This window comes from Suillus fuscotomentosus (assembly GCF_016647785.1).
Source record: "Suillus fuscotomentosus strain FC203 chromosome Unknown F5891scaffold_21, whole genome shotgun sequence".
Lineage (NCBI taxonomy): Eukaryota > Fungi > Basidiomycota > Agaricomycetes > Boletales > Suillaceae > Suillus > Suillus fuscotomentosus.
Genome location: NW_024539533.1, coordinates 416,862 through 696,172, shown reverse-complemented (window position 1 = coordinate 696,172; position 279,311 = coordinate 416,862). Strand labels below are relative to the sequence as shown.

General features: G+C 46.6%; 59 protein-coding genes across 59 annotated transcripts in view; 33 read left to right on the top strand and 26 right to left on the bottom strand.

The window, feature by feature from the left end:
• F5891DRAFT_979451 (uncharacterized protein) overlaps nt 1-1,019 on the top strand; it is a gene marked incomplete at both ends in the record, with an annotated part of 1,355 nt that extends 336 nt beyond the window's left edge. Inside the window, 6 exons of the mRNA XM_041376891.1 lie at nt 1-47; nt 73-359; nt 398-563; nt 614-720; nt 778-879; nt 967-1,019. Of these exons, the coding sequence (XP_041227215.1) occupies nt 1-47; nt 73-359; nt 398-563; nt 614-720; nt 778-879; nt 967-1,019 (762 nt within the window). The remainder of the gene's footprint in view (nt 48-72; nt 360-397; nt 564-613; nt 721-777; nt 880-966) is intronic.
• Nucleotides 1,020-1,248: 229 nt separating this feature from the next.
• Nucleotides 1,249-1,787, top strand: F5891DRAFT_979450 (uncharacterized protein; the record flags this gene model as incomplete). The annotated part of the gene is made up of 2 exons (XM_041376890.1): nt 1,249-1,715; nt 1,772-1,787. 2 exons carry the CDS (start codon nt 1,249-1,251, stop codon nt 1,785-1,787), a joined length of 483 nt encoding a protein of 160 aa, XP_041227214.1.
• Nucleotides 1,788-4,166: 2,379 nt separating this feature from the next.
• F5891DRAFT_245237 (Aldehyde/histidinol dehydrogenase) lies at nt 4,167-6,214 on the bottom strand. The gene is made up of 9 exons (XM_041371058.1): nt 6,069-6,214; nt 5,702-6,018; nt 5,250-5,643; nt 4,916-5,193; nt 4,780-4,854; nt 4,675-4,730; nt 4,522-4,620; nt 4,388-4,466; nt 4,167-4,331 (listed from the first exon to the last, which is right to left on the bottom strand). Exons 1-9 carry the CDS (start codon nt 6,108-6,110, stop codon nt 4,235-4,237), a joined length of 1,437 nt encoding a protein of 478 aa, XP_041227213.1. The 5' UTR covers nt 6,111-6,214; the 3' UTR covers nt 4,167-4,234.
• Nucleotides 6,215-7,326: 1,112 nt separating this feature from the next.
• Nucleotides 7,327-8,473, bottom strand: F5891DRAFT_950548 (uncharacterized protein; the record flags this gene model as incomplete). The annotated part of the gene is made up of 2 exons (XM_041374977.1): nt 7,327-7,575; nt 8,216-8,473. 2 exons carry the CDS (start codon nt 8,471-8,473, stop codon nt 7,327-7,329), a joined length of 507 nt encoding a protein of 168 aa, XP_041227212.1.
• A 1,242-nt stretch (nt 8,474-9,715) lies between these two features.
• On the bottom strand, nt 9,716-12,188 carry F5891DRAFT_1128051 (uncharacterized protein; the record flags this gene model as incomplete). Its single annotated transcript, XM_041364241.1, has 7 exons — nt 9,716-9,870; nt 9,901-10,098; nt 10,150-10,217; nt 10,263-11,122; nt 11,183-11,364; nt 11,446-11,905; nt 11,955-12,188. 7 exons carry the CDS (start codon nt 12,186-12,188, stop codon nt 9,716-9,718), a joined length of 2,157 nt encoding a protein of 718 aa, XP_041227211.1.
• Nucleotides 12,189-12,235: 47 nt separating this feature from the next.
• On the top strand, nt 12,236-13,077 carry F5891DRAFT_1187515 (uncharacterized protein; the record flags this gene model as incomplete). Its single annotated transcript, XM_041366863.1, has 2 exons — nt 12,236-12,454; nt 12,520-13,077. 2 exons carry the CDS (start codon nt 12,236-12,238, stop codon nt 13,075-13,077), a joined length of 777 nt encoding a protein of 258 aa, XP_041227210.1.
• Nucleotides 13,078-13,471: 394 nt separating this feature from the next.
• F5891DRAFT_1187514 (uncharacterized protein) lies at nt 13,472-15,111 on the top strand (the record flags this gene model as incomplete). The annotated part of the gene is made up of 5 exons (XM_041366862.1): nt 13,472-13,703; nt 13,755-14,035; nt 14,089-14,431; nt 14,481-14,713; nt 14,764-15,111. 5 exons carry the CDS (start codon nt 13,472-13,474, stop codon nt 15,109-15,111), a joined length of 1,437 nt encoding a protein of 478 aa, XP_041227209.1.
• Nucleotides 15,112-15,343: 232 nt separating this feature from the next.
• Nucleotides 15,344-18,560, bottom strand: F5891DRAFT_1128055 (uncharacterized protein; the record flags this gene model as incomplete). The annotated part of the gene is made up of 12 exons (XM_041364242.1): nt 15,344-16,056; nt 16,109-16,353; nt 16,475-16,697; nt 16,750-17,126; nt 17,182-17,333; nt 17,378-17,497; nt 17,519-17,666; nt 17,770-17,773; nt 17,828-18,045; nt 18,113-18,287; nt 18,347-18,358; nt 18,380-18,560. The coding sequence occupies 12 exons, from the start codon at nt 18,558-18,560 to the stop codon at nt 15,344-15,346; spliced, it is 2,568 nt and encodes an 855-aa protein (XP_041227208.1).
• A 1,079-nt stretch (nt 18,561-19,639) lies between these two features.
• F5891DRAFT_1187511 (uncharacterized protein) lies at nt 19,640-21,169 on the top strand (the record flags this gene model as incomplete). Its single annotated transcript, XM_041366861.1, has 3 exons — nt 19,640-19,873; nt 20,182-20,665; nt 20,733-21,169. 3 exons carry the CDS (start codon nt 19,640-19,642, stop codon nt 21,167-21,169), a joined length of 1,155 nt encoding a protein of 384 aa, XP_041227207.1.
• A 3,047-nt stretch (nt 21,170-24,216) lies between these two features.
• F5891DRAFT_1187510 (uncharacterized protein) lies at nt 24,217-26,260 on the top strand (the record flags this gene model as incomplete). Its single annotated transcript, XM_041366860.1, has 9 exons — nt 24,217-24,343; nt 24,399-24,755; nt 24,807-24,883; nt 24,947-25,142; nt 25,193-25,221; nt 25,279-25,401; nt 25,449-25,638; nt 25,687-25,755; nt 25,815-26,260. The coding sequence occupies 9 exons, from the start codon at nt 24,217-24,219 to the stop codon at nt 26,258-26,260; spliced, it is 1,614 nt and encodes a 537-aa protein (XP_041227206.1).
• Nucleotides 26,261-29,390: 3,130 nt separating this feature from the next.
• F5891DRAFT_979441 (uncharacterized protein) lies at nt 29,391-30,035 on the top strand (the record flags this gene model as incomplete). Its single annotated transcript, XM_041376889.1, has 3 exons — nt 29,391-29,588; nt 29,755-29,806; nt 29,860-30,035. 3 exons carry the CDS (start codon nt 29,391-29,393, stop codon nt 30,033-30,035), a joined length of 426 nt encoding a protein of 141 aa, XP_041227205.1.
• A 4,696-nt stretch (nt 30,036-34,731) lies between these two features.
• F5891DRAFT_1187507 (uncharacterized protein) lies at nt 34,732-35,546 on the bottom strand (the record flags this gene model as incomplete). The annotated part of the gene is made up of 3 exons (XM_041366859.1): nt 34,732-34,932; nt 34,980-35,276; nt 35,331-35,546. The coding sequence occupies 3 exons, from the start codon at nt 35,544-35,546 to the stop codon at nt 34,732-34,734; spliced, it is 714 nt and encodes a 237-aa protein (XP_041227204.1).
• A 171-nt stretch (nt 35,547-35,717) lies between these two features.
• Nucleotides 35,718-36,808, bottom strand: F5891DRAFT_950397 (uncharacterized protein; the record flags this gene model as incomplete). Its single annotated transcript, XM_041374963.1, has 2 exons — nt 35,718-35,992; nt 36,049-36,808. Coding segments are annotated over 2 exons (1,035 nt in total), but the record flags the coding sequence as incomplete, so codon positions are not given.
• A 10,938-nt stretch (nt 36,809-47,746) lies between these two features.
• F5891DRAFT_979439 (uncharacterized protein) lies at nt 47,747-51,428 on the bottom strand (the record flags this gene model as incomplete). The annotated part of the gene is made up of 14 exons (XM_041376888.1): nt 47,747-47,770; nt 47,815-48,024; nt 48,078-48,163; nt 48,186-48,261; nt 48,309-48,363; nt 48,453-48,610; nt 49,639-49,687; nt 49,741-49,937; nt 49,989-50,188; nt 50,226-50,448; nt 50,499-50,860; nt 50,911-51,006; nt 51,057-51,173; nt 51,230-51,428. The coding sequence occupies 14 exons, from the start codon at nt 51,426-51,428 to the stop codon at nt 47,747-47,749; spliced, it is 2,052 nt and encodes a 683-aa protein (XP_041227202.1).
• Nucleotides 51,429-51,654: 226 nt separating this feature from the next.
• F5891DRAFT_1187500 (uncharacterized protein) lies at nt 51,655-54,355 on the bottom strand (the record flags this gene model as incomplete). Its single annotated transcript, XM_041366858.1, has 5 exons — nt 51,655-52,023; nt 52,071-52,355; nt 52,406-52,548; nt 52,615-53,384; nt 53,523-54,355. The coding sequence occupies 5 exons, from the start codon at nt 54,353-54,355 to the stop codon at nt 51,655-51,657; spliced, it is 2,400 nt and encodes a 799-aa protein (XP_041227201.1).
• Nucleotides 54,356-57,726: 3,371 nt separating this feature from the next.
• Nucleotides 57,727-59,901, bottom strand: F5891DRAFT_950385 (uncharacterized protein; the record flags this gene model as incomplete). The annotated part of the gene is made up of 3 exons (XM_041374958.1): nt 57,727-59,291; nt 59,412-59,584; nt 59,636-59,901. Coding segments are annotated over 3 exons (2,004 nt in total), but the record flags the coding sequence as incomplete, so codon positions are not given.
• A 1,411-nt stretch (nt 59,902-61,312) lies between these two features.
• Nucleotides 61,313-61,789, top strand: F5891DRAFT_1187498 (uncharacterized protein; the record flags this gene model as incomplete). The annotated part of the gene is made up of 2 exons (XM_041366857.1): nt 61,313-61,429; nt 61,493-61,789. 2 exons carry the CDS (start codon nt 61,313-61,315, stop codon nt 61,787-61,789), a joined length of 414 nt encoding a protein of 137 aa, XP_041227199.1.
• Nucleotides 61,790-79,226: 17,437 nt separating this feature from the next.
• On the bottom strand, nt 79,227-82,671 carry F5891DRAFT_1128048 (uncharacterized protein; the record flags this gene model as incomplete). Its single annotated transcript, XM_041364240.1, has 13 exons — nt 79,227-79,796; nt 79,842-79,888; nt 79,942-79,963; nt 80,022-80,105; nt 80,175-80,318; nt 80,436-80,706; nt 80,757-80,932; nt 80,987-81,113; nt 81,167-81,395; nt 81,448-81,649; nt 81,709-81,921; nt 81,967-82,232; nt 82,611-82,671. 13 exons carry the CDS (start codon nt 82,669-82,671, stop codon nt 79,227-79,229), a joined length of 2,412 nt encoding a protein of 803 aa, XP_041227198.1.
• Nucleotides 82,672-85,167: 2,496 nt separating this feature from the next.
• Nucleotides 85,168-85,488, top strand: F5891DRAFT_950514 (uncharacterized protein; the record flags this gene model as incomplete). The annotated part of the gene is made up of 1 exon (XM_041374973.1): nt 85,168-85,488. A coding segment is annotated over one exon (321 nt), but the record flags the coding sequence as incomplete, so codon positions are not given.
• An 18-nt stretch (nt 85,489-85,506) lies between these two features.
• F5891DRAFT_950513 (uncharacterized protein) lies at nt 85,507-85,830 on the top strand (the record flags this gene model as incomplete). The annotated part of the gene is made up of 1 exon (XM_041374972.1): nt 85,507-85,830. A coding segment is annotated over one exon (324 nt), but the record flags the coding sequence as incomplete, so codon positions are not given.
• Nucleotides 85,831-89,869: 4,039 nt separating this feature from the next.
• On the top strand, nt 89,870-91,272 carry F5891DRAFT_1163776 (YIF1-domain-containing protein). Its single transcript, XM_041365335.1, has 5 exons — nt 89,870-90,216; nt 90,264-90,462; nt 90,510-90,723; nt 90,772-90,868; nt 90,923-91,272. The coding sequence occupies exons 1-5, from the start codon at nt 89,905-89,907 to the stop codon at nt 91,067-91,069; spliced, it is 969 nt and encodes a 322-aa protein (XP_041227195.1). The 5' UTR covers nt 89,870-89,904; the 3' UTR covers nt 91,070-91,272.
• Nucleotides 91,273-91,938: 666 nt separating this feature from the next.
• F5891DRAFT_1028619 (WD40-repeat-containing domain protein) lies at nt 91,939-94,460 on the bottom strand (the record flags this gene model as incomplete). The annotated part of the gene is made up of 5 exons (XM_041361485.1): nt 91,939-92,262; nt 92,319-92,371; nt 92,410-92,545; nt 93,432-93,521; nt 94,168-94,460. 3 exons carry the CDS (start codon nt 94,458-94,460, stop codon nt 92,434-92,436), a joined length of 495 nt encoding a protein of 164 aa, XP_041227194.1. The 3' UTR covers nt 91,939-92,262; nt 92,319-92,371; nt 92,410-92,433.
• A 392-nt stretch (nt 94,461-94,852) lies between these two features.
• F5891DRAFT_950453 (uncharacterized protein) lies at nt 94,853-95,023 on the top strand (the record flags this gene model as incomplete). Its single annotated transcript, XM_041374968.1, has 1 exon — nt 94,853-95,023. A coding segment is annotated over one exon (171 nt), but the record flags the coding sequence as incomplete, so codon positions are not given.
• A 1,369-nt stretch (nt 95,024-96,392) lies between these two features.
• On the bottom strand, nt 96,393-96,817 carry F5891DRAFT_950362 (uncharacterized protein; the record flags this gene model as incomplete). Its single annotated transcript, XM_041374954.1, has 2 exons — nt 96,393-96,634; nt 96,745-96,817. Coding segments are annotated over 2 exons (315 nt in total), but the record flags the coding sequence as incomplete, so codon positions are not given.
• A 62-nt stretch (nt 96,818-96,879) lies between these two features.
• On the bottom strand, nt 96,880-98,132 carry F5891DRAFT_1187488 (uncharacterized protein; the record flags this gene model as incomplete). The annotated part of the gene is made up of 3 exons (XM_041366856.1): nt 96,880-97,653; nt 97,707-97,855; nt 97,988-98,132. 3 exons carry the CDS (start codon nt 98,130-98,132, stop codon nt 96,880-96,882), a joined length of 1,068 nt encoding a protein of 355 aa, XP_041227191.1.
• A 10,155-nt stretch (nt 98,133-108,287) lies between these two features.
• F5891DRAFT_1187485 (uncharacterized protein) lies at nt 108,288-109,058 on the top strand (the record flags this gene model as incomplete). Its single annotated transcript, XM_041366855.1, has 1 exon — nt 108,288-109,058. The coding sequence occupies one exon, from the start codon at nt 108,288-108,290 to the stop codon at nt 109,056-109,058; it is 771 nt and encodes a 256-aa protein (XP_041227190.1).
• A 3,623-nt stretch (nt 109,059-112,681) lies between these two features.
• On the top strand, nt 112,682-116,281 carry F5891DRAFT_1187484 (uncharacterized protein; the record flags this gene model as incomplete). The annotated part of the gene is made up of 11 exons (XM_041366854.1): nt 112,682-112,929; nt 112,983-113,054; nt 113,110-113,509; nt 113,562-114,042; nt 114,091-114,251; nt 114,308-114,834; nt 114,889-115,318; nt 115,377-115,550; nt 115,604-115,933; nt 115,992-116,045; nt 116,096-116,281. The coding sequence occupies 11 exons, from the start codon at nt 112,682-112,684 to the stop codon at nt 116,279-116,281; spliced, it is 3,063 nt and encodes a 1,020-aa protein (XP_041227189.1).
• Nucleotides 116,282-116,939: 658 nt separating this feature from the next.
• On the bottom strand, nt 116,940-117,679 carry F5891DRAFT_950393 (uncharacterized protein; the record flags this gene model as incomplete). Its single annotated transcript, XM_041374961.1, has 2 exons — nt 116,940-117,579; nt 117,633-117,679. The coding sequence occupies 2 exons, from the start codon at nt 117,677-117,679 to the stop codon at nt 116,940-116,942; spliced, it is 687 nt and encodes a 228-aa protein (XP_041227188.1).
• Nucleotides 117,680-119,765: 2,086 nt separating this feature from the next.
• Nucleotides 119,766-121,164, top strand: F5891DRAFT_1187482 (uncharacterized protein; the record flags this gene model as incomplete). Its single annotated transcript, XM_041366853.1, has 4 exons — nt 119,766-120,038; nt 120,104-120,470; nt 120,533-120,776; nt 120,828-121,164. 4 exons carry the CDS (start codon nt 119,766-119,768, stop codon nt 121,162-121,164), a joined length of 1,221 nt encoding a protein of 406 aa, XP_041227187.1.
• Nucleotides 121,165-122,857: 1,693 nt separating this feature from the next.
• F5891DRAFT_979428 (uncharacterized protein) lies at nt 122,858-125,176 on the bottom strand (the record flags this gene model as incomplete). Its single annotated transcript, XM_041376887.1, has 10 exons — nt 122,858-123,008; nt 123,031-123,145; nt 123,343-123,402; nt 123,910-123,943; nt 124,019-124,052; nt 124,128-124,150; nt 124,204-124,254; nt 124,336-124,416; nt 124,856-124,950; nt 124,990-125,176. 10 exons carry the CDS (start codon nt 125,174-125,176, stop codon nt 122,858-122,860), a joined length of 831 nt encoding a protein of 276 aa, XP_041227186.1.
• A 571-nt stretch (nt 125,177-125,747) lies between these two features.
• On the bottom strand, nt 125,748-126,573 carry F5891DRAFT_950353 (uncharacterized protein; the record flags this gene model as incomplete). The annotated part of the gene is made up of 3 exons (XM_041374951.1): nt 125,748-125,881; nt 125,948-126,051; nt 126,263-126,573. 3 exons carry the CDS (start codon nt 126,571-126,573, stop codon nt 125,748-125,750), a joined length of 549 nt encoding a protein of 182 aa, XP_041227185.1.
• A 2,532-nt stretch (nt 126,574-129,105) lies between these two features.
• On the top strand, nt 129,106-131,807 carry F5891DRAFT_1187480 (uncharacterized protein; the record flags this gene model as incomplete). Its single annotated transcript, XM_041366852.1, has 12 exons — nt 129,106-129,474; nt 129,537-129,679; nt 129,736-129,769; nt 129,835-130,014; nt 130,080-130,276; nt 130,478-130,532; nt 130,587-130,747; nt 130,798-130,894; nt 130,956-131,135; nt 131,191-131,305; nt 131,375-131,388; nt 131,442-131,807. 12 exons carry the CDS (start codon nt 129,106-129,108, stop codon nt 131,805-131,807), a joined length of 1,911 nt encoding a protein of 636 aa, XP_041227184.1.
• Nucleotides 131,808-133,393: 1,586 nt separating this feature from the next.
• F5891DRAFT_1187479 (uncharacterized protein) lies at nt 133,394-135,360 on the top strand (the record flags this gene model as incomplete). Its single annotated transcript, XM_041366851.1, has 5 exons — nt 133,394-133,501; nt 133,558-133,686; nt 133,749-133,791; nt 133,936-134,355; nt 135,221-135,360. 5 exons carry the CDS (start codon nt 133,394-133,396, stop codon nt 135,358-135,360), a joined length of 840 nt encoding a protein of 279 aa, XP_041227183.1.
• An 880-nt stretch (nt 135,361-136,240) lies between these two features.
• Nucleotides 136,241-136,483, bottom strand: F5891DRAFT_901865 (uncharacterized protein; the record flags this gene model as incomplete). Its single annotated transcript, XM_041373476.1, has 1 exon — nt 136,241-136,483. A coding segment is annotated over one exon (243 nt), but the record flags the coding sequence as incomplete, so codon positions are not given.
• A 4,037-nt stretch (nt 136,484-140,520) lies between these two features.
• Nucleotides 140,521-141,499, bottom strand: F5891DRAFT_979422 (uncharacterized protein; the record flags this gene model as incomplete). The annotated part of the gene is made up of 5 exons (XM_041376886.1): nt 140,521-140,730; nt 140,763-140,800; nt 140,847-140,872; nt 140,923-140,974; nt 141,337-141,499. The coding sequence occupies 5 exons, from the start codon at nt 141,497-141,499 to the stop codon at nt 140,521-140,523; spliced, it is 489 nt and encodes a 162-aa protein (XP_041227181.1).
• An 11,036-nt stretch (nt 141,500-152,535) lies between these two features.
• On the top strand, nt 152,536-152,971 carry F5891DRAFT_1187475 (uncharacterized protein; the record flags this gene model as incomplete). Its single annotated transcript, XM_041366850.1, has 2 exons — nt 152,536-152,880; nt 152,933-152,971. The coding sequence occupies 2 exons, from the start codon at nt 152,536-152,538 to the stop codon at nt 152,969-152,971; spliced, it is 384 nt and encodes a 127-aa protein (XP_041227180.1).
• A 2,553-nt stretch (nt 152,972-155,524) lies between these two features.
• Nucleotides 155,525-159,128, top strand: F5891DRAFT_979420 (uncharacterized protein; the record flags this gene model as incomplete). The annotated part of the gene is made up of 10 exons (XM_041376885.1): nt 155,525-155,535; nt 155,621-155,702; nt 155,755-156,134; nt 156,183-156,311; nt 156,349-156,482; nt 156,548-156,721; nt 156,780-156,985; nt 157,034-157,426; nt 157,480-158,009; nt 158,906-159,128. 10 exons carry the CDS (start codon nt 155,525-155,527, stop codon nt 159,126-159,128), a joined length of 2,262 nt encoding a protein of 753 aa, XP_041227179.1.
• Nucleotides 159,129-161,471: 2,343 nt separating this feature from the next.
• F5891DRAFT_950345 (uncharacterized protein) lies at nt 161,472-162,041 on the top strand (the record flags this gene model as incomplete). The annotated part of the gene is made up of 1 exon (XM_041374947.1): nt 161,472-162,041. One exon carries the CDS (start codon nt 161,472-161,474, stop codon nt 162,039-162,041), a length of 570 nt encoding a protein of 189 aa, XP_041227178.1.
• A 338-nt stretch (nt 162,042-162,379) lies between these two features.
• On the top strand, nt 162,380-165,158 carry F5891DRAFT_1187473 (uncharacterized protein; the record flags this gene model as incomplete). Its single annotated transcript, XM_041366849.1, has 12 exons — nt 162,380-162,482; nt 162,542-162,678; nt 162,752-162,924; nt 162,977-163,087; nt 163,137-163,181; nt 163,243-163,342; nt 163,394-163,500; nt 163,557-164,001; nt 164,054-164,458; nt 164,516-164,528; nt 164,584-164,660; nt 164,718-165,158. The coding sequence occupies 12 exons, from the start codon at nt 162,380-162,382 to the stop codon at nt 165,156-165,158; spliced, it is 2,157 nt and encodes a 718-aa protein (XP_041227177.1).
• A 2,406-nt stretch (nt 165,159-167,564) lies between these two features.
• On the top strand, nt 167,565-169,681 carry F5891DRAFT_950324 (uncharacterized protein; the record flags this gene model as incomplete). Its single annotated transcript, XM_041374943.1, has 4 exons — nt 167,565-167,765; nt 168,009-168,104; nt 168,158-168,817; nt 169,607-169,681. Coding segments are annotated over 4 exons (1,032 nt in total), but the record flags the coding sequence as incomplete, so codon positions are not given.
• Nucleotides 169,682-169,843: 162 nt separating this feature from the next.
• F5891DRAFT_1187471 (uncharacterized protein) lies at nt 169,844-173,400 on the top strand (the record flags this gene model as incomplete). The annotated part of the gene is made up of 5 exons (XM_041366848.1): nt 169,844-170,156; nt 170,205-170,816; nt 171,320-172,948; nt 173,006-173,154; nt 173,209-173,400. 5 exons carry the CDS (start codon nt 169,844-169,846, stop codon nt 173,398-173,400), a joined length of 2,895 nt encoding a protein of 964 aa, XP_041227175.1.
• A 739-nt stretch (nt 173,401-174,139) lies between these two features.
• Nucleotides 174,140-176,517, top strand: F5891DRAFT_1187470 (uncharacterized protein; the record flags this gene model as incomplete). The annotated part of the gene is made up of 9 exons (XM_041366847.1): nt 174,140-174,392; nt 174,447-174,708; nt 174,788-174,950; nt 175,000-175,320; nt 175,384-175,702; nt 175,758-175,795; nt 175,847-176,035; nt 176,084-176,215; nt 176,269-176,517. The coding sequence occupies 9 exons, from the start codon at nt 174,140-174,142 to the stop codon at nt 176,515-176,517; spliced, it is 1,926 nt and encodes a 641-aa protein (XP_041227174.1).
• Nucleotides 176,518-177,168: 651 nt separating this feature from the next.
• F5891DRAFT_1128045 (uncharacterized protein) lies at nt 177,169-180,479 on the bottom strand (the record flags this gene model as incomplete). The annotated part of the gene is made up of 14 exons (XM_041364239.1): nt 177,169-177,452; nt 177,502-177,668; nt 177,807-177,986; nt 178,041-178,115; nt 178,201-178,339; nt 178,393-178,572; nt 178,623-179,020; nt 179,102-179,205; nt 179,258-179,429; nt 179,479-179,672; nt 179,727-180,098; nt 180,153-180,313; nt 180,388-180,389; nt 180,418-180,479. 14 exons carry the CDS (start codon nt 180,477-180,479, stop codon nt 177,169-177,171), a joined length of 2,490 nt encoding a protein of 829 aa, XP_041227173.1.
• A 2,543-nt stretch (nt 180,480-183,022) lies between these two features.
• Nucleotides 183,023-184,705, top strand: F5891DRAFT_1187468 (uncharacterized protein; the record flags this gene model as incomplete). The annotated part of the gene is made up of 5 exons (XM_041366846.1): nt 183,023-183,220; nt 183,279-183,652; nt 183,708-183,839; nt 183,893-183,999; nt 184,053-184,705. 5 exons carry the CDS (start codon nt 183,023-183,025, stop codon nt 184,703-184,705), a joined length of 1,464 nt encoding a protein of 487 aa, XP_041227172.1.
• Nucleotides 184,706-200,193: 15,488 nt separating this feature from the next.
• F5891DRAFT_245159 (uncharacterized protein) lies at nt 200,194-200,739 on the bottom strand. The gene is made up of 3 exons (XM_041371056.1): nt 200,477-200,739; nt 200,379-200,424; nt 200,194-200,314 (listed from the first exon to the last, which is right to left on the bottom strand). Exons 1-3 carry the CDS (start codon nt 200,632-200,634, stop codon nt 200,243-200,245), a joined length of 276 nt encoding a protein of 91 aa, XP_041227171.1. The 5' UTR covers nt 200,635-200,739; the 3' UTR covers nt 200,194-200,242.
• Nucleotides 200,740-201,859: 1,120 nt separating this feature from the next.
• F5891DRAFT_1222268 (uncharacterized protein) lies at nt 201,860-202,527 on the bottom strand (the record flags this gene model as incomplete). Its single annotated transcript, XM_041369443.1, has 2 exons — nt 202,088-202,527; nt 201,860-202,037 (listed from the first exon to the last, which is right to left on the bottom strand). Exons 1-2 carry the CDS (start codon nt 202,249-202,251, stop codon nt 201,860-201,862), a joined length of 342 nt encoding a protein of 113 aa, XP_041227170.1. The 5' UTR covers nt 202,252-202,527.
• Nucleotides 202,528-203,617: 1,090 nt separating this feature from the next.
• On the bottom strand, nt 203,618-207,617 carry F5891DRAFT_1028602 (Nrap protein). Its single transcript, XM_041361484.1, has 12 exons — nt 207,486-207,617; nt 207,358-207,434; nt 206,987-207,307; nt 206,768-206,936; nt 206,246-206,719; nt 206,140-206,195; nt 205,988-206,089; nt 205,808-205,932; nt 204,235-205,759; nt 203,997-204,185; nt 203,808-203,945; nt 203,618-203,759 (listed from the first exon to the last, which is right to left on the bottom strand). The coding sequence occupies exons 1-12, from the start codon at nt 207,529-207,531 to the stop codon at nt 203,643-203,645; spliced, it is 3,339 nt and encodes a 1,112-aa protein (XP_041227169.1). The 5' UTR covers nt 207,532-207,617; the 3' UTR covers nt 203,618-203,642.
• Nucleotides 207,618-207,702: 85 nt separating this feature from the next.
• F5891DRAFT_950386 (uncharacterized protein) lies at nt 207,703-209,576 on the top strand (the record flags this gene model as incomplete). Its single annotated transcript, XM_041374959.1, is given in 5 exon segments — nt 207,703-207,819; nt 207,872-208,044; nt 208,064-208,513; nt 208,572-208,666; nt 208,714-209,576. The coding sequence occupies 5 exon segments, from the start codon at nt 207,703-207,705 to the stop codon at nt 209,574-209,576; spliced, it is 1,698 nt and encodes a 565-aa protein (XP_041227168.1).
• Nucleotides 209,577-209,674: 98 nt separating this feature from the next.
• On the bottom strand, nt 209,675-210,244 carry F5891DRAFT_950482 (uncharacterized protein; the record flags this gene model as incomplete). Its single annotated transcript, XM_041374969.1, has 4 exons — nt 209,675-209,726; nt 209,779-209,926; nt 209,979-210,044; nt 210,100-210,244. Coding segments are annotated over 4 exons (411 nt in total), but the record flags the coding sequence as incomplete, so codon positions are not given.
• Nucleotides 210,245-210,561: 317 nt separating this feature from the next.
• F5891DRAFT_950335 (uncharacterized protein) lies at nt 210,562-211,561 on the bottom strand (the record flags this gene model as incomplete). The annotated part of the gene is made up of 4 exons (XM_041374946.1): nt 210,562-210,930; nt 210,980-211,085; nt 211,138-211,265; nt 211,319-211,561. Coding segments are annotated over 4 exons (846 nt in total), but the record flags the coding sequence as incomplete, so codon positions are not given.
• A 2,265-nt stretch (nt 211,562-213,826) lies between these two features.
• On the top strand, nt 213,827-215,390 carry F5891DRAFT_1028573 (P-loop containing nucleoside triphosphate hydrolase protein). The gene is made up of 6 exons (XM_041361483.1): nt 213,827-214,085; nt 214,136-214,274; nt 214,325-214,456; nt 214,506-214,775; nt 214,824-214,909; nt 214,970-215,390. The coding sequence occupies exons 1-6, from the start codon at nt 213,999-214,001 to the stop codon at nt 215,243-215,245; spliced, it is 990 nt and encodes a 329-aa protein (XP_041227165.1). The 5' UTR covers nt 213,827-213,998; the 3' UTR covers nt 215,246-215,390.
• F5891DRAFT_1028572 (uncharacterized protein) lies at nt 215,391-217,084 on the bottom strand. The gene is made up of 3 exons (XM_041361482.1): nt 216,827-217,084; nt 215,834-216,767; nt 215,391-215,779 (listed from the first exon to the last, which is right to left on the bottom strand). Exons 1-3 carry the CDS (start codon nt 216,959-216,961, stop codon nt 215,532-215,534), a joined length of 1,317 nt encoding a protein of 438 aa, XP_041227164.1. The 5' UTR covers nt 216,962-217,084; the 3' UTR covers nt 215,391-215,531.
• A 1,314-nt stretch (nt 217,085-218,398) lies between these two features.
• Nucleotides 218,399-219,358, top strand: F5891DRAFT_1187456 (uncharacterized protein; the record flags this gene model as incomplete). Its single annotated transcript, XM_041366845.1, has 3 exons — nt 218,399-218,532; nt 218,586-218,680; nt 218,730-219,358. The coding sequence occupies 3 exons, from the start codon at nt 218,399-218,401 to the stop codon at nt 219,356-219,358; spliced, it is 858 nt and encodes a 285-aa protein (XP_041227163.1).
• Nucleotides 219,359-227,559: 8,201 nt separating this feature from the next.
• F5891DRAFT_950452 (uncharacterized protein) lies at nt 227,560-228,033 on the bottom strand (the record flags this gene model as incomplete). Its single annotated transcript, XM_041374967.1, has 2 exons — nt 227,560-227,648; nt 227,700-228,033. The coding sequence occupies 2 exons, from the start codon at nt 228,031-228,033 to the stop codon at nt 227,560-227,562; spliced, it is 423 nt and encodes a 140-aa protein (XP_041227162.1).
• Nucleotides 228,034-241,042: 13,009 nt separating this feature from the next.
• Nucleotides 241,043-241,446, top strand: F5891DRAFT_950384 (uncharacterized protein; the record flags this gene model as incomplete). The annotated part of the gene is made up of 2 exons (XM_041374957.1): nt 241,043-241,133; nt 241,181-241,446. Coding segments are annotated over 2 exons (357 nt in total), but the record flags the coding sequence as incomplete, so codon positions are not given.
• A 270-nt stretch (nt 241,447-241,716) lies between these two features.
• On the top strand, nt 241,717-242,432 carry F5891DRAFT_1187447 (uncharacterized protein; the record flags this gene model as incomplete). Its single annotated transcript, XM_041366844.1, has 3 exons — nt 241,717-241,833; nt 241,888-242,184; nt 242,232-242,432. 3 exons carry the CDS (start codon nt 241,717-241,719, stop codon nt 242,430-242,432), a joined length of 615 nt encoding a protein of 204 aa, XP_041227160.1.
• A 25,558-nt stretch (nt 242,433-267,990) lies between these two features.
• On the top strand, nt 267,991-269,760 carry F5891DRAFT_1187440 (uncharacterized protein; the record flags this gene model as incomplete). The annotated part of the gene is made up of 4 exons (XM_041366843.1): nt 267,991-268,246; nt 268,640-268,920; nt 268,987-269,175; nt 269,251-269,760. 4 exons carry the CDS (start codon nt 267,991-267,993, stop codon nt 269,758-269,760), a joined length of 1,236 nt encoding a protein of 411 aa, XP_041227159.1.
• A 606-nt stretch (nt 269,761-270,366) lies between these two features.
• F5891DRAFT_901308 (uncharacterized protein) lies at nt 270,367-270,657 on the top strand (the record flags this gene model as incomplete). The annotated part of the gene is made up of 1 exon (XM_041373467.1): nt 270,367-270,657. A coding segment is annotated over one exon (291 nt), but the record flags the coding sequence as incomplete, so codon positions are not given.
• Nucleotides 270,658-273,425: 2,768 nt separating this feature from the next.
• Nucleotides 273,426-279,045, top strand: F5891DRAFT_1187439 (uncharacterized protein; the record flags this gene model as incomplete). The annotated part of the gene is made up of 8 exons (XM_041366842.1): nt 273,426-274,420; nt 274,472-274,502; nt 274,559-275,140; nt 275,204-275,306; nt 275,359-275,486; nt 277,037-277,171; nt 277,267-277,546; nt 279,002-279,045. 8 exons carry the CDS (start codon nt 273,426-273,428, stop codon nt 279,043-279,045), a joined length of 2,298 nt encoding a protein of 765 aa, XP_041227157.1.
• Nucleotides 279,046-279,311: the final 266 nt, after the last annotated feature.

The following is a 279,311-nucleotide window of genomic DNA, read 5'->3' as shown; positions in this document are numbered from 1 at the left end:
CCTAGGAGGTTCAAGATCGGGCAGAAAGGCAAAGGCAAATACAATGAGTGTGATCGATGCCATGGTTTGAAGCATTACTGAGTGCAAAAAGTCCACGCACATGCTCCAGGAACAGGAGGCATACTCAAAACTGTTCTACACAACTCATGTTCAGCCAACTGTTAAAGGATCCCTGGAGAAAGCCGCTCAAGAACACAGGACACTTACCAATGGCGAACACGTCGCTCTTGTGAAGAAGGAGACTGCAATGTTATATGCCCAGGAGTCGCCTGATATCAAGGACCAAGTGAAGCAGTATCTCGAAGACCAGAAGCGGCAGAGAATCCAAGATAAGCAAATCGGACGGAGGCAAATGTGTGGTGATTACTCATGGTGAGCTCATGTTTATTACGTTCAGTGGCACCATATCACCAACTTACCTCCGCTTCGAAAAGAAACCTCGACAAACTTGCGGCAGTCGCTAACTCATTCTTGAAAGGGCTGGCAGAAGCAACTGGGATGTTGTTCTCCCTCCTTGCTGGGGGTCCATCTCCAGAAGCACTTGGGGCAATTGATATCTATAGGTAAGCTTGCATTTTACTGAAAAAATTAAAACCATATCTTACTTGTTCAGTTTTCATGTTGGTCAAACAAAGCTAGGTAACAACTTTAGCACCACATACCCTGGGTTTGACGCCGGTGTCATGGAGCCCTTTCAAGACTTTCTACATCGAGTATACCGTGAGTTTTTTCTGAGCAATTGAATTCATTGAACTGACTGGGCATTAAATTTAATAGCTGAGGCTGGTGTATCAAGCCCACAACAGCAAGAGGGTAGTAGTGGAACTGGTGGTGACACAAGGGATTCGTCGTCGCACTTGGATATATATAAGTCGGGTAGTGAGCTTCTGTCCTTTTGGGATGTATCATCATCAGGTACTGGCAGCATCATTCATTACTTATCCATGATTGATGTATCATCGTCAGGTACCAGCGGTAGCGTCTCTAATGCCTTGTCCACTGGAGATGTATCACTATAGTGGTCTGATATGCAATCAATGCAACATGATACATCCCTCGATGGACTCCTCTTACAATCTCCCATCCTTCCAGAATCACTCACAATGGCGCCTTTGCCCACCATTGCCCCCTTTGCATGGCACCTGCGATGACTGGACGCCCCCAGACTTAGATATATTTCTCTCCAATCTGGATGTTCAAATGGGGTTGGAGCCACTAGCTGGTGCATCTTAAATCAATACTCTTACCATGGTCCCACTTCCCCCTGCATCACCGTTCACTGCTAGTACTGCCACCCTGCCTCCAGGCACCAGCTCAAGCATACTGCCCGCCATCTCTCACACCCCTCAACTGGACACTACTTCCACTCCCCCTCCAGACACCATCTTGAACACACTGCCCACCATCTCTCACATCCCTCCACCGGTCACTACTTCTGGTCACCCTCCAGATACCAGCTCGAGCGCCGAGTCACTCACTGGCAAACTTCCTCTCTCTTCGACAACTCCTTCCTTTGACATGGATCCATTGGCACCTACCCCAGGAAGCGACCGTCTTGATGACATAGACATCAATGATGGACCAGTGCTTGAAACACGCAGGACCAAGCACATCCCCAAGCCATCAACACACAACAACACTGCAAACGCGATCGGTGCCTCTCGGAAGGAAAACAAGCACCCCCAGGCTGAGATGTCTTCAGACCATGGATCTAAGTGAGTTGCGGCTATATCCAATATTTGTTCTCAACTTGATTAAATGCAATGAACAGGAGGGCGAAAGTGTGATGGGTCCTGAGTCACTCGTTCAACATATCTTGCTCATTCTGTTATCATCATTTGGCCGTGCCATTTTAATTTTTGGTAATGCAAGCATAGTATAGTACTTGTAATAAAGACATGTCCTCCCCAAAAAGACGCAATATATTGTTTTCTTGCATGTATGATATAGTTGGACACATTTTGAACATAACAAATGAGACGCTACACACTACTAAAGGTCATGCGGCAATTGACACTCATGAAACTACAATAAAACTTAAATTTCCTTCATGTGCACACCTCCGCTCTCGACCAAATCTCATACTGAGATGACCTTGTCCGCCTGACGACGTTGTGGCTGAATTTGCAGTTCTAGATGAAATTGAGGTGGTCAGTTACAATGGCAAGGATGATAAATGGAATGAAGCAGAACCTTAATGATGTTGAAGTGCTGGAGTGAAATACTTTGTTTTAATGAGCTGGATTGAGTTGAACATTTTGTAGATGAAGTTGAAGTGGCGAGTTACATGGCAAGAATGACGGATAGGACGAAGCATAACCTGGCAAAATGCAAGCACATGAGGACGGTGCGTCTAGGAAAAAGCAAAAAAAGGATTTGAACTGAGAAATCAGAGGAATTCAAAGTGGCGAGTTATGTGGCGAGAATGACGGATAGGACAAAGCATAACCTGGCAAAATGCAAGTACATGAGGACGGTGCGTCTAGGTGAAAGAAAAAAAAAGGATGTGAACTGAGAAATCGGAGGAATTCAACAAAACAAGTGGATGTGCAAAGAAAAACATATCAAGTGCGGGAAGTTCCTCATAGGCACTAGGTGAAGTCAAAAAGATAGATGAAAATACTATAAAGACAAGATCATAAGCAGGTACAGGCAGGTACAGGCACTCACCTCAGATTCAAGAGAGATCTGCCCTCAATGGACCTGCTCATTGAAAGATCCAGTCAATGGAAGCCGATGCAGAAGAACCAAATATTGGGTCCTACGGGAGGCAAGGGTCAACAGGTGGACAACGTCCATATATAGCATTCAACCTCCGTTTTTATGATTAGTAAGCCCGTAAAGCGGCTGCCCTAGGGATACATCCTGTCTGGATAGTGGACAATTAAACTGAATGATGTATCGGAGTTTCTGGCTTATAGTACAGTATAGATACATCTTTATAACAGTATAGGCTGCAACAAGTTGTATCTAATTACGCTGTTATAGCTTTCCAGCTGTGATGGTGCAAAGTCGTGATCTTGTCACGAACTCCTCATGGTAATCTAGATTTTCAGACATTCATGGCTATGTACCAGTAACTCAAATATCTCGCAGTATACATAACGATATTTAGCAGAAGCAGAATTATGTCATCCTATAGTCACCACGGCTACCATGTCACGGACTCATGAGTTCTCTGATGGATGCCTACACACAGGTTCGTGGCGTAAGTTGGAGGTATTAGAAGCGCACCTGTGATACATAATTGTGGCAGCCGTACTGCCCTTTACCAGTTTCTCACTAATGCATCACACTTGCCAGGTACCCCCCATTTTGGTGCTAGGTGATGCATATCACTCGCCTGCATCATAATATGATGCATGTTAGGATCGAGATGATGGACGAGTACATAGTAACGGTAAACGGGAATTTGTCGAGTCCGAAAGAATTTGTCAGTCGCAGCGTCAGATATGTCAGAACTTTGTAAAGACTTACATTAGGTAGAATACAGTCCTTTGCACCAATTCAATTCAATCTAATACTTAATCTAATAAGATCAATGAGAGGGATAATTTTAACCAGAAACCCTTCTGGCTTACGATACTATAGCAGGGTTTCTAAGTAGACTCGTGACCAGTCCGTCTATGAGGCAAGCCATCGATAGACGGACTGGTAAATCTGAGTTGAAATTTGGAGTGCGCGCTTTGGAGCTGGAGCCAATTATTGAAACTTGCTTTTAGTCACATTGGACATAGTCGAGCGACCCTCGTGAAGAGTGAAGTCTCAAGTTGACTGCCATGTCCTGCCCAATGGTTGAATGAACCAGGTAGGAATAAATCTGCATTGGTGAGTGGTGTGAACAAATGCCACACTCGAATGCTCAAAAGTGTCATAAATGGTCTAAATCTGCCCTCGCAGCTGGGAGTCAATTCTAACTCGTTCAATGAGACTTGTTTCTCTTCTCTTTCAGCTCTGTCACCAGTGAAACCAAAAAGCATTTTTAGATTATTGATTTTTGGGCCAAAATTTATATTGTTGATTGAAATGCACTTGCAGGTTGTGCCGCTATTACAATATTTGGGACAATATACAAAGGTGAGTACTACTGAGTATTGAGGCCCAAGACCGATTGAACATCGTATAACTGCAGCTTGCTTGGTTTGGTATACTTTCTTCTTCGTATCACCCTAAAGATTATAACTTTAACATGTCGACATGATGATGTTAACATTTTCCAAACATGAACGAGGGATTAAGCGTCGGGAATCTTCGCTTTGAGCGCTTGGGAGAAGAATGTAAGTGCAGGCGCTGAGTAAGGAGGATACCTTCCCTGCATGAAGCCTTCCGTCCTTAGATATGTCCGGCGTTAATCAGGTAAGTTCGACATGGGCAGCCTCACACCCACCTTGCGTCTGCGGGGACATTGATATAGCCCCTTTGATGGGTGAAGGCGTCGAAGGAGTACTTCCCAAGGTATGATCCATCTGCAATGAATGAACGCTGAGCACCTCTCTCAATGACACGCGGAACGGAACACACAGCCAGATTGCCCTTGACCACCGAAAGGGATTTCATAGACAGCAACCTGAGCGAAAGTTTCATTGAGAATCAGCTGTCCGCTCTGGGTGCGCTCTACGACTTTGAAACACAGCTGATCAACATGCATCTCATATGTGGAAGGGTGATTCCTACATTTGTTTTTTGTCTCCTCATTTTCCGTGAAGACGTAAATGACAAGGGGAGTAGACCTATAGGGCATGAGAGTTTTCCCTGATAGGCCATCTTCGAAAGACTCACCCAGATTGTATGTGTGAAATGGCAGCGTCAACATTTGCAACTGGAATGATTGGCAAAATAGGACCAAATATCTCTCTACAATCACGGTTTGAGCAGTCAGTTAAATAGCGTTTGGAAGGGCATGAGCTCGACTGACTCTTCCATCAATGGGTCGTCCAATTTTACACCGGTAATGATTGCTGGCTCAATGCGAAGATCCTGCCCAGTTTGTCCTCCGATCACGACCTTTCCTTTGGTTCGGGACAAGAGACTCTTGTTGCGTTCGTAGTGCCGAGCGTTCACCACGCGAGCCATCTCAGAAGAGGAGTCAAGCGGACCCATTGGCCAGAACGAGTCATAAGCTTTTCTGAACGCCTCCACCAGTGCGCTTTGGTGTTCTTCCTGCACAAAAACATGATTCGGTGCGACACAAACCTGCCATGACAATGCAGTTATTTTGCTAATATTTAGAGCAACAGTGTAGGTTTTACCTGTCCTGCATTCTGTTGTTTTCCCCACAGAATCCTCTTCGCAGCGATCTCAATGTTCGTGCTGTCCCCGTCGACGAAGACAGGCGATTGTCCACCGAGCTCGAGAGTCACCGGCGTGAGCTGCTTTGCTGCTGCCTCTGCGATGATCCGTCCGACACTCGTACTGCCCGTGTAAAAAATGTGGTCCCATTTCAAACTAAGGACATGCGTGGTCTCTTCAACGGCTCCGAGGCAGACAGCATAGGCATCCGGATCAAGGTATTGCGGGATAAGTTTCGCCAGGAGGGCCGCAGAGGCTTGGGCATGCTCTGAAGGTTTGATCAAGCATGTGCAACCCGCAGCAATTGCGCCAATAAACGGCAAAATCGTGAGCACCCACGGAAAGTTCCAGGGACTAAGGGAGGATTGTTAACGTGCCACCAAGACAACTTGGCTAGATGGTAGCGGCTTGCCTGATGCTAAGCACTGTGCCCTTGGGCGTCTTGAAGATGGTTGTGTCCCACTCACTGCGCCAAGCCTCGACTTGCGGTTTCTCGGGAGAATTCCACTTATCAAGATTCTCGACAGCATGAAGGGCACTTGAAACCATCGGACCTAGTTCAGGGAGGGTGGCCTCAAAAGGATGCCTCCCAAGGTCAGCTTTCAGGGAAGCCATAATAGCATCGGAATTTTCCTGAACAAGGCGGGCGACCTGCAGAAGTTGCTTGCGGCGGTATCCCAACGGGAGGGTGCGACCCTCACGGAAGGTCTGCGACAACCTACTATGAATCTACAGGGAATATCAGCATTTATCATAAGCGCCATATGACGGATGAAAACCTCTGTGAGTTGTTGCTTCGGGGTATACTTCAAGGAGGCCATATTGACTCGAGTTGTAGGAATAATGGTTCTGAAGATCTGGCGAGAAACTGAATGGTGGGTACAGAGATGCCAGCATCTTAAACCACTCGGCGCGAATTGCCTTCATTGCTGAAACAAGGGCCTCCATGCTCGAGCTCAATTCCTGATCCCCGTTGCTGTATGTCGTTACATCTTCCTTGTTTACTCATTCAGACACCCAGCGCCCAAAACTATTCTGGACATTGATGGAAACGAAGAGATGCCACCAGTAACAAGAGGCTATGCCCATCATCGTCAAGTACTCCATCATGGAGCCACATCGTTCCGAGATGATCGTGATTCGTGAAGCGGATGGGGGTGGAATTGATAATCGGAACATGCCCAAACGTCATTCGGCCTGGGTTACCGGGTATCAAACCCACACCCGATCTAGACGCGCGTTGATGCTTACTTACACCTGAGGCCACCTGAGGCTCCCACGTTGTCAGGCCTGTTAGACGTACCATTGTGTCGGTGTGGCCGGTCTAAGTCGAGGCGCTTTGAGTGATTCCCTGCCAGTACGAATAATTGTGAATATTTATGGCCCTTTAAGCTTACTGTATCATTTCGACCTTAGGTTCGTCACACCGTTGCAAGCCTGACGAACCGAACCTATTTTTTGTGACAGTCACAGGGAAATCCAGCCGACGAACATAAAAGTGTGACACTTTGTATTGAGCAATTTTTCAAGAAAAAAATGATGATATTAAACTATGCTACATGTTAGTGCTCCTCAAACACATCATATTGCTTGTTTGCAACATGTCTGCGCTTTCCCCTCCCAAATGTAGTATCAGGGTCCGTAGAAATGGCAACTTGAACCTCCTCGAATGTATCACCGGCAGAGTCAACAACCAGCGACCCATCTACATCAATCCTGTACCCATCAGGTGCACACTTCATGCCAGATGCAACAAACTGCAAGAGGAGCTCTAACGGAGCATCGTCACCTGGTTCCTCTTCATTATCTTCAGGTACTGACTCAGTAACAACCTCCGTGTCTTGAGTGACAGCCTCCGCATCTTCGCTAGCAGGCTGACGACGTAGTTGGATGCGCTCCCACATGTCTGGAGCAGTTTGTGGCAAGTCACGAAGCATGCGACGGGCTTCAAGACTTGTCAGACTCTCAAATGACAGGTTGAACATGTTGTCTGCACCAGCTGTACACAATGAAAAAGCCTGCACCCTGCATCAGTGGTCAACTTTGCTGAACAGAACTAATCTCACCTTTTGTATGATGCCAGGCTTGTTGAGGAGCTTGAAGGCCTCGATGAACCACCGCACAGAGCGATCGCCGATCACGGAGCGTTGGTTTTGTCACGTCAAGTCGAAGGTCATCTGGGGTCTTTCCAGCCGTGAGTTGTGATAGAGTTTCTGAAACAATATCTTTGTGCTGCAGCTCCTTTATAGCCAGTTTGAGGGATCGTTGAATGCCGACGTCGCAGGGCTGTTGTTACAGTCACTACGTGAGCCCCCAGCTACACGACCAGCCCTCTGCCACCTCGCACGGCAATGATACGATAACCGGGCCTTTAGGCCTTGATGATAGATGATGAATAGAAGAGAAGCCCGGAAGATGCCGGATTAGGTAAGCGATCTGGATCGCTTACATGATATGACGACATAGGTCTAGAAGACCTATATATGTTATCAAGATAGAAGGCAAGCCTCGTGTTGCCTCATGTACTGATAGAAGGACGCCTCGCGGTCCTTATCCTAGATAGAAGCCTGCCTCATGCATGGTATCTCTGACTCGATAGATAAGCAGATTAGAACCCAGCTTCAAGCTGAGCTTAGATACGATAGAGCAGCCTTATATAAGGTCGACGATTAAAGTAGATGTTCCTTACTTTAATCCTACTGGGTTTACCATCGAAACCTTTGTCTTGCTAAAGCTACCTGCTTGACATCAGATCCGCACCTTCAGAAGGACTTGAGACCCCTTCTGCCTGTAACTCGCTATCATCGTTCACCTCCGTGAACATACGCAACTTCCGCTCTTCTGTGGAAGCCGACCTCGGACTCTCAGCACGAGGCATCACTGTCGTGATCGTCGCTGTTAGATCATCCCAGTCCGCACGCAACACACGTCGTAACAGCTGTGCAACACCAGTTGTACCGGCAGGGACAAAACAATAATGGATCCAAGGGTGGTTGGCATCAAGCCAGGTGCGAAATGCGATAGAGCGATGAATTACCCAGCAATCGAGCTGCAGAATGCATGGTTGATCAAGTGGGACACCTTGCTGCTGTTTCTTCGCCATCCAGAATGGTACCAGAATCCCATTAATGGGCCTTTCAGCAAGATCGGACGTCTCAAGGAATGCACCAGGGCCTTGCAGCATCATATCCCATCCAAGTGTCTGCAACGCATGAGTTATTTTTCGTCAACAGCAGTACTAAGCTCGATATCTGCCCTATCAAGGCCGCAGTGTGCCAACCAATTATATGCTACAGACCAAATTTGTTTTGAGGCAACTGCACGGCCTACATCATGCCAATAGGTAAGGACCCAGCATGGCAAAATTCCCGGAAAACGTGGGTCACACACGGACTTCGCTCCGTCGTGTACAGCCTGTTCAAATGTGCCCAGAAGTCGAGATGACAAATGGAGAGGTGGGATGGAGTGTTAGAAGAAGCTGCTAGCGAGATTGGAGGTGTTGCATTCGACGGAGGAGAAAAACTTGCAGATATCAAGTTCACCAAGCGCAGGATCGAAATCAGGAAGAGTTGTAGAGTCAACAAGAGCCGAGACAGGCAGGTTTTGGAGAGGAATGAAACCGGAAAAGCAAGGGGGTAGTTTGAGAAGTCGATCTTTCTGTTCCTCCGGAATGATGCTCGTAGAAATATCAATAGCCTGTAGGCCTGTGGGCACGTCTGAAGCGAGGTTGCTGTGAGGAAACATGATGGGTGATATCTAAGACACAAACTGTGGGACACTTACCTAGAAACAAACTAACTATTGGCTGTCAATAGAGCAGCCTTCAAGCCAACAGAGAAGTAGTGCAAATCAAAGATTATCCATGTCACAGAGGCATCGCCGCCAGAGCAGACATTTGACGCAGTCAACGAACCTAAATTAGGTTCGTCACATGTCACAATGGCCAACGAACATGCTACAAATGATTACATAAGATTGCGGAGATTTTCACACGAACCTAAGGTCGAAATGATACAGTACCTGGCGACAACCTGACACATCCGGACATAGTGCCGATGTTCCTGATCTATTCATAGATGCCGGCGGCTAGGAAAGTCCCGTGCTTATGTCAGATACTCCTTGCGTGTACATAGTGTACACCGTCCATTGTCAAATGCTTACATAACTACAGGGAGTGAAGTATAGAACATCTGCAAAACGACTGAAATGAACGCTTAACTTACGCGCGTTACGAACACTTACAGACACTTATGACTTCAGTAGCGAAGTCATGCGATTGGTGGAGATGTCTGAACGCCAATATTACTCACCACATCGGGCTGATAAAACATAAACCAATTTATCTTTTGTTGATAAGATGTGATAGGCTCACAGATACGATACGATGAATGCGATAGCAATTGCTACATATTGATTAAGCTACTGTCTATACAAACTTGGTACTGAACATATGATAACTCTCCTTGTCCGCGAAGCTATTCAGAAAGAAACATTCATAGTGTTCCAAACAAGTCGCAGAGGACACGCTGTTAGCCACTGCCTCGCCATAAACTGGAATTAATTCAACTGCATGCGTCACATCTGTCACTCAAATGACAGCCCCTTCCCTACAGTGGTTACCGTTTTCGTCCTGCGTGTATGCGCGCTCCACAGTCCACATCGTGAGCTCGGGACGATCATCAGGGCTAGAAATGAAGCAGAAAAATTGGATGTAGAGCAGTGGGTCGGAGAGATACAACGGTAGTTCCAGGTTGGAACCTCGTCGAACGATTGGTTGAAAAATGAGTTGAACCTGTGCGATATAACTCGCTGTACATGATATCAGTAGGGCTACAACATAAGCACATGAAATAGACATACTCATTTTGCCGTTAGTGCCCATGGCATCAATGAGAACAGAATCACAATTTCCCAAGGGGAAATCATCGCTTGGTGGGTATGCTTGCACCACCCGACTTGGCATGATGACTCACGGCTGGAAGGCCGAGTGAAGTTGCAATCGAAACTTGTGCCATACCTGGAAACGCCCATATTTGGGGTCCCAGCGGGAATGTTCACCACTGGAAACCGAGGAATGACAAATGAAGTTGGCGAGCGCACGATCAAAGTCGAGGACTGCATATTTCCTGCGTATTTCAGACAGTGAGAGTGATTTGTAATCAGGTGCGACATTGAGTTGAAAAGTGGTGAGCGCATCCTCAGAGAGAATACCTTTGAGGAAGTGATTACGGACTGGTCGGGGACCATGGATTGACCTGACTTCATCAGGAAGAACTCGGGAAACCCAGGAGAGTGCAGGATTGGTAGTTGTGATATCTTCATCTTCGGCATGTATGGCATTAACCAGTGACGCCCCGCGAGAAGTCAGCAGCGTGTACAGGCCGAACATTTCCATAGATTCTTGGCGATTAAGAATCCGCACGCACTGCTCCATAAAATCTTTGATTTGTTGGGACGTCCGCGGGAAAAGGTCCTTGCAATGTGTGATAAGTAGCCGCTCCGTCACGTCAGCAGAGAACTGCATCAAAGTGCCCAATTTCTTAATTGTACCATCGAAGCTCTGCAGAAGCTCGAGTTTGGGGATGAAAAAATCCTCTTTGATACCCTTCTTCCCCTTCCTTGCCTCGGCCTGGACAATAGTGTCCTTGAAAGAGTGGAAATCTGAAAGCGCCTGAACCATTGACTGAAGTGATTGAGGTGAGTGAACCGGATTCTGTGCGAGGTAAAAGAACTCCATGAGGGCACGAATTGCACGAATGAATCTGGGTGGAACGACCCCTGCGATTGATGCAACGATAGTGCATTGGATGTCTCTATGCTCGTGGCCTGTCATCTGATTAATGTGAGTGATACCTTTCGTAAAGTGGCGCGTTCCGACTCGCTTGTGCTGCACCATGAAGCGAGTATCAAGCTCATAATGTCCTACAATTTCTTTGATCCATTTCAGTAGATGATCCGCGAAGAATTTATGGCAAGTGTGCAGCACTTCACCGGCGAGAAAAACGGACGGACATGCAAACATCCAATCGTGCCAGTGTGGCATATGAACACCAGATAGATTAACGGCTTTGGCCGCTTTCTGGAACTTGTCGAGATCCCAGGGATCGACTGTTTGGGATATCTCCACAATGAGTTGCAATGTGTGCTTCCCGGTACGAGGGGGGTGGAGAATTCCATCGCCAAAATCCGCTTGTGTTGTCATAGTCAGCGGGGATGAGTTTTTGCTGACTGCAGCAATCATAGTAGCCTCTGGTAGGTCGCACACATGAGCGACGAGCGGCGTAAACACATGACAAATGTAACGGGAAGGATTGGGCATAAAGCAGCCATCCTTCGCTGCGGCCTTGAGGTTGGCGCAAACAAGGTCCATACACTTATGCCACAGTCTGGCTTGGAGAATAGACTGGTAATCTGGATGGACACGGAACTTGACGACAGGGATGTAGGCTATGCAGCGCCAAGCTCGTAATGTTGCTTTGGAATGAACCTCAGAATCAATGTTACCGATGGTAACGAAGACCGGGTGCATCTCAATTCCTCCGGTAAGTCGCATTATGGGAGTTTTGTCGGATCCTAAGATTATTGGGACTTGAGTCACACCCAACGGGAGATGGTCCTAGAAATTACAATTGGTGAGGATTATATTAATAACAGGGCGACCAAACCTGAATTTTCCATGCCATATCGGCACTCATATAGTCTCCATATTCACACTTATTTTCGACGTTAGCGACGTGAGGGTGAAAGGTCATGTGGTTTGCAAAAGTTGGGTCGCTGAATAGTTGCTTGACAACCTCCAGTGCATCGCGCCAAACAAGCTCCACGGGATGAACAGTCTTATAGCCTTTAAATTCTATTTTAGAGACTTTCCACGGGGCAAAAGAAGGCAGTGAGTCCATCCAGTCCAGGAGGCAATCTTTTGTGGTAAAAGATGGTTTTGTGCAATATGGAGAGTCAAACTGTGAAGGCAAGAGTTAGGAGTACAGCTCAGCCTGACAGTTTCCAGTCACAAAGGTCACTTTCTCGGGCAGCTTACTTGCGTGAGAAGCCATCCAAGAGGCATGTACCATACCCTCCCAGGCCATCTCCACTGGAGCTTCGGTTCGCAAACCGTGTGACAGGACGAGTACGCCAACCTGACTTTACAACTGAACAACTGCAAGAGGTATTTGTCTTTTCATTGCTTTGTTATACAAGTTCTCCAGTTCTCACATAGTCTATGTTCAAAAGCACGAGGATGCAATATCCAGTGGCCTCTCACAGATGAGCTTTGGTACATTGTACAAAGTGTTCAAGGCAGTACTTGCTGGTCGTGAGGCTGCTTGCCATGAAGTAGCCACATCGTTATGGCAGGTTGAAGCCTCAGAGCGCATGAGCGCATTCAATCAGGCGCTTCACCAGGAGAACAAAACCCGGCTTTTTTTGAAGGACGAACAGCTGAAGAAGATTAGGAACATTTTTTCCGAGCGTGACCGCACAGAAATCGAAGATGATACGAATTACAATCAAGCCGTCTACAATGATGAATGCGAGATACTTCGCGCCATCACCACCCAAGCAGAGATAATCTCAAACCACCTGGGCTCCAGTGCCAGACGTGAATTATTAGCATCTACCGGCGAAACTACGTACCTCCCTCGTTTTGTTGGTACTCTGAAAAATAAGGACAGTATCACACGTGCACTGGGGGGTGGTTGTACGGAGGCCAGTGTCATCACCGATACCGACACCGATATGGATTCTGGTGAAGATGATGCTTCAGTCAGGCAGCCCGGCCAGCAGGACTGACACAGCGTGTAATTGTGACCATCAATGGTATGTGACCACCAAGCCATTCACAACACTCACACTGATCATTATCAATTCAGTCATCGTGTTAATAGATTGTTATCAACTGGTACCACCTTGCTTCGACCGTTCAATAATGTGCTTCGCCCGCCCCGGCCGTTCATATATGTCTTTCTGCTGTTCATAAATCACCTTATCGGACACGCCCCTCCCCTCTTTTTACACTTCGTTAGTAAATCGCCTTGCTTTGTTTGTAAATCACCTTATCAGCCCGCCACGTGTTCCTGGTTTGTAAAGATCGTGTAAAGTCTGTGTCTCTTTCCCCCCTATGTACTATTACATCAACTCGCAGTTTAAATGCATGCGTGCGCTCTCACATCCCCTCCACCCTTGAATGCCTAGTGAGCATAACTCTCAGCAACAGCGAAAAACTAAGGCCAAAGTCCCGAAGCCACCGCGAGGTTCTGGCCTCAATCCATCAGGCGAACTGGCAACTGACCAACTCTATATCCCCACTGAACAGCCACAGATGTCCTCTTTTGACTTCGACGCCCATGCGGCCCCTGGAGGTTGGCAGGGCAGTAACAACGATAGTGCACTTCCCACTCCAATGCCAAGTAGCAGCTGTAAGTCCGACTCATCACACTTTCGTTGACTGATTGCTCATCATTCTGCAGCCCTGCATAGCTGGAGCATGCAGGGCGCCAACACCGATAGTCACTTATCTTACGGCCATTCCTATGACACTTCGTCTTTGGAGCACGCCAGCACCGACTTCGATGATGATCACCCCCCTTACAACTCCAACCCTCAATTTTACGACACTGCGTCCATGGAAGCGCCCTCCCAGGGCGCTTACCCACCTCAAGGATCCTCTCAAGGCACTGCCGCCAGCACAAGTGCAACTGATGCGACGCCCATACAACAAGGCGAAATTCCATGCATGGATGTGATGCATGTAAGTAAGTTTGTTTTTCTTCAATCAATTTCACGCTAATTTTTATTATTCAGACGGCGGGCCCAGCAAGGGAGCCAAAGCAGCGAGGCCAACAACGAGCTATGCCGCCTACGCCACACTTGATCCCCTACCCAGCCACGCACCCACAAGGCGCTTCCGAATCTGCTCCCACAGCCTCAGCCTCAGCCTCAGCCTCCACCTCGCAACCTATGTCCTCAACATCTGACCTCATCCAACTAACAGACAACATCATCGGCCAGACCATGAAAATGGCAACACGGCTGGTCACGCGCGAGCTATTCGAGGAGCAAGCAATGGCGATCAACAAAGCCGCCAAGAAGATAATGCTGAATCGAGTCATCCGGGACTCCATCCCACGTTGTTTTGGACCTAACAGTAAGTTTTTATCCCAATGATCATTAGCATCATGCTGACCCTTTATTAGCAACATTTCAGGAATTCATTACTAACAAACATCGCAAAGAAGTCGCGAATGCGCTGTCATCCACGTGCGGGAAGCTCATTGAATTCGCGCGGGACGGCGTCTTCCACGCGTACAGACTTTTCCCTCCGCGGTACAGTAACGCGCCTGCTGTCATCTTTCGCAAATACATGATCAAAAAGATCATGCGTGATGCAGACAGACTCGTTTTCATGCATATCTACACTTTTGACCAAGTGAGTTTTCATTCTCGTTTGCGGATAGCCTAACCCCTCTTTTTTTTCAGAATGGACGTGTCGAAATCAAGGCAAAGTTTCAAAACTTCTTCATCATGGCCAACGTGATCTGCTTCACTTGGTCTCACTTACGCCACGAGTTTCTCGGCGAGACGGAAGAAGAACAGCTCAAATGTTTGAAGGTGATCTGGGCGCTCGCCGGCGCAGCGACGTTCTGCGGCCTAGACGAGCAGTTTGAGGATGAGTTGAAGGTTGAGTCTTTTGGGGGGATGGTCGTCAATCGTAAATTCCTTTCTATTCTAGCCGCCATCAACAACCTCACTGGGGACGAGCGAGTAGAATTCAACGACTTTTTATGGTACGTGTTGGTAGTTGGAGCCTCACAAGTGGGCTCGTAAATACACATCTCTACTACTACTATGTTTTGATTCTTTCGATTGTACTACTAGTATGACTGATAATCTTATGTTGTGTCGATAAACCTTAGATCTCGCATCTAAATGTACTCAGGGTTCAAACATAACCAAAACCAGGCATTTACGAACCAAATTTCGTGCTAACCAAAACGGTAACTCTCGCAAGTGTTTTAGACGACATTTTCACCAAGTCCAATTTTTAGATGAAGATGTATTAATTGTGACCTGAGACCTCTAGGATATCCTGCAAGGTGCGAGACTCCTCTTCCGCCAATTGCTCATCGTCTTCCTCCTCCTCCAGGTCTTCAAGCCCATCCTCATCCCCACTCAAAGTCCCTAAGGCCAACGACTCATCGACAGCAGCAAGACACAGTTTATGAGGCACCTGAACTGACGGAGAGGACGTGCTCTCTCCTGGACTGTTGTGCAGGGCCTGCCCAGGGAGCAGTGTCCTGGAAAACCCAGGTAGCCCCGCAATGTCTCGCAGCCACTGGCAGTGATAATCCAGGAAGCGGCCGCATGTGTTCCGGAGGATCTGTACTTGATGGGCCAAACCTGAGTGCAGCGTGTGCAATAGGATCTTGCATTCCTCCAGGTAATGTCTCTCGTCTTGCAGATACGTAGCCACACGCCTGATCTCTACATTCAGATGCTCAATTCCTTCCCTCACATGACACATCTTGAAATATAAGTCCATTGCATGGCAACCAGATGGAGTAGCCCACAGGTGTTGTGAAATATCCTTGCGTGCGTCACAGAGAAGCTCGAAATCTGCTAGGAATGCATACTCAACAACATCTTCCCACTTCAGTGCTGGACGTGGTGAGGATAATGCATGAGCAGTGAGGTTATAGCGGTCGAGAGCTGTATGGATGGCTGCAGACCGGACTTGGAGGGCCTTGCCGATGTGTTTTCGCATTTTATAGCCTAATTACAATGCACATTGAGTATATATTTCAAACAAAAATCGACGACATACCTGTTCCTGCCCTATTCATCTTGGAGAGTTTGAAGATCCTGGCAACAATTAGTCCTTTGAGCATGTCCAATGCCAGCTGGTACTTCCTGTTGGCGACGAGCCGTCCAGCATTTTGCCACTTGGTATCTTCAGGTTGCCAATCTTTGTCCACACCAAGCTTCATCTCCAGGTTGTGGATGATTTTGAGGTCCTTCTCGTAATTCTCTAGTGCATGACAGTGTGCTGTCTCGAGTCTTACTGTCATGCTAATGTCAGCCTGTCCAAAGGATGATCCTGGCATGGTCAGAGATCATGCCGTCCCATCTAATTCCTTCCTAATACTAGAGATAAGTGTCGTCACAGGGATCAAAGAAAATAGGTATGTACTTGCTTGTGGACAAGTTTACAAGCTTCTGCCAATATTCCATTTGAAAAGTTTCCTGCTCCAGCTCATGTGTACGACTTAGGAGATATGCATGTTCATTCTTGAGCCACACCTCGAGTTCTGATTCATCCATGACACTGAGTTCCTGCATCAGGCATGGAAGAACAGTCTGGCCATCATACAGAATGTCGAGTGCCTGTTTGTAGTTGTTGTATAGGAATGTAACTACCAATGAACCCGTCAGACAAAATGTAATACAAGGCACCATGTGACTCACTCAAATTATGATATATTTCAAATTTGTTGTTGTGCTCGAAATAACCTAAGATTGCTTGACGACAGTGAAACACACTCGCATAATGAGTGGCAGGAGCGAGCGCATGTGACTTTGAGAATGTCCGTTCACAACCCTCGAGGTCTTCTAAGCCGAGGCCAGTGACATACATTGTGAGGTGATCTAGTTGACATAAACGGCGGTGGGCATGACCATGAAAAGCTCCGACAAGCGAGGTGTGATTCAGGGTATGGGCACAAGGACCAAGAGAGCTGCGAGAGAGTGTGGTCTTGAACCTACATCCAACGTCGTACCCCCCACCAAGGTTGTGTCCAAATGTATCGAGTAGCCTTGAGACAACAGTGAGTGGATATTTTGCACTGGAATGTTGTTAGTCGCTTACCTGAGTACATTGCAATGAAGAATTGAACATACCGTTCACCACTCTGCACCATCTCTGCAATGATAAGTGTAAAATCGTGTTGACACACTGCCATAAAGATCCCCAACTCATCAAAAACTCCCCACATCCGTTTCATTTTGTTGTCCTTCATATTTTTCCATCGACCCACACAAGGGTTATTATCCTATCAAAGCATTAGTCAGTAGAGTTGTAGTAGGTGAAGCTTACCTCGTCATAATCATTGAACAAATCAACTTGAGGGTTTAACGTGTCTGTGAAAGAATCCACATACTCCCTGGTCAAGTAACGATAGTCTATGATGGATTGAGATGTCGGGAGCTCTGATGGCTGAGGATTGTTCCATGATACTGAATCTTTGGCATGCTCCTTGTCAGGGACTCGCTTGAGTAAATCGTTTCCATCCATTGCATACAACAGACTAAATTTGAGTTGAGGTTCCGCATCCAGGGTATACAAACATGCAGGACATGCATGTTTGAGGTTCCAGTCGATAGCACTTCATCCTATTGCCTCCTGGACCAGTGAACGAACCTGCGTGCAAATGAGCAAGTAAAGATCCAAAGTGATCAACAATTGGTGTGACAGGTAGCTACGGAAACATTTCTAGATAAATAATGAATCATTGTTGTATAGATAGTGTTAGTGTGATGTTATGACTCATGCCTTGAAAATCACAGAGAGTCTTCGTAAATGCTTGAATAGGGAAGTTCAGGCAGCGCTGGCGTGCGATACAATAAAACTCCAGGCAGTCAATGGTCATGCCAACTGAAGGATTAATCGGGGAACAGGGAATGACACTGTGGCGGACGAGTGCTGAAGCAAGATACATGTCGGATGAGAGAATTGAAAGGTGCACTTTCTCAGCGTCTGTAGAACTTTGTAATCGAAGCAAAGTAAATAAACATTCAATACTCATGATGTATATCAACAACTTTGATAAACACTTGGCCAGCATTGACGTCATCAGCATCAACATCTTTCTGCCTCTCAAAAAATCCCATTCCACATTTCTCATCTCTCTCCAGACTCCATGTAAGGTATGCTGTAATTAGTGCTGGCATTTGGTAGTCAAACACCTCGATCCGACATTGTGTTCGATCGCATCGTGACTGGTAGTCTTTACGACAAACTGACTGTCTACTATGGCTTCAAGGTATGCAGTGAGCCATCTTTTACCTTCAAATTGGACTTATGCATTCCAAAAATCACCAGCAATCCCATGGGTGAGTTCCTGCAGTTCTCCCCCTCCATGACTTATATCGAGTGGCTGGGTTCCATTGAGAACATCCCAGGCACCGTAGGACTCATCGTCATCCACCTGGGCATTATCATCTGTGACATCGCCATGGTCACGCAGTGCCTCTAGGGCACGCCATTGATCAGCAGACATTTCTGAGGTAAGTCATTGGAATCATATAATTATTATTGAGTAGCAATAGTCACTACATACCTTGCAGTTGAGCCCTCCACTGTTCTATAGCACTTGCTGCTCATTCAGCAATTTTTCTTGGCCTGAGTACCTCCTGAGTAGGCCCAGAGCCCCGACGACGAGGATCGCATGAGGACACAACATGTCGAATTTTTGTAGACACTAGTCCAGTGCGATGGCATGTGCATGAACTACGGCTTGTCATCATTTTCCAATGTTTTGATTCTCAATTATTCTCAATTTGCAAGTGATTGATGCGCTGTTCAACAGATTCACGTGATATGATACTGATCTAGCGTTTCTAGGCCACTTACTTGTCAATTGAGCAAGTGTCATGCATCACAGTTCATCTGAAGATCCTGAGGCAGATGGTAAGATATATATAATGAATATTATGTATACATCTGACTGGTTGACACTGGCAGCGCCTCTCACACATTCCCACAAAGTCACATCACTTGAAGTGTGTGAAACAAAGACTACTGTGACCACCGAGACTTCAGCACCTGGTACTGCCAAGACACGGACAAGAACCAGCACCATGAAAATATTGAGGACTTGCACCACAGAAGTCAATCAAACATTCGCTTCCCCCTCCCAAAATACTCCCAGCTCTATTTGATCTCGAGTGGCACCATCTGCATGGTCCCACACCCAAGCCTCACTGTCATCCACTCAAACAACCATTTTGGCATCCCCACACGCACCACTCTATGGCCCATCAATTCCCCACCCAAGCACATTCAATTCACCTCCAGAAGGGCATACTGTATCATTTCGACCTTAGGTTCGTGTGAAAATCTCCGCAATCTTATGTAATCATTTGTAGCATGTTCGTTGGCCATTGTGACATGTGACGAACCTAATTTAGGTTCGTTGACTGCGTCAAATGTCTGCTCTGGCGGCGATGCCTCTGTGACATGGATAATCTTTGATTTGCACTACTTCTCTGTTGGCTTGAAGGCTGCTCTATTGACAGCCAATAGTTAGTTTGTTTCTAGGTAAGTGTCCCACAGTTTGTGTCTTAGATATCACCCATCATGTTTCCTCACAGCAACCTCGCTTCAGACGTGCCCACAGGCCTACAGGCTATTGATATTTCTACGAGCATCATTCCGGAGGAACAGAAAGATCGACTTCTCAAACTACCCCCTTGCTTTTCCGGTTTCATTCCTCTCCAAAACCTGCCTGTCTCGGCTCTTGTTGACTCTACAACTCTTCCTGATTTCGATCCTGCGCTTGGTGAACTTGATATCTGCAAGTTTTTCTCCTCCGTCGAATGCAACACCTCCAATCTCGCTAGCAGCTTCTTCTAACACTCCATCCCACCTCTCCATTTGTCATCTCGACTTCTGGGCACATTTGAACAGGCTGTACACGACGGAGCGAAGTCCGTGTGTGACCCACGTTTTCCGGGAATTTTGCCATGCTGGGTCCTTACCTATTGGCATGATGTAGGCCGTGCAGTTGCCTCAAAACAAATTTGGTCTGTAGCATATAATTGGTTGGCACACTGCGGCCTTGATAGGGCAGATATCGAGCTTAGTACTGCTGTTGACGAAAAATAACTCATGCGTTGCAGACACTTGGATGGGATATGATGCTGCAAGGCCCTGGTGCATTCCTTGAGACGTCCGATCTTGCTGAAAGGCCCATTAATGGGATTCTGGTACCATTCTGGATGGCGAAGAAACAGCAGCAAGGTGTCCCACTTGATCAACCATGCATTCTGCAGCTCGATTGCTGGGTAATTCATCGCTCTATCGCATTTCGCACCTGGCTTGATGTCAACCACCCTTGGATCCATTATTGTTTTGTCCCTGCCGGTACAACTGGTGTTGCACAGCCCTGCGACGTCGGCATTCAACGATCCCTCAAACTGGCTATAAAGGAGCTGCAGCACAAAGATATTGTTTCAGAAACTCTATCACAACTCACGGCTGGAAAGACCCCAGATGACCTTCGACTTGACGTGACAAAACCAACGCTCCGTGATCGGCGATCGCTCTGTGCGGTGGTTCATCGAGGCCTTCAAGCTCCTCAACAAGCCTGGCATCATACAAAAGGTGAGATTAGTTCTGTTCAGCAAAGTTGACCACTGATGCAGGGTGCAGGCTTTTTCATTGTGTACAGCTGGTGCAGACAACATGTTCAACCTGTCATTTGAGAGTCTGACAAGTCTTGAAGCCCGTCGCATGCTTCGTGACTTGCCACAAACTGCTCCAGACATGTGGGAGTGCATCCAACTACGTCGTCAGCCTGCTAGCGAAGATGCGGAGGCTGTCACTCAAGACACGGAGGTTGTTACTGAGTCAGTACCTGAAGATAATGAAGAGGAACCAGGTGACGATGCTCCGTTAGAGCTCCTCTTGCAGTTTGTTGCATCTGGCATGAAGTGTGCACCTGATGGGTACAGGATTGATGTAGATGGGTCGCTGGTTGTTGACTCTGCCGGTGATACATTCGAGGAGGTTCAAGTTGCCATTTCTACGGACCCTGATACTACATTTGGGAGGGGAAAGCGCAGACATGTTGCAAACAAGCAATATGATGTGTTTGAGGAGCACTAACATGTAGCATAGTTTAATATCATCATTTTTTTCTTGAAAAATTGCTCAATACAAAGTGTCACACTTTTATGTTTGTCGGCTGGATTTCCCTGTGACTGTCACAAAAAATAGGTTCGGTTCGTCAGGCTTGCAACGGTGTGACGAACCTAAGGTCGAAATGATACAGTAACAGCAAGTTCTATGTCATTACTGTGGGGCCACAAGTCAGACTTTTCTTTCACTGGTATGTAGTTCATCAACACACATCTGCTCATATCTAATCTTGCGTTATCGTGCTTTCAGGAATGATGTCGCACAGTGGGTGAATCGTGTTAGTGGTAATATCTACTATAAATGTGATACGTTCCAGGAAGCCCTCACACAGTACACTCACACCTATGAAAATGGTGAGCTTCATGCAATTCCGATGCCTGGTTCCCCATTCTGGCCCACTGAATCACAGACTATGTCCTCGGATGAAGAAGACATTTGGTCTCATATTGAGGATCTCTCAGAGCAGATGAGCAATGCACATATTTGATACATTGTCCTGTCCTACATAGAATAACAGTGCTACTTAGTACCATGTATGTTGTATTAGGAGTTAGTATTAGTGGAAATATCAATAGGTTACTGGTTATTGATGACAACTAAGATGTCTTGTGCGAGGTCTGAATAGGCATTACTACTAACCGGTGACCATTGCAGTGTTTCGGATTTACTCAAGATTTGCTCCAGTCACATTAACAAATGAATGAAATACCTTTTTTTTTCTTTTGGGCCTTGAAGTACATGATTCAGACCTTAGAAATGACTAGTTACTTGTGTGAATGAAGTAACATGAATTGAGTTTGAGTACACTGAATCATAAATCTCCTTTGAATTATAGATCAGTACTACATGTGACTTGCTGAAGTACCAGTACTGTAGTACATCATTGTCCGACTCGCTCGACATTTCTTTCTGCGCTACATTAATTATGGTGTAACTTCTTATCAAAGTTACAGATCAAAGCAAGCTGATGGCTAGCCTCCATTTACTATCAATGGCACCAAGGACAGATACAATATAAAATGTCTACTTGAAGCAGTCCCGGCCACATTGTCATATACTATATCTGAGTGTGACTTCTCTGCAGCTGAACACAAACCTGACACAAGAGCCTCATAAGGAAGTCACCTTCAATGTATTTGGAGACCAGTAGCTTCCAGGCAATTGGGAGGGGACGTTGTATAGAATGAGGTTTCATTGTTGTTGTCAACTTATAAGATTGTCTATGCTAAGCCACATTATGCCAGTACTATTACAAATGAGATGTAAGTGTGCGCCTTATTCCCGAAGTGATATATAAAAAAACGCTCCAGGACAGCTTAAATTAGCTGTATGTTTCATATGGTATACCTTACATATCCATAAGCTAAAGGTAGCATTGCGGACGAGTGATAGAACTCACCTGAAAAGTGGACTGGCATCGCCTATATCCTTGAATTCATATCTTCTATCATCGCCAATGTTTTCTGCCAGACACTGCACTCTTTCTGTTGGGCTGGTTGTAGTTCCACATAGCGAAGATACCCATTATGATTCTGTTAGAAGATGAGACAAGCATGAGCAGGCAAATAGTTTGTATTTATGATAATACAACGTACCCTCCAAGGTTACTAATACCAATGGCCATTGCTAGTACAACTCCATGCTTTAAGTTGCCTCCCGCATTCGAGCCTGCCCATGCCAGAATGACTGCGATGGTCAGATAATTCCCTGCAGCAGCAAGACAAACTCCAACGTATGATGGACCCACTTGTACGGAGTTGACTATACACATCAGCTGGGACTCGCTTCAAGTCTGTGGAAGGGTACTCACTAAATAGCCTTCTTTCTAAGAAAGCCCCAGCAAACTATTAAGAGCAGCAGCAATGCTGAATACAAGCGAGGAGAACCAGAATGCTGAAACATCCGGAATATTTGTACATGTTGATCCATATTGATCCATATTGATCCATACCAAATTTGGTAGTCTTTGACCACTTGTCAATGTCCTTGATTGACACTTCACTTCTACGAATTGGTGGTTTGATATTGGTAAGCATGATCATAATTAATGTGTGGTTTGTCCTTGATTGATGCTGCTAGGTCATTGATGATCTGGGAGATTCATGCTTTCTGGTATAGGTAAGTGTTATTTACTTATAATTAATGCGTGGTTTGTCCTTGATTGACACTGCTACTAGGTCATTGATTATCTGGGAGATTCGTGCTTTGATTTGGGTCTGGTATAGGTAGGTGTCTACTTTTAATTAATGCGTGGTTTGTCCTTAATCAACGCTTCTAGGTCATTGATGATCTGGGAGATTCGTGCTTTGATTCTGGTCTGGTATAGGTAAGTGTCTACTTATAATTAATGTGTGGTTTGTCCTTGATCGACGCTTCTAGGTCATTGATGATCGATGATCCGGGAGACTCATGCTTTTATTCAGGTCTGGTATTGGTAAGCGTGATCATAATTAATGCGTGGTTTGTCCTTGATCGACACTTCTAGGTCATTGATGATCTGGGAGATTCGTGCTTTGACTCAAATATCCTGGTCTGGTGTAGGTATAGGTCCCAGGCACCAGGTACATGTTGATGCAAACTCAAGTTCGCCACCTAGAAGCTATGAAACAGTCTCAATACACTGATCACTGGAGTAGAGCTTCACTCTCCAGCTTATGTGCACATGCTTACATCTGACTCTTTAGTTGAAACACACTATGCACTTGATTGCGATGTGCACGCCACTGGTAAGTAGGTCTACTATCCATTTGGTATAATCAAAACTCAGTGGTGAAATTGAAGGACACATGACTAAGGCATCAGATGTCAAAATTTTACCTTACATCATTTTATCAGCCATGGGTCGCAATTCAGGTAAGTGCATGTTGTGTTATTGTGTTTGGTTCATGTTAACATATTCTAGTGCCTTTGATAGGTCCAATCAATGTAAGTGACTTGCATTATTTTACGGTATTTTGTTCACAACACATCACATTGATTTAGTAGATTGTGCCATCACTTTCTGACTAGTAATCATGTTCAACTTCATTGGCAACGAACACTCTGACGCCTCTGTTGATGACTACCACCCTGACTATTTTGCTACCGGCTGTTCTGAATGCGTTGCAGACCATGGATCATTTTCTGGAGCTCAACAAACCGGTAAGTTCTCTGATTTTTCAGTAGTGACAAGAACTGAATCTCCTTTTTTTAACAGCTTTTATGGACACCCTATATCCTCCAAATCATGGACCTTCAACTTTGGAACACAGCTCCTCATATCAAAATCTTATTCCCTTCGACTCAGCACGGCTAATCACATGTTTGTCTGACCTCTTGAACTCGGACGTGAACATCAACTGGGAGGATCCTGCTCTATATGCCAACCTCCCGCCTTTCTCTGAGCTCATGTACGAAAATACATCTACATGGCAGGTACCTGACGGTTTTCCGCAACTCCCTAGTGCCCATAGTAGAGAGGAGCTACCACCAACTCCTAACACGCAAGTACCGACACCCGACAACTCCACATTCAATTCCAAATCATCCGCAGATTCTCGACCATCTGACGTCGGTCAGACCCAGAGGCAAGTGCTTGATTCAAACACTGATAGCATCACAACAGAAGCAGTCGCCACCGGCAAAAATTCCTCATGGGCTGCACGCAACCCTGGACGACCTGTACTCACAACTCACCAGGGTGTCAAACTCACAGAGGCACAGAAGGCGTCATGAAGAATTGCTCAGGAGCAATGACGATTGAAGGAAGCTGTGTTGAATGACGCTGTGAAGTCTCTTGCCACAACATATGCAGATATGATCGAGAAGCTAGCGGATGAGCATAGTGTCACTACAGAGAAGGTAAAGCTACTCCTGGGTTGCAAGACATTCTACAAGAACAAGCAGGGGCCTACCTTGCACAACGCAATTGTCCATGTGAAGGCTCTTGAGTTGAATGAAGGTGTGTTTCCTTTTTCAATTGATAACATTGCCTCAGTGCTTCCTCTGCAGGGCGTCCAATGGGAGCAAAATACACACTAGTGGATATATGCAACATTATCGAGGACAATCCGTCAATCAAGCACCTCTCCTGACAGGAGAAAAAAGATTACATTTTGAAACTCAAGGAACACCGCATGCAACAATGCCTGAGTGTGTGTGCTACCAACTTGGCTGCTTCAAAAGATGCGCAGGTAACCCTGGACAAAGTGTTCAAGGAGGTAGTCTCAATTTATTTGTGTCATTTCTCCTACTGATCATGCATTAGCTTGAGGCTTTGGCCCTCCACACTGGAATGTATGTGTGTTTGTTTGCGACACATGGTCATGTCTATGACACAAACCAAGCCATGTGGTTTGGAACTGACAATGTGATGTACTTCTGGGAGGACGTTCTCTCACTGCAACCTGACTACATCACCAAGCAGCTGGAATTGTGGGGGTGCAATCAAAACAAAAGTATTTTTTCATCTTTTTCATGTCCTGGTGGTCTAACATCTCTTTTAGACATCAATGAGCGTGATTCGGTGGAGAATATGCAGAGGCAGTCTAAACATTTACTTGAGTCAGGCTTCAGTGAGTGTTTCATAATGATTCAAACCGAGTTTCTTGATGGCTGAGGAATGGTGTGTGAGATGTGATCACGAAGGGCCATAATATATGTATGGTGTATATGAACTTCGAGACATCTATCAAGGAGAAGCACGGTATAAACATCAAAGGCTGGCCTGAGAATGTGCTCTTCACGAGCCCATACAAAATCGGTACTGTGGACAAGATTCGATCGCTCCATCATGCCCTACAAAACGGCACATGCCACTGGGTCAACTTCACTCCTCACCAGCATCAGGAGCACATCCAGCATCTAGATGCTCGCCATAAGGCCGGAGAGACAGTGAGAGCCCCCAGAAAGAAACACTCTGATGCTGGAGTATCCTGTAAACACCGTTCTGCGAAAGAGAAGGTGCCACCATCCAAGAGGGTGCGGTCAGCAGTGTCTAACAGAAGGCCAGCTCCCAAAAGTGTCGAATATATTGACAGTACAGACAATGATGAGGACTCATTAAAGGAGGATGATTAGTTATAGTTTATTCAAAGTCTATGTCTATCTAATGCATTGCATTTGACTCGTCTGTCCTCATCTTCCCTGCCTCGTCTGCCCTGCTTTGTTATGTAAGCAACAAACTACAAGCTATTAGCACTAAGCCCCTCCCAGGAGTATCTGACATAAGCACAGGACTTTCCTAGCCACCGGCATCTATGAATAGATCAGGAACATTGGCACTATGTCCGGATGTGTCAGGTTGTTCCAGGTAAGCTTAAAGGGCCATAAATATTTACAATTATTCATACTGGCAGGGAATCACTCAAAGTGCCTCGACTTAGACCGGCCACACCAACACAGTGGTACATCTAACAGGCCTGACAATGTGGGAGCCTCAGGTGCCTGAGGCAGGATGGAATCTGTCTGTAGGACAGATTGGTATCATATCCACAGAAATATTTTGCATTGGTAATAGAATCTGTACTACTGTAGTATTGGGTATCAAATTTTACATATGTTTGTGATATGACATTTAGGCAGATTGGGTGGACAATATCCTAAATCCAATGGCATCTCATATCTAAACTTTGAAATAAAATCTGTTTTGCTCTAAGATACATGTCATATATAGAATTTAAGTATGAATATGGTGGCTGATCAATTTTAATCACAAATTTTAAACATGAACCCTATACATATTCAATATTGAGATTTCTTATTGGTCAGCCATCGAACAAATTCAGAATAATACAAACCAGATCTGCACATACAAAATATTGTTGTCATAATTTCAATATGAGCATGGATCTGGTGCAAAAACAAAGGCTTCCTTTCAAATTCTAAATATTGTTGTTTAAATATTCTTTATTTGGAGATAAATCTGATAGGGATTCAAATTTGACTACAAATTTTACATTTGTGCATTATTTGTTTAGGTTCGACATTGAACAATAGATGTAAAATACTTTACAAATATGTTCCACATATTACCCTCCAGCAAATCCAGCAATGTCTCTGGTGTTACACCTGAGACACGGCAGGAAAAGTTCTGTAAACAGATGCGGTGCATATCTTGAGAAAAATCATGCATATATCAAGCTATTTGTATTGTGCAGATATGATAGACAGTTTCTAAATAAAATCTCAAATATGAATGAGCATCAAATTCTATCAATTAAATTCAGACTAAGTTTGGCGAAAACAGGATGGATGGGAAGCATATCCTCAGTGGAGATGATAATGAGCGAGTCTCAGAGTGGGAATTTGTTTCACAATCTGCATATATTGACTTAATTTTAGAAATATTCAACAATATTGACCAAGAGGTAAAGCCACAGCATGCAGGTCAAGTATTCAAAAATGTGCATGTGCATGTCCCAGTATGTAGATATATCTGTAAGTAATCCAGTGAGATCGCAGCCAAAAGGAAAGTGAAGCATGAAAACGTGACTGAAAGTACAATGGCTGTTACTTGAGCTGACTGGGAATATGGCTGCAAAGCTTGAATGTAGGGGGCATTGGAAGAACAACTGAAACTTACTTTTTGTAATTTGATGGGCCTTTGGGCAACCTTGATTTCTGCATGTGACTTCAATGTGGAACCAAGCCTGAGGATTTCTGTATCCATGTGAGTGAGTGTGAAGATTGTACCAGAAAAATCAGAGTACTCACATGATATAGATGCAAAACCATGTGTGACAAAGTGTGATTGATAAGAGTGAGCAGTATGCCTGAACTCAAACACCTTTGTACTGATTTTTCCTCACCTTTCAAAATACAGTACTTATGATGGAGACAACGACCACAAGACAATAGTTTATAAAGTTGTTAAGACAACAAAATTACTAATGTCAATACCATTAAAATTTTCACACTACTATGCAGAACTGCGGAACATGAGGGGGAATTAGACTTCACTGGAAATACCCAGAGCGGCTGAGTGGTTGTCCGGTCGACGAAAATATAAGGATATTTCTAGAGTAGGCAAAAGAGACTAGAGAAGGCCGAAATCAGTATTGAATGAACAAGGAATGATCAATCAATAGTGACCTTGCATTCACTACAAAACTGACTAAATCATTGGTATCGCTCAAGTGCTATATATTCACCATCAATGCCAGGAAGATGTCAAAGGAAAGGTCAAGGGCCAGGGTAAGTTGCACAATGCAGATACATGCATTCAGTTAACAAATAGAGGAATAGGATGATGACGACCTTGCCAGAAGCATCTTCCAGTTAACACTGGAAGACAGAATGGATAATGGGCACATTACTGAAGCAATACATGTGGCCAGCCGATCTATATTAGACAATACCACAAGAGTTTCAAGGGAGTATTCAGCGGGGATCCAGGATCAAGCATCGGAAGATTACCACAGACTTTACCTCCTTGACATTGAAATGCACACTTGTCTTTGGGACATGACTGATACTGTGAATCAGCTTGACTTGGCTGATGGGCAATAGGTCCTGAAGATGCTTACTGAAGAGTGTAATTGGATGAAGAAAACCCAGGAGGAGATAAAAGATATGCAAGTAAATGGTGATGCTTGTAATGAAGAATTGCGGCATGTGTCTCTTCAATCATTACATGAAATCAGAAATATGGTGGGGAGTATCATGGACATTGTGGGTTGTAGAACAAAGGAAGACCTGAATAGTGCATCAGCAACTGTCAACACAGGATCATAACCAGAACTTAATTTCAAATGAATATTCCACAATGCCAACCCTGCCATACTCCTCACCATGCTTATTGCCTCAATCCTGAATGTCTTTGGACATATTACTAGGCCATGGTGCAATGCAGTTCTTGGGCTTTGAACCTCCTCCTTGAGACCACACTTGGAAAGTCTACTGGTTGAGCAATTTCTTGCGACATCTGTACCATCTGCAAAAAATTCGACCTAAATCCAATCACTTGGATGTTTGCCACTTGTACAAGATGTTTGTGCACGTACCCGCCAGTGACCACGAGAAAAAAATCACTATATCCTGAATGCTGCAACTATATGAAGTACCCAGGAAGCATGCCTTGTGGTCAGTTGTTGGTGAAATCCATGAAGAATGAAGGCTTAAATCATGGGCTCCTGTGCACCCATATGTCATCCAAGACTTCAATACATTTCTTGCTGGCTTGCTCAATTGGCCAGGCATCGAAGAAGCTATGGACCATGGAATGATGATGAATGAAAAATACCACCTGTGGGATATCAAGGATGGCACTGTGATGCAAGAGATATTAGGTCCTGACAGAAAACCATTCATGGATGGGTTAAGGAGAAGGGACCTGAGATTAGCATGGAGTCTTTCGATGGATTGGTTTAACCCGCATGGAAATAAGACCTCTGGCAAGAAGAAATCAGTTGGTTTGATCACAATGGGGCTACTGAACCTCCCACCCAGTCTGCGATATAAGCCAGAAAACATGTACTTGGTCGGTGTTATTCCTGGACCTAGAAAACCAGCTCTCAAAGGGATCAACCATTTTCTTCCCCCAGTAATTGACTTCTTCCTACCTTCATGGAAAGATGGGATGTGGTTTACAAGGATGCATGAGCATACTGAAGGGAGACTTTCAAGGTCTGTCATTGCAGTGGTGGTCAATGACCTACCAGCTGCTTGCAAACTTGCAGGGCGGGTGGGCCCCACTGCAAATCAGATGTGTGGGCTTTGCTGGCTGAACAAGTCAGAAAATGCAATCTTTGACTACGACAAATGGAAACGATGTATGTGCGAGGAGTACTGGCCAGCTGCAAAAGAATGGAGAAATGCTGAAACAAAGTTGGAACGCACTAAAATCTTTGAGTGACACAGAGTGAGAAATGAAAATACAGAGACATATTAAATAGGGGTTCTACAGGGGAATTGGAAAAAACCATGCTCGAGACATTCTGTGCCACTGCAAGTGTAAAGGCAATGCTCCAAGAGCCTGGAGCATCCGATGTTGTCAAAAAGGCAGTTGAAATCCTGCAGCAATGCTGTGCTCCTTTTGCGGAAGAATTTTGGACAGACACCAGCATCCTGTGTACAACTATGGAATCAATCCCATATGTCTCACATGATGACACTGATATCATCAAAACCCCTATTTGCGATGTCCTTCGACACACCTTGGACAAGGCAGGGATTCAACTCAATGGGAACAACCACATCATGGAGTATAAAGGACTGACCATAGGAGGTTTGAAATATTACAGCTGCAACTATTCAGCTCCAGATAGTTGTGTGTTCTTCCAAAAGACATCGGAAGAATATGCGCCTGGCATCATTGAACACATGTTCTCTGTAGGGCAAGATCACAATTGGGTTTATTATATCGCGATCAGAGGTTACTTACTGGTGCCTGCGGGGTATGAAGACCCCTTTCTAGCTTATAGTGATTTTGGGGCACAGATATGGAGTTGCACTTCATATACTACAGTGACCTATCTCCGTATAATACGAGGGAACGGACGTGCATAATATCCCATATTATACGGGCCAGCGGACCATGAGCCCATGATAAAAATATTCTTGACTATGATGGATGGGCCGGGAGGCAAATTATTCCCAATGGAGGCGGGTGGGCCCATGCAGGGAATATATAGAGTAGATGAGTGGGCCGATGTAAATGAATATTAGGTAGACGGGTGGGCCGAGGTAGCTGGATATTATGCAGATGGGTGTATTAAGGTAGATGTGTATGAGATAGATGGGTAGGTACTTGTTATCACATTCACGGGTGGGCCCAGACACATATTAAATTAGACGGGTGGGCCGAGGGTATTATAAAATATTGTATTATACGGGTGGGCCCAGACGCATATTAATTAGACCGGTGGGCCGAGGGTGTTGTATGGGATGTTGTATTAGACGGGTGGGCCGAGGGTGGTATACAATATAGATGGGTGGGCCCATGTGTATCATAATTGTAGACATGATGGAGCTGAGGTAGTTGTACATCAACCAAATCAGAGGAGGTAATAAATCAAAGTTACCAAGTTCCCGGAGCATCAGGTGATCTCCTGACATGGCAGTGCGAAGCTTGTGTTGCCCAACGAGACGCCAAGTTCCGGCCACCAGAATTTGAGTCAACTGTACCGAGTTCCGAGTTCCTGGGACCCGGAACTCACCACATAAGTTGGTTAATACTTTTTGATGGTGCACAGGTTGTCTTGCAGAATGTGGAATCCGGGGTGCGAAGCTTGTGTTGCCCTACGAGAAGCCAAGTTCCGACCACCAGAATTGGAGTCAACTGTACCGAGTTCCGACTTCGACTTCCGGGACCCGGAACTCAACACATAATTTAGTTAATACTTTCCGTGTTAAATGGCCAACCGAAGTTGAGATGTTTCTGAAGAGAGCAGCAGGTGCTCTCTTGACATGGCCTCTGATGGTGCTTAGGTTGTCTTGCAGAATGTGGAATCCGTGGTGCGAAGCTTGTGTTGCCCTACGAGAAGCCAAGTTCCGACCACCAAAATGTGAGTCAACCGTACTCAGAGGAGGTAATAAATCAAAGTTACCGAGTTCCCGGAGCAGCAGGTGATCTCCTGACATGGCTGTGCGAAGCTTGTGTTGCCCTATGAGACTCCAAATTCCGACCACCCAAATATGGGTCAACCGTACCGACCTCCGAGTTCCGGGACCCGGGAGTCGACAAATGAATATCTGATGACCAGCGAGTCAACCTTACTCAGAGGAGGTAATAAATCACAGTTACCGAGTTCCCGGAGCAGCAGGTGATCTCCTGATATGGCAGTATGAAGCTTGTGTTGCCCTACGAGACGCCAAATTCCGACCACCCAAATATGGGTCAACCGTACCGACTTCTGAGTACCGGGACCCGGGAGTCGACAAATGAATATCTGATGACCAGCACACTTCCAATCAGGTAGTATTTCATTGAGCAATGGATAATAATACATCTTTGACAGCAGCCAAAATTATCCATGGCTCCCTTATCTGATCCTCTCTATCTCCACCCCCTATAACACCAAAGTCTGGACATCCAGCATTCAGCGTCTGATTTCCCAAGATTAACATCCAGCATGAACGGTTCTTCCCCTTCCCCTCCTGATAGCATAAACATCTGGCGCACTTGGGCCCTGACTGTGACTTATGAAGCAGGGGAATATACTGAACAGAAATTCAAGGCAGAGAAGACTGGAGGAGGCCCAGTCATACCTTCCCCCAACCTAGACACTGATCTGGTGATGGCGTGCGATCGCTTGGCTGATGTACTCATAAAGGCATCTAAAAATCCCAGTGGGTCTTCCTGCAGATTCGGAAAATTCTATTTATCATTCAAATTCCTGCATGACAGTTCAGATGCAGATGGATATTGCAAGATATAGCAAATTGATCTCCCCGAAGGACACCGGGCATAATGAACATAAGAGAGGCGAGGTTGCTTGAGAGGTGTCCTCCTGGCCATGAAGGCAAAAGGTTGGTCGATGAACCTGCAATAATTCTTGATGCATCCGGTGCCATCATTGCATGGTATCTCCCAGACGCCCTGACAGACACCACCCAGGTGTGTAATATACATTGTTACTCGATGGATATCGAATATTAATGGAACCTACAGAAGGAAATCAGGGAGGCCACCTATTTGCTCTCTCCAAGCCTCGAAAAAAGTGTAAGGGCTGATGGCAATTGGCGAACTAATCAAAGGTTGTTCAACCGGGGCTCGGAAGATGTTGGAGCAACTCCCGGATGCATCAATCTATCTCCAGCATGGTTTCAACAGGGACATGAGGTAGGATCTGATGAGATGGTGATTCCGGCAGTCATACTTACCAATCCCAAAGAATGTGTCCGATCCGGAGGTATCTGCATCATTGAAGGGACCTTCCTGCGAGAATATCCTCAAAGCCATTGCAAGGCCAGCAGCCATCGCGTCTGCGGCACTCAGAGTCATGCATCCTGAGCAGTACTGGGCAGGGTTGAGAACCTTGTCAAACCTTGGAAATATAGCAGTAAGCAAGGATCTGCCACAGATGCCGGAGGCCCTGCAGTACTGGGCATCTGTGTTTAACACCCTCTCCATCATTTCCAATCGGGAAACCCCCCATCATCGAGACCACATGTCCATTGCTGAATGCTTCGACATTCTCACCACCATGGGGGACTATTCTAATGCTCGGATGACAATGCCAAACCTTCAGCTGGAGTTCAAGTACAATTCCGGCTGTATGATTGCGTTTTCCGGAAAGATTGTGAGACATGGAGTGTATGATGTGGAAGGGGATCGGATTGCTTGGGCATGGTATATGAGGGATGCTGTTCATATTTATGCTGGTGTTCCATCATGTGGATGGGCTAGTGTGGATGGTCCATACAGCATGTGAAAGATCAAACAAAGAGCAAGCATTGTGACCTATATACATTCCAACAAATGAATACCATGTACCAATTGTGATCCGGACCTCAATACTCAATTTTGAGCATTTCCCAAGTGATATGTGGGACTAAATAATTTGGATGCAAGCCTCGGTATTCGATAATTGGAACTCGGGACTTGACATATGGGAGTCCTGAGTGCCGGGGTACTTAGTCCCGACACCCGGACCTCAGCACATGATATTTGAGACTGGGGGAAGATGTATAAATATGCTCGAATTAACATTTGTTATTGCCATACACATTTAACAAAACCCTGAACCCCGACATTGTGGACTCCAGACTCGACACTGTCCTGAATACTGAGTTCCGGACGCCCAGGTCCCGAGTCCCGAATTTCGGAGGTCGGGGTTCGGAGACCCGGAGCTCGGCAACTGTGTTGGGTGTCAGGGTATCCAGACCATTGGAGATAGCATGTGTCAGTATTTTGCGTTTCATGGTTTATGTTGGGTGAATATGGAATTGGGGATCAGGGACTCAGTATTCAGAACAGTGTCAAGTCCCAGGTCACGAGCTCCGAGTCCCGAGTGCCGAACCCTGAGTCCCAAGTCCCGAATTTCGGAGGTCGGGGTTCGGCGACCCGGAGCTCGGCAACTGTGTTGGGTGTCAGGGTACTCAGAGCATTGGAGATAGCATTTGTCAGTATTTTAAGTTTCATGGTTTATGTTTCGTGATTATGGAATCAGGTGTCAGGGACTCGGTATTCAGAACAGTGTTGAGTCCCAGGTCATGAGCTCCGAGTCCCGAGTCCCGAAACCCACACCCAGCAGTTGCCGAGCTCCGGGTCGCCGAACCCTGACCTCCAAAATTCGGGACTCGGGACTCGGGGTTCGGCACTCGGGACTCGGAGCTCGTGACCTGGGACTTGACACTGTTCTGAATACCGAGTCCCTGATCCCCAATTCCATATTCACCCAACATAAACCATGAAACGCAAAATACTGACACATGCTATCTCCAATGGTCTGGATACCCTGACACCCAACACAGTTGCCGAGCTCCGGGTCTCCGAGCCCCGACCTCCGAAATTCGGGACTCGGGACCTGGGCGTCCAGGACTCGAATGTGAGATTTTTGAATGCATAGAATATGTTACATCTTGTATATAATGAAGAGTGAATGGGACTACACTCCTTTGCCTTTCCTCAATTTCTCTAACATGTCAGTGTACATCTTCACCTCTCCCATCTTCGCTTTGATGCCCTGATCTTGCTCCTCCAGCAATGCTTCCATGCGTTCTTTGATGAATCTCAGTCCCATGAGTGGTGGAGTCGAAGTGTTTTTCAACTTCTCTGGAAGTACCAAAGCATCATCCTCAACATTAAGCTGAAACAGATAAGTCATCAATCAAGGTAATTCAGCTGACATCTTACCGCCCAATACTGGTAGTGAGAGACGCAGGAAGCCATTATTTCATCCCACTGCCATGGTTGATCAGGGATTGTGGTGTTTCCCATCCACCATGGACATGTATATGCGAACACAATCCAGGACGGATGTCCTGCAATTGGCTCATCATGAAATGAAAGGAGGTGGAATGAAAAGACGTCGTCCGGAACAGTGTTCCAGGTCAGCATGGGATACAACTTAAGGATATAAGCGACAGGGACCGGAAGAACTGACACGATATTCTGTGAAGCGGAGTACTGCAGGAGTGGTGTGACAAATGTCTGCTCAAATTCTTAGCATTGACCAACAAAGTCATCAGGGCAGTGGTAACATACATTCATCTCCCATTGCAGCCCGGCTTTAAAATACTTGATCCGGTCAGCAGATAGACCATTGTTGGCAGCTTCCGTCCGATATTGAGAGATGATTGCACGGACACGTGATCCAGCCATTGCCAATGTGCAGGAAAGAGTTGCAAGGCTCAGCTTCAGAGGTCGGTAATGGCTTCCGGGATTCAGAGTGCCAGAAGTGGATGCATGAGATGCAGACATGGCTAATACAGGACTATGGCGCTGGCAATACAAGTGAAAGATGGTCAAGATGTGAAGATAAGAATCACTGATGGATGGATATGAAATTCAAACTCCGACATGGGCTGACCCGGACAATTCCCGGGCGTCAATTATGTATGTGGAAAAAGGGACTTCATGAGAAAACAATGTTCATTCATCTCCAGCCTCTATCAACACGTTTTGTAGGTCTTGAAAAGCTGCCTGTGCATCCTGTGCCAGCAATGAATACATGTGGGATTGCCTTCTGGCGTAGCATCCGTGACCCGGAAGTTGTTTCTCCAATGATTCCTGCATGTGCTCGCCCCATATGGTTGTTTTCCACAAAAAGAACTTACATGTCCAATCCATCTCCAATGTGACCAATAGCATTTCTTCCCTCCATCGATCCCGTAGTGCCTTTGCCCTCAGCCAATGGACTCGGTAAACTTGGCATGGGTCCAGTCAGGTAACCAGGGGATATGACATGCAAGCGGGAACTCACATTCTTCATTCCACGATTGATCAGGACCCCCGAGGTCGACTTCAACAGACCAAAACCAAGCCAAAGATTCATTTCGTTGACCTCGGGCATTTGGGTCACCCACTGCAGTGCTGATTTTGAGTTGCTCACGAAGCAGGGGTTTGTATTTCTGAAGCTGGTCTTGCCCCGGTTCAAGTTTCATCATTTGCTTCCTTGTCTTTGTATATATGCTGGCATGGAGGGAGACTGCCTGCTGCACCGACGTCACCTGGGACCAAGCTCGAGTTTTCAGGGCCTGGGAATTGGCCTGCCTAATGGTTGTTCGGAACAAGATGGCCTTGTTGCAAAGGTAAATGCGGAGATTGTGAAGGGCATCATTGGCCTGCCCTTCACGAAGCGACATCTCCAGGGGAATCAGATCCTCTGCCATGCATCGTCTGCATCTATCAACCCCCAGGTTTGATGGCAATGGGATTACAGTTAGCTCGGGAGAGTTTGTCCATGTGTGAGATGTCTCTGTGAAATCCGCCGGGTCATCATCGAGATCATCTAGAATGTCTACGTCCAAGTCTTCAGGTTCATCATCTGCATCAAATCCCTCCCCGAGATGTGTTAGAGCAGACCGAGCAAATCCATCTATCTGGCCTTGGAGCCGATCTCTTTGACGGGCGATGTCTAATCTCTGTGTCTCGGTGGATCTTCTTCTGATCCTTCGGACCTCGATGAGCAATGCAATCTGAGCCTCTTCAATTGCTAACCCTGTTGATATCCATGTCGCCACAGATCTGCGAGAGGGTGCTGCATTCCGGGCATTACCCTCCTCTAACAATCTAAGCTCGATCTCCTTTTTGCTAGGTGCTGAGTGCAATATTAATTCAGACCTCGATGGAGACAATGGAACTCAATGTACCCTTTTTGATATTGATCTCATATTCATCCATGGCTGAAGGATCATTCAATCTGCTTGACTGAGCTATCCTCTCCCTGGCTAACCATTCTGTCTTCAAATGTAAGGGTGCTGCTTCATCGAGTCTGTCGAATGCCTTTCCACTTTCTAAGATACCATTCCTAGCCAGTTTGTATTTCTGGCATAGAGTCCTTTTCATGCGAATCATCTTGCAGAAATTGGAGTCATTCATCTGATAATCAAGGCATTCCTTTCGGTGGGGAGATGACATTCCCCGAGCAGCAGGGGAGATCAAATTGAGCTGTGCCCATAGCGTCTCCATGATCTCTCCATCGATCCGACCAATGCCTTCAATAAAGTTAGAAGCATATCGGACATAGCAGCTGTCCTGATGGCCATGAACGTGCCATAACCCAATTCCGGGAATGATGGTTAATTGTGGTGCCATTTCTAGAAATCGACTTCGATCCACCCGAACCCAAAAGTGTTTGTTGTATTGACAATTAATATCATAGAAGGTGACAGCCCTGGTGATGCCTTCCATGTTGTGCCAGGAAGTCTCGCAAAGGGCATAGTCCATGTTCATTTGTCTGCAAGTGACCCATGGTTAACTTGTGAATGGGGAATGGTGGATGTGGCTTGCCTTTCGCCTTTCTGAAAATCCACCATGGAGTGAGGGACAAAGCAACCATGTCTGGCACAGGCAACTCCCCCGATACTGGTGGACTCCAGCTTGTGCCGAGCAGCATTAGCTTGATTTACTGCCCGGTGATTGTTGCAGCTTGATTTTTCCACTGTGTCAGCAGCCTCTGCCAGATGCATTTTATACCTGTCCTTTCCTACCATGAATCCAAGCCCATCGGACAGCCAAACTTCATCGAATGGCTTAATGGGATGCAGATGTTCGACTTTGAAATTTCCGTCCATCACAAATGACCAGGTGTATTTCCAGCTTGGATCCCTAGTATTATTATGGAGGCCACATAGGTTGAGAATAGGACTCACTCATCAAGAGATTCATCCTCTGACAACAGCACATTAATCCCAGGCTGAGGACATGCCGGGCAAAATAATGCAAGTTCTCCTGTGCTCGGGTTATCAGAATGATGGCCAAAGCCATGCCATTTCATTGTCTTCAACTGCCTCCACTGTCGAGCAACCCTCATGAGCTCTCTGTATCGGTCCTTGCAATGTGCTTTGTCAATATGATGCCCAGTAGATCATGAGGGTAAGGCATTACCGGAACAAGGTGTGGAAACATGCTGGAGGTCATTCGCCGGAGCTTGCTGTAATAGACCATTGCCAAGGTGCCGCATTCAAGGCTGTCCAGTAGAAAATCATTGAGCACTCTGAAGGTGAACACAGTCTTTGGCCTGTTAAAAGATGCAGGGAAAAATCTGTGTCGAAACATTTGAATGTCCGGACTCATGGCATTTGGACATTCACAGCATCGAACCTCCAGGCGATGAACTCCGGACTTGTCCACGATGACCATGGTGTTTTCCTTTGGCTGGAACTCGGGTCCAGACACAAATGGCAGATCTTCAGGCTCGAGCAGGTCTTCGGGTTCATCTTCTTCAAACAAATTCCACTGATTGGTGACCGCCGGACATTGTTTGCCATCATGGCCAAGGTATATAATGAGTCCCACATGAGCTAGACAACTCCGCTCGAAGAATCGCCCATTCCATTGACTGATCCAGTGGAAAGGATTGCTACGATGTTGACTCCTGCAACAGCCTGTGCAATAAAGTGGCTCGCCAAGACAATCTTGACATTTGTACACCCCATCCTGTTGGCAGATGATGCATCTCCTGTCTTCGGGTGGAGCTTCTCGATCGAGGAGGTGATGTAGATATGATTCCTGCCTTGGCAGCTATTGCCTGAGGTAGTCATTTTGACTCTGTATTTTGAATGCTTAGCCATAGTTTGAATGACACTCCAACATTGTACATGAACTTGCCATGGTTTTTGGGAGTTGCAAAGGCTCAAATGAGCCTTGGTCCTGCTCGTAAGTATTGTCAGGAAAGTCTTCCCAAGGAGGTGGTGCCTCAACAGGCTGAATTGTTGGTGATTCCGGGGGAGAGTTAGGCATGGACCTGTAGGCATGTCGCCTCGTGCTTGCAAGTGGGACCTTGACCCAAGTCTTCCTACCTTTGCTGCCCCTTGCTTCCACCCTGTGAGATTTTTGCACTGGGGTGCATCTACCTATCTTCATCTTGTTTATTAATGTTGCAAGCAAGGCATCAGCTCAGGTGTAATGAATTGTTATTGCAATATGATGCGGTGCAGTCCTGTTGGCTTATTACAAATTCATTTCCATTAATGGCTCAGGGTCCAATATGGGCCGATTAACCTATCATTAGGCTTTGCTCAAAGTTCAACTTCGCACAATTCATTAATACTTTCACCTTGAAAATCCTTAGCCATTTCTGCATTCTGATTCACTATGGCAAGAACAGGTCATTCCACCAACACGACTTCCGGAAGACACAGGATGCGTCAACCACAGTCTCAGAAGCTCATGGACAAGGAGATTTTGGAGTTGAAGAACTATCTTCCTGAGTGGACTGCTGCCAAAAGGAGTGAGAAGCAAGCGATTTTCACTGCCATAGCAAGGGCAGCCAGGTTGTTTGCTCCAAAGTTGGACCAAAAACAATGGAAAAAGAGGAAGCAGGTGAGGCTTCTTTGTTGTGTTGAAAAACTGAATTTTTAATGTCACATTCTTTCATCAACTCTTAGGTGTACAAGACTTGGTTGTTCAACAACAAGAAACAGAAGGAAAGGAAGGACATGATCAAGTATGGGAGGAAATGGACGCCCAGGATGGTGGTCTACCAGCAAAAACGCGAAGAGGTGCTGAAGAGGATTGAGGACGAGTCCGGGGTAAAGCCAGGAGATCCTGGTATGTTCAAACATTATCAGGCAGTGGTGAAGAGAGTCATGGCTGAATTGGACGACGACGAGTTGGAGAAGGCTAAAGAAACAGCCGAAGAGTGGTCCAACAACTGTCCGCCTCCGGAGATACAAGCACAAGTCGCTCGTAAGAAGGGTCCGGCATATATGGAGCACTTTTCGAACGAGATGTGGAGGCAATGTGGGATGAGAGTGTTTGTGATGTCGGCTTGGAAGAATGAAAAGGGCGAGGTGCTGTTCGGGATGTGAGTACATTTATTCATCGACGGAGATTTTTTGTCTCAAAATATTCATGCAGGCATGATATAATGAGGCCTTAGGAGATGGGGACAGCTTCATGAAGATAAAGGACTGGGAGGACATTGAGCCAGTGTGGCAGGAGTATGCGCAGGAACAGTTCGGTGAGTGTGTGAACCATGTATACCAGATTGAACATATTGAGCATCACAATGATAGGCGCCGGGGCACGGGATGGAGGACGTCAGGTCAAGGGAGGTCAAAAACGAATTCGAAAACCAGCCTTCGAACTCGAAATGGACGGGGAGGGTATGCCACTCCTTCCGGACATCACCAACACCAAACTTGAGGAGAAGAAGGCCATAGTAAGGGCCTTTCTTACATTGCACTATCGTGAGTTTGTTGTTGCATCACCTGACAAATTGTTCAATGCATGGACAAAGGGATATGCTCCGGGAAGGACAAGGTGGTTGTGCCATGGAGTGCCATTGTACAAAGTCAGGATGACTTCGTGGCCCGGACATATCTTCCGGCGGATGTTGACTTGAAGGAACCTTCGAAGCTGCAAATTTGGGACACCACTACCTTGCTCCAGTTTTGGCTCGCTCGGCAAGAAACAGGCGAAGGGCCCACATTTCTGTTCAAAGCATGAAAGAACAAAGATGGGGACATGGTACCATCTGTCATATCTGGCAACTCGCCCTCTCCTCAGACTCGTATAGTGAGAAGGCAACAGAGGGTTACCATCCGAAGGCCTCGGGAGTCATCGACAGAAGCCGAGAGTGATAAGGAGAGTGCCACTCATCATACGGAGCATAATGTGGATGATGACCTGGCTGACAGGAGACCTCCGCTGAAGAAGCCCAGGATGGGAGGTCCTACACCCAGAGGGCCGGCAGTCCCACGTTCAATTCCAAAGCCTTGCCCGGCCAAGCCGGCCAAAAAAGGTGCATTACTGACATCACGATTGGGAGACCTCCTCGCTGGGTTAACTGACAACGCGACGGGCGAGGTTAGAGATGATGTCAAAATGGAAGAGAGTATCACACCGCCGGCACAGAAAAGGAGGAGGGGCACTCAAGTCACTGTTGAACCATCCACGAGGACGACCCAGAGTAAGTTGCAAATGCCAGTAGACAGTACACCTAGAGTAACCAGAGCACGGGGACACACTTAATGTACATATATCTTCCTGCCCTCATGTGTAATGTCATAAGTGCTATTATGTATATGTCAAAGTACTAACAATCAAATTGTAATTGCCAAATGCCAAATCTCGAGTACCAAGGCCCAAGTACCGAACCCCGAATACCGAAGCCCGAACGCCGGTCACCGAGTACCAAGGCCCAAGTACTGAACACTGAGTACTGAGCCCCGAGGCCTGAGTTCCGAGCCCCGAGTACCAAGCACCAACTACCGAGCCCCGACTGCCGAGCCCCAACTACCGAGCCCCGATGAAGGTACAACAATTCAGATGGTGAGTCTGAACAATGTTGGGTCTTGCAGAACCTAGCTGCTATTCGACCCTAAAGGGTTTCTGGACTAGGCTTAAGGCTCAGAGGAGAGGAAATATCATAGAAAACTACTGAGCACTCAGACTCATACTGGTAACTGGTGAAAAGATTCATTGCTTATGTAAGCTACAAAAGTGCCAACATAAGGTAAGGTAAAAACAGTCTCTACAAGCCCAGCCAGAAATGAATCCCTACACCGAGTACCGAGCCCCAAGTACCGAGCACAGAAAACCTGGCAGCGAGTACTGGGTAGGTAGAGTATACAAGTACCAAGGACTACCTACTGAGTAGTACTGCAATGTGTCTACTATCAGACATTGATCAATATTTACATGTTACTTGAGTCCTCAAAGGCCTCAATGAGGGTATCCAATACCTTCAGCATTTCGGAGGTTGACTCCCTTACCCTTTGCATCCTCCGGAGGTCCGCATCTGCTTTCTGCAGTTTGTCGCATGTTTCAGCCCATGCCATCCTGAATGGTCTGTCAGCCTCAAGAATTTGGGCTACTGTAGGGGCAGGAAGATTTCCATGACGCTGTTCGTAATCTCCGAGGTGATCTACAATTGATTGAACTTGCAGGATATTAGCAGAGATAAATAATCAACTGTTGTATACTTACTTTCAGCTTGATCATAAGATCTGATTGGCATGAACTCCTGAACCATGGCACGCAGGGCTTCATTGTTGAGTTCCGGCTCAGGCAATTGACGTTCGGGAGTTTCTGACATAGTTTAGGAGATAGCATGAGTAAAGCACATGAAATGATATGAATATACCTACAAGGTATGGGTGCACCTGGTACACCCGGAGTGGCCGGATCGGGCTCCGGAGTTGATTCATTCACTGGGGAAATGCCATGAAAGGTGACCATGGGATTGAAAGAGTAATCTCATCAGCCATAGGAAAATCGGGTATAACCGGAGCATCATCAGACGAAATCAAGGTATCCTCCGGACCAAGATACAAGTCCGGGTCATCGTACAGGGCCAGTCCATCTGCCAGAGCCGGAGATGATGGATCTGGAGATATGTGATGAATTTGCACATGTAAAATATGTACATTTGAATTGGAAAACATACCGGGAATTACATTCAACACATCCAAACCACCGGACGATCCAGATCTAACTCATCATCCAGCCCAAGGTATATATCATCTAATGGATCTGAACAATGTCAGATCAATTGACTGAAATCAGAAAAAACAAAACATACCAAGGGACATCCGGGACTGGGAGGACTCATCCACATCCATTGAAGTAAATTCAGTGACCGGAGGGTCATGAAATCTGACCCCAGGTTGAGAGCTCATGATATCTGATGAGCTGATGCACTGATGAACTGATTGATAACTGATAACGTCGAAGTTCAACAGATGGCCAGTGATTGCCGAAAGTTGAACAATGACCAAACAAACACAAACAATCAACGAATTTTCAACATCGTCCTTCAATTGTATTGTTTCTTTGAAACTTCATTCTATTGATAACAGATTTCACCCTGCTTTCAACATTCTCACATCTGTCAACTCCATCCAAATGTCTACTCAAGTTCAATCTTCATTGGCCAACCTCAAGGCATCCACTGCTCAACTTGTGGGCATCATTGCCAGCGCCCGGCACATCCCGGCCGGCTCTGTGGACGTCCACCTTGTTCTAACAAAGCAGGTCACCACTCTTTTGGTATGTTGAACTTATTAAATTAGTGTAACATTAATGTTTGTAATGTCCGGGTAGGCTGACATCATCCGGGCCCATGAGAAAGGGGAGTACATCCCTGGAATTGTGGTGTCCTGCTCTAAGGAGCTGATGAGGGTGCGTTCCATGACTCCCCGGGCATTGCCCAACTGGCACAGCATTGGCCACAATGACCCCCGGGTGGCTAGACACGCCTGGCGCAAGCAAGTCCGTGCCTGGGAGGCGTTGGGTGACAATTCCTGTGATCTCCCTGTTATCCCTAACATTTCCACTGGCCCACTCACTGTCAACCTTCCATCTCCACCTGTCCCTTCACCTGCACTTGTCCCTTCCCCCACCACCGTCATTCCCTCACCTCCGGTCGTCGCCGGACCTTCCGGCAAGACGACCCCCGAGGTCTGGGACAAAGGAAAAGGTAAGGCCACCTCCGTCGACCTGTCGCCGGAAGTTGGGGGGAGCAACAAGAGGAAGTCTCCAATGATTTCAGGACACTCCTCCCAACCTCCAAAGTCGGCGCTGAAGGCTCGCAAGCGTGTCAAGTCAAGTCAAGTCAACTCCCCAAGTCAAAGCCGTTTGTGGAGTCGGAAGATGATGAGGACCCAATTGTTCAGGTATGTGTTCTGGCTGATTTCTGACATGCTCTCAATTTGTTGCAGCCGATTTCGCGTGGAGTGCCGGAGGTCGTCCTTCCCCAGCGCACCATTGTGGTAAGGAAGCCCCAGTCACCTTGGTCACCCGGTTCCCCCAAGAAGCAATCATTTGGGCCTGCTTCGGTAAGTTTGCATTTTTCGTTTGGACTTTAAATATATGCTCATGTGTCCACAGCTGACTGCCGGCAGTCATCCGGAGGTTACGGTGAGTCGTTTGGACATGTCTGGACCTCCCATGTATAATTCCCACTCATTCCCATTACATTAGAAATCTCCCATCAGTCATCCGGAGGTTCCGGTCAGTCGTCCGGAGGCTCGGGTAAGTCCTAGAAGTTTTCCAGAAACTCATGTGTATTAACAATCTGTCAGGCAACCTCCAGCAGGCGTCCGGAAGTTGAGGAGGAGTCCTCTGATGATACTTCCAGTGCTTCAGATGGTGACCCACCGGCCACTACCACATTTGATATCACCATTCCCGGCCCAGTGAGTACTCAAATAAATTCCCCTTAGTCCATCTACTAACGGATACTACAGAACAACCCCTGCCATTATTGTGTCAAGGAAAATTGGCTCTGTGCGACTTGATTGGACAAGAGGTCCAGCATCCCCTGCTTGTCTTGCATCCGCTGCTCCACCAAGAAGATCAAATGCAACCCTGCATCTCTGGGATCCCCACCCAAACGGACCCGAGGGAAGTCTACCACCGGCCGGACGCGTTCCAAGACACCTGCCCCTGCTCCATCCAATGCTCCATCTCCCTCCTGGTCAAGGGCCCGAACTCGTAGTCAATCTTGTGGCCCTTCCCGAACTCCGGCCATCCCTGCTGCAACCACACCCCAGGTGCAGTCACGTGGTTGCAGCAAGACCATCACTACCAAGAAGACACCTGCACCTGCACCTGCACCTGCACCTGCACCTGCACCTGCACCTGCACCTGCACCTGCACCTGCACCTGTTCCTGCACCTGTCCCTGCACCTGTCCCTGCACCTGCGCCAGCTGGTAAGTCACCCATACTTTTGATGACCGGCTGACCAAATTTTTTACTTAGCAGTCAGGTCTTCCAGTGTCGCAGTGCCTCATGCAGCACTCAATGTTCCCATGCCGGATCTCCATTCCATGGCAATCGCGATTTGGGATGGTGCAGCTCGCATCGCTATTCTTGAGGCTCGGGTGCAGGAGCAGGACGCTAAGATTGATACCCTGCAATGCCTCCATGAGAGCCTCCGGCGCACAGTGGTCGACCGGCACCCTTCATTTTCACTTCCAGACACACCGGCCGATGGAATAATGTTGCTTGGTCAAGGAGGTCCCCCCCGTCCATGTCACCCCTCCCCTCCGCACTTTCCAACCTCATTGATTTGGACTTTTCAGTCATGCAACCTACACCCTTGACGCCTGAGCATGAATCTGCTGTGGTAGGTCCCATGGTTGAGCCCACCCAAGTTCAGCCTGAGGGTCCACAATCCTCCGGCGAAATTGATCTCCCTGATGAACCAGGCAACCTCCTGCCAGAATATGATTCTTCTGATGAGGAGATGGATGTTGAGGGAAAGGTTGATCTTCCTGGTGAGGAGGTTGACATGGCTACATAATTGCTCAGTGATAGATGTACATAAATGTTTTTCCATGCATGTTACCTATGCCACAATTGAATCATTCAATGATCACTCCCGATATCCAGAACTCGAAACTGCAGATTGAGGTAGATATCACCCGAAACCCAAACACCCGAATGTCAAATTATCAGTGCCGAACCCCGAGTCCCAGGTGCCGGGTACTGAGTCCCGACACCCGGAACTCAGGATTTGACATTTTAGACGAACGACATCTTCCAGACATGTTTAAATCAACCTATGTATATCTGTAAACATTTTACTAACCCCCAAACCCCAAACCGAGATGTACCAACCCCCAAACCCCAAGCCCCGAGAGTGCCGGGTCTCAGGTATCGGGTGTCCGGAACTCGGAACTTGGGAGAATTTGGGGAGATCAATACAATTTAATTTACAATCGAGTTGATTGACAACACATTGACTTACCCATGTTTGCAATATATTTTTGTTTAGACATACCGAGTTCCAAGTTCCGGACACCCGATACCCGAGACCCGGCAGTCTCGGGTCTTGGGGAGACTGCCAGGTCTCGGGTTTCGGGTGTCCGGAACTCGGAACTCGGTATGTCTAAACAAAAATATATTGCAAACATGGGTAAGTCAATGTGTTGTCAATCAACTCGATTGTAAATTAAATTGTATTGATCTCCCCAAATTCTCCCAAGTTCCGAGTTCCGGACACCCGATACCCGATACCCGGCACTCTCGGGGTTCGGGGTTTGGGGATTGGTACATCTCGGTTTGGGGTTTGGCACTGAAAATTTGACATATATATTTTTGTGAGTGTTGTGCTTCTGGTGTCCATGCTTAGAAATAGGATTTGTTGCACACCAGGGTTCAGGTGTGGGGTTTTTCCACTTCAGTCCTGGATTATTGGTCAATGCCACACATGATAGATTCATGTTTTTGTGCTTAGGGGTTTAGATTTGGTGGTTGATGGTAGGTATATGCACTGATAGTGTACATGTATCCTATGTGTTTGATTCGCTGGTGGCTACATCAGCTGTATGTCTTGATGGAACATATCTAGGCTCACCCATATATGTAATACACCCCCGTCGGCCCGCCTGTCTATGTATTATCCCCCACGTCGGCCGACCCATCTATGTAATACATCCTATGTTGGCCCACCCGTCTATATAATACATCCTACATCGGCCCACCCGTCTATATAATTATACCCCACCTCAGCCCACCTGTCTATGTAATAAATATTTTATAGCACCCTCGGCCCACCGGTCTATTTGATATCCCTTTCGTCGGCCCACCTGTATATGGAATACACCCTACGTCAGCCCACCCGTCTATGTAATATTCCCCTACCTCGGCCCACCCATATATGTAATACACCCATGTCGGCCCGCCCATCTATATAACAATATTTGCCTTACATCTCTCTTCAGCCCAGCTGTCTATAATATCCTACTCTACATATTACCCAGATGGGCCCACCCATCTCCATGAATGATCATATTCCCCCGGCCCATCCGTCAACATTAAGGATATATATATCATTGGCATACATGGGCCCACCCGTCTCCATCGGAAATAATATGTGTCCCGGCCCATCCGTCATCATCGAGAATATACACAACATGGGCCCATGATCAGCTGGCCCGTCTCATACGGGATATTATGGAGGTCGGTTGGCCCGTATAATACAGAATTTGTCACTGAAGGGGCTCATACTTCCTGGGCAAGTTGTATAAGTGCGCAGTCATAGCGCGGTTGCCCATGGAAGCCTGGAGTGCATTGAAGGTAGTCGGTAGTTTGCTTCCAGTCGATGGTAGACTCGTAGTGAACTTTGAGAAAGTGATGTTCACGAATCTGGTTCAGAAATACATAAATCAGTACAAGACACATACTAAAACAAGATCAACTCACCAAGAAGTTTGTCGGTATGGTGACCCATCTTTCCAGTTGATATCCATACGTTGGTAATGAGTTGTTGATAAAATCGGAAAACTTCTTACGAAAGCCTTGAAACGCACGATCCAATTGGCCGCTGTGGGTCTCGATGTCTTGGATGGCTACGGGCTGTTGCATCGAACCAAGTTTGATGTGCCCCTCGAAAGCAACAGGATTCAGGTCTTCATCATCATCATTGCCCTCTCCTGCCAATGTGCACCACTCATCAAGCACGTCCACATGCGCTCTCAACATTTTGGCTGCGAATTTGTGCGTGTCAACACGCAGTATCTAACAAGATCTTTACATGAGTGAACATCAGATGCTATAATGTTAGAAACATACCTGGTCAGCGACGTCCTTTCCATTTGACCGGTGCTCGTAGGCCTCTTTGAGGGGGCCATGAAGCTTCTCATTCGGATGGGTGCTGTAGTTGCATACTGCACCCTTCATTCGGATGTCCCTAGTTGCGTGCTTCCAGAGATGCGCCTTTGGAAAGTCCCAGTCAAGCTTGAGACCTATGATGGGAGAATTGAGAGCACATTTGATGTATTCCTAGAATGTGTGATCAACAATCTATTTAAAAAGTGAATGAACAAAACATTTACCTTGAGTGCGCTATCAAAAACAAGTAGTTCAGCATCAATTGCTGCCAGCGTGCTTGATGTATGCACGTCGAGACCAATATACATAGCTATCCAATTGCAGATAGCTACTAATAATGTGAAGAAGTTTATACCCTTCTGGGCTGGTCCTCTGGTTCAAGATGTTTACCGCAGAATAGAAGGCTTGCTGCACGTCAGTTAGTATTAGAAAGCCAAAAGCCTCATGATACGTACCTTGGATAGATCTTGCATCTTGTTACCATCACTGAAGGTAATGTGGATGATGGTGCTGAAATGATTAAGATTGCGCCATCAAGGGAAACTAGCAACCCTACTGAAGGTCATGAGTTGATGAGAATCGCCATGTGAATGACTTACTGTTTCTCGACCTTTGACTCTTCATCATGTCCAAGCACTTTGAGGATTTTCTTCAACTCCTCGAGTAGGTGCCTCCACATACCAAGATGGAGGGCATGAAGGCGGTCAAAACTGATGGCTTGATGAGGGTCAGAGTGCGCAACGAGCCAGAAAACATTCTGTTGATGAGATATTAGTAACAAAAACATGGAGGCGAAACGAGAGAGTGAATATCGCTGATAACTTACCGCGACAGCACGCAATCCTAATGCCTTGAGTAGTTCCTCACCTCGAGCTTTGCTGACCTTGTAAACATTGAGTGTGGTGTAGAAACAAAAATACTGTGAGGAACAAATGATGCTCCTGACTGTATCTAAAAATGTTGTATGTTGTGCATTGCCTAGTCTGCTATGCTTGAGATGGCAAGCGCGTTCGACCCTAAAGGGGAAGCGAGTGGAGCAAAGATCTAGAGGTACGCGCCGAAGCGAGGCACGGGAACACGCGCGCGTATTAGCGCGAAGCGTGGGAAAGCGCGCGCGCGTGTGCGGAAATGAGAAAGAGGTTAGACTTAAGTGATAATATGATGCAAGATAAGAGAAGAGAGATGTGAAATATAGACAAAATGGATTTCTACTATGTTCTTCTAGGTAGATAGTGGGTGGAAAGTAAAGTGAAAGGCAGGAAAAGTAAGTTGTAAAAATGGAAAGTAAGTTGAAAAGTCCGTAATAGTATGTACTGCTGGCACTTATATAGCGCACCTAAGCGCTGTAATGCGGAGCCGAAGCGCTACTGAGTAGGTATGTAAAGATATATATGAGTGAGAGTCCATGATAAAAATAAAGACAGAACAATATGCTAATAAAGGAAATGGAAATATATGCACTAGGGAGCTTGGTGGACAGTGGATGGATGCTTCTGGATGGCTAGTGCTATAGGGCGCTCAAGCGCGGGAAAGTGCGCGCGCATATACATCACGAAGCGCAGGAAGTGTGCGCGCATTGTGCGGGAAAGCTGCGCCTCATATAGGGATAACTGTGGGTAGCGCACGGAGTGACACTACAAGTTCATGCTATGTACTCCTTGGTGGAAACTGCCATATCATGCCATGAGAGGCATGAGTCTCTACAGCGGCTATTGCTTCTTCCACTGTTCTAAATGCAAACATCTTTGATAGCTCGCTAAGTTCTTCGAGTGGTACAAGACATACTGGACAGGGACATTTGCTATGGTGGCCATGAATGAGAGACATCATGCATCTAAAAACAGTCCAATATCAGATTGCGGACATGTGTAAGAATATAGAACTTACTGTTCTTCATAATCAGCAGAAAGTACCAGAATAATGGGAAACAACCAGCGTGCGATCTTGTCATAGCAAGTATGTGAATAACCAGACTTTGAGTGTTGCACGACCAGTTCCAACAGTTTTAAGAATGCCTCATGCCATATGATGCGCTTGAGGTTTACGAAGCCTGGCTTGCCTTCTTCGTCTGCATCTTCAGATACCTGCAACTATAATGAGTCACATCAGAAGATTTGATCAGAATGTTGACGTACGATTGGCAACCACCCGACAACACGGCCACTGCCGATGCCCTCTCCATTCCATATGCCAACTGGCAAATTCGCACAACAGACCATGACAGGATATCCCTTTACTGTACCGTGGGACAACAGTCTTGTCTTGTCCGCGTACAGGATGAAGCAGAATGGAGCAGCCTTAATGTCACTTGGAAGGCGACTCTGATTTGTTGATGCTGAGTGAGAGTAGATAGTGATATTAACAAAGATTACATGCCTGGACATCCCACCATTGATCACCCGTCCAAGGCTCATTGTAAAAGTGTTCAAACTCCCTGCCATTGTGCTTGAAAACTTGTTGTGCATCCCAGACAAAATGCGGAGCAAGCAGTGGATTAGCTAACAAATCAAGAGCCCAGTCCCACAGAGGCAGCACATGAGTCTTATACACTCGATGTTCTTTTTTGTAAGGAACAGTGATGTTGTGTTTTACAAACTAATTCACAACATATATCATACAAAATGTGAGATTTATTAATGACATACCGGCGTCACCTGAGCAGCTGCATGTTCCCAAGCTTTGCGCAGCTCATTATCATTTGAAAAAGTTACCTGGCTCTCTCCTCTCGATATGCGACCAATGAGCACAAGGAGCGCATCAATTTGTGATTTATTGAGTGCGGCATTGAGTGCGATCTCCGCAAACTCAAAGTCGCCGCGGGAACAGAAAGGACACCAGGGCTCTTCATCTACAGGGAGCTCTTCCTCAGGATGCGAATTGACACCGAACTCCTCAAACGTTTGAAGGAGTGGTTCACGACCAGCAGAAGGATGATACATCGTTTTGAATTCCATGGGCTGTGGAGGTATTGCAGATTGCGGTTCAACAGAATGTTGCTGGCTGTTGGCTATGCAAAAGAATTAGTAAGCAATACAGGTGAATATGGTGCACGCTTACCTAGGCTACCAGCACCTTCGAGGTTCCCATTGTAGTTCCCATTGTAGGCTTCGAAATCACCAGCATCCAGGTTATCTGCTGGCAGCACAGGGTCAGCTAGTGTCAGTTGGCATTGGAGGAGCACATAAAGAATACGTGAGACATACCTAGAGGACTATGATCCCTGATTGCAGGGGGCGCATTCTGAATCCCAGCAACTGATCGCGATGGGCCAGCACTAGGGGGCGTTATCATGCCCATGTCAGTGTGAGCCTGCTGCCGAGCTGCATACCTCAATATTGTCAAAGGAAACATCAAGAGCGGGTAGCAGAGGACTCACCTCTTTTCTGATCTCGTGCATATTGAATGGCGAACTCCGCTTGTTCCACCTTGGTGTCCTTCTGCTTCTTGCAGCTTGTTTCATGCTTCTTGAAGCCTTGGGTCTTGAACTTCTTGCTACAATGCGGGCATAGAAGCTGCCCTGTCAGAGTTTCTTCGGAGAAGTTGTATTTGCTTCGATGAGTGCGAGAGGGACCCATGGTGATGGTGATGTGATATTGCACGATTGATGAAGTGATTCAAATTCAGAATGTATTGTTTATCGATGTCATTGCATAAGAATATCTCATGCTTTTGATGACCTCAACTGCCTTGAAAGGCACTTTTAATGTACCTTTCAATGCACATGACCCAACTTGTAAGCCGGCGGCATTACAATGGCCTGTGACTTTTTTCCGACAACAATTGCTCGGCTACTAACATAGGTCAATCTGGCAGGTCATAGTAAATTAAGTTGTCATCTTCCACCATTGCCCCAGACACTGAGCCATCTGAGTCACTCGCCGAGTCAGCTGCCTCCCACCTCTTCTGCTTGGCCAATTGTGGCGAAGAAATACTAGTAGTAGACAAGTCCATTTCTGCAACCCACTTTTCCATATGGCGAGTGAGCTCTTTAGCAGATTTCCTGAGATTCTCATTGATGGATATGCGCTCCTCGTCATCTTGAAGGGTGGCAAGATGATGTTCTAATAAATTAATAACACTGTCAAAAGTGATCCTTGTCTCCATGTTGTCCCTCAAGATCGCCTGCCACTCTTTTGCAAGGGGGATAAGTTTTGCGGAGTATGGGTGGATCTGTCTTTTGAGATGGCCTCCTCCGATGAAACTGCGAAAAAGTAGACCTTCCTCAATTTGCAGTCATCCAGGTTGAGAGTCGACCAGCTATCCGGCAATGAGTCGAGTATAGACTCTGCGCGCTCCTTGCCGTTAGGACCACTGTACTTGATACAAATATAGGTGAAGACATAAAAAAGGGACTCGAGGTCATCCCCAAAGCTCTGATAGATGCGAGATGGTAGCAGCACCAAAGTTTTGGAAGAGGATTTCCGCGCTTCTTGCAGTGTTGCCTTGCCCTGCAATTCTGCCATTTGGGCGAGAAGTGCACGTGACATGAAAGGGATTGTGCCCTAATAAACCAGTTAACAAAATTTTATGCGTTCAAGGGAGATATACTTACTGTACCGCCAATAGTATATTCATCATTCGAAGTAATGAATACAGCAAATTCCCAATCAATTAATAGCCCCCTGCTATCATTGGGCTCCCCCATAATCATCGCATTGTAAAGACTACAGTCACAATGCAAAATGCCACGCTCTACTGCCATGTGTCAGACTAAAATACAAAAATCAACACAAGACTCATGTACAATTAACTAAAGCTCACCGATAGCGATGTCCCTAATCGCCCTCACGAGTTCCTTCAGCGTTTGAAATGCATGAAGGAGGCGAGTGCAGGGCTTCATGATGAGGCGAATGTGTGTACGATGGGTACCTCCAATACTTGGATTTTCTGTGTGGTGATAATCCCGTGTGTTGTCAATGATGTTGTCTGACTTTTTGACCAGCCAGTAATCTACTAGCTGTGGAACACCAGGAACACCACTCATCGCTTCTAGCATGTTGATCTCATTTAAGATTTTATCCTCACCGCCCTGAACCCAGTGGTCTTTAATAATATATTCTTCTCCATCCAGACTAACCAGGTAACAGACAGTTCCACAACCAACGAGGCCCTTGGTGATGAAAAGGATCCTCAGCATAATGTAGATCTTGTCCTTGACATGGATCTGGCCGCAGGGTTCTGCAGGCGATTGAGGAGTGTGGGGGAAATGGGAAGGATGAGGGGTAGAGCTGAAGGTGGCATCAGGCCCCTGGGGAGGAGACCGAGATGCAAGGGCCAACAAGGGAGCACTGGTGATCACAAGGGGTTGAAGCGGAATATGCAAAGGAGGAGGGAGAGCAGGGGAAGGAGGGAGGACAGGAAGCTCTTCTATCAGGTCTCCGAGAGACTCAAGATCGTCATTGGATGTTAACTCGGGAGCATAGTCAGCGTGGGGTATTGGCTCAAGGTCATCTTCGGAGGGGAGTATTGAGTCGGCCACATAATTGGCGGGCAGTTCCTGGGGATCCTCATGCAACGCAGCAAGAGACTCGCTGTCATGTTCGGCAGGAGTGGCAATACTCCGAGTAGTTCAGGCAGGAAAGTTCTTGAATGGGCAATAATCAGGTATGACTGTACCTGGGGGTGGGGGAAGCACAACACTTTTCCAGAAGGTGACCATAGAATCATACCCGATACATTCTGGGCTGCCAAATACAACAGCAGCAATGATTTCGGCGAACACGTTCAGATTCTGATGGATTTTGATATGAGGGGTCACAACACCACCAGCATGGTCGTACAACAAGACCCTGAGTTCGCAATATTGGTGTGTGAATGACAGTATGAGTGTGAAATGTCTCCAGGGCTGGTTTCTGAGAAGTAAGTATGCCTGAGTATCAGCAGCCTTCACAATCCGCTGTGCAGGCTTATACTGGCTGTATGTCAGCTCAGCGCATACGCGAATATTGCCCCACTTGGGCTTGATCTCATTGGATAGCACAAGATCAGGCTTGCGCTTGATATCGCTACCAGACACTGCAACCGTAGAATTGCTTGCACTCCATGTGCAAGTTGCAGATAGCGTAATCAGCTTGCTTTCTGATTCAGCCATAGCAGTACTAAGAACATTGAAAAATGACGAGAATATCTCTTCATGAGTGAATTTCTTGACATCTGGCTGAGGAAGAGTAGTATCGGTTGAATTGGTGGATGACTGAGGAGGTGTGGTTGGAAGTGCCCAGTTCCAAAGTCCAGCTTGACTATCATACAGTGGCACAATGTCGTCCGGGGAGTTTTGACTGAAGATGGTGTTGATCTGTGCATTGCGATGAAGTATTTTGCTGAGTTTGATTCTGAGTGTGTCTGCCTGGGGAACTTTGACTGTGAAAGGCTTGAAAATCAGAGGGAGTAGGTGGCCTAGCGAACCATTCGCTGGGGATTGAGGTTCAGTTGTCACTAGACAGTCAAGCTCAACGGTTGTCATTTTGTTTAAGGTAGCAATGTTGTTGACAGGAATTGACATTAGCGATGCCAATTTTATCCCATCGTCGACAGTCCTATAAAAATGGGGCGTATTGGCGCTGGGTAGTGAGGCAACAAAGGTGAGACAAGATTGCTTATCGCCGCAGTCTAACTAAAGTAACACAAGATTCATACAAAAATAACTGGAGTTTTGGCTAAAGCAGGCACATTACGGTGAAGGTACAACAATTCAGATGGTGAGTCTGAACAATGTTGGGTCTTGCAGAACCTAGCTGCTATTCGACCCTAAAGGGTTTCTGGACCAGGCTCAAGGCTCAGAGGAGAGGAAATATCACGAAAACTTGCTGATCTCTCAGACTCATACTGGTAAACTGGTGAAAAGATAACTTCATTATGTAAGCTACAAAAGTGCCAACATAAGGTAAGGTAAAAACAGTCTCTACCAACCCAGCCAGAAATGAATCCCTACAATGGTTCAAAAAAATGGTGTGCTACATTGAAAGAGGGAAGAAAAGATTTTTGTCCCAGTACTTATTGAGCCAGAATTCTGATGCGTGCTCCATACTGTTATATTGAGTGAGACGAGGGTCTGCACTTGTGCCAAAGCGAGGGACAACATTAACAGGCGCCCTGAGCTGGGTGACTGGTATGACATCACCAATGCGAGTCCCGTTTGACCGCTGTAGAAGAGAAATGGGAAGTGGGTGAATATAGGTGGTATGAGATAACTCAAGTAGTCCTCAGTGAGCGAGATATACGTTGGCCCAAGGGGATTGCTACTGAGAAGGTTCCTCTAAGTATATAAAACAGAGGGAAACACTGAACCGGGCGCTTGGTCAAGCCTGGTAAGGCGCACAACGATGAGCGAAAGCGACGTGAAGAGCCGATGGGCGATAGCGGCCGACAATAGATAACGGCGCGCGGCTTGTAACGGAAGCGCGCACTAAGCGGAAGTGGTGCACGTGCGGGTGGTGGAGCGCAGCAACTCTTGATGAGTCAGAAAACTAATGGGCAGAGTTTCTAGTAATGTACGGCGGTGGCGCTCGTATTGTACTTAGATACTTTAGATTTAGGGGGCAACTTAGACTTATAGTCCAACAATGTGTGGGCAGAAAGATCCTCATTATACAATTTATGCGCGTCTATATATACTAAGTAATGTTAAGCACTGTCAAGCGCTAAAGCGAACCGAGAAGCGAAGCGGACAAGATAATATGTAATAAAGGGTCCATAACAGAAAACATACGAAATATGGCCATAAGCGCCGGAGATATGTCAGAATCAATGAAAATAGAATCGGAATACGCACCGACGAACCGAACAGACATGGAATGGATGGACGGAGGATGTGCGACGGAACCAAGGATGCATGCGCCCAATGCGCGACTGAGGAGTGACCGGAGCGCTGGTGCTTGTGAGCGGCCGATGAAGCGCTTGAGCACGCTGTAGAGACTCATGCCTCTCATGGTGTGATATGGCGCTTTACACTAGGAGTACATAGCACAAACTTGCAGCATCACTATGTGTGCTATCCGCAGGTATTCCACTATGAGGCACAGCTTTCCCGTGCAACGTGCGCCATGCGCGCACCATTCCCACACTTCACGATGTATACGCGCACGCGCATTCCTGCGCTTGAGCGCCCTATAGCGCCAGCCATCCAGAAGCACCCATCCACTGTCCACCAAGCCCTCTAGTGCATATATTTCTATTTCTCTCATTTGCATATTGTTCTGTCTTTATTTTTATCATGGATTCTCACTCATATATATCTTTACATACCTACTCGGTAGCGCTTCAGCTCCGCATTACAGCGCTTAGGTGCGCTATATAAGTGCCAGCAGTACATAGTACTATGAACTTTCCAAGCTACTTTTTACTTTTCCTACCTTTCACTTTACTTTACTTTTACTTTCACCTCTCACTTTACCTAGTACTTACTACCTAGAAAGTCGCAATAGAACTCTATTCCTTTACATCTCGCACTCTCACATCTCTTGCATCATATTATCACTTAAGTCTAGTCTATCTATCATTTTCGCATATGCGCGCTGTAGGGATTCATTTCTGGCTGGGCTTGTAGAGACTGTTTTTACCTTACCTTATGTTGGCACTTTTGTAGCTTACATAAGCAAGCAATCTTTTCACCAGTTACCAGTATGAGTCTGAGAGATCAGCAAGTTTCTATGATATTTCCTCTACTCTGAGCCTTGAGCCTGGTCCAGAAACCCTTTAGGGTCGAATAGCAGCTAGGTTCTGCAAGACCCAACACATTGTTCAGACTCACCATCTGAATTGTTGTACCTTCAGCGCACACTTTCCCGCTGTAGGGATTCATTTCTGGCTGGGCTTGTAGAGACTGTTTTTATCTTACCTTATGTTGGCACTTTTGTAGCTTACATAATCAAGCAATCTTTGCACCAGTTACCAGTATGAGTCAGAGTGCTCAGTAGTTTTTATGATATTTCCTCTCCTCTGAGCCTTAAGCCTGGTCCAGAAACCCTTTAGAGTCGAATAGCAGCTAGGTTCTGCATAGACCCAACATTGTTCAGACTCACCATCTGAATTGTTGTACCTTCACCACGCTTCGCACTAATACATGCACGTGTTCCCGTGCCTTGCGTGCACCTGCGCTTTGTCGCACTTCACTTTGGTGCATACCTCTATATCTTTGCTGCACTCGCTTCCCCTTTAGGGTCGAATGCACTTGTCTTCTCAAGTAACGCAGACTAGGCAAAGCGCGACCTTACAACATTTATAGATACAGTCTGGAGCCTCATTTGCTCCTCACAGTATTGTTGTTTCTACAGCGCTGTGTGAGATATGAGTCGCGCTATATTGGGAAGTGATAGTGACAATGGGATTTTAGATCCCTGCAAGCCCACAGAGATATTAGTCTCTACACCACTTCGCCCTCTTGAGAAAATGTAACTGCGTAGCTGGTTTGTGCTCGCTATTGCTAGTAAAGCATTGCACATAAGTGGGGAAGTGATCCTTCCAAACTTCCTGTGTGCCTGTCTTTCTAATCAGATGCAGAATAAGCCTAATTTGAGCGATGATATGGCCTGGAAGCTCAAGAGTTAGAGAGCATATAGAATAAGTAATGGAAGAACATCAATCACCATGAAGACCATCAGCAGGCCATGAGTACCCATCCTCATTATTGAGGATAACAGTATCATATCGACCGAAGGTCCAGATGTCGGAAGGTGGTGCACAGTTAAGGGTCTGCGCAGGTCGCGCATTGGTGGTATTGTGAAATTCCATATCCTGAAGTCAAAGTTTGAACCATATTTGCAGTTTATTGAATGGAAGCGAAGCATTGAACCCACTCCTCCTAGCCCCTCCAAGCGGATGAACGTGATCATACCCATGAGTATCTTCACAACGAAGGAAATCAGCGATGGCTGGTCATAAGTCGGGAAGGCCGAATTTAAGGGCAGCATTGTCGACAGAGATGGCCCTGATTGACGGGCTGTAAGTGAGATGAAAGGCTGTACGTCCAACAACGAAGGTGCATAATGGTAGAGGGACTGTCCCTACCTCCCTGCACTGGAGGACCTTTGCCATTGCAAAGTAGTCAGTGATCGGACGTGCATATCCAGGGTACTTGACTGTGGCCAAGAGGTCTGCAGGGAGGTCATCGTTGTCATTGTCATTGTCATTGTCAACATCAGAGTCAACAATGTCATCGTTAACGTTGACGTGTTGGTCCAGGTTGGTTCGCAGCCTCAAGTCTAATAGACTTGTTGCGAGGTCAAAACAACGACATTTGTCCACGTGGTCAAGGTGATGACATATTTGTGAATCGTAGTTGTTATTATTACTTGACCGTGCAGGATCTTTGATCTCAGTTATATGTGCGTGCTCTGTAGCATCCGCACTCCACTGCATGGTGACACCGGTGTTGCATATACTGGGAACTATATTGTGCATAAGCTCTATCTTCGGGATGTACCAGTTATCGATAGGCTTGTTGTGTTGTCCACGACGAAACCCAGCAGCTGTGATTGCATGTTTGTTGCCGTGAAATTCGGCCAGTGCTGCAGAAATACGCTCAATATCATGATCATCGATCCGTGGTGACTGTACGAAATAATGAAAGTCCATCAGAGCTTGTACAGCAGTCATAACGGCGATGGGTACCGCATCCGCACTGACCACAATAACCGAGCACTGTATATCATGTTTGGCACGCCCTGTGACCTGCTTCAGTTTTGAAATGCCACCATGAAAATGGCAAAATCCTGTCACAGGCTGCAACACTGAGAAGCGGAAATCAATCTCTGCTTCCCCAACCGCACATATGATCCATTTGACATCATGATCATAAAACTCGCAGTGAAGATGGTGAAGATTTTTGAGAGTGAGGAAGTGTGATGGGTCAGCAAAGAGCCAATCCTGCCAGAAAGGTTTGTCGACACCGTTTAAATGAAACTTCTGCGCTTTGCGGAAGAAAGCTTCAATATTATCAGGATTGACCTTTCTCCAGATGGCAGCTATTTGTGCTAGTGTTGTTGAACCAGTTCGAGGCTCGTGTCGGAAAGAGTCGCCAAATTGCTTGAACATGGCCATAGTGACCGGGGAAGTTTTGCCACCAATGGTAGCCAGCATCATAGCCTCTGGAGTGTCGACAATGTAACTTGCGAGAGGAGTGAAACAGTAGTGACTATGCCCAACGGGATCCGACAACATGATGCCCTCGTGGGCAGCCTGCTTAAGTGGCTCTAAAATGATATTCAAGCATTGATGGACTAGGCGATCCTCCAGCATGCCACGCATATGTTTCTTTTTATAGAGGAATTTTGGCACCGGGAGCAGCACAGTGAGCACAAAAGAATTAGATGACATCTTGAGTCGGGTGGACATGGGTATATTAGTGAGGCTTATGAGGAGCGGGTGCACGACTCTGTCGCCTGTCATCATAGACACATTTGTCTTGTCAGATGATAAAATGGTCCCAAGCAGTGTCGCACCTCATGGTAGAGCTGACTGCGTCGAAAATGATAAGTACTGAGACTACCTTACATAAACGAAGATACACACCTGCATTTTCCACGCATCATCTCCTGTCATCCATTCGGAGTACACACAACACAGTCGCTGCGCCGTGGTATACACCTTGCAGGGCATAAAGTCTAACCAGTCATGAATGGATGGATGGTTAAGTATACTGGAGATACAATCCAAGGGGTCATGCCAATATAATACGACCGGTGATTTCGTTGGATGTGTCATCTTAATTACTTGAGACATCCAGCATGGACCGCTCAGCAACATTTCTGCTCTGCCTCACAGTTCCTTGGCTGAAGAGAATGACAGAGGAAGAGCCTTAATCTTAACATACACTTTGTTAGACTTGACTGATTGAAAATATTGAGTACTTACCATCCCGAGTGACAAAAAGCTATCTATCTTCCCCATGCTTAATCCTGAATGAAGTAGCCATGACCCAAGCTTCCAATCTTTCTGGCCACTGAACGGGTAGTAAAGATTCCTTGCATGGTGCACACTGTTTTTGTCTGAGTTGAATAAATCAAGGAAAGTATGACCTGTGCCATATGACTGGGAAACTCTGGGGAACCAGTCGATGAAGCCACCAGTCGTTGATATTTCTTCTTTGTTAACAAGATCACCGGTAGAACAACCCTCATTGAAATCAACATCACCTCAAGTATCCTCACCCCAGCCTCTAGATCTGTCATCATCTTCATGCGTGTTTTCGAGGTGAGCATAATCGTTGGGAATACCAAGCTCATCGTTGTCCACGTTCATACTATTAGTAGACTCATCGGTGCGCGCAGACTCCAACCGAATGATATCTTGTAGCCAGGTACTACAACCTGAACAAGGCTGATTCGTATGCCAGGCCACAGCGACCTCATCGTGGAACCCATCTCTGCTGCACAAAGGACACTGGAACATAGTAATATTAAGTTCTAGAAATATGAGACGAGTTTGTATGTATGTGTGAGAAAGGACACATATGACGTCCTTTCTCACACATACATACAAACTCATCTTATATTTCTAGAACTTATGTCTGAGCCGACCCCACTTGTTAGTCTTAACATCCACAACAACCTCCCTACCTCAATGAAAACATCTGATTGCTGCCCTTGGTGCTGTGTTTTGCATGCAGGTTACCATCAATGTCTCTGAACCCCGGTGAAAACTGGCGACCATGACCGCGATCTCTCGGAATTGTATGATGTCGCTGACACTATTAGCTCTATGGTAAGTGGCTCAATATTTCTACCAGCAACTATTATCTATCATCTAACATACTTGTAGACCATTGAAGACACAGACGACCTTGAAGCTAACTTACTTATGGAACTCGCGAGAGCCAGACGAGAGATATTCAGAGCCAAGAAATCCCTGGCTGATTGCATGGTCCACGAGCATGAAGTTCTGGCCCATTTATTGAAATTTAAATCTAGTATATCCAAGCACAAACTGGACAAGGCAGATGTTGGATTGGGGTATATGCGGATCGCCTTTAAAAGACAAGGTCTTTCTCATCACGTGTTTCCCCATGCTTCACACAGTAAGTCTCCTGATACATTGATATTCATGGTGCTATAGTTGACTAGCTACAGGTTCTCACATCAAGCCACAGGCTGCCACCCATCAAAACATTACTATCCAGTTGGATTGACATTGGGATGTGTGTATTTCATAGTCGCACACTGTTTCTTGTATCATAGTACCAAGTACATAATGCATCATCGTGTATATTCAATCAATTTTTAACAGAATGATTCGCACTGGTAGTATCTAGTAGTACAAGTTTATTTGTACAGATATTTGTCGCTCAACTCGAACAGCGCGAGCACTGGTGACCATGATAGCTATACATCTTGTTGGAACTGTGCGAATTACCTGTCTGTGCTTATATGCCTTATGTGAGCGCTGTCTGCTCTGTGAGAGTCTGTGGGAAACTGTGGGAAACTGTCAAAATCAGCATTATCTGGGAGAAATTTGTGTTTTACTGATGTGTGTGGGTGGTCGCGGAATTCCTGTAAAACACTGGGGTGGGTTCTACAAAAGAGCAAAGGGGGTCAAAACAACAGCCTGGGATGCTCTAAGGGTTGAGTGGGGGAACTGGAAGGTGTGTTCTCACCTTGATTCGCTGCAAGCTCCACTTTCTCGATTAATCAAAACCTTTGTCTAGTTCATTGCCAAGGAGCGCCAGCGTTACCCAGACACTGCCTCATTCTGGCATGCATTCAGCGACAGAAACGGCAAGAGGTTTTCATATCAGCAAATCCTTAACAGCATCGCAGAGCAGCGGACTTCAGCAGCAGCTCAAGATGCAAATAATGCACGCACATTTTTTGGTGGAAATCTTGACCATCCATTGGCTCAGGGTGCATTCCGCTATGCCAAGGGTAGCAAGATGTATCTATTGAGCAAGGATGATGCCGTTGTAGTGGGGAGCTTCAGGCAAAGGCTGGGGAGACAGGGATAGGAGGAAGACGAGGTCAGGAGGGATAGCAGAGGATAGGAGAGTAGAGCAGATGACACAGTTAGAGGAGACAAGGACTCGACCGGCAGATTCAGGGGTCTTGGGGCTTAGGGTCTGGGAGCACATAGAGCACACTCTTGTATCATACCACGTATGACGACGACGACGCTGTCTTCACCCTTTCCCGAGCACAAGGCTGGCTAGGACATATGGTGATGAGAGTGGGGAGGTGACCCACGAAATCAAGCAGGAATCTGGATCAGGTGAAATTTCAATTGAAGACTGCGCATGGTTGCGATGCCTACAGCGAAGAGGCACACTATCAGTACTTCCTCCTACTTCTTCCCCAATGAATCCCTTGGAAGGAGCACCAACAACACCAAGGAGACGTAACGTTTCTCTGCCGCTGCCTCACTACATTGAACATGAACCATCAGGAGAAACCGGAGGCGCATTTCGCCTTCACCCAGCACGCTTCACACCGGTAGACAATATTCCCTCCTCAAATTCTACTGAAATCTTGTTATCGTCAACTACGCCTACTAGACCGAGAAGTAAGTCAGTAGCGAAGACGACATCAGCACTTCGTAAACCACCTCCCATAACGACCTCAAAATCAAACAAACCACGGGCAGCCTTAGGCAAAACGCAGACAATGGGCACACCAGACACTGTGAAATCAGTACCACTCTTCTATGGCGACTATGGGGAGAATGAGAACCCATCAGCATGGTTCGCTCAATTTGAACTATCACTCCCTATATCTTGGACAGATGCACAGTGCATCCAACAGTTCGGCATGCAGCTGACACCAGGAGAAGTCGCAGAAGAATGGTACCATAACTTAATGTCCCACCACCTCAACTCATTCGCCAACCTCAAACTTGAATTTTTCAAACATTGGCCACCTCCTAAGCGTCCTAAACTCATGCGAGCGCAACAGAAGGAACGCATCATGGCGCAAGTGTTGAAAGAAGACGAAATTGGAGTTTGGACGCAGGAAGGGAGGACAGGTAATTATGCACATGTAACCTGGGCAGTCAACATCTCACGATTGGCACTGGGAATGGGTGATGTGGATGGTGCAATGATTGAGTACGCATTAGAAGGCATCCCGGACCTGCTGAAAGACCATCTAAAGTGCATCTACAACTCATGGGACAAGTTCGTGGAAGACATACAAGACGTGCTGAACATCAAACTCAAATGAGGACGTGAGAATTTAGACAAGGAACGAGCGAGGGACATAGAGATTTCCAAACTCAAGATGCAAAGCGTAGCATTTCCCTCGCCCGCTCCACAACAATTCTTGCAGCACACATCACCCATGAACCACCCTGCACCAGTATGGATGCCAAATACTCTCAACCCATCATTATTCACTGCAGCGCCAGCAATGTTACCATCAATGAACGTAGGAATACTGGCGCGCAGTGGATACCCAACGTACGGCAACAGTAGGGGAACATTTATCCCATGAGTACAGCTGTCTCGCTCCCAGATTCTAGAAAAGGCGGCTCTAATGCTGCAAAGGCCCAACACAGAACCTGGGATGCGGCAATATGAAGCAGATGTCAGCCTATGGCACAGAGCATATGGTATGGACAGTGCTCAATCATTAGAACGGCCATATCCCCTACGTCCGGGAACAGCAATATTAGGATCGGGAGAGTGTTATAGTTGTGGAATGGTCATGGATCCGATGCACCTTAGTTCGCAGTGCATGGCTACGAGTCAACTACGATCACATGAGACTCGATGGCATCAGTATGTAGCAGGACTATTGCGACGAGCAACCCAGCAGCAAACACCACAAATTCCATACCCCACACCAGTTCAATATGTCACCACATCAAACCATCTTTACTTCCCACCGCAAGGGAACACACTGTCTGCACCAGTCTACCATATTGCGCTGCAGGAGGAACTCAGTTGGGGAGAACCATACAAGGGAGCAGGTGTTTCGGACCAGGGATATGAGTGGAGTTCAGAAAACTATGGGGGACCACTGCAAATGATGGACCAGCAGTAGTCCCACAAGATCAGAGTCCATCCACCAACCAATCACCCATGTCGACGAAGCCAGAACATTTCATTTTTTCATCCTCTACAGCGCCGCAAGCACTCAATATTGTACATATTCAGAACGGATCGCCTACCATGCCTGTCAAATTACCTTCTCATCTCTCGCAAACTAACTCACTACCAGTTAGTAACCCTTTGACTACAGATCTTTCTTCTTCAGTTACGGACGTAGTAACATTGTCAGAGAATCTATCAATGAACACGCACTCAGTTGTACTCTCCACTATATCTAGCAATACTATCGCTGATGTTTATTTGTTGGATGATGCAGGGCAAGCAATCAGAACTCAAACGAGCAATCCCTTCCTCACAGTACCTCACCTGCATGGACCTCAGGGAGAGAAGATATGAGTCCTAGCCATAGTCGACAACAGCGCCATGATCAACGCAATCGACACAGCAGCCTTTCAGCGGATCGCAAGAAGATTATCCCCGCTAAGTCCATCTTCCAGAACGCTTCATATGGCTGATGGCTCTCTAGTATCATCAACCGGTGTATGGTTGGGAACAATCTCCTGGGGACTGATCAATATTCAAACAACCTTCGAAGTATTTCCTAGTGGAGAATCGTGGCGCATGCTAATTGGAAAACCACTATTAGAGCAAGTGCGTGCAATACATGATTATAGCAGTGACGCCATACTACTCCCATATGGTAACGACTTCCATCGAATCTCGAACTTCACCACATTTAGACCGTTACCACATCCATGCTTACCTACAGCTATCCATTTCCCATCCAGTACCACCTTTAATCAAACCGTACCATCTTCAATGTCTATACTTAAGCAGAACAACAACAACAATAATAATATATTACATGTATCTACTATACCATCACCTATAGACATACATAAACTCGATTCATCAACTAACACTTCAATTCAACAGGCACCCATCAGCGAAAGGAACACGGACGAGCTCACCATCACCCCTCATCAAGCAATGCAATCGGACTCAGTTCCTCAATCAGTTTTCGAAGTGGAAGATATAGAACAAGTACCTACAGCAGGTGATGTACTAGACCCATCAACCTCGACGCTACCCAAAGATATCTTTACTAGGTTGACCAAACACAGACTGTTCTGGCCAGCACGAGTGGAAGCAATTGTGAATGCGCTCCATTATGGAGAACACCTTACAGAAGATCAATGGGCACAGACTCAAGCACTTATTGCGGAATTCGCAGATGTCTTCGCACTATCAGTACGAGAGGTGAAATCAGTAGATTTCATTGAGTTTCGACTACAGATCCCACCAGACGCTATGTTCTCGAAGAAAGTACACCAACGACCATTAACCAAACCGCAATGAGAATACCTGTTCCCAGTATTGGACGACATGCGGGAAGCAGGGATTACAAGGTTCATCAAATTGGACGAAGTCAAGGCCGTCGCATCAATGGTCCTCATACAAAAAACACATTCAGGGACAAGCCTTTCGATGGAGGACATACGGAGGGTTGTTAATAAGCAATGTATCGCACTCGGTGAGCCACCGGATTTAGATATTGACATGGACTCAGCATCAGCAGCAGAACCAGAATTGAAGGAAACCAATATGCCAAAGGTCAAATGGCGTATCTGTCAAAACTTCAATGATGTCAATAAAATCTCTCAAGTTGCACCAACACCACAAGGGGACATCACAGCGAAGCAGCAACATTTAGCAGGGCATGAATATATTTGCGTATTGGATTCTGCAGCCAGCTTCTACACGATACCGGTAGAGGAAGACAGTCAACCATACCTATGTTTCTACACGGAAGGGCGAGGATATGAAGCATATCGTCGAATGCCAATGGGTGTGCAAGGAGCTCCATCGTGCTTCAGCGACCTTACAGCACTGGCTCTGTCAGATATTCTAGTCAAGCTACTCATGGAGCTATACGTCGACGATGGCACAATGGCGGGAAATGTATTCAGTGAATTACTGGATCGCTTATGCATGTTTTTCACCAGGTGCCGAGAATGGAACCTGTCAATATCGCCAAAAAAGACACAATTGTTCATGAATGAAGTCATTTTTGGGGGAGCATGAGTGGGACGGGAGGGCATACGGCCAGATCTAATGAAGATTGCCGCAGTTGCTGAGTGGCCAGTTCCATCAAATTTATTAGAATTGATGCACTTTTTAGGCTTGACAGGATACTTCAGATCGTTAATCAAAGACTACACTTGTATCACAATACCACTCACAGACATGTTATGCAACCTGGATGCACCACCAATCAGCGCGAAAGGAGGGAAACATAAGTATAGACAGTTTTTGAGAGAACGCAAACTCGAAACCTTCTGGGAGCAACAACACACTTGTGCATTCGTAAAGCTCAAGCAAATTCTCTTGATGGAACTGGTACTCAAAGCACCCATGTTCGACAGAACACCGTTTATCGTCATCAGTGATGGCTGCAAAGATGGCTTCGGAGCAGTCTTAGCACAGTGTTTTCCATTTCAAGAAACGTCAGGTGAAATGACTACCAAAGTTCACCCAAGTGCATTCGCGTCAAAACGGACATCACCAACAGAGGAACGGTACAAGCCCTACCTGTTGGAATTCGCAGCATTGAAATATGTGTTCGATCAATTCGGATTGATCATTTGGGGCTTTCCGGTCGAAATCGAGACGGATTGTATTGCATTGAGAGATACATTATTGAATGATAAGCCATCAATAGTGCATGCCAGATGGCAAGATGGCATCATAGCTTACCAAATTGCAGATGTACGACATAGGTCAGGTGCAAGCAACACAGTGGCGGATGCTCTTAGTCGAAGGGCGTCGGGACAACCACAGAAGGATGGAGATGGTAGCGTGTGGTCAGTGAGCGAAGACTGGGATAGAATGCGGACTGGTGAACGACCTATTCCTCGTATGTTACAAGTAACACTGGCTACATGGCCCCCCTATCATTTTTCCCCTTCGTCCTCGCCCTCGTATGCCTCCGGCTCGCACTTCTCTACCGACTATCCGTTGACCGGATCCTCGGGACCGTTCCCGTCCCTCATCCCCCTCCTATCGCACCAACGTGCGCACGTGCCTTCGGGCTATGACTCGTTCTGACTCGTGCCATCAACGTGGCTTTCCTTATCTTGTCTTATCTTTCCTTTGACTCGTGCATGCTGCACATTGTATCATTTACCGTTGGCTCGTTCCAACGTTTCTCGGTCTCATTCCGCATTCGACCTTACATCACTAATCAGGCTCTGCCACCATCGTACCTATACCCTTTCCATTTCCCCTTTGCCCTTACCTACAGTACGGTAGCCTTGCCCTTAACCCTTTCCACTTAGTATAAGTAGTCGGTCACTCTGTACTAGTTTCCCTAACTTGAATCTACTCAATCTTCCCTCGAACATACTTCCCTCTGAAGCCCCCTCAGCTTCAGTCTCTAGTATCTTTTTCTTAGGTGCTCATCGCGCCTAAGTCTACCTCAATCGACTACTCATCGTTCGGACAAGACTGTCCTTACTTTGAGAACGTCAGTGACTTTGAAAGACATCCGTCTTAGAAGTCACGTGACACGCTCGTCTCTGATATCTGCCGACTCGACGTCGCCAGTCTCAGTCGCTACACCGGACCCTTCCGGTTACGTCACGAACGTTAGTGGACGACGCCCCTCTTAGGGCTCCGCATAACAGATCTATTTGAGTGCGTAACAAAAGATTCAAGTTTCCTTTTTTGCGCCCTGCCACCCGCACGGCCATTAACCGACAGACACCACGACTACCTGGATCCCGAAGTACCCTTGGGAACGTGATCCCAACACTCCGGACTCTGAAGAAGAAGAATCGGAAGAAGACCACACGTCCTCCGACGAGTTTCCCGACGAACAACCGTACGGCAACCTCAACTCGAACCCTGGAACAAGAATGTCCGGAGGCCCCACCCAACAACCGACAGTGGTCGTATCCAGGCCTGAACTAAAGGCTGGAGTACCACAGAACTATGATGGAAGCATCGATGATGCCGAGCGCTGGATGTACTCGGTGGAGACATACTTCCTCATCAACTCGACGATCTACAGCTCCGACCAAACCAAGGTCGCTGTTGCACTCCAGTACATGAACGATGGAGACGCCCGCGTCTGGGCCGACACCTTCTACCGAGCCGCCTTCGACAAACCTACTGTCGACTTCGGTAGCTGGAAGGACTTCAAGAAGGCGTTCACCGAATCCTTCCACCCGGTCGACCGGATGACTGAAGCTCTAACAAAGCTTCATGGTTTGAGCCAAACCGGCGACGTGATGCCCTACATTGCGACATTCAAAACCCTGTCGTCCACTGCTAGTCTCAAGCAGGACGTCGCCCTCATCCACTTCTTCGAACGAGGGTTGAAACCAGGACTTCGAACCGCCATCTACGGGAAGGAGGTCGTCCCCACCACCATCGATAAATGGTACACTGCCGCGATACAGTTGGAGGCCAACTACAAGCGATCAAGAGCAGTTGTGTCCAACAACAGATCGGTACGCCCTTCCGGCCACCGGCACGTCCCAAAGCCTCAGGTCCGCCAACGCGATCCTGATGCTATGGACGTCGATCGTTCCCTCATGCCCGAGGAACGACAGAAGTGCTTCGATAAAGGCCTTTGCTTCAAATGCAAGGAGAAGGGCCATCGAGCAAACGACTCCCGGTTCCACCCGAAGGTGCGCCGAGGAGACAAGAACGACAAAGAAGACAAAGGCAAGAAGCCAAGCAAGTCTGGCGTCCGCCAGCTTGACGAGTCTTCTGACGAGGAAGACATCGAAGTCAACCTTGTCAAAAGAAAGGATTTTTAAAGAGAGGGCTTGTCGAACGGTCAATTCCCTCTATCTGCGCATTGTATACTAAAGCTGTTGGTAAATCCAACGAGTTTCGTGTCCCGGTGACACTTTTCTCTTCTTGCAGTGCCAAAACCGTTCAGTCGACCGCCATCATCGACTCAGGGGCAGGTGGGACCTTCATTAGCTATGACTTCGTCAAGCGAAATGGGATCCGGACCCACCTACTCAAGAAACCCTTCCGGATCACCACAGTAGACGGAAGCCCGTCCTCGGCAGGACAGGTAACCCAATACTGCATGCTATTCATTCGTCTCGATCGGAGACTTATGTATGGAAAGTTCAACGTAACGAAACTTTCCAAGCATGATGATCTACTTTTTGGAAAACCTTGGCTTAGTGCCATGATGCCCAATATCGACTGGAAGGCCAACACGATCTCCCTGCCTGCGACCAATAGGTCAAAGGAGGTGGAGAGGGAACTCAACGCCTCCTGGCGAGAAAGCAAGGCCAAGCCATATCTCTTTCGTGGAGAAAAGGCTGTCCTAGAAGAACTCGACGACGAGGACTTTTCGCCCCTCAAGCGACTCCCCAAAGGCACTCAACATTGCCTCGAGGAAATCAAGAAACGCAAGAAGCGTAACAAGAAGAAGACGGCGCCAATCATCGTGCCCTTCGAAGACACCGACTTCAATACCATGGACGATGTCTGGGTCGGACAGACCCATCTCGCGGATAAAGTTGAGGAGGTCTCCACTTATCCCCTCACTGACGATGAAGTTCTAGTGGAATATGCTTCGGACGGAACATCCGTCCGGATCATCGAGAACATCTCTTTCGACACTCCGCTCACCAAGGACGGGACCTCGAAGAAAGAAATCCGGAAGGCTCTCCATAGACGAGCAAAACCTCTCCGGAACCTCTGGATCCTCACTTCTCAGCAGGACTACACGAAGACCTCCAACAAAGCTCAAGAATTTGCTATGGAGGACGCGCAGGAGAAGAAGAAGAAATCATTTGAAGAACTGGTACCTTCCTATCTTCATGATTTTGCTGACATCTTTGCAAAGGATGGTCTGAACAAACTCCCCCCCTCGCGGCCGGGAGTAGACCACAAGATCGAAACGAAGGAAGGCTTCATTCCGAAGTCTTCTCGAGCCTACCCGCTCTCACCAAAGGAAACCGATGCTGTCAAAGCATTTTTGGACGAACACCTTGCCAAAGATTTCATCCAACCCTCGAAGTCTCCTCAAGCTGCTGGATTCTTCTTTGTCGGCAAGAAGGACGGGTCTCTCCGCCCCTGCCAGGACTACCGATACATCAACGAATGGACGATCAAGAACGCGTACCCACTCCCTTTGATACCACCCTTGCTTGCGAAACTCAACAAGGCGCAATGGTTCACAAAGGTCGACGTACAATCAGGATATAACAATATCCTCATTCATCCCGACGACAGGTGGAAAGCCGCGTTCTCCACCTCATACGGGCTCTTTGAGCCCAAGGTAATGTTTTTCGGATTGTGCAATTCACCCGCCACCTTCCAAGCTTACATGAACCAGACATTTTCAGAAGAACTGAACGAAGGATGGTTAATCGTCTATATGGACGACATCCTGATCTTTTCAGATAACCTGGACGAACACCGGCAAAGGACCCGCCGAGTGTTGGAGAAACTCCGCAAAGAGTCTCTCTTCCTCAAACCCGAGAAATGTACTTTCGACTCTCAAGAAGTCGAGTACCTCGGTATGATCATTCGACCTGGACAGGTCGCTATGGACACTGCCAAGCTGAAAGGCATCAGCGAATGGCAACAACCCTCTTCGGTCAAGGACGTGCGGTCCTTTCTTGGATTCTGCAACTTCTATCGTCATTTCATTCCCCACTACTCCGACATCGCACGCCCTCTCCTCGATCTAACCAAGAAGGAGATCCCCTTCTCTTGGTCCGATTCTACCGAGGCTTCATTCCAGCATCTGAAGAAGCTTTTCACCACCGAACCGGTTCTGCGGAACCCCGACTCCTCGCAACAGTTTGCACTTGCAACTGACGCCTCGCTCTTCGCGACCGGAGCAGTCTTGCTCCAGACGGATAGCAACGGGGATTACCACCCCTGCGGCTACCTCTCCCAGTCCCTCAACGCGGCCGAATGGAACTACGAGATCTACGACCGAGAACTCCTTGCCATCATCCAAGCCCTTCAGGCTTGGAGGCACTTCCTCGAAGGAAACCCTCACCCAGTCATTGTCTTCACGGATCACAAGAACCTGATCTATTTCCGCTCCGCGCAACGACTCACCCGACGACAGGCCCGGTGGCACCTCACGCTCACCAACTTTGATCTGGAACTTCACCATGTTCCTGGAACAAAGCTTGCTGCACCGGATGCCTTGTCCCGCCGTCCGGACCACGCTATAGCTGGTCAGGATAACGAGGATCGTATCCTCCTCCCCGACACCCTGTTCACCCGTTTAATTGACGCTGAACTCGCAGACGAGTTTCAACGACTCTCTGACGACCCCTCCGACCAGACTGTGAAAACAGCCTTGGACGCCCTTTCCGGGGTGTGCGCACCCCCCATGAAGTCTGCACTTTCCGATTGGAGGTTCACCGATGGTGTTCTCTTCTATAAGGATTGTGCCTACGTTCCCCCCAACCTCCGGCATCGCATGTTGTCTCTACATCACGATCACCCAACCGCCGGGCACCCCGGGCGTTCCGGTACCGAATGGAACGTCAAGAAATCCTACTGGTGGCCCGGAATGGGCTCCTTCATTAGGAAATACGTCGATGGCTGCGCCATGTGCCAGCAGATGAAGGTTAACACCCACCCCACGACACCTCCCCTCACCCCGATACCCTCCTCGGCCCTCCGGCCCTTCGCTCAGGTCTCGGTTGATTTAATCACCGACCTCCCCGAGAGCGCCGGCTACGATTCTGTCATGGTCGTGGTAGACCATGGGCTTACGAAGGGGGTAATTCTCTGCCCTTGCAGAAAAACCATCACAGCGGAAGGAGTAGCCGAACTTTTCTTCAAGAAAGTGTTCATGCGCTTCGGACTCTATGACAAGATCATCTCGGACCGAGGCCCCCAATTCGCCTCGAAGCTAGCAAAGGAGCTAGGACGACTCCTCGACTACCAAGTCGCACTTTCCACTGCCTATCACCCTCAGACAGATGGCCAGACCGAATGGCTCAACCAAGAGCTCGAAACCTACCTCCGGATCTACTGCCGGACGACTCCCTCCGAATGGGCAAAGCACTTGCCTATGGCCGAATTTGTTCATAACTCCCGACGACACTCTGCCAGAAATGCCTCTCCCTTCTATCTCATGATGGGCTACGAACCACGAGGCATCCCCCATCTCTTCCCCGACTCTACCCTACCAACCGCCGAAGACCGAGTCAAGTCACTCGCCAAGATCCGCGAAGAAGCCCTTGCATGCCACAGCCTCGCGCAGCAACGCATGACTGATCGTTCCTATGGCCAGCGTTACAAGCCATGGAACGTTGGTGATAAGGTATGGCTATCCGCCACGAACCTGATCACCGGATTCCCTTCTAGGAAACTTGCCCCGAAACGATACGGACCCTTCCCAATCCAGAAGGTCCTCTCCCCCATCACGTTCCAGCTCAAGCTGCCTGCCAGCTGGCGTATCCACCCCACGTTCCATGCCTCGGAACTTTCCTCCTATCAGGAGACAGACGTGCATGGACCAAATTTCACCGAACCTCCTCCTGATCTTATCGATGGAGAGGAACACTACGAAGTGGAAGCTATCCTCCAACACAAGGGTACCGGATCGCGTCGCCGGTACCTCGTGTCTTGGGTTGGCTATCCTGCCTCCGAATGAACGTGGCTCCCCGAAACAGAATTGAAGTCCGCAGCGGAGCTCCTGAAGGCGTATAAGAAGCGACTCAAGATCGCTTCAATCGCCATCTCATGTTGATCAACAACCGCCACCGCAACTTCTCCTACCGCCCTCACTACGCTAGGGCTGACCCCACCAGCGAACCCATCCACACCGATACCAAAGCCTTCCATCGCCAACGAATCCGCAATTGCCACCGCCCCACGAAACCCAAACCCGTCGACAAACAGAGACCCATTACCCAATACCCCACCTACGCCACTACCCAAGGAAAGATGCTCCACTATGTCGGCCTCAGCGTCGTCTGTTTCCTCGCACCGATCCGCTACCTCTCATGCGTCTGCCTCCGACCCCGACCCGACGAGCCAGCCAACGCATGGCCATGATAGGCCCTCCTACACCATCTTCCGACGACCATCCCTTCGCTCAGTTGTCCAAGACAGACAACGGGCCTACTGGGAAGCAGTCATCTGCGATCCCCAGTATGCAATCCGACTCGACAACTATCTCAACCGCACCAACGATGACATAACCATGAACCTCGTTCAGGCCTTCAGGGCCACCGATGCCCTCACCGGTGATATCGCCAGGATAGACCTGGCTAGGGAAACTTCCCTATCCACCGTCTCAACCAGATACAACCAAGGCAAGATCAAACGAGCCTTGCTAAATCTGTTTGAACTTAGGAACTTCCATGCCGCCGTCATGGCCGTCGAGGAGGAGCGGGCATTTAATCCCCCTCCCGACCCGCTTGCAGTCGTCGAGCGTGCTGTCTATGACAGAGCTCCGACCCCCTTCCTTCCCCAACTACCCCGCTCTGAATCACCAGAGCAGATCCCCAACGTCACCCAGTTGACCAACCCCGAAATCGACCGTCTCTATAATGAATACGAACGCGAGCGCTACGCCCCACGTAACCCCTCCCCCATCCTCGATGCTGACACCATCTCTATCATCATCCCAGAACTGGATGAATGCCCTCCCGCATCACCTGTTCTCAACCCCGACGATTGGGTACCCACCGAGACGGTCCCACACCTCTCTATTGGTTCTCCGGAACCCCTTCCCACTCCGCAACGCCGAAATCACCGTGCTCGTGCACGATCCATCTTGTCCCTAGGACTACTCCTCTCCCATGCGCATCGACCGCGCACCCAGAACTTCACTAGGCACTACCCTCGCGAGGAAGCCCAGGAAGACGCCATCAACGACGCGCGTCGTGATGCCACCGAGACCACCCAGGTCTACCGCAGCAACGTTGTCTGCCGCCAGTGCCGTGTCTACGGACACAAACAGAAACACTGCGCGCAATACTTCTGCCGCATTTGTGGGCAATTTGCCCCAAAACATCTCACTCCTTTCTGCCCTCGACTCGACGGCAGGAAGATCCTTCGTCGTGGAACCTCTTCCGACCGGTTCTACAGGGACATGCGGCAGCTCGAAGCTGCATATGACCAGGACGCTGCTCGCCTTGAGCAAGAACGCGAAGAGAATGCAATCGAAGCTGCCTCCTGGCTCGAAGACCTCGACTTCGACCCCGCATGGTATAACAACCAGGACGACTACGTTCCTCTGGACGACGATTAAAGAGTTCGTGGAACTCTACCTTGAAACGGGGGTTCGCCCTCGTATGCCTCCGGCTCGCACTTCTCTACCGACTATCCGTTGACCGGATCCTCGGGACCGTTCCCGTCCCTCATCCCCCTCCTATCGCACCAACGTGCGCACGTGCCTTCGGGCTATGACTCGTTCTGACTCGTGCCATCAACGTGGCTTTCCTTATCTTGTCTTATCTTTCCTTTGACTCGTGCATGCTGCACATTGTATCATTTACCGTTGGCTCGTTCCAACGTTTCTCGGTCTCATTCCGCATTCGACCTTACATCACTAATCAGGCTCTGCCACCATCGTACCTATACCCTTTCCATTTCCCCTTTGCCCTTACCTACAGTACGGTAGCCTTGCCCTTAACCCTTTCCACTTAGTATAAGTAGTCGGTCACTCTGTACTAGTTTCCCTAACTTGAATCTACTCAATCTTCCCTCGAACATACTTCCCTCTGAAGCCCCCTCAGCTTCAGTCTCTAGTATCTTTTTCTTAGGTGCTCATCGCGCCTAAGTCTACCTCAATCGACTACTCATCGTTCGGACAAGACTGTCCTTACTTTGAGAACGTCAGTGACTTTGAAAGACATCCGTCTTAGAAGTCACGTGACACGCTCGTCTCTGATATCTGCCGACTCGACGTCGCCAGTCTCAGTCGCTACACCGGACCCTTCCGGTTACGTCACGAACGTTAGTGGACGACGCCCCTCTTAGGGCTCCGCATAACAGATCTATTTGAGTGCGTAACATCGTACAACAGACTGACACTACTTCAGAGACATTAGCGACAGAATTATGTGACCGATTCAAAGAAGAACCACTCTTCCGGGAGATCATAGAGGCATTGTTCAACCTTGATGGCAACAAACCAGAGCGAGAATGCAGACGAGCGCAACACAGAGCGTTAGGATACATAGTCGAGGATGGACGACTATGGCATATCGCAGATGGCAAGTCTACTCGAGCACAAGCGCGAATGGAGTGCGTCATGCAGAAGGAAGCAGTAGAGTTAGCAAAGGAAGAGCATGCTAACAATGGGAATTGGGGAAGAGACCTTACCTGTCATATCCTGTATTCCGGACCTACATCCGATAATATTCCCACGCCTCATCCGGACCTTCGGATGTGCTATCCATGTCTCCAGTACCCATCCAGATCCCTGCACCTCTGCACATCCACATCCACATGTCCACGTCCAGATCCCTTATCCTTCGCAGCTAGCCTGCATCATTCATCCTTGTCCCATCGCCCTAATGCCACATCCTATATATCCACGCATCTCATCCGGACCATATCCGATCCGGTCCGATCCGATGTATAGATCCGCTTCCGATCCGATATAGATAAGCTTCCTAATTCATTTCCTGTTCTTATAACGTTATACACAGCCTATTCAGTATTTCCTCTATTCCGCTGTTTCGGTCATATCTATTACCGGTATGCTTACTGATCCATTAACCTATGTTCATTTCCGACTCGCATTTGTTAACCTTTGCATATGCTTCATACATAGCCTCAGACTCTGCTTATTGATCCTTCCGTTATTTCTCTTAGTATATAAACTCATCTATATGTCTTGTAGTACCTCAGTCTGAATATCATATTAGTCCTCGCACTAGTCTTCACTCTAAGTCCTCATATCAGTTCTAGTCTTCCAACTTAGTTGTTATCCATCTCAGGCCTAGGGAGTTTCTCCCTAGGCCGGAGCTCTGCTTATCCGATACTCTGCTCATCTGCTCATCCGATCCTCCGTAGTTTCCGGCAGTTCATCCGTATCTTTCCCGCGGTCCTCCGGACCTATTCTGCTTCAGACTTTGTCCTTGCAGCCTTTCCTCTGTTTGCTTCTACTCAGGACAAGTCCTGAGTAGCCATTACACATATCTGTATTAGGACGAAACCCCATTGTAATTTCCGGAACTTTCCCGCACTCATCCGGAAGTTACTTGTACCCATCCGGAAAGTCCTTCTGAAGTTTCCCGCGCCTTCGGACATCTTCGGACTTTCTTTGGACACCAATCTGAAATTAAGGGCACATACTCGGGTAAGGGGCGCAGCGCACGAGCTGAAGCCAAGCCCCTCAGAATCAGTCCTACCCTTTGTGCATGGTCTTAACACTTACCAAGCTACAGCTCATGGATCGAATCGCAAGCCCATCACTAGACCGATCCATTATGACGGCGATCCTCGACTGTCCGCAATGCAAGAACTTCGGATCAACCCATCTGCACGTTGTAGAAACAACAATACAACGAGGAACAAAAGAGGCTCCTAGCTGTATCTATAAATGTTGTGAGGTCACGCATTGCCTAGTCTGCTATTCTTGAGACGACAAGTGCATTCGACCCTAGGGGAAGCGAGTGCAGCAAGGATCTAGAAGTGTGCACTGAAGCCAAGCGCAAGAAAGCGCAGGTGCACGCAAGGCGCGGGAACGCGCGCGCGCATATGCAGAAATAATAGAGAAGTTAGACTCAAGTGCTAATATGATGCAATATAAGAGAAGAGAGATGTGAAGTGTAGACAAATAGACTTCTACTATGTTCTGCTAAGTAAAATGGTGGGTGGTAACTAGTAAGTTAAAGGGAAAGTAAGTGAAAAAGTGTAAAGTGGAAAACTCCTCCTCGTAGTATGTACTGCTGGTGCTTATATAGCGCGCCTAAGCGCGGTCATGCGGAGCCGAAGCGCTACCGAGTAGGTATGTAAAGATATATATAAGTAAGGGTCCATTATAAAAATAGAGGTGGAATGATATGCTAATAAAAGAAATGGAAATATATGCACTAGAGGGCTTGGTGGACAGTGGATGGATGCTTCTGGATGGCTGGCGCTATAGGGCGCTCAAGCGCGGGAACGCGCGTGCGCGTATACATCGTGAAGCACGGGAATGGTGCGCGGGAAAGCTGCGCCTTGTATAGGGATAGCTGTGGGTAGCGCACAGAGTGATGCTACAAGTTCGTGCTATGCACTCCTTGGTGGAAACTGCCATGTCACGCCATGAGAGGCATGAGTCTCTACAACGCCCTAATGTATCCCATCACAAGACGACATCCATTTGAGCTGCTGGTTGCAGACTACCTCTCATTACCTAAGAGTAAAGGAGGATATCATAATGCCTTACTTATCCTTGATACATATTCTCAATATGTTTGGGGATTCAAGCTGAAGACGTACGGCAATGCAAAGACCACGATTGCAGGGCTAGACGCAGTTGTGCACAGTTTCAGAGCACCGGAGACGTTCATGACAGATGGAGGGTCGCATTTCGACAACGGAGATGTACGCGCATGGTGCTCAGCACATAACGTGAAACACCATGTTGTAGCGGCCTATTCACCATGGATCAACGGTCTAGTGGAGAATGCCAATGGGAAGTTGTTAGGACGACTGAGGAGATTGTGCAGTCCGGGATTAGGAGAGGATGAGAATGAGAACGCGAAGGCAGAGGACATGACGTGGAAGTGGCCAGACCACTTTGATATGATGATTCAACAGCTCAACGAACACATCATCCCAGCATTCAAATTTTCACCGAAAGAACTCCTCCTAGGACTAGTGGTCAACACCATTCCTACAGCAATCACAGATGCAAGTGCTGAACCAACCATATCGGAAGTGAATGTTCATATGGCTTACGTGGACCAACAGCGCTTGGACAGCGTGAACCACACAACAGCACACACAATGAAACGGAAGAGCGTTTTTGATAAGAAAGTTCTGCAGTCACATGCAGGAGAAGTTATATTCAAACCAGGACAGCTAGTCCAAGTCTATGCAAATGCTACAGACATGACAATGGCAAGCTTGAGGAAACTCGTACCGAAGTGGTCAGCACCCAGGCGAGTGGTCTCTCAGACTAGCAACTCCTATACTCTCACTTCTTTAGAAGGCTTTCCCATCAACGGCCTATTTCATGCGCGAAGACTTCGAAGGTTCATCCCACGTAACGGTACCACGTTGGCAGCACTACAAGAAGCACTACAGGATGAAGGCGCAGATGAAGAAGATGAATCCTTGGACACGCAGTTGGAGATAGGAACAATATCGGAGGATGATCTAGAGTCAGAAGAGGATGATATGGAAGACGACGACAAATGGGAGACAGATGCAAAACCAGCTTAGAGTAGAATGCAACCCCAGAGGGACACATTTGGAGAGGGGGCAAATGTAGTGGGGAGCTTTGGGTGAAGGCTGGGGAGACAGGGATAGGAGGAGGACGAGGTCAGGAGGGATAGCAGAGGATAGGAGAGTAGAGCAGATGACACAGTTAGAGGAGACAAGGACTCGACTGGCAGATTCCGGGGTCTTGGGGCTTACATCAGTAAATTCGCATATTCCTTAGCTCAACTTTTTTCGAAAATTAAAACTTATTTTTAACTTATCTATATTTATTCACTTGGCTTTTCGTTGTGACAAGTCGAAAAAGGAAGCACATGACACGCAAGTGCCGAAAGGCAGCGCAAGAACGAAAAGTAAGATCAGATACTCAAAAGTATAGCAAGCAATACAAATCCAACTAAGTAGTAGTACTAGCCTCAAGTATCATACTCAAGTATCTCGAATGTGATCCGGTATGTTCTTCGGCTTGTTGCATTATTGGTTGATTGATGCTGAACCCTTGCAGACGTTAGTACGATACACAATGGCCTCCAAACCAAAATCAACGAAGGTGCACTGCATGCGAGGGGAGAGGTGCCGGTGGACAGAGGCCACGGATCGGGCGCTGGCAGAGGCAAATGTGGAACAAGCGGAGGCAACGCTGGGGTTGTGGGAGAGAGCAAAGGAATGGTTGGGGCGCAGGAAGGGGGATGCAGGAAGGGGGACGGAAGGCGTCGTTCAAGTGTAGCATGACTACAGACTATGGTGAGTGCTAAGATTCTTATGACTGATGAACTGTGAGCTTACCGATCATCTTCAAGTTGATAGTGTCGTCTCGGGGATTCGGTGTTTGGGAGAGGCAGGATGCAAGTTGATAGTGTCGTCTCGGGGATTCAGCATTTGGGAGAGGCAGGATGTAAGTTGATAGTGTTGTCTTGGAATGCCGGACTGCTTTATGACTGAGTTGCGATGTGCAACAGCATAGTAGTCCACCCTGCCCTTGTCGTCCTGGGCATCGACACGGTCAGGATGCTATCTCGAAGGCGTGGTGATCAGCGAATTTGTTGACATAAAATGAGCGGAAAGAATCGATAGAAGGGTAGAACTTGAGGGAATGAGGGATGTACTCAGAGCTGTAGATAGGTATCAAGTGTGCTGCACAAAATATCGTGTCAATATGAATAACAGCAAGGTTCCGGGAACCATCCTCATGAAAACTTGGACCGACCATCCACATGCCAGTGTCTTCGTTAGCACAGTCACCAATCTTGTCAAACCATTGGATGAGAGCGCACGGATACCCTTCCCAGTCGTGGATGAAAGAGAAGAAGCATATGATTCTCGCAACTTCAAGTCCTTGCATGCCTTGAGCATCCGAATCGGTGTTAATGAACACACAGTCATTACGTGGGTACTCGTTCCTCCAGAGTGGACATGCACGGATATGTTCCCATTGCATGCCACCGACGCCACTCAGATCACTGGGAGCAAGGAAAGTAGCAGAAGCAGAATTGAAGACCTGGAGTTTGCCTTCATTCTGAGGGTAGCTACCAGTTGGTATATCTTCGGGATCACAGCGATCACCTCGGATGCACTGAGAGAACATAAAATCTCGAATGAGGCATCACAGATTGGGAACAGCGACTTCATTTGCCAATGCTGCCACTGTTTTTGCCCGGTTTGGTTCTGTATGATACAATGGTTAGCATTGGGATTGGATGTTGCGTAATATCACTTACGAGGAGTTTTGGCAAGTGAGTGCTACACAAGCAAGTACCATTGGATCATCAACTATTTCAACGTTATTGATATTCATTACTGGTTGTGGTTCAATAGCATGGTCACCTGGCTGCGGTGCAATAGCAGGGACAGCCTGTTCATCTTCATCTGGCGTTGGATGTTGCTGTTTGAGTATGCGAGAAGACAATCAGAGAAAGGAATATTGAACAGACTTACCAAGAGTAGCCAAAACACTTGATAAAATAGTGCCAGTAAGCATCCCTCGCGCATTAAAGTCCACGCGGGATGCTGCGAGCTTGTCAAGGCGTTGATTGGTCACAAGCATCTGACCAAGAGCATTGTGCCTATTTGACCAACACCAGGGCTCCTTTACAGCCTTGATATGTTTTGATTCCGTAATTGATGAGCATAGTCCATTCAGAGCACCAAAGAGTCAAATCATGTCCATGTAATGAGTCATTGAATGCTGGCGAGGGAGTGAAAAAGTAGGAACAACGAGACCAAATATCTTGTGATAGCGATGAAAGTAACCAAGTGCGTCTTGAATTTGATTCAAGGTATCTTCAGTAATAACATTGCGCCGCACAAGATAGCAAAATTCTAACAGTGCACGAAATGCGCGAACCATATCTCCAGGTACGTGGCCTTCGATAGCTGGAAGAAAGACCTTCATGAGGGCTTTCGAATCATCGCCCATCCACTGTTTGAAGTCATGGCCTTGGGGAAACCGTCGCAGACCAGAGAATGAAGGTACAGCAGCAACTCTGACTTATTGTGAGAGGATGCTATTGAACTAATGAATGAAGTAACATACCTGCAATCTATGTCACTCATAATCTCCTCCGCCCGCTTGGTCCCGTGCACTGCCTTGAGGTACTTCGCCACCCAGTCGACAAGATGGTCTTTGAAGGCACCTTTGATGAGCTGATGGAGGAGATCAAACGATAGTAACTCGTGGATATCTGCTCGGAGGAAGTCATTTGTAAACGGCTACACAAAATATATTAGTTCGGGATTGAGGGGCAGCTGGTTTCCACTCATGACGAGATCACTAATGATACCATATTCATCCCATAATATATCCTCGTGTAGTTCACCAATTATGAAGTCAGTGTGCTGGCGACAGCGATACATGCCACCACTATTGAGGTCTGTTCGAACTGCAATACATCTAACATATATGATCAGTACAAGTGGATACTGATTGCAAGTTCCAATACTCACTTCAGGCACCAATGCTTAACGACACAGGATAGCACCAGTTGTTCTTCGTAATCTGCTATGTAGGGTCCTAGACTGTATATCATGCGTCGAAAATGACTATCTCCACAGCACACGACCTCATATTTGGACATTGCAGATTTCAGGCTGGAGAGAATCGCAGATAGCGAGCTGTGGAATAGCTGGCGATGAAATATCTGAAACATGTCATCTTTGGAATGTTTCTTGTCAGCTGTGATACAGCTTAGATGAGGTATAATAAAATCTAAAATATCAACACATACTTTTGGGTATGGCGAGGAAACCAATGATGACAAGAGCATCACGGTGAGCGCGCCGCACATTATTGCGTACATTGCCAATCGAGGCATAGAGGGGATAGTATTCGTTATTACCAGTACCCACAAAAACAGTAGTCTTATCACTACCAAGAATAATTGGGACTAACACAGATCCATGTGTCTCTGGGTCTTTCGATATGGTGTCCTTAATGAAATGTTAGCTATGTTCCGAGAAATTCCAGTAGTAATAGGTAGAAAATGTACTGCCTGTTGCCATGCCCAGTCTCCAGACATAAAGTCTTTCCATCGGTGCGTGTCGTCCGATGCATTATATTCACGAAATGGTGCATAGTCGATTTCGTCTTTGAAGGTAGGATTGGCTAGTATGTTGTGCGCCATCGCGTGGGGGTCCCTATACCAGACCTCAAATTCATCATTCATCCATGGTGGGACAACCTCGGGACATTCTCCTGTGTACTGAACCGAGAAAGATTGCCAAGGGACATCACCAAGCTATGTCACATCTATGACATTGTAGAGATCTTTATGATCAGCGAATGGAGGGGTGTCACAGTGTTTTGCAAGAGACACAGCCATTAAATCACATAGGAAATCCAGGTTTTTTGCAGACATATGGCATTTTTTGAACACAAACTCGGCCACCTCAAATTCTATTCTATTGCGATACGGGCTCCAATCATCAGGAGCCTTTTGTGGTATGGGAGGTGGAGGGGTGCCATGTGGCACAAATTCTCCATCAGCCGTGCATGGTCGTCCTAGGTGTAGATCTGAGTCGAAGAAAAATAAAGTACAGATTAAAAAGAACTTACCGTTTAACACTGAATGGTGTGTACGATAATAATGCTCGGTCTCATCAGTAAATTCAGCATCAGCGTCATTTGAATCCTCATGAGTTGGTTCAGGGAGGGTGGGAGGCGATGGTTGGGGAGGTTGTGAGAAACCCGGAGGAGGGAGTGAGAAATCTTGAGGTGGTGGTGAGAAATCTCGAGGGTGGAACTCTGGTGACAGGGATTGTTAGGGATTGTTGTGAGAGGGTGGTAGTTGGGGTGGTGGTATGAGATCCTGAGGGGGCGGTCCTGGAGTGGGTAAATTTGAGTGGTGCGAACGCCTGTGTTGGGTGAGACCTGATTGGTTTCGAAACCAACATGCGCAGCCTGGAGCTAGGCATGGAAGCTGGAGCAGGTGGTGAGCACAGTGGGGAGGCATATGTTTTCTATGCCTAAGTTGGTGTTGACAGCTGAGGAGAATTTCTAAGGCAGCATATTCGGGCACAAGATTACCAGTACCGACGTGACCAAATCAGAAAGGTTTAATTCAGCCAGATTTGGAGGTTCTTTAGTAAAGAAAGGCCCAAATCACACCCAGAGGGCACATTAATGCAAGTTCAAGCCAGACTGGAAAGGAGTCCGATACAGTGAACCCTAGGTTCACACTGGCAGCACCAAAAAAATGCAGAAAGGTTCTGGTAAACATTGATGTTCAACTTGAAGTTTGCTGTGCCGAAATGAATATTGACATCTTGCAGCAAAATTGTTGGTCGAAACTAATAGTAGTACTGGGACCAGAAAAGTACTGCTAAACCAACATCTCCGGCAGGTCCAGAAGGATCGCGCTAAAATAGTAGTAGTAAGTAGTAGGTACGTCATCCTGGGCAAGGGTCAATGTAAGTATTTATTCAGAGTCAGCTTGGACTACAATTTTCCGAAGAATCGTGGCGAAACTTACCTTGTTGTCAGCCACCATCGCCCTCAATTTTCTTCAATCTCCCGAGCCCTCCATTGATAGTATCATGCCTGCCAGTGCAGTTCCGAAATGCATGATGACTCAACCTAAAAATGCAACTCAGCATCCAGGATATATTCTGACTGGGGGCGAAGACCGAGTAAAAAGACGTACCAAAGCTCAAAAGGCCGTGGATGACCAACGTGAAAAAGAGGAGAAGGAGGCAAGTGAAGATGATGAGGAGTTGGAGGTCCAGATGCCAGAAGCACGCAAGAAGAAGGGGAAGAGGATGGTGATACCAGTGAAGACACCAGTGAGAGATGCAATTGATGTGGTGGGTGCCCTTATTGATGAATCAACGCAGGCACGTGATGATGAATCGTCTGATGCCATGTAAGGCATTTAGTCTTCTTAACCATCATGAAGCTCCATCTGACCGAAACATCTTTTTTTTTTTTCAATCTTATGGTCCACGATAGTGATGGTAATAGCTCTATGCAGGCTCCTAAAAAATACAGTGTGGTCGATTGCATCCCAGTTTGGAGGGAGAGAATTCCCGAGGTTGATGGTTCAAAGCCATCCTCCATCTTCAACTTGAAGAACAGATGTTCTGCAGTGCCTTCCACTCTCTCTAGCACCGCTCCCTCCTCTAAGCTTACTAGGGGAAGCACTATTAGTAGTGCTGGTGCCCCACTCACACCTACTATCTGTACTCCCGACACTGGGGCCAACGACATATCAGCTCTTTTCACAACCCTGTTTGCAGACAATGAATTGACCGAATCAGTCGAGCGCTCTCAAGCCCTCACTCGTATGTCAAAATCAAAGGCTGCTCAGGTAAGTCTAATCATCTAGTTCGTTTTCATGTGCTAACCGCATTTCTAGGGCATCAAAATTTCTTCCAAGGTCCCAGAGAATTCTCTACTTCAAATGAACTTAGCCCATCGCAATGCCAAAGTGGCACTCGAGCAGCTCGATCCAATTGAGCCTGATATCACTGCCGATGACGGTGCCTTCAATATTCCTGAGCAGACCAAAGCTAAGACCACTCCTCAGATGGCCTCCCTGGTTGACTATGGATCCGACACTGATAGGGAATCTGATCTTGAACCTCCTCCTTCTGCACAGGTTCCCAAAGGGTATTATGATGATCTTGAACCTCCTCCTTCTGCGCAGGTTCCCAAAGGGTATTATGATGATCTCCGACCCCCATGTCTCGCTCGAGCTTACACATACTGCCCTACCAGTGTCAAGCGCAAACTTGCAGATGTCAAGGATGGCCTGACTGATGATAGCCTGATCGAGGATGACCTCATCATCGAGGACGATGACCTTATGATCGAGGACGACCTCATCATTGAGGATGACCTGGTCGATGAAGACTTGCCCTCCTCTGAAGTTGAATTTGTGGGTCAAGCTCAACATCACGTCAAGCCTGTGGTCAAGACCGAACATAAACCAGTGTCGTTGTGGGTGACTTCCGCGGTAGTGTGCTTCAGTTGCTAATATTTTAATTCTACTGACTACGAAATTTGTAGACCGGCGTAGGCATCAAACACAATGCCCCCCCAGCAAAGCAGCTAAAGTCCTCTATCACAAATTCTAGGAGTGTGTCCAGCATTCCAAGTACCGTGACACCTGGTCCCACGAACCCCTTAGAAGTGACAGTGGAGATCCTCCCCCGTTCTGCATACAGGATCAAGCACCTTCCTGGAGGTCCTCGGGCTGTGGCTAGGTGGAGTTCTGTGTTCATCCCTACTCTCATTTCCGCCATCGGAGATCAAGATGAAGTCTGGGGTCAGGTCGAGTCGGAGACAACTTTATGTGCTACTATGCAGGACACCTGGGATGTGGTCTATGAAGATATCCCCCATACAGTGACAGTTGATGGACCTGTCATGGCTATAGTGAGTAGTTTTTGATGCCATTCATATCTGACATTTCTTTTGTTCTTAGGCTCTCCAGCAGCTATCAGAGTGGTGCAATGGCATCGGTTCCACTGCTGTCACAGTATTTACGAACTTCATGTCGCTGCAAGATGATGTCGAGACCAATGAAGACCGTAAGGATTTTGCAAAGAGTTTACTTCTCAAGCTAGTGTTCTTGTATGGGCACATCAAGGACGATGAAACATTCGAGAAACCTTTTCAGTCTGAGCTCATTATTCAGGTTCTTGTACAGCATAAGTGTGCTACATGGGGTGCCATCGACAGCCATCGCACAATAACGCATGCAAAAGGGGCTCTCAGCCTTTCCACTGTGGCGGTATATATTTTTACTCTCTCTTCACAGTATGGCTAAATCATTTCTCGCGTTCAGGTGGAACGTGCCCTCCTCCTTATCGCTGGGCCTGATGAGACACGTGTCAGTGAATTTGAAGTCAATAGTAAAGGCAAGGCTGTCAAGGTCCCGCACTCTCTTAACAAGGCCTCCGGCAAGATTAGCAGCTCTCGAAAGGCCTTTTTGGACACCAACTTCAGTGCGATGACCAGGGGTTATATGATGTCTATCAACCACCTGCCAGAGTCAGTTCTCCGGGATGTCTGGGGACAGGCGAAGGACATTGCCTTGAAGAGGCGTGGTGCACACACCACTCTGGACGAGGACTCTGAGCTTGATGAGCGCACGCTCATCTTCACCTAGTACTACTAGGGGCCGCCCAGTACTTCCTCAAGTTCATATAGTAGGCCACTGTCTATATTTCCTGCTCACTCGCTGTTACTTACTGAGTACTACTAGTGTTTCCCACTCAGTCGCTGTTGCTCGCTGGCGCACTAGTACTAGTCACCATTTGTTTTTAATGGATTTCAAACTCTACTTTTAATGTCCTTTTTCCTTACTTAATCTACTTGTCGCTTGAAATGCAGTCATTTGTCTCTTAACAAGTCCAAAATATGTAGAAAATAAGTGAAAGAAGTATCTCTACTTGCTGCTACTTGCACTACTTTCAAAGGCAAAATCATTGAAAAAAGGTCAAAATAAGGGTGGAAAAGGTCAAGTCAAGAGGAGGCATCTACTTTTTCGACTTAAACTGCCTTGTAGCAAGTTGACGGCAAGTTGGTGTCACCGTTCTTGCGAGTGCCTTATCCGTTCCTTTTGGGGAAGTTACCCGGCGGCAAGTAGCGAAAAAGGAAGGTCAAGGAATGTGTGAATTTACTGATGCTAGGGTCTGGGAGCACATAGAGCACACTCTTGTATCATACCACACATGACGATGACGACGCTGTCTTCACCCTTTCCCGAGCGCGAAGCTGGCTAGGACACTGTTGCAAAGAAGTGGCATGAACTTCTCGTGACACGGCCAGACATCTCGCTGAGTGCTACTACCAGCAGTGCTTTAACTGTTTGATCCTCCTCTCAGTAGTGTTTTTGATCTTCGGCCATTTTTCCTTTCTTTCACTCATATACAAACCTAACAAACACTGCTGCTCCATATTGTATCACTTGTGCATCTGTATTCCAGACTGCCGGTGTAGAAGAGGAATCTTGACTATAGGTGAAAACACTTAAAACAAATGGGTGCTCTACAGCAAGACCAGGATACGAGACAACGACTCAACCCAAAGGACAACCACTGAGAGAAGTTCCTCGAAATAAAAATGGAGGGAGACTGTATGAGCTAGGCGGCGCTAGCAAGTGCGAGAAGGTAACGCGCGCGTGAGCGGGAGGTTCGAGAATGCACGTGCGCGAAGCGAAGGCGCGCCTAGAACGTTAAGGGAAAGGTCCTTTTTGAAGAGTGGATGCACAGATGGATGGTTGACAGGAGAATCAGATCAGATATCAAGTGAGGAGGTGATCTATACACTTTCCAGTACACAAAGATAAGGGGAAAGTAAGTACCAGAACCCCAAAGATTCCCTTCTCTATTTAAGAATGGAGATTACACTATGCAGCGCGCTTCCGAGCACGCTCCCAAACCGAGTAACCATATGAACTCTACTTATAACTAAGTTTAAATAGACTTTCTATATGTAGCGCGGATTTCGGACTGAAGATTTGTTAGTTCAATGAAGGAGATAGGAATAACGCACCAGCAAATCAGTAAGGACATGGGACGAATGGACGGACGATAGTGCGAAGACCTAGGAGGAGGCGCACGAATGCGCATGCATAGCGCGAGCGCAGGTAAGGCGCGCTTAAGTGCGTGCGCGAGACTGGTCCTTTGGATTAGAGCTGGATCATATAGGAATGTATGGATAAAGGCCAGATACTCGGCATTGAGACGCACGAGTCTCTACACCGGTACACTTCTATTTGACTATACTACAACACATCCAAGTCCTAATCAATTACCATACTTTAGCAGGCTCATATGCCATTTACCTACGACGATGAATGTCAGCTCCAGTTTTGAGCTCACTGTTTACCTACAACGATGAATGTCAGTTCTGGTTTCCAACTTCTCATTCCAGATGTCATCGATCGTCCCTGGTCATCATCGAAACAGTTGGAGAAAGGAATGGCCATCGCTGGACTAACTCACTTGTGATGTCCTCGATTCGATTCCCTCTCTGCCCGTGATGAATGAAGGTCAGATTCAGAAAGGCCATCTCGGAAGGATATGACTCACATTGGCTCAGTCTCGTTTATGCTCGCCAAACTTGCTGATCATTCAACTGTGATTGTCAGAAAGTCAAATGGTGCGTCATGCATAGTAGTAAGAGACGGAGTGAACTCACATGAACCAGTTAAGGTACCTCATCCTGTGCAGCATGTCGATCCCAACGAATAAACGAGAGAGGGCTGCAGAGGGATAAGCGTGTAAACCTGTTGATCGTTCGGCTGTGATAGTCAGAAAGTCAAATGGCGCATCATGCATAGTAAGAGATGGAGTGAAACTCACATGAACCAGCGAGTGTACCTCGTACCATGCAGCATGCCAATCCAACGAATAAACAAGAGAGGGCCACAGAGGGATAAGCATAGACGGAGCACTCACGAGCCGTGCCTAGCAATGATGAGATGATGAATGAGCAGCACAGGCAGCTGCCAGATCGAATGGAATGCAGTTGGCACTCAAGTACTCACCAACGGCACTGCTCTGGCCTGTTGAACCCTGAATGAGTCTTGAATGCCGATTGCGCTGATCGTCCTGATCGTTGGTGGTCGAGGTCCAGGTGGAGTGCAATTGGCAATCGAGCCCAACAAAAAAGGCAGTGCTGTGGCTGAGTCATCACGTGTCACGTTTGCAGTCTAGGCAAGACTGCAAACCGTCACCGAAAGGAGGATAATTCTAATGAGAAACCCCCTGTGGGAAAGAAACCCCGACATCAACAGGAATGTTGAGTAGAAACCTCTGCTTACCTAATGAAGACCGCTGTTTGTCTCCGCCGTGCGCACTGGTACTCAATGTTTCAACGTTCAACGTCGTCAGCCTCAATCATCAAGCTGATAGGTATATTTTTTTAAAATTTCTATTTAACATTTGTAACTACAAACTAGGTATCGAGTTTTGTCGTTGGATTGTGAGTCTGTCAATCCTTGTTTGAGCAAGAGCCACGCTGATCCAACTCGTTGCCTGCCATTCACAGGAAGTGAGTGTGTTGGTCCTCATTTCAGCCAGAGCCACACTGATTCAAGTCGTTTTCTGCTGTTCGCAGGTAGTGAGTGCGTCAATCGTTGTTCGAGCAACTGCCATACTGATCCAAGTCGTTATCCGCCATTCGCAGGAAGTGAGTGTGTCGAACCTCCAAGCTCGAGCCATGCTGATCCCAGTCATTGTCTGCCGTTCACAGTGGGTGAGTGTGTTGATCCTCCTTCGAGCTCAAGCCATGCTGATTCAAGTCATTGTCTGCCGTTCGCAGCAGGTGAGTGTGTTGATGCTCCTTCAAGCTTGAGCCATGCTGATCGAAGTCGTTGTCCGCCATTCACAGTGTGTCGATCCTTCTTCGAGGGGTCACCATACATCTTTTCTATAAATCCACTCACATGTTTCACTAATGTAGCTTTATTAGCTTATGCTCATCCACACATGTTCACACTTGTATGTGCTTGTCCGCACTCGTTCTTGCTGCAACAGGTACAGCTTTGCTAATCTAAGCCAGGGATTAGGTATTTGCGGTCAATTGTAGCTATACAGTAATTACTTTTGTGTGTGTATTCTATGTAATCAAATATCATTTGTTTTTTCTTGTAACATTGTCTGACCATGGTGGGTGATTTGCAATGCAAAGTTTGAAATACATTTTCTGGAAGTTTGGCTTTTCTCAAACTCTGTAGCACAAAAATCACGATATGGTTGGTGTCAATAACCTGTCAATAACTACCCTGGGGATACCCTAGGTTAAAAACATGTCCAAAACTCGGCAGTGAGCACTGAGAACATGAAAATTAAGTACCAGACAAACAAACTTAGTCAACACACAAGCATTATTTCTGAATTATGCAGCAATTCCTAGTTCTAATACTACCCACCAGATAAATGGTGCTCTCGAACTAATCTACTCACACTGTGGCCCTTTGTAGCAGTACGTGGCGGACCGGCAGTGGGCCCCGGCCATCAGAAACCCTGCTACAGTATTGAAAGTCAGAAGGGTTTCTGCTGACTAAGCAAGTACCCCCAGGTAAGGGGGTTTCTCATTAGAATTATCCCCGAAAAGACCGTCAATTTTTCACACGAAGAGTTGTGAATCATGATGCTGATAATTTGTTTGCTTTTGTTTGTATCACTGTGACAAGTACTACTTGCAGCAGTCGCCTCACTCACCTACTCCCGCGATGTCCTACTATTCACGTTCACCTCCACCTCTTCAACACCCGGTTCCGACTCATCCAGCTTTCATACCAGAACCGCCTTCAACGCCAGCATCACCTCAAGGCTACCAACGCTTTGCTAGTTCGCCGCCACCAACCCAACAATATGCCGCACGAACTCAATACAATCCTCCTCCATTTCAACCAATCCCGAATCCTCAACACCAACACATTCCCGATTTCGCAGCATGGGGTATGAACGACAGTACCGCTCAGTTCGGGATGCACTTAGGCCAAACAGCTGTTGCTGCGGGCCAAGACTATGTCCAAAAGAATGTACGTGGCCTTCATTTATGTTTGCTATACTCGCTCACCATGAACAGTTCGCCGGCATGATACCAGTCACCATGCTCAAACACCACTTCAACGTCTCAAATTCTTACGTCATGCATAAACTCCAGCTCGTCGTATTTCCTTGGCGACATAAACCCTGGACACGAAAAGTCCGTCGCACAGAGGCTGGTCACACAGAATGGCAGCCTCCTCGCGACGATATCAATAGTCCTGATTTGTACATACCCCGTGCGTCTTTTTTCTTCTCAATTCATCCGTTCTTATTCGTTTCGCAGTCATGGCACTCGTCACCTACATTCTTGTTGCAGCGCTTCAAACAGGCCTTCAAGAACGATTCCACCCCCAGATCCTCGGCACAAGCGCAACACGCGCTCTCCTCGTCGTCCTACTCGACTTTCTCTTTGTCCAGTGCGGCTGCTACCTCCTTAATGTTCAAGGCACGGGTCAGGTGGTAGATTTGATCGCTTATGGCGGGTATAAGTTTGTCGGGTGTGTCCGCTCCTTGCACCCTTTTACTTCGTTGCTAACTCGAGCTAGCGTCATCCTCACGCTCTTCGCGGGTCTCCTCAATCTAGGCACAACGATATACACACTTGTATTCCTCTACGCGTTCGCAGCAAACGCGTTATTCGTCGTATGTCCTGTCCCTATACCAAACATCACTCAATACTCACTCGCACCCATGTAGCTCCGCTCCCTTCGCTCAGTGGTCCTTCCTGACTCACCCGCTAATGTGGGCACTGTCAATCCCGCATCTAGAAAACGCCGCATCACATTCTTGTTCCTGGAGGCTGTTTTACAAGTCGTCTACATGGGTATCTTGGTGAGAGTGTGAGTCTTGGCGTGCTTTCGAGTCGTCGCGCTGTGGTAATATAAAACTACCATACATGCGAGTGTTGATCGTGATGATCTTAATGCTGATGGGGGTACGTGTCAGATATTTTCTTTGTGGAGGGTTGTAAGTAGTAGTTCATCGCGAGCTGAGTCTGAGAAGCCGTCTCGGCCGGACGCACAAATCAAGAATGTCCATGGCATGACCCATCTGTATAACACAGAATGGCTAAACAGTGAGAAAGGAATTGTGGTCGACATGAGGTTATCAGGCCGGACTCAGCGTTCCGGAGTGTGTACGCCACTTGTATTTGAATCCAATATTTGCGTGCGTGCTGGGCGTACCCGACAATGTTGAAGCAACAGAAACTTCGCAACCCCCAACACCTTCGAGGTTGCACCCCGCCTGCTTTTCGCTCGCCTGTCCTCACTCATCCACTGTTCTTCACCTGAGAACGATGCACTAGATGAACTTCAACAACCCTCCACGCCTTCACGGTTAGATCTACATGCAATTCTCGTTCCCCTGTCGTCACTTTTTCCCTGCTCTCGACTCAATACAGGTGGAGAAACTGAAGGTCATCCCGCAATGCCTCCAGGTTTACATCTGAATGCACTTATTGATCGCCTGTCCTCATTCTTCCGCTCTCAACCCCACACTGATGAAGAAATTGAACTTCCACAATGCCCAAGGCGTCCTCATGTTGTCGAAGTGGCTGCAGTGCGAGACAGGCAGGTATGGCTTTTCCCAGTGTGTCAATTTCTAGCGTCTGATGAGCTCCATGCATGATGAAGGCATTGTATGTTGCTCCACGGCCGCGACCTCTTCCACACGCTCAGCCTAATGGTACTGCAAAACCTGCACAATCACAACCCATCCCATGGTGGGCTCATGTCGTGCTTTTTCTTTGCTGTGTATCTCCTCAGCACACCCATGGCAATGTGATACCAACGCAGCAGCAGCAATGTCAATCACAAGGCCAAACCCAGCCCCAGGCGTTATCATCGCAGACTCAGCCTGCCGCTGTCTCGACACCCGCGACACCTCCTGCTTCAAACGTGCAGTCACGACCCCTTCCATTGCGAGCTCATTTCGTACTTTTTCTTTGTTGTGCGTCTCCCCCGGGCCCACACACCAATGGTCATTGATGCAGCACGTGTACAACTATCTTACAAATGTACTATCTAGTTCTTTCATATCATTTTCTCTCTATTGATGTCATTTGCTAGTTCTTTAACGTCATCCAGTTAGACAGAAATTCACTTTTCACAAGCTCCTCAACCTTGATTGTCCTTCTGGTAAGTGGTTGTTGTCCTGGCTGCAAATCCTGGTGCGTGCGACAGATATCTCGTGTGCCAATTGAACCATCAGCATCCCTTCCTTGGATTCCCCACCCAAGTAAGTGTATTGAATATATTTATTCTTTTCCAAAGATAATGTCTCACTCTGATCACGCCAAGTATCATATGCCATAGGGCTCTGTGAAAAACTCGGCTCGAGGTTTATGACATGTTTTTAACTCAGGCCTATCCTCGAGGGGTTTTTGACACGAGTTAGAAACTAGTTTTTGACAAGTTTTTTACACAGTCTAGAAACCAGTTTTTCAAGCTATTCTAACATGTTTGAGCTATGACAAAGTGAATGCCTATTGTACAGGCCCTCCCAAAGGCAACGTCGAAGTATCAGATTCATTCTGCGGAGGTGCTGTGTGGGAGCCTTCTAACAAGGCATGTACCCACTTTCTTCTTTGCAGACTTGTAGTGATGCACTGCAGCACGCCATAGATCCTTGGCCCATTTTTGGAGCAATGCCGACTCTGGAAACTCCTCCAATGTAGCAGTAAGGACATCCACAACAACGATGAGGCCAGGCCCACGCTCTTGAAACTTGAATGGACAAGGTGCAGACTCATCCTTGCGGCCCTTTGGTGCAAAGGTGACTTCTAACACATTATTCAGTGCTGCTTCTGCACTGCCGTATAGCTCAACTTTCTCTGGATCAGGTGCGAAGTTCTCAAAGTGATACCTGGAGTTACCCAGAGGGATGCAGTCTGGGAGGTGAGTGAGCATACTAGCTAGTAGGTGCTTGAGCTGTGAATCATTGTTGGCAATGGTGGTGAAGAAACTCATGGGTGGTAGTGTGCTTGCATTCAATGGGGGGCTCAAATTATTCTACTTTTTTGATATTTCGGGATTTTCGGCCACTCGAATGTCAAAGTATGACATGACTTGTTCTGAAGGCATCAGATACATGATACATACAATATTTAGGGTTATTGACAGGTATTTGACACCTGAATATCGACCTCTGTTCTTGACATGTTTTTAACATCGTAGTTTTTCACGGAGCCCTAATATGCCAGGACGGCGGTTGCGCGAGATGCCCAAAACAATCAAAAATCATCTTGGGAGGAATGAAGATGCCCATGTTAACCACTGTTTTCAATGTTTGCTTACTAGATAGTAGAGACTGGGTGACTATCCGTAGGCAAAATAATGTGGAATAGATTATAACGGACTTTGAAAGATATTAGCAAAATTTAATATGTACAGAAAACACAACCGTAACGCATCTGGATTAAAATAATTCAGTTAAAACTGCAATGGACGACCTGCTACTACAGTACCACAATCTGGTGAACGACGGAGAAGAGATGGCTTTTCTTGACGACGAAGAAGATGTGAGGATGCTAGCAGCTACCCTCGTCGCTGGAATAGAGCTAGCTCGACTTGATTGTGTTGAAACTAGGGAACTGCACGGGTACGGGTACTGCCAGGTACGGGTACAGGTCAGGATTTCGTGACCCGTGCAAATACCCGTACCCGTGATGTACCCGTCACAGTCGCAGTGTAGCCATTCTATGCTTGGGTGCATTCACAGCGCGCGCACGCGGTGCATGTAGAGTCGACTCTAGATGTGCGTGTTTTAATGCTACTTCATCACACTAATTATTGTCAAGTCCCCAGCTGAATTCTATTGTCATGTGAGTTGTCCTTATCATTCTTTCTTGTCTTTACTCCTTGCTTGTTTTCTCAGACCTCCGCTGCACCCTCTCATACATTGCGCGCACCCTCTTGTACATCCAGCACACCCTCTCGCACCTCTCAGACCTCCACCCTCTTGTACATCCTGCGCAGACGATGACCTCTCCCCTTTCATCACCACTTGCTATCAATTGCCCATCTCGTGATATCGCCAATCTCCACACCGGATTGCGATGCCCCACCATCTTCTTCAACACAACACCTGTCTTCAAGTCCCACAGATGAAGTGTTGTGTCATACGAGCCCGTAACCATCCGATATTTATCAGGGAAAACTGCGACTGCATTTATGTGTCCTTCATGACCTTCGAACCATCGCAGGGGAGTGGTGATTGTACTGAGCTCCGACATTTTACCTGAACTTTGGAGGGATTATGTCTTTCTCTAAGCTGCAGAGGGTGTATGGTGCATTTTATGGTGCTTCACAGCTTGCCTCATTTCAATAGATGCCCAGGACTGCTCCTTCGAACGCATGTATATAGCTTAGGGCAATACCATTTCTCCATCCAACAGACTCCCAAGATCCTTGTGTACACAAGATGTGTACGTGTGCACCTTCATAACACAATATATGTGCTGACAACAGTGCGTTCAGGTGCAAGTAAGAGCCTCGTGCGTCAAGGAAAGCACTTTTAGCATGGAATGCGAGGTAATTCCATTTCACACCAAACCCACTCGCTTGCTAACAATGTTGCCTCCCAACAGCTCTACAAATTGATAGAACTCACCCCCCCAGTCACATCCTCATTCTTGCGCATGTCAAGTACATCCATGTTCGCAAAGACGTGCTCACAGAGAAAGGTGTCATCGATCTCACGAAGTTCAAGCCTGTCATGTGTTTGGGCGACATCTTGTATGCCCGGGTTCCTTCTTGTGCCATCCACATATGTTCGAGTCATGTCAGCATTTGCTGATGTGTGCTGGACATATGTGCTAAGCACTGGTGGTGATACCTATGGTACCCATGGGTAAACCCTGCATGGGTGTGGGTACAGGTCTGAGCTTGTTGTACCTGCTGAAAACCTGTACCCGTCAGAGCGGGTACGGGTTTTGCCGGGTGCGGGTGCGGGTATGGCCTCCAATACCCGTGCAGTTCCCTAGTCGAAACCCAGAACCCTAAGCGACTGTACCTTTGTCATGCCCACTTACTTCCTGACCCACATCGAAATACCCCATGGCAAGTGCTGTATGCAAGTCGCAGTGATCGTGCGTTCATTACCATGATGGGGATCGATGTTCTAATGTTCGAATTCATCCTTACCTCTGGCTTTGCCAGTCTGTGGTACCACAAGTCCATCACACATCCTGATACCAACTAGCAAGGCATTCCACGCCTGAATCGCCATTCACTCGATGCTGGAGGAGCACTCGGCCTCATGCTCCACTATCTCAACTCCACCATGCACGAGACTAGCCTGCAACAAATCTTCACATTGATTCCCGCCACTGTTTCTCGCTATCTAACCTCTGGACTGCCGATACTCTTACAAACACTGCGCTCTATGGTTGATGCCTCAATTCGATGGCCACGGGGCCTGATTTCGAGCGTTGTAGTGCCCTCGTAGTTGTGTGTCACTCACACTTGGAAGGTGCCTTTGGAAGCATCGATGGCCTCAAACTCCCCGTGCAGACCTCACACAATGTTGACATCGAAAACACCACCTACAATGGTTGGCTTTCCGAACATTTTGTCAGTTCAGTCATAGCATTTTCTGCTGAAGGTGCGTTTTTTGGTCTTTCTCCAACAATTTGTACTCAATAATCAATTTACAAAGGCGTTGTGATTGCGGCAAGAACAAATGCACCTGGAAGTTGGCACGATTCATGTCTCGACTCTCACATCTATACTAAACTTCATCTCGACACACCTCCTGGCTACTACATTGTCGCAGATACTGCATTTCCCTGTGGGACGACTTCCATTGACGGTCGCATTTGTGCACCTTTGAAACATGGTCAAGTTTTGCGTGGGTCTGCTGCCGAGATAGAGGAGCACATGGTGTTCAACCGCCAACTACTCTCTTACTGCCAAACTGCAGAATGGGGCATGTGGGCTATCCAAGGCGCATTTGGAAGGCTACACATGCCACTCGACATCACCAACCAAGAAGCTTACAGCGACCTCATTGAAATCTGTCTTCGGCTGCACAACCTGTGCGCCGTACATGTTGGGATCAACCAGATACAGACCATGTACATGAAGCATTGGCAGGCTGCTGAGGATGACCTGGATGTGTGGCGAGACTTCGAAAGCATGCTATTTTCAGAGCAGAGGAAGAAGGATCAGGTTTTGCGCTTCCATGTCATCTTAGAATACCAGTAGATACAACATGTAAAACTTATAATATCAATGCAATGAAGTGTCGTCACAGATAACCTTGGATGTGAGCATGAAGGCGGATATGAAAAGACGGTGACCTGAAGATCCTCAAGCAGAGGGGAAGCGTGCTTTGAGTTGCTGGATGGTGAATAGTAATTAGGTAGACTCACCTGATTGATTTCTCGCAATTGGAACATACCCTGGGCTACAATACTCTAGGATTTGTTGGAGTAAGTGTCATCACAGATAACCTTGGATGTGAGTGAATAGTAGTTAGGTAGACAACTCACCTGATTGATTTCTCGCAATTGGAACATACCCTGGGCCAGGATTTGTTGGAGTAAGTGTTGTCACAGATAACCTTGGATGCGAGCATGAACGGGCGCAAAACATTTGAATCTTTACATTGTACATTGGTACCCTAGATACATTGTAAGTATCATAACACAATCAAATCTCTACTGACCCCTCCTTTTGAATGGGATTGATAGGCTCATCAGCGATGTCCTCGAAGTATGGGCAATCAGAATACTTGAGATGCTCAGAGGGGCCGATTTTCTGAAGGTGTGGTGGCTTGCACCCCTCAGATGCGGTACTTTCACCTTCATCAGTAAGCCACCTAGTGGATCCCCCACCCTCAGGGTACCACTCTTGATGCAGATTCTTGTGTTTGGGCATCCGTACATGCTGACGGTGTGTGGATCCACTCATTTGCATCATCTCGATGCGAAGTTCGACCCAATCATGTTCACGTTCGATGTCGTACATGCGAGCGCGCAAATCAAAGAGTTGGCCATGCAGGGTTTCTGTGGCGGCTTGGGAATCACAGAGCTGCTGACTTTGGGTAAGTAGATGTGTGGTGGCAAGGCTGCAATTGGCACGATCTTCGTCACAGTTGCGCTGGGTGGCCGGGTCAAATGCTGTGGAAAGTCGAGTGAGTAAATCCGTAGCTGCCGCTCCTCGAGTATTGCGACGTGGGGCTGGGGCTTCTGCGCAAGGAGTGGAGCGGGCAATGGCTGTATGCTGGATTGGAGGGGGGGTAGGCTCATCCTGGTACTGGTCAGAGATGACAGACAGACTGTCATCGTCTTGCACGGCCTTGTAATCTGTGTTGTTCAGGTCGCATGTTCCTGCATGCTCGTTAATGAGCTCTTCAATGTGATGGGCGCACGTGACTTCTGGAGGGCACACACCGTCTCCAGTTGGCTTTGTAGTCTTGACCAACTGTAATTATACTTGTCAGTAATGTTGCAGTCATGATACAAATTGAATCATACCTGTTTGAACTTCGTTTCGAGTGAAGTGAGTTTACATTCTGGCCGGTGCTTCACCTTGGCCCATTGGCAGAACTTAACTTGAACAGTCTGCCACCTGCATTGACCGAGAGGGAGCTCATCTTGGACTATGTTGAGGAGACTTTTGACGTCTGAGCTAGTATAATTATTGGACCCTTGAGGGTGGCCTCGCCTCGCTCATGCTTCTGCTTCATCATCCTCATCTCTGTCCTCTCGGGAACACTTCTTTGCGTTAGAGTATCCAGCATTTTCCTTCTCCTTACCTTTGGCCCTTGGGGCTTTGGCCTTGCAATGCGCACCTGCTGTTTTGGTGGCCGGAATGTAGCCGGTGGCCTCCGCAATACTGGCGGGGTAAATCAGATCCATGTCGTCAGAGTGAGGTAGGGGGAGGAGCATGGGATTGATCATGTTGGTGGTTGGCCCCTCATGTAGAGCAAGGCGAGAATTGGACGCCGGTGTAGAAACAACAATACTGAGAGGAACAAAGAAATGCTCCTGACTGTATCTAAAAAGTTGTAGGTCGTGCGTTGCCTAGTCTGCGATACTTGAGATGGCAAGTGCATTCGACCCTAAAGGGGAAGCAGGTGCAGCGGAGATCTAGAGGTACGCGCTTCAGCGAAGCGCGAGAAAGCGCAGGTGCGCGCAAGGTACGAAGGCGCGGGAACGCGCGCGCGTATTAGCGCGAAGCGCAGGAAAGCGCGCGCGTGTAAGCGGAAATAAGAGAGACTAAACTTATGTGAAGATATAAGCAAGATAAAGGATGTGAGATGTGTTGTGCTAATGAATAGATTTCTACTGCGACTTTCTAAGTAGTAAGTACTAGGTAAAGTTGGGTGAAAAGTAAGGTAAATAATAGTATGTACTGCTGGCGCTTATATAGCGCGCCTAAGCGCGCTCATGCGGAGCCGAAGCGCTACCGAGTAGGTATGTAAAAATATATATGAGTGAGAAACTATGATAAAAATAAAAGTGGAACTATGCTAATAAAGGAAATGGAAATATACGCACTAGGGAGCTTGGTGGACAGTGGATGGATGCATCTGGATGGCTGGCGCTATAGGGCGCGCAAGCGCGGGAACGCGCGCGCGCGTATACATCGTGAAGCGCGGGAATGGTGCGCGCATGGCGCGCGTTGCGCGGGAAAGCTGCGCGTCATATAGGAATCACTGTGGATGGTACACAGAGTGATGCTGCGAGTTGGTGCTGTATACTCCCTAGTGTAAAGCGCCATATCACACTATGAGATGCACGAGTCTCTACACCGGGAAGGGTGGAGGTGTGCCTTCGTGGGACTGGAAGGCTGGAGTGAGTGCGTAGGTAGAAGCAGGCTGCATGTATATAGTTAGTCATGTCAAAAATATAATATGATACTCGATGTACCTGATAACCTGGACTGTCGCCATGTTCGAACCGACAGGACCGATCAGATGTAGTAAGAGTCTATAATAAGATGAGTATTGGCCGCCAGTAGACAATTGTTGGATAAGACTTACATTGCAGATACCTGGATGGGACACCCAAGCGCCATCATTATCACGGGTGAACACATTTCCCGCATGGTTGTAGTATAATTTAGGGCCCAGGTAAGATGGGGTACTACCAGGAGGTATCATGGATAGTGGAGGAGGAATGTCAGACATTGTGTGCTGTAGTTTTAATGAAAATGATGCTTACCTTGTTGTCCTCCAGTGCATGCTCTTATGTGTTTCGAAAATGCCAACTATTGGATGCATAAGTCACCCAATGACTCTAGATGTTCATAGTTAGTAGAATGACCCTGTGGTGGTTGCAGGAATATGTTAGTACACACAGCAAAATAAGTCTTTAATGTTAAAAAACAGTCGCGGTAGCTTGGGGAACAAGTTGTTTTTGCAAGTCTAGACTTATAGGGAGAGAATGGTGCCGGCACTGCTCACCTTGTACCCTGGCCGGTCGCAGTTGTATGTGTTGGCATTGTCTGCTGAGAGCAATCTTAAAACTTCAGCTGAAAACTTCGCCAGGGACCTCAGGGATGGGACTGCGTATATTGGAAAATGTTTGGACCAGGTGGCGACCTTTGCCATGCTGAACATGTGTCAGGCGGACCTCAAGTCTTGGATTAGTCACCAGATAGCTTAGGCATAGTGGTCTAAAACAGATTTAATCTGTCGTTTATAATCCGGATTAATCTGTAAGGGCCCCCCCCCCCTTCTAAATTTAGAGTTTGTAAGAGCCTCAAAATAATATGTTTTGAACATCCGATGCAAATGAACAACAGCATCGCGGCACGACTTCCTTATATGGTCTTTTTTATTCTATCTTATTTTATTCCGCATTATTTCAGCCTATGGATAGTCACCCACTATATCTTCTGTGTCAGTAATGTGGCTAGTCACAAGCTGGCATGGGGGCGTGGTGGTGTAGTGGTCCACATGCGAGTCCTGGTTAAGCGCTATGCTCCTTGGTCTTGGGTTTGAATTCCAGCCCCCCCACACTGTTGGACTACATTTTGACACCAGCAGTTTCCCACCACTCACTCCACATGTGTCATGTGCACTACAATGTCACAACCAATGAAAATATGGTCATACAAAGGGGTCGTGCGCCGCAGGCTTGCAGGAAAGTTGTGAAGGGGTTGCTCTGTCAGATTCTGGAGATCTTGTGAAGGGGTGCGAAGGGGTAATTCTAGAGTCAATGGCCTGAAGGTATGTACTCTGCCTCCCTATTGATCTTGCATCCAACTGACTCGATATCTGAACATCATCGGTACTATAGCACACTGTCCTCGCATCAATATGGCCTTAAGGTATGTATTCTGCCTCTCTATTGCTCTTGCATCCAACTGACTCGATATCCGAACATCATCAGTACTATAGTGCACTGTTCTCGCATCAATATGGCCTGAAGGTATCACTGGGGGCAGGAACCAATTTGCCCATGGGTCAAATGTTGAACCTAGCGTGATCTCAGACAGATTCAGGTCACCTTTGGTTTTGGCAGATAATGTTAACAAAAATTAAAAAAATTTCTTACTTTATCTCAATTTGAGTTATCCTGTCATATATACATTATAATCATCTTGTCTACACATTTTTATCAGACATAAAAATTATCCTGGCATATGTTTTTGTTGTCATTTTGGCATAGGATCACATAATGATCACATTTTCAACAAGTCTCAAACTCATGTTTTGAGTAAATTTTGACTGAGGTTAATTCTTTTTTATTATTTTTTCATTGGAATCAAGCTAGGAAATTTTTGTCTATGAATGCAAGCAATATATTACTTTGATTCTGATCACATTTTGGAGTTTTTTTAATTTATAACACCCTATGTTCTACTTATCTCTACACTTTTGTTCCTCTGATATATAATAGAAAATACAAAGTCAATTGATAGAAAAAAGTTTGACCAAATGTTAAGATAATATATCCTTTGCTCTGTAAACAAAATCAATAACAAAATAAAATCTGACTTTTTTTTGTTAACAAATCAAATTTTGACCAAAGTCAACATCAACAGTCAGAAGTCAACAGTTCACAGGTTGATCAATTATCATATGTTTACCTTGTTAACTGTCGACTGCTGACTAGTAGTATTGACTTTGGTCAAAAGTTGATTTGCAAACAAACAAAAAATCAGATTTTACTTTGTTGCCAATTTTGTTTACAGAGCAAAGGATATATTATTTTAACATCTGATCAAACTTTTGCGCATCAATCAACTTTGTTTTCTACATACTGAACCCACTATGCCCTAACTAAAAACCCACTGACTCTGATAGTCTCATACTCAACCTGTACCCATACCCATGATCCACAGATCAGCAATGACATTTGCTAGCAAGGCTCTAGACTCACTCTCTATTTAAGGATGCACAATTTCAATGGTGCTTGGCAAATGATGATCAACATGCTCACTCTCTCCGAACAGTGAGCAATGTCTTGGATCAGCATGGCTCTTGCTCAAACAAGGATCAAGGCACTCACTTGCTGTGAACGGTGAGCAATGACTTGGATCAGCATGGCTCGAGCTCAAAGGAGGACTGATACACTCACAAACTGGGATGACAAGGTGCTTTGTCTGTGGGACTTGAAGGCAGGTGTTGTGTTGAAGAAGATGGAGGAGCATAGCAGGCAGGTGTAAGTATTAGTAATAGGCAGTTGGGGAGTAAATAAGTTATGCGTTTCTGTGAAGTGCGGAAATATAAGCCATAGGGCAGTGAAAAGAGGAAAAGGAGAGGGCACATGGTTTCAGTATAACAACTCATGAATTGAGATGCCATGAGATGTGAGACTGTGCAAGTGATAAGGATCCGTGAAGACACATAAGAGGAAAACTTACTAAGGAGGATGGAGCTTGCAAGCAGTAATATTGCAGTCAGAGGGACACCAGCATGCTAGGGTAAAGACACATTATTTGTTGAAATCAACCGTGGGAGCCCTGTGATTAGTAATTAAATCATCGGTGGTTTGATTTTCAATTTCTCGTAAGTACCTACTTAATGTTGTTGCTGAGTGGCTGAGGCTGAGTTGAGCACTAAGACCCTCTGGCCTGCAGCAGACATGTCCGAATTCTCCCTCGGACTCCCACCTGTTTAAACATGCCAACCCCCATCAATATCCCAATTCTTGCCTGCTAGCTTTGAATTTCAAGTCCTTGCCTTTGTCCATGTTCTCACCAGTATCTGCTCTGTAGTACCTGTCAGGTCCTGCCTGCACCCTTAGGCAATGCAAGCATATGTACATGTTCTCTGTGGTTCTGGATTGTGTGAACTCTACATTTTTGATACACTATAAACTGGCTACATATCTCATGGCAGGTTCAACTAGAAGAGAGCCCTGTAGATACATATATTTTTTGGCACATCTACTGGCTGTTATGCATCCATATGTGACTATTTACTAGCTTGTAGACAACTTCACAAATTTTTTGAAAATTTGACAAAAGCTTGCCACAATTCCCAGAAATATTGTCACATTCTCAAAATTCCTGTGGGAGGTTTTTCCTGATGCAAGTGAGGAAACACAATATTCACACAATCCTGCTCTTCTTTCATCTCTGCAAACATACAGCATAGGGTATGGGTACAGGTTGAGTATGAAACTATCAGAGTCAGTGGGTTTTTAGTTAGGGCATAGTGGGTTCAGTATGTAGAAAACAAAGTTGATTGATGCGCAAAAGTTTGATCAGATGTTAAAATAATATATCCTTTGCTCTGTAAACAAAATTGGCAACAAAGTAAAATCTGATTTTTTGTTTGTTTGCAAATCAACTTTTGACCAAAGTCAATACTACTAGTCAGCAGTCGACAGTTAACAAGGTAAACATATGATAATTGATCAACCTGTGAACTGTTGACTTCTGACTGTTGATGTTGACTTTGGTCAAAATTTGATTTGTTAACAAAAAAAAGTCAGATTTTATTTTGTTATTGATTTTGTTTACAGAGCAAAGGATATATTATCTTAACATTTGGTCAAACTTTTTTCTATCAATTGACTTTGTATTTTCTATTATATATCAGAGGAACAAAAGTGTAGAGATAAGTAGAACATAGGGTGTATGGGTGACCCCACTGGACAATAACGAAATCGAAGCTTTTTCATAGAAACTAGGTAGTCACCAAAAAAATAGTCACGTCCAAAAAAAAAAAAGTCACGCTCTAAAAAAATGTCACACTCTGAGAAAAATGTCACACTCCGAAAAATGTCACTCCGAAAAAAAGTCTCCTACCAAGAAAAAGCGTCTCAGCAAGTTTGTTCGGGCAGTTCATTTCTTTTGTGTTCCTTTCGTTTGGGGCTCTGCTTGGCGGCGTGGTGGCAAGCACTGATACAGCTGACGAGGCTCCTGGCTTTGGCCCTTTGCGGGTGGGTCTATGTGAGATCCGGGTGCGCCCACTACTGTCAAGGTAGTAGCAAGATCTATGTGAGATCTGGGTGTGCCCTGTTGCCATTGGGGGTGGAATCAGTGCAGGTGTGTCGCGCCACGTCCACCATGCTAACCAACGTTCAATGCTTTTATTTCGAACACTGGCGTTATCAGCACCATCTTTCACTAGACATATCTACGTGTCCAGCTCGGAATCGAAGCTTTCGATGGCATGCATCACGACGAAACTGCTGATCACTTCACCGAGCTGTGCCCTCCCTTGCCTCTTGCAAGCTCTTCGGCACATCGACACCCAAATCACCTACTTCTTCCTCCAACAGCTACCGCAGCTCTCCATCACCTCGACGTCCTCAATGCAAGCCGTTTCGGTGTACTTGGCCCACTTCTTTCAAGACTCTTTGCCATTCATGTCGAAGCTCGTGGGATAGAGCGTGTACCGGAAGACCAGAGAGAGTCGAAAAATGCTTGGAACAAGTGCATATGTTATGTTGCACTCGTACTATGCCTGTCCTGAGCCCAATGTAGTCTTCTCATGCGGTGGTCAGTTCGATTTGATCCAACACATTGTTTTGTTCTCATGTTCCCGTCCCTCCATTTTTGCGTAGGTCCGTTAATGCAGTGTTGACTACCATTCCTATCGGGGCGCTCGGACAGTCCGCTTTAACTTTGAGTTTTGGGTATGTTCACTCACCACATCATGATACCGCTTCTTACCCATGTTTATGCTCTCAAGTCCGTCGCTAAGCGAGTGGATCCTGGTCTCAAAATAAAGGCATCAATAGAGTGAGCCTTACTTGCTTCATTCTTATCTTGCGATTTACACAGCATCAGAGTTGGCAAGAGAAGTCTGTCTTGATTTTGTATTCAAAAATACTGAACATAATCTGAGCGTTCATGTCTGTCTTTCAGAATACTGGAAGGCGTTCGCATCAAGCGCACCGTTCAAGAACCATTCAATGTGGGACTGTTTGCACGTGCTTCACACTGACATCGTCAACGTATGGAACTCTCAAGACCCTAATGGTGTAATGGTTCTCTTCTTTATTCATTGTCGCATATCCTGACGCCGTTGGCGCGCAGTACTTGTGCAGCCCAGAGTTCACGACAATGATGACAAACATGATCAATGAGCTGGACGTTGGACCCACAGCTGATCCCAACAAGAACCTGCAGGGCAGCCCTTCATGGGACGGATGGATTTCATCTCATCCAACGTTTGCAGTGCAGTTGGGCTCTCCATTGTGGGTACTATTGCGGGCATCCTGTCTGCCTCGGACGGACCTACCGCCCCCATCGTAGTGCCGATAGTGGCAAGTATTGTGGCTGCGAAGTGGGTGGGTTCACGAGGTGTATCAGCAGTCGTACGCCCTGCTTCTTATCCTTCATTGAGAGAATAACAATGTTACAGTCACTACGTGAGCCCCCAGCTACACGACCAGCCCTCTGCCACCTTGCACGGCAACGACATGATACCCAGGCCTTTAGGCCTTGACAATAGATGATGAATAGAAGAGAAGTCCGGAAGATGCCGGATTAGGTAAGCGATCTGGATCGCTTACATGATATGACGACATAGGTCTAGAAGACCTATATATGTTATCAAGATAGAAGGCAAGCCTCGTGTTGCCTCATGTACTGATAGAAGCCTGCCTCATGCATGGTATCTCTGACTCGATAGATAAGCACTTAAGAACCCAGCTTCAAGCTGAGCTTAGATACGATAGAGTAGCCTTATATAAGGTCGATAGATTAAAGTAGATGTTCCTTACTTTAATCCTACTGGGTTTTACCTTGAAACCTTTGTCTTGCTAAAGCTACCTGCTTGACATCAGATCCGCACCTTCGGAAGGACTTGAGACCCCTTCTGCCTGTAACCGCTACTATCGCTCGCCTCCGCAAGCGTACGCAACTCCTGCTCTTCTGTGGGAGCCGACCTCGGACTCTCAGCACGAGATATCACTGTCATGATCGTCGCTGTTAGATCATCCCAGTCCGCACGCGACACACGTCGTAACAAAGGATTAAAGTCTCCTTATCGTACGCCTCCATCACAGGCTACAAGATAACTGATCGCACTTGCTGTCAACGTTACCGACACTCGTAGAACCCCGAACCGAGATCCCGAAAAGATTTTCATATCCCTGATCTAGAACCTTGATCGTACCGGCCTGACCAGTCGCAAGAATATAAGAACCGCCGTCACTGTGGAAAGCTCCAAGAAAAGGATACCACGAAGATTGTAGAAACCATCTCCAATATGGCAACTACCAGAAACACCTTCGCCGCTGCACACCTCACTGGGAAGGAGACTCGCCTCTGCTTACGAGAGAAGAAATGTTTTGTGTGCCACGACATCAGACACAAAGCCGCGAGCTGTCCTCAATGGACCCGAACCTCACGGAGAAAGATGATCGAAGAAGAACCCCGCCTACGCACTATCAAGATAGCCGGGGCTAAGGATGATATACGGGTGAACGCCACCCTGATTTCCAGAACAAGAAATACCCCCATCGCGACATCTATGATCATAGATTCTGGGGCGTGTCAGTCCTTCGTCAACCAGGACGTGATCACGCAGTACCACATTTTGACGCACCAGCTAGAGAACCCCCTGACACTCTCGAACGCTGACGGATCCTGCTTTGGAAAGAAGCCAATAGAAAGGTTTTGCAACCTTACTTTCCAGATTGATGAACGGGTAACTTCCGAACGGTTTTACCTAGCCGAACTTGGTCCAAAAGACAAATTCCTGCTTGGACGACCTTGGCTTACCAGCCAGAACCCCCTGATCAATTGGAAAACCAGCACGGTAACCCTCAGAAGTACCGCAGATTCCCGAAAGAAGCAGAAAGAAATAGATTCAGATCGGAAGAAGAACGGCAAGGCACCCCTCTTCCTGAAAGAAGAAAAGAAGGAAGCAAAGAAAAGAAAACGATTGGTATCCCCGACCACTCCCCGCACCTCCTCTTTGGGCACTGTACCACTAGCCCGAACAACACAAATTGCACCGGCCCACGAAGAGCCGCAGAACGGAATTCCCGTTGAACCTTCAGAAACCGCACCACAGCCTGCGAAAACTGTGACGAAGAAAGACTCGCTGCCTAGAATTGACCTCGCAGCGAAAAGATATGAACAGAAGAAACCGGCCACTGATCCGGAGACAACTCAGAAGAAGACTTCCAGACCGGCGCTGATATCTGACCACATTTATCCCGAACCGCCACGAACGAAGAAGATTGTACCGGCTGTTCAGCCAATAAAGATTGAAGAAGATCCCATGCCTGCCCGATATGAATTCTCGGCAGAGCCCGCACAAGTCCTTGGGAAGGGACGTGCGATAATGAACGAAGAACCGCCTGTATCCAAGGCGCCCAGATTGGCCCCTGAACCAGAGAAAACTCAGAGATTCGAATTTTCTGGAGAACCGATATCCGTTCTCGGAAAAGGACGAGCAGTCCGAATCGAAGAACCTCCTACCGCCAAGAAACTCAGATTCTATGAAAGTCCTGAGTCCGCAATGGAGGAAGACCCTGAACCGGCGTATTTAACCGCCGATGAACCGCCAAATTCCCTCAACCTCTCCATGACACCCGCGCATAATTCCGAAGAAGCAATGACGCTATCTTCAAACACCAAACTCCCTCCTGTGTTACAAGAAGCCCAGGATATTTTCATCGAATGAATCGCTTTGATCTACGAAACATATCGTCAAAATGAAATAAAAAAGGAAGCACAAGACGCCGGGCCCAGTTTTGTCCGATTCATCGACATGGACAACTCCGAGGATGATGAGGATAAAGACGATGATGCACCCTCTTCGCATGATCTGCGAATGGTAGATTCAGAAGGAAACGACTTCGACGACGACGGCCCGCTCCCTGGCCTAGACTTCTGATTGGATATGATTAGTCGGTGACTAATGGCTTAGTAAGGGGGTGAAATCCTCCATTTTACTTATTTTCCACGCCTACTCCACCCTGAACACTGATCACCAATCCCGAACTCAACCTCTACGAAGGTCCGGAACGACCTAAAACTAGATAAGGTCCGTAATGACCCTAAACTAGATATAGTCCGGAAAGACTCTAAACTACAATTGTCCGTAATGACATAAAACTAGACGATGAACAAGGACGAACCCCGGAAAACTCCTGCAAGCTTCGGGACCCCTCACATCACTGCACTTCAACCACCTGAGTAGACCATATATAAACAAAGGGTAATAGAAGACGATCTCCCCGCTGGACGACCACAAGAAACTCCTACAAAAGCCTTGGTATCCATGCTCGGACCCCCACCTTCGACATCTAATAAAGAACCCAGAAATGGATCTATAAAAGATAAGAAGATTAGACCTCCGGAACGAGGCTAAACTATCATGAGACGAACTCCACGGAAACTCCTGCAAGCCCTTGGAACCCTCTAGAACCCATCATGGCAATGACGACCACCCTCTGATGACGACCCGATCTTTCAAACAAAGATAAAGGATGATAGTACCTATCACGGCACTTTCCCTTTGATAGCGAAGAAGAATCTCGAACACGAGTTAGCCTCATGGCTAGATAAGACGATAAGAGATAACGAACAAAGATAAGTTTAGATTGAAACGGAGCTTGGATTGATCTGGAAGAAGGTTATAAATCCTCTCGATCCTCGAACATCTCTCCCAACAAACCTCCATCATCATCATGACAAACTCCATCGACAACAACTCTATCAAGATTGCACTGAAGGACTCCGACTATGGGAACGTCCTCAGAATGACAGAAAATAGTGCGTTCAATGAAGCCGCTATCTTGACCCCCGCGTACTCCCAAGCGATCGACGAAATCCTTGGTGAACAAGACGCCAGGACTGCAGCGTGCACCTCCCTCTCCGTCTGCATTATACGAACCACGAAGCTACTGGAAGATGTAGCCAATCGTGTTGACCTTGATGAAGCAACTCGGAAACTTGCTATACTTCATCTGCAACGGCGGATCAGAAACTTCGCACTTCACTTACTCCCCCTCGACTTCTCCGATATCACTGACCTCGCGATAAAGAAAGTTGAAGTGAAGCCCGTTTTAGAAGAACCCTGCCCGGTACGCCCGCTGAGAAGAAAAGCGGCTACCATAGATCGAACCCGCACCACGCTCTGCAAGCGCTGCGAAGGATACGGACATCAGTTCAGAAGATGTCCAGATTATGTTTGTTGCATCTGCGATGAACTGGGACCTAACCATCTGTCGGTCCACTGCCCGCGACTCAACGGACGCATTGTACTCCAAGAGTTTAGCGATGAAGAGAAGTTTTTCGAAGCTCTCTTAGATTGGGAGCATAACCACAAGGCACTCGCGGATCTAGAACTTCAGCATCCTACTGAACTTTCCCCTGTCCCTGAAACTCCCTCAGCACCTTCCGTCCCCACGTCAGCAATTCCCGCACCACTTACTACTACGATGGAAGAAGACGTTTAAGAAAACAAAGCCGGTGACTTTGTGCGTAGTAATGGGGTAATGTTACAGTCACTACGTGAGCCCCCAGCTACACGACCAGCCCTCTGCCACCTTGCACGGCAACGACATGATACCCAGGCCTTTAGGCCTTGACAATAGATGATGAATAGAAGAGAAGTCCGGAAGATGCCGGATTAGGTAAGCGATCTGGATCGCTTACATGATATGATGACATAGGTCTAGAAGACCTATATATGTTATCAAGATAGAAGGCAAGCCTCGTGTTGCCTCATGTACTGATAGAAGCCTGCCTCATGCATGGTATCTCTGACTCGATAGATAAGCACTTAAGAACCCAGCTTCAAGCTGAGCTTAGATACGATAGAGTAGCCTTATATAAGGTCGATAGATTAAAGTAGATGTTCCTTACTTTAATCCTACTGGGTTTTACCTTGAAACCTTTGTCTTGCTAAAGCTACCTGCTTGACATCAGATCCGCACCTTCGGAAGGACTTGAGACCCCTTCTGCCTGTAACCGCTACTATCGCTCGCCTCCGCAAGCGTACGCAACTCCTGCTCTTCTGTGGGAGCCGACCTCGGACTCTCAGCACGAGATATCACTGTCGTGATCGTCGCTGTTAGATCATCCCAGTCCGCACGCGACACACGTCATAACAAACAACAGGTCTCTTCTTAGTTGTTTGGCGCTCCAATGCTTCATCATCGACTTGACTTTTGTGTTGCGGACGCTGTAGATTGGATTCAGCAGTTCGACAAACAATTGACCTTCCTGGAACATGCGGACCGCGATTCATTGGATCAATTCGTCAAGCTACTACAATCATATAACATCAGTGCAGAAGAAATGCCGGGTCTTCGGGACAAACTTCCCGCTGTGGATTCATTATCGGATGAACCATGGGACACGATGTCTTAGTACTTGATTCTTTCTTGCGTTTGCTGGTGTGTGACTTTTGGAGTACCTACGGGAATCGTGACGTGTCCTCACTCGCGCTATGTAATTGGAGTTATGGCTGGCCTGCGCTACTGTAGTTTGCCTCGAGTGCCCTGATGTTCCGAGGTAACCCTGAAAAGCTTTTGCTTGAAATAAATTTGTTTATCCTCCCGAGACACAGTGCATTGATTGCTAACCCCATGATCCGGAATCGGAGAAATGATAGTCTTGTAACGAAAGTGTCATCTAATTGACACGACTCAGACAACCCTACTAAGAAATAATTATTTCTATTCATTGTCTACTACACACATGGGAACATCGAGTATGCCAGCTTGTCCCACCACGCGTTCCGTATGTCAGCCATACATACCTGAGTTCCGTAAACTGGATATAATTGTCCGGCGTATGTACATAGTATGATGACAGCCTAGTCAACGCGGAGGTAAGTAAAGGGAATTAGTGTCCCACTGTGATTGTCGGATGACTCTTGTACTGCATCGTCTAAGCAGACCTGGTAAACAAACAGAATCTTCTCATAACCCAGATATCACGCGCCTTCAGCTTGAACCTCAACTGAACTTGCCTTGTTTGTTGCAAAATATCCGAAGCAGTGGTAAAAGAAGCACAATTACTGAGCGCTGAGCTTGAACAACGATATGGAAGAATCGCAATCGAGTTGTTGGTCCCAAGGTGGATTTTCGTGCGTCGTTTCTTTACGGTTGCCAAATATACCTGTCGGGAAGGGGTAATGCAGACTCAGACAAACATTGCCTACTCGATGGAGAAGGAACGACCACCTTTACTATATGCATCGCGTAGAACACTGAGACCAAGGGAAGCATACCGTTCATGGGGACTGATGGTTGCAAGAATCATAAAGCTTCGTTTGAATATCTGTGAAAAGATATGGTCACATGAGCCGTCGTGATGCTATGATCAGTCACCAAATGGACCTGCAGCGGAACGATCAATTACAAACAGTAAGGTGTCAGAGAAGCTTGTAGACGATTGCTTGCCATCGAAAATTAAAAGCCCTTGGAGACGAAAAAATATAGACCACGAACGTCAGTGCACTGGGGAGGCTTTTCCTTATCTGCAGCGTGTTAAGTTTAGAAAGGGCATCTGGCCAGCTCAAGACTTACCTTCGCCTGCCATATCGAAGGCCCATCTGCAGGAATAGAAATGTCGAAAACCCGGATGTGAGCGGATACGACACTAGTTCTGAGTGACAGCATGCAATGTCAAGCACGGAGTCCACGGACTTATCGAGAACAAGTGAGGACTTGTGGACTGCTGTGGGGCACTGGTAGGCTAAAGTAGGTTGGTCATGAGAGACAGGAACGAGGTCAATTTAATGAACATTGTGGTACCTACGAATCAACGGGGTTCGCCAAGATGTGAGTTGATCGTCGGGGTGAGATTTGGTTCATGTCGCGTGGTAGAAGTGATCCGTTGCAGGGAAATTGCGTGGTCCGATAATGATGCAACGCATGGGCATTTGGGAACATCGACGAACCATATGGGTTGAGTTGAAGATATAAAGTTCAGTAGAACACGATGATGATAAGGTTTGTTTTCTCGACTAAAGGTAAAATGAGCTGCTTCGCTTGACGTTGTAGGACGCGATGCATCGATGAGGCCTTGAGGGCCGATGGAACGGAAAGTAGACGGGACCTGTTGCCCAGTGCTTCCTTCTCCTATCATTCAATTTGAATCAGTCACGGTGTGATCGATTGATCGCTCCAAGCCTGACACAGGCACACTTTTGGACGTACGACCAACATGTAAATTAGTATATTCTGAACGCACTCAAAGTCATCGTGCACAAAATGCAGCATATATCTCTCGATAGAGCCCTAATAGCAGTAAGTAGTGAATCTTGGTCCGTGTACATTGATGGGACACGGCTAGACTCAGAGCACCAAGCGTCGAGTACGCAGGCCAAAAGACGAGAACACGCACAGACTGAGTCAAGGACGGAAACATGCCTTTGAGCGATGGGAGTATGGTTGTTCGCATTAGTATTGATATCTTGCATGAGTAGCTCTTCGTCAGTAGATAGGTCTGAGTCATCTATCCATGCTGCATTGCGGTGGTGGCAATAGTCTGCAAGAAGCATACTCGTGCAGGAACGTGTCACATGATTATACCACATGACTGACACGTCGCGTTCATACATTCAACATTGTTTAGCATGTCATAACTGTGAGCTAATGCATATGATTACTCACCGGCACCATCTATGCCATTGTTTTCCTTCCTCACTTCCCTCTCGAGTGGCCCAGGATTGGATGTCTCAAGCTGCCAGGCGATAGCTCTGGGCTGGTCACCACTCGAGAGACCCTTGCCTAGGGAACTTTCTTTTACAAAAGTATCACTTGATTAATTTTGCGCCAAACAATGGCTTCTAAAAGAATTCGAAAGCCCCTGGAAAGGAGAAGGTGAGGGACCAGTTGGGTGCGCGCTACGATTTATCATCATCATCCCTCAGAACCTCATGGTGCCTCATGCACATGGTCCATACAGTAGCCGCTGATTGCTTCAAAATTATGTAAGTCAGTCTTCTCTTTAACTTTCTCCCCCACTGCATCACTCATCCCCATTTTGCTCCCCCCTCTTTTTCGTTCTCTCCTTCATGTCGTTATTTTTATTGTCACTCTGATACTGACCGATAATTTGTTGTACAATGGCCTCAGGTTCTTGCCGACAGTGTATGCAAGACTGCACTGCCTTCGTTCCATCTGTTGAAGGCGACGAATCCGTATGTTTTAACCTTGATGCGTCTGAGGTCATTACTCAAACACCTTTCAGTCTCCTTGCCTATGCGACCATCCAGCTCACTTTCATCAAACCTCTCAAAATAGACGGGTCCTTCCCAGTCGTGCAGGCCTACCTGCACAGCAATGCTTTGCATTTAGGACCGATGGTGCTCCTGTATGTGTTTTTGAACTAACGATTGAACATTCTCACATCGACACAAACTATAGGTCACCGATTTTTATCAAGAATGTCAATGTGGAGGTCGATACAATCAACACCTCCCTCTCCCCTCTGTGTAAGTATCTTCGGTTATGACGATACTTGAATATATGCTAACTGGCCCAGCATCCACAGTCGAACTACACCATCAAGTAATGCTCGAAACTCTGCTTCCATCAACATCACGCCTGCAGCAGCGCTGTCTTCTGACATATGTAACCGTGGAGCGCCGATCTCTACCAGACCCCCTGCTCCTGAACCCTCCCCATCTTTATGGTCTGCTCCCCTCCCTCCTATGCCCATGTATCAAATGCCTTCTGTCACCCCGTATAATCGTGTAACTCCGCACTGCATGCCTTCTTCTGGTATTCCCCTTCCTGCTCCTCCTATTCACACCTTGAACGGTGGTAGCCGAAACCGTGGCAACCGCAATCGAACCTTTGCATCACGCAAGCCTTACGAAATCACAGGCCAAGCATGCCGTATCAATAAAACATATAAATTATCCGTTGAACTTGTAATGTATCCTTATGATGTACGTCCTCGCATTTTCATCCTGCCTATAACCTCTGACATGTCTCTTCCAGTTTATCCCTCCGCCAACGCATGTTCAAGATGGACTTAGTGTATTTGACGAGTCGGCTGACATCAACATCTCCTGCCCAGACCGACTTCCATGCGGTGAAGCCTTTGCTGCCCAGCTCCGATTTTTTTCCCAGTATCACTGTACCCGTCGCATCGAACTCCACGTCTCAACCCCCAACAAACTAGTGATCGATCAGATCTACCAAGGCGTTCACACCATGATGAACCATGGATCCCTCCAATTCCCTACGTACTCGGATATGAACTTTGACCTGGATGTTGGCGAGGAGAACCGGGATATTCGCATCCAGTACGCACGTCTTCCCTTCCGATTGCTTGTGCCTGGTAACCGCAGCAAATATGGTCGAGCTCTCAATGTGGATTGTGAAGATTCCTGGCATCGCTACTCGTTCTCATCATTGAGTAAGCTTGCCAAGCGCATGGATCATCCTTCAGGCTTTGGGACAGGAATATTATTATTATGTATGTCGGCAATCACCTGCAGCGGTTTGATCTCTTACATTTCTACAGGCCCCAAGGAAGGTGCAATTATTGGCCCCATCTCACCTGGAAGTACTGAGAAGCACTCATGCTTTGTGGACCACATCCATCACTTTCTCGATGGTGGTGATGCAGGTGCTACCATACCATGCCGACTTCTGTGCCCACATGTTCCCAGTCATACTTCCAGGGTACGTATCGCCACCCTCATTCCAGAAATCACGCTGATATAGGTAATGACCGTCAGCCCCGATCTCATTCTGTTATTGATTCCGACATCGATGATGATTTGGACAATAACATGAGCATCACATCACATCTATCACCTATCGACCTTACAGACTCACCTGTAATAATCGAAAATCCACTGCCTGAGGATATTCCTAGCCGCTCTTCTCAACAGACACGAGTCTCCCCTGGCCTGCAGCTTCTTAATCTCAACCCGCCACCCCCTCCTCATGCTTCACAACCTTCTTTGCCTACTAGACCCCGTTCTGTATACACGCCCTCTCAGCCTCCTTCCCTCATTGATTTTGCTGCGCTTGATAGGGACGTTCGTGCTTCAGGACCTGAGCTTTTACGGAATGCGGTATGGCATGTTCGATCATCGTCCCTTGAAGTTACAGTCAAAGGATTGCTTGCTTTCATTATTCAAGCTCGCCATCATCCTGCCGGACCATTCCATGCTCCACCGGACTTGCCCACTCATTTTATGCTCATCCCCCATAATGTCCGGCTCCATGAAATATGGTCCATGCATTGGTTATTCCGAGCGTACGTTTTCATTTTGATTATGAGATGCTCAATATTGACCTCCCACCTTTGCAGGGGCCGGTCAGGTGATACTATAGGCGATGGTGTCACACATCAGGTTCTCTATGAAGCAATACACATTGCCAGTAACCGCACCTGCCAGGACCCGCAAAGCACTGAGGATGGCTTTGTGTTCCTCCAAGTTGATGAGTTCCCTGATGCCGATCAGGAAGACTATGCGTTTGCACTGGGTGTCTTATGCGCTATGTTCTTGCTACGTGTACACTCAGCACCGCTTCCAGTTTCCCCAGCACTCCTCCAAGTAACTATTGGGGGAATAGATTCCTTGGTCGACTCTGCATGGCTAGAAGCCATCCTTCCAGATACATTCAACGTCCTCAAACTTTTCCCATCATCTGCTGGCGCTGCTCAAGATTTCTCTCATCTTACTCCCCAAGAGGTCCTGGACCTCCAGCATATTTTATGCCACGTTGGCAAGCAAACAGTATGTTTCTGTCACTAGTACTTTCATTCTGGGTGCTAATCATGATGATTCTCACTAGCTCGCACAACTATCTTGTACACGCGCAGCGCAGTGGCCGAACATGATACGAGCCTTACATGCTTCATTACTTCTTGGTGTTCGAGCACCCCAACTCCATGAGTCTACAATATATGCCGCATTCCGCCAGGGTCTTGATCAGGCTTTGTCTCCAACCCATCACTCATTCATTGATGTAAGTCAATCGTAGTATATCACTTGACAACTGATTTCAATGTATTTTACCAGGCTATCGCAGACTCATCCAAGTTTCTTTTATATGAAGCATACGGCTGCCATCGTTTAAATTCCCCTTTGCAGTTATTTCCTCTCCTGTCATTTGACATACTTGGAGATGCAGATTTTGAGAATGATATGGCTACCCTGTTGCCAAACCTAAGGGAACATGTGGAGCGTTATTTCAAGGGAGTCGGGCACCCTGATGACCCTCTCTTTACCAACCTCGTCAGTTCAACTCAGCTAGCTATTGATAACCAGGATGTATGCTATCGTGCTCGTCGCTTTGTGAAGCTAATAAGCGGCATCACCCTTCTGCCTCCTGGGCTCAAAGACTTCACTGTACGTACGATTGATCATATAAAGTCATTGACCGTTGCTAAGTCCTAACTCTTCATAGATTGCTATACACCAAGACATTTCCATTTCAGCAACATTCAATGGTCATTATGATGTGCGCTACCAGTCCACAATTGTATCAAACATTCTCTGATATAATCATAGATCCACAAAGACTTCCTGCCGCCTATGTTTCATGCCTGCACGTACCAAATGGACCTATGGGCCAACAATGCACTTCGCTCATTTTTACGCTCCCCTCTTCCCCGAGACGATAATATAGTAACACCCTTTGATGCCTGCCTTCATGCTGCCCTCATTGACGCCGGTGAGGATAGTTTTAATGCATGAATAGTTCCATTGCAATTCTACATACTAGCTTCCATCGTCACTATTATACAAATGCTGTAGTATCCAATACGAATGCGTGTGCATGTAGGGGGTAACGGATGATAAAAGTCAGGATCCATGGAGGGAGACTCCGGAAGGAGAATGATGGTCGTCTACGTAGTTGATTTCCAGAGTGCGGATGTGCGACCAACTAGACATGGCTTGCAAGAGAATGTCATTGTCCAGGTAGATGCAGGGATTATAAAACATGAGTTGCAGTGTTCGAAGCCGTGTAAAGCAAAGCAAATGTGGAATAGGTGTCAAGGGCTCGCCGTCTGAGGGTCCATGCTCTTCTCCTCTCTACCATAGCAAAGTTGACGTTCGCAGCGTATGCTTCCGGAGTCCTTTGCCATTGTTTGCACTCCAAAGTTCACTCCCAAGTGCGTACCTCATTGCTTGTTTTCCTGACTTTTATCATCCGTTACCCCCTACATGCACACGCATTCGTATTGGATACTATAGCATTTGTAAGATGACAGTCGTATCATCCATGTACGGGACAGGCATGTCTACATTAAGCATACACGAGACGCCGTCAATGTCTTCTGCACCTAAAGCGTGTCAGGCTGCACAAGTACTGTACAGCGAAACTACGATACTGAAATGTAAATAATGTGTCCTATACCCATCGAAAGATATCATGACAAACTTGTAATGCAGTAACCCATAGTGCATGCCGCTGCTCCATAGTATCTATTGACAGATCTTGGATGTAAGTGTTTAGATACTCTAGCTGCTGAGCTGTAAGTGGACAGTCGGGCTCCTCTACCTCTACAACATTATGTTGTTCTGGCCAGTGCGCAACAAACGGATTGTGTGCCAGATGGTCAGGAGGGTTTTCACTGGCATGATGGCTATGAAGGTGATGATCTTCAAAAGCCTCCCAATCAATACCGTATTCTTCAATCTCCTCGGGAGCCAAGTCATCTGCGGCTGGTTGAAAATCTTGTAGAACATTTCCATTAGCATCGACTCCTCGCCCTCCTCCGCTGATGACACTAAAAAAACGTAAGGCATGAGGACTATCATTACGCTGTCCAGGCAGTGTCATCGTGTGAGAATTCCAAGCATTTGCCCACTGCAAGGCTTCGGTATTGATGACATCGAGAAACAGATAGTGAAGAAGCCAGATGTGAGAGTAGAGTTCGGGATTTAGGGCATCATAGACCTCGAGATTTTGGAAAAAGGTTTTCCATTTGGAACCAACTGCGCTGGTCCAATCAACCCAAAGGCGTTCAATCCGAATGTTATGGACACTGCTATTTGAGTGCGTAAGTATATGAAAAGCAGTTATTGCCAATAAAATAGTTACCATCCCCATATATATGAACCACGGTTGTAGCCTCGCATTTCTTCCATATGCCGTGCCACCATAACATTCTCACCTCCATGGTCACCTCGTACACGTTGTGGGAGGCCATGCTTTTGGATGAGTGATTGAAAAAGGTCAAAGACTGTCTCAGCTCGATTGTTGTTGCTAACGCGGATGCCTGTGATAAAACGGGAAAACCCATCGATGAAGGCGTGGGTCACCATTTTGTAGCGTATAAGGCCTATGGAGCTCATTTGTGAGGACTTGGACAATGCCTGCTTAAGATAGAATCATTACCATGCTGGCCATCGTGGTGCTGCAAAGAGTTAAAACCTGCGACACAATAGACTCGCCTCTGAATTCGGCGAAGTCCAAAGGCTGCTACTGGCGGGCCATTCACACGGGCATAGGACTCTTGAATCCGCCGACGAGGAAGGTGTTGCCCTAAATAGTGGAGGTGTCCGTCGATCATTCGGCGACCAAACGATGGAAATGCAGTCAGAATATCCAACATGATCCCATCTAGTTCTTCATCAGTCAGTGTTGACTGTGATCCGGTAGATGATGTATGGATGCGGAAGACATGCCCGTCTTCGTCTGTGAGTGTGACAAACACTGGATCACCTGGCTCTACTATCTGTTGCTCCAGGGCGCGCCGTCGGATTGTTCTAGCAGACACATTGAAGACCTGTGCGAGCCGAGTTGGCCCTGCAAGCTGGTAAGCAGTTGCAAGAACATCAGTGTCAATTTCGATGCGAGGACGGCCTCGTCCACCAGTATGAACGCTTCTCGTATGAGCTACTGGCGGTGCATCAGGCTCATCGGTAGATGACGTCTTGGCAATCTCCAAGTCAGCAACCATCTCATGGATGCCAGAAAGCATGATATGGCGGTCATCTGGTGCGATAATTCTTGCGTGCTGGTCCTGATAAGTCGCATATATGTTAATTGAGAAAAGGACTCACATACTGAATGTGTCGCTCGAGGTTCATGCACATGGCAATTTGCTCATCTAACCGAGCAACGTCTCCTACTTGTGTGTTGAGTGCTCTCCGAACATCATTCTTTAGATGCTCGAAAGCCAGAGAAATAGTTCCCAAGGGGAGTGGAGGTCCTGCGTCCATAGGTAGGGTGGTAGCGTTCAAGTCAGCGAGCGCCCGAGATTATTGGAATATAGTTGATTGCTTCAGAAATTCAGGTACTACATAACACCGTCGTATCTTACACATGGAGATTCTCATCTTTTATCATGCCAATCAGGAGGAGAAGCGCCTGGGGAGAGAACATATGCTCTTTGACCAAAAATGACCTGATATGATGATTAGAATCACAGCGCACAATATTACAAAGATGGTGCTCACATATTTCCCGTGGATGTGGGCTTGCGAGATCTAGAGTAGCATCATGATTACGCATTACAGATGAATCTCATCACTAAAGTTGAGATTACTCACAAGTTCGATGAGCTGACTGCGCACCATATCCTCAACGAGGTTGACAGCCTCTGGATTTGTATCTCGGGTTTCGCCCAAGACAGACATCTACTAAGCATCGTAAGTTCCTGCCAAGCCCATTGAACATGTGCATAATAGCAATGACGTACCGTCTGATATATTTCTCGCATGCACTTGTAGTCACGACTGGTGCCATCTGAGGGTCGCCGCCGAAGAGTCTTGTGGAATCATAGTTTAGGGTTCGGAGTGCAGGCGACTGCATTCCGAACCCTAATGTAAGGTCTGCAGCTTGTTCGCAGAGTTGAGATTTCTTTGTCCGAACGTTTTTGAACTGAAATTGTTCAGTTTGTAAGCATCATGACAGTGCCGCGCAACCACACTGTGACGTACCTTGCGAAAACCAAACTATGGCACGGACAAGAGCCGGGCCCTGAGCTTAGTATAGCGCTTTTAGAGGATTGGGAAGGTTCGTGTAGGCGCGCAGGGATGTGCTAGAGGGCCGCGATGGAATGCGAGAGTACAGAGTATGGTTGGATGGTAGATTGAGTCGTGCTAGAGGCCGCACGCATCATGATTTTGTTCGGATTACTTCAAGTTGAATGTCAGTTGTTTCTAATATTATTACTATGATAGCTCAAAACTGTGGGAAATAGTAGCAGACTTGTTTGTATAGCCGATCATGGGGATTTCTCTCACGTACACCTTGGAATGTCACTCATTATCAGACGACGAGCCTGAGCCGGCAGATGAACATTATGAACTGCAGCCTGTCGAAGATCCCGTCAAAGCGGCTCGTGCGCTCTACAACTTTGAAGGAAAGGCTGAATTCAGGGAACTGACCGTCGAGGCTGGAGATGAACTGAACATTTTGAAGGAGGAGGCCGGAGATGGCTGGAGTTTGGTGAGAGTGAGCTCTGGTGAGATAGGACTTTTGACTCAGACATATTACACGGTGAGTACTGATCATACTGATCGCTCGATGTTCGTGAGCTTATCTGGCTTATGCTGTCCGTGAAGTGCGCGACTAGTTTTCTTTCTGCACCGTTAGCCGTTCATGGGAGAAATGAGCCACCTATCAGCACGATCACTCCACAAGCATCTTTCCAGCATCAGTCAAAGCCACTTTCTATCGTCCCTCAGGATACCGGTGAATGGACGAACCCTCTCCCAAGTTTCAGGCAAAGCCTTCTTAGAGGCAAGACTCTGAATCGGTTCTCCGGGTTCGTGACAAGTGGTGCAGAAGAGTGGGTTCTCGAAGGCTACGTCGATCCAGTCATTCCAAGTTCATCCTCTTCACACCAGCAGATCTCTACGGAAGACTCCATCAATGATGATAATACTAGGCTCAGCAGACTTGGGCTGGGGAAGCAGACGCTGGCCCTGCGTGGCAATCTAAAGTTCCAAAGTTTCGGGTCTTGGCTCACTCACCTTCGAAGTGCACGTCAGGCCTTTCAGGAGCATATACCATGTATAGCGTTACTTCACTGTTTTCTTCGGCTACAGATGAATCATATGATCCATACATCCCACCGATCTCTCCTACCCGCATAACAGTTCAACGGCGGTTCTCTCACTTCATCGTGTTACACACTTCAACTAAACGTCTTCCCGGTATTGCGCTCCCACCACTTCCTGAGAAACAGTATGCTGGGTGGTTCAGTGCTGTTTTGTCGAGGCTCGTAGATCGACGGTGAGTGGGCCTGGCTACTTATATACGAAGTTTCATTGTCCCACCCTGCAGGCTTCTCTTGATCGACGGTGTGGACGAGGCCCAGCGCCGGTTATCTGGAGCTGGTCCACCCGATAGCAGCCCGGCTGTTTGGATACCCTGCTGGATCCGCAAGACGCCTGCTCATGTGAAGAAAAAGAAGATTGCACAGGCTGCTTTGAATGAGAGCCCGGTTTTCATTAAACATTTGTTGCGCAGAGGCACTCGTCGATATGTGACCCAGGGCGCCTCTCGTGTCACAGTTCCACAAAGATCTGCAAGGTCTGCGATGGGGTCTACCGCATTTAGGCCTTCCGATCGTCTTTCTTCTCCTTCCTCGCGGGGAAGCGAATCTTTGCGGAAGACGTAAATGATCATTCCTGGTGGGGTGGAGAAAACGAGAAAGAGAATCTAATGCCAAATTCGCTCTTGGCAGAACGTCGACCAGCACTCAAACCACGTCACTCCAACTTCTCTTCGATTCTGATGGACGCACCAGAGTCAATCTACACGATCACAAACCGCCTTCAATCAGCATCCCCTCCAGTTCCAAACGATAGCAGCCTTCGTAATCTCGGAAAGTATCTGTCTACTCACCTGTGGCCATACGGTTACCTTCTAATGACTCTATCATACTATGGACTTGTTCGCATACGCAACTCCTCCGCTTAGAACATAGTTTTGATTGATTTGTGACGATTGTTCTATATTACATTTGATTTACATATGTACTGTAACATTGAATATTCAGACATTTCGAGGCTGGTAATTGTGCTGGCATTTGCTCAGGAAGATGCTCATCCGAGTTACAGTAGCATAGCTAAGGCCTATGTCTCAAAGGCAGCAGGTTCTGCACCGTCGGTGCTTTTTCTTTTTCTTGAGAGTGATCTTTTTGAAGTGTGATTTTTTTTTGAAGTGTGACTTTTTTTTTTGAAGTGTGACTTTTTTTTTCGAAAGTGTGACTTTTTCGTATAGTACAGCTTTTTCTCTCTCATTTCTCAGTTTTTCCAGCGCAAAGTACAGTTTTTATTTTTGTCCAAAGGGGTCCCTCATATAGGGTGTTATAAATTAAAAAAACTCCAAAATGTGATCAGAATCAAAGTAATATATTGCTTGCATTCATAGACAAAAATTTCCTAGCTTGATTCCAATGAAAAAATAATAAAAAAGAATTAACCTCAGTCAAAATTTACTCAAAACATGAGTTTGAGACTTGTTGAAAATGTGATCATTATGTGATCCTATGCCAAAATGACAACAAAAACATATGCCAGGATAATTTTTATGTCTGATAAAAATGTGTAGACAAGATGATTATAATGTATATATGACAGGATAACTCAAATTGAGATAAAGTAAGAAATTTTTTTAATTTTTGTTAACATTATCTGCCAAAACCAAAGGTGACCTGAATCTGTCTGAGATCACGCTAGGTTCAACATTTGACCCATGGGCAAATTGGTTCCTGCCCCCAGTGTATGTACTCTGCCTCTCTATTGCTCTCGCATCCAACTGACTCGATATCCGAACATCATTGGTACTATAGTGCACTGTCCTCGCATCAATATGGCCTGAAGGTATGTACTCTGCCTCCCTATCGCTCTCGCATCCAACTGACTCGATATTCGAATGTCATCGGTACTATAGTGCACTGTTCTTGCATCAACTACTATCTGAACATCATTGGTAGGTTTGTACTCTAGTGCAGTGCACTACGACTGACATACTATCTAGGTGTGTTCTTTTGAGAGCAGCTCACTTAACTTCCCATCCCATCCATTTCACCTTCACCTCTTACCAAGAGCAACTCACTCTCGTGGCACCACAACCTTCACATTCATTGGAGAGTCTCAGGCTTTCAAGACGGTCAAATTTAATGTATGTACTACTTCTCTGTTTGAATTATACATGAGTTTATTGACAGCAGACCCCACTTCCTGTGCCTCTCTGATGCTGACTCTGTCGTTATGTGATTGTGCATCTGCCGTTCACGGTTGCACAGTCATTACGGATACTACTGTCCCGCTGATGCACCAGAGAGTCACGTATGTGTTTCCGTCAATTTAACTCTTACTCATGACTCCGGTGCTGTCATTCTCAGACACGTCACTGGCATACAACTCTTCTACTTCTTGCCCTTCAATCTCCGCTTTGGCGCATTCCAAGGCAGCAGTGTGCATGGCCTTCACTATTTTTTTGGTACATTTGAAGTTGCTGCACATACTTCAGTCATGACCCTACGTAGAACCGGTGCCCCGGACATAAAAAATGATTGTAGAATGTGTCCCAGCTAGCCTTGACCACTGTATGTACCTCGTTAGCGGCTGGTGCCCAAAGTTGGACTGACCAGACTGTAGTCATAACATATATATTAAGTGCTGGCCGACATGTGCATGCTGAGATTGGGCTGGCTGGTGCTGTAGATATTGTGTGATCAATGTACATAGTCACCGGCCAGACATGCAGCTTGTACCTGGCCAGTGTGCCAACTTGGGCTTACTGAGTTGTGGTCACAACATGTAGGGTCAGTGCTGGCCAGCATGTATACCCTCAACTTTCAGGGCTGGCTGGATGCACAGCTGATAGTGCACAAGTGGGCTGGCCGGTCCTGTAGATATTTTGTGATGCATGTATATAGTCACCAGCCAAATATGCAGCTGGGCTGATACATAGCCAGCAGGATGATATATAACCTGCGGCTCACACTAGGGTGCTAGGATACATCAGAATGATATATTAATACAATGACCAGCAAGGTGGGAGGTGATATATCATGTGCCAAACTTTCTACTAACCTACCAGAAAGTTGATATATCACTTGACTGACACTTCCAGGTATATTCCAGGTAATTAGAATGCTGAGATGTGTGATATATTGTGATACAGTAGGTGAAGTATCATCTTGTCACAGTTGTAGTCCAAGGTCTGGTATATCAGGTACCAATATATCATTGATACATCATGTGTCTATGTCTATGGCTTACAGGTGTAGATATATCACTACCCTTCTACAATTATAGGTAATTGATGCATCATAACAACATTATTGCCTGATTATTGCCCATTGCTATTAGCCTTGGGGTCCAGCCGGCCTCCTTCTACACTGGCCACTCACTTGTTATGTGACAGATAGCTTGGCCAGTATATGTCTACAGGTGGTATATAATAGCTCATTACCATCAGTCTTGGGGTCCAGCCAGCCTACTTCTACCCTGGCTACTTACTTGGTATGTGACAGATAGCCCGGCCGGCATATATCTATAGGTGGTATATAATGGCCCATTACCATCAGCCTTGGGGTCCAGCTGGCCTCCTTCTACCCTGGCTACTCACTTGGTATGTGACAGATAGCCCAGCTGGCACAGATATACAGGGAGCATATATGTTCTGGCCATCATGATAAACTTACCAGATCCACATTAAGTTCCCACTCCAGATACTGATACATCTTGCCCTCCATCTAATTGATTTCTTGCAATTGAAACATACCCTGGGCTACAATACTCCAGGATTTGTTGGAGTAAGTGTTGTCACAGATGACCTTGGATGTGAGCATGAAGGCAGATATGAAAAGACAGTAACCCGAAGATCCCAAAGCAGTGGGGAAACTTGCTTTAAGCAGCTGGATTGAAGGTCATGTATTAGAGTTTGGTGTGGTGAGACACATATGCAATGAAATGGGGGAGCTTTACTTGAGAGTTAGAAGAGAAAGGAGTGTACTCTGGACAAGCAAAAAGATGAGTAATGAGCCGACTTGCATGATGGTCGGTCAGTCTGAATCAACCTTCCCCTGATAGGTCAGCCAGTCTGCACGCACTACAGTGGAACAGCCCTAACTGTCCTACAAGACCAAGGTTCAATTGGCATTTCCCATCAGAATAGAAAATGTAATGATACAATCATGTAACTACTATCATCTTATTCTTGAATGAATTTTCAGCCTCAGATCCAAATTTTCCCCACAAGCACATCTGTTGATGAGCATATGCTGGATGCCCAGGCTTGACTGATTTTTTGTATCTTCTCAGCCACTCTTCTTTCTTATATCAAAACCAGCTCACTGTCCAACCCATCTCATGTTGGACCAAACTCAGCTCCTCCTCCCACCTTTGCCATCTGGCCTTGGCTTTCAACCAATGAACCCTGTAAACTAATACTGGTCACTTGAGAAATATGATTTTTAAGTATAACTCACATTCATCCATCCAAGGGTCTTGCTGAGAATCCAGAACATTGTTGACATTCCAAAACCAGGCCAATCTGTGGGATGCTTGCCCATATCTATTCTCTTCTGTGACTTCCTTCTCCACCCCAAGCTGATTAGGCTCAATTTCTTGGTAAATATTCCTTAGAATATTTTCATCCACCCCTAGTCGAATCATTGCAGCCCTTGCTCTTTGATAGCTTCGGACACACTTATCAATTTTGACATGACAACAAAGAACCTCTTGCTTTGACCTGATGCCTTGCCATGTAGAATCTGCACTCCGGAAATGTTGCCGATAAATTATGGCCTTATAGCCTAGAGCTTGCTGTAACTTCTGCAAGCAATCATTTGCCTGCTCCTTTTGTAATTCCAGTTCTTCAGATTACAGATTGTCCAAGCCAAGCACTGAAGCCCCATTGTGAGGCACTGATGATGGCATCCAAATACACATAGCTTCTGCAGGAGCTTCCTCATCCAAAACTTCTTCAAGATGTGCACCTTCCCATCCATGCTCCTTCACATATGGACTGCAGAATCTGATGTCGTCAGCATGTTCTGTACCTGCATTAACTTCAATCCCCTCCATCATGGCATCAGCCACCTCATGAAATTTTGTAATCCTTGCAGCTAGCTTTTGTCGTTTCTCTTCAACTACGACCTTTTAAGCAGGGGATGCATCTTTGGCAAGCTGCCTAATTTCAACTCTCAATGCATCTTTAAAATTAAAATCAAATACACCCTCCAGATTAAAATTGTTTCATGATGTACTGTGAATCCTCCAAATGGATGCCATTGACAAGCCAAGATACTGATCCCAACTTGCCAGTATTAACATATTCTGATTCTGTTAATTTCAGCCGAATTTCTGCCATGATTGGTGCTTCCAAATATCCATCAGAATATACCTCATGTGAAAATGAAAAGAAGCAAAGTTCAAACAGCTTACCTTTATCTATATTTAGCTGGTATATGTCAAGATATTCTCCTCGATCTTTCATTGCCTTCTCCTCATCTTCTTCCCATGCCTTGACCTTGCTGGCATTCAAAGATCTTGTAAGCTCTTCGAATGGTACCTTAGTGTCGTCAATGCCTTTGTTGGCCCATTTGTACTTTCTTAAGAGCATCTTAACTGCATGTAGCATTAAATTAATTTGTCATTATGTCTTGTATATAGGTACTTACCAATTCCAATGAGCTTTTCCAATTTGAATTCCGCATATGATCATCAAGGATTTCTTGACGGTGGGCTTGGCTCATGGACTGAGCTGTTGGAGAGATCTTGTTGAAAGGCGCCCAGAGTGTCTCCAGAATTTCACCATCCACTTGTCCAGCTCCTAGAATAAAATTGAGGCTGTATCTAGCAAAACAAGGAAGCTTATGAGCGCTGAGATGAAATTTCCCCACAGCAGTCACAATACAGGTGTTATCAGAAAGTGCCAAGCCAGGGCAGTCCTCAACACATTCTGTGAAATGAAGGTTCCACTGGCACCTAACATCATAAATGATGAGGGAGTCATCAATTCCATTGGCTGCTTGTGTTATGGCATTGCATATTGAGTAATCAATATTCATATGACTGTCAAGGATTAAGTCAGTTTATGAAGCCAAAACACTTGAGAACCTTAATATTCAAAATGAGAGAAGACTAACTGTTCACCCTTCTGAAAGTCAACAATGGAATGGGGAACAAAACACCCATGCCGAGCACAAGCAGTAGCACCCACCCCTGTAGCTTGTAGATTGCTTTGGTTGGTATTTGCAGCATTAACTGCTCGATGATTGCTACAAGCAGACTTCTGTCCATAAATTTGAGTCACACTCTACAACCCTGATGAGGCGGCTTATCTCTCTACTCTCTGTAGCTGATGTCAAGTGAGCTTGATATTCTACCTCTGTCACCATATAACCTAGGCCATCAGAGAGACAGATATCTAATTTAGGCCGTCGCATGTTCATGTGCTGAGCGGTGAAATTTCCATCCACCACCAATCTCTTCATTACTAGCCATCTGTAAACCAAAGTCAGCATTAAATCACCAGCCTGTCTTCATCTAGGTAATGTAAAATGAATGCTGGCCAGTCTGGTCTCAGCCAGGATGTGTCACACATGGGGCACATGTAGTACTGGCCAGGCATGTTTGTGCACATGTAATACTGGCCAGGCATGTTTGTGCACAAAGACAACCGGCCAGCACTATGTCCACACAGCTGCAGACTGGCCATAATGGGTTATTCCAGCCATATATAGCATATCGGCCAGTGACTAGTACATGTATACCACCGGCCGGGGGTGTATTGTGCTATGTACATAGCCACCGGCCTATGAAAAATTACAGAACTAACTTGCCTTTCATATTTCTCCTCCCACTGAAAAGGCATGTTGATTCCTGGCTGGGGACAAGATGGGCAAAAGAGTGCGAGATTTCCTGGTCCTGGCTGTGTTTCCCTGTCATGACCAAATTCAAACCATTTATGGTTCTTCAAATCCTGCCATAGACGTGATACTCTCATGAGTTCTTGATATCAATCCTACACAGTGAGCCAACATTCAGGATGATCTAGAATGATAGGATCACAACTTTCACTCACAGGAACAGTATCCAGGAAAGCGTTATTGGTCAGCCGACGTAGCTTCTCAAAGAAGCTCAATGCTGAAGTTTTGCATTCTAAGGTGCCAATAAGAAAATGATCCAGTACTTTGAAGGTGAAAGCAGTCCTTGGCTGGGTGGTGCTGGCAGGAAATAATCCTGCCCGGAGCAACTGGAGGTGCTGTTGATCAGAGGCTTCTAGGCAACAACACCATGAGACATTGTGAGTGAACACCCCAGAGGAATGCACAATAGTGACAGCAGTGGTGGCATTCAAACTTTGTGCAACTCCATTTCGATGGCAAGCCCCTCCCCCGTGACCCATATGCCATATAAATCCTTGGTCAGCCAGAGTGGTATCCTCAAAGCACCTGTCATTCCACAATTGGATCTTGTGGAAAGGCAATGACTTGTGTGATTTGACAAGGCAGGAACGACACCAGCCGTAATCACCAGTGCAAGTTACACAACGGAAGGTACTCTCAGCCATTTGGCAGATCTTGCATATGCCAGCATGGACGAAGTTCTCGGAATCTAAGATGATATCTAGATATGTGTCTTGATACAGGAGATAGTCTGCTATGAAGTTGTTCTGTGTCTGTATCATTTATGAGAAGGGCAATTTCCTGTAATATCAAGACAGGCAGACATACCTTTGTGTGTCTTGGTGTCGTAAATTTCTAAAGGGTCCTTACAAGGCTGCTATATTTAGACCGAATTGTGATGCCTGCCAACCGTATTGCATCTGAGTTGCAAGTCAGACCGAGTGTCTCGCAAGGTGCCATGTGAATTCCAAGGCAAGCTGACAAAGTTTCAAGGGGCTTGGAAATCTTAATAATAGACCGATGTTACAGTCATCACATTGCCTATTACTACTCCGATACAACTGCCATCAACAATAACCGCTATCTGCGTCTCTAACTGTTGCTCCATACTGTATTCTACTCGGATGTCTGGACTGTCATCTACCAACAGACGTGCATATATACGGTCCTCAACATCATCTGCACAAGTGCAATGTAAGTTTTGTAATGAGCCTTTCTCTACTCGTGCTATCAAGTCGCATGAGGGGAGCTGTTTGCAGAAGCGGGAGAAGAAATGGCGCAATAAAGAGTTTGCTGATATTGTGGCTCATGTAGTCAAGGCTCAAAAGAAAGGTATGTCGCGCCAATAAATTCATTTGATACTTATTGTCTAACTTAAATGTCGCACATAAATTTTTATATTGCAATGATCAGAACATCATAAGAATCGACAGCGCCTCCGAAAGGAATGTCAAGCAGCTGCAACTTGTGATATCAATGTACCTTCACAATTGGCAAATGATCAACACATCAATGACACAACAAATATCGAAGGTGCTGACAATGTATTATTCCATGATGATGTGGAGCATGGCAATTTTGATGATGTCATGAGCATCAGGGGAGACTCACAGCTACATACATATATCTCTCTTGCATGTTTGGTTTCTAACCATGTTCTATTTATTAGGATAGGGCTTGGACATGAGCATTATGTCAACAGGTATAATAGGGACTGCGGCCACGGCCGCAGTCCCTATTACTTGTGATACATTCAAAACCAAGTATCACCCAAACAGCAGACGTGCCCCAGCCATTGAGACCTTCTCTGCCTTCGGACACTCCATTGAGGCAGAGGCTAGGTCCCTGCCCATCGTTGACGATGAACCGTGGCAACCTTTTATGTGCCATGCGGACTTTGAGTTTGCAGAGCTCGCACACCAAGCAGCACTCAATAAGGACCAAACCGACAAGATGCTGGCATTGATATGGCAGATCACTGAGGGTCATGCAAAGTTTACATTCAAATCTCATGCTGAAGTGTCGAAAGCCTGGGATCGAGCAGCCACTCAGATGATGCCCGTAAGCTATCTCCAAACTTATCTGTTGTGTTACTGAGTATTTAGGTATAATCTATTGTAAAGTTCGAGAAGCACGTCATCTCTGTCCCATACAAGAAAGAGGAACTCAAATTCAACGTACATACACGGCCGCTGTGGGATTGGGCTTTGGACTTGTTGCAAGATCCGTCACTGGCACCACACTTTATATGGGATGTGCAGCGTCTGTACAAACATAATAGTACCGATTTCAAACGGTTTATTCACGAGCCTTGGATGGCAGATCGCTGGTGGTGAATTCAAGTATGCATTATCATGTATGTGTGCTTTGTATCTACGTGCTGCTAATCAATGTATCATATCTGTACTCAATTCATTGTAGTCATCATTGCCGAACAATGGTGTTCCATTCGCTTTCATCCTCTACACTGACAAAACCCATTTAACCTCATCTGGACATGTGAAGGCATACCCAGTAATCGCCCATTGTGAAAATCTTCCTGTTCACATAAGAAATGGCAATGGAATTGGAGGAGGCCGTGTGGTCGGCTGGCTACCAATTGTACATGTTTGAGTACTAACAGTAGATACTTAGACTCATCAGTCCTTTGTATTGACATGCACAAGGTTCCTACAGATTCTAGCGAGGATGGCAAGCTCAGCTACATGAATCTCAAATGTGTTGTCTGGCATGTGGCGTTCATTAAGTTGTTGGAGTCCATCATCCTGTACTCCAAAACAGGGTTTGCACATATATGCTTCGATGCTGTCATGCAGTGGTTATACCCACTAATTCTACTTCTATCTGCAGATTACGAAGAACAGTATGCAGTATTCTTGACACTTACATTATGTTTTGATAGCTCATGTCTTGACAGATGTATTATGGCACTAATATGCGGGCTACATTCAAATTGTCCCTGCCATACCTGTCTTGTTCCCTTGACTAAACTTTCTGATCTCAGCACAGTGTATCCTACTTGAACCATCGAGGATGCGAAAGCTTTCTTAGAGTTGTATTCAAGGGACCACGTTCCTGGAGAAGCAGTACTGAAGGCACACGGCTTATGTCCTGTTGCAGTTCGTATTTTAATTGTTTTCATAAGCTATTATCTTAGTTAATACTACCGTCAGAATGTGCTCTGGGAAGTTGAGAACTCTAATCCTCACAAGATGCTCTCGTTTGATCCCTTACATGTCAATGATATTGGTAACTGGGGCACCCACTTTTTCGAGGAGCTCAAAATACATGTGAAGGCTCTTGGTCGTGAAGCTGAGGTGAAGATTGATGAACAGTACATTTCGTCATTGCTTTGTGCATTATATCTGTATCAAGACTCTGCAGGTTCGACACATTTCTGCAATGGCATAATTTAAACCATTTCAAGTCTGTCATGAAGATATCGTTTAGTGATGGCAACAAACTTAGGGATATCGCTAAGGTGAGCACTAATATTATTCACTGTCATGTTTCAATCAACCTTCTAACATCCTGGACTCTAGCAAATGCTGTATGCAGCACAAAACATATTGACATGCAATGAAGATACTGTTGGCTATGTGCTGTTGCAGTGTATAGCCAGCTACCTACAACTGACCATGTACATAGTGCTCAATGTGCACACCGAAGCCACACTTGCTGCTGGAGAAGCGGAGCTTCTAGTGTTCGAAATGCACCTACATGTAACTATATATCATGTTTCCTTTAACTTTCAGCTATATCTTAACACATTTTCAGGCATATATTGACATACAGGGTGAAGATTTTACCAAGAACTGGAATTTTCCCAAGGTGCATGCCCTGATGCATGCTTTCCCTGACATCTGCACAAAAGGAGCAGCATGCAACTTCAGTACTTGACTGAACGAGAAGCAACATGAACCATTGAAGCAAGCACACTTGCATCAAACGAATCGTAAAGATGTTGCCAATCAGGTATGCTGTCCTTTAATTCAAACTGCTTGTGATACTAAAATATCACTATACAGGTCCTCAAGCTTGATCATATCAGTGTAGTTTCTGAATTGGTCCGCAGTCGTATTTCCCACCTCAATGAAGATCAGTGCAAATGCACAATGTCACAGGGAGAACTTGAAGACAATGATACACTAGATGATCAGCCATTTTTGGGCCATCTCTACATTGGCGCTCCTCAAATTCCTGTCACTCTCACTGCAGTGGAGGAAGGCAACACATCAAACCGCGCATTTCAGGATTTCCAAAAGAAGTTCACAAAGTTCCTCAATAATTTCATTGTTTCAAACAACATTCCTTTGGATGGTGTTACATGGTTGCGGCCTACAGCTAACAATAAAGTTGTTTCATTCGTCTACATCCTTCTAAATGTCTACTGATTATGGGTTTTTTTCATCACAGCTTCAAGAATATTGCTACCTCAAAGTAAACTATGAGCCTACTGTTGACTGGAGACTGACCACCGACTATCTCTGATGTAATCCGAGCTTCCATGGGTGCGAACATTGTGATTGTGCCTTGATACGGACCCTAGACAAGGACGGGAATGACAAGAATATCTTTGTCCAGATATTGTTCATGTTCAAGTTTACGGTCAGCAATCACACTGTTGAACTTGCATTAGTCCTACCCATGGATGCTCCCACTGGTTCAAGACGAAGCGCGGTGTAGGACTGGAAGTCCTTGTAGCCTCGTAGAGGCTATTTTGCAGTATCTCTTAGTGTCCTATTACTTTACTACACCAAGTGCAGCTTTCCCGCGACCTGCGCACATCGTCTGCTTCGTTCCCACGCGCGCACAGCTGTGTTTACCCGCGCTTCATTGGCCGACGTTTCGCACCATCTGTCCATGTCCAACCAACCCAACGGTATGTTATTCTATAATTATATTTACATATCAGACCATTTCCGCATTGCACCACCTTTATTTTACATATAGCTTTACATACCTTACTCGGTAGCGTGTCGGCTCAGTTCCACATGACAGCGCTTAGCAACATACTTAAGTGGCAGTAGTACATATCTCTTCAGTAGCTTGTTTCCCAGACGTTGGAGTAGCAACTCCCATTAGCCTACGGTTGGTAGCTATTGGCAATCTGTATCTGTTTACTGTCCACACCACGTCCATTACTGTTCCGCTTTACATCTATTTCCATTATCTATCATCTCTATTATCATCTGAACCACCCGCACTGCAGCCGCTTTGCAGCCATATTTTCCCGTGCCTTCGGCTATCGGCTGCCGCTTCATTCCCGCGTGCACACCCACCGCTTCGCATTGGCCGCTAAGCAGCACCTTTGGCGCTCATTTCTAGACCTTTGCTGCACTAGCTTCCCCTTTAGGGTCGAACGCACTTGTTCCGCAAGTATAGCAGACTAGGTGTTGGACGACCTACAACATAAAGATATCGGTTTGGAGCCTATAGCACCACACTGAGTTGCAAACCTACAGCGGATCACGATCTGGGACTGACTTGTCTTTGGGCATGACCTCTAGCTTCATTGGAATTTATTTCCTTACAATCTATCATTTGTGGTGCTTTACTGGTGCCAGATTATGATAACAATGGTGATTTTTTCCTTGTCGATCTTGTCAACATGGATATGTTCCTCCATGCAAAGAGTTTGCCTTACATGTGCCTCCCAACATTGAACTCTTTTGCAGCGAGCACTGGCTGTCGCCACAGTCAATAGAGGATGGCGTAAAGGCAGAGCTATTCAAATTCATCCCAGAAGTGGATCATGAGTTGATGGGCTACAAGAACTTCGCACCGCATGTAAGGAATCTCTCAGCTTAGTTAGACTGACTTCAACTGACTCCGATTGTGGTAGTTTGCAAAGGGTGTCAGTGACATTCACTCGGAAATGGTTTCAGACGTCAAGTCTTGCGCAGGTGCTATATTTGGGTTGAATCCCGAATTTTTTGTTTGAGGCTACCCTCACGATACTCAGCCAGAATGCTGTACTATGCTTGTGAATCCCCATGGTGAATACACAAAGTTTGCTCCCATACTCTTTCTTCATCCAGAGCATCCCAACAAAGACAAATTTCTCAAAACAGCAAAGCTTGTTCGGGTGCATTGTTTTTATTAGTATGTACATGTGCGAGGTCTTGATCATCTAGCTATTAGGTCTTAAAAGTAGCACTTTTTGGGAAATCCTCCCTTTCTGCCACCTATGCTCCAGCCCTCAAGACTAAAGCCAAACTTTGGCAATTACAGAATACCACTCTGGGTATGATTGCTGCTGCTGCTGTTGTTGTAAGTCTTCGTCAGACATTGTATCTCTGAGTGTGTACTGATTATGTTTGTGCCACTGGCAGGCAATATTTGTTCTTTTGGGCGACAAGGATTTGTACGCGAAGAGTGAAAAAAGCAATATCCTGTACCACCAATATCATAACTACTATCGCCAATGTATAATGACCAGAGGTGCCTGGGCATGAGACATCCTCACCTTTTTCAACAATGCCCTCTTCCCTTAAACCTCATCCTCGCATGTCGGTCCAGACACGACAGATGCAGGCACTTCCCACAATAGTTGGGAAGAGGAACTTGAGTATGCCATGGAAGAGGGAGGCAACGGGCCAGCTTTTCAATTTGATCCTGTCATTGCACCTGTTACTCAGTGTTCTGAGTCCATTGTGGATCCACCCTCTGCCTCTGTCACACGCTCACCATCTGCCTCTGTTGCACTGCCAGCATATTATGCTTCTGCTGTTGCATTTCCACCTGCCCCTGTGACTGCCCCTGTTACTTTGCCCTCAGCTGCTCCTATCATCGTGGCACCATCTGACTCCATCTCTTCGGCAATGCAAGACCTTACCTTGGCAGGTGGTCCTCCCCTTGTAGAGCCTGATGTGGTTGGGGCTGTCCCCCCAAAACCAAAACCAAAACCAAGGCAGATGAATCAGGCGCTGAGGTTCACAGGTCTGGCCGAAGGAAGTGATATATCACGCGCTATTTGTCTGAATATCATTACTCTGCACTCACTTATCACACACATTTTCAGATATCTTCTTTACTGTTAGTGAAGTTTTTTGTCGTTTAAATTGTCTCTTCAATGATATTCATTATTTGCCATTGTGCCTTTTGATTTGAATTGTGAATCATAATAATCATTGGACCTTTTCAAACATTCAGTCTTGCTGTTGGCAATGTCACAATCATCGCTAAATTAGGTCAGAAGTACACATAATCAAACAGCTGAGTAAGCTAATTACATTCCCAGTCATGCCAACTTGACTTCAGCTCTTGAAATCCAACCACAACTTGGCTCTCTTATTAACTCTCACCTGGACCATTACCATTATTTACCACCACGTCGGACACAATGTCAGGTGGTTCCATTGTGACCTCATGCTGGTATGAACACAAATCAGACAAGCAAACCAACTCTGCTTGTATGGGATCAGCGACAGCAGCGCAGGTATTGTTTTTTATTTTATTTTTCGAAGATTATTCTGCCTCTGACATTGAGACTCCCGGTCTACCCACCGTCAGTGCTTCAGCCTTGGGTATACGGCTGTTACGACTGTAGTAATGAGGTATATGGTTGACCACAGGTATGTTTGCTGTCACAAGTCCAATCTATTGCATGCTAACGTGTTTGAAACATTTTGTGTGACATTGTTGTTTCCTCAGACTTGGGCTCCCTCCTCAGTGGCACCACCAACTCATCTCATCATGCGCGTGAGCGACTCCACTCTCTACCTGCCCTGACTCACTTTGGAGCGAACACTGACCTCACTCGAGGCCACAACACCCATCAGCCCTCCTTCTGAAATTCATCTAGCACCCTCGTGCACCAATTCTATTGCTGCCTCTCCCACCACTCAGCTATTCCTCTCCTGCAACCAGCAACAGCGGTGGCGACAACCACATGCAGCACTCTCAAGACAAACAGAAATTGGGCATCATCAGGAGCTCTGGTAGACAAGTTGTGATGCTGCCGGAATCTGTACATTTTGTAATTTAGTGTTTTATGCAATTTAATCATAGTAGTTTCAATCCAGTTTATATCATTGGAATTTTATTGGTGTGATTGAAACTAGCATTATATGTTGAAATTTGGTTGAAATGATAAAATATTATTGGATATCTTCGCGCTTGGAACTGTCTTTTAATGCCTTGTAAGGCATGAGGTCTTGGCACTTTAGCACTGCCTTGGAAGGCAGTCGCAAGACCAAATGGGTCACTGCCAACTGGCTTATGGCAATTTCGGGTGTTCTTGCAAGTCAGTTGTAATGCCGCCAGCAAATTGAGGCCTTTCAATCCATTTTAAGGCATGGGAACCCAAAATATATATTTCCGACAGGAAGTTCACCATCCTCAGCTTCAGCAACAAATTCTCCATATGTTTCATTGTACATGTCATTGTGTTGGATATCTCGCAATTCTGTATGGACTCCTTTTATCCGTTTTCTTGGGCTTGACGAATGGGAAGGCTCTGGTGAAGTTTCATATAACAGATCTGCACAGGACTCAAGCCAGACAATATTTCCCCTCTTCATACCGGATTGATTATGGACCACATAGTCCACATCCAGGTCCTTGTCTTGAGATAAATGTCCTCTATCTTTCAAAGAATATGAAATAGACTTGAGACAATTTTTTTTTTAGGTGACATATTGTGTAGATCAAAGTAAAAAGTAGACTATACCATACCCTCTCCTCAACACCTTCAAATAGCCCTTCAACCCCCCCTCTTACCTTTCTTACTCTCTCCTCCACCCCTTCTGATAGCCTTTAGACCCCCCTTCTTACTGGCCCCCACCTTATCAAGAAAATCTTTCTGAGATGGAAATGATGGTCTAGGCACACTGAGCCTTTCATGAACTTTATCTTTCATAAAGTGAGCAATGACCACTCTTTCACTGTCTCCCCAGAATGGGACCCCATGTTCTAATACCCTCCCGCAAATGAACACCATAGTCCCAGCTTGATAAACTAGCTCAGCACCCAGGTCCTTAATATCAAGTACAGCCTTGTGACCTTTACCAAGGCTCACCAGAAAATCGTACATTGAGGCTGATGCTCCCGGATCCCTATGATTCGGCATCTGTCAGTTTGAAATGACTTCTATTCCAGAAAACAGTGATGGCCAAACCATGGGAGCTGAAGTATGAACCACATCATCAAGGCTAGAAACTGATTCCATGCCAGCATGATATTGATCCAGTACTACAATGCTAGTGATAGCTGACCAAAATTGTTCGGTTGTGGTCATTTTGAACAACCAATCACAAATGAGCAGTGATGAAAGTGTGGTAGTGTTACAATGGTGAGTCGTGTGTGAACTGGGATGATCTAACAGCGACGATCACAACAGTGATACCTTGTGCTGAGAGTCCAAGATCGGCTCCTACAGACAAGCAGGAGTTGTGTATGCTAGTGGAGGCGAGTGATGATAGCGGTTACAGGCAGAAGGGGTCTCAAATCCTTCTGAAGGTATGGATCAGATGTTGAGCAAGTAGCTTTAGCAAGACAAGTGGTTCAAGGTAAAACCCAGTAAGATTAAAGTAAGGGACATCTACTTTAATCATCGACCTTATATAAGGCTACTCTATCGTATCTAAGCTCAGCTTGAAGCTGGGTTCTAATCTGCTTATCTATCAAGTCAGAGATACCATGCATGAGGCAGGCTTCTATCTAAGATAAGGACCATGAGGCGTCCTTCTATCAGTGCATGAGGCAACCATGAGGCCTGCCTTCTATCTTGATAACATAAATAGGTCTTCTAGACCTATGTCATCATATGCGATCCAGACCGCTTATCTAACCCGGCATCTTCAGGGCTTCTCTTCTATCATCATCTATCATCAAGGCCTAAAGGCCCAGGTATCGTGTCGTTGCTGTGTAAGGTGGCAGAGGGCATATCGGTAGCTGGGGGCTCACACCATGTTACTGTAACAGGTAGATTGGTATAAATCATCCTCAAGCTGCTATCAATTTAGTTATTTCAATGTCATGCCAATGGTAGACAGATGCTTACTTCATGCCGTTGCATAAATCCCCCTGGGCACAAAGTGACGCATCCTATTCCAAACTCTGCATGGTCCAGAGGTATAATGTAACCTTGTGAACACCAGGGCTTGTTGTCTGACTTCGGCCCAGATTGATCCAGAACTGGCATCAAGGTTTTGATGCCTTGATTGACAAGATCCTAAATATAACAATCAAAACAATTATAGTTCAATAAACTTTAGTCCTGTCGTACCACTCATTCGGGCACCAAGATTTGTGGTAAATACCAACAAAGGATCCTTCCATACTGATCAATGAATGTAGCTGGCTCTGATATGGAACCAAATGATGGTAGAGCCACATATTTAGCTAGTTTCGTCCGGAGTTTTGGGTTGGCGCGCAGTGGGTGCAAAACCTTCACTCGGTCCACAAAATTTTCAATGTCCCAATCCACCTTAACTGTAGCCAATTATAGATCTGATCTAGAACCTCAAAATACACAACTACTCACAAGGACTTACAATTACCAGGGCGATGGTCACTGCTGCACGCATAAGTTCAATTTCTGCAATCTTGTTTGGCTCAACAATGGAACCAGTACGGTCTGTTACAATTGCATGCCAGTCCGCCCACAGTCTCAGCCTAGAAGATGAAGAATGACGGTCAACGTGTGTCAAGAACAATATGAAAAAACTTTACCTGGCTTTCTCACACAACTTGTCATTGAGCTGACCTTCTAGGAACAGATGAAAGGGTGATGCTTGGCACAGAACTTCGTCCACATGGGCAAGCAATTTGTTGGCCATGGTTGTGACAGTAGCATCTACCATCATCCGGCTGCAAGGGAAAAGTTGAACCAAATGATGAAGTGTTTGGCAGCAAAATTTTCAACCTATATATGAGTCTAAACTATATATGGGTACAATTATGTTTTAGGTATGTTTATAAATAAAATGTGACAATTCAATCATAAGTCAATCTGGATGAAATTTGATCTTACCTGTGAATTATCAAGCTTTATCGTGCCAGTGATTCCACATGAGATTCCGAGCTGTACAGAAATCAAAATATATTACCTATGTGTTTGAAGTGAAGGAGAATGCAGTATGTCTACGACGAAATAGACACAGCGACAGAAGAATCAAATAAAGAGAACCAGTTACAATCTCATTACATCAAGACCGTGACCACTCACCATTTGGACTTTGCACATTACTCACTGGTGACTCAACACGTCTTAGTGTTGAGGATGCCACCTTGTGCTATGCAAATAGATCGGTGCTCAAAGGACATCTTGGTGGTGGAAACAAAGATAGCAATGTATACTACAATATGAATGAAAGACATCATTTCTCACAGTTTGGACTTTGCACGTTACTCACTAGTGACTCAATGTGTCTTAGTGTTGAGGACGCCACCTTGTGCTATGCAAATAGACCGGTGTAGAAACAACAATACTGCCAGGAACAAAGATAGCTCCTAGCTGTATCTATAAATGTTGTAGGTCGTGCGTTGCCTAGTCTGCGATACTTGAGATGGCAAGTGCGTTCGACCCTATAGGGGAAGCGAGTGCAGCGAAGATCTACAGGTACGCACTGAAGCGAAGCACGAGAAAGCGCAGGTGCGCGCAAGGCGCGGGAACACGCGCGCGTGCATATGCAGAAACAACAGAGAGGTTAGACTTAAGTGATGATATGATACTAGATAAGAGAAGAGAGATGCGAGGTGTAAACAGATAGAGTTCTACTATGTTCTGCTAAGTAGTAAGTAAGTAGTAATAAGTAAATGGGAGGTAAAGTAAGGTAAAGTGTAGTATGTACTGCTGGCGCTTATATAGCGCGCCTAAGCGCGGTCATGCGGAGCCGAAGCGCTACCGAGTAGGTATGTAAAAATATATATGAGTGAGAAACTATGATAAAAATAAAGGTGGAACTATGCTAATAAAGGAAATGGAAATATACGTACTAGGGAGCTTGGTGGACAGTGGATGGATGCATCTGAATGGCTGGTGCTATAGGGCGCGCAAGCGCGGGAACGTGCGCGCGCATACATCGTGAAGCGCGGGAATGGTGCGCGTTGCACGGGAAAGCTTCGCCTCATATAGAGATAGCTGCGGGTAGCGCACAGAGTGACACTACAAGTTCATGCTATGTACTTCCTAGTGTAAAGCTGTCATATCAGACCATGAGACACACGAGTCTCTACACCGGTGCTCAAAGGACATCTTGGTGGTGGAAATAAAGATAGCAATGTATACTACAACATGAATGAAAGACGATGTTTCACATTTGACAGGTTGGTGAGAGACAAGGTCAATGGAAATGTCTGCTTCAAAGTCAGAGGCTTGACTTCAACAGCCAAAAGATGTCAGTTCACACAAATAGGACATACAGGCACATGCATCAATGCAAAGAGGCAAGACAAGGAAAATTGGTTGAGGAAGTAGCACATTGGTGCTAGCTCAGGTCGTTATAATATGTCTTGTCCTCAGAACAGTAGATCACACTTGGACCAGACCGGAGTCACTCGGTCACATGACAAATCTGAACAGCCGTGTTGAATTAGAAAGAAATTGATTACATGACTATTTCTTAGAGTACTTTATATTTCTAAGTTAAAACAAGTGTGCGTGTATAGATTGGAGCTAATACAAGGCTGTCATGGAGGGGCCCTCCCCATGATGGTCTTGTACTGCACAAGTATAGTAAGAAATAATATTAAACTAAGTACTACAGTGAATCTGCGAAATTTGATCAGCATCTGCAAATTGAACCATATACAGATTACCTTAGGGCAGACAAGATGGAAGATCAGCAAAGTATTAGCGAATATGCAAAATTTGATCAGCATCTGCAAACTGAAACACATACAGATTACCTTAGGGCGGACAAGGATTAACAAAGTATTAGATATCCATCTGTTCAATACTTGTCAGTATCTAGTCAGATAAATGCTATAGATCACCTTGTTTCAGGACAATCTATGAGTCCTTGGATTGTCAGGGAGGAGAGGCACATCAAGCCCCCATGATCCCACTTAAGGTGGAGGGAGGAGAGGTGCACCAAGCCCCCAGGATCCCACTTAAGATGGAGGAAGGAGAGGTGCACCAATGTGGCCCATGATCCACCTTCACCAAGCCCCCATGATCCCACTTAAGGTGGAGGGAGGAGAGGTGCACCAATGTGGTCCATGCTCCACCTTCACCAAGTCCCCATGATCCCACTTAAGGTGAAGGGAGGAGAGGTGCACCAATGTGGTCCATGCTCCACCTTCACCAAGCCCCCATGATCCCACTTGAGATGGTGAGAGGAGAGGTGCACCAATGTGGACACAAACATTCTCTCACAGCATGGCAGAGTGTTCAGGCGCACCAATGTGCACACAAAACACATCCGGTAGTAATAACAAACTATAGAAAGTAATCAGTATGTGAGAAGCAAGACAGTAACACTTACCTTTCACCTCTAGCGTGGTAAAGGTCCTTGAAAACAATAGCCGTCAGTAAAGTTCAAGGCCACAAGTGAGACGCACCCTAACAAATGGAATTGCTCAGTGATGCATTGCCCATTTACACAGCTGCAGTCTGTATAAATGGGCAATAGGAAACAGGGTGAGCACGTGTGATTGAGTGAAGTGAGCATAGACAAGAGACAAAGCTTAAGACTTGTAAAATGAGGGGGGAGCGCATCATAGAAAGGAAGAGAAAGATGAACCATGTGAAGCAGGTTATTTGTTGTTCAACAATTTGGCTCTGTTTGCACTGGCAAAGTCTGGTTTGTGCTGAGGGCGATTTGCTGTTCAACAATTTGGCTCTGTTTGCACCGGCAAAGTCCGGTTTGTGCTTGACACAATCATGTGACTTGGTTGTTCGACTTTTTTTTGCAAAGACCATTCCATCCAGTACCACTTCTGCATGCCACATCCTCTATCCTTTCCTTCTATCACTCATCCACATGGCCAGAACCAAGATTCGGTCCACCGGTGGCTCAGCAAGGATGCTCACAGCCCCATTGACCACAATGGCTGTCAATGCCAGTGTGCTTGCATTGAAGCGCCCTATTTTGGCCATCCCACCCCCAGTGTTGGAGGCTACAGATGCCCACAGCATGGTAAGTAATTGAAGCTTATTTTATTCCATCTCTTACATCCTATTTAGTGGTGCATAATCTGTAGGGACGGTGTAGAGACTAATATCTCTGTGGCCTTGCAGGGGTCTAAAATCCCATTCTTACTACCACTTCCTCACATAGCGCGACTCATACCTCACGCAGCGCGCCCCCGCGCTTTGTCGGCCGCTCGCAAGCGCCAGCGCTCCGGTCGCTTCTTAGTCGCGCATCGGCGCGCACATCCTTGGTTCCGTCGCACGTCCTCCGTCCATCCATTCCATGTCCGTTCGGTTCGTCGGTGCGTATTCCGATTCTATTTTCATTGATTTAACATATCTCCGGCGCTTATGGTCATATTTCGTATGTTTCCGTTATGAACCCTTATTACATATTATCTCGCGTCCGCTTCGCTTTTCGGCTCGCTTTAGCGCTTGACAGCGCTTATCATTACTTAGTATATATAGACGTACATAAACTGTGTAAGGGTATCTTTTCCTGCCCACACGTCGTTGGACTATAAGTCTAAAGTTATCCTCTAAAAACTAGAAAGGGTATCAAAGTACAATACGAGCGCCGTCGCCGTACTCTACTAGAAACTCTGTCAAATTAGTATTCTGACTCATTAAGAGTCGCTGCGCTCTATCACCCCCGCGCACATTGCTTCTGCTTAAAGCGCGCGCTTCCGTATAAGTCGCGCGCCGATATCTGTCGTCGGCCGCTATCGCTCATCGGCGCCTCACGTCGCTTTCGTTCGCTCGCACTTCGCTCATTGTCGCGCGCCTAACCAGGCTTGACCAAGCGCCCGGTTCAGTGTTTCCCTCCGTTTATACACCTAGAGGAACCTTCTCAGTAGCAATCCCCTTGGGCCGACATATATCTCGCTCACCGAGGACTACTTGAGTTATCTCACACCACCTATTTTCACCCACTTCCCATTCCTCTTCTACAACTGGAGCCCACCGCGAGGGGATCATCTGAGAAAACCGGTAGGTTACTCAGGCCTACTAAAGAACGTGTCGCAAGAAACGAAGTCTTGGAAGAATTTTGAAGAGCGGTCGCCTCTTCGCGCTTATCCACCATTCAGGAAATTTTGACTCCGGTCAAATATAATCGGCCGCGAAACTTCTCGGAGCCAACGCGCCCCGATCTATCCCTATTAACACCAAACCCGTTTGCACCCGCATCGCCAGTAACGCCATCGCCCAGAGAATCAGTACACGGCGAATCCTCGGACGAATTCGAATCACACGACCATCCCCGCAACCTGCCGCCCGGCGCATTTGTTGAAACACCTAAAAATCCCCTAGATCCAAACTTTATTCCTTTGTCTCCACTTACCCTGCTAACCATATCCAGCGCGACTGTAAAAGAAGAACCTTCATCTCGGATACACGCGCCGCCAGCAAGCGCAGCGCCTATCGTGAAAACAGAACAAACGGAACCCCTAATCGGGCCGAACTCTATTCGGAACCGCGCCGCCATATTTATCCCTCAGTTTGGTCATCCTGGACCTTCAAACGTCATACTTCCAACACCCATCATAGCCCAACCTCAACCTACCAAACCCCAATCCCAACCTATCCAAATGGCCGCAACTATCAGAATGCCGATTCGTGGTTCGGACAAAGCGCCGAAGTTCGACGGCACGGCGGAAAATCTTCTTGCATTTATCGAGGATTATGAAGCGTGCGCCGACGATGCGAACCTCGTCGGAGGCGATCGCATCAAGGGTATCATCCGCTACTTGCCTAACAGCGAGCGCGCGCTCTGGTCCGGAATGCCGGAGGCAAAGTTAAGTGACTATAACGCCTTTATTAAGGAGGTAAAGGAAATGTATCCCGGTTGTGAAGGCGAGAAGCGTTACGCAGTATCCGACCTACAGTCGGTAACGCGCAAACACGCGGCTCTACCAATGCCTTCGCTCACCGAGCTCGGCAATTACCGCCGCGCCTTCAGGGAGATTGCTGATTCCTTGATTGCGAAGGATCACATAGGTACGGCGGAACGGAACCGCATGTGGTTAGAAGGGTTTCCGAGCGATACCCAAGCGCTGCTTCGCACGCGCTTAATGATCAAATTCCCAGATCACCACCCGCGCGACCCTTACCCTTTTGCAGATGTAGACGCAGCCGCCAAATTCTTGATTCCAGGAATGGGAACAGTAAGCCCTGAAACCGTAGGGACGTCGGTATTGACGCCATATCCAAGCGCTACCGCACCGGCGGCAAAAGCACCGCAACAACCGGCGCAAGGTACCATTGTCAAGCAGGAATACCAAGCCCGACGACCCGGTAGTGGTTCACCATCGAGCGGTTGTATGTTTTGCGGAAAGAACGACCATTTCCTCAGCCGCTGTCAAGAGAAGGACACCTACATTAGTGCCGGCAAGTGTAAGGTACACGAAACCTCGATGAAACTGGTATTAACCAGCGGAGATTGGATTCCCGGTCGCGCGAGCGACGGTACCCTAAAGGACCAACTAGATAGGTATCACTCCAACAAACAGGCAAACGAGGCGCTTCCAAGTTCTAGCGTTACCGCGGTGCTATATGTTCGCGCGGCGACGGATGTCGACGTCGTATTGGACATAGACCCGTCCGCGTTTATCCATACCGTCGCAGAATCTGAGTCTGATATAGACGAGGAGGACGTAGATGTGTTACGTGCCGCACAAGCACTCGCGCTGGCAACCGCCCGACGCGATACCAAGCGTGGATCGGCGAAGGGCGAAGGTAAGAGGAAGACCGTCCGGTTTGACGGCGTAGAAATTGCTAGCGAGTATCGCGCCAAACCAGCGCCCACATCTAGGCAAGCCACTGTAGCAGAGGAGATTGTCTCCCCCGCTGTCCAAGCTTCGTCAAGTAAAGGGAAAGCGCCGGAAGTCACGAAAGCAATAACCGCGCCAGCAGCGGCCGAATCATCGGCAAATGCACGCAGGACAAACACCGCTCCCGCAACTTCATCTTCATCCTCACCCATTATAACACACACTGACCTTACAGACTCGACAACAAACACGGCATCATCTTCGGCAAAAACGGCATCATACCGGTATTCGCACGGCTTAGAGGACAAGGACGCCGATAAGCGCATCCTCGAGCGCCTACTAGATACTCATATCAATATTTCGACATGGGAACTGTTCGCAATATCGCCCGACCTCCGCAAGCAATTCCGCGACCTCACCACCACAAAGCGCGTCACGGTCGGCACAGTATCAGTGAACGAACTTACAGGACACCCGGTTTCGGATGAATGGATGCGCGACTATGACGCCAAACACTTGCAAAGCGACGATGGCCGAGTTGTAGCAGACCATTTTGCGCCGCTACACTGCATTCGTGCAACTACCATCGGCGGCAGGGTGGTAACCTGTGTCCTAGATCAAGGCGCCAAAGTCGTGGTAATGCCAGCCGCAATTTGGAAAACGCTCGGTGTTGGTCTGCGGTCAGACCATCGCTTAAACATGGAATCGGTTAATACTAACAAGGACGCGACGCTCGGCGTCATCGAGAATGTGCCGCTAGATTTCGGCGGAGGACCGCTGTACTTCCAAGTACAAGTCATACCGCGCGCAAGTTTCGAAATTCTTCTCGGTCGCCCGTTCTTTAAGCTAACTACCTGTCGCACGTTTGATCTCCCTGACGGGGAACAGGATATTTTGGTTACTGACCCAAACACGCGCAAGGAGCTACGCATTCCAACGCTGCCTTGGGTAAAGCGCTGCGAGCGCTGTACAAGCGGTCATTCGTGTTTGGATCATCCGCCAAAAGTAAAGGAGGAAAAGGGTTTTTAATTTTCGATGATCTGCATTATTCGCGGGGAGACAATACCTCTCATATCCCCCGCTATCAGTATTTTCCTTCATCATGTCTCATTCATTCTCGCATGCTTCCCGAAGCGCCGCAAAGCGTCCGCGCTTCGAGCGCCCGATTAACGCTCTTAAGGAGTATCCCCGTATCGTTTCCCAATTCTGCGCAAAGTTCCATTTCTTCATTCTCTCATCGCATCGTTTCCGAACCGTCCGTGCATTATGCGCATTTATCGTCCACCCGATCCGTTATTGATAAAGCGTCTATCGACACTTTCAATTCTTACTATTATTATGATCGCGCACTTCACGCGCTGGTATATAAGCCAGTCGCGAAGAAAGTACGAACGGTGCCTACCACTATGCCGCCAGAGTATAGGATAGTGCGCAAGTTACCCGAAGACCCGCTCGCCGGGCTACCCGATTTACCAACTCACCCCCCAGAGTTTACACCAGGTACCCGCTTTACGCGCGAGCGCGCAGAAAAGCTAGATTTAGATCCGGCCAATTGGCTGTGGCCCGAAGAGCTCAAGTTGATAACTTGGCTAGTTAAAACTCACGAACTCGCATTCGCTTGGGGCGCCTCTGAACGGGGGCGCCTCGATGAAACATATTTTCCGCCCTATAAGATTCCGACAGTACCGCACACTCCATGGTCGCAGCGCAATATCCCGATTCCACCCGCAATTACTGGCGAAGTCGTTCGCATTATCAAAGAAAAGATTTCATCAGGAGTATACGAGCCGTCAACGGCCGCCTATCGCTCGCGCTGGTTTTGTGTCGTGAAAAAGGACGGCCATTCGCTGCGCTTAGTTCACGACCTACAGCCGCTGAACGAAGTCACCATTCACGATGCGTCAGTTCCGCTGTTTCCAGATTTCTTGGCCGAAATGTTTGCCGGATACGCAGTATATGCGATGTTGGATTTGTACGCCGGGTATGATCAGCGCGCACTGCACGTAGACTCGCGTGACATGACTACCTTCGGAACGCCCCTAGGACCACACCGCTTAACCACGCTCCCACAAGGACATGCTAACGCCGTTCAAGTGTATCAAGGCGACACGGCCTTTATTTTACAGGACGAAATTCCCAAGTACACGTCGCCGTTCATCGACGATGTACCGATCAAATCAGTCAATACTCGGTATCAGCGCGAGGATGGCTCTTACGAGACCATACCCGAAAACCCCGGTATCAGGCGCTTCATCTGGGAACACTGTATAGTGGTCAATCGCATATTACAGCGCCTAGAAAATGTCGGCGCGACAGTATCGGCGACCAAGTTTGTATTAGCCGCGCCATCCGCGACCATCGTCGGTCACAAGTGTACCTTCTAAGGGAGGATACCTGACGAATCCAAAGTACAAAAGATTCGTGATTGGCCTGAACCTAAGAACCAGTCACAAGTGTGTGGGTTCCTAGGTACATGCGGCGTCTTGCGCATTTTCATCCGCAATTTCTCGCGCATCGCGCGGCCGCTGATTAACCTAACCAAGAAAGATGTTCCATTCGAGTTTGGCGAGGAGCAACGTCGAGCGATGCAAACACTCAAGGACTCCATTCTTGACTCGCCCGCGCTTAGGCGGATAGATTACGAAAGCGGCCGGGAGGTCATCCTAGCGGTTGATACCTCTTGCGTCGCGATTGGGTATATTCTGCTACAAGTTGGCGAAGATGGCAAGCAATATCCAAATCGGTTCGGATCAATCGCACTCAACGAAGTCGAGAGCCGCTACTCCCAAGCGAAACTCGAGCTATACGGCTTGTATCGCGCGCTGCGCGCAGTGCGCGTATATATATTCGGTGTCGTCAACTTAACGGTCGAAGTCGACGCGAAGTATATTAAAGGTATGATCAATAATCCCGATCTGCAACCCAACGCGACCATCAATCGATGGATCGCGGGTATTCTTCTATTTCAATTTAATCTCGTTCATGTGCCCGCCGCGAAACACGCCGGCGTAGACGGTCTCTCAAGGAGACCGCGCACCGACGATGATCCAGAAGAAGATGACGATCACGAGGATTGGATTGACCGCGCTTACTCATTTGGGTTCGCGATCCTGAACGATAGGACGCTCCAAGTAGAGTCGGCCGGCGCCAAATATGATTTAACCGCACATATGATGCCGTTCACGCAGTTACCGAGGCGCCTACCTGTCTTACGAACCTTCCTTGATGTTGCAGAGCCACTACAAGATGACCCGCAGATTCCGCGATCCGAGAAAGCGCAAGCGCTCGATAGGCGCATGGTATTGATAGAACATTTCCTACTCAATCGCAACAAACCCGCTGAATTTACAGATGATGCTTTCACTGTGTTCGTTAACCACGCGGCGCGCTTCTTTGTTCTGGAAGATAACCTTTGGCGCCGCGAGGCGAACGGCAAGCACCAGATCGTGGTAAGGCCGCATAAGCGCTACCAAATTTTGAAGCAAGCGCACAACGATCAAGGGCACAAAGGAATATACGCCGTTCGCTCGCGGTTGCTACTGCGTTTTTGGTGGCCGCACATAGATGACGACATTAAATGGTACACGCGCACATGCCACGAGTGCCAGACCAGGCAATCGCTCAAGCTTCATGTCCCGCCGATGGTACCGACGCCAGGAGGATTGTTCCGCAGGGTGCACATTGACACAATGAAAATGCCCAAAGCGGGAGGATATGAGTATCTAGTTCAAGCGCGTTGCGCACTTACATCATATCCGGAATGGCGCATGTTGCGCAAGGAGAATACGAAATCGCTTATGGCCTTCATATATGAAGAACTCCTATGTCGATGGGGCCCTATCACGGAGATTATTACTGACAACGCGCCCGCTTATAGATTAGCCGCTGATATGCTCGCAGAGCGGTACAATATCCACCCAATCCGCATATCGCCTTATAATTCGCAAGCGAATGGTATAGTAGAGCGCCGACATCGTGATGTCCGGGAGGCCATCATTAAAACTTGCGATGGAGATGATACTCATTGGTATCAAGTCGTTCACTCGGTATTTTGGGCCGAGCACGTCACCATACATCGCGCAACGGGTTTATCACCGTATTTTATGGTGCACGGCGTAGAGCTGATCTTCCCTTTTGACCTAACAGAAGCAACGTTCTTAGCGCCAACACCAGCGCGCGCGGCGTTTAGTACCACAGAACTCATTGCATGGCGCGCACGCCAGTTGCAGAAGCGCATTGAGGATCTCATGGCTATTAGAGACAAGGTAATGAAGGCGCACTTCGCGTTGGTTCGCGACTTCGAAAAACGCTTCCGTGCGACTATCCGCGACTATGATCACGCGCCCGGCACCTTAGTGCTGGTGCGCAATTCGAAGGTTGAGTACGAGCTCAGCAAGAAGACAAAGCCGCGATACTTGGGACCAATGATAATAGTGCGCCGCACGAAGGGAGGCTCATATCTGCTGGCCGAGTTGGACGGCGCTATCTCTAAATTGCGCTACGCAGCGTTCCGCGTCATTCCCTATTTTCCGCGCAGCAATGAGCGCATTATGGTGACAAGCATCACCGGTAAAGACGACAAAACCCTTGATCACTTAGCCGACGAAGATGTCGAAGAACCCGACGAAGACGAACCCGAGCGCGCGTTCGACGCATAGCGCTTATCCACTTCCCGCATATTAACCAACACTCTCACGCACATATCCGCACAAAACCGCTATTACCCCGCTCAACACATCAACAAAAACAACATATAACCCAAAAACAACCGCAAAAACATACCATAGATTTCACTTCTCTCCGTTTTACCCCGGGCTTCGGCCGGCGACCTCAGTTTCCCTTATCATGTCTCATAACACGCGCATTGCATTGAACATACAACCAACAGACTCTATCCTATGCAAAGCCGATCGGCCGATAATCAACCCCATATATATATATATATTCAAAAGATAAGTTATCATAGAAGCGCGCGCATAACCACCCATAGACCTTCTCTTTCGAACGCGCGCCGCCACGCCGCGCACATTTACGTTTATAATGTTATATGCCAACAGCACCTAATACCCAGGCAACGCACAGGGATAATGAAGGAATAGACGCGACAGGACGTCCGATGAAGAAAAGACAAGTGCGCAGCTTGCGCGACCGCCGTATTTTCTTATGACTCTATATTATTTCATGCGCTTACTCAGAATTTCCTTACTTCATTAGGCTGGCGAACTGAATCAGACATGGAAATGGAATTGGATTGGAATCGGACCGGATGCGACAGGATACTAATATTAAGACGCACCAGGCGCCGCTCTGCGGGGAGACTCTATAGTACAGGCGCGCTGGCGCCAACAGGGACTCTATACTAAGAAGAAAACATTCTAGCTATCACTCCTTCTTCTCCTCTAGCATTTCCGCAATCTCCTTCTCCCAAGCACCCCAATCGCGCCCCATGCTGTAAATGCGATTGCTCATCGCCAATACCTCCGCCTCCTGCATACGGCTATGCTGCCGCATGTCAACAACTACCCCCTTCCACTTCGCCACCTCGGCCTCCAGCTCAGCGTTTCGAATGCGCAGTTGAGCGGCCTCGATACGAGACTCGTCCAACTGCGCCGCCAAGTCAAGGCGAGGGCGCTTAGGCGCCGGCGCAGGACAGGAAGCGAGAGGACGCTTCGCACGTTGAACGACAATCGTCTTGCCGCCAACGGCGGCATCCTCATCAACGGTCGACTCACCGACGATTTCCATGTCCGATGAACCAACATTAGGGACGGTATCGGTAACCGAACCCGGCGCCGGCCCAGCGACAGGAGGAGGCGTTTTGCCCTTAGGGGCAGGCGCAGGAACAGGCGTCTTCGCCTTAGGCGCAGCGGTCGACGCGGCCACCTTGGGTTTCGGCGCAGCCGGCGCGCGCTCCTTTGCCTTGTCGCCAACTGAAAGAAGATAGTTAGTAAAAAGATGAAAGAAGGAAAAGAGGAAACATACCAAAGGAACAGCCCTTCTTGGCCTTGGTGCATCCCTTGCAGCGCAGGTTGCCATCGACCAGCACGCAAGGGATCTCAGCAGTCGCGCATCGCGCGCACGGGACGTCCGGATGCGTAATCACCGGAGTCGTGGTAATACGACCGCCGAGACGCTAGTAAGAACAAGTTAGCGAAAAAAAAAAAAAGGAGACATAAAAGAAAGAAACTTACCGGGCGACCCATGTCAGTCACCTCCGATGAGGCCGCCTTCTCAGCCATCAGCGCAGATTCCAGCGCCTTCTCTTTCTCCAAACGCACCTGACGCGCCGTCGGCGCGGACTCCACAGCCTTCTCCTTCCAAGCCTTAACAGTCTTGTAAAGGGCCTTAGCGGCGACCTTGCCAGCGGCAAGATCGACCGCTTCCGCATCGCTGAGGGACAGATGTACCTCAGCGGCGCGCGCCTGGTCAAACAGCGAACTCATGTCGCTCTAAGAAAAGTTATATTAGTGATCAGTAAGCGACACATCAATCATACAAACTCACCATAGTCCGTTCCCAAGCGCGGAGCCAAGTCTCCTGATCTTCGAGGAGCTCCGGTTTCGCAGGAGGACTGGTCTTCACCGAGACACGCATCATGCCTAGTGTCACTGCCCAAGACCGACGGATCCGGTCGGCAACGGTTTCCTGCGGCTCCTTCGGAGTCGCGTCGTCGAGGGTGGCGTCGTCAACGGACGTGTTACCTTCATCTTGAGGGCGCTCCTCAGGTTCGGGTGAAGGGGAGGGAGACGCAGTAAGCATAGCAGGGTTAAAAGGAATGGAGGACATGATGGTATAGCGATGAAGAGATTATCGCGAAGACGCGATGGATAATTGAATTGAAGAAGAGAAGCGCGACGCGAGGCCGGTTCTTTTATGCCCGAAACGAACCACATTATGTCAGCACAATAGCGCTCGCAGTCCACAAGCTCGCAAAACGCCGGTGGACCGTTCCACATACGCTTTCAACGCGTCCTACCCACGGTCACGTGACTTTCCTCGTCGAAATTTTACCAAGTCTCTCCGCCCCTATATACACTGACTGGGGACAGTCAGAAGCTAAGTTCCTATGAGATGTAGAGACTAATATCTCTGTGGCCTTGCAGGGGTCTAAAATCCCATTCTTACTACCACTTCCTCACATAGCGCGACTCATACCTCACGCAGCGCGCCCCCGCGCTTTGTCGGCCGCTCGCAAGCGCCAGCGCTCCGGTCGCTTCTTAGTCGCGCATCGGCGCGCACATCCTTGGTTCCGTCGCACGTCCTCTGTCCATCCATTCCATGTCCGTTCGGTTCGTCGGTGCGTATTCCGATTCTATTTTCATTGATTTAACATATCTCCGGCGCTTATGGTCATATTTCGTATGTTTCCGTTATGAACCCTTATTACATATTATCTCGCGTCCGCTTCGCTTCTCGGCTCGCTTTAGCGCTTGACAGCGCTTATCATTACTTAGTATATATAGACGTACATAAACTGTGTAAGGGTATCTTTTCCTGCCCACACGTCGTTGGACTATAAGTCTAAAGTTATCCTCTAAAAACTAGAAAGGGTATCAAAGTACAATACGAGCGCCGTCGCCGTACTCTACTAGAAACTCTGTCAAATTAGTATTCTGACTCATTAAGAGTCGCTGCGCTCTATCACCCCCGCGCGCATTGCTTCTGCTTAAAGCGCGCGCTTCCGTATAAGTCGCGCGCCGATATCTGTCGTCGGCCGCTATCGCTCATCGGCGCCTCACGTCGCTTTCGTTCGCTCGCACTTCGCTCATTGTCGCGCGCCTAACCAGGCTTGACCAAGCGCCCGGTTCAGTGTTTCCCTCCGTTTATACACCTAGAGGAACCTTCTCAGTAGCAATCCCCTTGGGCCGACATATATCTCGCTCACCGAGGACTACTTGAGTTATCTCACACCACCTATTTTCACCCACTTCCCATTCCTCTTCTACAACGGTGGTGAGGGCGCCATTGTCTTGTATGAGTGTAACGCGTGCTCTCGCATTATGTGTAGCAAGTGCATTGAGGTCCCACACTCCTTCGTTGATGTCGTCCAATAGCTGAACATCTCCTTTTTTTGCTTGGCATGTCACTCCAAAGCAACTTTGGGGTCTCCAGCGCCATTCTATGTAAGTAATTATTTTTTTTGCCATATTCAAATTTATGCAAGGACCACAGGGATTTTTCAGGGATGATCTGCCTGGTCTGGGTGGCAAGGAGGTGCTACCATCCTTCCTGCGGCTCAATGGTAAGTACGAGATGACATCGTCTTCCGTCATGGCCGCTTCACCCATCACCATCATCCACTTTATCCTTGGTGGCGAAGACACCATCTGCACGCCGGTTTCTCTCATATGCGAGTTCCTGGGGACATTCTACCCTAATGGGGGCTTTACATACACCAAGGTTGCCTTCAATGTGACATCTCACAAGAAGATAGATGAATATGAGCAGTCACAGGTCGACTGTGTTGCACAAATCACTCAGCACCTTGCTTGCAACGGTTGTGTTGTTGTCTTCTTTTCTGATCACTCCGAACAGGACTGCGGTTGGCTCTATGGCGCTCAAGCACCAAAGGAAGATGGCAGTGGGGTTGAATATGTTGCTATGGACGTTTCTCATGTGAGTCTTTCTGATTTCTCTTGCATTTAACGCGCTTACCATTATTTCTTAGGTCCTCACTATGGTTCTTTCGCCCTACTCTACGGTGTAGAAGAGGAATGGGAAGTAGGGGAATATAGGTGGTATGAGATAACTCAAGTAGTCCTCAGTGAGCGAGATATACGTCGGCCCAAGGGGATTGCTGCAGAGAAGGTTCCTCTAAGTGTATAAAATGGAGGGAAACACTGAACTGGGCGCTTGGTCAAGCCTGGTAAGGCGCGCAACAATGAGCGAGTGAAAGCGACATGAAGCGCCGATGGGCAATAGCAGCCGATGATAGATAATGGCGCGCGACTTATAACGGAAGCGTGCACTAAGCAGGAGCGGTGCACGTGCGGGTGGTGGAGCTGCAGTGACTCTTTAATGAGTCCGAAAACTAATGGGCAGAGTTTCTAGTAATGTACAGCGGCGGCACTCATATTGTACTTAGATACTTTAGATTTAGAGGGAAACTTAGACTTATAGTCCAACGATGTGTGGGCAGAAAAAGATACTCATTATCCAGTTTATGCACGTCTATATATACTAAGTAATGTTAAGTGCTGTCAAGTGCTAAAGCGAACCGAGAAGTGAAGCGGACACGAGATAATATGTAATAAGGGTCCATAACAGAAAACATATGAATTATGGCCATAAGCGCCAGAGATATGTCAGAATCAATGAAAATAGAATTGGAATACGCACTGACGAACCGAACGGACATGGAATGGATGGACGGAGGACGGGCAATGGAACCGAGGATGCATGCGCCGACGTGTGACTAAGGAGTGACCGGAGCGCTGGCATGCGCGAGTGGCCGACAAAGCGCTTGAGTGCACTGGGTGAGATATGAGTCATGCTATATTGGGAAGTGATAGAGACAACAGGATTTTAGATCCCTGCAAGCCCACAGAGATATCAGTCTCTACAACGGTCCTCAAGAATGCTCATATCGTGTTTCTGGTCTGCAGCTCTGTGACTGCACATCCGGACACCTACAACCAACTCATGTCCACCATTCTTCACTTCAAATTCGCCTCTGCTATTGTTTTCACAGCCAAATGGTTCCAGCCACTTGTGGCTTCTAGTTTCTTCCTGGTGTTGGTGGAACAGCTCTGTGTTCGCAAGACCTTCCCTGAGCTGCTAGCACTGTCCGGCCACCTTGGATTACACACCAAGGTCATCCTCATGACTCTGGACACCACTAGTCCTAACTGCCAGCTCGAATGCACAACGTTTGCACACGCCCATACCCAGACTCAGCCTTAGGGGATCGAGGTGCCTGCACAGTGCCCTCAATGTGGTTCGACCAAAACCTGGTGTGAAAAGGTCACTTTGACGGTGTAGAGAATCATGCCTCTCATGGCGTGATATGGCAGTTTTCACTAAGGAGTACATAGCACGAACTTGTAGTGTCACTCCGTGCGCTACCCGCAGCTATCTCTATATGAGGCGCAACTTTCCCGCGCAACGCGCGCCATGCGCGCACCATTCCCGCGCGCGCGTTCCCACACTTAAGCGCCCTATAGCGCCAGCCATCCAGAAGCATCAATCCACTGTCCACCAAGCTCCCTAGTATGTATATTTCCATTTCCTTTATTAGCATAGTTCCACCTTTATTTTTATCATGGATTCTCACTCATATATATCTTTACATACCTACTCGGTAGCGCTTCGGCTCTGCATGACCGTGCTTAGGCGCGCTATATAAGCGCCAGCAGTACATACTATTACTTAACTTACTTTTCACCCAACTTACTAGTTACCACCCACTATTTACTTAGCAGAACATAGTAGAAGTCTATTTGTCTACACTTTGCATCACTCTTCTCTTATCTTGTATCATATCATCACTTAAGTTTAGTCTCTCTACCATTTCCGCACACGCACGCGCTCTTTCCCGCGCTTCGCGCTAATACGCGCGTGTGTTCCCGCACCTTGCGCGCACCTGCGCTTTCTCATGCTTCGCTTCAGCGCACACTTCTAGATTCTTGCTGCACTCGCTTCCCCTAGGGTCGAACGCGCTTGTCTCCTCAAGTAACGCAGACTAGGCAACGCACGACCTACAACATTTTTTAGATACAGTTTGGAGCATCATTGTTCCTCTCTGTATTGTTGTTTCTACAACGGTTCACTTAGGCTCTCCTCAGTCGGATGCAACATCGGAGCTGTCTGTTACACAGTACGTATACTCTTGTAAGTACTCCAACTGCGGTACTGCCCAGAAGCTCCCACCCCACAAATTCACCATCGAGAGACCTCTGGGATTCATGGTGAACTCAGCAAGGACCACTAAGTCCGGTTGGTTTCAGTCGCCATCTACATTTTATTCACCCCCTTCTTTGACCAAAGGCAAGCGCAAGAATGAGGAGGGCACATCTAGAGGGTCGGCAAAGAGGGGGCGGAAGTGATTTTGCAAAGTGTTCTTTTGGTCGCATCTTACTTACATTGTTGACCTGTGTTTTTCATTTCAATTTAGAATTAGTTTAATCAAACAGTTTGTGTCTTGGTGATTGATACGTGTTTGATTGCACATGGCCGCGTTGTTGAAAATTCACATATTGTGGCCAAGGTCATATCTACATCATGCATAAATCTCACTCTGCTAATATTTCCAAATTCCTCAATGTCTGACTGGTAAGTATCATTTGAAGAAATCCTTGATGAGCACAAGGAGGATTTCCTAAAGGCAAACAATCCACAATCAATGTGTCACTGTCAGTCTCCGTAACGTACAAGACATGATTGTTGATGTTCACAAGTCACATAATGATCCTGTGGATCTGCCAAAGGCCCTTAAATTGGTAATGACATTTGCTTGAGTTCACAATGTTACTAACACTACATAATACAAAGGCCATCAGACATTATTATTTCCAGTTCATCACTGACAAGAATGATCGAAGGGCAGAGGAGGATATATTACGAAATGATCAGGAGGGAGACCAGTCTGGTGTGTCCCCAGAAGAGAGAGAGGCTAATGCTCGTCCCAAGGATGCTTTGTTCTACAAGAAGCAGCTTACTGATTGGGACATCACCCAGAAGCTCTTCAGGCAGGAGATCGACAACTATGACAAAGAAGAGCAACAGAAGATGGGAATCACTCATTCTATCAGGCACCATATGGGTCATGCCAGGAAGTGGTTTAATAATATGACCCCTGCTCAAAAGAAGGACGTTCAGCAGGCCAAAGATAAATGGAATGAGGAAGGTGCCCCTGCAGAATCTCAGGCAATGTAAGTTGTTACCTTTTTGAATCAATCTCTCCTATAACACATTGCTAGGTACCGAAAGAGGAACCTCAAAAAAATCCTCGACAACTTTTCACAGGAAATTGCTCGTACTATGGGATGTCGAATCGTCATGCTCATCAGCCACAAGAAATCAGGGGAGATGTCCTTGGGTGTCTCCATGTACGTGTTCTTTGTTGGCTTCAAATTCAAACTATAGGGTCTCATTTTTGTTAAGCCACGAGTCTGAACCTGTCACGTCCAAGAAGGCCTTCACAGTGAGTTCACGAGGCAACAAGGAATGGGTGGCCGACAGCTTCAAAAAGTTTTCGGAGTGGTCAAAGCAAGAATTTTGTGAGTTTTTCAATTTATCAGGTCATGTGTATGCTACTCAATACTTATGTACTTAATATGATCAGACCCTGCTGATGACAATGAGGACGATGATGACGACGCCGAGGAGGAGGAGGAGAAGCCATCCTTGCCTGAAGTCGTCTTGGACAATGATGGCTTTGCAAAACAACCCTCGCATGCAGATGTTCCCCTCAAGGGGCAACAAGAATTAATTCATCAAATTTTTCATGCATCATATAGTAAGTAAATGTGCGTTTCTGACTTTCCTACAGCTCAACTTGAGTGTCTGTTTTGTAGAAGTCTTCACCGGCAGCAACAAGCCAGTACCTTGGGGTGTGATCAGCGCTGATCCTGCAACCTACGTAGATCTGGATTGTGTCCCCAAGGACTTTGTCTTCAAGGATCCATCTCACATGAGGGCGGCGGAGGTGAACAAGCTTTGGCGACATTGGGATCTCAGAAGGTCAGAAGAGGAGAAGTTAGTTGTTTTTTATGGTGGCAGGGTTGCTGACTTGAGCAAGGCCTGACTGGCGAATGCTATTCCGATGAAGAAGGCAAAGAAACAAATGTACATGGAAATTGACGAAGAAAATGCACAGCAGTCCTTGCCTGCCCAATCTGCTGCTGGTACAGAGCAACCAGCCAGCTCACAGTCTACAAAGTGTCCTGAACAGCCGGCTGACTGCACCTCCCTCACCATGTCGGCCAGCCCACAGCCTACAAAGCATACAAAGATGCCGGCCGGAGAATCAGACAGCTCAGATGATGACCTGTCTTTATCAGCTCCTGAAGCTCATTTGCAAGCGCTCACTAGCTGTCCATCCTTGGCTCAACATGGGGCACCTGCGGCTGTGCCAATGAAGGACCATATGTTGTTTTCACGGGGTCTCAGCAGCAATGGCGAGTATCTGCACTATGTCGAGGCCATGAAGGACTTGAAAAAGGTAGCTGGTCCATTTATATTTAAACTGTCAAACTTGATACTTACCTAAGAAAGGAACGAACCTCTCAGCATCCAGAGGGATGGCCTACCTGGGCAACATGGTCTTGGGAAAGATCATATCTTCCCAAGACTGTGCACGACTCAGATGATCAATTGCTCAAGTTCTTGCAGATCATCAAATCTACCAGGATCTCTGCCTCGGCTTCAGCCATGCGAGTGGCCCTTGGTCTTGGTATGCTGCTAAGAGAATGCAAATGTGTCATTGAGTATGAAGCCGATGAGGCCGCCTCTGACATCCCTTCTTACATTAGTACTTCTGTCTTGGATATCAAATGCCTTGACCTTATCTTGGACACCCTCAACATAGCTAAGGGAGGGGTAGTGTGCATGTCCAATGCGAGGGTGGATATGGACCTCAAGGGAGCTGTTGTTCATTATAGAGCTGTACCTGAAGAGCTTGGTCAGAACGCGTTGGGTGGAGGACAGGAGGAGGAGGTAGAAATGGCTGAACAGGACAATGAGGAGACAAGACAGCAGCTCGAAGAAGAAGCTGGAGAATTCAAACATGATGCTGGAGAAAGAGAGTGCGGTGTAGAAATAACAATACAGCGAGGCACGAACGAGGCTCCTCACTGTATCTATAAATGTTGTAGGTCGCGCATTGCCTAGTCTGCTATTCTTGAGATGACAAGTGCATTCGACCCTAAAAGGGAAGCAAGTACAGCGAAGATCTAGAGGTAAGGACTGAAAGTGCTACCAGGTCAGCCAATGTGAGGCGCGAGAAAGCGCACAGGTGCATGCAAGGCACAAAGGCACTGGGAACGCACGCGCTTGCTGCGCGAAGTGTGGGAAAGTGCGCGCGTGTATGCGGAAATGAGAAAGAGTAAGAATAAGCTTACTTAAGTGATGATATGATGTAAGACAAGAGAAGAGAGATGCGAAGTGTAGACAAATAGATTTCTACTATGTTCTACTAAGTAGTAAGTGGGTAGTTAAAGTGAGAGGTCCAGTAAGGTAAAAGTGAAAAGTAGTTAATAGTATGTACTGCTGGCGCTTATATATGCCTAAGCGCTGTCATGCGGAGCCGAAGCACTACCGAGTAGGTATGTAAAGATATATATGAGTGAGAGTCCATGATAAAAATAGAGGTGGAACAATATGCTAATAAGAGAAATGGAAATATACGCACTAGAGGGCTTGGTGGACAGTGGATGGATGCTTCTGGATGGCTGGCACTATAGGGTGCTCAAGCGCAGGAAAGTGCGTGCGCATATACATCGCGAAGCGTGGGAATGGTGCGCGCGTTGCGTGGGAAAGCTGTGCCTCATATAGGAATAGCTGTGGATAGCACACTGAGTGGTGCTGCAAGTTCATGCAATGAACTCCCTAGTGAAAGGTGCCATATCACACCATGAGAGGCATGAGTCTCTACAGCGGATCTGCAGAAGATGTACCAGGTTGCTGACGGTCAAAAGGACAGGGAAGATGAAGAACAGCATGTTGTAGAGCACAGGGATGTCGAGGAGGACACAGATGAGGAACAGGTACAGGAAGAGCATGTGGTCGCAGAGAAGAAAGGGAAGAAAGACGCAAGTCAGGGGTATCAGGACCTCCTGCCAAGAAGTCCAAAACTGACCTTGTTCGACGATCTGTCAGAGCCAGACAACCCTCCAAGAAGGCCTTATGCAACTGATTTAGAATAGTCTTTCATTATCATACTGTTGTGCTGTCATGTGTCCGCAATTCATTGTTTGTATTTCTATCTTAAAGCTGGCTGGTCCCAGTATACATACTCAACAAGATACAAATGCATGGTAGTAGCTCAGTCATGTGTACCCAGCTGGGAATGATGCTACCAGGCTGGCCAGCATGTTAGTAGATAAATGTAGTAGCAGTGCTGGCCGACTGCATCAGCCATGTATACCAGGCCGGGAAACATGCTACTAGGCCGGCCAGCATGTTAGTACATGATTGTAGTAGCAGTGCTGGCTGGAGGCATAGGGTAGGACTGCCTGGCCGACATACATTCTACCAGGCTGGCAAATACACCAGGTATGCCCGGCCAAGATACATTGTAGAGACTGATATCTCTGTGGCCTTGCAGAGGCTATATATGCGACCTGTCTCAGAGTACAGTTTGATACACAACTTGTGCCAATACCTTTCCAATCATTCCCTATGTGAAGCGAAACTCTCCCGCGCCAAGCGCCAAGTGAGCGCTACCTTCCCGTGCATCGGCCACCCCAAGCGCTGCATTCCCGTGCTCGAAGCGCCCTACGTCGCACGTCCATCCATTGTCCAAACTAACCTCGCTGGTACGTGTTCATATCATTTTCTCCATATCAGACCATATTCTATTTTAATGATTGCTCAATTCTCATGTCATGGACCCTTATTACATACCTTACCTACTCGCTTCTGCTCCGCTTCAGGGGCACATTTTTAGACATATATAAGCACCTGTAGTTCATATTTTACATCATCGAATCATATAGAAGCTCCCTGCACCTCACTATCAGTGTAAAGCTCATCCTTCACATGCCATAGTCAGTATCTATTGGCAATAAGAACATCCTTAACATCTATTATGAACCTCTGCTTGTAAACCCACCTTGCGCTTTTCCCGCGCTTCGTGCTGCTCAAGCGCTACCTTCCCGCGCATTGACTGCCCTAAGTGCTTCGTTCTCATGCTCGCACCTCTCACACTTTCCCGCACTCTATGTCGGCCGACGAACGGCACCCTTTTGCACCAACCCCTAGATCTCTGCTGCACTTGCTTCCCCTTTAGGGTCGAACGCACTTGTCACTACAAGCATAGCAGCTTAGGCAAGCAGACCCAACACATAGTTCAGAATACCACCATCTGGATTGTTGTTTCTACAATGTGTTACCAAGATGGCCAGCAGGCTAATACATCAATGTACCAGCAGTGCTGGCTGGAGGCATAGGGCAGGAATGCCTAGCCAGGATACCTGTTGCCAAGATGGCCAGCATGTTTTTACATACTGCAGCTGGCCTCACCCCTACCAGCCCGGCCAGCAGGCTAGTACATCCATGTAGTAGCACTGCTGGCCGAAGGCATGGAGCAGAACTGCCCGGCCAGCATGCATTCTACCTGTGTGGTAGCAGTGCTGGCCAGAGGCATCAGCCATGTATACCTGGCTGGCTCACTCCTTACCAGTATGGCCAGCAGGCTAGTACATGGGTGTAGTTGTGATGCTGGCCGACAGTATAGGTAGGACTGCCCGGCCGGAACACAGTCTACCAAGCCGACCAGCCTGATTGTACATTACTGTAGGAGCAGTGCTGCCTGAAGGTATAGTACAAGTGTTCCTGGCCAGCACTAATTCTACGAACACAGTACACATGTACCTTCATGACCAGCCAACTTCATCGGCCTGGAATGAGGTGCTCATCTGTGCCACTGCCACTGAATACCTCAATGCTTTTCTCTTTATCTTCATCTTTGATTACAGCAGTAGCTTTCCCCCCAGCCTGAGCCTGAGTAGACGCAGAGGAAGGGACGTGGTGCAAGTGCGGGGCCATTGTTGAACTACTAGTAGAACTGTTTAGTAGTCTTGAGCCAATAAATTCAATTTGTTTCATCCCACCAATCACTGGAAGCGAGAAAATTTTCAATGGGACGGTGACTTGACTTCATAAATAGTCAGATAGAGTTAATTGCTAGACACTAGCGTGGTGGAACAAGAGAGAGACTAGACCCCTAATTGCCACAAAACCATACATACACTAGTACATAATCTCTTTCCCCTCCTGCGACCTTCTACTACTAGCCTTCCTAGACAAGAGAAACACGTTAACTACTAGCCCTCCTGGTATGTCTGTGTATGAACCGGATGTGGTTTGCAAACTTCTGTTAGTGCTGGAGCCGAAGAATTCGCAGAAAAAGTTTGAAGCAAGCTGGAACAGCGCAGTAAGCAGGCAGAAGGATGCTAGGACTATGTGAAAACAAAGAGGAACTGACCTGAGCATCAACACAGGTCAAAAAATGTGTTGAGTCGTGGACTGGACATGCGACTGCATGCATGACAAATCCATGTCCACGACGCCAGTATGAATGGGAGGCGGAGGTAGTCAGGTATATCAACTATATATCAGACAAGACACGCACTTGGTCAACAAAGGCACTTGCACGACCATGCCTAGACAGCAAGGTTCCTATCCTCAGCCCTTGTTTTCTGCCACCGTCTTACCTACATGCCCGGAAGCAAAATCAATCTGAGCCAGCCATCAACCCCGAGATCTTATACCTGAAAGCACTTTGTGCCATCCATCTGTTCTACTATCCCGAAGTTGTCAAGTGTCCGCAATGCAATGGTACTGATAATGTTCAGTGGGATGGATGGACCGGCACAGGTCCTCGCAATGTCCATGGTTTGATGGTTGACGAGGCTGTGATATGTATGCAGCTTCGTTGTGAGAACTGCAAAAATGATGCGACAAGAAAGGAACATGAGCATGAGCATAGCGACTTGGACAATGGATGCAGCATCAAGACTGACCTCAAAGGATATTGCTTCGCAACAACTAACCCTGACTTTTGGGGCAGCTGGCCCCACCGGTCCATTCCTGGTGGGCTCCTTAGTTCAGTCTGATTGCTGAGTTCTTATGCTAGGCTGGGGCAGGTGACATACCAGTGTTCTTCCACAGATGCGCGGTTACACGGGACTTGTTCAATCTACTAGTCGAAATGTGCCCATCATCCACAGCAGGATCTCTTGCTGAAAACATCTGATGTAAGTAGCACTAGTCCATCTCTCAAATGCCAGTGATCTGACGCACCTTAAAGAACTGCATCTTTTCGAGTACCACAGGCACAAGCTCAGCTATCTTCAAGCTTGAAAATCCTGTCGAACGACGTGACATGGAATGGACTTTTTCAGTCCCAACCCGCTTTGGCTATTCTCAGATCCATATGACGTAAACAACTACAATGACAGACCTATCTCAAATGACATGGTCAGTGAGGTCTTCCAGGACTTTGTCTCAGCAACACAGGGAAAGTGAGTCAGAAGAATACCTTCGCACACTCTCAGGTGAGAACATTTCATACTTTGTTTGGTTTTCAAAACTGACCTTAAAATCTTATGCGCAGGTGTGAGCATATCATTTGACAACACCTTCCGTGCTGCAACAAAAGCAACTGTAACGAGCCGAGAGAAGAAGAAGTTGAGGGTCCTGAAGGGTGGGATAATCAGTCTGATGAATGAGAATGGGGAGATTGTTGGCTGGGTGAGTCAATTTGAGTGCATCTGAGCATGTGAAACTGACTCAATAATATTACTAGTGATTCTGTCATGGCCAGTCAAACACTGAGATAAGTGAACTCCTTCAAGGCCTCAAGACACACTGTGATGCACTCGATGTCCCTCCACCAGAAATCTTTGTTGCTGACAATTGCTGCCATGTGCGCAGCACAGTCACCATTGTTTTCCCTGGTGCTACCATGAAACTGGATGTGTGGCATTTTATTATGAGGTCAGTGCTACTAGTACACTATTCTCTGAGCTAATCTAACCCTCACAATAAGATACCCAACTGTAATCCTCAATCCTTCAAAGAACCCTTACCAGAAGGAAGTCGTTGCAGAGGTCTCTGCATGCATACTGAAGAAGCACGCTGAAGGAGGGAGCCCAGCAAAGTATTGGGACTGACACAAGCAAGAGACAAGACTCACCTCCATAGTTGAGAAATGGTCATGCGAAGGTACGGTATGGTCAGTGGGGGCACGCAAGGTAAGTCCTTGTAACATACAAAGCCTGTTTCAAAACACTGACCACATTATTTTTTACTTAGGTTCACGAAGAGCAGCTTAAGCATGTGCATAAAGGGTGCCTCGAGCATCCACAGCAAGACATCTGGACAGATGGAAGTCATGTGGAGGGCTCCCACAAAGGTTGGAACTTGCTTCAGCGAGTGCACACCAGTGGGATTGTGACCTTCACAGCGCTCTGCCATGACTTCATCCTCCGCTGCAACATTTGTGTCACCTTCTCAAGGGCAACAAAGTCAGACTTCCTCTCATCCACCCACAGCTCACACCATGTACACCTTGTGGATGGAATCGCAAAGCTCTTCAACAATCTCTGACTCGAGGAGAAGACCATTAGTGCATGCTGCCTACCAGAGCTCCAAGATGTGCCATCAAATGAGCACTTTGGGCTCATTGAATTGAGCTTCGCCTCCACATTTGGCGGGTTACTCGACGTCAAGGCCAAAGACTCACCAGTCAATCTCAAAATGTCCAGAAACAAGCTGCTCGAGGCGCTCAGCGATGACGGTGACACAGTGGACCTTATCCTGCAGTCAACGAGGGCTGAAATCCTTGAAGAATTTGACATCAACCCACAGCTCCTCTCTATGCCTCTTTCACAGGCTGGGCCCTTGCTGGCGCACCCTCATGCCACCCCAGTTTCCAGCATCAAAACAGATGCTCAGCCTCAAGCAGTGAGGAAGCGCAAGGCGGATGATGACACCATTGTCATCTCCAACAGTGAAACTAATGAGCTGCTGCCCCGCAAAATTATGCGGCATTTGACTGCCACGCCCACAGAAGTTGCATTCCCCACCTCCAAATCCTCTTATTCTTTACTGACACGCATCACAGGCTTCACAGGGGATTCCACCAGCCACCTTGGACCACTTCCTCAAGCCCAGGAGCAGACTGCCATACTCAAAAGCTCTCTCACGGCCACTGATGGCCACCAGCGTCGGCACTCCCAGCCAACCTCAACACGAGGACACCGCAAACATTTTCACGCCCATCCTGAGGCCTCCTGGGATGACCTGGTCTCAACATTTCTTCACAATCGTGACAAGGATTGATGCTTGCGCCATGCAAATATCTGGTGATGTCGAGTTTCATTTGTTCATGGACTTGAGGGCCGAGTGCACGTGGATTTCTTTCAAGATGACACCCAGACAGTGGGCTGTAGCTACGGAGACCTACAACTGCTGTCTCAAGGAGAAGAACCGCGCTATTGGGCTCAAAACGGTGAAGAAGAACCGCCAGGTTCTTCTCTGAAAACTCGGCGAGATCAAGGTAGCCGTGATGAACTGTGTAGCAAAGAATGACTTCAAGTGTGAGTTCAGCTGCTCACTGGAATCTCATTTCATGCACTAATGACTACAATACAGCTTGCTCAGGTTCGGAAACATTCTGGAGAAGGCACTGTCATGTCATCGAGCTCATCAAGGCCAAGCCTGGCAAGAAGGTGCGCAAGTATTTCTCAAAATTTTTGTATTCATTCACTTACACTCTCTATCTACAGCTTCACAAGGCACATATGTGCTCCCGCTGCCAGACCATCATGTACCCCAGTCCCGAGAACTTGGGGTACAACCACAGACATGGTTTTTGCGCTGACAGCACCAAACAGGTGTCCAAGAATGAGCCGCCTCCACCCTGGCCACAGCCACTTGGCATTTTTTCTGAAGGCAAGCACTTCCATCCGCGTGCCTTCCTCGAAACCGTCAAGCAAATTTACAAGCAAGTCTTCCTCCGGCCATCTGGTGAAAGCCCTGCCCTCGAGCAGGAGGCATTCACAATGATGCTGCTTGATCGGTCCATGACACTCGAAGAAGGCATGGTGCTCTTCAAGCTATATGAGGAGCTCGAGATCGACAAGTCGACGCCAGACGCGCTGCTGACTGTGCACAACAGCATCAAGCATCTTTGTGTCGAGTATCTCCAGGAGCACTGGGACTCGTAGTATTATTTTTTTTTACATCTTGCAATTCAAACGCGCTCTTGCTTTGGTTCCTTAGTTACTCATTGTTTCCTTTCCCCCCTCGCTACTAATTATTCAGGTAGATTTTGTACATTACACTATCTATCTCCTCACTTTGCTTTTCACGCTCCTCCTTCCCCCATTCCCACAGCGCCAGCATGGTACTGTCCCCCCCCTTCTCCTTTTCAACCATACATACGTCATGTGACTATTTAGAATGGTCTTGAGAATGGTCCTGCACATGCAGGACCATTTTGGTGTCACATGACACCAAAATGGTCCACCCCTTCATATGAGGAAGTTGCCCAACCAATGTCGACTGATGTCATGTGACATTAGCATGGCTAGCCCAGCTCTAGTGGGAGCTTAGTCAATCTCATAAGCAATGGGACCAGGTCCTGGGACCTCATGGCCACGTGGTAGAGGCCTACTCGGCTTCAGTCGGGTGAAAACCCGAAGTTAAAAATAAATGGATATCACAATCAAGTGTACACCACATGCCGCCCATGAGTTCAGCCGATGTCTCCGGTTCACACTCTCCTGCAACTTGTGTCAAGAATCGCCCTTAACAAGGAATATCCCACATAAGCTGCATTCCCATGCAATGTCAGCTGCTGGCACTAGAAGGCGCTGGTGCAATGTGAGCCGTAGGATGTGCAGTCATAGGGGCCTGAGGGTCACTCAAGAAGGTTGCCAAAGAATAACACTGGAATGGGAGGGGTTAACCCCCCGCTAACACCATCTCGGAAGAAAGTTGCTGACAAGTAATGAACGTAGAGTGGGGTTGTACAGAATTAATGTGTAGGATTATGGAAGAATCTGGGGCCATTCTGGGGCACGCAGCCATTGGCCACTGGGTTGGGGGGGTTGGCGTAGCAACATGAAAATGATCGAGTTTGAATGTTTCTATGAAACCTCCCATGTGGTCCCACTTGTCCAGCTTCATAATTGTTCTTTCACCATTTCACTGGGCAGGTAGAGGTGAATCAAGACCTCATGAAGCCACATAATTGATTTGATCTGACTGTCCTACAGAAGCCATGGTACAATGAAAACACGTGTGATGATCACAGTCTCCACATTGTATCAGTGAACCAGTAACAATGATTTACATCAGCAAACTATTAATTTAGTGACAAATCCACACAAACCCACACAAGGCCATATACACATTGCAGAAGACACAAGCAAATAATCAAAAATTGGGAACAAACTTGACAAGCACACAAGTAGCACAGACGCACAGACATACAAACTGTACAAATGGTAAGACTTGTGTACGAAAATACAAACATGGTCTTTATTAACATTTATGAAGTATTGACATGCAAAGACAAAAATATTTACAACACTATTAAGCTGTGATTAAGAGAACTTGTCAGTGTGCATGCACAAGAACACTGCAAACTGGAAGCATACTACCAATTATGTTCGAATGAATGTTGCGACACCATCTTTTCTTCGCTCTAGATGCAAGCGCCCAACATTGAGATCAGCTAATAATAAGTGTGTATTTGTGGCCTCTGCACAACGACAGCAGAGACATGTAAGTATCTGATGGTGTTCCAAAATACAATCTGCCAGGTGCTTTTGAGCCTGGCAAACTTTATATTTAGCTTGAGCTGCTTTGAGTGCGAGGTCAGAATGATTGTCTTCCTCTGCTTGGTCGAGTGATGTGGAGTCTCATTCCTGCCAGTACCAAAGGCATATAAGAATGACGAAGCATTGAAGTGATTAGCGGATAACAACTCACAAAGTGCATCAATATGGGGAAGCTATCTTCCTCTTTGACGAGCTGCGATTGTCGCAGAAAAGATGAACTTTGTTTGGACCGAGAATATGGAGAGACTTCCTCATGATGATGGGAGGATGGAAAATGAGGAGAAAGTTCAGAATTGAAAGAGGAACTTCAAGAAGAAACTGATGAACTGTGAGAGGCCCGGGAACAGTGCGAAAAGGCCATAGAGTTAACATTGGAGGTTTGCATTGCGAGCACTGGTGGCAATATGGACAATATCTAGTAAGTATGATGATGTGACACCAATGTGATATGTCGGAGTGATGTGTGAGACTTATTAGTCTGTGCATCGGTCAATATTAGTTTCACTTATGTCAGTGCCAATATGTCCAAAGTGTGGCAAAGTATTCACCAAGGAATCTAGTGTCACTCGACACCTCAGCCAGCCTCAGACATCGTGTCACAGTTCTACTCGCGATATGGTCGATATCTTACAGTTTGCTGAGTTGGATCCTTCACAGCAATCTCAAGGTCAACCTCAACCAATGTTGGGCTTGGACATCCCGCAATTTAATACTGAGGATGAGATGATGAACATTGACTTTGGCGGAGCCCATTTCCAGGATGAGGGAGAGTTATCAGAGGTGGAGATGTATGAAGGTGCAGGAACTTGTTATGCTCGGGATGGTGTGACCTTTCTGGATCTTTTTGATGCTGATGAATATGCAGAACACAGGAAAGAAAACCTCTTCTACCCTTTTGCATCAAGGGAAGAGTGGGAAGTCGCTGATTTTCTCCTGCGTTCTCCCCTCAGTATGGCAGCAATTAACCAGTTTCTGGGACTCCATATGGTGCATGTCCTTTCCACAAGTGCTGACGTTTTCTGACAGTATTTGTAGATCCTTCAGTTGAAATTGTCATTCCGCAATGCTAAAGAATTGTGAAGCCGTGCTGAGATGCTGCCGAAGGGACCAAGCTGGAAGTGTCAAACCATTCCTTCGCTCAATCCCACAAAAAGTCCTATCCAATTGTTTTGGAGGGATGCCATGGAATGTTTGGAAAGTCTCTTCAGTAACCCCCTTTTTCATGACCAGCTGGATTTTGTCCCTTGCCGCGTTTACATGACATCGGCGCGGCTTCTTCGTGTATACTCAGAGTGGTTGACAAGTGACTCTGCATGGGAGATCCAGGTATGTACAGTTTGTGTGTCAATATTCATGTTGTCTCATCATAAGAACTACAGGACCAGCTCCACAGAGGTGCAGCAGTCCTGGGCACTGTGCTTTCTTTGGACAAAACAAATATTACCAATATGACTGGTGCCAGAGTCGCTCATCTGCTCCTTTTGGGCCTCGCTAACATTCGCATGAGCACTCGCACCAAGCTCTCATCCAGGGCTTTTCTGCTCACAGCTCTTGTCCCTATCCTGGAGTACTTGTATCCCAAACAATGGATGCGGGGCATGCTAGAAGATCACCTTATGCATGAGTGTCTTTCCATAGTTCTGAAACCCCTTATGATAGCTGCTGAAATCGGAATCATGATGTCCAACCCAGTGGGAAATGTGCGCCACTGTTTTACGCGTCTTGCAGCGTATATTGTCGATACTCCGGAGGCATGTATGCTTGCATGCGTGTGCAGGAAAACTTTGCTGTTTACCTTAGCATCATATCTGGAGTTTGGGGACGACTTTCGACACCCTGAGCGCACACACTCTATCACCCTGGAACAGCTCGATAGCATAACAGTTGATCCTGATGACCTTGAAGCTTACTTCCAAGCATGCGAGGAATACCGACTAAATGGTGTCCACTCTCCTTTCTGGAAGGACTGGCTGCTCGCTGATCCATCAGTCTTTTTAACTCCTGAACCTTTGCATCACTGGCACAAGGAGTTTTACGATGTAGAGAATCATGCCCCTCATGGTCTGATATGGCACTTTTCCCTAGGGAGTATACAGCATGAACTCACAGCATCACTCTGTGTGCTACCTGCAGCTATCCCTATATGAGGTGCAGCTTTCCCACGCACACTTCCTGCGCTTCGCGATGTATATGCACGCGCGTATTCCCGAGCTTGAGCACCCTATAGCGCCAACCATCCAGATGCATCCATCCACTGTCCTCCAAGTTCTCTAGTGCGTATATTTCCGTTTCTCTCATTTGTATATTGTTCCACCTTATTTTTATCATGGACCCTTACTTATATATATCTCTACATACCTACTTGGTAGCGCTTCGGCTCTGCATGACAGCACTTAGGTGCTATATAAGCGCCAGCAGTACATACCATTACTCACTTTTCACCTTACCTTACTTCACCTCTCACTTTACTTACCAGTTACTACCCATTTACTACTTAGTAGAACATAGTAGAAATCTATTTGTCTACACTTCGCATCCCTCTTCTCTTGTCTTACATCAAATCATCACTTAAGCAAACTTATTCTTACACTCTCTCATTTCCACATACACGCGCTTCGCGCAGCACACGCACGCGTTCCCGCGCCTTCGTGCCTTGCGTGCATCTGTGCTTTCTCGTGCTTCACTTTAGCGCACACTTCTAGATCCTTGCTGCACTTGCTTCCCCTTTAGGGTCGAATGCACTTGCTGCCACAAGTATAGCAGACTAGGCAACACACGACCCTACAACATTTACAGATACAGCCAGGAGCCTTGTTCGCACCTCACAGTATTGTTGTTTCTACAATGATCATGATCTCCAGTGGTGCCTTATAGTTGTTGGAGCGCAGGAATTAGACTTTCGCATATCAATATTACAGCCTACTGTAGGCTATCGCCACTTTCATGGCGGAATTTCGAAATTGAAGCAAGTCACGGGCAGGGTGCACCGAGATATTCAGTGTTACATTATCGGCCTGATTGCCGGTGCAGCCCCTCGTCGATTTGTGGTCGCAATCTGTGCTCTTATGGACGTCCAGTACATGGCACAGTCTCCTTTGCCTGATGAGAACTTGCTAGTGCGTATTGACAGATCACTCTCGATCTTTCATGAAAATAAAGACATTATCCTCTCCCTAGGCGCTCGGATGGGCACGAAGAAGCCTATCGACAATTTGTTCATACCCAAGCTCGAACTTATGCAGAGCATTACTGCCAGCTCACGCAAAGTTGGTGCCCTCATCCAATGGTCTGCAGACACCACTGAGCATGCCCACATATCCAAAATCAAGGACCCTGTGCGGCACACCAATAACAACGACTATGATCCTCAAATCTGTCGTCATTTAGATCGCCAGGAGAAGCTGTGACGGTTCACGATTGCTACAGCACTGAAGAGTTCTTGCGCTCATTCCAACTCGGAAGAATTCCTTGAGAATGAGGTGGATGAAGAAGACGATGAAGATTGTGATGAACTGACGGACCCACGAACTGCGCTCTTGGAAGAGCTGAACCATACGTGCATCACTACCAAATACTTTAGCAAAGCAAGGCAATTGGTTGCCACGAGGCGTGATAATATTCCTCACCCTCCCCGGACATTTGTTGCTGCCTCCACCACTATCCATCTTAATTTTTTCCCTACTCATACTGGGCTGAAAATTGACGAGGTCACTGATGATTTTAACATACCAGATTTACGCCAGGTTCTTTCCGACTTCTTGCAATGTAACACGAGGAATGGAGAAGCAGGTCATGGATTGGGAGTTCCAAGAAGATCACTAATCGACCGTCCCTTGACTCTTCCTTTTGAACATATTCAAGTATGGCATGTTGTTTGTTTGCAACAAGTTTCTTTCCACAATGCCAGTGTTATTCTGCCCGCACAGACTGTGCATGCCTCCCCCCCATCTCCTATCAGTGGGTGGCCAAAAGGCCAATGGGATGCTGTCCTCATCAATGTTGATCAAGCCTATGATTGGCCCAAATCAGGGTTGATGGGTGAGTTTGCTTGTGTTGATATTAATCTTGCTTATTGTGACCCCCCATTTTTGAAGGGAACCAAGTTTGCAAATTGCAGCTCATAATGCGCCTGGTTCCCTGGCGACGTTCATGCATTACATGGCATGATCAATATTTGTGTTATGTACATAGTTTCAAAATGGGTGTGATTGACCCGGTCACTGAGATGCATGTATTGAAACACGCTAAACATGCCGATGGTGCCCCAGTAGGTGATATAGTACCCCTTGGCCAACTTCGTGCATTTATCCACATCATTCCTCAACTTAATCCTGTGGCAGATGCGCGGTTTACGAAGGCAAATTCTACTCATTATCATTCATCCTTTTTCTTGAATAAGTACTTTGACAAGCAAATATATGATGCCCTCTCATAAGGATAGATACCTTTTACTTTTATTGAGCGTTTCACATTTAAATTGCATGTATGGCATGTAGAATTGATGGAATCAGATCTTCAGCATGCTTTGACAAGGGTGACAGAGCCTCCTGAGACGCACCCTGATGCACCACACCAGCATACTGATACTAGCTCCTACCAGACACCACTCTGCAGCACACTGTCTAATTCAGAGTCATCTTGCAAACTGCCAATGGCAACCACCTCATTGTTCAAACTTCCTGAGGATGCCACATCATTTGACCTTTACCTTTGTGGGGCTTCACTTAGCTCTGCAGGTTTTCCACCTATAGGCGGACGCACCGTTAGTACTGTCAAAGGTCTTCTGAGATCAGAGCTTGATGGCAAAGTTATTGACGAGTCTAATCTTAAGAAGATGAAATTCACTGATTCCATCTTTTGTGAGCTCATCCGAACATCCTCCCTTCAGTTACAACACATCAACAAGATCAAGTACCATAAAAAGGATGGTTCATCAGTATACACCCAAAAAAAGTGGAATTTCAACTGGAGGAAAAAGAGCAAGACGAAGGACCCAGAGAGCATTGATACAGATGCCACTGACTTGATTGACTCGGATGAAGAAGTTGAGGGTTTGGATTCTCATGGTTCAACAATCTTTTCCCAAGGGACTGATGGCACCTGGAGTGACGACGAATACAAGGGCAGTGAAAATACAGGATCAAAGAGGAAACGAAAGAAGCGTTTGACAGAGAGAGACTTACAGTACCTATTCCATGCCATTCAGTGGGCCCTGCGCAATCGAAGCGGATACCCAATGAAACTTCCCTTTGAGATTTCGCCTATTGAGCGGTACTGGTCTGCAGAGTTTGCCAACTCTCCCATACAAGACCCATACAATGCTCAGAAGCCGGATGTAGCCCTGTTCTATTACAAGAACAAACATCGGGAAAAAACATGGGCTGACGTCTTGAGCTTCATGGAACACACTTCTAGCAACCTCACTGTAATGCATGACTTAGCGGTGTATTGGAGATCTGCCACCAAAGCGTACCTCATCATGCAAGAGCAACCCTGGCGTTGTTTCGTTCTTGCTTACTCTATTTGCACAGATGACCTTCATGCCCATTATTTTGACTGCTTGGGGCTCATCATATCCCTTCCGACCCCAATCCATAAATTTCCCATATGTGTTACTGAGGCAGTAGCCACAACTGCATTAGCCGACCCGCAGTACTTGGGCCTCAACCCAACCATCCATATGTGCATCCCTGATTGTCAGGGTACTCATCCCTCTCTCGCTGTGGGGGCAAAAGGATGGGTAATTAACAACAGCGGTAAAACTTACTTGATCATGGACACTTTATGGAAAAGTCAGGGTTTTTTCTGTCACAGGACTGTTTGTTATTGTATCAGAGATCCTACCAACCCAGACGGGAAGGATTATGTGATGAAGGACTGCTGGGTGCCTGAGGCAAAGAGGTATCATGAAGTGGATGTCCTTGAGCGCGTCAAGGGCATTCCGAATGTCATTGAACTCATGGATCATTGGGATGTCATGTGCAATGGGGAGCCCGACTGCACAGCGTGGATTCATAATCGCTACCAGCAGTTCAACCCAGAGGATAGGGATGATCACAGGTTCTGCAATCAATTTCACTGGCGGATTGTCATGACCCCTTGTGGAGAGCTGCTGTCAGATTTCAGCTCTAGAAAGGAGCTGATCTGTGCTTTTCGTGACTTTGTCGTTGGTGAGTTCAGTTCAGTTCGACATGTCAAATTCAAGTGTAACAATGTTATAATTTTAGCTCATAGACTCATGGTCAAACGTGGAATTCTACATGGGGACCTCAGCCCGAACAATTTCATCATCTATGAGGGTATCGGGTACTTCATTGATTTCTATCATGCTGGATTTATAGAGAAAGGCAAGGCCTCTACGATTTCATTTGGCACTGTAAGAATTTCGAGTTTACTGTTCTCGCTCAGGCTGTTAATCTTATTTTATTAGGGGATCATCCTGTACATCTCTATGCATGTCCTCAAGATGATGTGCAGGAATGCTGAGACCATGAAAAAGACTGCTGACGCTAATCAGCTGCACCCAATCAAACACCACGTGTGTGATGACCTCGAGTCCATGTTTTACATCTTTTTCGAATATGTTGCCAAGTATGGGGGGCACATGGCATACTCGCACTGACATGGGATAAGCTGGTGATGCCATGGTCAGACACCTATGAAAACTTAGGTGCCAGTGGTTTGCTTACCACTTTCTTGTCTAAGAAGGGAGCCATATTCGAAGGCGACTTTTTGATGGACAGAGTCTCCGAATATTTTTCAGAATTCAGACCTCTAGTTGATGAATGGCGCAGTCGAATCCACCTCACGGAAATTGACACCAGTGAAACAATTGTACATGATCACATATTTCAGATGCTTGTCGCGTTCATCGTGAAACTTGATGATGAAATACCAGACCTGGACCCACTGCCCTGTGCTCCCTCCCAGCCTGCAACTCTTCAATCCACAGCAGGTCCTTCAGCCGCAACTCTTCAACCCACTGCAGGTCCTTCGGCCCTTCCACACACTGGCACACCATGGCCTTCATCAAGCCAGCCAGGCCCATGCCATTCACAGCGACTTGCTTCTACGACTCAGCCCAGGAGGACTACTAGATGAGATACTAGACAGAGAAGTCTCGTCACCCTGTTCCGGGTCATACCATGCTGGCATGGCTAGTTCTAAACTATATTGTCTTCTCCAAGTCTGCCTATTTTGTCCTTGCGACTTTGCTGCACCTTTTTCTTCTCGGTCTACTGTTGTAAATTTTTTAGGATGCCTCTGCGTACTGTCATAGCATTATGATTACATAACATTTGCTTACATGATGTCTATATCTACTAACCGACCTGCGCTGTTCATTGCTTTGCTGATCTCCAATGCCTCCCAAGAAGAGAGCTAGATGTTCTACTATAGGTGCTCAGGATGATATGACACCTGAGGTTGCTTGTCGACAAAGCTCCAGATCTAATCGCAGTGTTGGCGGCCACACAGCACAACTTCAAAAAGCTGGAGAAGCGATAGCAGCACCCACAAAGAGTAGGAAAGGACGAAACAATTACCCTGAGCTTGATGCCAGTGATCCTGAAGAAAATTCAATGGCTCCTGTGCGGCTGCATCAGGGGAAGAAAAGTGTAAATTTATTCTATTTTATTTTAATGATGTTCGAACTATGATCATATCAAGCTCCTGCAAAACCTTGGACTACAAACAATGTTCCCAAACCGAAACCTGTTCCTGCAAAACCTCAAACTACGAGCAGCAATTCTAAGCGACCCTATCAAAGGTCGGGCAACAATCACCCAGCCCACACTTCTCCCCATCCAGTGCTACATACTGTTCGCTCTTCTGACAGATTCGGGTTTAAGGCACCTACGCCTACTTCCAGTGTGCAGTGCACCCAGAAGGCAAACCAGCGAGACATGAGCGAGGAAGATGATGATAGAGAGTCTGTGCACCAATTGCATGACAATACACAAGTGGTAGCTTGTTTTTCACCTCTAGCTTTCTTGATGTACTCATTGCAGGGACGGAGCCGAAAAAAGTGGTGTAGGTCAGCATGTGGACAATGGAGAGGACTCCAGTCAACATTCAGATGCACCTGTTGAAGATGGTGGTGACGATGGAAGGGATTTTGATCGAGAGCATGACTGGGAAGACGAACCCATGGATATGGAAGGTCAAGATGATGTATTCCGATTTTTTTTTGCTCATGTTCACTCGTTGATTATGTGTATAGAATACTTATGATGTTCTTGAACATCATCAAGCACAGAATGGACAACGCAAGGCTCCTTCACTGTCATATCTTTCGAAAATGAAAGGAAATGAACGTGCTAGTACCTCCATTCGCTTCAAGTCTCCTTGCCAACGCCTGTCTCAAAGTAGTGACCACCCGAGATCTCGTCAATGTGTGCCATCTGTGGATGCCTCTTCTGTCCAAGTGCCTACTTCCCGACGTAGACTCTCGCCATCTCATCCGCCCAAACTTTACATTCGCCCTAAGTCTCCACGCCAACACTCATATCAGCCCGCAACGTCTATGCAACATACTTCATATGTGAAGTCTTCATGTTGGCACTCCCCATCTTGACCAGTCACTTCCTCCGATAGTCGTACACAGGCCTCCTTCTGCAAATGCTCTCCATCACAGACTTCTTCTGACCATGCCACTACTCCTAGTCATTCACTCTCTCATAGCACTACACCCATTCAAGCTCGGTGCACACGAAATGTCAAGACAACACAAGAAAACCCTTCTAAGCTTGGATTTTATCCACCTTGTTGGCAAGGCTTTCTTCAGGTGGCAAAATTACAGATGCAACTGCAAGCTGTTCTCACACATCCAATTCCAGAACACAAGGATGCTGTGCAACTTGCGCAAGAAGTCTTGGACGCTGAATTGTGGGTATGCCACCAGAAGAAGCTTAAATTTGAGGATGGTAAATTTTCCCTATGCTGCCGCTTTCTTCAAGTCTTCTCATGTCTTGTTGCAAGGCTACTTCCCAGCATATAGCCTGCAGATGTGCCAGTTGGTAAGTCCCCCATTTATTGATGGTGGGCACTCTCGCTGATACATTGATCAGCTCTGTGACGATCTCTTCACATTCCGTACAGAGCTCAAAAAGGTTGTTATCTCTATAGCTAAATTGTCTTATGATATCTTCCCGAAGGGCACCTCACTGCGATTGGAGGAGATAAAGAAGCATGTCATTGCAGCTGCCACTAAGCTACTCAAGACTGGTGATTACCTCCGGATCCCTGACTCGTCTGATGTAGGTAACGACTCTTGTTAATACACTGACTCACTATTTTTCTCACAGGGAAAATTCAAGAATTTTGTATCACAGGCTCTCAAGGATGTTTGTCTCAAATTTTTCTATGGTGACAGCAAGAAAGTGCTGAAGAACATGGATGACTTCCACCAAACAATCCCTGCTAACGCGCTCATTCTTGTGGCGGCAGTTGTGCACCTTTTTCTTTTTCCTTTTCGCTGATGATTTCATAGATGAAGGGTGTTATTTCTGGGTTCAGTGAAACTGGGACCAACAGATCTCCTGAACTCCCTGCTGATAGATGCAGGACTGACTTCAACAAGTTGTGGACATCAGTTGATAAGTTGCTCAACATTCCGGAACTTCGCGAAGAGCTTGAAGAGATGCTGCAGCAATGGGCTAAGATTGGTATGAGCGAATCTGATTGGCATGCAGATGGGAGTGCAGCAGGCAGTGATGTGGACATCAATATCATACTTTAATGTGCTGTTCGATGCTCAATGCTTATTTTAGTTTGATAATCATAATGACAGTTGGCATGACTTTTGCACGCTTGTATGGCATGTTTCCCATGTACATCTACTATTTATTCATACATAATGTAGCCTCTGCATGATCTGTGTAACTTGTCTTATCTGCACAACCTGGCTTGTCTGTCCATGGTCACTATATTGTAATGACTGTACAGATTGTGGGCCTATGTACAATCCAAAACTCCCTGGCAGTATAATGTATTACATACTGTAATTGTAGAAAGTATGTGATATATCCACACCTTTAATCCTTACATGGTGATGTATCCTCACTGTCTGATGTATCACTCTGGGTTTATGTATGATACTCCGCCATGATATATCACTCGTGACTCAGTCAATGTAGCCAATATATCACACTGTCTGGTATGCCTTTCTCGTGACCTGTGGTAGCTGATATATTACTGTCTGATGTATCACTCTATTTCCTGCACTGGAGCCGTGATACATCACTCTGTTGAGTCTACCTGTGACTTAGTCGCTGATATATCAGCATGGTATGTGCCGAATTAAACATAGAATTAAACATAGAACATAAACCTCTGTCATGCATAAAATGTCTACCAAAAACAAATCGGTATGTATGCTAAAGTATTTGTATTAGTCCATGAGAGGCACAGCAGTCCACGAGGGGATGGCTTCCCACAACAACCTGAACCACGCAGACATGCTCTGGCGTAGCATTGCCTGGCGATGTGCATATGCAACTGCCCCCTCTGTGAATGCAGATGAGCCAAATTGGCGTCGCGAGCCTTGCGTGTCCCACCATCCAGCCTGCCACTCCAAGAAGGTAAGAACACGACGCATTTCCTCATACAGGAGCTGGACTTCCTCCTCCCACCAATGAGCCTGTGCCCGTGCCTTGCACCATTCCACATGTAACACTACAATATATTAATTGAGTGATATGCAGAGTCATAATCAAAGACTTACAATCCTGCAATCCTTCCTCCTGATTGTTTGATACCCCAGCCACCTTCCATATCCATGAAATATTCTGTTGGCCAACTGTCTTGCCTTTATTGTGTTTGAGCGGGACCGCATCTTTTCTCCTGTCCAGTAGCTTCAGTATCTGCCGCCAGTCGTCATTCTTGCCTAGTCTCGATGCAAGTATAACGAGGGTGTCTCAGGCAGCTGTGTACTTAGCTGATATTGCATCAATTTGGCTTTCAGCAGAATGGATGATGCCGTGAGCACGAGTGTTTGCATGCTGACCTCAAATGAAGGTGTCCTTATACTTGTAGAGGTGGTAGGTCATATTGATGACAGCGTGGAGGTCATTTAGAGCATTGTTTGCCTGTGCTTGACGCAAATCCCATTTGTACTTTAGTAAGTGGTCGTCACATGGGAATGTCGGGGGCAGTGATGAAGGGAGAAAGAGGTTGATTCTATGGGCCTTGTCCTCAGAGGGAATGTCACTGGGTGAATGTAGGCAGGAGACGTAGGGCATGTATAACAGTTGTACTCAGGACCAGGTATCAATCCTATGGTGGAGGCTATTGATGTGTTGGAGTATCTTGACTTTTTGGGCATCGGTGGCATACTGTCTGATGGTCTTCGCCTCCAACTCAACATGTCATCTACATGAAGCTGCATGAGCGATGACTACAATACTTGTAGCTGAATACTTACTGTTGATCCTCTAGTTCCATCCCTGATGATATGAGGACCAATGGCGATATATCATCGTCTAGGGATATATGTTCGCCACACTCAATTTCTTCTGCCTCAGCCTTCAATAATGCTAGATGCATGGCAGCCTGGGTCACAGCTGTCAAATTACTCCTCAGTGGCACAGATCGTCAGGAGCAAAACAATGCTCACTAGTTCTTGCTTTGACTTCAAACAGATTCGTCAAGGAGTGGTCTGACTCCCACATCTCGATCTCTTTCCGCCATCCAGCTAATTGATCTGCATCAAGGGCAGCCTCGAACTCCTTAAGATCACCGGCACATTCTTCAGCCTCAGGTATTGCAGCCTTATATTTACGGAGGAGAATGGTGCCTGTGAGTGCAACTTAGCATTGAATTGTTATCGATAGAAAAGTAAGTTACCCATGGCGCAGACCTTCTTCCAATTCCAGTCATTAAAATGATCATCTATAGTGTCTTGCGTCGATCCAGGTCCCATCTCACGAGTGCTTGTAGTGATAGGGTTGATATCTGCCCACCTGCGCTCCGGGGCTTCACCATCAGTCTGCCCAACACTTTTGATAAAATTAAATGAGAACCTCGTTTGGCAACTGGCGATGTGCGCTGGCAGATGGAATTTAGGAACTAGGAATGTGATGAGCTTGTTGTCGCGGTCAATGTGATACTCATGTGGGAATGCTGACATGCGTGACCAAAGGTTTTTGTTCCACTGGCAGGCTATGTCATAAGATATATTGAGGATGTGAATGTCATGTGAAGACTGCATGCTTAAAAAAAAAAGGTAATCCATGTTTATGTACCTATTAATGGTGGGTTCAGAAACATAGCTATGATACGGTAAACAAAAGAAAGCACCTCTCCCCTTTTTGTAAGTCACCAACTGAACACGGTCACTTGAAATTGTGCCTACACCTGTTGCTGCAAGTCCATGTGAAGCTCTCATATCCACCAGGTTCACAGCGGAGTGGCTAGAACATGTGCTCTTCTATGTTTAATCATAGTTAGTGCTATGACTCAGGCAAACATATTAAACTTACCTCCTGAGCATTGCCCACCCTATTGCACGAAGCCAGGAAGTGCTTGTACCCAGTCTCCTCCACGAAAAATGTGTACCCATAATTCAATCCAGGATCAACGGTGTCTGATGATACGTTATGCCAAACCAGTCGGAAGTTGGTGTCAATTCCAAGGAATATAGCATATAGAAATCTGTGGCTGAGTTAAGAATGAAAGTTAAAACTTTTATCAGCATGCTTACTGGAATTCTGGTGGAGAATTTTCCCACCCAACAGGTAGATTTTTGTTTGGATGGGGACAGGCAGGGCATAAGACAGCACAAGCACCAGCCTCTGTTGCGTTAATGCCTCCTGGATGATGACCCTGACCGCAGTGTTTCATTTGCATCACAAAGCGCCATTCATGCATCATCCAACAAAGACTATCATAACGATCCTGAATGATATGTGTCAGTAAGGATGTGTTTGGACACAAAACTACATTACCTACCTTGGGAACATGGGTGCCTGTGTTTTCCGTGAGGCGAGCAACTGTATTGTAAAACTCCCATGCCGATACTTTAGATTCAAATGACAGCATTTGAAAATACTCTAACACGTGAAAGGTGGCAGCCGATTTAGGGTCTGACGTTGTGGCAGGAAACAGGCGACCATGTAACAACTGAATAATGTGCAGCTGAGCAGACTTGCATCCACAGAAATCAAGTCCGACTTCGTGAATACCATTGCAGTCAAGGATAACGAAGTCATCATTGAATGCAGGGATCAGATTGATGCATTGGGCACCGATGGGATGCCCAAGTTGAAAGCAGGCCCCCAAGGCCTTCAATGTGGTGATCTGAAACGAGGTACTGTTCCAGCACTGCAGCAGCATTGTACATTCAGATTGTTATTTGTGAACAAAGAATGTACATACCTCAATCCTGTGTAACAGCTGCCTCTCGTGTATATGCACGGCACATGTGGGACACAACAACTCTGCACCATGACAGTCTTGGTACCGATACATTGGGTCTGCTTCCCTGCAGAAACATGTGGTGTGCACAAAGTCACCATGGCCCTCCAAGCGAAGAAACTCTAGCAGAAAGAGGTCAGCATCCGAATTCCACAAGCGCAAAGGATCATCCTGAGGAGACCTTAGTTAGAATCACTACTGTGATATCAACCAACATATGACTTACTCCAGCAGTACGATTTCGCTTGCCAGACCCCACAAATGTATCACAAGCATCCTCGCTAACATCATTGAATGATGAAAAATCAAAACCATCTGTTGGTAGGTGGTGTACGTCTTGTGAATCAGACTCTTGGAATCAGTGTTTGGCAGGTGAGTGTGGAACCGTGTAGTATACTGAAGAAATAGAAAGACAACCACTGGGTGCTGCCTCAAAGCTAGTGTATTTGCGCTGCTGCTCCTGGCAAGTCTCTTGTGGAGTGTCGTTGGTCTCATTTCTCACTGCTCTTCCTGCAGCATCATTGTGAGCAAAGAAATTGTGCTGGAAGTGCCGTAGTGTTCACTGCTTTCAACTAGCAACCATAGTTGATGACAAAATATTCAGTACTGAGTAGACATCATGCCCTGTGCCAAACATCAGTTTTTTCCAGTTCTTTTACCCCTATGTAAATCCAACTGTGACTATAGAAGTACTTATTATGACAGTACTGACCGAGTTAACACAATTGTAAGGCAGCTATATTAGTTTGAAGAGGAATGTGATTTTAAGATGAAAGAAAACATATATGTGAAACGGCAAGGGTCCTTGGGTGCAGAGGATAAGTTTTAAGATGAAAGAAAACATATATGTGAAACAGTAAGGGTCCTCGGGTGCAGAGGATAAGTTTTGAGATGAAAGAAAATATGTGAGACCGAATGAGTGGCGTATGAGCACAAGGTAAGTTTTAAAATGAAAGAAAATGGAAAGCAGCATGGCTCGGAATGAAGAGTGATGCGGTGAGTCGCATGGATAGCTTCGAGCGCCTAGTCATAGTCCATGCATAGAGGATGTTCAATCCTTACACAATGTAATCAGATAACATGAAAACACAGACACACAACTCGTTCAGGAGGCGTTTTCCAGCTGAGTGAACCTGCCAACACAGCATCGTCATATGCTTCAGTACACCCTTGATCTACCATGGCAATGAACTCCCTTTCTGCAGCAAGTCGTCGTGTTGTCAGATGGAGCAATTGCTCACATTGCTGTGATAGAGTGTTGTGCCCGATCCCTGGTGCACATAGCCACACATTCTCAGCTAGGTTGGTAGCATGCTGGTCAAATTCTGCACAAAAGTACATGCATCTTTGAGTTCAGGGGATATTACATCCCATCCTTCTGTATCGATGTGTTGGAGTACCGCAAGAAAGCGACTCAGGATGGTATTGTGCTCAGGAACACCTGCTTTGTAGCCGAGCTCCATGTATAGTGTATCAAGGTCTTGAAACATGGCAATAATGGACTTTGTGACAATCATAGAGATGGTGTTCAACATGTATCATGCGCTGTCACTCAAGGAAGACATACATTGCTCATTTGAGACAGCTTTCGCCAATGATTTCGTGACTTTGCCTGCTTCATAGCCTTGTTTCTAGAACAACCATTAATTCCAGAAGACAGCAAATTAATCAAAGCTTACCTTGCATAGTGAGCTCGCTTGCTTTTCAATCTAGCATTGTGACGATCTTCTTCAGACTTGTATTTTGGTGGCATTGATGATATCCGTAAGCTTTGAAGGGTAAGCATTTGCAATTGATTTGCAGACGGGCCTTTCAAACAGTAGCCACACTTCGGGACAGACAGGTACTACACCCTTTTCAATGATAGCCACACTTCAGGACAGATAGTACCACTTTTCAATGATAGCCACACTTCGGGACAGATAGATCACAATCTCAATAAATGGAATAAAATGAATTAAGCCAAGAATTCTGAGTTGCACGCAAAAGCTTACAGGATGGGTTTGTCAATGAGTCATGTAAGACTTATTGAGCATGTCCCACTCATGCGCAAAAGCTTACTGATTCACATAAGACTCATTGAGTTATCAATGAGTCATGTAAGACTCATTGAGTTGTCAATGAGTCATGTAAGACTCATTGAGCATGTCCCACTCATGCACAAAAGCGCATCAGACATTAAATCCAGAGTAACCATGGCAAATTGTAAGACCCATTGAACATGTCCTACAATTTTAATATGTACAACCATGGCAAAGTGTTTATAAGACCCAGCACGTCCCGCAATATTTTAATATATACAAATGATGGAGTATCTACTGGATCCACACTGAACCAACCAGATGGCCTCAATGAACTGCTCGAGTGTGAAGCAGGGATGAGGTAGCATTTGAACAGGTTGGTTGTGGGGGCACCTGATATCTGAGTGGGACATGTTTGTAAAGCTGAATGAAGGCGGTAAGTTCAGGTTAGCGGTAAAGAAAATAGTATTTGTACTGCTCATTGATTGATTGGCATTGATTGGTTGGTGCAATGAAAAAAAACAAAGCTGAGTAAGGATGTGGTGAGGAGATTTGCACTTTGTTTGGTATACGAGAGTGACCTATCTACATCCCCCCCGGGAAACAACACAGGAAAATGTGAGCAAAGACCATACCAACCAGAACAAATGAATATTGCACTGACATTATATGTTCAGATGGACAACAGCAAAGGAGCTTTTATGGCTGCAAACCGAAGTGCCAACATACCTGCAGATGCAGAAAGAAAAAAAACTTAATTGATTCTTTGAACTTCTGTACCCAAAGTGGTTCAGCAATTTCCCCGAACACATGAGAGTTTTTTCAAGTGAAAACTCACCCAACAAGGCCACCGACATCAATCAATCTGATCTGGACTTAGAGGAGGCCATCAATGAGGTCGACACTGAGCTGGATCATGAGAACAGTATAAGTGATGTGGAAAAACTCACCAAGTTGGACGCAGAACAGACAAAGGTGCTCAATGACGCCATCAACCATCGATGTAAAGTGTGTTTCTTGATGCTGAGCTAAATATAGATGGGGATTCTGATTAGCGATTGAACAGAAATTGCGGGAGTGGTTTAGAAACAATACCAAAGGAAAGACTACGCCTGGCAGGACATCAACCAGCAAAATGCTATCCACGTTGCTTGGCCAGTGTGCACGAGGCACTCAAGACCTCAAGGAAATTGAAGTATACTCGCAACTTCACTACGAGTCAAAAGTCAAGCCCTTAGTTTCTGATGATATCAAGGAGAATAAACTAGTACTACCTGATCAAAAGCTTCATGCTGTTCAGCAACACACAAGTGAATGTTTTGCAAAGGAGCCAGAAGATGTGAAGGATGAGGTTCATAATGAGACAGTACATATTAATGCTGCCAGAAAGTTGGGATCAGTTGCACCAGGGCAAGATCGGACAAAGGAGGAAATTTACCGGTAAGCGATTGTTTGTTTTGTCTGACTTCAACTGATTAATTCCTCACTGATCAAGTGCAATTCAAGAGTTGCCCATCGTGCTGGGTCAAATATTTGAAGAACTTTCAACTTTAACGGGAGGATGGCACTACTCACTTGTTATGGGTGGACCCAATCCTTTGTGTGAAGGTGATATCATGACATTGAGGTGCGTTTTCTTATTATTACATTCACACAAATTTGATGCATCACCATTGTTAGTTATCATCATGGTAAAACCCTGGAGGGTTTGAGCTTTAAGGTGTCAATGCCTAACTTCCATGAAAAAATTTTATTACCATTTGAAAGACACCTGGGTCGCATATATGGTATATATCATCCTTGCTTAGTTCATAGCATAACAACTGATTATTCTCAATAGGTTCTTCTGCAAAGGGAACTTCGGTTCCTACATCCACATCCAGTTCCCCTCCTCCATCCACTACTGATCTCGCTTCGCCATCTGCACCTAGTTCACCTCCTTTGTTGACCATGGACCTCATTCCAACATCCACACTCACTTTGTCTCTTCCTCCATCGACTACCGACCTTGCTGTACCAACTCCATCTCCTCCATCAACCACGGACCTCAATTTACTAGATGAACTGCCAGGCCAGCCAAGTGTCCCCCTGCTACCTAGGCAGGAGTTTAATACCTCCGGACAGACACTTAATCCTATTCCTTTGATAAGGCAGCCTGAGGGATCCACACACATCCATGACACCGACTTCAATATTATACCACAATGGAACCAGTGGCAACATCACCCGAACCCCAACCCATCTTACACATCTCCTCATTCAGCACCTCTAATAGATCTAGACTCGCCAATCATGTCCTGGAGAAGGGACTATGTGGATGGCGGAAATACAACTTTGTCTGTCGCACTCCCAAGTGCTGCTGTCACACAGCCTCAAGTGTGGTCCCCATCAGACTATGTGGGTGATGGAAATACAACTTTGTCTGTCACACTCCCAAGCGCCGCTGTCATGCAGCCTCAAGTGTGGTCCCCATCGAACTATGTGGATGATTGAAATATGACTGTGTCTGTCACACTCCCAAGTGCTGCTGTCATGCAGCCTCAAGTGTGTTCCATGTCACCCACATTGTTGACACCGGAAAGCACTCTGTTACCCCAGCCCTCACTCCCAGACTTGCCAGTTTTATCTTCAATCAACGTTGATGTGTTGCCTGTCCACAAGACCACATTGGCACATAATTCAGAGCCCTTGATATCCTCGGAACTCATTGTCACGACACAAGCTAGACGATTGGGACGCCCAGGACGTCCTTCGACTCGAGCAGAGGAGGCCAACAAAATTGGTAATGCCAGCTCACAGCAAGGAACAAAGGCAGCATTTAAGAGGAAGCACAACACTGTGCAGCCCAGTGCTTTGGGGCTGAGGAAGAAGTCTCGGAAATGAAGAGGGCGTCCAGCCATATAGGTGACTTAAGGTTAATGATATATCACTGCAGGTGTAACACATTTTGCTGATATATCATGTGGGATGCTCTGGTATCAATTTAGAAAGCTAGATATATCACCTCCTACCTCACGGTGTAGAAGAGGAATCTTGACTATAGGCGAAAACACTTGAAACAAATGGGTGCTCTACAGCAAGACCAGGATACGAGACAACGACTCGACCCAAAGGACAACCACTGAGAGAAGTTCCTCGAAATAAAAATTGGAGGGAGACTGTATGAGCTAGGCGGGCGCTAGCAGGCGCGAGAATGTAACGTGCGCATACGTGAGGTGAAGGCGCACGTACATGAGGTGAAGGCGCACGTACGTGAGGTGAAGGCGCGCATACGCGAGGTGAAGGCGCGCGAGATGTGCGCGTGAGCGGGAGGTTCGAGAATGCGCGCGCACGAAGCGAAGGCGCGCCTAGAACGTTAAGGGAAAGGCCCTATTTGAAGAGTGGATGCACAGATGGATGGTTGACAGGAGAATCAGATCTGATATCAAGTGAGGAGGTGATCTATACACTTTCCAGTACACAAAGATAAGGGGAAAGTAAGTACTCGAACCCCAAAGATTCCCTTCTCTATTTAAGAATGGAGATTACACTATGCGGCGCGCTTCCGAGCGCACTCCCAAACTGAGTAACCATATCAACTCTAATTATAACTAAGTTTAAATAGACTTTCTATATGTAGTGCAGATTTCGGACCGAAGATTTGTTAGTTCAATGAAGGAGATAGGAATAACGCACCAGCAAATCAGTAAGGACATGGAATGAATGGATGGACAATAGCGCGAAGACCTAGGAGGAGGCGCACAAATGCACGCACATAGCGTGAGCGCAGGTAAGGCGCATGTAAGTGTGCAGCGAGACTGGTCCTTTGGATTAGAGCTGGATCATATAGGAATGTATGGATAAAGGCCGGATACTCGGCATTGAGACGCGTGAGTCTCTACATCTCCTGGGGACTTACATTCTGAGTGTCCCCACTCAGTGCTATAGCGCGGGATCTTGGACTTAGAGAAGTGGTGATAGACAGGGATCAGGTGATCGCGAGAGTAGGGTCGTCCTTTGATGATCGCAAGCATCGATGGTGTAATCGGGGGAGATGTTGATAAGAAGATGGACGTGTTCTCGCAATCTCTTGACTTCTTTGTTATCAATCTCTCACCATGCCTACTTTCAATGTTGCTATGCTGAACACCACTCCTTCCCCTGAGCCTGTTCCAGTGGCGCAAGGGCCTCCTGAGGACGCGCCTATGGGTGACGCTAGCACGGAATCCGATGCTGACCGCCTCCTTGTCGCTTGGGCCTCCATTCTGGTCTCTTTGGAAGGATGTGTGATGTCCGCGCCTGATCTCAAGCCGGAACTCCTCGAGGATCAAGAGATGTGGTTGCGCGAGTGGTATTCAGTGCTGGTGAGTGCGCTTACATGTATTTGTCTATTGTGGACTGACATTCCTAGGCCACCTTGAACGGTTGTTCCACGCGCGTGGGTGTGTTGGCGTTGGCGCTGGAGATGGATGACAAGAGCGCGGAGTCGTTAAAGCAGGGACGGAAGAGTTGTAAGGAGATTGAGGCGGTCGTGAAGTCGAGGCGCGCGCCACTGACGCGTCTGGTACTGATGTCAGCAAGAAGGTGCGTCTTCTGTTTCCTGTTGGCGCACCACTCTATTAACATGTCTGGCTGTGCTAGCCTCGCATCGGGCGCATGTCTGTGGTCAAGGCATGGCGCTGTGGTGCTTGCATTTCCAAGGACATAGACTGCGGAGGTGCGCCTGGTCGCCGGTGCCCTCCTTGTGATGTGTCCAAGCGTGCTTGCACTTTCTGTAAGTCGCGCCTTTTGTATTTTGATGGCATGCGCCACTGACTGCTGTGGATTAGCTAAGCACAACTATACAGATGCGCCTAAGGCGTGCCCGTGCAAACCAATGCCTAAGCGCCCTATTGCTGAGTCCGCAAAGGAAACCGCTTCCTCTATTGCTGTTGAGGATGAAGAAGAATCTGAGGAGTCTGAGATGGATGTGGAGATTGTTGGGGAGCATTCTGTGGAGGAAAAGGTCGTGTGCGCCTCGCGCAATATTCCTGTGCGCACCGTTGGTCCTTTGGCATCTGGTTCTGCACCTAAGGAAAAGGACAAGTCCAAGGATCCAGTGGTGGAGTTGAAAGAGGCGTGCGCGGAGGCCGCGCGTTTGAAGGAGGAAAATGTGCACTTGCGAACTTCCACTCTCCAGATGCGCCAGTATGCGCGCGCCAAACAGGCGGACCTCCTCAACTATTCCAACAAGTTTTTCGCTATGTCCAACATGTGGGCTGAATTGGAGAGGCAGATCAATGACTCCCTTAAGTAGATGCACCTTTGTTTTGTTGTTCTTGTCTCCTAAGCGCCAATGCGCCTTTGCAATAGATCCTTGTGGTGTCTTGTCCCATGTCCATGTCCATGTCCTCATCTGATTCACTGGGCTAAGAAATTAAAATTGTAAGTATGTAAGTAAGGGACAAGCGTGAGACGAGATCAAGGTAATGCGATAGACTTTACTGAATTTTCTGCGGGGTGCGCGCCCGTCTTGTCTTCTTCGTGCGCCTTCCATTATCTATCCCTGTTTTGTTGCGCCGCGCGCGCATTAGAAGGTGAAAGTCTATTGAGGTGATTATGCGCGTGCTATACAAATAAGGTAATGATCAGTATGTACTTGCGGGGTATTAGCGTTTTTTCGTGGTGCGATTGATATATTCTAGAGTCTGGGGTTTATGTGCAGGCAATGCACGTTATATGAACAAATGAGATGAAAGATATCACCGGACGAAACCCGGGGTAAAACTGAGAGTATGTACTTAATGGAATTTTTTGTTTTTTGTTTTTCATATTATCTGGTGTTTTTGCTTCTATGTTTTTGAGGACTGCGTGTTTGCACGAATATGATTGGGTGATGTGCGGGGTGGGGAATATGGTTGTGCACGCTAATTGTCTTGCGCGCGCTCGGGCTCGTCTTCTTCAGGCTCGTCTTCTTCGGGCTCTACGGTTTCATACGCTTCTAGTTCATCGATGCTCTTGTCGTCTACTCCAGTCATTTGGGTTACCGATATGCGCTCCCCGCTACGCGGGTAGTAAGGGATGACGCGAAACACGGCGAACCAGAGTTTTGAGATTGCGCCGTCCAACTCGGCCAACATATATGAGCCTCCCTTCGTGCGACGCACTATGATCATAGGTCCCAAATAGCGTGGCTTCGTCTTCTTGCTCAGTTTGTATTCGACTTTCGAGTTGCGTACCAATACTAAGGTGCCAGGTTCAAAGTCGTGCGATTTGATAGACGCGCAGAAGCATTTCTCAAAATCGCGTATGGACTTGTAGCGCGCCGCGACTACTTTATCCCTGATCGCGTTAATATCCTCTACGTGCTTCTGCAATTGGCACGCGCGCCATGCTATAAGGTCAGTAGTGGTGAATGCACCTCGGCTTGGTAAGGGCACAAGGAACGTCGCTTCTGCAAGGTCAAAGGGAAATATTGGCTCGACGCCATGCATCATGAAATAGGGCGATAAACCCGTCGCTTTATGAATGGTGACGCGCTCGGCCCAGAACACTGAATGAACTACCTGATACCAGCGAGAATCATCTCCGTCGCAGCTTTTAATGATGGCCTCCCGGACATCGCGGTGTCGTCTTTTGACTATACCGTTTGCCTGAGAATTATATGGCAAGATGCGGATCGGGTGAATCCCGTATTTGCGTGTGAGTTCGTCTACTGCGAGCCTATATGTGGGCGCATTGTCCGTCACTATCTCTGTGATCGGGCCCCACCTACACAAGAGCTCCTCGAAAATAAAAGCGGTTAGTGTGTTAGTATTTTCTTTGCGCAGCATGCGCCATTCCGGATACGACGTTAGCACACATCGCGCTTGCACGAGGTATTCATATCCGCCCGCTCTGGGCATCTTCATCGTGTCGATGTGTGCTTTGCGAAATAGACCTCCTGGTATGGGGACGATTGGGGGAATATGCAGCCTCCTCGTTTGGCGAACTTGGCATTCGTGACACGTTTGTCTGTACCATTTGATGTCTTCAATGATGCGCGGCCACCAAAAGTGTAGCCATAGGCGCGCGCTGACGGTATAGATACCCTTGTGCCCTAAGTCGTCATGCGCCTCCTTGAGAACGCGATAACACTTGTTTGGAGGCAACACAAGTTGGTGTTTGCCATGCGATGCTCTGCGCCATAGGTTACCTTCCAGAACGAAATAACGCGCCACGTTGTTCACGAACTTCTTGAATTCTTCATCTGAAACGTCAGTGGGTCTTTCGTGCGTGGTAAGAAACTGTTCTATAGTAGCCATCAGCGTGTCTTGCGCGCGCGCTGCGTCCGAGCGCAGGATATCTGGTTCTGGTTCTTCTGTCTCCGCGACATTGAAGTATACGCGCAATGCTGGTACGCGCATGCTCTGCGAGATGAAACATGTGTGATGCGCTTCATGGCGTATGTCACTCGAGCCACCAGCTATACGATGTGTGCGATCGTTCAAAAGCACGATAGCTAACGAGTATGCGCGATCAATCCAATCCTCATGATTATCGTCTTCTATGGGATCTTCCTCGGCGACTGGTCTCCTTGAGAGACCATCAACGCCTTTGTGCTTTTGCGCAGATACATGAACGAGTTTGAACGAAAATAAAAGGATACCCGTGATCCATCGGTTGATGGTCGCATTTGGCTGCAAGTCCGGATTATTGATCATACCTTTGATATACTTCGCGTCTACCTCCACCGTCAGATTCTTTACCCCGAAGATGTATACGCGTACCGCGCGCAACGCGCGGAAGAGTCCAAAAAGTTCTAGCTTCGCTTGAGAGTAGCGCCTTTCCACGTTGTTTAGCGCGATTGAGCCAAATCGATTTGGATAGCGCTTTCCGTCTTCGCCTATCTGCAGCAAGATGAATCCAACAGCGATATTGGAAGTATCGACTGCTAGAATGACTTCGCGCTTGCTATCGTAGTTGATGCGCCTTAGCGCGGGCGATTCTAGAATTGAGTCCTTGAGGGTCTGCATGGCTTCGCGCTGTTCAGGTCCAAATATAAATGGCGCATCTTTCCTGGTAAGGTTAATTAGTGGGCGCGCGATGCGCGAGAAATTGCGAATGAATATGCGCAGGACGCCGCAAGTTCCCAACAATCCGCGCACTTGCGACTGATTGGTGGGTTCTGGCCAGTCGCGAATCTTCTGTACCTTGGATTCTTCTGGTACGCGCCCTTCAAACGTGCATTTGTGTCCAACGATAATTGCCGTAGGCACTGCTAGAACAAACTTTGATGCGGATACAGTTGCGCCTACATTCTCTAGGCGCTGTAGGATGCGATTGACAACAATGCAATGCTCCCAGATGAAGCGCCGGATTCCTGCGTTTCCAGGTATTGTCTCGTATGAACCGTCTTCGCACTGATTTGATCGGAACATCATCCACGAATGGCGACGTGAATTCTGGAATCTCATGTTGCAGGATAAACGCGGTATCGCCTTGGTAAACCTGTACAGCATTAGCATGTCCTTGAGGAAGAGTGGTTAGCCGATGAGGACTCAAAGGCGTTCCAAAGGTCGTCAAGTCGCGCAAGTCTACATGAAGCACGCGCTGGTCATAACCTGAATATAAGTCCAATATTGCATACACCGCGTAACCAGCGAACGCTTCCGTGAGAAGTTCAACAAAAGGCGGAAGCGACGCGTCGCGAATTGTTACCGCATTGAGCGGCTGCAAGTTGTGAACTAGCCACAAGGATTTTCCATCTTTCTTTACTACACAAAACCAGCGCGAGCGATACGCGGCCGTTGATGGTTCATATACTCCCGACGAGATCTTCTCCTTGATGATGCGCACTACTTCATCTAAGGTGGCTGGCGGGATCGGAATATTGCGCTGAGACCATGGTGTGTGCGGAACCGTAGGAATCTTGTATGGCGGGAAGTAGGTCTCGTTAAGGCGTCCACACTCTGAGGTGTCCCATGCAAATGCGAGTTCATGTACGCGCACGAGCCAGCGCACTAACTTGAGTTCTTCTGGCCATAGCCAATTTGCTGGGTCGAGGTCTAGCTTATCTGCGCGCTGTAGGGATTCATTTCTGGTTGGGCTTGTAGAGACTGTTTTACCTTACCTTATGTTGGCACTTTTGTAGCTTACATAATCAATCAATCTTTTCACCAGTTACCAGTATGAGTCTGAGTGCTCAGTAGTTTTCTATGATATTTCCTCTCCTCTGAGCCTTGAGTCTGGTCCAGAAACCCTTTAGGGTCGAATAGCAGCTAGGTTCTGCAAGACCCAACACATTGTTCAGACTCACCATCTGAATTGTTGTACCTTCAGCGCACCTGCGTAAAGCGCATGCCCGGCGTGAATTCTGGGGGATGGGTGGGTAAATCAAGTAACCCTGCTAAAGGGTCTTCTGGCAATTGGCGCACTACCCTATACTCTGCAGGCATAGTGGTAGGTACCGTGCGCACTTTCTTTGCGACTGGTTTATAGACCAGCGCGTGAAGTACGGGATCATAATAATAAAAGGAATTAAAGGCGTCGATAGTCGCCTGATCTATAATGGTCTACATGGATGTTAGATGCGCGTAACGCGCTGAATACTGCGGAATAGAGGATGAGGAAGATTGATGTGTAGAAACTACAGGCGATGCATTGTTGCTCCTTAAGAGCGAAGAATGGGACGCGCTATCCGCGCGCGCTTTGTGTGGTGCGTTAGGCGTGATGCGAGAATGCGAAACGTGATGCGATAAAGAAAATACTTGGGAAGACGAATGTGTATGGGCATCTCCCTGCGAATGCTGCAGATCATCGATACTTAAAAACCCTGTTCCTCCTCCTTGAGCGCGTGACTTGCGCACTTCGCGTCTCTTGCGAGCTGTCGCTTGACCCAAGGTAGGGTTGGAATGCGCAGTTCCTTGCGCGCATTAGGATCAGTTAGTACGAGATCCTGCTCTCCGTCGGGCAGATCAAATGTGCGACACGAGGTAAGCTTAAAGAATGGGCGCCCTAGTAAAACTCCAAAGGTCGCGCGCTCGATGACCTGGACTTGGAAGTATAAGGGTCCTGCGCCAAAATCAAGCGGGACATTCTCTATGACTCCAAGTGTAGCGTCACGTGACGTCTTCACCGATTCCATATTGAGGCTATGGTCTGACCTGAGCGGTATGCCGAGCTCTTTCCATACTTCCCTTGGCATGACTACTACTTCCACGCCTTGATCTAAGACGTAGGTGAGGGTGCGCCCTTCCAATGTCTTAGCGCGAATACAGCGCAGGGGCGCGAAGTGATCCACGACAATTTTACCATCGTCGCTTCGCATACACACATCCTCATATTGCCTTAGCCATTGGTCAGTTGCGGGATGCCCTGATAATTTGTGCACTGATACTGCGCCTACCATGACGCGCTTCTTGGTCGTAAGTTCGCAGAAATGTTGGCAAACATCGGGAGATACAGCTAATAATTCCCTTACTGGGATATTGAGATTGGAATCGAGAAGGCACTCGACAACACATTTGTCGGCCTCCTTGTCTTCGAGCGCGAATGCATAACGATATGATGATGACTGTGCTGGTGCTTGGGCTGGTGTTGATGGCAATGATGGTGGCAATGCTGAAGATTGAGAAGGAGATGACGATGATGACGATAATGGCATGGGCAATGATGGTGTTGACAATGAAGGTGAGACACCCTTAGGAGGCGCCTTGGTGCTTGTTGGCGCGCTTAACGGCCCCACTTTCGCTACCTCCTTTCCTTTACCTTTGTCAGATGAAGCTTGTATTTCGGGAGAGATTATCTCCTCCTCTACCGTGGCTTGCCTAGATGCAGGTCTCGGATGCGCGCGCGTTTCACTGGGTATTTCTACACCATCAAAGCGGACATTTTTACCTTTGGCATTGCGCTTCTGGTTGCGCCTCGCAGCTACATAGGCTATCGCTTCAGTCATGAGATCCACCGTCTCATCGTCCTCATCGAGTTCTGTTTGCGCAACTGTGTGTACGAACGCAGACGAGCCTACCTCAATTACCGCGTCAATCTCATCGGACGCGCCATAGAATAGTCCCGCTGTCGCGCGTGTACTAGCGGTCGTATCTGGTGTCGCGCGACTTGCGTGATGTCGATCTAGTCGTTCCTTGAGTAATCCTCGGCCCGGAATCCACTCGCCATTTGGCAAAACAAGCTTGCGCGTCTCTTCGCTAACCTTACATTTACCCGCATCAATATACCTTTGTTTCTCCACGCAATGAGGGTAGTAATGTTCGAGACTGCCACAAAAGGCGCAGTCATTGAACGTAGGTGCATCGTGCTTATATTCACGCTTGGTCACTGTACCTTGTGTGGGCGATTGCGCTGATGTGGTAGCTGTAACTAGGTTAGTGAATGATGCTGCTGTAGGCGCGCTAGGCGTTGCGCCTGCTGCAGGTGCATTCGCGGGCAGTACGAAATGCCCAGCTGTAAAGATGTCCATGAACGGGTATGGATCCTGCGGGTAGTGATCTGGAAATTTAATCATGAGGTGCGTGTGTATTAGCGCCTGAGTATCCTTGGGAATCCCTTCCATGAATATGTGATCGCGCTCAGCTTTACCAATGCGATCTTCTGCCAATAGCGGTTGCATGACCTTCTTAAAGGCGCGAAGGTAGTTGCTTAACTCCTGGTACGAGGGCATCGTCTTGTTCGCGTATTCATGCGCGATGGCTTGTAGATCCGGAAGTGCATAGCGCCTTTTGCCATCCCATCCGGGATACATTACCTTGACCTCTTTCATGAACGCGTTGTAATCGCTTACTTGCGCCTCAGGCATTCCTCCCCATAATTCTCGGTCATCGCGCTCAAGGTAGCGGATGATACCCTTAATGCGATCGAGACCTTGTAGACCTACTTCGTCAGCGAGCTGCTCGTATAGGTCAATAAAGTCAGCGAGGTTGTTGGTTGTGCCATCAAATTTAGGCACGTCCATTGTTCCACGGACAGGCATTCTGGTTCTTACTGCGGACATGACGGGCGGTTGGGAAATTGCAGGCGCGGGGATCTTGTGAGTGACAGGTGCTTGGCGCGCGTATGCGAAGGGAAGGTTTGTTATAACGGTACCACCTGGAATTGAGAATGGTGTGCGCGGAGTTTCTAAAGCTTCTTGCTTGATCTTCAGTATTCCCATCGTAGGAAGCGCGTTCTCGCACGCGGGGACTACTTGCGCGTTAAGTGGGGTGTCGCTAGAGTCGTCAAGCTCGGTTAGCGCGCTTAGCGCTGACAGATTAGAAGTATTAAAAGGAGGTTGATTGGGCATGTGGAGGAATGCTCCGGGAAGTTGGCTTCTTGGGTTATCTATTGCTTCGAAGCCGTCGGACGACTCTTCCTTGACGGATTCTTCAGGTGAGGGTGTGACTGGCGATATCAGTTGTCTAGGCGCGCGTGTGAAGAGCGCTGGATCTGGTCGCAGTGGTTCTGATATATTGCGCGAATGACCGCGCGTGTGTTGAATGAATAAGGGTCCTGGTATAATGGATTCTACCGCTCTGTCGAATGCGGCAATGGCTTCTTCTCTGGCTATGCGGCGACTGTTGGGTCTGAGGCGCTGACCTTCTATCTCAGAAATGTCCCTCGCGGTGGGCTCCAGTTGTAGAAGAGGAATCTTGACTATAGGCGAAAACACTTAAAACAAATGGGTGCTCTACAGCAAGACCAGGATACGAGACAACGACTCGACCCAAAGGACAACCACTGAGAGAAGTTCCTCGAAATAAAAATTGGAGGGAGACTGTATGAGCTAGGCGGGCGCTAGCAGGCGCGAGAATGTAACGCGCGCGTACGTGAGGTGAAGGCGCGCGTATGCGAGGTGAAGGCGCGCGAGATGTGCGCGTGAGCGGGAGGTTCGAGAATGCGCGCGCACGAAGCGAAGGCGCGCCTAGAACATTAAGGGAAAGGCCCTATTTGAAGAGTGGATGCACAGATGGATGGTTGACAGGAGAATCAGATCTGATATCAAGTGAGGAGGTGATCTATACACTTTCCAGTACACAAAGATAAGGGAAAGTAAGTACTCGAACCCCAAAGATTCCCTTCTCTATTTAAGAATGGAGATTACACTATGCGGCGTGCTTCCGAGCGCACTCCCAAACTGAGTAACCATATCAACTCTAATTATAACTAAGTTTAAATAGACTTTCTATATGTAGCGCAGATTTCGGACCGAAGATTTGTTAGTTCAATGAAGGAGATAGGAATAACGCACCAGCAAATCAGTAAGGACATGGAACGGATGGACGGACAATAGCGCAAAGACCTAGGAGGAGGCGCACAAATGCACGCGCATAGCGCGAGCGCAGGTAAGGCGCACGTAAGTGTGCACGAGACTGGTCCTTTGGATTAGAGCTGGATCATATAGGAATGTATGGATGAAGGCCGGATACTCGGCATTGAGACGCGCGAGTCTCTACAGCGGCACATGCCACAAGATAGGAGGTGATATATCCAAGTCCCAGAGTGTCAAGTAGCAGTATTGTAGGAGGTGATATATCATGCACCAACCTTTTTTCTAACCTACCGGAGTTGATATATCACTTGACTGACAATTCCCAGTATATCCTACTAGTATAAGAATGCCAAAGTATGTGATATATCATGATGCAAATAATATTTTTTATTACACTCGCAAGGGGGTGATGATATATCATTTAAATTTGATGTATCATAATTTATGGCAGATGTGCTACCAATACGAGGCTGTGATGTATCATTACAGCTGATATATTAATCATGGTGGTGGGTGATGTATCATCTTCTTACAGATGTAGTCAAAGGCCGTGATATATCATGTACCTTCTACAATGATAGGTAATTGATACAACATTATGACACTGTCGCCTGTACAATCCTGCAAAGGGGGGACTTAGCTGTAGGTTCTGTGAGTCTGTACAAGCTTGTACAAGTGCCCAGTAGTTTGCTGATGTATGAAAGCCAATGCTATTGGTTTGCGGTTACAATGCAAATACTCCTCATATAAATGATTATCAGCCACGTGTCAAGTCAACTCATGCACACAGGATGACCATGGATGCCTTGAGCGCTCCTGAAGACCGAGGAACGTAGATGAAGCATCATCACACACCGGTCTTTGTCATCTAGTGTGTTCTACGAGAGCAGGATCTAGTGGAAAGGTATGGGATACATCGTGAGTTGGAACTAGTACACAGTCCAAAGAACAGTTATCTCACCTTCGGAAATGTGATACGAGCATCTTGTCCTCAGGAGAGTACTGTATACTCTGTGACGAGCAGCCAAAGTCGCGATGTCTAGGTCATGTGTCATGTAGGCTGTGGCACAGGCCAGTGGGACGCTCTGACATGAACAGAGGATGGCAGATGGCGAGGAAACCACCAATGCTGATGGGGTGAGATGGTTTGGTCCTGCTTTTAAGTTGGAGTTGGTTGATAAGGGCACGGACATGTGTTGGGGAAGATCTGGCAGCTGACCCAAAGCTGACTGGTTGACCAGTCACTCAGTTATCCAGGGTAGAGGTTTAGCATCTATGGATATAGATAAGTGTTTGGGGAACCACCCTTCATCAATATCGATCATCAGTCTCACGCACCTCCATATGCTATCAGATCTCAAGGCTATTGGTGCAATCGCCCCATCAGATTGTCATACCTCTGGTACCCAGTGAAAAATGAGATAGTTGGTATCGGGCTAGTGATCATCGATCAGATCGATCAATGTCGAACGTCAATGTTGTATCAATCAAAGAATTTAAATAATTACTTGTGTTCAATTAGAAACGTTTGTGGAGAACAAATTTCAAAGCATCCAATTGAGGACGACTAAAACAGCAAACCATCTCGGCTTATCACGCCATCGTTACTAGTTCAAGTTGCAAAAAAAATAAGACCATTCTCAGTCCCACTGCTGTGGCCTTTGGTTATGGTTTCCCTGAGTCAAACGCAGAATATGTTCTTGACGAATTATGGCCAATGCAATGGTTCTGTTGCTTGCATTCTGATGCATGTTGAATACCAGGGGAGCTCCCTTGGAGATTCTGGCTGAGTACCGAGTATTGAATATTGCCAAACTCCAGTAAGGCATAATTTGCTTAGCATCAATAGCCCTTCCCGATGACAGTCACTCTAATTAAACTATTCAAATACAATATCACACCACAGCCGAAAAAAGGGTATCATATATCAAGCAGACTCCAACACATAGCTGCCAGTATTACTCTCTCGTTAGTCCCCGCGCACTAAGCACTTCACATAACGATGACACATGCTGACACAAGTTGCCCCCATCCATATAATAGCCGCCGCTCTGATGAAGGCCAGTGAGCCAAAGAAAATGATGAGCTGTGCAACCTCCAGAAATCACGCACCGCATAGTATTCGCAGGTGGCCACATCACCCGTGCTATCCTCGTAGCTGCCAGCCCAGATCAGTCACTTTGCTCGATGAAGATGAGAATGTGACGTACGTGCAAATGTACCCCTTGGCGGACTGCAGGGTGCTGTTGACTAACCGGTAGCTTGTCGTACCGACTTCCAAGGTGCGATTGCACGTTGCACATTCTGCGTTGGCACCAGCGAGGAAGGTGAGCAGCGTAAGGATAGCGAAGCGGAAAGTGAACATTAAGGAACTTGTTGCAGTGAATGGGATGCAAAGCCATAACAGACAAGTATTTTATAGGCTGAAATTACTGGGGCCGTCACAATTTCGCCTTAACGCACACGTAACCTTGAGGCAGCAGGCCTACTAGTAGGGTTCGGTACTTGAGCGAAGAGAATCAATACTCTTCGCAGACCACAGGCAGAACTGTGAACGTCATTCTCACTAAATTATTGAGGTTGCAAGAGTAACACTGAGAGCTAGATGCACCTACTATTATCTAACGAAACTTCTGCTGTGAAAGGATTGACTAAAGGATTGTCACACACTGTACAGGCTAGTCTCACCATTGAATAACACGAAGACACTCGTTCCTTCTATGAAGCTTTGCGGCTAACGATATCGATTACATAAACTCATCTCATCGATGGACAGAAGCAGTGGAAAAGTTAACGTTGGCCGCGAGATGCATTTCCGAAGCTTAAGGCCTTCGGAATCGAGAACCATCGAATTAAATGTGAGTCAGACGGGACGAAGCGTGCACGCGTGAGCATCTGTCGGGAATGATATAGTATCGATACCTACCACAACCGTCGGCACGTGCAGTGGACTCCACAGCCATCCGTTATGATCAACGCAACACATTGTAATTGTACGATCAATTCAGGACTCGAATCGTTAACACAGATAAAGCACCAGAGCATTAACAAACAAAAGTCAAGGATTTCGCAGCAAGTGGAAGACAAGATTGAACAACAGCCAAAACCTAACAGTTTGAGGAAGTCAGCTAGTCTTCAATAAATTCCCACACTCCATTTCAACTCAATTTGTCTCTTAGTTGACCGTCTCACTGCGTGATCCTCTGTCTGCGAAATATCGCGTTCTCCAAATAAGTAAGTTCTGCTGCAGTTTTTCCTTGCCATTCAGGTCACTGGCCATATATATTTTGCCCAGAGTATGCATACATGCTGCAAATCTTCACAGGAATTTGGAAGTACTTTTTATGCAGGACGGTTTTACCGGTGGGATTCTACCGAAATTTCTGCTGTCTGATAGCAACAACAATTCTGCCAAATCGATCAGAATCGTGCCCATAAGTATATGCAGGATATAAAAGCTGGTCGACATTCTATAGCGTTCCCCATCCTCGAAGATATCATTCGAGATCCTCCTCAGAAGATTCCATATTACCTCGTACAGAAAATGCATCTCTCCCTCCTCGCCGTTGTTGTTGCTTTGACAGCATCTACGTTTATCAGCGCATGTTATTCCCCGGGTCAACCTTGCAAAACATACATGGATTGCTGCGGTGGCACGAATTGTGCCAATACTTCCGTGAGTATGAGCAGGTCGCTGTGCAATCAGGATTCAACCACAGGACTCACCTGCGCGCCTTAGGGTACAGGTCTCACTTGCCAGTAATGGTCGGTCGAAAATTGAGCGGGCAGTTTCTGCTTTCGCTTTGGTATCATGGTTGATGGTGCAATACCTAGTTCGGAGTCAATCAGTACAATTGTTTTGGGACAAACTTTGTGCTACCCTAGCAGTCATGATATTTGAAGTTATTTGAAGATAAGTGACGGTGCCTAGTTTTGCTCGTGGTCCACCAAGCTCGAGTTCGAGTAGCATGGGGAGCTCGGGAATGGTTATCTTCATCGAGCGAGTGTTGGATGAGGTAGTACAAGGGCGGGCGACGCATCAATGAACCTGTGAACAGATGAGATTGGTATTTAAAGTAATATATTGTTGAGCATCGCAATAATCATCAATGAACGTAAGATTGCCCACCACCTTCACATGCACATGGGAATGTTATGCATTGTCGAGGAAACACCGATTCAAGTTGCAAGCACGCGGACCAGCACTGAATAATTTCCTAGCGCAACAGATGGACGGAACGCATGAGAAAACTTCAACAAACGAATACTCTTTTTCTCATCATCATCCGCTTGAAATTGACAGTAGTATAGTACCACGTTTATCGCGGTCGAATCCAGGTCCTTTCGCCATTGCAATACTTGCGACAGACACCAAAAGTCTGACAGAGAGGGTTAAAAGCATGTATTATGACTTATGACGGGTGCAGCAACAGTGCGACAAGGACCACATGCGCTAGTAGCGAGTACTTATACACCGTTGGCCACGATGTGTACGAGTAGCAGCAGTCATACTAGTAATAGAACACGAGAAAGACGACTTCTTTTGTAGCCAGAATGTCGCATTTACGAAACGCTTTGATTACCATAGATGAGACAAAGTACAAAGTACTTAGCTATAGCTTTGTGCATACTCACTGCGAGGAAATTGTTTTTTTTCCTTGTTGTTCATACTCCACAAATAATCTCGGGTACAAGAAAGAATATTAAGAGAGCAACTATTAGAAGCGGCTGATTTAAGATAATGGAAGGAATTCCTGTAACGGATGGAGTCTAAGATCTAATGATGTGCCCAGCTAATCCTGTCGGGCTGTTTCCACTTTACATCCTGCTTAGCATCCATGCGTATGCACCCTTGCTACATACGGACACAATTCATCCCCATCTTGGTATATGCCGGCGTCCTGATGTTCGTAAGCGTGTGTTAAACAAAAATGATGAGCTGCACAGCATCTAGCAAGCACATACCGAATACTCGCAGGTCACCTTAGTGCCCAACTTAGAATTGGTGTAACTGCCAGCTCATCAGTCATTTTGGTTGACGAAGATGTGAGGGTGTGACGTACGTGCAAAGTGTGTACCCGTTGGTCTCAGCGGTGCTGTTGGCTAGCGTGTAAACCGCCACACCATCGACTTCCAAAGTATTATCGCATGCTGAACATGACGCGTTGGCACCGACAAGGAAGGCGAACAGCGCAATGATGGCGAAACGGGAGGTGAACATCGTGAAACTTGTTGCAGTGAGGGAGGTCAAGCCATAGTATGCAGATATTTTATAGGCTGAAATTACAGGGGCCGTCACAATTTACGAGACTTCCGCTTCGCCTTAGCTTCAGACGCGCACGTAACCTCAAGGCAGAAGGCCCAAGGTTGAAGTTCGGTACTTGAGCGAAAAGAATCAGAACCCCCAAAATAAAGAAGTGTGGAATCACTCTCACAAAATCGAGGTCGCAAGAGTAAGACCGAGGGCTACTAGATGCAGCCCTATGTCATAGGCTATGTAGCACAAGAAAAGGTTGAACGGTGGGGGAAGGGGATTGTCTACACTTCGTAGCCGGTTTTCCCGCCATGTACTACTATGCAGACTGTTGAATAAAAGAAAGAGAGTCATTCCTTCCATGAATGTTGCATGAACTTGAGCGCTTGAGCTTTGTAGGGTATGTCAGTCAATTAAACTCGTTTCATCGATAACAGAGTGTTGATGTAAGTTATCGAAACGTTAACGTTGCATATCACAGGCGAGGTCTAATACTTACGTAAAATGTTGGCGAAGGGTGAAAGCATACCATAATATCGACATTCTCCGGCGTCCGGAAATTGATAACACTTCCATGCTTTACTTGAGCTCATTATCACGACATTTTCCTCAAGAATATCAATTGACACGTACTCACAAAAAAACCTCTCGCGAGAGAATGGATGGTCTTGAATTCTGGAAACAATCATCTGTTCGGCAGCTATCCAACAACCGCCGTGTATTCGAACATGAGTCCGCGCGACAATGATTAGCAGATCTACATAACTTGAAACGGTTAGTAAATTTTGCAAGCTTTGATGATAGTTTGCCAAGTCCTTACTAAGTGCTCACTGATACCAATAGAGTTGCAGCGTGAGCTTGTCATTTGAATGTGACTATCTTTTTTCTGCTGAAGTTCCTTGTAGACTAGCTTTGCTATTGCCCTTTGCTTCGCATTCGGTGACCTGTCCCCATTCTTACTGTTAAGCATAATCATAATCTATGAGCACATTCTTAAAAGCTTAACGTCCGAGCACATCACGCTCAGCTTCTGGCCAACTCCGGCGAGGGAACTGCCATAACTATAATTACACTTCAGGCAAAACACGTATGAAGAAAATTCTTGACGCAGACGAAATCTACTGATATCTAGCCAACTTTCTGCAGACCAATATCGCTCCTCTCGTCTGGCCAACTCCACATCACATCCTGCTTAGCATCCATAGTCATCCTTCCTTGAAATTTTCGGGCACTTCTCATCCCCACTCTTTAACTCGCCGCCATCCTGATGACCATCCAACGTGTCAAACGAGAACGACGAGCTGCTCAGCATCCAGAAATCACGTACCGTATACTCGCAAGTCACCACGTCGCCCAACTTATCCACGTAGCTACCGGGCCATCAGTCACTTGTCTTGATAAAGATATGAGTGTAACCTACCTGCACTCTGTGAACCCGTTTTCGGTCTTCACATAGCTAGTGACTAGTTCGTAGATCGCTACACCGTCGACATCCAACGATTGCGGACACGTTGCGCATCCAGCGTTGGCACCAGCGAGGAAGGTGAGCAGCATAAGGATAGTGATACGACAAGTGAACATCATGGAGTTTGCAGTGAGTAATGCAAAGCCATAGCGTGCAGGTATTTTATAGACAGATACTCGCAATTTTCACTTCTCCTCGGGTTGTTTCGTTTCTACTGATAAATTCAACCCAAAAGAAGTCGGGTTGAATGACATAAGTCATTGAAAGCCTGTTCTGAACATTGAACAGCACATTTCAAAGACGCACTGCCACCGTGTAGCTCAGGACGGTGTTGGAAAATGCTCGTCTTAATTCACATTTTACTACGTGTAGTAGTACTGTTCGGAGGAGTCACTCATCAGCAAAAGACTCACGATTTTCGCTTGTTAGAAAGAAGTTTGATGCTGACGGTGAGCTTACGGTATTGGTGATCTCGGAGCAACGCGATTAGCGGAACGGACTTATCCCGTATGTACTAACAGCAGTAGGAACTTAACAAAAACAAAAACATATTGTACGAAGAGACTTTATTTGGCTGTTATAAGTTATATTTTGATTCATGTCGTACCATCTGTTACGGTCTGCGATTGAGCTCCATTTCGTGAGTCTCAGCTCAGACAGAGTAGCGGGTCCTTCTAGGGCAACGAAGCTCAAGTTCCCAATCAGATAATTGATCATCATGTCAGCATCGGAAGTCAGACATCGTAAGGCCATTCACGATGTCTAAATAGATGAATTTCAGAAGAGTCTTGCGATTCGCGGCGCTTTTCGTTAGTATCGTAATGTGATCAACAACTCCGGAGTCCGCTTATTTGGTCAATCAGTCACATCTCCAGTACTCGCCGATATGCAACGGCTTCGTTGATACTTGGTAGTTTCGATCGTGCAGACAGTTTTGAATGAACAGCGGCAGGTGAAAATCAGAAACAACGGCTGGTGAGGAAGTTTAAAGGCAATGAGATGCTAGCCTAGTTAACGGCTAGACGGGTACTACCCGATGCCTGGGCAGTACTATGCACCAATTACTGGCGTGCTGGATATAAATCAGCATAGAGGATAACCTGAAAAGCAAATGCATTGAGTGAGTATAAGCCATTTAAATGTAGCATAACAGCGGCAGGTGAAAATCAGAAACAACGGCTGGTGAGGAAGTTTAAAGGCAATGAGATGCTAGCCTAGTTAACGGCTAGACGGGTACTACCCGATGTCTGGGCAGTACTATGCACCAATTACTGGCGTGCTGGATATAAATCAGCATAGAGGATAACCTGAAAAGCAAATGCATTGAGTGAGTATAAGCCATTTAAATGTAGCATCACACCGCGAGCAGAATATGCAAAATGAGGCAGACGCCCGATTCAACATAAATGACCACGCTCCCTCTGGTTGTCAAGTTTTGTTCCTTTTGGGCCTGTGATGTTGTAGGATTGTCGTTTCCGCTAAATCGTTTGTAGATGATGTGTGCATACGACTACATAGGTTCATGTACGATAATTTTTTGGACCAAACCTGTTCCTAATCGACCTATCTCGTCCAGAACAGCCTGTCGATTTAACATGACAAGATCCTTGTCCTTCGCTTTATCCTCCTATCAAATGTTGGTTTAGATGCAGATAGTTTGATGGGATCGACATACCTTGGCTAATGGCTTGCTCGAGAAACCTGCTAGTGCACGGAAGGGACGGGGTGCTCCCAAACTCGGAAGCCAAATTGCTCCAATGCGATCACCTCCAAAGGGATCGGCAAAGAATTTTAGTGTATCTGCGTACGTGCTCTGGATAGGAAGAGCTGTTAAGAGAACCTTCCATTCATATGTGAGACACACCTGCAGATCGGCGAGAAAGATGGGAAGAGGGTCAAATCCTGGGCGATGCGTCGACTCCGTTATGCCCGAATGAGCGTCTCTAGTCCAAACACTCGATTCCGCGTTGATGTTTTGGTGGTATCTTGGTAAAACTGTAGGGTTTAATTGGATAACAATATCGTAGTCATCGGTGGAATGTAAGAAGAGGCTCTGAAGGACGACGTCAGCTATGTCATCAAATGTAAGTCTGTCAATCAACCTTGATATCCAATTCTGTCTCTGCGTTACGAAGTACTTTGCTGGCCTCCCTAGCAAATGCGCGAAGACGGTGGACAGCAATTGCATCTGGGCCATTTGACGTCCACATTTCAGGTGCCGTTGCCGGGGGATCATCCTCATACAATGTAAGACAAAGTGGCTCCTTCCAATCCCAATCTGTTAAGAATTCCAAGACGAGGGAGAAACCACGTTCTTTACTATGAGGCACAGCAGCAGCACTCTCCGTCGATGTCTGCTTTCCACCAACAAATGGTAGTGCACAAATGATTTCAATAGCCTCCTCTGAGACGTGGGTGTGCAAAAGCCAATGTGCAGCAAGCCAGCGCTTGACAAGGCGGACGGTGCCGGAGTATGCGCTGTACTTGTGGCAAAGATTGACGATGGCACGATGGTGTCGTGGGGCATAAATAAATCGCCGCGTGTAAAGTTCCTGGGCGACCTTGGCTTCGCGTTGTTCCCGCGCGTTATATTTTTGGTCGCTGGGACTGACAAACATTTTGCCGGGGTCAATGATTCGATCAAGCAAAGTTGCCTCTCGATCGTGCCAAATGAACGCAGAGAATGACCAGCCTTCAGCAGTGAATATTTCTAGCGCAGCGTATCCTTGGAATGGATTTGAGCTACCGCCGGTAGCAATTGACGCCTTGAGTCCGGGGTTTGAAGACATAAGTGATTGGGCGATAGTTTCAAAGAAAGCGAGCTTGATTTTCTGAATCGCTTTTAAGTCATCCGGCCACTTAGATGACTTCTCGAATTCGAGGATGATGGGGATGGTGGGGAGAAAACGTAGGGACTCCGGTAATTCTGCTGAAACCGAGGCAGGGATCGGTAGTGGAGCAAATGTTGAGGTATACCGCAGGTATTCAGATATGGGGCTGACGTTCAGCAGTGCCAGTGGTAGCTGCTCGTCCAGTGCTTTTAGGCTCCTGACGACACCATCGAATGCTGTTAATGCAGCCTTACACCCACCTGTAGCCCGATGTAGACGATGAACATCATCTGGCAATTGGAGTATGTTGTCGAATGGTGTCTGCAACGTCCTCACATATTTAGCAGAAAGGCCAAAATGGAGTTGCAGCAAATGTCGGACGATAGAAACCGGTATATGTGCACGCTCATCGGACGTCGTAACCTCCCAAACCACACTCTCCGTAATACGACCGTCCTTGAATCGACGAAGCTCAGCACGACTGCCCCATAGATACCGGAACTCCTTTGCAACATTTGAGTCTTGGTCTTCCGCAGAAGGTCCGTGGTCAACAAGACGGAAAGCATGGGCAGGATCATAGATAAGCCCGATGTGAATTATGGACGTGCTGGGGCTTTCTGCGGAAGATATGGGACGGTAAGGGGTAACAGGTTGGAGAATGGCTATCGCTTGGGTGCGATTGCCAAGACCTCGGCGCAAGAGGGATGAAATAGAGGCTAGAAGGGCTGCGTCAGAAGACCCATGTTCTATGACAGTCGAAGTAGACTGGTTTCGAGAAGCTTGGGACAAATTCACTCTGAAAACGGTTAAGCGTGGAATCCACAAAAAGAAAGAAAACACTTGCCTGATCACCGCATCAAAGCGAGAGGAGATTTTAAACCGACTTTTCAGGAAACAGTCGGCAAACGTGTCAGACGATGCACCGGGGTTGCTTAATTGCTCTAGTGTCTCCTTAGCATCGTGACTTAGCTTGATGATTGACAGTCAGCGGTAAGTGTTTACAAATGCTGGCAGCGAAGCTTACCAAGTCGAGTGAGGTAAGAGGAACATCAGATAAAAAGTTGATAGTAGATGTCGCATCTACGAATATGGCTGGGTGGTGGGTAATGTACTCCTCTGGAGCGCACTAGAAAGAAACATCATGCGCAAGTTCCACGTCCGTATACAGAGACGTACCCTGTGTCCATTAGTCGTCTTTGTGAACACCGGAGTCTCGCCGAACTTGTGCTTTGCTAAACTCCCTATCAGCTAATATAATAAAAAGGGAGAATGAAGGGCTTACCAAGAAAATCAAGCGCAGCTTTGAACAATTGATAAGAGCTTAATCCCTTTCCAAGCGGCTTCCTCAATTTTGCGCTTCCGCTCTTCGTGCCAACAAGTTCATCGCCCAAACTCAGATAGCGCAGTAGCCCGGCCCAAAACGAGCCTTTTCTCTCAAAGCCTCTCGCACATAATTCACCATCGCCATAACCTCGCTGGTTAGCCCACACTCTTAAAAGGGTATAAGCATCATGAAAGGCTGGCAGTGCATTTTTGAGTTCATGAGTGGACATGAGCGCTTCTTTTGCACATGTGGAAAGAAGGATGGTGTTGTTGTAGATGGGAGTAGGGAAATTTGGTGGAGACGAGGACGAAGGTACGCGAACATTCGAATGTGAGGGGAAGAGCCTTGACGACGATAACGGACTCGATGACGAAAGGACAGGGATAACATGAACTTCAGTATGACTTTTGGAAAAATCATAAGATGCACTCCCTTGCAAGGATGTCAGTTATATTTCCGTTATTGAATGAAGTATTATACCATTCCGTGACCTAAGAACCAACGTGGTCAGGCGAGGGTCTCCAAGCGCAGATGAGTAAAAGGTGTCCACGTCGAAAGCGGTTGAAATAGATTGAGCTAAAACAGCGAGGTAATAGGATTTCTTGTGGAAGAAGCGCCCATCGAGATAGTCTTTCTCTTGAAAAAGAGCCTGCCATACATCGTTCAGTGGTAAGAAAGACGACTGAGCAAACAGCGCACCTCGGGCATCTCCATAGACAGGTCAACGCTAAACCGACTCCCACTCTGCTTTTTCACTGCGATTCCGTTTCCCCAACTCCCAACAACACAGAATTCCCTTGGAGGCTCGAATGCAACTTTCCACTTGACATCTGGAGACGGGAGAGGGAACACAGATGGAACTGCGACACCTTGCTTAGCAAGGACTTTTATAGCTGCCAACGGACTCAGAGGTGCAATAGAAGGAATAGAGATGCAGTGGGCGCGCAGAGCAAAAAGAAAGTGATCGAGCTGTTGTCGACCAGACTCTTTAGGTCGGACATTAGGAAGGAGTGCATCAATCTGAAAAAAGGTAAGCTCGATGAGTCGTCACTAAAATAATCTAGCTAAACCTGAAGCTTGAATGAACCAGACTGATAGAGATCAGCTGCATCCTTGATATCTCTTAATTCATGACCAGTCAGAGGTTCTATGGACATCACATAAGGTCAGACTGTGTTTGCTATGAAGTGAAACATACCTTCTCTGCCTTGGCGATTGGTATTTTCGGAGTCGACTTGGTTCATCGCACCGGCATGTATTAGCGTGATCGTCACGGTAGAGACCTTGCAAGGCCAGCTTGCAGCTGCTTGTCAGTACGATCGCAATGAAAAAAGCTAGTATCACGTGACTATTTGAGGGGTTGGCAATGCAAAACAAGCAAGCTTGCCGCGTGCTCTCGTTCTTTCACTTTCTCTATGGACGGACTACAAGGCCCTCAAATTGAAGCATTACAACAGCTACAAAGTATCCTTGGTCCACATGACACGGAATTTGTGGTCAGTGTACTTGAAAGTGTCTCATGGGATGTTCAAGTAAGTATTGACTTATAATCTGCCATGTTTTGCGGTTGAACGCGGTCCGCAGAAAGCCACAGACCTACTATTCGACAATGAAACTCCCAAAGTTATAGCACCAACACGGACCACTCCAATGGAACAGTTGGAGCTAGATGACAATGAAGACTCGTCACCCACAATCCGACATTCTCACCGTGGTCAGGGTGTAAGAACATTCAATTATCTAGCTGTCTATGGACAGTTGACACCCCTTGCAGAGCTCGCGGTCAAATTGGAGTTTCTTATGGTCTCTACTCGCTGTTCCATTGCACCTTGTGTCGGGAGTTTTGCGCTTCGTGTTTAATGTTCTCCGCATACCAATACCGTCCCTACCGTTCATGACTACAAATTCCTATCATTCTCACCGCCCTACCTCTCCTGATTCACGCAGCATTACCCAGAGGTGGGTGCAACAACTCGAGGAGGAAACAGGTGCATGTTCCGCAAAACGTTCCATGGCGAACGCGGTCACGACAGGATTCGAGGCAGGCCCCTCAACTGCAAGACGTCATACATATCCACCTGCGGCTTCGGATGATAATCAGAAAATTCTACCCGACTTTTTTGATGGCACCTATGAAGAGGTTCTTGACATTTGTCAGAGAGAAGGGCGCATAGCATGCGTTGTCCTCGTGAGCGCTGAACACGATGATGATGCAGATTTTAAGAGGTACGTAATGTTCACCTGTACACGATGTACGATGTGTCATATTGTTCTCTGGGCACAGGTCTACCCTTACCGACGCAGCTTTCGTCAAGATCTTGCTGGATAATGATTTCATTGTCTGGGGTGGGGACATCCGGGACAAAGCTGCATGGGATGGTATGTTCCATTTATTTTATTTTTTACAATGATAAAGCCTTGTCCAGCCTCGCAGAAATTGCAAGCAACTACGTATCCCTTTGTGGCTTTCCTCGCGCTTCAGCCCAGGCGCCATGGCGCTCCTTCTGGTGCTTCCCCGGTTGTCACCACCCTATCACGTCACCAGGGTCGCGCAGCCACAACTGCTTCGGTATTGATCGACCATCTCAATACGCAGCTACTTCCACGTGTAACACCGTTCCTTGTACGATTCAAGACAATGTTACAGGACCGTGACCGTGACCGGCGTATACGTGAGGAGCAGGATCGCGCATTCAGGGAGACGGCTCGTAGAGATCGCGAGGCCATCGAGATGAGAGTGCGACAAGAGAAAGAGGAGGAGGAACGTGTACGACAGCATGCAGAGGACGTAAAAAGAAAGCAGGAAGATTCGGCGAGGCAGAAGCATCAAGCCGGAATACGTATGGAGTGGAGGAAGTTCATGCGTAACCGTCTCCTGTTACCCGAGGCGCGCGGCTTGAGACTGGCCGTCAAATTGCCCGGCAATGGACGAGTTGTCCGCAGTTTTCCTCCATCGGCGACCCTTACCGCTCTCTATGCCTTTGTTGACTCGCAACTTATCCCATCCACTTCTCGTCCAGAAGATGACCCTTCGCAAGCACCGGATGGAGTTGTCAATGATATCCCACAGCTTGATTCTTATATTCAGAGCAGGACGGCAGGACACGCGTGGTGGGGCTTTACACTTGCTTCAGCCTACCCCCGGAGGGAATTTAGGTGGAAGGCGGATGTATCTTTGACAGAGACAGGATTGAGAGATGGAGAGCAAATTGTCATGGAATTAATCACCGGACGTGAGTCCTCTAATGGTCAGATCTCTGACGACGAGTACGAGTCAGAAAGCGACTAGATCTCTTGTCATAATGCATTTGTTGTTGTTATTTATGGATGGACATATGGAGTAGATACAATGAGTTCCAGGCATTGATAGAGAACAAGGTGCTGTGATCATTGACTGAGTATTGTGCGCACAAATGATTCGTAATTCACGTTTCCGTCGCTGAATTGAGTAGTCAGCTATGTATGCCGGCAAATAGAGATTGGTTGCTTACGGGCCGATCTGAACGCCCTTGAGCAATTCATCAACCTCCTCGTCTGACATCTTTTCGCCAAGTTGGGTCAGCACATATCTCAGTTCTCCAGCCCCAATAAAACCATTCCCTTCTTTATCAAATACCTGGAATCCTCGGATGAACTCCTCTGCATAGCGATCAACGGATTGTGATGCTACAACGAACGATGTGAAACATACCAGGTGTTCCTGCAGGCTTGAAACCATCTGGTCTATTGAGGATCGTCAAAAATGTCTTGTAGTCAACTGCCCCAAAGTAAATTATCATAGCACCAATATCAATCAAAAGTAGCCAACTGACCTTCTCGTGGTGCATTTGCGATGATCTCGGTCACTTCAGCCTGGGTTGGGTTCTGTCCAAGGGCACGGAGGAGATCGCCCAATGTCTCTCGTGGAACAGCGCCCGTACCCTTCTTGTCGAAGAGCGCGAAGGCTTCCTTATACTCTGTTAAGCGATCAGTCCGCGATATACTAGCTAGATAGCACGGAGCAGCGGACCTGCATTATCACTCTGTAAGAATCGGTTAAAGTTGGCGCGTATAGATGTTTGAACGCGAGACTCACCATGGCTGCTCTGTCGATGCCATCAAACATGTTGGGTTCATCAGTACATGATACTTACATAATCATCGACATCATAAGTTATCTGTGACCTGTCATCTGGTGTCTGCGAACAACACGATTTCACCAACACGGAAGACATGAAGACACTTTTCTTTTCTTTTGAGTTATGCCGAAAGCCTACTTCTTCAACTTTTAACAGTCATATGTACATGCTGCTCTCACCAACCTCCGCAAGGTTCTGCCTCTTTTTTGACAAACCAAATACACTCCCTGCAGGTGTACTTCTGAGTGCCCAAGTACAGGATCGTTTCGCGCCAACTACCCCAAATAACTTTTCGTCCACTTCCACCATCATTTCAACCGACCATGCTTGATCTTCTGACGGTCGTGAAAGTCTACTAGTTAATAGTTTGGATGGCGCGGTGCGAGGTACCCCTGGCGAGGGAAGGAGCAAAACTACTGCATTACTTTGATAGGACGAAGATAGGGTGCGTATGTTCATCGCAGACATAAATGCCGCCGATATCGACTGGAGAATGTTTGGAGGCGCAAAAATTTGGAAGGGATCCTGGAAATAGTTCGGTCAGAAGATCACTTGATATGAATAGGATGCATACCAAGGATATGTTCCGTAGAGACAAATAGCGAACGGGCGCTTCATGCACAGGCAAGGGCTCTGATGAAATGTAGCTTTGTATGGGATATATATCGAGGATGGAAATGCTGAAACGTTGAAATGGTCAGGTTTGTTCACAACCACAGATAGAGCACTTACGCGGATGGTTGAAGGCGATCCAGTATATCATTCACATATTTGTTCATGGACCATAACGGCAATGTCGTAGTAGCCTCGGACACCAGTACAACCGTACGGGTTGATGAGGGTTTAAAAAGAAATCCCACCTGTAACACGTGATCCTTGTCCGCTCATCGAAGAGCCTAGAGCATGCACTAACCTGAATATTGTTGACGAATATTGCACCCTGCTGTTCCCCTAGGTCTGCGCCATCAGCCCAAAAATTTCCTGCAGGGCCTGATGCGATGACAAGGGGACAGCCAGTGGTAAATTGGCCTTCGATTTTTATTTTCACAATCGGAACCTGATCAGCTCGTTGGGTGGTTAGTGGGTTGTATTCATCCTCGTCATCGGACTCGATGGCGTAACGTGGCGGAAGGGCATCGGCCAAAGGATCAATTTCCTACAATCCAGATCAATCATGGATGCATCTTTGCTGAAGAAACTCACCATGTTTCAAGGTTACGGACAAGAATGCGTAGGATGACGCGTTCTGCTAAGAAGCGTAGTAGTAGTCGAACAAGGTTTACGGGGTCCGACAGTCCGGGCGTAGCTACTTATTATTAGGGCATCGTGCCACTAGGCGGCCCTAGTGGCGCAGCACTTTCCTAGTGCCCCCATCATTATTAATAAGACGCGGTCGTGTCGGCTGTGATACATCATCTTGGTCCTTATGCCATCTCACACCCTCATTCTTTACCAAATATGATTGTTATCTTAAATGATCCTACTTGGTGGCCGTCCATCAGTTCGTATCGTCTTATAAGCTATTTGTAGGTTCGTGGAGAACAGCCGGATATTGACGCTGCCGATGTCTCGATCTGACCTTGGCTACGGGTTTCCAGTTGCTTCCTTTGTTGTAGTGATGTATGATTGGGGTGAGCATGATAACACCGAAGAATGTTTGGTCGCTTACAAATATTTCCAGCTCTTACATTTGGACAGGAGGTATGTCGATGCTCGTATGACTGGAACAACCATTTCGCTAAGAATGGTTTTATAGGTTGAACTGGTCTGGGTGAGTACAGTTTCACGTCAGAGGAATACACATAAAAATACACTTAATTCCAGAGGCAACGCTGGTCCCTAATGACAGTTCTGTATATCAGTGTGTGTAGCTTGCCTGTCACGGTTGTCATGTTGTGCTGACTTGAAAGTATCCTAGATGCGCTATCTTGGAATAATATCTACTGTGTATGTTTGGAAGGCTCATCACTGTTCGTGTACTAATGTATGATCTCACAATCAGCTTGTACATGATATGTATGTCTTCTTACGTTTGATATCTTTACTTCTTCTGACCGGCGGCATACAGGCGGTGTTCCGACGATCTCGGTGACAGATACAGTCAGTCTTCTGCACCAACTTCTACTATTTTTTTCAAATTAACCGCAGCGCCATGTAGACGCGAGTGTGATTCTCTACCAACTTGGTTCACTAATGACTGTCACTATAGATGTGAGTCTGCTTAGAGTGTGTTCTACAAGGCTGATCGCTAACTAAATTTGTCAGGCTTTATTATGTACGTCGTATGGGATTGGATGGGTTTTGTGGTATTTGCAATGCTGTGGGGTGAGCTTGGCATTTGCAAGGCCTCAGTGATACTGACTAGACTAAAACAAGTCATCATCATCACTCGGTTACATGCCATGTATCAAGGATCCAGAAAAATCCATATTTTTCTTACTGTCACTTTCCTAGCTGTCAATATTTTCAACGGAGTGGTCGGTATACTGCTGATGATGCATTCTTCAGGAGGTACGCTTAATTTTGGACGACCAAAAATGTGCATTTTTATAATGATGAATACCAGATGAACTTATTCTCTCTGGCACCTATCAGTGCTCGACTAGCATTCCAGAAAATGCTATATTTCTGGATACCATTTCTTGGGTACTCGCTACTGTGTGGGAAGTCCTCGCACTGTGTCTCGCAGCCAGGATTGCTGTAAAACACTTCCGTGAAGTGCGACGACATTCTGTAGGAGGGATTTTCGGGGACTGTTTGATGATGTTGATGAAAACTCACGTGGTTTACTTTGCGAGGTGAGCTCATAATTGTGAATATAGTTCCCTTGATCCGCTGAGGGATCGAAACTGCTAGTTTTGCTGCTGTTGCTTGCCTCAACCTCATTATGCTTTTGTCTCCCACGATCTCAGTGGTATGCCAACTTCCCTTGACCTGTGCATGTAACCACGATTCATCATTACTATAGGACCAGTTTTCCCGGGAAACTGAGTTTTATTATGGCTTCCTTCAGATTTTGATGGGCATCCAATCATTTGTGCTGGGACCACGCCTGATCCTTGGCATTCGAGAATATCATGCTAAGCTCGTAGCTGACTCCGATTCAGCAACCGGCATGACCTCAATTGCTTTCCAGGAGCGCGTGCATATATCGACTGGCAATGGTGTGTAACACGGGACAATCGGGGAGATGCTCGATAGTTCTAATGGTTATCTAGTACTCTGCCGGGAGCAGCAGGAAAGCTCATTTTTATTGATTCCCATTTGTATTAATTTAAGTTATGTGGTGTTGCGAAGTGAATTCTTGTAAAGGAGACATAGGTCTGGCAATGTTTTGGTTGTAATATTTATCGCTATAGGTCTTACATAATATATAATGAAGCTTGGAACATCATAGGACATGGGATAAGCACTCATTAAACGCAAAATGAAATAGTTTGCATCTAACACATGTTAATATGCCAGGAATAAGCGAGTTCGACTCGGGGGCTGGCGCCGGCATCGTTACGATTTGATGTATGTGGTGCCGCGTCAACTCCAGTGACATGGAGCGGAATCCGAATTGTCAGCCAATTCATAGATAGTACTCCATCATGTTCACCTTGAAATTGGTACGGCGCCATGGTAAAGCTCTGCGTACCTTCACGTCGACTGCAAGCCGAAGCCACGAAAATCCTTTGGTAAGTTGAAGAGCTTTCATGTCTGCGTGTCTGATGATGCGTCCTAGTAGGGCCTCCCATTTCGACCGCCCTCTGCACCTCAAATGCCCCGACGCGGCGGGCCGATCCAAAAACGACATATTGAGCATGTAAAGAAGGTAATCGTTGTAGCAAGTGGAAAGGGGGGCGTGGGCAAGAGCACAATAGCAGGTACGTCCCAGCAGTAATCGAACGGAACTTTTGAATGACCACGAATGAAGTAAATCTTGCTTTTTCCCTTGCAATGCTGCCTCATCGACCGCGAGTCGGCATACTTGACTTGGACATTTTTGGACCTTCTATACCTACCTTGATGGGACTCCAGCATTCGGAGGACTCACGTTTAACTTCTGGTTCGTTTTCTGGCACACACCGTAAGCTTTCGGGTGACTCTGTTACTAGCTGGTGCTCTCGTCCCCATAATCAATCATGGAATTCCTACCATGTCTATGGGTTACCTGGTCCCTCGGCCACCACCTGACTCTACGGAATTTGAAGGGGCAATTGTCTGGCGCGGCCTTATGGTTCAAAAAGCCGTGCAGCAACTCCTCTTCGATGTTGACTGGCGGGACGCTTGTGGATCTGGTCCTGGGCTGGACGTACTAATCATAGATATGCCCCCAGGGACGGGAGATGTTCCTCTTACACTGGGACAGTTAGTTGTCGTTGACGGTTCGCTTCCACGAGCTCTTCAGATGTTCGTCATCTAAAATGAAATAGGCGCAGTCATCGTTTCAACTCCACAGGACGTCGCACTAACAGATGTGAGAAGAGGAATTTCTATGTTCAAAAAGATCTCAGTTCCGGTAAGCATTGTATATACTGTCTTTTGGGTTCACCCTAATTGTGTTCGTTGCCACCTGCAGATAACAGGCCTCATCCTTAACCAAGCATCATTCCTGTGTCCTTCTTGCAACATCGCGCATGAGATATTTGGGACTTCAACTAATGCATCGCGCCTTGGGATTCCTCTCCTAGCGCAACTCCCTCTTGTCGGGGGCGTGAGCTGTGGTGGAGACCGCGGCATTCCATACGTCCTAGAAGGCAAAAATGGGAGTGACAAGGATGGCAAGGCGGGAGAGATATGGCGAGATGCGATGAACGAAGCGGCAAGCAAAATGTGGGGGTTAGTTCACAGTTGAATGGGTGCTACCATGCAAGGACTTTCACTTTGCCTCGGAAGTATGAAAACCGCACGAATGGAGGCAACATATTGACCTGTTTCTACTACCTAGCTTTAGGGTGTGGAAGATGGGCTCCGCTTGCTACACCTTCGCTATCCGTCGCATTACATGGAAATGCCGTTTTATTGCATCCGCCGTGAATAATGATAATGATATAACTGCAATACAAGAAATGAGTCCGAGTGTGCAATTGCACAATATAAAATAGTAAATATGAACAACACTACACTCTAGTAGATTCGTATCAACACGCTGAGAATCCTCCAAAGTCTAAAAATGCCTCTTCCAGTGACATTTTTCGAACAACAAGCGCCTCGACGATGAGCCGAGGTTCTGACAGTGCCGTCTCGATCTCAGAAGTAGGAGATTTGGACGGAATCAGCGTGATCTCAGGTGGGGAGGCCAACTCGTTTGCAACGGGTTGGGGCTGACAATATGTTTCCGCAAAAATGGAAGAGGGTGACCCAGAGCATGCTTCGACAATTTGAGCGTCTATTTTTAAGACAATATCAACCGCTGGAGTGTAGACAGTGGAATTGAGGCTACCTTCGAGGTGTGCATTGTCATGCACTGAGGACTCGATTTCGGGAGGCACGACTGCCACGCACAGGCCTTCGGGCTCGAGTGTGACATGAAAGGATTCTAGGCCTAAGACTAGCTCGCCCATTTCCCCAGCGTTAATGGTTGGAACATGCATGAGATGAGGATCGCGCTTGGCCTCACGTCGCTTGTCTCTGGCTGCACGTCGCTTGGATTGCTTGCCACCAGTCATGGAGTGGGCTTGCATTTCAGTTGAGTGTACAGGGTCTGTATCTGAGTTGTGAACATAGGTGTGGCGCAAATGATGTGTATGATGCTCGGAATGTGAACTAGGCTGGGCACGGGTGTGCGCAAGCAAATGCTTAGGTTTCTTGCCCTTGCCTTTGCGCCTATCCGAGTGGCCTGGCATGGTGCTCGCAACACGGCGGCGGAATGGGCGAGGTTTATACACGGTCGCAATTTCGAGGTCCAGAGTAAGTGCCGCATGGTCTGATAACGAGTCAACTTCCTCATTGTCCATGCAGAACACTTCCACGTGGCTGCTTGATGTTGCAAAATCATCGTCCGCATCGGTAGCCTCCAGTTCGGTCTCCGTAGTCGTTGTCGTCTCTGAGTCCTCATTTATCATTTGCCTCCGTCTCCTTCGCCTGCTTTCATCCCCGCCCCAGCTTTCAACAACTCCGCTCACCTCCGCTGGCACCTCAATCTCCTTCACCACTATAACGCTGGCACCAATCTCGCTAGCCATCTCTTCTAGGGTACCCAATGTTTCCTCCATCTCCCGCCTCTCCAGCCCTATGAGTACGCCAGAGTCGGCAACACCAAGCTCATAGTACGCCTGTCCACCGCCTTCTAGAAGGCGCCATTTGAGTTGTGTGACGAGGCGGGTAAAGCGAGAGGGGGAAGGAGAAAGGAGATGAAGCTTGTACTCTACATTCCCCTATGGGTGGTAAATACAAATGAGTGTTAGCGCATGTAACAAACGGTAATAAAACGCACCTCTTCGTTTTCTGGAACTAGCTGCGGTATTCCTCGTCGAAGGATTTCGTTGTGTGTGGGTGTTGGAGGTACGGAAGTGAATGTGTCCCATGGGGAGGGCACTCGTGGACTCTCCGAGTCAGATTCACCGAACATCTGGGACTCGGTACGCCAGGAAAATAAACCTAGCTAATGTGTTTGGAGAAACAAAGATGCAATAAGTTGTTCAGTGTATTCGAGTGATCATCACTTTCTGCTCGTCCTAGTCTGACGACTCAGTCAGTCGTCTACCATGACTCGGAGGCAGAAATTAAATAAATTGAATGAAATTATGTAATTAGAGTCGCAAATTCAACTGCTACTATCATCCCTGGGAATCTGTAACTGGTATGTAATATGCAAAATGTTCAAAACACCTCTGAGAATACAACTCAATAGTGATACTCAAAATAAAAATTAGAAATGTTTGAAAGCTCGCTAAACTCTGACTAAGGCTTTCAACTCGTGGCTAAGCGGCTTCCAACACTTCGGCCGCTGGGACTGCGATTGAAGGTCAGGCCGGCATCGCTGGCGGAGTTTCAAACAACCATGCCTCCTTCTCGCCAATGTGTACGCCGTTCTGCACGCTTGAAAGCCAACCCTCTAGTGCGCTGCTCCAGGTCAATGGACGATGAAGGTCCAAACACTTGTGGACCAGCCAAACCCCCTCCAGAACATCATGTACCCCGCCTGACTATCCAGTGGCAGAGCGACCTGTGCTCTTACCGACATCCTCGTCAGCCATCTCTCCACGCACCCCGCCGATTGCAGAGTACTTTTCTACTCTGACGGCAAGAAAGCGATGTCTGCTGTCGATGATGGTGCCTCCATCAGGAAAAAACATAGTGACTACATAGTACTATATAGTCAGGGTAGTGCGAGTAGCCCCGTCGTCAAGTGCCCTCTATGTACTCACCATAGAATCCCATAGTAAGCTACCAGTAGCTACCAGGTACTACTGTAGTTTGTAGGAGCACTACTACAGGCAACTATGACAAGAAAATAAATAATCAGTCAAGGGGATTCAAACTCTCGAACTCACTATTAACTTTCTCACCCAACAATTCATGCAACGGCACACATACCATTAGGCTATCAGACTATTACAATATATCATGTGTAATATAATTTAACAAGCTACCGTGGACTTGGAAGAAATTTCATTGAATTACTGGCAGCAACTATTATTTATACTACCATCTGCTCACAACACAACAGCTACTATGTAGTAATGTTGTTATTCTAAAGCTTGCTGCATTGGTTCATATATTAAATATGTTTGTCTTTGTGAAGATCACTGCTGGTGAAGCTATATGTAGTGGTATGAAGACCTTGAAAGCCGGTAGCTCCTGTAGCTACCTGTAGCACGCTGAACTACAGCTTACTACAGCACTCCTGCATGCTACAGGAACAAATATTTGCTACCATCACTCCAGGTTACTCCTGGAGCTCCTATAGCTCTATATAGCCCTAGTGACAGCTACATAGGGCTACTAGGGCTATATAGTGCTATATAGCTGTCACTGGAACTCCCACGATTTTTGTTTTTTCCTGATGTCAGGCTCGGACAAGGGGCAGGTGTATGGTACCCTGGCCAAACTTATTTTCACTGACCACCTGAGGTATGGTCACGCGTTCGCCACCAACGCAAAGAAGTTTTGTGACGGAGTCTGCAACCGCATCCAAACGTGAGTCGTTTCCGTCTTTTCTTCCGTTACAAAAAATACTGAAATTTATGTAGACTTAGGGGGAAATACAAGAAACTCAAGGCATCTTTTGACAGTACTGGCGCTGGTGTGATGCCTGGTGAAGGCACGCAAACGAGAAATCTTTTGGGTGAGTCCTCATTCCTCATTTTCCGGTCCTTAGCTGATGTATTTCGTAGATGCAGCGCTCTTAGAGCTCCCATGGTATATGGAATTGGGTGCCATTTGGTATTCCAATCCGTCCATGGCTGCGAAGACTCACTCATCAAGACCTGGCGTCGATCACGCCGGCACATTGTATTCCTTGGTTGGACCACATGCTGGGGCTGGTCCCCCCATGCAACTTGACACCAGTGCCAGTCCCATGCAGTACCCTCAACTGCCTCCTCAAGTATATCCCCCGCACGATATCCATCCTTCCAGCACTCCGCCCTTGCATTATGGCCAGCACTACTATCCCCCAGCAATGCCTTATGCTGGGGGTTCACACGGTGATCCCTCCATCGATCCAACACTGCAACATCGTGCTCCTGCTCCCGCATTACCCTCCGTTGGCCCTTTGCCCTCCGCTGGCCCTTTGCCCTCCGCTGTCCCCTTACCCTCCACTGCCCCCTTACCCTCCGCTGCCCCCTTACCCTCCGCTGCCCCCTACAATCAGTCCCCCCAAATCCATCTCCCTGGCCTTCCAACATCAGACGACGACATGGACCTGGACATGGACTTTCAAGGCACTGGTGGCCCATTGGATGCCCCCCTCGAAGGTGACAAGAGGGCCGATAACTCTTCCAAAGCTGCTGGGAAGAAGTGACAGTTTTTGTTGCCGTCTCCCCCTCCCGATGTTCCCGCCATTCCCGCTGTTCCCGATGCTCCCGAACCTTTCCACATGCCAACAGCATCCCCATCGTCTGTCTACAACAGCCGCTCAGCGTTTGGCCTGAAGAAGCCACCGAGCTGCGGTAGACACCGCAGGCTGCCATCGGATATCTCTTTCAGCACATCAGTGCCTTCATCCACGACACGGAATAGTACCTCGTCGTCAGACTACCTGATGTCCTCGACCCCCCAGACCTCGCTTCCCAACAGCGCCGGTGGATCGAAGAAGAAGAAAGCTAAGTCAGATGTGACGCAGCAGGTTGAGGAGGTGAAGGATGAGATAGCGTCGATGAAATCCGACGCGATGTCGCGCCACGACCACAAGCACCTTCGCTTTCTCGCGAAGCTCGAGGCGAAGACCGAGCACACCCGCGACATCAAGAAGTACAAATACCTTCGCGCCGCCCGCGAACACGAGACTTTCCAGGCTACCGTCAGCCATCAGCGTCTGCAGGAGTCGAAGGATAGTGAGATCCGCCTTCGTGAGACCGACATCCGAGTCTACGAAGCGCATTCGCTTGTGCTCGACAAGGAGGCGGAGACCCTTTGACTCAAGATTCAATTTCAGCAAATGATGCAGGCGAGCAAGGGCCCATCATCTGATGGAGTTGAGTGAGCTCTCGTTGTCGTTGTCGTTGTCTCGTTCTCGTTCTCGTTCTCGTTCTCATTCTCGTCTCATTCTCGTTCTCGTCGTCATCTCATAGTCTTATTTGCTGTTGTTGTTTCCATTGGACATATGTTTTTGTTGCTACCTTTTGTGATTGAGTACATAGGTATATACATTTGTTGTACAAGTGTTTGAGTAGTATTACATGTTCAAAAAGAATTGATCATCCTTCCCTATGGTGTGCATCTGAGTGAGGACTGTTAAAGAGCTCATCCATCAACTTTGCACGAGCAGCTTGACCAGGAGTGCCATCATATGTCCTGTCACCAACTACTTCCTCACCATCTGGACCCTCAATCTCTTGATCAATGAAATCTTCCCCCTCCGTGCGAGCCCACTTTAGAGAACTCTCGTATGTTCCGTCCTCCTTGTGATGCTCGATTTCAAAGCGAACGATCATGTTGTGCAAGATGATGCAACACTTGATCCATTGCACAGCAAACTCGAGGTCTTTCTCGGCCTGAATTCTGAACCGTAGCTCTTGAAGGGACTGGAACCGTCCCTTCAAAACAGCAAACATGTGTTCAACACGAACACGAATCTACATAAATGAAAATCAATTGAAAACCACTAAAAAAAAACATACCTTAGAGAGGTGATAATTGAATGTCTTCTGGTCCTTTGTCAGCCGTCCATTGCAAGGCCTCTTGAAAGAGGCGATACACCATGGTTCCAATGGGTAAGCACTGTCTGCCCAAACCCAATGACCATCAGGCAGAAGATCAGCGTGCTCGTCATAGAGGCGAGTGGATCGAAAAGCGAATGCATCATGGACACTCCCGGGATGACCAAGAGAGTAATCAACAATCAGGAGGTTATGGGGCAGGATGACTGCCTAGAATTAAATTAATTTTTGCACATGAAGATGAAGAACAAAAATGTTACCTGACAGCCAAGGGAATAATTGGACTTCCTATCATAAAACGTCTCACCATAATAACCAGGTTTCGTGAACAGATTCATAGTCGAACCATCGATGGCTAGAAAGCCACCTTTCCACTCTGGACAAGAACGTGACTCGGCAAATTTGCGAGCCAGGTCAGCATCCTCAGAATTACCTGCTGGGAAGCAGATAAACTGATCATGGGCATCAAGCACCGCAATCATCACACGATTAGTGCAATTAACTACGGACCCGACACTCACGCCTGCCCATTGAGCGACATCCTCAAGAGAAATGGAATTGCCATAGTGGCCTGCCCGATTCAGAAAGATGGTGAGCTGGATGGAGACAGGGAGCTGAGGATTGTTGGACTGGTTCTAGAAGATAGGGTGATTAGATATATGATCGAGGATGTCATCGAAGATCTCTGGGTTGACACGAAGTTTCTGCCAAAACAAGTGAGGGCGGTGTTCCTCGTGGTGAACCAGCATGTGAAGTTGAGATGCTCGTGGAGGAGGCTCGTCGGGCTTGTGGAGTACACGAGCCCTCATAACCTCATCACGAAGAGCATTGATGGTGTCTTGGAGCCTGTCGTAAGGCAAAGCAACGTCATCGGAAGATACAGAACTGGTATCAGAAGAATCTGAAGTTGCTGAAGTTGCTGTGATAGGGGAGGCGGGGGACATGGGGGAAGGAGTGCTTAAAGACAGACTGATTGAAACATCATCGTCTGAAGGAGTAGTAGAAAGCGAGTCCTCGGAGTCGGAATCACTCTCAAAGTCTGACCAGTCCTCTAGGATATCCTGGTATCGTAACCTGGCCAAAGAAAGTTCGGCCTGGTCCACAATATTCAGGAGCTCTTTACGAGTGGATGGACAAGGCATAGTTATGGTGGGGGGCTATGGTGCGTGTGGGATCAAAACTCCTATCTGTGTGTATATGTGACGCAGTTTTCAGCGGAGTTTGAAATTTCAGAAAGTTCCGAGGCTTCATCTTGCACTGAGCATGCTGTTGTCGTTGTCGTTGTCGACCTCACCCACGAACCTCGATGCCCATCCACAGCGCTGAGAAGGCCACCATCAAATTTTCAGGTGCCATCCACCCAAGGTAAGTCATTTTTGTGTGTAGTTAACTAACATTTACTTTTATTTTATAGGAAATCTATTATAATCCGGATTCCACACGCATCCCACCTGACCAGCGGCGCCTCGCCCTTACCGGCAAATGGCCTGTCCACCTTCCGCCTCCTTTTCTGTCTCCACGGAGGCACCCTCACATTGGAGATGGAGTCATCGGACACCATCGACAATGTGAAGGCAAAGATCCAGGACAAGCAGGGCATCCCAACTGACCAGCAGCGTCTCACCTTTGCTGGAAAGCAGCTCGAAGATGGCCGTCGACTACAACATCCAGAAGGATGTCCACCCTCCACTTGATCTTGCGTCTTCGCGGAGGCATGCAGATCTTCCTCCCGACACTTTTCATCCCCCCCTCCTCTGCTCGGCACTTATTTGGTCCCTCCCATGCTCCCTACCTACAGCTGATTTCATTCCCGCAGGCCTTGTTTTTTTTACAATTTTATTAATGCTTTTCATTTGAAATACAATTATGTTGGACCACTACTCTACCACTTTCCCCTATGTACATAGCACGCTTTGAAAATCACAAGTGTCGTTTTAAAGTCTGACTACATGCCAACGTGTGCCGAGCACATTTCTCTCGGACTTGCGCGAGTTCTTTCAAACTTTAAGCGGGGAGTTGAAGGGAGTTGAACACAGTTTAGCGAGTTTTCAAGAGTTTCAAAATTTATTTTGAGTACCACTAATGTGCTGCTCCGTAATCTGAGAACATGTGGTTGCGGCTAGTTATGTCACTAGTACTGCCGTGGTTCAGTCCAGAACCATGGTTCAAACCTGGACTTCCCTGGACCGGACCAGAAGTTCGGTCCAAGGTCCCCAATGGACCTTGGACCAAACTTCTGGTCAGGTTCGCGGTTCGATCAGTACTACTATCATTGGGCCAGAGTTGCAAAATCTGAAGACCTCATTTTCATATCTCAATAACTACCCCATATTGAGACAAAATAATTACATGGAATTATAGCTACGTGTGTCATAGGAAAGCTCTAGTTGACAGAAGAACAAAAGGTATTTAAAAGATGCTGCCAGAGGGATGCCGATGCAAGATGTTAGAAATAGTAGAGAGTTGCAAAATTTCCCATGAGCGGGTTGGCATAGATGTCACACTATGTCACAATGTCAATTTTATAAATATGAGCCCTGATCCGGCAACCGGTACATATGAGACGAGAAAGTAGCAACATTGGCATTAGGATGATTGCAGCGCGAGAGAGTCCGCAATCAGAATTGATTCTCCGCCCCAACCTGTCACGCTTGAGCATTCTTTGACACCAGTGATTGCATCGTCAATAACAACCACAACTCTGCTCTATTCTCATCGAAAAAATGCTCAGAAGGTAAGGGTAGGTATAAAGTGTATGTGAAAAAAAAATGAAATTTTTTGGTTAGAAACTTCATCTTCCCCTAACTATTCTATGCAAAACAGGTGACTTTGAGTGATAGATTTGAAGCCGTACATGTTCCTCATACTTATTTTTTTATAAAAAAAATACAATGCTATGAATCTGTGTTGGAAGGTCCTAGATCCAAGAGTAGAGGACTTAAGATGTGTTGTTGCGTGAGCTATGAAGCGTTTTGCAACTCTATACAATTTTGCAACTCTGGCCCAACGATAGTATCCCTTCCACTGCAATCGGCACCCCACAGAAGTCGGCAGTCACGCAAATGTCACTGTAGGTCACGATATGTCACGTACACCAATTTCAAAGTCAGTTCAGCAGTCAAGCAAGAGCGCAAGGTCAATTGATATTGAGTGTGAATGTTCAAATGAGCAAGTACAGTATTGACTAGTAGATATAACTAAGTACGAGGGTGACTGTTATTAGTGCCATAGTCGTAAAATCGAGGTGGATATGTAGGGAGACCATGTACATTGTATGGATGCTGAACTTGAGGCTGTCTATGTAAGTTTGATGACGATGCGATGGGACCACTGGATGGATTATTATTCTGCATAGTAAGGTAAGATGGCGCCTGGGGAGCTACATTAGCATAGAATTGATGAAAATATGGCTGATTGGTAAGGTGCGGAGGATAATGTGAATTGAAAGCATGCACGGGAGAGGTGAAAGGGTGATTGCCAAAAGCCACAGCATTTGACGAGGTGGCGCCATTGTCTTGCAATGTTGCGCTATTGACCTGTCCTGTCGATGACGCAGTGACTGAACTCTTCGAGCGTGTTTTTCCCGTCTGAAACAACGCAGAAAAATGTGGATTATCAGCAAAGTGCTGATTTTCAGCATTAGCAAGAAATTCTTTGATTCTTGCTCGAAGTTCCTCGACCGTCCCATCCCTCGAAATTTTGAGAGCACCGGCGAGTGTGATAAAGTCGTCCTTGCGCCGGAGTGTCGAGAGTGCATCAAATGTCTTTGACTCAATATCATGTTCAATTTGAGTATGACGCACTTCGTCTTCGGCCTTCTTTTTGGTCTGTTTCTCTGTGTCGGCCTTGTCTTTTTCATGCCACTCTTCCTCTGCTTTATTGAAGTCCTCCTCGAGCTCTGGGTGTGTCACAAAACGGGCCCGCAGTTTGATAGATTTCCTCGGCTGCTTCTTTTTCTTTACATTCTCTAACTCCAGTCGAGATTGAGCCAATGTCCACTGTGCCATTGTACAGTGTGCATTCGTAGCATCAAGCTGGGCAGTCAAGATCTGAGTCGTCTGAACTAATGCTCCATTCTGCTCATACATGTGCTGGAGCTCGTGCCAAAGTTCCTCCTTCGTCAGCACCATTGCCTGAACATATGAGGGGATAACAGGATGTGGGATGGGGCCTGATAGTTGCAATGTCGAGCGAGTGGTGTGAGGCTGTGTATTTTGCTGGGGAATCTCTCCTTCTGAGTCGCCGCTTTTGGATTCTTTGTCTGAGTCAGAGCTCTGAGAGTCCAAGTTCGAGTCGTGTTCATCGACGGCCATGGGAAAAAAATCATCATCCTCCAAGTCGGAAGAAGCTGCCATTGGAGAAGAAGGAATTTCGGGAGGATATGATGCGGGAAGATGTGCAGTAGTTGAATAAACCAAGCTTGGTGCAAAATCCTTGTCTGTGAAGACTGATGGATCGAGAGGATAGATACCGGTTTTTTTAAATGCTTTCTGGATGAGTTCTGGTGTAATGACGTGGTGAATGGCCATGTATTCGTGAATAAAATTATAGCGATCAATTTCAACCCCATCGGCAAGCCGTTTGTCACAATGTTTGGTCCAAGCATGCTGAACAGAGGAAAACACGCCTACATCCAGTGGTTGAATTTTGTGCGTGGTTTTTGACGGAAAGGCATGAATTATGACACCATTATCATAAGCTGCCCTTTGGATAGCTCTTTGTTTGTGCGAACTATGACCATCAACTGTCAGAACAATTAGCTTCTCAGGATCAACATGGTATTTCTCTGCCGTAGGAATAAAATGGTTCCTGAACCAATAATCCGCAATCTCATGATCCGTCCATCCTGTTGGAGAGAAAGAAACGCTGTCCAAGGATATCACAGTGTTAGTAGAGGACAATGATATGCTTATCTAACTTACTTACCCGCCTACTTTATCTTTTAGATCTCAAATATCTGGGGCTGGTCCCTCTGAAAGGACAAACCATGGTGGCATCTTAGCACCAGCAGCAGAGACACACTCAATAATGGTTACAAGCTCTAGATTATCGCTATGGACCCGATACCGATCTGAATCTTCTGCAGAAAAAATGAATTTCATGCCAGCATTTTTCCTTCCCCCACCCATTTGATTGCCTTTCTCATCCATGTTCCAATGGTGCTCTGGCGGAATTACATTATAGTCATCATCAAGCTTCTTTCGCATCTCAAAAAACTCCCCAATGGTATCCTTGTTGAAATTTCGAGCACATTTTGGATCCAGTCCACTTGCTCGAGATATACAAAGGGACGGGTGACGACAAATGAAGCCATAATGCCACTTTCGTGATGGGAGTTGACCAGTTATTTCCTTAACAGATGCACACAATTTCGCAGGGTGAATAGGAGTTGCGGAGGTGGATGCTAGGTTGCACCAATCAGCAAGAGTTTCCTCCTGTGCAGCAGATAATATCTGCTGGCTCTCATGGGCATGCCGACGAGACTTGTGCGCTCCTGAGCGTCGATCACTCAGTGTCTGACGTGATACCTAGACCAGTTGAGTGAATAATCACATGACGAAACAAGACTCACATTCTGTTCCTTTGCTGCAGCTGCAATGGATTTATATAACCCATTTGCGATTCCCTGAATTGCAGCCTGAATGTGTGACTCATATGTCGGGTCTGACAAAGCTCGCAGCTTTCCTCGTCTGCCACTGCTAGACTTGCGAATGCGGACCAGCCCCATGGCCAGCAGCGCCGCACCAGCAGTCAGCACTTCCAAAAGTGGGTGTGTGCAATTTGAAACTCTGTCACGGCACGTATCAGCAGGTGACATTTCTGCGTGACTTCAGCACTTTCGACTATCTCATTCAGTTCTTCTTCAATCATGGTCGTTCGACCTCGTAATGAGTTGTATTAGCGAGAAAATAATATCTATGTCAAAATTTTTGTGTTGAAGTAGCTATAAATACGAATTTTGTGAAAGTGCCAACTTCTGTGGGGTGCCAATTGCAGTGGAAGGGATAGTACTGACAAATTGTGAACGGGTTCGGACCGGTCTGGACCGGTCTGAACCAATAAGGTAACATCAAGGTTTGGTTGGTTACCACATACACATCGGGGTTATCAATATTTAGGACGGGTTTATACATTGTATGAAATGCGAAGAAAATATTTGAAGTTTGAACTGACATAAAGAGGGGCATATAACTTCAAATTTAGTCAACTTTGTGTGCGAAATCCCAAACATGAAATATCTGCCACTATTGTTTTGTTGACTATATGTCAATGCAAATAAGAAATATAGTCAGATTTTTAGCGTCTGCTTGAATTTTAAATTTAATTATCACATAAAACTTCGGACAAAACTTGAAGTTTAATCTACAGTTATATGCTTGCTAATGCTTCAAGTTTTGTCCAACAATTAGGGAATGCTCAAAATTTGAAGTTTATGCCAGCGACAAAACGTGATAGCAAAACTTTAAGTTTTGCCCTTGGACGAAATAAATCGCCCGATCGTTGCCCACTCATCGCTCTATCATAGCCCACTCACCACCCGCAACAAGCATTAATGGCGATCAGACTGAAATGGGCAAAAAATATCTTCATTCATATACAGTAATGTAAAACTCGTGAGCATGAATATGACGGGAGTAAGGAAACTCTTACCTGGTATTTTTGTCATGAAATCATAAGATGCTGCCGAAGTGTTATGCATGATCTTATTGGTGGCAGGTTGAAATTTGAGGGAGTGTTTCCATTGCGTGGAGGTCATTGGACCATTGGCATCCTTGGTGAGTGAATGTCGCATGCGGGAAACCCCTTCTCGAAGGTTGCCAAGACATACTTGGAACCAGTCCTCTCACTGAGCGGACCAAAAACCAACATTCAAGCCTGACACATTCCAAGTGTTGGGTCGAGGCCACCATGAAACTACCTCTGAGCTGTCACCTAGAATGTATGATTATTAGTACTGATGGGACTGAATGGTAGCAAGCTTACAGTGGTCTATGTAGTATGTTCCACACATAAAATTGATTTCCTCCTCCGACAACCCATTGTCGTAGTAAGTCTGACCACTATTGCCAACCAATAGGTTGCCAAATGGAACAGCTTCAGTTGATATACCGTCGAAGACAGATGGAAGATGGTCGACACCCAGGCTGTGCAAAGCCAACTGCCATATGAGTCCCCCATGCAGGAATGCAGCCCTCGCCCGGGGGCGATCCATAAACTCATGACGTAGCTGTTCATACACAATGTAATCAGTGTACGGGGATTGAAAGGGGGTCGTCGATGTCCCAATGTATAAGTACAAAGTTCTGAGAGGGGGCATCGCCAGTTAGGCGCGACTGTCATTCGCTGTAAGGTCCTGAATGCGATGCCTCTTTTGAGCAAAGCTAATGCAACCTGTTATATGTCTGAACCACAATTACGACGCAGACACATTACAGCAGTAGTGGGGTTGAGGACAGCCAAAGTCCAAATGACATGATTGGGGGAGTCACGGGGCTCGACAATATAATATTGACATTGTGACAGCCGCGTGCAAGAGACATGAATATGAGCATGTGAAATCTGTAGAGACGAGAGGGGTCCAAGGTCCCAAAGGTCAGGCGGGATTGTATTCAAGTCAGTGTCCTTCAAGTTGACGAGATACGCAATGAACTTAGTGATGCATTGGCATTGTGATTCTGTAATTGAACCCGTTTCTGCCATTGAATTGCCAAGGAGCTTGTGAAGTTGATCCCATTTCGTGGTTTTAATCCAGTCGCTTACTGACAGAATTGATATGGCAGAGGGAGCAGAGGCAGGGGCCATGCTTCGATATCTGAAGTGGTAATGCAAGACAGGAATAAATCCTTCAATATCTGTATGTCTTGATGAAAGCAAAACTTTGCTGCCGAAGTATTTGTATATATTGGCAGCAAAACTGGAAGGGGGTGGGGGTGGAACATGGGAAGGGGAAGTTAGAGGGAAGGGAGGCATGATATCTTCATCATCTTCGAGCCCCTTCAGTGACAAATTCCATATTATACGGGCCACCCGACCTCCATAATATCCCGTATGAGACGGGCCAGCTGATCATGGGCCCATGTTGTGTATATTCTCGATGATGACGGATGGGCCGGGACTCATATTATTTCCGATGGAGACGGGTGGGCCCATGTATGCCAATGATATATATATCCTTAATGTTGACGGATGGGCCGGGGGAATATGATCATTCATGGAGATGGGTGGGCCCATCTGGGTAATATGTAGAGTAGGATATTATAGACAGCTGGGCTGAAGAGAGATGTAAGGCAAATATTGTTATATAGACGGGCGGGCCGACATGGGTGTATTACATATATGGGTGGGCCGAGGTAGGGGAATATTACATAGATGGGTGTGCTGACGTAGGGTGTATTACATATACAGGTGGGCCGACGTGGAATGTATTACATATACGGGTGGGCCGACGAAAGGGATATCAAATAGACCGGTGGGCCGAGGGTGCTATAAAATATTTATTACATAGACAGGTGGGCCGAGGTGGGGTATAATTATATAGACGGGTGGGCCGATGTAGGATGTATTATATAGACGGGTGGGCCAACATAGGATGTATCACATAGACGGGTCAGCCGATGTGGGGGATAATACATAGACGGGCAGGCCGACGGGGGTGTATTACATATATGGGTGAGCCTAGATATGTTCCATCAAGACATACAGCTGATGTAGCCACCAGCGAATCAAACACATAGGATACATGTACACTATGAGTGCATATACCTACCATCAACCACCAAATCTAAACCCCTAAGCACAAAAACATGAATCTATCATGTGTGGCATTGACCAATAATCCAGGACTGAAGTGGAAAAACCCCACACCTGAACCCTGGTGTGCAACAAATCCTATTTCTAAGCATGGACACCAGAAGCACAACACTCACAAAAATATATATGTCAAATTTTCAGTGCCAAACCCCAAACCGAGATGTACCAACCCCCAAACCCTGAAACCCGAGAGTGCCGGGTCTCAGGTATCGGGTGTCCGGAACTCGGAACTTGGGAGAATTTGGGGAGATCAATACAATTTAATTTACAATCGAGTTGATTGACAACACATTGACTTACCCATGTTTGCAATATATTTTTGTTTAGACATACCTAGTTCCGAGTTCCGGACACCGGAGACCCAAGACCCGAGACCTGAGACTGCCGGGTCTCGGGTGTCCGGAACTCGGAACTGGGGAAAATTTGGGGAGATCAATACAATTTGATTCACAATCAAGTTGATTGACAACACATTGAATTAACTATGTTTGCAATATATTTTTGTTTAGACATACCGAGTTCCGAGTTCCGGACACCCGAGACCCGAGACCCGAGACTGCCGGGTCTCGGGTGTCCAGAACTCGGAACTCGGTATGTCTAAACAAAAATATATTGCAAACATAGTTAATTCAATGTGTTGTCAATCAACTTGATTGTGAATCAAATTGTATTGATCTCCCCAAATTTTCCCCAGTTCCGAGTTCCGGACACCCGAGACCCGGCAGTCTCAGGTCTCGGGTCTCGGGTCTCCGGTGTCCGGAACTCGGAACTAGGTATGTCTAAACAAAAATATATTGCAAACATGGGTAAGTCAATGTGTTGTCAATCAACTCGATTGTAAATTAAATTGTATTGATCTCCCCAAATTCTCCCAAGTTCCGAGTTCCGGACACCCGATACCTGAGACCCGGCACTCTCGGGTTTCAGGGTTTGGGGGTTGGTACATCTCAGTTTGGGGTTTGGGGGTTAGTAAAATGTTTACAGATATACATAGGTTGATTTAAACATGTCTGGAAGATGTCGTTCATCTAAAATGTCAAATCCTGAGTTCCGGGTGTCGGGACTCGGTACCCGGCACCCGGGACTCGGGGTTCGGCACTAATAATTTGACATTCGGGTGTTCGGGTTTTGGGTGATATCTACCTCAATCTGCAGTTTCGAGTTCTGGATATCGGGAGTGATCATTGAATGATTCAATTGTGGCATAGGTAACATGCATGGAAAAACATTTATGTACATCTATCACTGAGCAATTATGTAGCCATGTCAACCTCCTCACCAGGAAGATCAACCTTTCCCTCAACATCCATCTCCTCATCAGAAGAATCATATTCTGGCAGGAGGTTACCTGGTTCATTAGGGACCACAATATCGCTGGGGGATTCTGGCAGGAGGTTGCCTGGTTCATCAGGGAGATCAATTTCGCCGGAGGATTGTGGACCCTCAGGCTGAACTTGGGTGGGCTCAACCATGGGACCTACCACAGCAGATTCATGCTCAGGCGTCAAGGGTGTAGGTTGCATGACTGAAAAGTTCAAATCAATGAGGTTGGAAAGTGCGGAGGGGAGGGGTGACATGGACGGGGGGGACCTCCTTGACCAAGCAACATTATTCCATCGGCCGGTGTATCCGGAAGTGAAAATGAAGGGTGCCGGTCGACCACTGTGCACCGGAGGCTCTCATGGAGGCATTGCAGGGTATCAATCTTAGTGTCCTGCTCCTGCACCCAAGCCTCAAGAATAGCGATGCGAGCTGCACCATCCCGAATCGCAATTGCCATGGAATGGAGATCCGGCATGGGAACATTGAGTGCTGCACGAGGCACTGCGACGCTGGAAGACCTGACTGTCAAAAGTATGGGTGACTTACCAGCTGGCGCAGGTGCAGGGACAGGTGCAGGGACAGGTGCAGGAACAGGTGCAGGTGCAGGTGCAGGTGCAGGTGTCTTCTTGGTAGTGATGGTCTTGCTGCGACCACGTGACTGCACCTGGGGTGTGGTTGCAGCAGGGATGGCCGGAGTTCGGGAAGGGCCATGAGATTGACTACGAGTTCGGGCCCTTGACCGGGAGGGAGATGGAGCATTGGATGGAGCAGGGGCAGGTGTCTTGGAATGCGTCCGGCCGGTGGTAGACTTCCCTCGGGTCCGTTTGGGCGGGGATCCCAGAGATGCAGGGTTGCATTTGATCTTCTTGGTGGAGCAGCGGATGCAAGACAAGCAGGGGAGGCTGGACCTCTTGTCCAATTGAGTCGCACAGGGCCAATTTTCCTTGACACAATAATGGCAGGGGTTGTTCTGTAGTATCCATTAGTAGATGGACTAGAGGGAATATATTTGAGTACTCACTGGGCCAGGAATGGTGATATCAAATGTGGTAGTGGCCGGCGGGTCACCATCCGAAGCACTGGAAGTATCATTGGAGGACTCCTCCTCAACTTCCGGACGCCTGCCGGAGGTTGCCTGACAGATTGTTAATACACATGAGTTTCTGGAAAACTTCTAGGACTTACCCGAGCCTCCGGACGACTGACCGGAACCTCCGGACAACTGATGGGAGATTTCTAATGTAATGGGAATGAGTGGGAATTATACATGGGAGGTCCAGACATGTCTAAATGACTCACCGTAACCTCCGGACGACTGCCGGCAGTCAGCTGTGGACACATGAGCATATATTTAAAGTCCAAACGAAAAATGCAAACTTACCGAAGCAGGCCCAAATGATTGCTTCTTGGGGGAACCGGGTGACCGAGGTGACTGGGGCTTCCTTACCACAATGGTGTGCTGGGGAAGGACGACCTCCGGCACTCCACGCGAAATCGGCTGCAACAAATTGAGAGCATGTCAGAAATCAGCCAGAACACATACCTGAACAATTGAGTCCTCATCATCTTCCGACTCCACAAACGGTGTAGGGATTCATTTCTGGTTGGGCTTGTAGAGACTGTTTTTACCTTACCTTATGTTGGCACTTTTGTAGCTTACATAATCAAGCAATCTTTTCACCAGTTACCAGTATGAGTCTGAATGCTCAGTAGTTTTCTATGATATTTCCTCTCCTCTGAGCCTTGAGCCTGGTCCAGAAACCCTTTAGGGTCGAATAGCAGCTAGGTTCTGCAAGACCCAACATATTGTTCAGACTCACCATCTGAATTGTTGTACCTTCAACGGCTTCGACTTGGGGAGTTGAGTTGACTTGACACGCTTGCGAGCCTTCAGCGCCGACTTTGGAGGTTGGGAGGAGTGTCCAGAAATCATTGGAGACTTCCTCTTGTTGCTCCCCCCAACTTCCGGCGACAGGTCGACAGAGGTGGCCTTACCTTTTCCTTTGTCCCGGACCTCGGGGGTCGTCTTGCCGGAAGGTCCGGCGACGACCGGAGGTGAGGGAATGACGGGGGTGGGGGAAGGGACAAGTGCAGGTGAAGGGACAGGTGGAGATGGAAGGTTGAGAGTGAGTGGGCCAGTGGAAACGTTAGGGACAACAGGGAGATCACAGGAATTGTCACCCAATGCCTCCCAGGCACGGACTTGCTTGCGCCAGGTGTGTCTAGCCACCCGGGGGTCATCGTGGCCAATGCTGTGCCAGTTGGGCAAAGCCTGGGGAGTCATGGAACGCACCCTCATCAGCTCCTTAGAGCAGGACGCCACAATTCCAGGGATGTACTCCCCTTTCTCATGGGCCCTGGATGATGTCAGCCTACCCGGACATTACAAACATTAATGTTACACTAATTTAATAAGTTCAACATACCAAAAGAGTGGTGACCTGCTTTGTTAGAACAAGGTGGACGTCCACAGAGCCGGCCGGGATGTGCCGGGCGCCGGCAATGATGCCCACAAGTTGAGCAGTGGATGCCTTGAGGTTGGCCAATGAAGATTGAACTTGAGTAGACATTTGGATGGAGTTGACAGATGTGAAAATGTTGAAAGCAGGGTGAAATCTGTTATCAATAGAATGAAGTTTCAAAGAAACAATACAATTGAAGGATGATGTTGAAAATTCATTGATTGTTTGTGTTTGTTTGGTCATCATTCAACTTTCGGCAATCGCCGGCCATGTGTTGAACTTCGACGTTATCAGTTATCAATCAGTTCATCAGTGCATCAGCTCATCAGATATCATGAGCTCTCAACCTGGGGTCAGATTTCATGACCCTCCGGTCACTGAATTTACTTCAATGGATGTGGATGAGTCCTCCCAGTCCCGGTGTAGAAACAACAATACTGCCAGGAACAAAGATAGCTCCTAGCTGTATCTATAAATGTTGTAGGTCGTGCGTTGCCTAGTCTGCGATACTTGAGATGGCAAGTGCGTTCGACCCTATAGGGGAAGTGAGTGCAGCGAAGATCTACAGGTACGCGCTGAAGCGAAGTGCGAGAAAGCGCAGGTGCGCGCAAGGCGCGGGAACACGCGCGCGTATTAGCGCGAAGCGCGGGAAAGCGCGCGTGCATATGCAGAAACAACAGAGAGGTTAGACTTAAGTGATGATATGATACTAGATAAGAGAAGAGAGATGCGAGGTGTAAACAGATAGAGTTCTACTATGTTCTGCTAAGTAGTAAGTAAGTAGTAATAAGTAAATGGGAGGTAAAGTAAGATAAAGTGTAGTATGTACTGCTGGCGCTTATATAGCGCGCCTAAGCGCGGTCATGCGGAGCTGAAGCGCTACTGAGTAGGTATGTAAAAATATATATGAGTGAGAAACTATGATAAAAATAAAGGTGGAACTATGCTAATAAAGGAAATGGAAATATACGTACTAGGGAGCTTGGTGGACAGTGGATGGATGCATCTGAATGGCTGGTGCTATAGGGCGCGCAAGCGCGGGAATGCGCGCGCGCGCATACATCGTGAAGCGCGGGAATGGTGCGCGCATGGCGCGCGTTGCGCGGGAAAGCTGCACCTCATATAGAGATAGCTGCGGGTAGCGCACAGAGTGGTGCTGCGAGTTGGTGCTGTATACTCCCTTAGTGGAAACTGCCATATCACGCCATGAGAGGCATGAGTCTCTACACCGGATGTCCCTTGGTATGTTTTGTTTTTTCTGATTTCAGTCAATTGATCTGACATGGTTCAGATCCATTAGATGATATATACCTTGGGCCGGATGATGAGTTAGACTCTGATTCTGGATCGTCCGGTGGTTTGGATGTGTTGAATGTAATTCCCGGTATGTTTTCCAATTCAAATGTACAGATTTTACATGTGCAAATTCATCACATATCTCCAGATCCATCATCTCCGGCTCTGGCAGGATGGACTGGCCCTGTACGATGACCCGGACTTGTATCTTGGTCCGGAGGATACCTTGATTTCGTCTGATGATGCTCCGGTTATACCCGATTTTCCTATGGCTGGTGAGATTACTCTTTCAATCCCATGGTCACCTTTCATGGCATTTCCCCAGTGAATGAATCAACTCCGGAGCCCGATCCAGCCACTCTGGGTGTACCAGGTGCACCCATACCTTGTAGGTATATTCATATCATTTCATGTGCTTTACTCATGCTATCTCCTAAGCTATGTCAGAAGCTCCCGAACGTCAATCGCCCGAGCCGGAACTCAACAATGAAGCCCTGCGTGCCATGGTTCGGGAGTTCATGCCAATCGGATCTTATGATCAAGCTGAAAGTAAGTATACAACAGTTGATTATTTATCTCTGCTAATATCCTGCAAGTTCAATCAATTGTAGATCGCCTGGGAGATTACAAACAGCGTCATGGAAATCTTCCTGCCCCTACAGTAGCCCAAATTCTTGAGGCTGACAGACCATTCAGGATGGCATGGGCTGAAACATGCGACAAGCTGCGGAAAGCAGATGCGGACCTCCGGAGGAATGCAAAGGGTAAGGGAGTCAACCTCCGAAATGCTGAAGGTATTGGATACCCTCATTGAGGCCTTTGAGGACTCAAGTAACATGTAAATATTGATCAATGTCTGATAGTAGACACATTGCAGTACTACTCAGTAGGTAGTCCTTGGTACTTGTATATTCTACCTACCCAGTACTCGCTGCCAGGTTTTCTGTGCTCGGTACTTGGGGCTTGGTACTTGGGGCTCGGTACTCGGGGCTCGGTAGTTGGGGCTCGGCAGTCGGGGCTCGGTAGTCGGTGCTTGGTACTCGGGGCTCGGAATTCGGGCCTCGGAACTCGGGCCTAGGAACTCGGGCCTCGGGGCTCGGTACTCGGTGTTCGGTACTCGGGCCTTGGTACTCGGTGACCGGCGTTCGGGCTTCGGTATTCAGGGTTCGGTACTCGGGCCTTGGTACTCGAGATTTGGCATTTGGCAATTATAATTTGTTTGTTAGTACTTTGACATATACATAATAGCACTATGACATTACACATGAGGGCAGGAAGATATATGTACATTAAGTGCGTCCCCGTGCTCTGGTTACTCTAGGTGTACTGTCTACTGGCATTTGCAACTTACTCCGGGTCGTCCTCGTGGATGGTTCAACAGTGACTCGAGTGCCCCTCCTCCTTTTCTGTGCCGGCGGTGTGATACTCTCTTCCATTTCGACATCATCTCTAACCTCGCCCGTCGCGTTGTCAGTTAACCCAGCGAGGAGGTCTCCCAATCGTGATGTCAGTAATGCACCTTTTTTGGCCGGCTTGGCCGGGCGAGGCTTTGGAATTGGACGTGGGACTGCCGGCCCTCTGGGTGTAGGACCTCCCGTCCTGGGCTTCTTCAGCGGAGGTCTCCCGTCAGCCAGGTCATCATCCACATTATGCTCCGTATGATGAGTGGCACTCTCCTTATCACTCTCGGCTTCTGTCGATGACTCCCGAGGCCTTCGGATGGTAACCCTCTGTTGCCTTCTCACTATACGAGTCTGAGGAGAGGGCGAGTTGCCAGATATGACAGATGGTACCATGTCCCCATCTTTGTTCTTCCATGCTTTGAACAGAAATGTGGGCCCTTCGCCTGTTTCTTGCCGAGCGAGCCAAAACTGGAGCAAGGTAGTGGTGTCCCAAATTTGCAGCTTCGAAGGTTCCTTCAAGTCAACATCCGCCGGAAGATACGTCCGGGCCACGAAGTCATCCTGACTTTGTACAATGGCACTCCATGGCACAACCGCCTTGTCCTTCCCGGAGCATATCCCTTTGTCCATGCATTGAACAATTTGTCAGGTGATGCGACGACAAACTCACGATAGTGCGATGTAAGAAAGGCCCTTACTATGGCCTTCTTCTCCTCAAGTTTGGTGTCGGTGATGTCCGGAAGGAGTGGCATACCCTCCCCGTCCATTTCGAGTTCGAAGGCTGGTTTTCGAATTCGTTTTCGACCTCCCTTGACCTGACGTCCTCCATCCCGTGCCCCGGCGCCTATCATTGTGATGCTCAATATGTTCAATCTGGTATACATGGTTCACACACTCACCGAACTGTTCCTGCGCGTACTCCTGCCACACTGGCTCAATGTCCTCCCAGTCCTTCGTCTTCATGAAGCTGTCCCCATCTCCTAAGGCCTCATTATCATCATGCCTGCATGAATATTTTGAGACGAAAAATCTCCATCTATGGATAAATGTACTCACATCCCGAACAGCACCTCGCCCTTTTCATTCTTCCAAGCCGACATCACAAACACTCTCATCCCACATTGCCTCCACATCTCGTTCGAAAAGTGCTCCATATATGCCGGACCCTTCTTACGAGCCACTTGTGCTTGTATCTCCGGAGGCGGACAGTTGTTGGACCACTCTTCGGCTGTTTCTTTAGCCTTCTCCAACTCGTCGTCGTCCAATTCAGCCATGACTCTCTTCACCGCCGCCTGATAATGTTTGAACATACCAGGATCTCCTGGCTTTACCCCGGACTCGTCCTCAATCCTCTTCAGCACCTCTTCGCGTTTTTGCTGGTAGACCACCATCCTGGGAGTCCATTTCCTCCCATACTTGATCATGTCCTTCCTTTCCTTCTTTTTCTTGTTGTTGAACAACCAAGTCTTGTACACCTAAGAGTTGATGAAAGAATGTGACAGTTAAAAATTTAGTTTTTCAACGCAACAAAGAAGCCTCACCTGCTTCCTCTTTTTCCATTGTTTTTGGTCCAACTTCGGAGCAAACAACCTGGCCGCCCTTGCTATGGCAGTGAAAATCGCTCGCTTCTCACTCCTTTTGGCAGCAGTCCACTCAGGAAGGTAGTTCTTCAACTCCAAAATCTCCTTGTCCGTGAGCTTCTGAGACTGTGGTTGACGCATCCTGTGTCTTCCGGAAGTCGTGTTGGTGGAATGACCTGTTCTTGCCATAGTGAATCAGAATGCAGAAATGGCTAAGGATTTTCAAGGTGAAAGTATTAATGAATTGTGCGAAGTTGAACTTTGAGCAAAGCCTAATGATAGGTTAATCGGCCCATATTGGACCCTGAGCCATTAATGGAAATGAATTTGTAATAAGCCAACAGGACTGCACCGCATCATATTGCAATAACAATTCATTACACCTGAGCTGATGCCTTGCTTGCAACATTAATAAACAAGATGAAGATAGGTAGATGCACCCCAGTGCAAAAATCTCACAGGGTGGAAGCAAGGGGCAGCAAAGGTAGGAAGACTTGGGTCAAGGTCCCACTTGCAAGCACGAGGCGACATGCCTACAGGTCCATGCCTAACTCTCCCCCGGAATCACCAACAATTCAGCCTGTTGAGGCACCGCCTCCTTGGGAAGACTTTCCTGACAATACTTACGAGCAGGACCAAGGCTCATTTGAGCCATTGCAACTCCCAAAAACCATGGCAAGTTCATGTACAATGTTGGAGTGTCATTCAAACTATGGCTAAGCATTCAAAATACAGAGTCAAAATGACTACCTCAGGCAATGGCTGCCAAGGCAGGAATCATATCTACATCACCTCCTCGATCGAGAAGCTCCACCCGAAGACAGGAGATGCATCATCTGCCAACAGGATGGGGTGTACAAATGTCAAGATTGTCTTGGCGAGCCACTTTATTGCACGGGCTGTTGCAGGAGTCAACATCGTAGCAATCCTTTCCACTGGATCAGTCAATGGAATGGGCGATTCTTCGAGCGGAGTTGTCTAGCTCATGTGGGACTCATTATATACCTTGGCCATGATGGCAAACAATGTCCGGCGGTCACCGATCGGTGGAATTTGTTTGAAGAAGATGAACCCGAAGACCTGCTCGAGCCTGAAGATCTGCCATTTGTGTCCGGACCCGAGTTCCAGCCAAAGGAAAACACCATGGTCATCGTGGACAAGTCCGGAGTTCATCGCCTGGAGGTTCGATGCTGTGAATGTCCGAATGCCATGAGTCCGGACATTCAAATGTTTCGACACGGATTTTTCCCTGCATCTTTTAACAGGCCAAAGACTGTGTTCACCTTCAGAGTGCTCAATGATTTTCTACTGGACAGCCTTGAATGCGGCACCTCGGCGATGAACTATTACAGCAAGCTCCAGCGAATGACCTCCAGCATGTTTCCACACCTTGTTCCGGTAATGCCTTACCCTCATGATCTACTGGACATCATATTGACAAAGCACATTGCAAGGACCGATACAGAGAGCTCATGAGGGTCGCTCGACAGTGGAGGCAGTTGAAGACAATGAAATGGCATGGCTTTGGCCATCGTTCTGATAACCCGAGCACAGGAGAACTTGCATTATTTTGCCCGGCATGTCCTCAGCCTGGGATTAATGTGCTGTTGTCAGAGGATGAATCTCTTGATGAGTGAGTCCTATTCTCAACCTATGTGGCCTCCATAATAATACTAGGGATCCAAGCTGGAAATACACCCGGTCATTTGTGATGGACGGAAATTTCAAAGCCGAACATCTGCATCCCATTAAGCCATTCGATGAAGTTTGGCTGTCCGATGGGCTTGGATTCATGGTAGGAAAGGACAGGTATAAAATGCACCTGGCAGAGGCTGCTGACACAGTGGAAAAATCAAGCTGCAACAATCACCGGGCAGTAAATCAAGCTAATGCTGCTCGGCACAAGCTGGAGTCCACCGGTATCGGGGGAGTTGCCTGTGCCAGACACGGTTGCTTTGTCCCTCACTCCATGGTGGATTTTCAGAAAGGCGAAAGGCAAGCCACATCCACCATTCCCCATTCACGAGTTAACCATGGGTCACTTGCAGACAAATGAACATGGACTATGCCCTTTGCAAGGCTTCCCGGCACAACATGGAAGGCATCACCAGGGCTGTCACCTTCTATGATATTAATTGTCAATACAACAAACACTTTTGGGTTCGGGTGGATCGAAGTCGATTTCTAGAAATGGCACCACAACTAACCATCATTCCCGGAATTGGGTTGTGGCACGTTCATGGCCATCAGGACAGCTGCTATGTCCGATATGCTTCTAACTTTATTGAAGGCATTGGTCGGATCGATGGAGAGATCATGGAGACGCTATGGGCACGGCTCAATTTGATCTCCCCTGCTGCTCGGGGAATGTCATCTCCCCACCGAAAGGAATGCCTTGATTATCAGATGAATGACTCCAATTTCTGCAAGATGATTCACATGAAAAGGACTCTATGCCGGAAATACAAACTGGCTAGGAATGGTATCTTAGAAAGTGGAAAGGCATTCGACAGACTCGATGAAGCAGCACCCTTACATTTGAAGACAGAATGGTTAGCCAGGGAGAGGATAGCTCAGTCAAGCAGATTGAATGATCCTTCAGCCATGGATGAATATGAGATCAATATCAAAAAGGGTACATTGAGTTCCATTGTCTCCGTCGAGGACTGAATTAATATTGCACTCAGCACCTAGCAAAAAGGAGATCGAGCTTAGATTGTTAGAGGAGGGTAACGCCCGCAATGCAGCACCCTCTCGCAGATCTGTGGCGACATGGATATCAACAGGGTTAGCAATTGAAGAGGCTCAGATTGCATTGCTCATCGAGGTCTGAAGGATCGGAAGAAGATCCACCGAGACACAGAGATTAGACATCGCCCGTCAAAGAGATCGGCTCCAAGGCCAGATAGATGGATTTGCTCGGTCTGCTCTAACACATCTCGGGGAGGGATTTGATGCAGATGATGAACCTGAAGACTTGGACGTAGACATTCTAGATGATCTCGATGATGACCCGGCGGATTTCACAGAGACATCTCACACATGGACAAACTCTCCTGAGCTAACTGTAATCCCATTGCCATCAAACCTGGGGGTTGATAGATGCAGACGATGCATGGCAGAGGATCTGATTCCCCTGGAGATGTCGCTTCGTGAAGGGCAGGCCAATGATGCCCTTCACAATCTCCGCATTTACCTTTGCAACAAGGCCATCCTGTTCCGAACAACCGTTAGGCAGGCCAATTCCCAGGCCCTGAAAACTCGAGCTTGGTCCCAGGTGACGTCGGTGCAGCAGGCAGTCTCCCTCCATGCCAGCATATATACAAAGACAAGGAAGCAAATTATGAAACTTGAGCCGGGGCAAGACCAGCTTCAGAAATACAAACCCCTGCTTCGCGAGCAACTCAAAATCAGCACTGCAATGGGAGACCCAAATGCCCGAGGTCAACTGAAATGAATCTTTGGCTTGGTTTTGGTCTGTTGAAGTCGACCTCAGGGGTCCTGATCAATCGTGGAATGAGGAATGTGAGTTTCTGCTTGCATGTCATATCCTGCGGTTACCTGACTGGACCCATGCCAAGTTTACCGAGTCCATTGGCTGAGGGCAAAGGCACTATGGGATCGATGGAGGGAAGAAATGCTATTGGTCACATTGGAGATGGATTGGACATGTAAGTTCTTTTTGTGGAAAACAACCATATGGGGCGAGCACATGCAGGAATCATTGGAGAAACGACTTCCAGGTCACGGATGCTACGCTGGAAGGCAATCCCACATGTATTCATTGCTGGCACAGGATGCGCAGGCAGCTTTTCAAGACCTACAAAATGTGTTGATAGAGGCTGGAGATGAATGAACATTGTTTTCTCATGAAGTCCCTTTTTCCACATACATAATTGACGCCCGGGAATTGTCCGGGTCAGCCCATGTCGGAGTTTGAATTTCGTATCCATCCATCAGTGATTCTTATCTTCACATCTTGACCATCTTTCACTTGTATTGCCAGCGCCATAGTCCTGTATTAGCCATGTCTGCATCTCATGCATCCACTTCTGGCACTCTGAATCCCGGAAGCCATTACTGACCTCTGAAGCTGAGCCTTGCAACTATTTCCTGCACATTGGCAATGGCTGGATCGTGCGTCCATGCAATCATCTCTCAATATTGGACGGAAGCTGCCAACAATGGTCTATCTGCTGACCGGATCAAGTATTTTAAAGCCGGGCTGCAATGGGAGATGAATGTATGTCACCACTGCCCTGATGACTTTGTTGGTCAATGCTAAGAATTTGAGCAGACATTTGTCACACCACTCCTGCAGTACTCCGCTTCACAGAATATCGTGTCGGTTCTTCCGGTCCCTGTCGCTTATATCCTTAAGTTGTATCCCATGCTGACCTGGAACACTGTTCCGGACGATGTCTTTTCATTCCACCTCCTTTCATTTCATGATGAGCCAATTGCAGGACATCCGTCCCGGATTGTGTTTGCATATACATGTCCATGGTGGATGGGAAACACCACAATCCCTGATCAACCATGGCAGTGGGATGAAATAATGGCTTCCTGCATCTCTCACTACCAGTATTGGGCGGTAAGATGTCAGCTGAATTACCTTGATTGATGACTTATCTGTTTCAGCTTAATGTTGAGGATGATGCTTTGGTACTTCCAGAGAAGTTGAAAAACACTTCGACTCCACCACTCATGGGACTGAGATTCATCAAAGAACGCATGGAAGCATTGCTGGAGGAGCAAGATCAGGGCATCGAAGCTAAGATGGGAGAGGTGAAGATGTACACTGACATGTTAGAGAAATTGAGGAAAGGCAAAGGAGTGTAGTCCCATTCACTCTTCATTGTATACAAGATGTAACATATTCTATGCATTCAAAAATCTCACATTTGAGTCCCGGACACCCAGGTCCCGAGTCCCGAATTTCGGAGGTCGGGGCTTGGAGACCCGGAGCTCGGCAACTGTGTTGGGTGTCAGGGTATCCAGACCATTGGAGATAGCATGTGTCAGTATTTTGCGTTTCATGGTTTATGTTGGGTGAATATGGAATCGGGGATCAGGGACTCAGTATTCAGAACAGTGTCAAGTCCCAGGTCACGAGCTCCGAGTCCCGAGTGCCGAACCCCGAGTCCCGAGTCCCGAATTTCGGAGGTCGGGGTTCGGCGACCCAGAGCTCGGCAACTGTGTTGGGTGTCAGGGTACTCGGAGCATTGGAGATAGCATTTGTCAGTATTTTAAGTTTCATGGTTTATGTTTCATGATTATGGAATCAGGTGTCAGGGACTCGGTATTCAGAACAGTGTTGAGTCCCAGGTCATGAGCTCCGAGTCCCGAGTCCCGAAACCCACACCCAGCAGTTGCCGAGCTCCGGGTCGCCGAACCCCGACTTCCGAAATTCGGGACTCGGGACTCGGGGTTCGGCACTCGGGACTCGGAGCTCGTGACCTGGGACTTGACACTGTTCTGAATACCGAGTCCCTGATCCCCGATTCCATATTCACCCAACATAAACCATGAAACGCAAAATACTGACACATGCTATCTCCAATGGTCTGGATACCCTGACACCCAACACAGTTGCCGAGCTCCGGGTCTCCAAGCCCTGACCTCCGAAATTCGGGACTCGGGACCTGGGCGTCCGGAACTCGGTATTCAGAACAGTGTCGAGTCCGGAGTCCACAATGTCGGGGTTCAGGGTTTTGTTAAATGTGTATGGCAATAACAAATGTTAATTCGAGCGTATTTATACATCTTCCCCCAGTCTCAAATATCACGTGCTGAGGTCCGGGTGTCGGGACTAAGTACCCCGGCACTCAGGACTCCCATATGTCAAGTCCCGAGTTTCAATTATTGAATACCGAGGCTTGCATCCAAATTATTTAGTCCCACATATCACTTGGGAAATGCTCAAAATTGAGTATTGAGGTCCGGATCACAATTGGTACATGGTATTCATTTGTTGGAATGTATATAGGTCACAATGCTTGCTCTTTGTTTGATCTTTCACACGCTGTATGGACCATCCACACTAGCCCATCCACATGATGGAACACCAGCATAAATATGAACAGCATCCCTCATATACCATGCCCAAGCAATCCGATCCCCTTCCACATCATACACTCCATGTCTCACAATCTTTCCGGACAACGCAATCATACAGCCGGAATTGTACTTGAACTCCAGCTGAAGGTTTGGCATTGTCATCCAAGCATTAGAATAGTCCCCCACGGTGGTGAGAATGTCGAAGCATTCAGCAATGGACATGTGGTCTCGATGATGGGGGGTTTCCCGATTGGAAATGATGGAGAGGGTGTTAAACACGGATGCCCAGTACTGCAGGGCCTCCGGCATCTGTGGCAGATCCTTGCTTACTGCTATATTTCCAAGGTTTGACAAGGTTCTCAACCCTGCCCAGTACTGCTCAGGATGCATGACTCTGAGTGCCGCGGACGCGATGGCTGCTGGCCTTGCAATGGCTTTGAGGATATTCTCGCAGGAAGGTCCCTTCAATGATGCAGATACCTCCGGATCGGACACATTCTTTGGGATTGGTAAGTATGACTGCCGGAATCACCATCTCATCAGATCCTACCTCGTGTCCCTGTTGAAACCATGCCGGAGATAGATTGATGCATCCGGGAGTTGCTCCAACATCTTCCGAGCCCCGGTTGAACAACCTTTGATTAGTTCACCAATTGCCATCAGCCCTTACACTTTTTTCGAGGCTTGGAGAGAGCAAATAGGTGGCCTCCCTGATTTCCTTCTGTAGGTTCCATTAATATTCAATATCCATCGAGTAACAATGTATATTACACACCTGGGTGGTGTCTGTCAGGGCGTCTGGGAGATACCATGCAATGATGGCACCGGATGCATCAAGAATTATTGCAGGTTCATCGACCAACCTTTTGCCTTCATGGCCAGGAGGACACCTCTCAAGCAACCTCGCCTCTTTATGTTCATTATGCCCAGTGTCCTTCGGGGAGATCAATTTGCTATATCTTGCAATATCCATCTGCATCTGAACTGTCATGCAGGAATTTGAATGATAAATAGAATTTTCCGAATCTGCAGGAAGACCCACTGGAATTTTTAGATGCCTTTATGAGTACATCAGCCAAGCGATCGCACGCCATCACCAGATCAGTGTCCAGGTTGGGGGAAGGTATGACTGGGCCTCCTCCAGTCTTCTCTGCCTTGAATTTCTGTTCAGTATATTCCCCTGCTTCATAAGTCACAGTCAGGGCCCAAGTGCGCCAGATGTTTATGCTATCAGGAGGGGAAGGGGAAGAACCGTTCATGCTGGATGTTAATCTTGGGAAATCAGACGCTGAATGCTGGATGTCCGGACTTTGGTGTTATAGGGGGTGGAGATAGAGAGGATCAGATAAGGGAGCCATGGATAATTTTGGCCGCTGTCAAAGATGTATTATTATCCATTGCTCAATGAAATACTACCTGATTGGAAGTGTGCTGGTCATCAGATATTCATTTGTTGACTCCCGGGTCCTGGTACTTGGAAGTCGGTACGGTTGACCCATATTTGGGTGGTCGGAATTTGGCGTCTCATAGGGCAACACAAGCTTTGTACTGCCATATCAGGAGATCACCTGCTGCTCCGGGAACTCGGTAACTGTGATTTATTACCTCCTCTGAGTAAGGTTGACTCGCTGGTCATCAGATATTCATTTGTCGACTCCCGGGTCCCGGAACTCGGAGGTCAGTACGGTTGACCCATATTTGGGTGGTCGGAATTTGGAGTCTCGTAGGGCAACACAAGCTTCGCACAGCCATGTCAGGAGATCACCTGCTGCTCCGGGAACTCGGTAACTTTGATTTATTACCTCCTCTGAGTACGGTTGACTCACATTTTGGTGGTCGGAACTTGGCTTCTCGTAGGGCAACACAAGCTTCGCACTGCGGATTCCACATTCTGCAAGACAACCTAAGCACCATCAGAGGCCATGTCAAGAGAGCACCTGCTGCTCTCTTCAGAAACATCTCAACTTCGGTTGGCCATTTAACACAGAAAGTATTAACTAAATTATGTGTTGAGTTCCGGGTCCCGGAACTCGGTACAGTTGACTCCAATTCTGGTGGTCGGAACTTGGCTTCTCATAGGGCAACACAAGCTTCGCACCCCGGATTCCACATTCTGTAAGACAACCTGTGCACCATCAAAAAGTATCAACCAACTTATGTGGTGAGTTCCGGGTCCCAGAACTCGGAACTCGGTACAGTTGACTCAAATTCTGGTGGCCGGAACTTGGCGTCTCGTTGGGCAACACAAGCTTCGCACTGCCATGTCAGGAGATCACCTGATGCTCCGGGAACTTGGTAACTTTGATTTATTACCTCCTCTGATTTGGTTGATGTACAACTACCTCAGCTCCATCATGTCTACAATTATGATACACATGGGCCCACCCATCTATATTGTATACCACCCTCGGCCCACCGGTCTAATACAACATCCCATACAACACCCTCGGCCCACCGGTCTAATTAATATGCGTCTGGGCCCACCCGTATAATACAATATTTTATAATACCCTCGGCCCACCCGTCTAATTTAATATGTGTCTGGGCCCACCCGTGAATGTGATAATAAGTACCTACCCATCTATCTCATACACATCTACCTTAATACACCCATCTGCATAATATCCAGCTACCTCGGCCCACCCGTCTACCTAATATTCATTTACATCGGCCCACTCATCTACTCTATATATTCCCTGCATGGGCCCACCCGCCTCCATCGGGAATAATTTGCCTCCCGGCCCATCCGTCATAGTCGAGAATATTTTTATCATGGGCCCATGGTCCGCTGGCCCGTATCATACGGGATATTATGCACGTCCGTTCCCTCGTATTATATGGAGATAGGTCACTGTAGTATGTGATAGGACATCCGAAGGTCTGGATGAGGCGTGAGAATATTATTGGATGTAGGTCCAGAATACGGGATATGACACTCATAACTGATCCTGGTTGACGATCCAAGACTGCCCATGTATCATATACCACACTTTGATGGCGTAGACGTAGTTCATAAGTGTCTTCCCTGAGTATGACCCAGTGCAGCTGGAGACAAAGTTAAGGATGGTCCATGTGTTGACCGGACAGTGTTCATCTTCTCGAATTGACCTCTCATCACAGAACACATGAAAAATGAGAAGTCCCACACCATAACATTCTCTTATCCCAGCTGTCCACAATAAATTCATCACGGTGAGCACTCTCTCTAAGTCTTCTTCCATGATTGTGAGAAATCTCCTGTCTGGACCTGCCACTACTCTTGTCTTTATTGGGTACCATAGCCTTAGCTATTCTCGTGCTGCTATCTCTGATACCTTGAATAGTGTTTATACTAGTTTCTGGAGTGTTGCTATAGCTACAAGGTGAGCACTTTCTTTGTTATTTTGATGTAACTAGGCTGTTGCATTCATGTCATTGCAGCCATTGCCATCTGGACATCTTAATAATGATAATAGTTTATATTACTCTAACAACTCACAATACATATTTTAGATTGCTACATAACCAACAATTTGTATATACAATATACTACCTTTGTTAATGTATAGACTCTAATGCTGAATGGGCTTTGAATTCAGCTAGTGTAATGATACTGTGACTTTCTGTGACTTTCATGACTGCATGAGATGTAGCCCACTAGTGAAGAGGAAGCTTGCCTTGCAAGATTGCAGTTAGACCTTCCCACTATCAAGCACATGTTAAAAGTGACTGTCTCTGCTGTCAATAACTCTCATTGTAGGCATTTTCTCATTTTCCTCTACCAAATATCCAAAGAACATTGATTGAGAAGATAAAAAATTTCTCTCATTTTGTCTGTCAAAACATCGAAAATAAATAAATTTATGTATCAATGATTTTCTGTGTGTGGAACATGATGCAAAAATTAGTCATATTTCTTCAAGGATAATGTTGTATTTTCCATCTATTGTCTTTTAAATTTGAGAACATGTGCCTGACCTTTCACTTGGATCTTGTGATCAGTAAGTACTACATCAGGTTTTTGGGCATTGATCTTATCTGGAATTAAAGAAGTGGAAAACTCTGACGACCACCTTTGATATGGATGTCTGTCTCCAGACTCAGGTAAGAAAGGAAAGTCACTAGAGCATTGAGGGATTGTACTAAACATAATCTTATATAATGAGCAGGGGTGCAGAAAAGACTGATGTAGTTTGTAAGAATAAATGAACAGTGGTATATCTAGTCAATTTTTCCACCACCACCAATATCATCATATATTTTTTATAATCAAAGAAAGCATATGATAGTGTCATTGAGATAAAGTGCACTTCATGTTTCATATGGAGTAATGAGTATGGAGCAGGTATTGCCAATTGAAAGGATGATGTCTGGGCACATTTTACCAAGGTAAGTACTGCAAAAGATCACATGCTTTCTAATAATATTATCTTCAGTTACATCCTCATGCAAAGCCCTTTATGACAAACTTTGATCACTTTGAGATCATGGAGCAGTTAATGCCGAACCAGTCAAAGGGTACACATGTTTTCTGGCCCACCACAACAGCTGTCTCAACTTCCATTCCTCCAGCAACAGAGAGTGCAGCACCTCCACCAGCAGGGCCACCATTATCAATTAATTCAGATTCTCTCGAGCCACCTGTTCCATCTACCTATCTCACACCCTCTACTAAAGGTTCCACCACAGACTTAGCATGGACGAGCATCAGCCGTAGCAAACATAAGTACAGCACACTTGCTCCTAGCTCAGCCACAAACTCCTAGAAGCAAAGTCAGCTACTATCTGCCACATTATTGGCACACCAGGAGGGTACTGAGATGATGAGAAATCTTGTTGAAGTAGTGCACAAGATGCAGAGAAATTTCACACTAGCTCCTCCACCACTCCCAATGCCACAGCCAGTGCAGCTTGAAACACGTGTTGGGAGTGCCATCACCCTACTCAACAAGTGCACAAACCTCACCAGCAAAGAGTGCCTGTCCATTGCCAATGTCCTAGCTGAACATAAGAACTAAGCCATCATTTCTACTTGTTGGATGAGGCAACTGTCACACATTCTAACCTTACTATACCTGTTTTGTATGTTATGTAAGCAACCTACTATTTTCATTTGCGCTCGACATAAAAGTTCCTTCCTCAGTGACTGCTATAAACATCACTGAGGTTAGTACATCCTATTTACATAGTACATGCTTAGCTAACATACGTAGATATCTGTGACTGCTATAAACATCACTGAGCTCATGTACTCGCTGCAGCAACAAGGCTTGAGTGGTTGGAGGAGAAGTGCATTATCCTCTGCAAGATCATGCTCATGTTTGAGGGCAACATCAAACAGGTCAGGGTTGTACCTGTGTATGAAGTTGTGAATAGCACATAGCACTACTAGAATTCAGGCCTGAATGTGCATGCTATATTCCAGTGGGATCATCAAAATGCACCACTGCCACATCAACACACTGAAGATCTGTTCAATAATATTATGAAGTGCTGCATGTCAAAGATTGAACAATTCTTTGTGATCTTGTGGCCTAGTAGAAAACAATTTAATAGAAAAAAAAACTAAAACAAATGAACTCATATAAGGTTTGCTTGGTGCCATTCTTTCAAATGATAGTGTACACCTCAATAAGGTATGAAAAGCGCATTAGATGTACCAAAGCCTGCATCAGCAAGAAGATATTTGTGTGCAGGCATACATAAATCATGAGACCATGCATCATTCCATAGACTAGCATTGGTAGCTGAGCCATCCCAGTCTATGAGTGAGTATGTGAAGTAGAAGTCACAGTTGCATATGAACAAACAATTTTGGGATAAAAATCCCTTTCAGTTGCACAGGATGGTGTGAGGTTTGAGTGGTGCAAAGACCCAAATGTGAGTGCCATTGATGACATCAATGCATTGATAAAAGAATCTAAATCATGGGTTATTGCAGATTGTTATAGAAATAGGAGCTAGACATTTGTAGTGTAGAAGGGAGGGGATGAGAAGAAAGTGAGCATGCATTTGAAATATTTGTGAAAATCATCAGCCCACAGTTCATCTTGAATTATTGACATACTTACCTGTTAATTATGTCTGGAGAACACTGAAATTGCTCACCAACATAGCGAGACTGTTACAGTTAACATTGCTAATATCAGTCCCTGCTCTGCTATCACACATTTTCCTTGATCCCAATTCACCAACCATGACACCACCGTCTATTCATCTTCAGACTGGCCTGGACCTAGAGCAGCCTAGACTGCTGCTATGACATTACCTTAGGCCTGGAAGGCCTTCTGATTCCATCTAGGGACCATCAGACCCAGAGCGCCTCATGCCACCTCCTGGCGCTCTTCCTTAGAACTAGACCAATGTATGCCACCTCATGCATCAATGTCTCAGAGGCCGGACCCACCTTATATACTTATCTTGACACAGAAGCCTGCTTCATGGCATCTTATCTCTGACTCAGATAGATCCATAGATACAGACTCCTCCTGAACCTTATAGGATAGATCTATATAGATTGGATACATATCATTGTATTTCCTTGCTTTGAAATACTTGGTTTTCCATCAGAACTCCTTTTAGAGTGACCTCCAGTCCCTCTGTCTTGACCACACTTCTAAGGCAAGCTAATACTACCTTAGCTGTACAGCTGTTAGCCCTACAGTTTGACAAGCCGCCACACTTACCAAGCTTGTTGGAGGATACCTCATACTTCATATGAGCTAGAAACCTGTCCTTCTGTCTACACGTGACCACTAGATAATTAGCCATTCAGCTAGAGAAGGCTTGACCTATCCAAGTTGTAACAGAGACAACAGTTCTGTAACACACATATACAGAAAAATACCTAGCTGTTCTTTGATAGTGACGCTGTTGCACAACTGAACAAATCAATGTTGCCACAGAACTTGTAAGAGCTCCTCAAAGGTTTAAAAGTTGATGCCAAGATTGTGCTTGATTTGGTCTGGGTGACCACTGATGAGTTCATACACCCAGGCTTTTCCTGTGAGAATTGACATGTGATATGGGATATTTTTCTGTGCACAATAAGAATAAGAGGTTATAGAGGCATGAAATCTGAGCAACTACAATGGTGATGATAACTATCCTAATTTGACATCATTAATGTAGATTGTTTGCTGTTTGGGCTTCGAGGTCCATGTGGGTGTAATGATTGTGACCATCAGTGCATGGTTCAAACATTCATATGTTATATATTCCTATACTATGTGTCAGATTGCTATTGATATCTCTTACCATGATATCACCATGTGGTTTATCTTTTGTAGGTATGACCTTATCAGTCTCTAACATGTTCTCAACTTGTGTTCTGGAGAGTGCTTCTCAATGTTCCACTCCTCAGACTCATACCTACCAACATTCTTGCCTACAGCAAAGTTAGGTGAGCTACAAAGAACAGCTAATATGTTAACTGCAGTGTCATTGTTGCCCAGGCCAACTGTTAAGAATGTGCTCAAGGGTTGAATCCAAAGGGCTTGGCTTCAGCTCATGTGCTACACCCCTTACCCAAGTATGTGTCCATAACTTCCGAAGGCTGTCGGACGATGTCCAGGGTCCGATGGAGATGAGAAGTCTATAGGAGTCGATCCTAAGACTAATGGAAGACAACGAGAGGAAAAACTCAAGTCGGACGGAGGAGGGAATGAGCAGAGTCTAACATAATATTCAAACTGAGGACATAACAGAGAATCAGTCAGTGCAGTGCGAGGCTATGTGAGGCTATGGACAGAGCATATGGAACACCTAACAGTAGTCTATCAGAAGTCAATTAAATGAAGACAGAAATGAAGAAGGGACAGAAATTAAGTACAGTCAGTTATGGGTATAACCAGATGTCTGGAGACAGGGGCTAACTGAGAAGGGAACAGATATGGAAGACAGAAGTTGGCCAGATGGAAGATAGAAGTTGTCTGGATCCAGATTTCTGGAAATGATTTGTGTGATAGGTCCAGGTCCGGAACACGGAAAATGTTAGTATCCTCCTCTTAGGGCTGAGCACACAAGGCTTCTGATTCAGAAGTCCAGTCCGGTGTAGAAGAGGAATGGGAAGTGGGGTAATATAGTGGTATGAGATGAACTCAAGTAGTCCTCGATGAGCAAGATATACGTTGGCCCAAGGGAATTGCTACAGAGAAGGTTCTTCTAAGTGTATATATGGAGGGAAACACTGGACTGGGCGCTTGGTCAAGCCTGGTAAGGCGTGCGACGATGAGTGAAGTGCTAGCGAGCGAAAGCGACATGAAGCATTCAATGAGCAACAACGGCCGACAATAAGCAACAGCACTTGACTTATAACGGAAGCGTGCACTAAGTGGAAGCGGTGTGTGCATGCAGGTGGTGGAGCACAGCGACTCTTAATGAGTCAGAAAACTAATTTGACAGAGTTTCTCTAGTAATGTATGGCGGTGGGGTGCTCGTATTGTACTTAGATACTTAGAATTGATTGAAAGATGTGAAGGAGAACTTAGACTTAGAGTTCAATGATGTGTGGGCAGAAAATGATAGTCATTATACAGTTTAGGCACATGTATATACTAAGTAATGATAAGCGCTGTCAAGCACTAAAGCAAGCCGAGAAGCGAAGCAGATATGAGATAATATGTAATATAAGGGTCCATGATGGAAAACATACGAGATATGGTCATAAGCGCCAGAGATATGTCAGAATAAATGAAAATAGAATCGGAATACACACCGACAAACTGAACGGACATGGAATGGATGGACAGAGGATGGGCGACAGAACCGAGGATGCACATGCCAATGTGCGACCAAAGTGCTGGTGCATGTGAGCGGCCAACGGAGCGCTCAAGTGCACTAAGTGAGATATGAGTTGCACTATATTAGGAAGTGATAGAAACATTGGGATTTTAGATCCCTGCAAGCCCACAGAGATATTAGTCTCTACATCTCATAAGAACTTAGCTTCTGACTGTCCCCAGTCAGTGTATATAGGGGCAGATGGACTTAGTGAATTTTCAATGAGGAAAGTCACGTGATCATGGGCAGAACACGCCGAAAGTGTATGTGGAATGGTCCACCGGAGTTTTGTGAGTTGTGGAATGCAGGTGCCATTGTGCTGACATAATGTGGTTCGTTCGGGCATAAAAGAACCGGCCTTGTGTTGTGCTTCTTCTTCTTCAATTCAATTATCCATCATGTCTTCATGATAATCTCTTCTCCTACCACTATGTTTTCCGTCATCTTCAATCCTTCCATGCTTACTGTGTCTGCTTCCCCCTCACCTGAACCTGAGGAGTGCCTGCAAGACACGTGTGGGCCATCATCCTTACCATCATGTGCATCTGCTCGAAGACGCATCCTCCCCCATAAACGGAGCTGTTGGAGGAGCAGGAGACTTTGTTGCGTGATTGGAACACAGCTATGATAAGTTCCCTTTCTTTTCTTTGCATGATATCTTGTGTTCTGATTGATCTCTTAGAATGATATGAACACTGTTTTCGAGCAGGCGCATGCTGCGAATGCACACATGTCGCTTGAGAATAGCGACACAGTCGACCTCAATGAGGGGAAAGCTGCAGCAAAGTTGCTGACAAAAGTCGTTAAGGCCATCAAGTGAAAGGCCGAAGAATCTGCATTGACCGTGTGCCAGATGTGCGCAGAAAAGGAGAAGGAGAGGGAGGCAGGAATGTCAAAAGTGGTGGAGAAGGGGAAGGGGAAGGCGACCAAGCTGGAGAAGGATGCTTCTCCTGAAGTGATGGACATGGGACGACCGGTGAGTATATTCTTACTTTTCTTTTGCCTTTCCTTCTTGTGCTGACTTTGTCATTTTAGCACTTTGGTGGCCATATTACCACCAGGTCGGTGACGACCCGCCCAGAAGTTCCGTGCGCGCGATGTGCCACTATCAATTTTCTGTGCGTCCTCAGCGACAACAACCTGAGGTGCACTGGCTGCACGAAGGCCAAGAAGGCCTGTTCCTTTGGTATGTTTCCTTTTCTCTTTTCCTCTTTTCCTACTAACACTAGGGGGAAAAGACAATGTCTCCTTGGAAAACATTCTGAAGACATTGTGAGGAATGGCAGTATTTTTTCTATCTCAATTACCCAACATTATCCTGAGATAATTCAAAAATTACCTACTTTGTCATCTATCTTGTGCCCGAATGTTTTTTTATTATACATTTTGCTTGTCATTATCAGAACTTCAACCTTATGCAGGAGTAGACTTTGTAGCTGATTTCTCTTTGTCCTCACAGTTGAGTCGAAGGATAGATTGTACTCTCATTTAATCATCTTTTGTATTTTTTTCTGGTTTTCCAGTCTTTATTTTCCCCATATAACATCACTCTGAGGCAGTCAATAAAATTTTATTTGTCATCTCTTTGTTTGACCCTTTTTCCTCCTGCACTCAGACAGAAAGCAATGTCAATGTCACCTGAATGCAACTCATAAGAAATTAGTGGTTTTATTTAAAGAATGCTCTCATTGTGCTCAATTTGTTCTAATCTTGTCTGTTCATACTATAATGTATAGTCATTTTGCTTGGCATTAAATTGTGCTCAGCTTATAAGCTTCCTAAACAAACAAATTGATTTCACACTGTACACTCTGATATAATTGTTAACATTAACACTTAACACTTTAACAGTTGACATTAATGTTGACACTAATGTCATAGAATTTTGACAGTCAATTAATAGTAGTGCTAACAGGTGGTGAGAGGGCAAGAACATTTTGATAGTAATCTTTGTGATCATTGAGGGGGTGAACCTGTGGCCTGCTTTTGTTGAGAAATTTGTATTCAAGTATGTATATGGATGAATATCAAAAACAACTGCTGATATAATATTATAAAGACTTGCTACCCTTTAATGATGCTGTAGTTTATGGTGATAGATAAAACATATAAAAGTTTTGCTCTGCAACAGTGCAAAAAAATAATATGTGGTCCTCATATCCTCTCATCTGAGGGACAGCCAATTCTAATGAGCTTCCTGTACAGGAGAATGCAGTTATTTTTGTGATCCTCCCCATGGGAGGAACTTTCAATTGTGATCTATAATAGAAATGGTTGCAAGGATCCCATTGATGCTTCATTGATTCTCTTTCATGATATTGAGACAATTGTATCATATTATAATATTAGTGTTAGATGTAGATGTCAACATGGAATCTCAAATGTTGAAGACAAATATGGACTTCCACAAAATCTGAGTGACAGTCATGGTGAGATAGTAACCTTGCTTTCCCATCTGACATTTGCAGTTCAACAACATTGTCCAAAATGAGAAAACTTCTGCATGTCTTGCTCACAAGTCACTATACTACTACTAATTGTTTCTGTGTCTTTTCAGAATCTCTTTGAGAGAGGCACTGGCACAGTGACTCTGAATCTTCTACCCTGCTTGCCTACTTTCTACTATAATTAGTGGTACTGTCCACAGGTCTCAGCTCTATGCACTTGCCCTACCATTTATTGCTAAGGAAAACACCCATTTTCACAATTGACAGCTCCTCAATCATCAACCTCATGATACCTCAAAATGTATGTGGTTCCAGATTGATTGACCCATAAAAATAATACTTAAAATGTATTTCCTATTAGAGTTAGTACTTGACAAGTGCAACTCTGAAATAACTGAAACAGTATAGTTGCTGCTGAACCTTAAATCACTGTGAATGATACATACAGTAACTAGATTTCAAGTACCCTACATGTTTGTTTTCTCAGGTTCCCTGTAAACCCAGTTTGGTCTTACTTCAACAATGTGTCTGAGACTTGTGGAAACTCAATATTTCCACCTTGTTTTCTATATACTGTTCTGGCCCTCCATCCCTGTTGCATTGATGATAGATGAGAGGATATGAGGACCACATATTATTTTTTTGCACTGTTGCAGAGCAAAACTTTTATATGTTTTATCTATCACCATAAACTACAGCATCATTAAAGGGTAGCAAGTCTTTATAATATTATATCAGCAGTTGTTTTTGATATTCATCCATATACATACTTGAATACAAATTTCTCAACAAAAGCAGGCCACAGGTTCACCCCCTCAATGATCACAAAGATTACTATCAAAATGTTCTTGCCCTCTCACCACCTGTTAGCACTACTATTAATTGACTGTCAAAATTCTATGACATTAGTGTCAACATTAATGTCAACTGTTAAAGTGTTAAGTGTTAATGTTAACAATTATATCAGAGTGTACAGTGTGAAATCAATTTGTTTGTTTAGGAAGCTTATAAGCTGAGCACAATTTAATGCCAAGCAAAATGACTATACATTATAGTATGAACAGACAAGATTAGAACAAATTGAGCACAATGAGAGCATTCTTTAAATAAAACCACTAATTTCTTATGAGTTGCATTCAGGTGACATTGACATTGCTTTCTGTCTGAGTGCAGGAGGAAAAAGGGTCAAACAAAGAGATGACAAATAAAATTTTATTGACTGCCTCAGAGTGATGTTATATGGGGAAAATAAAGACTGGAAAACCAGAAAAAAATACAAAAGATGATTAAATGAGAGTACAATCTATCCTTCGACTCAACTGTGAGGACAAAGAGAAATCAGCTACAAAGTCTACTCCTGCATAAGGTTGAAGTTCTGATAATGACAAGCAAAATGTATAATAAAAAAACATTCGGGCACAAGATAGATGACAAAGTAGGTAATTTTTGAATTATCTCAGGATAATGTTGGGTAATTGAGATAGAAAAAATACTGCCATTCCTCACAATGTCTTCAGAATGTTTTCCAAGGAGACATTGTCTTTTTCCCCCAGTGTAACCTTCCTTGTAGTTTCCAATAAGTCTAAGGAGTGCACTACGGCTGCGTGAAAGGCTAAGGAAGCCGTGCCAGCTGTTCCCAAGGCCAAAACACCTGTTCCTGGACCTGCACCTGTTGTTGCACCAGCTGCTGGCTCCATTGCTGACACTTCGCCCAACGTTGGCAAGTCGGACATTGAGATTGTTGGTGAGTCTACTGCTGATGAGGGTGCTGCTGGTGGTTCCCGGACCATTGTTGTCCAGCGTGCGAAGCACCCTCTCGCATCCCGACCAGTGCTGGTGCCTAAGCATCCTTGCCTCAACTTAGAGGCACAGCTTGATGAGGCCCGCATTGAGAATTCTCAGTTGTGGATTCAGAACGCCGAATTAGAGGCCGAGGTTGCTAAGTGGCACAGCACCATTGTCGATATGCGACAGCACAGCCGCGTTCAAGAGGCGGAGTTGCTCCAGATGAGCAACTGCCTTTACTGTATGGGGCATGACTTCGGCACTTGGGAGAAAGAGATTGCTGAAATGTTGGAGAAGTAGGTGCTTCTTGTGAGAATACCCTTTTAGTTTAGAACATGCTTGTAGCACCAGTGTGCTTGTATTATAGAGTCTCCCAGTGGAGCAGCACCTGGTGCACCTTATAATATTGTTCTGTCGAGTCCAGTCCGGTATCCAGTCTGATTCCAATTCCATCTCCAAGTTGATTCGCTGGTCTAAGTAGATAAGAGAAATTATGAGTAAGCACGGGAATGGAATTTAGAGTCATAAGAAATTATGGCCGTCATGCAAGCTGCACGCTTGTCTTGTCTTCATTGGTCGCCCTTTCATATCTATTCCTTCATTATTCCCTGTGTGTCACTTGATATTAGGTGCTGTCGGCGTATAGTCTATGAGTATAAATGGGTGCGGCACGGCTGCATGCGTTCGAAAGAGAAAGTCTATGGGTGGTTATGCGCGCGCTTCTATAATAACTTATCTTTTGTAATATGTACTTGGCAGTTTGATTATCGGCCGATTGGTTGTATAGGATAGAGTCTGTTGGGTGTATGTTCAATGCAATGCACGTGTTATGAGACATGATAAAATGAGAAATTGAAGTCGCCGGCCGAAACATGGGGTAAAACGGAGAGAATAGAAATCTATGATATGTTTTTGCGGTTGTTTTGTTTTATATATTGTTTTTGTTGATTTTGCTGAGCAGAGCAATGGTGGTTATGTGCAGATATGTGCGTGAGAATGTCGATTGATATGCAGGAAATGGATAAGTGCTACGTGTCAGGCTCGCGCTTGGGTTCATCTTCATCAGGTTCTTCAACATCTTCATCAGCTAAATGATCTAGGGCCTCGTCATCTTTACCAGTGATGCTTGTCACCATGATGCACTCATTGCTGGGCAGGAAATAAGGAATGACGCGGAACACCGCATAGTGCAATTTAGAGATAGCACCATCCAACTCGGCCAGTAGATATGAGCCTCCTTTCATGCTGCGCACTATTATCATTGGTCCCAAGTATTGTGGCTTCGTTCTCTTGCTTAGCTCATACTCAACCTTCAAGTTGCGCACCAGCACTAATGTGCCGGGTGCATGGTCGTAATCGCAGATAGTCGCACGAAAGCACTTCTCAAAGTTGCGAACAGACATGAAACATGCTTTTATTACCTTATCTCTGATAGCAGTGAGATCCTCTATGCGCTTCTGCAACTGGCATGTGCACCATGCAATGAGTTCTGTGGTGGTAAACACCGCGCGCTGTAGAGACCCATGCCTCCCATGGTGTGATATGGCACTTTTCACTAGGGAGTACATAGCACGAACTTGCAGCACCACTCTGTGTGCTATCCACAGCTATTCCTATATGAGGCGCAGCTTTCCCACACTTCACGATGTATATGCGCGCACGCGCGTTCCTGCACTTGAGCGCCATATAGCGCCAGCCATCCAGAAGCATCCATCCACTGTCCACCAAGCTCTCTAGTGCATATATTTCCATTTCTCTTATTTGCATATTGTTCCACCTTTATTTTTATCATGGACTCTCACTCATATATATCTTTACATACCTTACTTGGTAGCACTTTGGCTCCACATGACAGCGCTTAGGCGCCGTATATAAGTGCCAGCAGTACATACTATTACTTTACTTTTCCTACCACTTTACTTTACCCAACTTGTACCAACTTACTACCTAGAAAGTAGCAGTAACAATCTATTCCTTTACATCTTGCACTCACATATCTCTTATCTTGCATCATATTATCACTTAAGCTTAAGTCTCTCTCATTTCCGCATACCTGCATGCACTTTCCCGCACTTTGCGCAATACGTGCGCGCATTCCCGCACCTGCACTTTCTCGCGCTTCACTTTGGCGCATACCTCTAGATCCTTGCTGCACTCGCTTCCCCTTTAGGGTTGAATGCACTTGTTGTCTCAAGTATAGCAGACTAGGCAACATGTGACCTTACAGCTATTATAGATACAGTCAGGTGCCTTGTTTGTGCCTAGCAGTATTGTTGTTTCTACAGTGCACTGGCATCAGCGCTAGGAACATCGCTTCTGTTAGATCAAAAGGAAAGATCGGCTCTATGCCATGCACCATAAAATAGGGCGATAAACCCGTCACTCTGTGCACAGTAATGCACTCAGCCCAAAATACTGAGTGAACAACTTGATACCAATGAGTATCATCTCCATCACAAGTTTTAATGATGGCCTCCCAGACATCATGGTGTTGGCGCTCTACTATACCATTTGCTTGCAAGTTATAGGGCGATATGTGGATCGGATGGATATCATACTGCTCCGCGAGCATGTTGGCGGCGAGTCTATAAGCGGGCGCATTGTCAGTAATAATCTCCATGATAGGACCCCATCAGCAGAGGAGTTCTTTGTATATGAAGGCCATAAGCGACTTGGTATTCTCCTTGCGCAACATGTGCCATTCCAGGTATGATGTGAGCGCACAGCACACTTGCACTAGATACTTGTATCCGCACGCTTTGGGCATCTTCATAGTATTGATGTGCACCCTGCGAAACAAACCTCCGGGTGTCGGTACCATCGGCGGGACGTGTAGCTTCAGCAATTGCCTGGTCTGACACTCATGACATGTGCGCATGTACCATTTGATATTGTCATCTATATGCAGCCATCAAAAACGCAGTAGCAGCCACGAGTGAACAGCGTATATTCCCTTGTGCCCTAGATCATTGTGTGCTTGCTTCAGAATCTGGTAGCGCTTGTGCAGCTTCACCACAATCTGATGCTTGCCATTCACTTTGTGGTGCCAAAGGTCATCTTTGAGGACAAAGAAGCGCACCGTGTGACTGATGAACGCGGTGAACGCATCATCTGTAATGTCAGCGGGTCTCTTGTGATTGAGAAGGAAATGTTCTATCAATACCATGCACTTATCAAGTGCTTGCGCTTTCTCGGAGCACGGAATCTACGGGTCATCTTGTAGCGGCTCTGTAACATTGAGAAAAGTTTGTAAGACTGGTAAGCGCCTCGGCGGCTGCATGAACGGTATCATATGTGCGGTTAGATCATATTTGGCTTTGGCCAACTCTACTTGGAGTGTCCTATCGTGAAGCCAAATGAGTATGCACAGTCAATCCAATCCTTATGGTCGTCATCTTCTTCTGGATCATTGTCCGTGTGCAGTCTCCTTGAGAGACCATCTACACCGGCGTGTTTTGCAGCGGGTATGTGAACAAGATTAAATTGAAATAGAAGAATACCCGTGATCCACCGATTGATGGTCGTGTTGGGTTGCAAATTGGGATTATTGATCATACCTTTGATATAATTTGCATCGACTTCAACCGTTAGGTTAACGACACCGAATATATATATGCACACAGCGCGCAATACAAGCCATAAAGCTCAAGTTTCACTTGGAAGTAGCAGCTCTCTACTTCTTTGAGCGCGATTGATCCAAACTGATTGGGGTAGCGCTTGCCATCTTCGCCAACTTGTAGCAGGATATACCCGATCGTGATGCACGAAGTATCAACCGCTAGGATGACTTCATGGCCACTTTCATAATCTATCTGCCGAAGCGCGGGTAAATCTAGAACAGAGTCCTTGAGTGTTTGCATTGCTTGACGCTGCTCTTCACTGAACTCGAACAGAACATCTTTCTTGGTCAGGTTAATTAATGAGCGTGTGATGCGCGAGAAGTTACAGATGAAAATGCGCAAGACGCCGCATGTACCTAGGAACCCACGCACTTGCGACTGGTTCTTCAGTTCAGGCCAATCTCGAATCTTTTGTACCTTTGATTCGTCGGGTATGTGCCCTTCGAAAGTACACTTGTGACCAACAATGGTTGTGGATGGCGTGGCTAATACAAACTTGGTCGCGGATACCATTGCGCCAACATTCTCTAGGCGCTGCAAGATGCAGTTAACCACTATACAGTGTTCCCAGATGAAGTGGCGGATGCCCATATTTTCGGGTATGGTCTCATATGAGCCATCCTCGCACTGATATCAGGTATTGACCGACTTGATTGGCACATCATCAATGAACGGCAATGTGTACTTGAGTATTTCATCCTGTAAAATGAAAGCTGTGTCACCTTGATAGACTTGAACAGCGTAAGCATGTCCTTGCGGAAGTGTCATTAAGCAGTGCGGCCCTAAGGGCATTCCAAAGGTCATTATGTCATGTGAATCTCGCATATCTGGCAAACATCTCTGCCAAGAAATCTGGAAATGGTGGGACCGAGGCGTCGTGAATGGTAACCTCGTTGAGCAGTTGTAGGTCATGGACTAAGCACAGTGAATGGCCGTCCTTCTTGATGACGCAAAACCAGCATGAAGAGTAAGCAGCCATTGACGGCTCATATACTCATGATGATATCTTTTCCTTGATGATGCAAACGACTTCACCAGTGATTGCAGGTGGGATTGGAATATTACGCTGCGACCATGGAGTGTGCGGCACTGTTGGAATCTTGTAGGGCAGAAAATATGTTTCATTGAGGCGTCCCCGCTCTGAGGCACCCCAAGCGAACACGAATTCGTGAACCTTAACGAGTCAAGTTATTAATTTGAACTCTTCAGGCCACAGCCAATTAGCCGGATCTAGGTCTAGCTTTTCCGTGTGTGAAGCAGGTACCTGGTGAGAATTCTGGGGGGTGAGTCAGTAAGTCTGGTAACCCGGCAGTGGGTCTTCAGGAAGCTGGCGCACTATCCTATACTCTGGCGGCATAGTAGTAGGCACCATGCGCACTTTCTTTGCAACTGGTTTATATACCAGTGTGTGAAGCGCGCAATTATAATAATAATAAGAATTGAAGGCATCGATAGCTGCCTTATCAATAATGGAGCGGGTAGTATTACAAGTAACATCGGCTACATGGCCCCCCTATCATTTTTCCCCTTCGTCCTCGCCCTCGTATGCCTCCGGCTCGTACTTCTCTACCGACTATCCGTTGACCGGATCCTCGGGACCATTCCCATCCCTCATCCCCCTCCTATCACACCAACGTGCGCACGTGCCTTCAGGCTATGAATTGTTCTGACTCGTGCCACCAATGTGGCTTTCCTTATCTTGTCTTATCTTTCCTCTGACTCATGCGTGCTGCGCATTGTATCATTTACCATTGGCTTGTTCCAACGTTTCTCGGTCTCATTCCGCATTCGACCTCACATCACTAATCAGGCTCTGCTACCAGCGTACCTATACCCTTTCCGTTTCCCCTTTGCCCTTACCTACAGTACGGTAGCCTTGCCCTTAACCCTTTGCACTTAGTATAAGTAGTTGGTCACTCTGTACTAGATTCCCTAACTTGAATCTACTCAATCTTCCCTCGAACATACTTCCCTCTGAAGCCCCCTCAGCTTCAGTCTCTAGTATCTTTTCTTAGGTGCTCATCGTGCCTAAGTCTACCTCGATCGACTACCTCATCGTTCGGACAAGACTGTCCTTACTTTGAGAATGTCAGTGACTTTGAAGACATCCGTCTTAGAAGTCACGTGACACACGCGTCTCTGATATCTGCCGACTCGTCGTCGCCAGTCTCAGTCGCTACACCGGACCCTTCCGGTTACGTCATGAACGTTAGCGGGCGACGCCCCTCTTAGGGTTCCGCATAACAGATCTATTTGAGTGCGTAACAGGTAGACAATAAATGCATGTAATGCACCAATGGTTTGGGTACGATGCGATGAGAAAACAATGAAACGGAACTTTGCATGGAATTGGGAAATGACGCAGGGATGCTCCTGAAGAGCGATAACTGAGCACTTGAAGCATGCACACTTTGTGGTGCTTCGGGAAATATGCAAGAATGAATGAGACATGACGAAGGAAAATACCGGTAATGGGGGATATGTGAGGTACTGTCTCCCCGCGGATAATGCAGATCATCGAAAATTAAAAACCCTTCTCTTCCTTCACTTTCGGTGGGTGGTCTGAACATGGAAGACCACTGGTGCAGCGCTCACAGCGCTTTACCAAAGGCAGTCTCGGAATGCACAGTTCCTTGCGCGTGTTGGGGTCGGTAACCAAAATATCTTGCTCCCCATCAGGGAGATCAAATGTGCAGCAGGTAGTCAGTTTAAAGAACAGTTGGCTGAGAAGAATCTTGAAACTTGCGTGAGGTATGACCTGTACTTGGAAGTACAGTGGTCCTCCTCCGAAGTCGAGTGGCATGTTCTTGATGACGCCAAGTGTCACGTCCTTGTTAGTATTTACTGATTCCATGTTCAAGTGATGGTCTGACCGCAGACCAACACCAAGCATTTTCCATATGGTGGCCAGCATTACAATGACTTTGGTGCCTTGATCAAGGACACAGGTTACTACCCTGCCTCTAATTGTGGTCGTGCGAATGCAGCGCAATGGTGCAAAATGGTCTGCTACAATTTGGCCATTGTCACTTCACAAGCGCTTAGCATCATAGTCGCACATCCATTCATCTGAAACTGGGTGTTCTGTAAGTTCATTGACCAATACTGTGCCGACCATGACACATTTGGTGGTGGTGAGGTTGCGAAATTGCTTGCAGAGGTCGGGCGATATCGCGAATAGTTCCCTTGTCGAAATATTGATATGGGTATCTAGCAAGTGCTCGAGGATGTGCTTATCAGCATCCTTGTCTTCTAAGCCGTGCGAATACCAATATGATGCCATTTTCGCTGATGATGATGCTGTTGGTGTTGTCGAGTCTGCAAGGTCAGTGTGTGTTATACCGGGTGAGGATGAAGATGAAGTTGCAGGAGCGGTGGTTACCCTGCGTGCGTTCACCAATGATTCGATCGCCGCTGGTGCGGTTATCACTTTTGCTACTTCTGGCACTTTCCCCTTACTCAATGAAGCTTGGACAGCAGGAGAGATAATCTCCTCTGCTACAGTGGCTTGCCTAGATGTGGGTGCTGGTAATTTATATGCCATCAAACCGGACAGTCTTTCCCTTACCTTCACCTTTCGCTGATCCACGCTTGGTATTGCATCTGGCGGTTGCAAGTGCAAGTGCTTGCACAGTGCATAACACATCTATTTCCTCCTTGTCTATATCAGACTCAGATTCTGCGACAGTGTGAATGAATGCGGACGGGTCTATGTCTAGTATGATGTCAACATCCAACGATGCATGAACATATAGTGCCGCAGTTACGCTAGAACTGGGAAGCGCTTCGTTTGCCTGCTTGTTCAAGTGATACCTATTGAGGCGATCCTTCAAGATACCGGGGATCCAATATCCACTGGTCAATACCAGTTTCATCAATGTCTCGTGTACCTTACACTTGCCAGCACTAATGTAAGTGTACTTCTCTTGGCAGCGGCTCAAGAAATGATTATTCTTTCCGCAGAACATGCAACCGCTTGGCAGCGAGCCACCGGGTCATCGTGCTTGGTACTCCTGTTTGACAACTGTATCTTGTGCCAGCTGTTACCATCAGTGCGGCAGCGCTTGGATATGATGTCAATACCGACATTCCAACGGTTTCTGGAGTCATGGCTCCCATTCCTGTGATCAAGAACTTGGCGGCCACATCTACATCTGCAAAGGGGTAAGGGTCACATGGATGATGATCCAGGAACTTGATCATTAAGCACATGCGAAGCAGCGCTTGAACGTCGCTTGGGAACCCTTCTAGCCACATGTGGTTCCATTCTGCCTTACCTATGTGATCTTTTGCGATCAAGGAATCGGTGATCTCTCTGAACATGCGGCAGTAATTGCCAAGCTTGGTGAGCGAAGGCATTGGTAAGGCTGCATGTTTGTGCGTAACCAACTGAAGGTCAGATACGGCATAGCGCTTCTCACCTTCACAGCCAGGATACATTTCCTTTACCTCCTCAATAAAAGCATCATAGTCGCTTAACTTCGCCTCCGGCATTCCAGACCAGAGCGCGTACTTGCTGTTAGGTAAGTAGCAAATGATACCTTTGATTTGGTCGCCTCCGACCAGGTTCGTGTCATCAGCGCATGACTCATAATCCTTGATGAACATGAGGAGGTTTTCCGCTGTGCCGTCAAACTTCAATGCTTTGTCTGAACCACAGATCGACATTCTGATAGCTGAAGACATCTTGATAGGTTGGGGTTTGGTAGGTTGAGGCTTGGCTATGGTGGGTGTTGGAAGTATGATGTTTGATGGTCCTGGGTGACCGAACTGAGGGATCAATATGGTGGCATGGTTCTGAATAGAGTTCAGCCCAATTAGGGGTTCTGTTTGTTCCGTTTTAACAACGGGCGCTACACTTGTTAGCGGCGCACGTATCCGAGATGAAGGTTCTTCTTTAACCATTGCACTAGAAATGGTTAGCGGGGTAAGCAGAGACAAGGAAATAAAGTTTGGATCTAAGAGATTTTTAGGTGTTTCAACAAACGCGCCGGGCAGCAGGTTGCAGGGATGGTTGTTGGGTCCATGACAGAAAACATATGAGATATGGTCATAAGCGCCGGAGATATGTCAGAATAAATGAAAATAGAATCGGAATACGCACCAACAAACCAAACGGACATGGAATGGATGGACAGAGGACGAGCGACGGAACCGAGGATGCGCAACCAAAGTGCTGGTGTGCGCGAGCAGCCGACAGAGCGCTCAAGTGCGCTGGGTGAGATATGAGTTGCGCTATATTAAGAAGTGATAGAGACATTGTGATTTTAGATCCCTGCAAGCCCACAGAGATATTAGTCTCTACACCAGGCTTTGATGAATGCGAGATGATGGGTGGAGCTCATAAAAATAGAACTTAGGTCCGGGTCCAGAATGCGGGATATGACACCAACAGCATTGTTTGGGCACTGCCCAATCAATTCATGCATCTCAAAAAAGTATGGGCATGCCCCCTCAATCTCCACTATTTGACAAAATCATTATTTTCAACAGCATAAATGACAACACACAAGTACATACTCCACTTAGTAACAAATGGGTTTTGATGGCTCTTGTCTACATCAAACCACTTTGTTATGCTGGCGCCTATTGCACCCATGATTTTGATATGCTTCAATGTGTTATCAGTCATCCTATTTAAACCTAAGTTATTTGAATCAAGTGGTACTTGAAGAACTCACTTTTTGGACCTGTTTTTAATTTTTGTATGCCAGGCTTCATTCTGTTTTAATGTGCCTTTGTCCTGCAGCTCTTGGAACTATAATTTATATTTAGCATGCTCCAAAAAGAGCTTCCTACACAGAGTCCAGTGCCAGTGTGTCTTCAGAACACCTTAATTCCTCGGGTTTGACTCAGGAGCAGGAAAGAGGCCTTATTAGATGTCTTTGTCTTCAATGATCTCAGTTAGCATCTGAAAAGTGAGTTCTTTGGTCTATCTGCAGTTATACATTGTCAGATTATACTAATTAACAGAAAAACAGGTTCATGCACTCAATATCAGGTGGCTCGAGATTTATCATATCATCATCATCTCCCTTTGCCTTTGCACCACTGTCCTGACCCTTTGATCCTTTCTTGCCTGTTTCTTTGTAATATGTTTTGATGTATAATTTTACAAATTTGGACATGACAACAAGATAGTAGTGAATTGATAGTGAAATGAATCGTTGAAGCAGCTCCAAAGCCACTTCAATGATTCTTGTTGATTCTCAATTCTATCTGATTCTATCATCGAAAATCCACAATAGAATCAGCAACAGAATCAGTGTGAGAATTGGCATGTTTGATTCCCTCTATTCTGTTAGATAGAGATCTCACTGATAATGACCTATGGAAAGAAGATCACTCTGTTCCTTCTATCATGAATGACCTTATCCTGACATCAAGTCTCAGTGTGCCACATATCCAAATGGACAGCCTATATTCATTGGTTGTCCTAGTATACATTAATATTGTGCATATGCCTCTAGCCCAAGGGTTCAAGTATATTGTGCTAGCAAGGGATGATTTGTCAGACTATATAGAAGGATAAAAGCACCCACTGCTAAGGTCATTAACAAGTTCTTCTAGGAAGCTCTTCAGCTTTTATTATAGATACAGTGCTATTGGACAGGTAACCACAGATATATAAAGGAGCAGAAGTATAAGGAGCATTTTCAGCCCTTATGAAGAAAGTGAATATTCCATATGTCACTATTTCACCAAGTGTAATTGTAGTGTTATTGTCTTTTGACTAGTTTTATATAAGACACCTCAAGTAAGAAAACAGTGTGCCTTGGGTCCTGTCAAAGGAAAATAAATTGTTAAATGCATCAACAGGTGTATGTTTTATAATGAAACAGGTAATAAGATGAGTAATTTTACTAAATCACACTAAATCATGCTAAATTTTAATTTCTTACATTCTCTTGTAATGTCTTCATCATCTTAGCTAAAAATTTCTTATTTGCCTTCTAGAAGTCCTGAAGATTACACAAAATTACTAAAATATAATTAGGAAAAGTGTAGGTTTTCTGATGCAGGATTCACCCTTTCTTTCTACAGCAAGACTGTCCCCGACTCCCATGGTTAGTGGGAGAAGGGTTTGGTCAGACACAAATGTGCAATTTTCTGTCAACTAGTCTGCAGCTTACGTGTTCTGGATGACATTTTGGTGCTTGCAATCGCTTTCACATGGTTGTCCATTGTGAGACATGACCCGGTCGTGGTATGCATCGTCTTTTTTTTTGCTCTTCCTTCCTCCTCTGTCGGTGACTGCATCCTTCTGTCCATGCACATCACGTCTGTGGGTCATTCTTTTGAGTTGTGTTTGTGTCCGTGCCTCGCTGATGTGTCCTTTTAAGCAGCATGTCCTTGGTGGATGCACATGAGGTGCCTTGTAATCTTGAATCTGATACTTGCTCTCTGCGAACTATTTGTTATGATGTACCCCGCACTATTAAACTTGAAAATTGTACTCCCAAATCCATTGATCCTGATGTGGCATCACACCCAGGTGGTTCTATGCTGCCCAGTGGGCTGTGCATGGAATTGAGACGGGATGAGGCCCCTGCTTGGTTTCGCTATGATGATGCTCATTATGACTGCAATTTGCAGATGCTGACTCTCCCTCAGTTGCTCCCTGCCACATGGGCTCTCACCACATGAAAAACATCCTTCCATACCAAGAAAGATGCTCTTGCAGTGATTTTGGGGCATTTTCGTGCTCGACTGTCCGAGTTTGCAGCGATGGACGATGGGCTCTTGTCTGCCTGGTTATCTGATACAGCCTTGCCCGTCGGCTGTGTCCCCTCACATGCAGCCCTGATTGTGTCTCATCTCTGTGATGTGTATGGTGATGTTGTGGCTGCAGCTCTACGTCGACCGGCCCCTCTCCCTGCCTTTAATGATCTTGAGGACATGGTGTCTGAGGCCTCAGCCTCTTTGAGCATGCTGTGGTTGAATGTACCTATGGATGACTTATCTTGTGCTCTTTGCACCATGAGTCAGCTTGTCATCTCCTCTTGCATTCGTCAGCTGCTGTTGAGTGTCCGATCCTCAATTGACACCTGATCTCTTTGCAAAATCTGCAATGGGCTGGCTGCTGCTATCCGTCTGTGTGCTCTATGGCTTTATTGGGCTGGGACTGACATGCTGTCCCTTACTGTCGGTTCACTCGCCCCATTCGATGATGTCACGTGACTGACAGATGGTAAGATCCTACACTGTATATTGTGCATTGAGTTTGGCTGTGCTGTTGTTGAGAGCCTCTTGCTTGCCTCCAGCTCTGTAAAGGAGATCAGGAACTACCGCAGCAGGATACAATGTATAGTGTTAAAGCAGGAGTCTGTTTCAGCTGTCAGGCTTGTGGATGATGATTTGGTTGATTATCATTTAGAACTGCTTCGTGTCACAGATCCTTTCATTGTCCAGGCCTGTGTGGTGCAGTCACTATCAGTAATCTTCACTTTTGGACACAATGCCATCGATGGTATTATGTTGGATAAGGCTGGGGTTAAGTTTGATGTGGACTCGGGCTGTGCTGTTGAGTTCAATGTCTGTATTGATTGTTGGTCTTCGCTGGGCAAGAGTAGAGTTCCTCAGCTAGCACTCACAAATGATCTGTATCAGGGCTCCTTACTGGACCAGTTTGCCAATCTCACATGGGTAGAGGAAAAGGTTTGTGCATTGTACTGTATCACTGTGCATGTCACTCACCTGTTCCAATCGTCTGATCCTGCCCAGCCTAGAGTTTCCCATGGAAACACCTGTGCTCATGAGATGAACACAGTTTCCACCACAAATGTATTACCTCACACACACGCAGACGTTAATGGCTTCCTCAGTGTGGTTTTCATTGGTCCTGAGAAGTTTGATCCCAAGCAGTTCGGTTCCCTCTTTTGCGTGTGGAAACAGAAGATATGGGACTTCCTGGTCTGACTGCATCATCACAATGTTCTGTATGTGGACCTACCATTGGATTCTGCCATTGTGGGTTTGTACCTTGAGGATGGCCCTATACCTGGCCTTGATGCTCATGTGGTTGAAGACCATGAACTCAATGTAGACTCTGTATTTAATCTCAAGACTGCTGGTTTCTCCGAGCATCCCACAACACTGTTCACTCAGAGCCCCGCGGATGACTCTGTCATGCAGCCATGTATGGTAGAGAAAACAGGTGTATCTGATCCGGAAAGTGTCCAATTACCTGGTCGAAGTTTTGTGGCATCTGCGATCCGAAATCTGTTGCCCAGAGAGGGTGCTGAGTCACGACCTGCAGCACCGTCAAGTGCATCTTCACACCTTTTCATGGTGGGCAAGTCAAACCTTGACACAGTTGCTTGCAAATTGACCAGTGTCACACCAGGACTTTTGGAGTGTTTGGCCGTGAAGTTGGAATGTGAGCACAAGCTGGTTAATCCATCCATTGAGGAATGCAATGCTCTCCAGCTCTTACAACAGGTGAACACGCTCTCTGCTCGCATTCCCGGCTCACAGGCCTTAAAGATATTTGTGTGAAATGAGATCCGCAGTTATTATGGGTACTTCGGTCTCCCACATATCTTTTTCATGTTCAACCCTAGTCCTGCACATAGTCCTGTGTTCCAAGCCATGTTTGGCGATCAGATGGTTGACCTCGGTGTGCATCTCCTGGCTGTCCCATCTGGCTGAGATTGTGCCCTGAGACTTGCTCAGGACCCTGTAGCCGCTGCTGACTTTTTTGAGTTCTCTTACCATACTCTATTTCATCACCTGTTGGGATGGGACGTCGACAACAGCGAGTCCATTGCTACCGGTGGCATATTCAGTTACATACATGCTTTCTATGGCACCTCAGAGTTCACGGAGCATGGTTCCTTGCATGGACATTTTTTGATCTGGCTTGAAGGTAGTCTCAATCCATCAGTCATGCACAACAGGCTGCATGCATCTGTTGAGTACCAACATCGTTTTTTCAATTTCTTTGAGCAGATCATTCACCACCACCTGCCTGATACAGAAGATATTGTGGGCTCCAACTTTGAACCACGTGTATAACGTCCACCGCGCTCACCTGATGTCAATGCTCCCTTCAATGAGATGCGGCAGTGGGAAGCTGTCTATGTCACTGAGATCAAATGATGTGGCAAGGTTCTACAGTGTCACAGGTGTCATCCTGTCCGTCATAAGTATGGGAATGATGATCGCTGTCGCTTTCTGTTTCCGCATGAGGTCATCAAAGCATCCTCATTTGATCCAGACACTAACTCCGTGGTTTTGATGTGTCACAACACAAATGTGAATTACCTCAATCCATATATCTTGGTGTTTTGTAGGCACAACCATGACATTAAATGCATATTATCTGGTCAAGGTGCCAAGGCTGCTATGTTCTACATTTTTGACTACATAACAAAGATGGATGTCAAGACTTACAAGCACTGCGGGCATTTTCTCATTTTCCTCCACCAAACATCCAAAAAACATTGAATTAGAAGATAGAAATTTCTTTTTATTGTGTGTATCAAAACATTGAAAAAAAATAATGAATGTATTGAAGATTTTCTGTATGCAAGACATAATCTAAAAATGAGTCATTTTCCCTCAAGAAACAGTCTATATTTTTCATTCATCATTCCTCAAATAACAATTTACAATCATGTCAATTTTTTGGCCTCTGTTTTTCCAATGTTCTGTGTATCAAAAATCTCAATTACTTCATCCTGTTCACCATATGTTTGATCCAAGAACATTGAAAAATCATATAACAAATAATAATAAATATTTTGACAATGTTTTGTTAAGGAAAAGCAAAGAAACTTTCAAACTTTCATTTGTATATTTGATCAGAGGAAATTTATGAAACATGCCCCATGTTTTGTAAGAATAAATACATAATGTTTGCAGTATATTCCTCCGGCACAACACTTAAAAAACATTTATTATGTTCAGAGAAAAAAAATGAAACATGATTGCAGGATACTCTGCCTCAGAACATGCACAAATTATACATTGTTTTCTGCACACAATAGGTGGAAAATACAGCATTATCCTTGAAGGAACATGATGAATTTTTGCATCATGTCCCACACACAGAAAATCATTGAAACATAAATTATTATTTTTTCAATGTTTTGACAGACAAAATGAAGGTACACTGGTCCAAGTAGTGCTGCTAAGAACCAAGAACCATTCGGCGGGGAAATGAGAACAAAATGGTGTGACAATATAGAAGGGTTTTTTGAGAAGATTTTTAGTAATGGTGAAGCGATGAGTATAGAGGCAAGGTTGAGAGTAGGGGTGCAAGTGTGAAGACGAAACATTTCGAGAGGCTAAGACTTTCTGTAGAGCAAAGTTTGCTTTGAGCAGGGAACCAACATATGATTCTGCTGTTGTTATGAGTGTACATGAGCAGTATAAATACATTTTCAAGTACTTTACTAGGCTGAAATAAGAATGGGGAGCATATGGCGAGGTGAAAATACTTTGGTGAAACAAGGGTATCGTGAAGTTTGAGCACAAGGTAAGATAACGGAAAAAGAGAGAATGGAGAAGTGAGAGAATGTATCCACATAACTCGGATGCAAAGTGTAGAGCTTTCTCGCATCCTCCACGTGACTCAGAGGCAAGGTTGAGAGTAGGGGTGCAAGTGTGAAGACGAAACATTTCGAGAGGCTAAGACTTTCTGTAGAGCAAAGTTTGCTTTGAGCAGGGAACCAACATATGATTCTGCTGTTGTTATGAGTGTACATGAGCAGTATAAATACATTTTCAAGTACTTTACTAGGCTGAAATAAGAATGGGGAGCATATGGCGAGGTGAAAATACTTTGGTGAAACAAGGGTATCGTGAAGTTTGAGCACAAGGTAAGATAACGGAAAAAGAGAGAATGGAGAAGTGAGAGAATGTATCCACATAACTCGGATGCAAAGTGTAGAGCTTTCTCGCATCCGTGAGTCATGTGGACTTTGTGAATGACAGTTCTCAGATTTCCTTTTTGAGGTGCGGGCCGTGTGTAGAGGATAGACAATCCTTACACATGTCATGGCCCATGGGACACAGAAAATTGATGAATCCTTTAAGTCAGCCTTTCTTATGCACAACCAGCTGCTTTTGCTCCTTGACATCACTTGGCATTAATTTGCATTTCTTTCTGCCTGTGAAACTGCAGTTGGTGTATTTAGTACATGACTGCCTCAGTGCTGCACCAAGCAGTCCAGTTGTTGGCTTGTGACATGGATGGTTCACATTTGAACCCCAAAAAAACCAAACATGACCACTCTGAACAGTTTGCAAAGGTTCAATCCAGGGTTTGTCGACTCTGGTAGAACTGGACCCAGGTTTGGCACTTGCGCCCCCACTCTCAACCTTGCCTCTATACTCATCGCTTCACCATTACTAAAAATCTTCTCAAAAAACCCTTCTATATTGTCACACCATTTTGTTCTCATTTCCCCGCCGAATGGTTCTTGGTTCTTAGCAGCACTACTTGGACCAGTGTACCTTCATTTTGTCTGTCAAAACATTGAAAAAATAATAATTTATGTTTCAATGATTTTCTGTGTGTGGGACATGATGCAAAAATTCATCATGTTCCTTCAAGGATAATGCTGTATTTTCCACCTATTGTGTGCAGAAAACAATGTATAATTTGTGCATGTTCTGAGGCAGAGTATCCTGCAATCATGTTTCATTTTTTTTCTCTGAACATAATAAATGTTTTTTAAGTGTTGTGCCGGAGGAATATACTGCAAACATTATGTATTTATTCTTACAAAACATGGGGCATGTTTCATAAATTTCCTCTGATCAAATATACAAATGAAAGTTTGAAAGTTTCTTTGCTTTTCCTTAACAAAACATTGTCAAAATATTTATTATTATTTGTTATATGATTTTTCAATGTTCTTGGATCAAACATATGGTGAACAGGATGAAGTAATTGAGATTTTTGATACACAGAACATTGGAAAAACAGAGGCCAAAAAATTGACATGATTGTAAATTGTTATTTGAGGAATGATGAATAAAAAATATAGACTGTTTCTTGAGGGAAAATGACTCATTTTTAGATTATGTCTTGCATACAGAAAATCTTCAATACATTCATTATTTTTTTTCAATGTTTTGATACACACAATAAAAAGAAATTTCTATCTTCTAATTCAATGTTTTTTGGATGTTTGGTGGAGGAAAATGAGAAAATGCCCGCAGTGAAGGTCCTGTCCCTGTTGTCTCAGGCTGTTGCACGTGTCGTCCCCCAAGGACTGGGAGACACCATTGCTGATAGTGCAAAGGCTCTTCTTCATAAGTATTTGTCTCAGTTCAATGGACAACAACATGTCCATGCCCAGCAGGCCGCCCAGTATATTCAGGGATATGGCGATGGCATTTCAGCTCATAAGACATCACTGATGCTGTCCTCGCTTCTGATCTCTTATCTCAAAGATCGTTATCCTTGGTTGAAAAACTCTGGTGGATTCCCTGATGCGAGTTTCAATTTGGCTGGAGATGATGATGAGACTGAGCAAATGCACATGTGCATAGCCACCAATGACGAGGGACAACTATTTGACACGAACCAGGTGCATGACTACATCTACCGTGCCGACATGCTATCCCATATGAATTTCTATGAATTTTGTTGTTGTGTACGCTTGGAGATCATTAGTAAGAGTGCCAACAATAAGCACACCTTCAAAACTCGCCTTGGGGTGTTGCGCAGGCATTGTTTGAATGTTGGTCACCGTTGCAGCGAGACACATGTACTTGTCGAACACACCAATGAAGAACGAGGTGAGGGGAATTCCGAGCTCGTGCCTCACGTAGTTGGCATATCCATTCCTCGGCCCATGAATGCCAGGTTGTGGGCCCTCTTTGTTCTTGCTCATTTCAAGCCATTTAGTGTCTCAACGGACCTTCTGGGCTCGGCCGAGGATCCTGTGACTTGTTTTGAAAAGTCCAAATTGTGTCCTGCAAGTCTGCAAGTGTTGAGTAATTGGGAAGCTGTACATGAGTGCGAGGATGAGCGTGACACAGAAAGACTTCAGAAGCATGCACAGCTCACTGCAGAGAACAAGGCATTCACTGCATCCATGGCAATTGAGGGTGATGACGATGAACTTGACTTTACTGTGCCCCTGCAGTCAAGGCATTCAGAATCAGATTTTTGGGTCCAACAAATGGTCCTTGAGCTGCTGTAATCAGGCTGGTTTGAGTCACTCATGGTAGGGACTTCTGTGCTACATAGTGCACATGGTGTGTATCCTAATGAAGATGGTGTCAGTGCCCGCTTCAAGCTTTGGAATGCTGAGAGATTAAGCAACAAGAACTGCAGGTTGCAACCGCCAGACACAATGCTCTGAATCCAGATCAACAATCCGCACACTCTGTGGCTCCTCCAACAGAGCATGTCATGTGGGATTCACATGCTGCTATTGAAGAAGCTGGGACAGGAAACGGTCAAGCTGATGACTTGCCATGTCCACCCACAGAAGCATTCACTCCTCCACCTGTTGACATGCATCAACGCTCAGCCACTGACATCGTCAATGATATTGGCACTTCTTTCAGTCTGAATGTAGCACAATGGAGGGCATTTCATATCATCACATCCCATTTCCTTGTGAAGTACGTCAGCAAGAAACCAGATGCAGTTGAACAGGAACCACTCACCATGCTCATGACAGGACCCGGAGGCACAGGCAAGACACATGTTGTCAAAGCAGTTCAAGCAGTGATGCACCATTACGGTTGTGACCATCTCATCCGATTCCTGGCCCCCATGTGTTCGGTGGCTGCACTGATTGACAGGATGACGATTCACAAAGGTCTTGGTCTGAAAATCAGGTCGGTTAATGTGGTAGCCCGCTGTACTCATCTTTGCATCTATGTCCACATGACATCCAAACGCTGGTGGGTGAGTTTGAATTGTTGGCTTGGCTCTTTGCGCAAGCTTGCATGCTGATCGATTTCAGAACAGCCAAACCCACCAGGTTTTTCTTGCCCTCCGGCAAATGGTTTCATTCTGAGACCCCGCTGGCAGTCACAGTGCTTCAGCAGTGTGTCAATGAGGTCTTCAGATGGTGTGTATCAATTTGCAGCATCACCAGATGCGACAACTGAATGATTGTGAAGATCCATTGAACAGGCTGAATTCTGGACCTGAAGACCCACACACAATGGACGATTGGTCCAGCATGATGATGGCCAACATCGGGAAAGATCCATGTTTCATTGAACATGGGCACAACAACCCCAGAGAGGTAAGTACCTATGTTGTTAGCAGATGCATCACAAGACGCTGACTTTAGCTCATACAGGTCACCAAAATTATTTGGACTCACCGACGTACGTTGATGATGCAGTTAACTAACTGCATGGTATACAACAAGCACTCACTTGTGAAATGACCTACTGACAAGAAAGTGCTTGACACTGAATACTTGAATTTACCTGTGGCTGAGACCCTCACAAGTGAGGCGCTCTCAAAATTTCACACTTCAGAAAGGGTAAAGAATGGCCCCAAAAGCCAGAACTTGGCAATGGAATCGCATGTGATTGCAGGCATGATGGTGCTGCACACAATGGTTGGGATTAGCTGAGTCCATTGCTCAAGAACAGGACCAGAGACATTGAGCCGGTCATGAGGGCGATTACCGTTGAACAGACATGTTTTATGAAGTACCATCCCAGGCTCCTGAACAACAAGTATGTTCAAGGGGCACTTCACAGGCTCATTGAGCTCGCACTGTCACCTCACCTAGAAAAGGTACAGATATTAGGTGGGGCTGGTCAGCTAAAACACATACAAAGAGACTGGGATGCCATCCATAATTTGTGGCCTATGTGATGAGCATGCCCTGTGTCTGCTTGACATCCAGTCCCACTGTCATATCCCGTGTTCCAGACCTGGACCTATCACACATATCATTTCCAGATCCGGCCGACTTTTATCTATCATCCGGATCCAACCTGCATCTATCTTCCATGCCTTATCCCTTTGTATGTTCATTCTCCAGTTAGACTATACTCATTTTCCGTACCTCATCTCATTTCTGCCTTTATTTTCCTATGTTCTCATTTCCATCTTCATTACTATTTTCTGATAGACTAGTGTTAGACTTTTCTATATGCTCCATCTACAGCCTCGCATAGCTTCAGACTGCGCTGACTGATTCTCCATTAAATCGTCAGTATTATATAAACCCAGTAGAATCTTTGTACTTCCTTAGTTCAAATATTATCTTAGACTCTGCTCATTCCCTCTTCCGTCCGACTTGAGTTCTTCTCTCGTCGTCCTCCGCTGGTCTTAGGATTGACTCCTATAGACTCGTCACCTCTGCCTCTACCTCTGGTAGTCCTCCACTATTTCCTTTCTAGTTTGGACATTGTCCGGATTAGTCTTATCACTTACCAGAATTCCCGCACATCGGACATCGGACTCCGGACATTGTCTGACAACCTTCGGACATTGTTCAACAGCCTTCGGAAGTTAGGGACACGTACTTGGGTAAGGGGCGTGGCGCATGAGCTGAAGCCAAGCCCTTTGGATTTGACCTTTGAGCATATTCTTAACACCCACCTCGCTGCTATCTGAGATGTCACATGTCCATTGATAGATTTCATTAAAGTAAGTCATCATCCACTGTGGCCACCATTCTATGTGTGGCATGTGTGTAAATGCATATCATTCTGTGCCATACAACCTCTACATCTAGGTTGCTTGGTATACAAGGATGCACATATATATATGGCCACATATGCCACCATTGTATCTGCAGCTAATAAGTGAGCTGATTGTATTTTTCAACAGGGCGTAGAGGTTAATGGTGCGAGACTTCGTGATCATCTGCTCAATGAAGATCCTACCAAGCCATTCAACGTAAACACCCATAATATTGAACTTGGTGTCCCAGTACCAGAGTCGTATGAAGACCCATTTATGCAGGTAAGTCATGTCATGCTTTGCAATGTATTGTAAAACACATGTTCTATGTATACTTTGCCTCATTCTACATTCTCACCTACACTCTTATCTTGCAGGGCAATAAGACATTGGTCGATCCTGATGACAACGAACAATTGGAGGAGGAGCCTGCTCTGAAGAAGAAGAAGAAGAAGAAGAAAGGGAAGAGCTGGGCAGTTAACATTCAGACTCCTCCTGTCCCAGAGCAAGACAAAGAGCCAGATGATGTGCCCGCACACTCTAAGTCTGCCCCTCTTCATAATGTCAACGATACTGCTGTTTGTACACAAACTCCCATTCCTCAATCAGAGCAGTCCAACCTTCCTTCAATGTCCAAGCCATCAAAGACTTCATCTGGTAAGCCCCAAGCCAACATTAAGCATCTCCTTCTCCCTTGGACGATGACATCAAGATTCTTGATGACTTGCTCAACTCTGGGAGTCACAATTCTGCACTAATGATGATGGTACATGTCTGTGTTGATATTTCCTCACCCCGTGTCCACTAATCATTCATCAATTCAATCACTGGCACTTCATCGTCATCTTCCACCCATGGATGTGGCAGAAAGAACATGAAGAAGGCCAAGGTCAATGTCCAAAGTTCAGATGATGAGGACAACGAAACTATCATCCCAGGCATTTGAACATTTCGTTTTTACATGCTGTTTCTTTCAATCTCGCACATTGTACTACATACATAGCTTGACTTGCTGCCCTGTTTCTTGTCTGCCTGCTTTTCTTGTTGTTGCTTTCTTGCTGTTTTTCCTGTATGTTTGTCCATCTCGCTGTTTGCTCATCATTTCACGTTTCATGGTGTGTTTGCATCCATCTCTCTGTCTTTCGCATTAGATCATGACATAATGAATGAGTTGCTTGGTCTATCTCCATCTCCTTAATGCTGATGTGCGATCCTTTACTTTTTCCTTGTGAGTCTGTTGCATATTGATCTCCTGCAGTGTTAAACAATGCTATTGGTGTTTGCCATTTGGCCACCTGCTGCTGCTACATATTTCTAGCTCTTTTCATGCCCTTGCTGTCTGATCATTCAATGAACATTGTGTTCTGCTGAATTTGTTTCATTTGTTTTGTCCTTCTTTCTTGTACACTCTTCACTTGCTGTGCTGTCCTTTACTGATGCAATTCTTGTTTTTCATTTCCCTCACAAACTACCTGTCATGCTGTTCCATACATGCTAAATTATTCGCTTTATGACTGTTCAATGACTCATGACATTCTCTCTCTCATTCTCTCTCTCTCTCTCTCTGTTGCTATCTTCTCATCATTTCCTTTCCATCCCCTGTTCAGTTGTCCATGTGAGTCGCTGTTTTCTTGCCTGGTCTTTCTGTTTTGCTGGTACCTTCTCTTGCATATTCCATTGTCTGTGTCTCTTTTGCTCCCCAATTGTATGATATCCATAATGTGACTCCCTGTGGATATCTTTTTCTCATAATCTGCCTCCTCAGTCCTTTCTTGTCTCGCCAGCCAGTCTCTAATCTGCTGGTACCCTGTTTCATTCATCCATTTGGCAGAATTTTCTGCCAGTTCCATTCATAAATTTGATTTTCGACCCTTTCTCGCTTCCCTCTGCCATCTGTTGTCTCCCAAGTCCTGTCCTGCCCATGACATGTTCTTTTGGTCATAGAATGCTCTCTTTTGCCTATTGTTCTAAAAAATGGTTTAGATAGCAAGCACCTTTGTTCTTTCATTTGTCCCATCCTTTTTCGGTGTCCTTTCATGTCTTGGTCTTTTCCTTTTAATGATCTCTTCAGGTACCTCAATCATCTCCTTGCTGACCCGAATTTTAAACTAGCACCCATACATGCTGCCAGCACCGCTCCAATATCATATGCCTAAATGTTCATTTAGATCTATTCCGTTCGGATCCTGTACTAAAAATTTCAATTTTCAAATGAAGTGGGACCTCTCAGTCACCTTTTTCTTGTTCTTCTCTTTGCTCTGACACATTTCAGTGCTGTTTGTCTCCCTTGTCTTAATACACCCCTCCGCAAAAATCCTTCTCAACTCTAACTCATCTTGTCTTGAAGTTTGCCCCATGATGACGAGATGTTGGCTTGGGATGCCTCTCAGCATTTTCTTGATTTTTGCTTTGTCATAGGAGG

Excerpts from the sequence above, each read along its gene's own strand:
- F5891DRAFT_1163776 (XM_041365335.1), top strand. The coding sequence starts at position 89,905 with ATGTCCTACTATTCACGTTCACCTCCACCTCTTCAACACCCGGTTCCG. Across the intron at positions 90,463-90,509 it reads TCCTGATTTGTACATACCCC|TCATGGCACTCGTCACCTAC; the intron begins GTGCGTCTTTTT and ends TTCGTTTCGCAG. Across the intron at positions 90,724-90,771 it reads GGCGGGTATAAGTTTGTCGG|CGTCATCCTCACGCTCTTCG; the intron begins GTGTGTCCGCTC and ends AACTCGAGCTAG.
- F5891DRAFT_245159 (XM_041371056.1), bottom strand. The coding sequence starts at position 200,634 with ATGTTCACCTCCCGTTTCGCCATCATTGCGCTGTTCGCCTTCCTTGTC. Across the intron at positions 200,425-200,476 it reads AACGGGTACACACTTTGCAC|TTACACCAATTCTAAGTTGG; the intron begins GTACGTCACACC and ends ATGAGCTGGCAG. Across the intron at positions 200,315-200,378 it reads AGGTGACCTGCGAGTATTCG|GACGCCGGCATATACCAAGA; the intron begins GTATGTGCTTGC and ends TACGAACATCAG.
- F5891DRAFT_1028572 (XM_041361482.1), bottom strand. The coding sequence starts at position 216,961 with ATGTTCGGTGAATCTGACTCGGAGAGTCCACGAGTGCCCTCCCCATGG. Across the intron at positions 216,768-216,826 it reads TAGTTCCAGAAAACGAAGAG|GGGAATGTAGAGTACAAGCT; the intron begins GTGCGTTTTATT and ends TACCACCCATAG. Across the intron at positions 215,780-215,833 it reads TGACAATGCACACCTCGAAG|ACGCTCAAATTGTCGAAGCA; the intron begins GTAGCCTCAATT and ends TCTTAAAAATAG.
- F5891DRAFT_1028573 (XM_041361483.1), top strand. The coding sequence starts at position 213,999 with ATGTTCACCTTGAAATTGGTACGGCGCCATGGTAAAGCTCTGCGTACC. Across the intron at positions 214,457-214,505 it reads GGACTCACGTTTAACTTCTG|CTGGTGCTCTCGTCCCCATA; the intron begins GTTCGTTTTCTG and ends CTCTGTTACTAG. Across the intron at positions 214,910-214,969 it reads TCAAAAAGATCTCAGTTCCG|ATAACAGGCCTCATCCTTAA; the intron begins GTAAGCATTGTA and ends TGCCACCTGCAG.
- F5891DRAFT_1028602 (XM_041361484.1), bottom strand. The coding sequence starts at position 207,531 with ATGAACCAAGTCGACTCCGAAAATACCAATCGCCAAGGCAGAGAAG. Across the intron at positions 206,720-206,767 it reads GGTTCTTAGGTCACGGAATG|GGAGTGCATCTTATGATTTT; the intron begins GTATAATACTTC and ends CATCCTTGCAAG. Across the intron at positions 203,946-203,996 it reads TCTTTCTCGCCGATCTGCAG|AGCACGTACGCAGATACACT; the intron begins GTGTGTCTCACA and ends CTTCCTATCCAG.
- F5891DRAFT_245237 (XM_041371058.1), bottom strand. The coding sequence starts at position 6,110 with ATGGCCTCCTTGAAGTATACCCCGAAGCAACAACTCACAGAG. Across the intron at positions 4,467-4,521 it reads TGGTCAAGGGCAATCTGGCT|ATGGATCATACCTTGGGAAG; the intron begins GTGTGTTCCGTT and ends CATTCATTGCAG. Across the intron at positions 4,332-4,387 it reads AATGTCCCCGCAGACGCAAG|GACGGAAGGCTTCATGCAGG; the intron begins GTGGGTGTGAGG and ends GACATATCTAAG.